At 45.1% G+C, this 236065-nt stretch overlaps 5 protein-coding genes, 1 long non-coding RNA gene and 1 other non-coding gene across 12 annotated transcripts in view; 3 read left to right on the top strand and 4 right to left on the bottom strand.

The window, feature by feature from the left end:
* Nucleotides 1-12670: 12670 nt before the first annotated feature.
* LOC135898447 (uncharacterized) lies at nucleotides 12671-16796 on the bottom strand. The gene is made up of 4 exons (XR_010563334.2): nucleotides 16517-16796; nucleotides 15344-15378; nucleotides 14408-14482; nucleotides 12671-14345 (listed from the first exon to the last, which is right to left on the bottom strand). It is a non-coding gene; the product is annotated as an uncharacterized lncRNA (long non-coding RNA).
* A 1929-nt stretch (nucleotides 16797-18725) lies between these two features.
* On the top strand, nucleotides 18726-72212 carry LOC135898464 (carboxypeptidase D-like). The gene is made up of 26 exons (XM_065427392.1): nucleotides 18726-19621; nucleotides 21739-21881; nucleotides 24988-25157; nucleotides 26005-26101; nucleotides 27978-28188; nucleotides 31251-31442; nucleotides 32124-32410; nucleotides 33108-33210; nucleotides 33537-33679; nucleotides 35327-35493; nucleotides 38074-38338; nucleotides 39241-39343; nucleotides 40497-40758; nucleotides 42736-42904; nucleotides 45040-45148; nucleotides 50173-50313; nucleotides 54113-54293; nucleotides 57139-57337; nucleotides 58593-58722; nucleotides 60788-61003; nucleotides 61502-61566; nucleotides 61766-61897; nucleotides 62872-63057; nucleotides 64696-64798; nucleotides 65261-65552; nucleotides 67947-72212. Exons 1-26 carry the CDS (start codon nucleotides 18757-18759, stop codon nucleotides 67954-67956), a joined length of 4941 nt encoding a protein of 1646 aa, XP_065283464.1. The 5' UTR covers nucleotides 18726-18756; the 3' UTR covers nucleotides 67957-72212.
* Nucleotides 66431-66505, bottom strand: TRNAS-GGA (transfer RNA serine (anticodon GGA)). The gene has a single exon. It is a non-coding gene; the product is annotated as a tRNA-Ser (tRNA).
* Nucleotides 72213-72384: 172 nt separating the features above from the next.
* Usp32 (Ubiquitin specific protease 32) lies at nucleotides 72385-193393 on the bottom strand. 6 transcript variants are annotated; one of them, XM_065427386.1, is made up of 33 exons: nucleotides 193175-193393; nucleotides 184090-184217; nucleotides 180611-180716; nucleotides 179875-179996; nucleotides 177008-177167; nucleotides 175041-175172; nucleotides 172806-172913; nucleotides 171536-171645; nucleotides 159328-159342; nucleotides 159142-159225; nucleotides 149764-149847; nucleotides 149584-149645; nucleotides 148831-148936; nucleotides 147986-148240; nucleotides 146789-146917; nucleotides 144527-144815; nucleotides 143888-144051; nucleotides 143329-143410; nucleotides 142486-142560; nucleotides 139734-139872; nucleotides 129808-129913; nucleotides 126661-126764; nucleotides 122944-123219; nucleotides 119538-119839; nucleotides 116171-116385; nucleotides 114057-114269; nucleotides 112350-112540; nucleotides 96182-96268; nucleotides 95837-95957; nucleotides 90696-90887; nucleotides 88198-88662; nucleotides 79316-79408; nucleotides 72385-73310 (listed from the first exon to the last, which is right to left on the bottom strand). In XM_065427386.1, the coding sequence occupies exons 1-33, from the start codon at nucleotides 193230-193232 to the stop codon at nucleotides 73140-73142; spliced, it is 4944 nt and encodes a 1647-aa protein (XP_065283458.1). In that variant the 5' UTR covers nucleotides 193233-193393; the 3' UTR covers nucleotides 72385-73139. The 6 variants fall into 6 exon arrangements, with proteins under 6 accessions (XP_065283458.1, XP_065283459.1, XP_065283462.1 ...); XM_065427387.1 differs by having other exon boundaries at nucleotides 147986-148234; XM_065427390.1 differs by having other exon boundaries at nucleotides 116246-116385; nucleotides 193175-193391.
* Nucleotides 153003-153884, top strand: LOC139056464 (uncharacterized). Its single transcript, XM_070534712.1, has 2 exons — nucleotides 153003-153021; nucleotides 153226-153884. Exons 1-2 carry the CDS (start codon nucleotides 153015-153017, stop codon nucleotides 153882-153884), a joined length of 666 nt encoding a protein of 221 aa, XP_070390813.1. The 5' UTR covers nucleotides 153003-153014.
* On the top strand, nucleotides 153647-155067 carry LOC135898465 (piggyBac transposable element-derived protein 4-like). The gene has a single exon (XM_065427393.2). It carries the CDS (start codon nucleotides 154257-154259, stop codon nucleotides 154989-154991), a length of 735 nt encoding a protein of 244 aa, XP_065283465.1. The 5' UTR covers nucleotides 153647-154256; the 3' UTR covers nucleotides 154992-155067.
* A 17708-nt stretch (nucleotides 193394-211101) lies between the features above and the next one.
* Mondo (MLX interacting protein mondo) overlaps nucleotides 211102-236065 on the bottom strand; it is a 96291-nt gene continuing 71327 nt past the window's right edge. The window contains exons 16-20 of the mRNA XM_065427381.1: nucleotides 235653-235752; nucleotides 235153-235276; nucleotides 230806-230935; nucleotides 223310-223421; nucleotides 211102-218221 (exon numbers count right to left, since the gene is read on the bottom strand). Of these exons, the coding sequence (XP_065283453.1) occupies nucleotides 218185-218221; nucleotides 223310-223421; nucleotides 230806-230935; nucleotides 235153-235276; nucleotides 235653-235752 (503 nt within the window). The 3' untranslated portion in view covers nucleotides 211102-218184. The remainder of the gene's footprint in view (nucleotides 218222-223309; nucleotides 223422-230805; nucleotides 230936-235152; nucleotides 235277-235652; nucleotides 235753-236065) is intronic.

Here is a 236065-nt window from a genome sequence, read left to right as displayed (position 1 = left end):
CCACGTTGTGCGCATATAAGCAAAGCAGACGTTGCGTAAAAATCATGTTAAAGTGTGCGTACAAATGACAATATGCACAGTGAACTGTGCAATATCTACTACGTTATTGCCCGCAGCACAATACGCAAGCCTGGCACATACAATACTCAGAGAGTCACAACTTACATCACATAGTCGCGCGGAGGAAGTTGGTCGGAAGTTCTCCCTCCCGATTCGGTGAAGCCACGTCTTTCTTCTTAACCCGTTGCGCTTACCGGACGGTATCGCGAACATATTCTTGCCTTTGCTAAAACTATATTGGCATCCAAACGCGCAGCAGGTCATGGTAACAGAAAATGACGTGAAGCGACGTCGCAGTTGCCACAAAACATCCTTCAAGGCGTTCACAAGATCAAAACAACACAGAATAGGAACGGAAAGAATGCCGCCAACAAGCGCCGCTTCTCGAGCAAAGATGGCACTGAAGCGCGACTGTAAACAAACAAAGCCGGCGCAAGGGGCCACGTGATGCCATTAGGCCAATAGCGACGCGGTGTCGGCTTCGGCCAGAGCGCTGGAGGAGGGCGGCATTCTTCAAAGCGTGGCACTACTTTACGAAGTTTAAGGGGCTTTAGCTCATGCTCCATTGTCGGATGCCCACCTGCTAATCCCGGCGGCGCACGAACTTGTTGGCACGTGAACTTGTTGCCTTAAACTTGTTTGTTCGGCCGCTTCTCTGGAATGCGCTTTCCTGCTTCTGCATTCCTCAATTAGATGTGCTGCGACTCGAAGTGGTTTGGGGAACTCGAAGTAGCCTCCGGAAACGGCGCCATATCTAACAGCTCGTCCTCGCCCCGGTAGTTCTGAATGGCCGGTGAACTCAATTCGCTGGCCATGAGGAACGCTGAAAGAAGCTGCAGGGTACTGGGGTCGAGCCTCGTTTGACGAACTTCGGGATCCTAGGCCCTGGAGAACAAACGTCAAACAAACCAAACAACACAGCGCTGCCCCACGTGTAAGCGCAGGCTCTTCACCCCTGACTCGCCAGGCTATTACTGAGTCAAAATCAACCCTGATCTTTTAGTTCCCCCAATTTTGACCAAACAGTTCCAACCACCCTTCCAAACAGCTATCCATTTCTCCTCGATTGCCCACAAACCAGACTATTATTGCTGCTGCAAAACAAAAGGGTCGTTGACGATGCAAACAACAAATGAAAACAGCCGACCATAACTTAAGTGGCCTAACTACACGAACAGCATGTTTCCAATCTATCGCAGTGGCGTACTTATCGCACGTATTGATGCCACTGAACAATCTGGTCAAGCTCACAAGTACGTAATCACAAGCGCACTAGCCTTGTGGTCACTAAACAAAACGCGTACTTGCGTTGTAGGCAAACTTTTCATTTACGCTTACTCACGTTTCTTCCCTGAAAATCCTACAGGACACGTGACGTAAACGAACTATTAAACTCGCGGGACTTATACACCCCGCAGAACTCAAACCAATGCGTCTTCTACTAACTCTTTCCACGCACGCTCACTAAAGAAGTCAGAATACGGCTGCCTTCCACACACACTAGCAACCCAGTCATAAAGTCTGCTTCCTTCCGTCCACACAGGACACGCGCTAATGGAACTAAGAACGCTTCTCCGTGCAAATCATGCACTAACTGAAAATCTACGCGCTTAACCTTAAAAAATTCAACACTTAAAATGAAAGAAGGTTAAATAAAACACACGCGCGTTACCATAGGCCTTTCGACGATAACCTTGACCCTCAGGTTACTTACACACACACAAAAAAAGCCAATCTACTTGGTCTCCTCGATTTGGCTGCACTTTCTGCACAAGTTCAGAAAAGTGTCGTGCCAGTGTACCGCCAGTTCTTGAAGTGCGAGTGTAGCGCCACACTAGCGCTTTCGGTGCAGCGGTCAAATCGAGGACGAAAGTGCATGAACGTTCAGGTCTTCGTCTGCTGCGACTGGGCGGCTGTGGCTTTTCTTTTGTTGGTGTGTGCCGCAAGCGTAAACGTGTGCGCAATGGCCTTTTTTGTCCTCTGAGAAGAACTTATGCATTAGTACCAGGAAATTAGTTCAACTTCGGCATAATTATTCAGAAAGCATGACCAAGCGCAGTTTCCACACCTTTCTGAATCATATATGGCACAACGTTTCAAACGGCGGACCGATGTGGTTTCGCGTAAACTTAACGTCGAGGTAGCAGTAAGCTCGGGAAAATTAATACAAACGACTGTGACCTGTGGGAAAATCCCGGCCTTCAGTGCACTTAGCAGCAGCTGAACCCGGAAAGCGCCCTTAACAAGATGCTGCGTACACATCCTGAAGAAAACTGGCGTCCGTGCTGCGTTACCAATAACAGGCGCCGTCGATGCCGTCTACCAACACCCGCATGGCCACGGAACCGCATGTGTCGTCTGCTACCAAGAGCCTTGCACTACGTGCACGAGAAAAGAACTTGCGGAGAGTCTAGTGCCAAAGTGTACATGAACTCGTGCAGCACGACGTCAAATCGAGTGTCGAAGTGCAGGTGGCGCTAGCTGCACTGGCAAATCGAGTGCTTGAGTGCTGCACCCCCTGAACTAGTGCAGGAAGTGTAGCCAAATCGAGGAGACCTATTAATGAGCATCTCGCGAGACTACACGTTTACTTAAAACGCATCTTTCAAATCTCGGAGCTTTCTCAAACCAAAACATAAACAAAGCTCAAACCTTACACATTGAAAGAAACTCTAGTCTCAAATCGCGAAATTTTCCGATGCTCAAAAATAAAAAACAAACACTTCATTTCTACGGAAGCGCTCTTGGCCTCCCGTTCCCGATTGCTTATGTCTGACTCACACTCTGAGCCGTACTCGGGGTGGCCGTGGTCTGAAAGCTACTCTGGCTGCCGAGAGACAACAAAAGGGCTGACTAACTATCAGCTCCCCCGAGACGTTACGGTCTCCTGCCAATTTGCGTCCTCGCGCCCCGCTTTCAACACAAACTCGATTGACCGCGTCGCTACTGCCCACCTGGTCTCGTCCTACCACCTTGCGTTTCTTCGAACTGCACGCTGAGCTTTGAAAAGAACTACGGAACGACGAGGAGCTTAACTGCCTCGTGCCCTTTGTCCGCGTCCGCGCAGAACATTCTTCGCGGTCCCCCATTGACCGGTGGCTTGAACGTTTTCGATGCGTCAACATCGTACGAGACGACCGCATCTTTTTCCTCGCGCCCTGCCCATTTGGGTTTCTCGCCATTTTTGGCGGCGCTACATTAATTACCGTCTTTCGGTCTTTACTGCGCTTCTTTTTACGGCGCTTTCTCTTTGCACTCGCTTTCCTGTCGCCTTCTCGTGCCTCGTGCTGGCCGGTACACATTTCGTCGGCCCGGATCGGTCTCTTACCCGCACAGTCTGAGTGATTCTCACTTAAATCAACACTCTCTCTGCCTCGACTGGCGGACAGCTCAACCAACTCTGGCACAATGCAGCAGGCTTTACTCGAGTTAGACAACTCGCACTCTTGCGAACTGCCCTCTGCTACATTGCCCAGCTCACGCTGTGCATCGGCACACAGTCCGTCGGTCTCGATCGCTGTCTCACGCGCACAGTCTGAATGATTATTAACTGAACCATCCCTCTCTAGGCTATCTAGACTGGCGGAGAGCCGCACCGATCCCTGAACAATGCAGTTGTTCTCTCGTGAGCTACGGAGCTCGCCACCCCGAGAGCTATTCTCAACTGCATCGTCCAGCTCGCACTTCACTTCTGCACGCAGATCTGGCTCTACATGGGTGCTCGCGTCTGTCGCGTCAACAGTACCCTTTTCCTCGCTAGCAACCTCGCTAACCTTACCAGCGACGCACACACGCGGTAACTGTGCCAATTTGTTCGCAGCTGGCCTAGCTGTCTCCACAGTCATCTGTTGGCACAGCACCTCGTCGCTCTCACTACGGCCTTTAACGGCCTCTGTTGCCACTAAGGCATCGTTAGCAGCTAGCCTTTTCCCTTTTCCTATGAATCTGCAGCCAATCTCACAGGCACTACTCTTCTCGTCGGCTTCTGGCGAAAGTCCGCTAGACACTTCCTCATTATTTCGCTCTGTACTACCTACAGAATTCTCAGACAGCCGTTCTCTCTGTGCCAATAACTGATCACAATACTGCATCTCTTTGATCAGTGCTGCCTTCTCTCTCTCATACTTTTCCTCTCGCTCACGTTCGCGTTCATTCTCACGTCCGTGACGCTCACACCTAAGAGTAAGTTCTTGAAGCTCATGCTTCCGTTCATTCTCGCGTTCTTCACGCTGACGCTCACTCCTAAGCTCACGACGCTCTCGCAAACGTACACGACGCACACGCTCCAGTGGCTCCTGTATCACTTCCCAAGCAAGCTCAATGCTTTTATCATCATTGCCACTATCTTGAATCGCCTTTATGATAGCTGTCGTTTCCATCCGTTCGTCCGCCTCAACTCCCAAATCGTCGCACACCAACAACAAGTCTAACCTCGTCAACCTTCTAAGATCCATGGCAGCTGCCCCGACAGGTGGTTAAAACTGTTTTCCTTAATTAATTTGTGCAAACACACAATGCAACAAACTCCCGATTCCCAGAACTATCAAAATTGAACACACAACCTTTGAGTCTGGCGAATCATAAGGAAAAAAACCACGCGCTCACTTACGGTTACAGCACCCTGCCATCCGGTTCACTTGTCCGCTGTTTCCGGTTCCTCCGGACTCTCTGGGTCGAAGGCTCGCTCCTTCTTCGCTACTCCCAGTTTCTTCGGACCTCTTTCGACGAAGGCTCTCTCTTCTTCGCTCTTCCCGGTTCCTTAGGATCTCTCTTGACGAAGGTTTATCCGTAGCGCTGCCACCAGCTGATGCATTCGGAGGCGATCCCACCGCTGCCAACCAGATGTAGGGGTCGTGGGACGGCACGTCGGGATGAAAACCCCAAAACTTGGGAGGAATTTATTCTACATTATGTACAGGGAGGTGAGCGACAAGTAACATTTGTGCAGTCATTACGGGCCAGCAGCAACTCGGACGCTGCGGCCCGCGGCAAGAAGTTCGAGAGAGGTGAATCAGGGAATCAGGGAATATCCCAGAATCCTCAGGTCTCTCTGGAAGGCTTCTTATAAACCCTTCGAGCACTGTAAGTCACGTCATGTTTCACCAATGGGAGAGTCCGCTCCGATGACGCCACTTTCTGCCAATGGTAGGCGCCCGTGTCGCGGTGTCGCACCTGGCGGCTCTCTGCGGTCTTGCCTCGCAGACTGGCAATCCACTTCTAGGCTGGAGAAGGAGGGGGCTGCTCATGCTCCATTGTCGGATGCCCACCTGCTAATCCCGGCGGCGCACGAACTTGTTGGCACGTGAACTTGTTGCCTTAAACTTGTTTGTTCGGCCGCTTCTCTGGAATGCGCTTTCCTGCTTCTGCATTCCTCAATTAGATGTGCTGCGACTCGAAGTGGTTTGGGGAACTCGAAGTAGCCTCAGGAAACGGCGCCATATCTAACACAGCATAAATTTATGTGTCTCACAATGCAGGCGCGTACTGGACACTTCGACGGGGCACGAAATGAGACCGAGGGAAAACTGTCGGCGTCATTTGTATAGCGCTTCAAGTGTATACGTCGATCTATTCATTCCCGCTCAGATCGCGAAATTCAGCTGCTCAGCGGGAACGCTATGGTGTTTGAGCGCACAACGCTCGCATGTCAGCAACGGAAGGCGGAAACGCTGCCCCATGCGCTGCATGCCCAGACTCTCCGCTGCCGTTCTTTCACTTCTTTCTTTCCTCCATGCTCCTGCGCTTCAGAGCCGACTGAGCGCGCGGAGCGACGTGAAGGCGGGTATGCGCGTGCGTATTTTTTTGCAGTCAAACTCGCCGCGCGCCTCCTTTCCCGTATCGATCTGTATAACGTATTAAACTCTCCACATATGCGTGTCGCGCATGCGCGCCGTCAATACCGTGACAGCACGACGATGACGGCGCAAACGCGCCTTATACGGGTGTCAAACGGCGTACTTTCGATCGCGATTGAGCCCGATCGCGATCGAATTTCTCGGTCGCGTTATTTTTAACAATCTGCGGGAGGGGGAGAATCACGGTCGAGAATTTCGATCCGGATCAGGATTGATCGCGATCGAAAGTGGCGTGTGACACCGGTATGATTTTTTGAGTGTCCAAATGGGCAATAAGACCAAGTTCGGCCCCGTACCAAATGACGCGAGATGTCCGTGCGTCATTTCGCGCGTGCTTTCATTCACCGCTGCTTCAGCAATGTCACCTATACTGGTCGCTCTACGCTGTCATATCTGCAGCGTGCGGCGGGCCCGCACCATATATGTTGCGCTTGCAGGTAGCCGATAGTCAAATGGATACGAAAGCAGATATGAAACGTGTATATAAAGACAATATAATGCCCACTAATTGTCAGGCCGCAATTGAGTCAACAGGAGATATTCGTCTGCAGCAGATACACAACCCAAACTGTGAATGGGCCGAGGATTGAGAGGGCAGACAGCAATGGTAGCAAATCAACCACGCTTGATCATTGAGTCCACGGTTTGCTAATGAAAGCGTGATGACGGCGGCAATCAATGCGTTTTCAAATTCAGTCACAATTGATGTTTCGACGGCACAGTCAGTTCGATCAACTAGTGCCGACAGACGCAATCGAGAGTGAGCTTCGATCCACCTGCGGCTGTTGCGTAATTTGTTATTTCTTTGTTTATCTATATATAAGCATGCTTAATTACGTTGTGTATTTTGGTTTACACATATACAGGAGATAAATAAATAGATATATAATGTTATTTACTGATAAATATGATATACACATACGGGCAAATGATTACTGTGAGCCCCTTTTGCTATATTTCGTCGTTTTCGTCTGTATGTGATCACCCTCATCCCAAATCTCCAAATAGCACAAAAAGAATTGGCGGAGCGGGCTTCTCCTTACAAATACTCTTGTTGTGGAGAAGCCCGCATTGAATTTTTTATTATTTTTTTTACAAGTTACACATAGCTTTACCTCGCTTATACGAGCGATTACGCGTCAGTGGTTGAATTGTGGTCCCAGGGAGCTCTTTCCTTTAACGTACGCTTTTGTCTTAAGTTTAGCTTTAGGTTAGGCCTGCCGTACGTGGTGGCCTAGTGGCTTTGGCGGTAATTGCTCTGCGCTGCTAAGACCGAGGGCGCGGGTTCAAATTTCGGCCACTGCGGCCGCATTTCGATGGGCGTGAAATTAAAAAAACGCACGTGTACCGTGCATAGGGTGCATGTTAAAGAATCCCGAGGGGCCAAAATTAATTCGGACTTCCCCATTACGGCGCGCCTCGTAATCATATGTTGGTTTTGGCATGTAAAACCCCAGAGTTTAATTTTAAAACGTTAGGTTATCTTCACCTAACTTATATACGTCGCGATAATCAAAGCATACTTCAAAGAACAAAAATTTAACATTGAAACAACCGTAAAAAGGAATGTAAATACGCGAGCCCACCGGCTCGGTCGCGGGCACGCCTGACGGCCAGGATTTGCTTTTCTAGAGCGGGGCTACGCAAAAGCGAGTCCCACTCCTCCTTGATGAACTTGGGGTATGTCGACTCGCACTTCCACAGCATGTGAGGTAGAGTGGAGGTCTGGCCGCAGGACGGGCAGGCGTCGTCGCGATACACGTCGGGGTAAGCCTCGATCGTGGAGAGCGGACAGACACGGATATATGTGCTGGTCTGTAGAAGCCTAAGCGAAACGGCTTGCGCCCTATTCAACTTGGGGTGAGGGGGTGGAAAGACCCTTCTGGACATGTATAAATATTTAATAATCTCGTTGTGAGTAGCGGGAGCGTCCCTGTGACCGTAGAGAGGAGTCAGTGTTTCTTATAGAGGAAGCGCGGTCGGTGAGGTCACGCCACAGAACACCTGGTAGGACACGATTGATTCGGTAGGTGGTAATGCGCAGCTGTTCCGGCGTTCCGCCTGCCGTTTTGTGACGTTTCCTCCCGATATGCTTGTGCATGCAGTTTCGGTCTTTCACTTAAAGTTCTCCATTTATCGTCTGCATGTTTGATTCTGAGTGCAGCAACTTCACGTTGCTGGCTGACATGTCTTTTCGGAAAAGCGTGCGCTGAGGGCAGCCGTGGACTTAATATTCCGCGATATAATCACGTGACACGTATAGTGTTGGTATGGCCGGTATGGGACATCCTAGCTGTTGAAAACATCCTTCGGACATACATAGGATTAAAGTTTTGGGATTTTGTTTAGAAACCAGTAGTTCAATCGTGTGGATGTCTGAAGGATGTCTTAAGTAGGACATCCCGAAATGAATGGCCTCATATGTTATCCACTGGACGTCCCGACCGGGACTTGGACGTTCGGATCTAATCGGGATGTCCAGAGGAAATTCGTGGTCCAGTGGGGTGGCGCACGACGCAGAAATGAATCGTTCGTTTACTCAATATAATAATGTAAACCACTGGAAATCAACAAAAAAAATGGAAAGATCATAAAATAAAAAGAAACATGGAGATAATAAGGCACCGCACGGCAGTAGATTCAGGGTGCAGGTGAAGCGCACTGCTAAGTATACATATAGTCGTCATAGCGAGCAGGATGAATGATCAGGCCGGGCTTTTATTGGCATACGTACGGTGGAATACAGTGTCGTTTGCAAACTATGACATTATGTGACACAGAATTGACACAACAGGGAAAAAAGAAGAGATAAAGAATAATATAGGGTTCTTGAAAGAAAGCTCCGTCTCATGGCATACATATAGTCACGGCTAATGTCAAGGGTGTTTATAAATAATATGCAAAAATGGTTAGTGTGCCTGTGCTTTCGTTAATGCCAGATGACACGGTGTTAAACTTACAGACTCGCGGACTTCGCGATCGTGATGGGAATGAAAGCATGATTCAAGTATATATAGCCCTGAGTTTTTGGAATAAATGCTTAATATGGTAGGTTAGGAAACGTATTAGCATGCGATCTGTGGTTATTAAAGCGTATTCGAAACGAGGTTTCTGTTAAGCCAATATACTCTTTTCTGCATGCAGACTGTGCACTGAAACATGTACCCAAGCAACCCTAGCCGACTGCCAATGATTGGCCGATTGTTGGGAAATAGTCGGCAGCCGGCTTCACTGGCCACCCGACTTCCGAAAACAGTCGGCCCGACGTCTCCTTCCAGCTACATCGGCACGCGGCCGGCCGCGCGGGCTGGGCCTCCGTCAGAGCACGACTGGACGCCGCGAGCGCGCCAAACGCTCGTCGGCGCGACAAGCCGGCAATGCATCGGGCCGGCTTTAGTTGCCGACTGAACTTTGGCTCCACGTATTTTATGCGAAGCATATTACGAGGGCTCAACCCAGCTCCTCAGGCGCGGCGGTGACCATGAAATCACGTGACACCGTGACGTCACGACAGAGGAGAAGTGGCTTTGGCTCAACTCTTGCAAGACGGGCTGGGTGGGAATCGAACCAGGGTCTCCGGAGTGTGGGACGGAGACGCTACCACTGAGCCACGAGTACAACGCTTCAAAGCGGTACAAAAGCGCCTCTAGTGAATGCGGTGTTGCCTTAGAAACGCGCTGTTTCTAAGGCGTGCGTCTCTTGCTCAGGCGCACATTTCGTTGCCGCGCCGAACGCTGCTTTGCTCGACGCTCACCGCGTCCAATGCGGGGCGCGTAGTCGCTGCCCTGTAGCCCATTGTCTTACACCCCTTGGCGGGTCGACGGGAACGCTGTCGCGTTCCACTCTTGAAGGCGAAGAAGTAATGCATGAGTTGTTTCTTCGTCTAGCCGAACCAAATATAGCCAAGCAACAGCAGTTCACCAGGCTAAACAGTGGTTCAACAACTAAAATAAAGGCTAGTATGCTTCGCATCCTGGGCTTAACCTTACCTAAGCCACAGCCATTTTTTTTTTCAGACAGCATAAAATGCATTGCGCTAAGTAGATAACTACAATAATAAGCATTTTGCATGCTGCCACAACTGATGCACACTGCCGAAGCACCAGACCGCAACTCTGGACCTTTCTTTTAATTTTTTTTTATGAGTTTGCTCATGTTGCTGCTTGGTTTCAACTCACGTTTCGCTAAAAAGCGGCATTTTTTTTCTCCGCATTGGTGAAACGCTAAATTTGCATTGCTTTTAAACTGGTTCGTTCGCCGTTGGTTCGGTTCGACTGGGTAGGAGGTGTCTTTTTCGCATGAACCATGGCAAGCAGAGATACTAATTAAACACTCTGTGAAAAATGCAAGAAGAAAGAATGCGACCTCATTGCGAACTTTGAGCGCGAACGAACAAGCAATGTAAACGCGCATGCCTACTTCCAACGATAAGCTGATGTAGGCTCTGGCGACTCGGACTAAGGGGGAAAAAAAAAGTAAAGGAAAATAGTCCAGAGGCGGGGAAGAATGCGGGCAAGAAGGGAGGACCGAGCCCAAGGCCGAATAGCGTGGCCGGGTAACCGCAGTATGGAGCTAGGAGGGGAAAGAAAAAGAAGAAAGAAAAATACAAAACGTTCGCAATCAGGGAAGGGAGAAGCGCGGGAAACTTTTCGTTTCAGTCGCTGTAGGCTGCACTTGCGGCCGAGAAGCCAGCGGTGTCTGTTGTCAATAAATTTTGAATAAACGGTGCGATCTATCTGAGCCCAAGATGAGAAATTCAGAAACGCACCCAAGGCAGCACCACAAAAGCGCTTGCATGCGGAATAATTAACATGGATGCATACGCTATAGTGCGTCGAAACAAATGTACAGTTTAATTGTAATATTTTTTTAATCAGTATAGTTTTGCCTATACAGCTTTATCTAATATATATAGTTATAAGCTTCTGGCTGAAAACATGTAACGGCTTACATTAGGCAATATTGTATAGGTTTCTTTTTTCTTGTCCATCAATTGCTGCTGTCAACTTTATACGTTTTCGCGTATAGCGCTTTCATATATCGCTCTTGCGCAAGAGGAAGGGCCTTCTCGACAATGGCACCACTTCCCAAATGGCCATAGAGTTACTATACTGACTCTAGAGGACAAGCTACCCATAGGGCCCATGCATTAAAATCGGGAACCTCAAGAGCGCCGCCATGTTGCTACGCGCCGAGGTTGCCAGCTCCTGAAACGCTTGCTAAACTTGGTGACAGTAGTCAGTTTTAATCCGGCAACAGTAGCAGCGTAGCAGCATGGCAGGGCAGACAGGGCTGTCCATTGTCACCTCTGCTTTTTATGATCTACATGAGCCAAATGGAAAAGAGACTAGAACAGAGCACAATAGGAACCGACATAAGCTATATGCTGGAAGGGCAGAAGGTAGTTCAAGTACTAGCCGGACTGATGTATGCAGATGATATAGTACTGCTTGCTGACACCCGAGAAGGACTACAGGAACTAATGAGCATATGTGGAGAGGAGGGAGAAAAATTGGGACTCCAATTCAGTAGAGAGAAGTCTGGGGTAATAGTATACAATGCAGAAAGGGGGGAGCCATTGGAGATACAAAGCACTAAGATTGATCATGTTCAAAAATACAAGTATTTGGGCATATGGCTAAACGAGGGCAAAAAGTACTTGGAAGAACAGGAAAAAATCATGATTGAAAAAGTGAAAAGGAACTCGGCTGTGATGAAACACAAGGCACTTTGGAACTATAATAGGTACGAGGTGGTTAGGGGCGTATGGAAAGGGGTTATGGTACCTGGCCTCACATTCGGAAATTCAGTACTGTGCATGAAATCGGAAGTTCAGGCATGCATGGAAACGAGACAGAGAAGTGTAGGCAGGTTGGCCTTAGGAGCACACGGGAACACCCCTAATGAGGGAGTGCAGGGGGACATGGGATGGACGTCATTTGAAGGTAGAGAGGCAATAAGTAAAATAAAATTTGAACAGAGACTCTCAGCACTGGAGGAAAAAAGGTGGGCAGGAAAAGTGTACAAATATCTGTACATGAAAAGTTTGAACACAAAGTGGACACTCCGAACGAGGAAGCTGAGGAATAGATACCTACAGCCGAGGGAGGGGAGCCAAAGTGGTTCTAGTGTGGGAAAGGAGGTGAAGGAGACGGAAAGAAAAATGTGGGAAGAAAGAATGCTCGGAAAGCCATCGCTATCAATGTATAGGTCACAAAAACAGGAGATTAAGAGAGAGCTCTTATTTGATAACTCGCGGGGCAGCTCACTATTATTCGAGGCTAGGACGGGGGTTTTGAGGACGAAAACATACAGGGATAAATTTGAAGACGTGGACCTTCGGTGCGCAGCTTGCGGAGCAGAAATGGAGACCACTGAACATATAGTGCTGAGATGCACAGCCCTTCGCCCGACCCAGGCAGAGGGAACAGAGGCAGATATGGAAGGGGCATTAGGTTTTCCCGGGGAACGAGGGCAAATAGATGAGAAAAGAGTGGCAGTAACGAAGGGGAGGCTAGAGGATTGGTGGAGGAAGTCAAGGGATAGATAATAACATAAATCGGGGACAAAATGTTTCCTCTACTGTTTTAGATAGTTATCTTGGGGGGGGGGGAGGGGAGTAAAAACTAGGTTGGGCAAAAAAAAAGATTAATAATAAAATAGGAGGGGGGGACAAAAGGCTAGGTGGCGCCAGCCGCCGCCCGTTACAAAGGGTATAGCCGCCATCCATCCATCCATCCATCCATCCAGCGTCTCGCTTGTGATGTTGTGATGTGTGCGTGCAGCCGTGTGTTTGGGCTTTATAAGTCGGTTCTTTATTCTATGTTGCGGGATGGTGTGGGTGTGGTCCATGTTGGCCGTACAGCTGGCAGTTATGCAACCGAGGGATGATCCTGTTCAAGTTTCTGGCGGTATGCGGTTTTCAGCGGTCACGCCTGTTGCAGGAGTGTCACTCGACGACGTTACGAGCTCGAAGCTGTGGTCAGATTCCTCGTTGGCGTTCCGTAATTATCTTCGCACGGGCGCGGTATGTTGCAAAAGCCGCATTCGCGATCTATCGTCGTGACGATAGATCGGGTTTTTTATTATTATAAGTAATGATCCAACTGTAGGGCACATGTAACCGACAAACGGAAGTCTCAGGAGAGCACCTGAGATGATAGTAGAGCAGGCGGCGCAGGAACTCCAGGGCACCCGAGGGACAGTGGGGGGATCAAAGCTCGAAGCAGAACGGTACGTAGGTTGGGGCCGCCGAGGCAGGTGTGTGCCAGGGAGTGTTCGCACGGACAGCTCCCCAGGCACGTGCAGCCGTGCCTCGCAAGGTCGAGATACCTTAAAGGCACCTGCGCCCATTGTCTTTCTTTTGCCTCGGCGCAGTGAGCACGATTAACGAGAATAATGTGGAGGGCATCCGGTGCAGTCGCGAATGCATCATGACAAATGCAGCTCGCGTCGCCTGGCGTCTGTAGTAATATCAGAGTTGGTTGTATGAACTTTATGCATAATACGTTTTGTTACGGTACCTCAACGGAATGGGTCTAGAGGACGGTGTTGGTACATTTTTTCGTACCGCCCTAATCCTATACCCCCACTACAAACACACACATACCCCCTTTTTTTATGTATACATACAATTCCTTGCCATGACGGATCATAGCCTCCTTTATTTTTGAAAAATAGAGGCGGCTATGGACCGATTGACCAGTTCAAGTTGTCAAATTGTCAGTAACTGTCGTAGGAATCACTGTAGTAAACATAATTCCACGATCGGATTGTTTAGTTTAATTTTTTGTTGTAACACTGAGGACTACATAGAACTTTATTTTGTATATGTGAGAGAAGTATGTGGGTATCACGAGCTTAAGCCAATGTGCGATACACAGACAAAGCAGCTGCTACAACATGAACTGCATTGAGGGCCACACAACACATACATAATTAAAGGTGCAAAATATAGGGGGAAGCTTCAAAATACGCTCTGTAGCACTGCAAAGTATAACATATATTGTATGTGTACAATAAATGTTCAAAAATACAATGCATCAATGTCCCATTTGCCTTCAAGTTTATTATGAAGTTCAAGTTTACTGAAGTATATTATGAGCATATGTACAACAGGAATCAACTAACACACCCGCAGTCAAGGTGGCTGTTCGAGGTGTGCTGGCTGCCTCAGTGTAAGAAAAAGAAATTGGGTAAATGTCGACACCAGTGCCACTGCTTCTTGCCTCAGACCTGCACGTGCCTCTGCGGCATCTTTGTGCACAAGTGCGCTGGCGTGGTGAGGCGTAGGAGTCATCCGAGAGAAAGAGTATTGTTTACATGGAGAAGTGGCTGTTCACATTGCCTGTCACTTTCCCTCAAATGTTTCCTTGGCGACTAGGGTGACACACCTGCAGTCAAGGTGGCTGTTCGAGGTGTGCTGGCTGCCTAAATGAAATAAAAAGAAATTAGATGAATGTCGATACCAGTGCTATTGCTTATTGTCTTACCTGCATTTGCCTCCACGGCCTCTTGGTTTGTGGAGTCTGTATGAGGGAGCTGCTGTGGCTAGGCGTAGGCATTGTCTAAGCAAAAAGAAAAGGCCATTTAAATGGGGAATTATGGAAATAAATGCAGTTATGTCTGCTTCTTGCACTCTTCTTGCCTAGAAGTTTTCAAACATAGTGTCCAGAACACACCAGCACTTTGACTGCTTCTGCTTTTTACCTGCAGGTGTTGCTGCGAGATCCTTAGTATGGCTGCGTGCAGCATTGTAACACTTGGTGGAGGCATTTGAAGTGGTAGCCAAAAATATAAAGAATCATCCTTGTCTGCACGAATGCTTTCAATTTCTAAATGCAGTGGTAACTATCACTATTGGTGCAAGGCCCCCCCACATCTATGCGGCAAGTGCCATAGCTCGAAACTGAATTGTTCCTTTAGTGTTTCACAAGGCATCTGATATGTCCACATTAGATGTGATGTGTTTGTTTTTATTTATCCCAGTGTGGAGAGAGCATCATTAAATGGCTGAAGTACTATAGCGCCAAATATGCACCAACTAGCCCAACAAAAAGTTCTGCTGAAATATCATTAAATGCTTTGTTTATTTTTGCGTGTCTTGTTTTTTGGTTTATTTCTGAATTTATCATGATGCTAAAGTGACTTATGTAATGGCAATCAGCTTTTGTTTTGCAGAAAAACAATGCATTTCCTGACCCATTGTTTGACATCCCCTCACTCGCATAATTTTGCAGAGTATTCTACCCATATTGACTTGCTTGACCTCCACTAAAGGGTCTTGCATTTTTAAATACGACTCTTTCCTTAAAATCATTCGACACTTCTCATAATTTCTGTACCTTGGGCTTCTGATACTCTGCATTCACTATTTTTGCTTGTTTCTGACTAGAAATGTCTTCTTTAATTTAGAGCTTAAATTTTACCTTTGGAACACACGGAAGGGCTTGCCATTGCATATCTGCATAAAATTGAAACATGTTTCATTAAACATTTGCAAAATCCCATTGAAGATTGATGAATGCAGCTTGCAGTGTGATATGACTGAATGAGCCATAAAAGTAACTCGTCTCACTTGGTAAATGAAAGCACATATTAGTGTGATGCACAAGATACGTTACACTAACGTGGTGGGTTCTCTTGCTTATACAGCAAAATAATCGGTGCGCGAGAAAAAATTTATTTTTGCATAACCCTTGTACACACTGACTTAAGGAAAATGAGCTGGAGCTGTCCACATGATGTACTTATTTTACCTGCGAGTATGGTCAACAAAAATGTGTCCCAGCTGCTTAGTGGTATTCCAGATTATGTCAGTATTGCATATGTGCCTGTTGTCGAAAATAATGGAATTTTGAAAGTGCTCGCAGGGATCTGATGTGAATATCTGCAGTTTATGGATACATGTAAAAGACTCAGCATCAAGTGCAAGTGAACGGTCCCACAGGCCCGGAGTCGATCATGCAAATAGATTCGCTGCACAAATTTGTGACATGAAATGGCATGCAAGGAAGTGTTGAAAATATTCCACAGTTAATAAAACGCCTAAGCTATTAATATGTGGGTTGATGCACTCGTTATGCAAAACGGAGGTGAGGCGTGCAGACAGGAAACAAGAGTAGAGTATTTACAAGCAAACAACACGCGCGCCGCCCACTTCTCTACTCTTGTGTCCTGTCTGCACGCCTCACCTCTGTTTTGCATAATGAATCCTTACGAACTAGCTCAGCTTTCTGTCGTTCTAAGTCTCCATGCACTCTATTTCGTCCGCATTAGGCACTCGCCTCTTGATTACTTCGTGGCACAGAAATACTCGGTCATCAGGCTGTTTTTCTGCTGTGGCCTTTGTAGAAGCATGATTGTTTATAGTGCAACAATTGAACAGATTCTTTGAGTTGCTTGTGGCTTCGCCAATACAATTGCGGTGCGCTGGTCCGCCTGTCCAGCAATTTCCTACTGAAGGGAAACTTGCAAATAAAAACACCGCTCCGCATGCAGAAAAATGCTCTACTGTGACGCTTCTCGAACGATTGTGATGTACCACAAGAGCTGCCTACTCGCGTGATATTCTCAACAAGGAGATACATTCGTTTACTTACATGTGAAGGTATATGCCAGACCACTTCGGGGCTTCGGTGGCACATAAGGCACGAGTGTGTCATAGCGTCCGATGTCGACGCGCGATCGCATGTCAAACGAAACTACTACGCATCCAAAAAACAGATTCGAAACCGAAATTCGCGTCATCCTTTATTGCATGAATGCGTACATCGTGATTTACATAAGTCACGGACTTAGCGATCGCTTTCTATAAACTTAATATTAACGCACCACCTTCATAAAGTCATCAGACATGCGTTTTTAGGTGACAAAGCATAAGGTGACCTGTACTTGTTCTCAGCTCTTTCAATAGTAATTGCGCTGGCCACATTGACCAGTAGCAACAGGGCGGCGCCCTAGAGGTTCCCACTTTTCCGGCCCAGCTTTTCCTCTAGAGTTGTTCTACTAACTCTATGCAAATGGCAGACTGCGCGCTGCATGCAGGCGGCCACGTAACCTATAGCTCTCATCTAAGCTTCGTCATTACAATATATGACTCATGCATGTACTGCCTCAGTATACGAAATCGCATCCGTCGGAAGTCTCATTGTGGATATTTTACATATGAACATCCGGTAGATATCCCGCACTTCTTCTAGCTGGCACATATATGAAAAAAAAAAAAACAGTCATTTGACGTGATCGATTTGACGTTTCCGCGTTCGAATATACATGTTTTCTTGTTTTTATATGGGGCTATGATGCACTTACGTGACAAATCGAGACCACCGAACGTACGAAATGACGTCTAATTGATAAAGACATATACCATGTATATTCGAAGTATCGCAATTAAACGATCCGCGAAGTTTTAGGGTAAAGTCTGAGGGCGTACTAATCACTCTCTCTGTGGTTTGCATGTGTACACACACGCTAGAGTATGTGCACATTAGAGGAGTATTATTTTGACACTTCCTTCGTTTCGAGAGTACTTACAGGAATGTCCTCGAAGGCTCCCGCGTGGTATTTTTGTTGCGCGCCGGTTATGCCTATATATACACGCTTTTTTTGTGGGGGAGGGTTCAATCTATTTATGCTTTGATTCTTATCTGTTTTTATATTTTCTTTTACTATTTTATCATTCAGGAAATGTATTTTCAGTTGTATGACAGCTCGCGCGTTGTCTGTTTTTCCCTGCGAAATTGATCGCTGTTTTCAAGAGAGAATATATATACCACTCCAATTAGCGCAACTTCATTGTTCGTCAAATGTTTCTCTTTAAATGTGTCGGTGCACGCAGATTGGATATGACTGAGCATATTCCAGTGGGCTTTCACGATCACATTTTCAAGTGCGCATCGTGAAGTGCGCTTAATTCGTGCTTTCATTGCACTCGAAAATTCGGTTACTATCAATTCTTCAATGAAGTTAAGCCTACTGTGTGATAGCTGTATTATATTCTAAGAAAGGCGAATTTGATGTAGCTATCAGTAAATATATTGACCACCTAGCTGAGCTAAGAACTATATACCTATAGTTAGTAGCTGGCACAGGCGTTGCCGTATCTCACGGAGGAAGGAAACTAAGGAGAGGCCCTGACGTCACTCTTTGTGAAGCAAAAGTGAAGCCGGAAGTTGGCGTTGCTCATGGCGATGCTCCGCCTTTTGTGCCAGCCTCCTCTCTTGTTTACATCTTTCGCGAAACCACGCCGCGCTGCGCGTGGTGTCGCGCGCGGAGCGCGCGCGCTCGCGCAACATCCGGCAAAGCACGGTGCAGGTAACACAGCGCAACAAGACGCGGTCACTAACGCAAACCCGCCCACACAGCGCCTTTGCCACGGCACGAAATCTACCAGAGCAACACGTGTGAGCGCTCAAAAAATCAGAACAACGCCGCCATTGGCCCAAAAGGCATGACCATGCAGCAAAAAAAATGAGAACCTATACGTCATTTCCGCAACACTTTTCTCCTAGCGCGCGGAGGGGGTAGGGCAAACTCTATGGGTAGGGCCTCTCTAGTTTCCTTCCTCCGTGCCGTATCTAGAATGCAAAAGCAACAACTGACAAAAGCGCCCCAAGAGGTGCGCTTTCAAGTTTCGATTTCGGTTTCTAATGTACGCAAATATAGAAAACTTAAAAAAAAGGTGTAAAGGTAGCTACAAAATATTATTAGGTGTATTACTATTATAGTTCAATCTGCAGTAACGTTTGTTTTTATTTTGCTGTGAACTTAGCGGAGGTATTGGCGGGATTGCGTTCCAACAGTTAGGGACACTGGGCATCTTCAACTGACGACAAACATGGCGCCGAGCCGTGCTCCCGACGTGTATAGTCGCGCTCGGTGTTTAATGTGTCCCATTGTGATCGCGCTAGTTTCGCTCCTTCATTCGAGTGCTGGGAGTGGGAGTGATAAATCTTTCCCCGTGGCCAAGTATTTGGACTACAATGCGACCACAACTTTGTTGCACGAACTTGCTAACAAGCATCGTTCGCTAGCGTCTGTTTACAGCATCGGCAAGAGTGTGAAGGGGCGCGAGCTATGGGTGCTGAAGATCACCACCGATGCTCACGTACGGAGCATTGGCAAGCCTCTGTTCAGGTACACGGCCAACATACACGGCAACGAGGCACTGGGGCGCCAACTTCTCTTGTATCTTGCGGAATACATGTTGGAAAACTACGGCACCGACAGCCGCATCACGCGGCTCGTCAACAACACAGAACTGCATTTCTGTCCATCGCTTAACCCGGACGGATACGCGAATGCTAGCGAAGGTGACTGCGAGGGAGCCAGTCGAGACTCGGGTCGCTTTAACAGCCATATTGTGGACTTGAACGGTAACTTCCCAGGTAGCGAAACCGACCTGACAAAGATGACAGTGGGCAGAGAGCCGGAGACTTTAGCTATCATGAAATGGTCAGTTCTCAATCCTTTCGTTCTTTCGGGAAGTCTGCACAGCGGACTGGTCGTTGCCGTGTACCCATATGACTTCCGCTCGCCCGAAGCGCCGATGGACAGCCCCAATCTGACCCCCGATGACGACGTGTTTCGACATCTGGCGGGTACATACGCGAGAACACACAGTGACATGTTTCGAAGCCCTCAGTGCCAGGAGTATTTTGACGGCGGTATCACCAACGGTGCCGAATGGATTCCTGTGTCAGGTAAGCAATCGCCGCGTAGTGCGGTCGTTTTTACTTTCTTTGGATCGTCCGAGCGAGAGCAGCTTTAAAAGGTCGCTTCCACGTCCGTCACACCCGTCAGCGGCGACGGCGTGTCGCATCGTGCTGTGAAGTGCAGCGCGCAACATCCGTTGCCGCTCCGAAATGCAATCTTGTCCGCGGAGAGGTTTTGCTTTTGCGCTTCCCCGCGCTCCCTGAACCACGTGAACCTCGCGCCCCTGGGCTTTATCGACCCCGGGCGACGACGCTTTTGCTTTTACAGCCGCTGGCGGAGACGTCAGGAGCGGTCGCCTAAAAAAAAGATGCAAAACGGGGAGCGAAAAGACTCGCTTGGAACGCGGTGGGGCAACGCGGAGGAAAACCAGTTACGGCCTGCGTAGCCGAGCAGAACCGAAATCAGGGGGCGGCTTCCGCTCTGACGGCAAAAACCGAGCGAAGCTGCCTCTCGTCGGGGGTTTGCCCGGCAGCGTAGTCATCGCTCGATGTTCTTTTCCTTGATGATTGTCGCACGCGTTACTAGCAGGCAAAGTAGTGTGCTCGAAGTGCTTTTTGCTCTTGTTCTTTGGCGCAGATAAGAATTCATTTCCTCTCTCTACATAGGCACTCGCGACCGTAGCCTCTAAACTGCGTGCGACCAAAATTTGAACCTGAAATTTGCAGACCGTGTGTTTGCGTTCTGAAATATGTGCCGCCTTGCAGTTTTTTTCCCCCTTGACGTTGCTAGTGAAACAAGCAGACATGAATTTTCACGGGGAACGCATGGGATCGTTTTGCAGGAATTATTTGTGCGCGCAGGTTGAATGGTTCATCTGCGCGTCGTCACAGCTGCGCTAGCGTCGTGTTCGGCGGTGCAGAGGATGTGAACGTCCTCCCTGCCTATAAAACCGTCGTGATTGCTCTTAATGTGAAATGCACGTCGCGTACCCTCGTAAGCGCTGATTAATCGTTCACAGATTAATTGATCCTGAATCGGGGATGGATATTAACAGGAGGATAATTAAGAGAGGCAGCGCATGGGCCGTCCGCTCGTCCTGTTTTCCGCGCCGTATTTATCCACGGCCACGAAGAGCACACCTCTGATTACTTGCGCATGGTTTACATCTGGTTGTTTCTCGAGAAGCCTGTTTTGCTATCGAGTAGCCCGAACGAAAACTTGCGGAATATAACTACGTCGTCATTTTTACCGCCTCCTTCCCCCTCTTTTTTTTTTTTCTTGTGGGAAATAAGAAGGTTACTGCTGAGGATTCGGAGAATCGAATAACCGAAGTGTGATTTTACAAGTTATGATTATAGTGCCTCGGTGCGCGTTTGTTGGTCGCGCAACAAATGGCTGCACTAATGCCTCAAAAACGCGATATAATAAAGAAAAATAAAAACATCAGAGAAACAAACTGCAACAGGTGGCCGGCTGCTGCATCCACGGCGAAAGAAAACTTTAGTAAGTCTAAATAAATAAATAAATAAATAAATAAATAAATAAATAAATATACTGGTGCTGAAATGCCGTGATTATCTGCTGTGAACCATGTTCAAACAAATCTGATAGCATTGAACCATGGCTCCATGTAATGCTGACTTTGTTGACATTTCACATTCCAAAGCAATGCTATAGACTTTCAGGAATATTCACTGATTAGCATCAATAACATGCTGCTTGCTTGCTAGTTACACTGGAAACAGCCAGCACAATTTGAACCAGCAGTCCTGCGCTGTGAAGTGGGGCAAGCCAACATGAACACATGTAGCAATGAGTCAATTATTCAGTGAAATTTAATAACTTTTGTTGTTATAGGCCAAATCGGATAGTTCAGCTATTTTGCCTCACTGTTACAGTGATTGAGGTTGCCATGTTTGGGCTCTATTTAGTTAACTGGCATAGAAGCATTTGTTCATGCTTCTGTGTACACTTTTTTGCAATGATGTCGATTAAGAAGCATTGTTCTTTACAAAACGTTTTAAAGTCTACATATATGTTGTCAGTGGACTGCTTTGCACTGCACCTGGTTTAGCTGATATGGTGATTAATGTTCCACCTGTTTTCCTTGTGTTCTTGCATCAGTAATACTGCCTACATTCTCTGCATTGTTCTCTTGCCAAAGGGAGCATGCAGGATTTCAGCTACATCTACACAAATTGCTATGAAGTCACCCTAGAGATATCCTGTTGCAAGTATCCAATGGCAAACACGCTTGTCAGCGAATGGGAAAAAAACAAAAATGCCCTCTTGAGCTACATGGAACAGGTAAGAAGGCCTTCTTGTATTTGCAGTGCTGTGAGGGTGTTCTTGCCTCAAAGTGCTATATGCTCCTATCAAATGGTGCTGTGTGAGTGTTGACTTGTGGGTATTATTTTAGTCAACTCAACTTAAGTGCATTCTTTACACTATCATATAAAGACTGTGAAGCTAGAATTCTGACCACAGCACTCTACCAGTTAGATGAAGTTTGACTGCTTTCCAGCTTTAATAGCACTGTGTCCAGTCTGAAGTCATTTATTAACAGATTCTAGGTGACACCATGCAATCTATAGGACATTAAAAATACTATGTACTTCGTTTGCATTGACCATATCCTCTGCTTTGACTAACTTAGAAGTAAGGAGAATCGCCCTATTATTGACATTTTTGCTCTAGGATTTATGCCAGAAAGCTTCAGTACTTCATAAAAACTGCTGTGTACAGAATGTTTGGCATTTCTGTGTTCTTGCAAGAGTGTATTCTTTGTTGCCACTTGCTTGTTGTGCATTTCTACAGTGCCACTCTCATTTTCTCCAGTTCAGTTGCTAGGTTTTGCCCAACATTTATTTTCATGGACAATGTAATTAAGCATGGCAACACAGCACCTGTGAGAAAAACTCTCAGAATTCAGTTCTTGCATAACGATAGCAGCACTGATAAGGGGAATCATTACAGCATGCATAGTTCTTGCTTCCATGTACTTTCTCTCCTTTGAGTAGTATTTGCTTATCAGTAATTGTTAACTTACTTTGCTCTCTTTGTCACTCTTCAGAACAACAGTTCTTTAATGTAAGTGGATGTGTGATACCACAAACCAGTCATCTTTTTCAACAGCTGCAGGATAAATGAAACATTGGTATTACATCTGTTGGATGCCAGGACACAATTTGTTGCACAGCTGTGCTTTTTTTTTTGTGTGTGTGTCCATTCCTGACATTGCTGCTACTCTGCTGTTACTGCTGCAGCCGGTATAAACCTTTTGACAATGACATCATGAAGGCTTAAAGCATAATTTGTTGCAGCCTGTCCAGTACAGCCCTCAGAAGTACTATTCTATGTCTGTTATGTCTTGGTTTCATTAAATTCTTTGTCTGGAATATCATAAATTAATTTTCAAATTATTATGAATTCCGAGTTCAGAGTTTTGGCTGATGATAGAAGGATATTTTGAACAACTTGGACTAGGATCAAACAGTTTTCACATGTCATTTGGTTGCACCATATTGGGTCCTGCTTAAGTTTAACAGAATTCCTTTTTGTTGCTAAATATATCCTAAGTGTAATTGCTTTACGTTTCAGTAGATGCTAAACTGATACCCACTGTAACATTTGATAAAGAATTTAGTCAATTGCTCACCTATGCTATACCAGCACCTTTAATTTCACTCTTTAGTGCTAATGTGACTGAGCATGTGAGATGCTAGTCAGGAGGAGTGGCTTCCTTAGAAGATGTGGCTGCACCTGTGAGGCACCAAAAGTTGTTGCTGCAGCAGTTTCCTGCCCATCCCCTTAGCAGAACTGCATTGAAAGAGGTGCAAGGGTAACTTGCCCATGGCACCATTTCCTTTCTTTCTTTCTTTCTTTCTTTCTTTCTTTCTTTCTTTCTTTCTTTCTTTCTTTCTTTCTTTCTTTCTTTCTTTCTTTCTTTCTTTCTTTGTCTTTCAACACTCACTCGAGACCTTGCTCAACTGGTCTTGCTCTCCGCTAGTTGCAGGGCAGCCAGAGTGGGTCGTGAGCACTGGAAAGAAAATATGAAGTGCATACTTGTCAGAGAAGTTGTCTGGCTGCTCACTCGGGCATGAATGTAGTGTGTGAAATGAAAGGCAAGAGGCGAGGAAGGGCTTGTTCCTGTCTTGCACAAGGCACTTGAACAGGTTCTGTCATTCTTCCAAGCAGTGGTGCATGAGTATCCTTCATTTGTTCTTGCGTGAGATCTCTCTCTCTCTTTCTTTCTTCTTTTGTTGAAAGAACAAAAAGCCGTAAAACTAGGCTATATGATTTTTTTCCAAAAATGGTAATTCTTGGCTAATTCTTTCTGCATTTGCCTTGTATTGTAGGAGCCTACTGAGAAAATTGGAATAGAGTTATTAGCTGCAAGTCATGAATATTTTCATTCGGAAAAGCACAGGGGAAAACCTTGGTTCAACCATTTGCTGACATGTTTGATGGGGTTCAAAACTTTTCAAATTTGCTAACCAGAGGTTGTGATGGCATGGCCAGTTTCTAGTTTGGTGACCATTTTAATTGGTTCTCACATTGACAGTGAGATACCAGCACATGAGATGGTTAGGTGAGATACTTCATACCACAGGGAAGTGTCTCAGTGAGCTTAAAGAACTTGTCTTAAGCAGATAGTGTCACCAGAATTCGAAAGCCACTTGATGGCATATAATGTAACATAACAAAAACAAGCTTTTTTCACATTTTAGATATCACAGACTTGCATGAACATTCTTACCTCTGGTATTCAATGAAGTTTGCTGGACCACTTTTCTTTTGTATTCCTTTGTTACTGGAAGTTCACTAAGCAATGGATGTATGAGAAACAAGAACCCATAAAGTACACACTGATTTATGCGCATAGTTATGTTTGGTGACTGAGAACTTGGTACACACGCTTCTTCCGGTTCTTTCATATTTGAGCTATTTAGAAATTGCATGTACTGTGTCACATTTTAAGCTAGTTGGGGTTGTCTACTATGTTGCGTGACTTAATTGTTTTAAATGTAGTAAGTAGTGCTCTATAAAAAAAAAAAATAGACACGCCTGGTTGTGTTGTGAGCTTGTGGAAGTTATTGTAGTGCTTCAATCTAATCTTACAGAAAAGAAGGCAATGGGCCCATCTGTTTTGCAAAGAGCACTGTGTGTTTTACCCGTGTTTTAGGGCAACTTAAAGCCATTTGGCTTTTTCTAGAACCTTGCAATGCACCTGCAATATGGTGTACATCGTTTTTCAATGAGTAAAAAGCTTTTTTTTTGCTATTTCTAGAATAGTGTCCAAGTAATGCAACTAATGCCTAGGTATTGTACACAGCGACATCTTTGGTGTTTACTACAATGTGATTGTGTCCTATAAGCTTTCGTTTCCTTTTGTGCTTTCTGAAAATTTAAGGTCCACATGGGTGTGAAAGGAGTGGTAAAAGAATTTGGCACAGGCAAGGCTGTTCCTAAAGCTACGGTCATCGTGCAAGGCATCAACTACAACATAACCACCACAGAAAGAGGAGAGTTCTGGAGGCTTCTGCTTCCTGGCCAGTATGCTCTCCATGTGTCCAGCCCAGGGTGAGTTCCTGTCTGATGCTTCTGCTACATTAGTCACAGGAAAGGTTGATGGTAATAATAATAATATTTGGGGTTTTACGTGCCAAAACCACTTTCTGATTATGAGGCACGCCGTAGTGGAGGACTCCGGAAATTTTGACCACCTGGGGTTCTTTAACGTGCACCTAAATCTAAGCACACGGGTGTTTTCGCATTTCGCCCCCATCGAAATGCGGCCGCCGTGGCCAGGATTCGATCCCGCGACCTCGTGCTCAGCAGCCCAACACCATAGCCACTGAGCAACCACGGCGGGTAAAGGTTGATGGTGCAGAAGTATCTATGTATCTAAAGTCCTATGTTTCTGGTTGCTGTTATTTTCACAGCTGCTGCCACATACGCCCCTTTGTTTTCATAAAACGGCATGGCGACTAGGCATACATGAATGCAGCAAGTAAATTTTAAGTTGTAATTTTAAGTAAAAGCAATATTTGTTAGATAAAAGTACAAACACTGTTGTTAGTAATTACATGTATCAGTAGCTGTATTATAGAGCCTGATGACTATGTATCTATGAATGCAGCAAACAAGCTTTGAATTGCACTTTTAAGTAAAAGCAATGTTCGTTAGCTAAAATGCAAGCACTGTTGTTAGTAGGTACTAGTAAGTGTATTCCATGCACTGTATGTTTATTCATGCTCATAGATGCATGCATGCAAGTTAATTATGCTTGCAAAGCTGCAAGCTAATATTTGTTAAGTGTTTTTTCTACTAAAAGCTTTTGTGCCTTGTCGGTAGCCTTTTTTGTTGTAACCTTGAGTAGTAAACCTGAAAATTATGCATTAAATTTTATGCTACTGTTTATATTCAGGTATGAGAGCACTGTGAGGCATAATGTCACTGTGATGACTGGAGCTGCGACATGGGTAGATGTTATTCTCACACCGGTGCCATCCACCACCAAACCGGTGAGCGCCCTTCGTAGCACACACAGTGCTGTTGTAACACTTGTAGTCAGAGCAGCGTCCGTTTCCATTTATAGCTCTGAGATAGGCTACACCGTACAGTAGATTGTCGTAGCCTTTATTGTTGCTGACATATTTTCATGTGATAAACCACATCATTATGAAGCATCATTTTCATTTACTTGTTTTCTTTTTGTTATTCTTATTCGGGGTTGCATAAAAAAAAAATGCTTTCATTTTGAAGCTTTTCTTTTACATTTTAACACATTGTAACATTACTTGAGCACTCCTTTCCTTCTACAGCCTAAATCCTGAAATATTAGGAATGCTTAGGCTTCATTAACTGTGGTCTTACAAACAGACACTTTTTACAAAACGTAAACTTTGACTGCTTATTTGGAGCTAAATGTACAGATGTGTGTATCATGACAGAACTGTTTCTATGTGGAATACATAAGAAGGTGACTTGTATTTGCACACACACTGCTTACTTGGAAATGGGACACTGGGAGTGAATGAATTATCTGAGGCCGAAATATTTGCTACTTGATAAGCCATGTCTGCTTCCCAGCACAGAACAGATTTGCTGATGGGATATTTTTAACACATTAGTGGGAAGCCCTTACTTATCACCAGCTGTGTAGGTGTGTGAACATCTGTCTGGTGACACAAGATAGTGCTGTGTGGAGAAAGGATGTCACTTCTCAGACAGATAACAGGACATTCTGCTAAGCGGGTACATCACACGAATGGGGCCCTTTGCTTCTGGGTTTCATGTTCTTGACAAGTAGTGGTGGTGGAGGACTTGGATGCCACCATCATAGTGAATAGTTGCAGAGCTATTTTATTCTACAAACCATTCCACAGTTCATGCTTTCTAAGGTTATGTCATTAAAGTGAAGTCAATAACAATAGTGAGCATTTGGGATCTTAAACCCCACAATTTAATTTAGAAATGAGCATTCATCTTCAGCAATGCGTAACTTATTTCATAATCACAAAAAAGTTACAAAATGGTGCCATAAAAAGTGTTTTGCAGCTCTTGTGTGTCTTTCTTTTTTTGTTCATTGCTGTCAAATTTTTGCTCACATACATGGTCACTGGTAGCAAAAGGCTTTTAATCATCGAACAACTCGCTCAGGTGGTCTTTCTGTGGCTGCTAAATCTCATCTTTTAGGTTTGAGTTTCCTCTAATTATTAGACATTTATGCCATTGTACTGCCTCATTCAGGACACATATTTGATCAAAATGTTTTAAAGGGAGCATTATCAAATATGGCACTATAAATAAATAAATAAATAAATAAATAAATAAATAAATAAATAAATAAATAAATAAATAAATAAAAATAGACACAATTATGGCTTGCTCATTGTATTTAATTCATGGCAGCTCTTTGAAAGCCTTTTGCAGCTTAATGCTAGTAAGGCAGTCAAAGCAGGGCATCAAAGGTGTGTCATTCTCGAGTTTTGGTGCTGTTAAAAAAATGGGGGAGTCCGTCCCTGACAAAAGCCCTGATTTGGGATTCGCTTACTCTTCCACTTGCTTGTAATATTTTCTGGAACCAGCTTTGTGGGTAGAAATCTGGCTTAGCTTAGCTTGGGGAGCGAAAGTCAGGAGTTGTTGTGCATTACCTGATAATGAAGGCTACTATTTCTTCATGGATTGGTTTGTTCTCATATTTATTTATCCTTTTTTAATGTATGTGCTCATTTTTGCAGCTTTTTAGCGAACAAAAGAAAAACATTGTTTTGATTGTATTCAAGCTTGCATTGTAGTTAAGAAAGCTGAACATAGTTCATTAGATTTGTGCTTGAACTCAAGCTGTAATCAGGTCAATACGCATTGGTGTTAAGCATAAATGTCTTTAAATTTCAGCCCAAACAGTATGCTCCTCTCGATACGGACTTTGTGTTTTCCACCAAACCCGAGTTCAAGTACCACAGTCAAGAGGAACTGGTTGCCATCTTCAGAAATGTTACTAAGAAATGTCCCACCATCACTCGACTCTTCAGCATTGGCAAATCTGTGGAGGACAGAGATCTCTACTTCCTTGAGATTAGTGACAATCCTGGTCATCACGAACCAGGTATAAATTACTTCATTTTATTACTTCTGGCACATAATAGAAAGCTTTTTAAAAACTAAAGTAAGTTTCCAGTGTGGTTTGGCCTTTTTGACTACTTGCTGTAGCATGTACCTAGCCTGTGACTGAACTTGAAAATTGCGTCTTCTGCAAATGTTGTCATGATTTGATGTGAAGTTGAACTATGTAATTTTGTGCTGCTAAAGCTGGATTCACACAACCGACTAAATTCTGCAAGTGACCATTACGTGGCTCCTGCAGCCCAGTCACTGTGCACACAAGGATGAAGCAGATAAGCTGCTGACGGTGCAATGCATTAAAGGGTGCCTGAGCCACCCCTCGGGCTTAGCGAAAAAACACAGTCCGCGGATAGCATATGCTGCTGTGAACATCTCAGCCAAATTTCGCAGTTGTGCGCTGCGCGTGGAGCTCGTAAGTGGAAAGCGGAGTCACCTTTTTCTCAAACCCTTTCTTTTCAACAGAAGCCTGCTTCTCACACTTTTCTGGACACTTTATTTCGTAATATGGCAGATTCCCACACACTGCTGCTATTGGCCAATAGCTGACATCAACAAGAAGGGTGTTTGGATCAGTGTGATTTTACCTAGTGTTACTGCGTATATTCATTGACACAGTTTAAAGGGGCCCTGAACCACTTTTTATCAAAGTGGAGAAAGGAATTTGAAGTGAAAATAGGCTATTTCAAAAATACTTTGCCGCAAAATGTACCTCAATGCGTTCAGCAAAAGCGGATTTATTGGCAATCAAACATGACCTCCGCTGTCCTCCCGTTCTTTCTTCAATGCCTTGCATTGCGAAGGCTATGGCACAGTTAGGCGTGGCCATAACGCTCTGCCTTATAAATGTCACCGTGGCACGCAGCTCAAATTTCATTTTGGATGTTAACGTAGACACCACGACTTCTGTCTTTGGTGCCTACGACGCGCTAAACATAAGCCAAATGCAGTTGTCCTTAGCGAGCCACAGTGCGCTTAGCCAGTGGACTCGTGGTGGCATCCCGCGGCAGCTGTGGTATCAATGTCATGTAGCCAACCGCAGCTTGATGTCAGCTATCGGCCAATAGCAGCCGTCTAAGGGAATGACGAAACAGTGCGTCCGATGACAAAATAGTTCGTCTAGAACAGACTGAGGACAGGGCCTTTTGTTGAAAAGATAGCGTTTGAGAGAAAGGTAACTTCACGGTCCGTTTGCGAGCTCCATGCACCACGTACAACAGCAAAGCTTGGCTGTGATGTTCACAGCAGCGTATGCTACCTGTCGACTAAGTTATTTCACTAAGCTCAAGGGTAGTTCTCGGCCCCTTTAATATGCAGGCTGGAGTAAGTGAAAATCTTCCTTCGAATTTCTATGATAATCACATACTTCCGGAAGAAACTGACTACCGTTTGCTCACGTTTGGCCACAGCTGCCTGTATAAGAATTGAACTTTGGCCACTATACTTATCGGTGTCATAGCTGTCTGGTCCAGCTAATTTTGACTAGTTTTGGACACTCAACTAGCCTGGAACCACACGAAACTTAAGGTCAGACGACATGCACGAACGCCAGCACTCTTTCACTCCTGGCCGCTTCTGGTTAGATGCCTTGGCACTCTTTGCTTCATATTGAGCTTTTGATAGCTGATAATGCACAAGTTGGATGTGGCTACTATCCATCGGGCGAGCTGGTGCAGGACAGCACCCACCTGCACCACGTAACATGGCCATACTGGAGCATATGGGTGCGAGCGCTCACTCAAGCCCTGTCATGCGCAAAGCAAATGTTGCAGTTACATGTAGCTGCGGTCTGCTATGTAGTGTAGATACCACGGGGTGCCACGATGAATCAACTGGCTTAGTGCACTATGGCTTACTGAGGACAACCATGTTTGGCACGTCGTAGGTGCCAAGATTGGAAGCAGTGGCATTTACTTGAACATCAAAAATCAAAATTGAACTGCGCACCACAGTGACGTTCAGTAGGTGGAGCGCTGTGAGCATGCCCTGTTCCACCTTAGCCTTCGCAGTGCAAGTCTGCGGACAAGGAATGGAAGCACCGCTCAGGGGATGTTTAATTGCCAATTACTCCGTTTCTGCTGAACACATTGAAGTACCTTCTGTGGCAAAGTATTTCTCATGTAGTCTCTTTTAGCTTCAAATTCATTTCTTGACTTAGATAAAAAGTGGTTCAGGACCCCTTTAAGAGTCATCCACGTCATGCTTGTCTGCAGAATTTGGTCTGTCCTAGAAGTACACCTTAAATCGCCATGTCTTACCAACTTGCTCAAACTTACACCTTGTTATCATGGTGTCAGAAGCACGCCGTGATATTTTGCCAGTGAGGCAAGCTGTGTATAGCACAAGCTGTTTAACTCGAAATGCCTTGTGCTGCTTCAGAAAACTGTAACTAATGCTCAAACAGTGTCAAGGGAGTGAGGGCTTCAGAAAGATAAGCAGAACAAGACTGGTAGGGACAGGCTCGTACATTTGTTCTTTGTTTTAATGGAAAAGAGACATTCCAATTATGCTGAATGCACTTTGGACACACACTGTTAAGCATAGTGGCATTACTAAGTGAATCAGAGTAGTGGTTTACACGCAAGTGAAGCACCACCTAGCAGAAATAGCCTGCCTTGAATACTGCTGCAGCTGTGTTGCATAAGGCAGGTCTGGCAAGCAGAAAATTTTTCTTTTTCTGTTAGGTGTTCATAAAATTTATGAGCTGCCTTGTGAGGTGCTTCCTTCAGAATCTTTAATCTGAATCCCAGATTAAGTCAAAAGTGTGCCAATTACGCTGCATGTGTACATGTTTTTAGTCTGTAATAAAGCTCTGTTATTGTTATCTACAGCTATCTACTGTAGTGTGACTGGCTCACTGCATCACTTTATACACATAGTCTGCAATTGCTTATATCACTTTAAACATGTACTTCTGCTTTCTCGTGGCACTATGTTTTCAGACCCTTTTGTGAGAGTTTGTTACCCTCAGAGTAATGGTAACAAATTAGATGTTCACTTTTATGAACGCCCCCACCTTTCCCCTTCTTTCCTCTTTCTGAATGACAGGTGAACCAGAGTTCAAGTATGTTGCGAATATTCATGGCAATGAGCCGGTTGGTCGTGAATGTGTTCTGCTGTTGGCACAGCTCCTCTGTGAGCAGTATGGCAAGTCTCGCCGCTTGACAACTCTTGTAAACAACACACGCATCTTCCTAATGGCCTCAATGAACCCTGATGGCTATACAAGAGCCAATGTCGGTAAGGAACCTTTATCAAATGTTTCAGTAGTTGTTCATTCACTCCTAAAACTACTATAGCTACTATTATAATTTAGTAAAGCTCAGGAATTCCTAAGGTAAGCTCGACATTGTTGTTCAGAAGCTTCTCGCTTTAAATTGGGAAGCCCTAGTGCATTTACACACAGAATGTAATGTTCAGAGATACTAATGCAGTGTATTAGCATAGTGTAAACGCAATGATGTTTACTTCACACATGATTCTTGATCTCTCATGAAGTCCTATACAAGCATTTTGATTGCGGAAAGAAATGAATTCATGGTCACTGATGTAAGCATTGTGTAGCCAACCAAGATGTTGATTAAACTGAATTTTGCTTTATCTGTGCAGCAATCAAAAAGCCAGCAGGAAGAAATTTGATGTCCTAGAGGACATGTGAATATGTCAAGTGGAAAATTAAATGATAAGATGTGCAAACTGCTGGCACTTATTTACATTTGAGGTGTGAGCTGTTGGTAAAGTGGCACAGTTAAGGTGGTGATGCATGTTATTTGTTGTCAGCTTAGTGATCTCACGGCCAAGATTCTAATAGCAATAACTGCTCAGTGAATTACTGCATGGTGCTATGACTGCGTGTAGTAATTTTTCTACACGTGCATGCATGTGCTACACTTGACGCCAATGTGAAATGTTTGCTTCCAGGCGACTACAGCAGTCTAGTGGGCCGATTTAATGCTCACAATGTTGACCTGAACCGCGACTTCCCTGATCAATATCAGCCCGACAAGGCATACAACCCACGAGAGCCTGAGACAAGGGCCATGATAAACTTCATAGTGGCGCGGCCCATAGTGCTGTCGGGCAGCCTGCATGGAGGTGCTCTGGTCGCCAACTACCCTTACGATGGCAACAGAGAGAGAGTGGAGCGCATCTACAGTGCCACACCGGATGACTCCCTCTTCCGGTACCTGGCTCTTGTCTATGCCCGGGTGCGTGCTCGTTGCTTCTCATTTGTGAGTGTGTTCGTGCCGCCACTGATCAGGAGCTCTCAGAAGATGGCTGTTTGATTAATATTTTCTGCCAATATATGAGACGAATCAAGGAAAATAAGGTGCTTGTTGAGTTGTTAAATTTTACAGATGACATCCACAAGTACTGAAACCAGAGGAATTTATGGGAATTGTGCTGCTTTATTAGAGGACAATAATCAACTATGTATGGGCTCAGTCTTGCCGCCTTTACTTCCTTTGTCATTGCATATAATATAAACTAAAGTATGTAAATAATGTTCTTTTGGCAGTTCATATCTCAGTTCTACTTCTGAATTTTTTTATTTCTGTTACCATTGGCCCCTTTAGTGGTACCTTTTTTCACAAAGTGTGATGACAAATACCATTTAGAGAAGTTGTATCTTAATGCTTAAGATGTTCTGCACAAATATTGACACTACAAGCAAGCATATTGGCAGTCTTTAGTTGGTCGTATCTCAGCTTGTCATGTCACTTATAATTAATATCATAAGAGTTAAATTGCTGGCTAATGTAGTTTGTGCGCATACAACTCCATTTGCATTGGCAGTTTCAGGTTTTTGCAATGATAGCAATACAGTGATTCATTGCTTCCAAGTTTAGAATAAGAACTGTTGCTGTGTTTTATAATTTTTGGCTGCTTTTGTGATTTCTTCAGGCTCATCCAACCATGAGTCTAGGAAAGCCTTGTTCAAAAGGACCCAAAGATGATGCATTCAAGGATGGAATCACAAATGGAGCAGCATGGTACAATGTATATGGTGAGACATGCTTTTTGTTATTAAATAAATCTTATAGGTTATGTACTGTCTTCTGTATTTTTGTCATTCCTGTATTTTCTCAATGTATGTAATTATACCTTCAAAGCACTTGTGCATGAGTGAAAGTACTATATGCTAGTGTGACACTACCCTTTTCTGTACGCTTGCTTACGAGTTTATGGAAAATGTGAGCCATTGCGTAGAGTGTGCCCTTCCAGATTTTGATTGTGGCTACTGTGATCTGTGAAATTCTGCATACTCCTTTTCTTAAAAGGTGCCATGTACAGTGGGACATAATCATTTGGTGGTCTCATTGTTGTACACAGGTGGAATGCAAGACTTCAACTATCTGCACAGCAACAGTTATGAGCTAACAATTGAAATGGGCTGCTATAAGTACCCACCTGCATCTGACTTGCCAAAATATTGGGATGAACACAAGCATGCACTTGTAAAATTCATGGAGAAGGTAAGTCAATGGCTGTGCAAAGTCTATAATGTGATGGCTGCTTCAAGTCTATAATGTGAAGGCTACTTTGTCCTATTGTTATTGAACCTTTTCACTTATAGTATATGGTCTTGATGCTGTTAAAAGATGCTTTGATCATGTAGCTTATTTAATGCTGCCGTACTGTTCCTAGGTTGATTGTGAATATGTAGTACATGTTTGTGCCATATGGCAGTAAGCACTCTGACCTCAGCTGTTAACCTTCTGTAAAACAGGACCAATTATTGCCATGTAGGCACAATGGAATGCTAGCAGGAAGGCAGCAAATCACAATGAACCGAAGAAGCATTAACTGTTTATTGGGCAAACTTATGATGAAAACAATAGTAGTCAGCCATTGCAATAGAGTCAAGTGGCTTACATGTAGTCTCTATTTCTAGCACATCATCATGCATTCTAAATAAAACGCCAGCCACCACAGCAATGCGAATATTACTACTTGCATCATATACAACTCAATCAGTGACCCTGTTTTCATTTCACAGAAAGAATCTGATAAAGAGCACGTTTTGCATAGAAACAGCAGTTGGATAGTGACAGTACTGCAACATAAAACTTAATTACAAGAAACAGGCTTGGCTGTGTAAATATTTCGCACATTGGCATAGCGTATGTGCATGTGTACAAATTACCATCAAGGTGTAATTGTTATTGCACTCTTAGGTTATACTAACTGACTATGAATGTTTCCCGAGGACAAAGTGCTGTCCCCTTCTTTACCCACACATGTGAAACAAATAGTAATTCTACATGGTAGTATCTACATTTACAGTACCTTGCAAATAAGGCACTCTGTGAAATGAAGCATCTTCGCACCTTGAGCTGCTGCCAAACTATTCACTTTGAAACTATTCACTTTGAAGAAGGAAAGAGCCTGATATCCACGCAAACCTATAGACGACGTGCCCGTCACACGTCATGCATACCTACCAACTCTCCCAAATTCTTTATTAATTTTATGAATTCCAACTCGTTCTAGAATAATATGATTGTGATTCTACTCATGGTAAATTTTCACAGATTGGTCTGTGACCATACCTCGAAAGTCTTCCGATTGTGAAAGGACACCAGAGGGTGTACCTGCAAGGAGCAAGCTTATTCTGACAATTTCAAGGTGTGGGCAAAGTAGGCAATAGCAGTGTCGCTAAAAAAGTCAACGCGATCTAAAAACAGCATGTCACTTGTCAGTGCGTGCTTTTCAATGTTTGCTGCAGCTTGTGTGTGGCGTCTAGGAGCAAATCATTGTCAATTAAGTGCTTATATATGAAACAATAATGGGTCCTCAGATGAGACTTTAAAACAGAAGCGTGCTATTCAGCCCTCTCTATTTCCTGTGTTGTGTCCGTGGATTGCTACAACTTTTAGAGCTAACAGGTTGGCAAGTATGGTAATGGCTTTGAAATGTGTTATACACAGTGGTTATTGTGGCAATGCCACATATGGTAGGCACTTGTGTGGCTATTGTGGAGTAGTATGTTATAAGCTTCCTTCACAGTATGTCTATTAGTGAGCCACTTGCATGATCGGCCCTCTGCATTATGACGCCATGTTTTGCCGGAGATTATGTGTTGCTTGTGTGTAGCGGTGTTCTTGGCAAAATGCTTGCAGGTTCACCAGGGCGTGAAGGGATTTGTCAAGGATGAAGTTGGGCTGCCAGTGCCCAATGCCACAGTCCACGTTCTTGGCATTCATCATGACGTGCGTTCAGCTGTGGATGGAGACTTCTGGCGACTTCTCATGCCTGCGACCTACTCTGTCCGAGCTTACGTTGATGGGTATGGTTGCCTGTCTAGTGAAGGGGCCTTTTCACATTATACTTTTAATGCATACTGAACATTGCATCAATAGAAGCAACACGTATATGTAACTTTTACAGCTAAATAGATAGCTTATTTTTACCCAAATTTTGCACAGATATGGCAATTGATGGTGCTTGTCCAGTCGCTTCTCTTGTCTTGTTTTAGTTTTGTGCTCCGTTTCTCAGCTAGCAAGCAGTTTTGAGCCACGTTTGAGTGCATTACTTGGCTGTTTTATTCATACTATATCAGAAGGATGCATCATCTGTGTTGACACCAGAAAAAAAAAAAATAATAATAATAAAAAAATTATTAATTTCACTGCAACAGAATAGTGGTGCCATTTTTATTTGTAATGGCAAAACACAGTGTGTTCCCTATGACAGTATCTACCATTGAATTGAAGTTCCTTGAATGTCATGATGTCCTCATATCTATACACAAAAGAGGGACAGTTGCATAGTGAACATAATTTTAATTCTTTTTGCCATAACATTTAGCAGTTTAGCCATAGCATTTATAAAGAAATTCATGGGTTCGTCTGTGTGCATTGTACACTTCCTATAGGTTTTGACATGTACTTATTATTGATATGTGTGCACAGAAAGCACATGACTGTATGTGAGTTATTCCTTTATGAAGATTACACATTGCATATTGTGCATCTATGAACATTGGCATTAATTTGTGCAACTCAATAAAGAACTGAGGATGCTGTTTATAATCATTTTTGTGACAATACTATTAAATTTTTTGTGATTAGCATACATATGGTTGTCCAAATTTCTAGAGTTCTGAGGCATACTCCAGTATGCCTCATAATAAGATTGTCATTTTGGTATGTAAAACCTCATAATTTTTAATTAATACATTTAACTGAAGTTTCTATAATCGAAGTTCTTGTGAACACAGAGTTCTGCATTGTTGGTATGTAGTGTCTGTGACTTGATGGGGATGATCTGGTTTTATATCTGGCAGCTGATTTACCTTGTGCTAGTGTTCCACTGAGGTTCCACTAACACACAGTATTGGCAGGGCTGGGAAAGGATACTTTACACTTGTATCATGATACGATACAAGGTACTACCGTGATTATTGTATCCGATATGATACTTTCCATTTGTATCTTCCATACATTAGCAAATTTCATATCATGGATCTATATAATGTAGCAGCAAATGCATATGCACAAAATGTTTGCTTTGAAATTTTTTAACTCTGACCAACCTTGTTTTATTTGAATGAAATGTCTGTTAGTATCTCAAAATGTTTGTCTTTCTTGCTCAAAGTGTAATATTTTTATTCTGAAACAATTTATTGGGGTTGCTTTAGCCACTCAACATGAAAGCTCTTTATATACTACGCTGTCAGCAGTTTTAGCCTGTAGCTTTCGTAATTCGAGTCGGTGCTCTGCTTACCTACCAGCTAGCAGGTCACCATCTAATTACAAGAACGTCACTAAGAAGCCTCTGCATGATGGCGCAAATATCACTTTGAAGTTTTACCTGCAATAATGCTGGTAGAGACATTTTCTTGACACATTGTGTATACCGAGAGCAGAAAAAGCTGCAGTGACCTTTCATTTTTGCTTATCTGCTGGTGTAAAGTGTTCATTAGCAACATATTCATTTACGTGTAATCTTTTTACAATTTTTCTTTTACGAGAAAATTTGTGCAGCTCAAAAGCGTTTCATACATATTTCAGTGGCACAAAGTGTCAAAGGATACCACCGCTATTCACACTACTGCCACTTATAGCTCCGATTACCCGGTGAATTGTAACAGTAAGAAATGTAAGGGTGAGCTAAATAAAAATAAAAATATATTTAAGTAAAATAGAAAGGCAGTTCCGTATAACAGAATCTCAGTGAATATGTAGAAACATGATACAGGCGGCATAACTAATAGCTATGACATTTAAGCATGAAGTATTGTCAACCTACCTGTTAAGGTCAGATAATAGAAAACTGAGTGCCTGTGGGAATTCAGTCATATCAGAAGAAGCCAATGAACACTGACACCAAGGACAACATAGGGGAAATTACTTGTGCCTAATAAATGAAATAAAGAAATGATAAATTAATGGAAATGAAAGAAGATGAAAAAACAACTTGCTGCAGGTGCGATGCTCTACCAATTGAGCTACTGCAGCGCTACCGCTCTTCTGATATGACTAATAAAAATCGGGCCCCTCGGTTAACTCCCATTCTTTTTATGGAAATTCAGGTGGCTTAGTGGCAGCAGTATCAGCTTGAAAAGTGGAGTTCAGCCAACGTTTATAGTTGGCTGAATGTTTATGTTGCGATAGCAGTATCTTATATCTTAAGATATATTATACATTATTTCATGTATCGGAAATACAGATACTGATACACATCTTGTCAGACATATCATGATACCCAAAGAGTATCTAAGATAGCATCTAAGATACATGTATCTTTGATACTTCCCAGCACTGTACTCAATATATTGAGTCAAAATTCCTTGTTGGCTCAGAAGTTACTTGCATGTTGCTCTTGGTGAACCTACACTTTACTCTTTACTCTTGTTTCTGTTCAGTTTTCCTCTGCCAGTACAACGGGTGACTGTTGTGGAAGGCAACGCAACGTGGGTAAATTTCACCGTTGACCGCCACTACGCCAAGTGGTCAAGGGAGCATGACTTCCTTATTGGTGAAAATGGAGAACCCAAGTATCTGGGTGCTGATGAACTTACCAACCTGTTGATGCAGCTGCGTCAAAACTACTCTGACATTGTTGAGGTCAAGGACAGCTTTGGCCCACCTGGTGAAACTGCACTCCAGTTCCTGCGAATCACGGTGCCGGTAAGACAACCTGGCTTGTCCTCATTGCTGTAATTATCATTCTTAAATTGTGGCCTGGGTTCATTACAAACTGCAGGAGTTTTGCTTATACTTATAGAACATAGCATAATCCACTATATCGTAAGCCCTTTGCCTGATTCCATCCGTCTGCTTTCTCTTGAATAGATTGTACAGGATAAGATTTTATTGTGGAGTTGTGATGAATTATGTTAGTGGCAGTGTCTGTGTATTGTGTTTTCAATAAACTGCACAGCAGCATTAACTCTAGTCGAAAGCGATAAATTAGTATAGGAATAGTCTTCCAAAGTCCAGTTCACATAAACATTTCACTCCATGGAACTGCACAAATGCTTGCCGTTTTAACTCTGTTTGTATGGTCTATATCATAGAGTGGATAAGCATGTTTATGAAGCAACATGATTGATGTTGCTGTCATTGTTAACTTCACCTGCAGCTGAACAAGTGCAGTCAGTGAGCTTATCAAAAGTCCAAGAAAGTGAAAATACTCTCAACTTTGACAAGATGTGTTATGTTAAAAGCAGCGTTACCAGTTACGTAGCTACTGGTTTATGCCTTTCAGAGTTACAAACATTCACAGTATTGTAGCTCAGAAAAGATGGCATTGAAAGCTCAGGCTCAACAGGTGGTGCTTTTCTTCCTGCACATTCTTTCACAATTCCTTGTCCCATCGCTCGTGCACTGTGCAATTAATGCACACTTACCAACTTGTTCAACATACTATCCTGTTCTCAGCATTTAGGCTAATCAAAGCTGTGCATAGCATAAACATGCAGCTCCAAATGAAAAGAGAAAAGTGGTCACAATGTGAGGAATCTAGTTTGTTTTGTTTTCTTTTTCATAATACAATTTCTTTTTTTTCTCCTCCATGATGCATGCTGTAGAGCAAAAAAATGAAGCCAGAGGTTGTACTCATTGGAGGCCTCAATGGAGGACGCCCTGCAGGAAGGGAGATGTTGATTCGCCTGGCCAGGCACCTTGTCACAGGTAACATCTTGCACTAGTTGCATGTAGCTAACCACCTTTTCCCCCAGGAGCTAGTGACAGATTCAGTTGTGTAGTAAAGTGTCTTGGGATCTTAAAAAAAAGGGGGCAGCAAATGGTGCTCTGGGCATATCATCGTGTCAGCGCTGCACTCTGCTCATTATTGTGCATTACATAAACATTCATGTTGGTGCAATTTTAATTGGGCATATTGTCACATAGTAGTAATGGTAAATAACACAGTAGTGACACTGTGAATGACGAAACTAACCTTTATTGGTCGAAATCTGTGCCCACAAAAGCAGGCTACACTTTAAACACGATGATAGCGGTGAACACAGTTGGCATTCGTCGAAATCTGATCTGCCAGTCAAGCGCATCGGCTTTTATACACATGCCATCGAACGTTTCAGAGTAATCGCTGGTGCTCACGTGTCTTCGAGAAAGTTCTACACCATTGGCGTCGCGCATACATGCAGTCAGATTACAGAAGGTTCGCTGACAACAGACAGGGGATGGAACCATCGATAACATTCCAGAAACTTCCGATACATGCAGGCGTGCCCTGTGCTGAGCAATAACATTTGTTAGATGGTGAAAAGCGCTCACTTGCAAAAAGATAAACAAGTCCACGTGTCAATATTTTGACTCGCTTCACAAAACCTCATTTTTGTCTGTCCTACTGGATCAATGTTGCAAGCATGCCCTATCAGAGTTAGTTCATTTCCAAGCTGATATGTTCCAACTTAAATTAGCCATCAAATAATATTTCAGCATGATTTTTCTTTTTTGCTGTTCATGCAGTGAAATTGAAAGATCTGTGGCATTGTGAAGAAACAAATAAGGAAAAAGGAGGGTTGTGACATTATATGTTGTAATTTTATTGTGTATTTCATAATTTTTGATCTATCGTGACATAGCAGAATTTAAGAGGCATTATCTTACAGTGTACAGTGTCTTACTCTGGATTGATGATTTTGACCACTTTCAATACTGTGGAACATGGTCACTGTCTGTAACTTCTGGCAATATTACTGGCTTTTAAACTCGATTATTAGAAACATGGCAGCTAAGTGTGCCTTATTTTGTGGCTCTTCCGTCGCCCACCTAGGTTGACGAAATGGTCAGTACTCACAGTTGTGCTTGTTTTGTGCAGGCTATAAGCTAAGATCCCAGCGCATAGTTGACCTTCTGGAGAAAGTGGCGGTGCACATCGTCCCCTCGGTGGACAAAGCGGGTTTCAGCCACTCTGAGGAGGGCATATGTGACTCTCAACTGTCGGAAGAGCTAAATATGGAGGACCGTTTTGGCAGTGAGTTCACTGGCCAATTCCCCATTGTGGAAGCCGTCAAAGAGGGCCTGAGCGTGTCACACTATGTGGCAGGTCTTGTCCTCGACACAGGAGGTGTTGGTGTCAGGTGAGCTCCAAAAGATTTGCTTTGGTGGTGTTGAAGAGCATGGCGAGATAACGCTGGGCCAATAGTAGGTAGCTAGATAGCCACCTCAGAAAGAGCTCGAATAAGTGATAAAGAATGCTCAGAATAGTCAGAAGAAAAACAGAAAGTTTTACCTGAACATGATGTACAAAGTGCATGGTTAGGCAGGAAATTATTGACCCTTTTCGCAGCGATCCAATGAATGCTGCCATGTTTGATCACATGGTGATGCATTCATTGCTTGCCTCAACTGCCTCCATTGCCTCTGTGTTTACGGTGGGTTTGCATGATGCCGATGCAGCTTAGCAAACCATTGTTTTGGGAGATATTATAGATGTTGACTGGGAAGACGAAACGAAGCTTTGGCCAACGCTTCAGAGAACACATGAATGCGCTTTCGGAGTTGATTAAGCTATGCCCGAATGGCACGAGCAGCCTATATCGTGCTTGTTCTAAATGTGGGGCCAAATATGTATTTCACGCTATCCAAACTTTCTGCTCATTAATTGAATCAGGATTAGTGTGTTTCGCTCGTCGTTCTTTATTTGGCGAATATTTTGAAGCAGCTGCTTGTCACATTTCTGACTTTCTCGGTGCAGTCACTGTCTGATTATCTTCTGCCTAATCTCCTGTGGGTGTACTCACTTCCGATAGATTTGTTCTTGCTTCATGCAAAGCTTGAGATGTAGCTGTTTTGTACCTTGTAATACCTTGTAGCAAAGATATATTATCGCTAGTAGCTCGCTTACTCTTGTGGACAGTCACGAAATATTCAACTTCGACCATTTGCGCGCTGTCAGTGTAGTCCGTCATTTATTGTGCATATATGGTGCGCTTATATTCAAGTGGGCGCCCATTCACCCATTGACACATTGGCAATGGAATTGGTGTAAGTTTCCGTGCCAGTTGAAGTAGATGTGTGTTGATACTGTGCTCGAAACGTGTTATGACAGGAAGCGGCGCTACTCCCTTTGTCATTGTTTAACGAGCGGTACTCACGCTTGCCGATGTTCCATGGCTGAAGCACCCTTTTTTGAAGGTTAGCTTTACGACGTTAGCAGATTAGCAAATTTCTATATCCTCGAGAAAAGCCATACATCTCGAAGTGCCGGTAACACGTACGGACAGTTGCAGCTGTGATCCACGAACAGCAGTGGTCCACCGTCACTATTTTTGCAGCCAAGTACTGCACAGGTCTTCAATCCACATGATTCAATCCAGCATGATTGGAGCACAGTGCATCAACGAAAACTCAGTGGCATTTCCGACAGCTGATCGTGCAGAAGCCAGGTGGAAGCGGTAGTGGTTTCATATTTGTGCGTTGTCATTGAGCCTACATGCGGCACGTCACTGAAAGTGCCACCTCGTTTCTTTAGAACAAATTGCTACGTAATAAGGGTCAATAGAAAAAAAGAAAACAATATTAATTTCAATGTGGAAGACTTTTCTTGTACCATTATAGTTTGTGTTTTGAAGCATTGTGGATGAATTTGTAAAAAAAAGAAAGAAAGAAAGAAAACCTGTATCTGTCTGTCTTTTTGTCATGTACTATTGTCGGGCATATAGGCATAAATGTGTGAATTAAAAAAAAAATAACTGGAATCACATGTGGCTTTGTGCAGCTTTCTTTTTCTGCAAGAAATGCAGTTTATTCTTACACTTCGCAGGAAAAGACTGTCTCTTATTTGCAGTTATTCATTAATGCAGTACTACATACGTGCTTACAAATGTAATGTCCATCGTAGAAAACAGCGCTAAAAACATCAACGAGAAAGGAAGAAGACGGGACAAGCGCTGGTCCTGGTAATTTGATAATACTGTCTTTGATAATTTCGGCACCATTGCTTTAGAGAAGAATTGCTGTGCGTACATAGTTATTACGTAGCCAGCTTTTAACAGTGAAGCCTTACTAACTGTTGCAACTATGAAATAACCAGTTCATATTGGTGTGGTGTGCAGAATTGCGCTGAATGATACAAATAGTGGCCTGCTGGACAACATGACTATGGATGGCCTCATAGCTGGCTTCCGCAAGTACGTACCTCTGTCCAAGTGTGGAAAACAGCCGAGATCTGTTCATGACGGCTCTTTGCTCCAGTATGCCTACAACAAGCATGGTACTCTAATGGTAAATCTGATTTCGTGCTACACAGAACATACCACATTCTTTGGTGGATGTATTATCGTCTCCATGTGACATAATGGCTGTTAAGATGCTGCCTTATGCCAGTTTCAATTAGTGGCTCTTGTCTAAGATATAGTACGGATTTGCCAACACTATAAGAATAGTAGAAAGCTAATTGGCACTCCATTTATTTGGATTGTGTTGCTGTGTGCAGATTCTTATGGTTTCTTAGTGTGAGACCTGAAGATGTTGGTTGCAGTTACTTTGTAGTGAGCACTCCCTGCTCTATGATTGCAGATGCACAATGTTGTTAGCCAGTTCTGTAAGCTGTGCTCACAGGAACATAGTAAATGGCACATGTTGATGCAAAAGTGTGTATTAAACTTGTATACCAAAGTAATAGCTAGAAAGCTAGGTAATGGTGACAAGGAAATGTTGCTTTTACAGAGTGTGCCAGGGAATAAAAAAAACATTTGACTCAGCATCTCTGGTGGTAGGATCTTTTGAAAGCTAGGGCCATGCCGGAGACGAGTTGAGACGAACATACATTGCAGAATCAGGCCTTGCAAAGCTAACTGAAATTTGTTGGGTAGGTTTGCACACTCTGCCCTCCTGATGCCAAAAATGTGGGAGCACAAGCAAGCAACCTAGAGCTACTTTTGGGTGGATGTGAACTTTTCTTGAAATACTTCATTATGCTGTTTGTCAACTTCGTCAGGTACTTCTGACTGTTGAGAGACGCTTCTTATTATTATAGTTATTATTATTACAGTTCTTAGTTATAGTTGTGCCATCTGGTACTTGGCAGTAATCCTACCATAATGTGGCCAATCAGGTATTATAGCTCCCATTCTTACAAGTAAAATCTCTAAAGATAGTGCCTGATAGACTGATGCAGTGGAAGTGATAGGAGTAATTTACATTTATGAATGACAAAATATGCAAGCATACCAATAGAGAATTCTATTACCGTGGTTACTTATCATCTGCAGTATATTTTTTTAATGTACAGTTGTGTAAGTGGCTATATTGCATTGAGATCAAGAAACATATTATAACTATAGATTTTCTAAACAGGATGAGTTTTACAAATGTCCAATTCTTTACAAGCAAGCAAAACAATTTTGAAAAGCTTTATGGCTGCAGCTCCTGCTTACCTACAGTGAGCCTACTTTTCAGTGGCACATTATGTTTTAGAAGTTTGCTTAGAAGTTGCAGGAGTGAGGCATTTTGTTGGCCTATATTGGAGGGGCCATAGAATGTGTTGCTGCCATTTAATACCCAGTGAATTGGTGCTTTTCATAGCAATTTAACTACCTTATCCATTCCTGTTGCTTCAGTCATTCAACACTACAGCCATTTAGCAGAAGCTAATTCCTGAGAATGCTTTAACACATTCTCCAGGAATTCTCTATGTGGTGACGGAAGTCTATTTTTTGTTTTGTGTGTCTGAACAGAGTGTTAGAATGAGAACGTTGGCCAACATATTGCAACTAGATTTCGGCTTACATTTTTACAGCGCAGCTGTTAAGGCCTAGTTCCCCCACTATCGTGTCGGTGTGTAGAAAAAAATCTCGAATATAGTGCAATGCCGACCTGCTCTGAAGGTGATGCAGGTGTTAAGCACTCCCCATACTTGGGCCGATTCCGAAGATACGTAGTACAATACTGGGCTGACCCGCGGTGGAAATGAAGCAGGCGTTAAGCACTCCCCATACTTGGGTCGATCTCGATGATAGTGCAATACCGGGCTGTCCCGCAATGAAAGTGAAGCAGCCGTTAAACACTCCCCATACACGAGCCGATCCCCAAGATAGTGCAATGCCGGGCCAAGCTGCAGTAGAGGAGAAGCAGTTGTTAAGCATTCTCCATACGTGGGCTGATCCCAAAGATAGGGCAATACGGGGCCGATCCGCGGCGGAGGTGCAGTTCGCCATGAAGGGGCCCACATGCACAGCTTCACTGGTTATCCTTCTTCACAGAGTGGAACGGCACTAAGTTCTTTATAGTTCAAATCTACATACTTCCCATTCTGTCTTCGATAAGTGACATGAAAATTGATTGAGAAATATGTCTTACTTTATTGTTTGTGTGATTGCCTTTGTAAACATGGTCCCATAAACTCACTTGTCATGCAGGCATCTGTGCTTCTGGACTGCTGTGACTTCCCTACCAGAAAGGAAATTCCCAAGCTTTGGATGCACACACTGCACCCTCTTCTTGAATTCCTGGAAGCTGCAAAGACAAGTGAGACAGTTTCTTCTCTCTGTACTGAAGTTGGCATGGTGCACTTTTTCATTCGGTTTTCGGGGCCAGTAGAATGTAACTTTTTTATTCTAAATCCTTTCATTTTGAGTATGCTTCGTCAAAGGGCTAAATGGGGCCCTGTCTTTATTACCAATGGAATCAGCTGCTTGTGCGTAATGAATGATGAGAAAAGAATAGAATCAAGTGAAAGTAATTTGTATAATATGCCAGTCATGCAGTTTGTTTTAAGACATAGACAGTCGACTTCCATGAATTAGATCCTGATGAGACCGACAGAACTGGTTGAATTGTTAGCTTCACTGCAATACGGTAATGTTATGTGGTGAACCATACCAGGGTGCTAAGAGGTGCCACTGTTATGGGACATAGCACATGTTCCTTAATTTACACTCGTACATTCGCTAGCTTCAGTCACACTACGAGCACCGAGACGCCTAGTAAGTTTACTGGCAGGCCTTCAGAAATTTAGATATACCCCAGCTCTTTTGTTGGCATTAAATGTCCTCTCAACTTTCTGAGTATTCTTGTCTTACCGCATTCCTTTTCACTAGGTTTCCCAAAACACAGATGACTTTTCTTTGCTTCTCGGTGGATGGCACGTGTGTATAATTAAGGAACACATACTAGGCCCCGTTAACGGTCTCAATATGTGGGGTCTCAAATGTGCGCTTGGGACAAAGGAATGCCAACACAGTAGTGCAAACAAACACAAGGGCATTTATTGTGCCTTTTTACACCAACCTAGCCAGCCAAATGATTACCAATGGAATATGCCGATGGGTGTGCAACAAATCGAGGAAGTCCGACTCACTGCGACCGGATAGCGAGCGAATATGTTTGCCTCCATTGTGGACCCTAATCGTGTGTACAGTGTGGGGGTTCCACTTTGCGTGTGGCTAGGGCTGAAGGCGAGTTCCGGATCTAGCCCCACACAGTTGCTCCGTGGTACTCCCCAACCTGTAGCGCGGGAATCGCGGCTACGTTGGGTTCGAATGAATAAGGCAACCAGCGGTGTCAACTGTAACAACCTTTATTGCTACCAGCAATAAAGAACACTGGCAGAGAGGCGTCCTCTCTGTAATAAGCAATAATAAGCTGTCCTTGTTGCCCGGGATAGTCAGGCAAACGAGGCCACTCACGGGTTGCAGCAGTTACTCCAGTCCGGCAGGTTATGGGTCCAGCGTCAGAAAGAGAGGGTCTCCCCCGCTGGCGCTGTTTTGTACCTTTTCATCTTGTGGGGGTTCCACTCTGCGTGCGGCTAGGGCTGAAGGCGAGCTCCGGATCTAGCCCCACGCAGTCGCTGCGTGGTACTCCCAACCCGTAGCGCGGGAGTCGCGGCTACGCCGGGTTCGGACAAATAAGGCAACCAGCGGTGTCAACGGTAACAACGTTTATTGCTACTAGCAATATCGAACACTCGCAGAGGGATGTCCTCTCTGTAATAGTAATAAATAGGCTGGCCTCGTTGCCCGGGATAGTCAGGCAACGTGGTCACTCACGGGTTGCAGCAGGTACTCTAGTCCGGCAGGTTAGGGGTCCGGCCTCAGAGAGAGCGAGTCTCCCCCGGTCGCGCTGTTTTGTACCTTTTTACCTGGGCGAGGGGAATGTCCTCCTCGCCCGTAAGCTATGCGCCCGCGAGTGGGGGTGGAAGGGCGCGCGCGCGTCGCGAGAGCGATGGAGAATCTGGAGAGGGCATAGTGCACCTCTCCCCGGTCTATGCCGGCGCTCGACGCGACGGCGCGGGGGAAGATAGGCGCGTGTGCTCCCCACAACCTTGGCGAAGGGAATGTCCTCCTCGCCCATCGGCTACCTTCCTGCAAGTCGGGGAGAAAGGGTGCGCGTGCGTCGCGAGAGCGAGGGAGAAGCGGGAGAGGGCGTAGTGCGCTTTTCCCGTGTCTATGCTGGCTCTCGACGCGACTGCGACGACACAGGGGAAGACTCCCCACAACAGTCACGCGAACAGTGGCACGTTCGAACGATCGTGTTCGTCCATTCCCGTGTCCTGCTCCCAAGCTTTTTGCAGAATGGTCCCGTGAATGGCCAGTGAACATGCGAAATGTCCACGCAGCTGGCTGACCCCATGCCAAAGAAGAACAGGCTATTTGCTTTTGCACCCGAGTAACTCCACCGTTAGGTGGCGTTAGCAGCGCAACACTGGTCGCATAACGTTTATCTTCAAGCAAGGAGGCGAGACAGAGTTTCTCCAAAGCTACGACTAATCACGGTCACAAGCATTCTTTACCGGTTGTTCGCCCGAGTACTAAAGGAGTGGATCAGTGCCTGGGCAAAGATTAAGCACCTGCTGACAGGATTACAGAACGGCTTTCTTTCTTTATCCTCACTTTATCTTTATCCTCACTATACCTATCCTCACTATATCTTTATCCTCACTCAGTGCATGGAAATTGCTAGGTGTGAGCGACGGTCTCTGCTATGCTGTTTCCTTGATGTCAAGAAGGCAAATGTCAATGTACCACATGCACCTATGTTTCATTGCCTTGCCACTTTGGGTCTGCCGGAAGCGTTGTTGTCAATAGTCTAATGTTTGTATACGGGGAACAGCGTCACAGCGCACTTTGGAGCTGTTGAATCCGAGCCTGTCACAATGGTCAAAGGTCTTCGTCAAGGTTGCCTGCTGTTGTCACTGCTGTACATCATTTATGTTTCCAGCATTGAGAGAAAGCTTTTGAACTCGGGCCTCAGCTTCCGCCTCAAGTACACCACCACAGGGATAGACGAGAACAACAAACTGTCGGCCTTGGCTTTTGCGGATGACCAAGTGGTGATGGAAGAATGTGCATGGGGCCTTCAAGCCTTGCTAAATATCTGTCAGTTGGAGATTTCTGGTCTAGGGCTTCGCTTCAGCGCCAAAAAGACTGCGGTGGTACAACTTGCGGGTGACTCGACAGGTGACATCTCGGTGGCCTTGTGTAGAGAGCAGCTGATCCGCCAATCTGTGTACAAACATCTTGGTGTGCAGCTGTCCACGGCAGCAGATATGTACGACATCCATGACGAAAAACTTCACCTCACTGAACTCGGGGCCCAGTGCATATTGCGTTGCCATTTCTTTGTGGGGCTGTAATCGGTACGTCACGGTACGAGAGTTATGGAAACTCGTGCACGTACCCAACCTGTTATTTTCCAACGCTGTTGTTTGTCTGTCCACCATCACCCGGCTTGAGCGGCGGCAAGGGGAGGTGGGACGTATTGTGCTCGGCTGTCATGGGAAAGTGGTTTATGAAGCAGTGCAAGGGGACATGGAGTGGTCAAGCTTTGAAGCACAGGAGGCAGCCAGTAAGCTGAAATTTCGTGGGTGCCTGCTTTTCATGAAGCGAGATCGATGGGCACAATGTGTATTCGAATATTTGACTGTCAGATGCCTTCGTACGGCTTGGGTGAGGCATGTCTACCAATTGGAGAAGCAGTTTGGTTTTTTCAAGGAACAGCTAAATTCGGAGGGCGGACAGGCTTACGCACACGACATGTGCCGATGGGTAACTGAAGAGGAGGGATGCAGGTGGCAACAACGACAAGAGGACAAGTCGACACTTGTCCTGTACCGTCAACACAAACGCAGCGTTGCCACTGTGCGCTTGTATGACAACAGCTTGGGAAGCGCACTGATGTTCGGGGCAAGGGCGGGAGTCCTTTGGACACTTGTGTGTGCGAAAATGTATGACAGTGCTGCGACTAGTGTGTTGTGCTGCACATGGAAAAGTGCAGACGAAACGATTGAACACGTGGTGTTGAACTGCACCCAACTAGGCAGCCCCGTAATGGCGAACACAAGCCTCAAAGTTGCGTGGGGTTTTGCAGACACGAATAGGGCAGTCGACACCAGTGCTGCAATGCTGACCAAGTGGCACCTTGAGTGTTGGAGAGGAGCAATGCTCAAGTGTTGGTAGTTGTGTGCACCACTATGGCCCTTTGTTTCCCTCCCCCCTTGCAGATCATTTGTTAACTGTTCTGCTTATTTATGTTTTGTTTTTGTTTTTTCCCTTTTTTCCCCCATGGCTAAGGCATGCAATTGACATGCCTTCCGATTAAAAAGGGTGAAGCCGCGTTACATCATCATTATCATTGCACCATCTCTCATGCTAATATGCAACCACACCACCTGCCGCTGGCACTTAGATATGTGGAAAAGCCGGATTACACGAGACGCGAGAGCCATGCGGGGAAAACAATATGAGCGGAAGTCGAGTGTCCACACAAATACCAAACATGCATGGCGGGTGAAACGATGGCTCAAATTGCCACAGCAACGTCAGAAACAGCTCTAAATGGCTGCCAGTGTGCTTATTAGGCATCTAGGTGCTCGTACTGTCGCCTGAGACGTTGCATGCATGCCTGTGATTTTTAAAAAATGCGTACCATGTACTACAACAATGGCCCCCTTTCCATTTTTTGTTTGCTTCACCGCATAAAGTTCAGATTATTCGACGAAGGTCAATTTTGAGATCGAAATAATGGAAGTTTGGGCCCATAACAATGTATGGGTTCCGGCAGGGACCTTTGTTCAGGATCGAATTAACTGAAGAAGCAAGTTAACGGGTGTCGACTTAATTGAAGTTTACTGTAGGTAGGGATCTTGCTTTTTAAAGAATTCTGTCCTGTTTTTGTTTTAATAATGAAGCAAATTGGGAAAGTAAGCTTATCTAGAGCCAAACAGCAACAGATTAATGGTGCAAGTGCAAGTATGCCATCAGAAATAATAGCAGAACAAAGAAATAAAGATACAGTCAGAAAATAATGGATGACTGACTGGGTGACGGAAAAAAAGCTATGTAATGAAAAGCAGTGCCCTCATTTGAAGTAGTGTCACAGGTGTCACCAAAAATATGTCTTTCTTGTAGACACCACATTGTCACTGGATTGGCACTGAAGGGCTTTTTGTCTCATTGTTTTCTGATTATGAGAACTTCGCGCTTCCTTTTCAGCCTTTTCAGGATTACTGATACAATGTCATCTCATTTTCTTTCTTACTTTGCTAATGCCAGGCATCCATGGCAGTGTGACTGATGAGTATGGAACCACACTCACAAAGGCAACAGTTGGCGTACATACAAGCAAACGTCCTATCGAAACGACCAGTGGTGCTTTCTGTCTTGCTGTACCTCCTGGAAAGGTGGTGCTCACAGGTAAGCACACTGATCAGTATTATTTTCTCAGCCACCATACATGATGAAACATTAAGGTAAATGAGCCCTTTTTTTTTTTTTGCGAGCCTAAGAAGAAGGAACAGCATGCATCACAGGATATTGGACAGACTTTAGAGACAGCTGTTGACGTCAAATGTGCTGCTGTGCTGTCAGTGATCTGTCCCTTTTTAATGTTACATGTAAAAGACAGCAAGACTATATTAAAATGTAACGCCACGTTCTGTTTGTGTTTTAGAATTGTTACATAGGTGGCCTGACCTACAATCTTGTGGGGCATGTGCTTCGGTTCTTGGTTCATCCTTCAGGAATAGCCATGCATTGTGCTTAAGTTGAGGCTAACTGCTTTTGGAGAGAAAGAAAAAGACATAAATAACTGACTGCTTGCCCTGTTTGGTCATTCTGTTTCATTGACATTTGGTTGTTTTGTCAGCATAAGTTTCAGAAACGCTTCATTGCTGTGCTTAACAGTAAAGCTGCTGGCATTAAATTGTTTTGTGATTACAATTTGACACTCACACCAGTTCTAGACTATGTTAGTCGTTTGTTGGCCGTGCTTTGACATTCCATCAGGTGCAGGAGTGTCCTGATACTTTTGCTGTTCAAAAGCGCATATTGTTAGCGAAGTTAACAAAAACAGCATTTAATGTTTCACATAGCACTTTATGCTGCTTTAAATGTCAGGTGTAACACATTATTTTTCTTTTGCCCCATCATCGTTTTTATTTCTTTTTCTATCAGTATGCAGTCATTTGTGCAAGTTTTATGCATTGGTTTAATAATTGGGACACCTTTTTGCAGAATTGCTGAACCAGTCAGCCTCCCTGGCAGTTGTCTAATTTGTGGCTTTGCGTTGCTTTGTTGTGTCCATAGTTGCATACGTCTTTGCAAGTGCGGGGCGCCCTTTTCTGTTTTTTCAGTTCTTCAAGTCTGCATTTTTTGCGGACTGCAAGCGCTCCACTCAAAAGAATGGACTCTATTCACGGTCTTAGCTGCCGCTTGCACATGTCTTCTGTCCACATTATAGTGACTCATCGTGTTATACTTGTTATTATGCCATTGACATAATTTATTTTCTTAGCAATAAATCATAGGTTCTTCATACATGCATCTGTGTTGATGTGGTCATCTGCATGCTTATCATCATCAGCTCATTCCAAAAACACTACATACAAATCAGATCCCTTTTATTTATTTATTGACCAAGCTGCATCTCAGGTACCCTCTTGTTCTGTTAAATTTGAGCTTCTGTGTTCATCAGAAATGAAAAGATATGTTTTTTGTTCATGTGTATGCTTTCTGTAACTTTTCAAGTAACTGTGACTTCTCTTCGTGATTATGTGTTTACAAAAAGTGAATTTATTACTTTTTTGTAATGCCAAACTACTGAATTATCGCACTTCTGCATTAGTTTACAACTTTACAGAGCCGACGGATTTTTCGAACTCGAAAAATTCAGATTTGATGGATATTCAGGGTTTCATAAATGCACCATCAGGGTTCTAATTGAGCTAACGCAATTCGCGATTGATTTTTTGGACGAATGTGGGCCCCGAAATTCGATTTCCGGATTAAATTGTTCATTCCGAGTCATGCCACACGATCTTGGAGGGCGCCATGTTGGATTATCCGCTGGCTTGGCTTCTAGTAGCCTGCTTTGTAGCCTCCAAGATTGGGATGCGTACGTCATTCTTGCGTCTTGGAGGCCATGCCCGTTCTTTCTTAGCTGACAGTACGCTCCAGGAAACGGCACTTTGATTTTTTTTGGGGGGGGAGGGGGGCTGAGGTCAGCGCTATCGTCATAATCACGTAATGCTAAGTTTCGGCTTGTTTCGGTTGCTATTTTGCACATGGTGCCAACAGCAGGTGTGTCTCGGAGACGTCGCACCTTTGTGTGTTTATTTGTGTGATCGGCGCCACCTCCTGTGCCTTCGCAAAAGCCAAGTGGTGCGAAATGTGTGAAGTAACATGGCTCGTTTCTTCGATCTCCATGGCGATCTCCGCCAATGGAGATCGCCAACGCAGTTAACGCGGTGACGTTCTTGTTGACTGTATACGGAGACGATGTCAGTCTTGCGCAAAGCCAAGCAAATCTGATCGCCTTTAAGCATTGTATGAGGAAGGGCGTAATTAGAGATTTTTTTAAGCCACTTTAAGCCTCATAATTTTTAGGGGGGTGAACGAGTTTTTCGGATTGTTCGATTTCTCGGACTTTCTTCTGTCCCCTCGAGGTCCGTAAAATCGGTCGGCGACTGTATTGAAATACCTTCAAGGCCCGTAGGGCATTACAGAAGGGAGTTCGGCAACATGTACAGAAATAACAGGAAATACGAATGTTATGAACAAAAGACGTACATTTTAACATATGCATTGAATGCATGAGTAAAAATACATTGCAGCATACCCATTCATGTCACGCAATTTGCATAGTCCAACTTGGAGCAAACAAATGTGTTATATAGTAAAAGTCTTAAGCTTTGATGGGATAATAGGCAAGTTTTGTTTGATATAACCAAAGGCTCGATTAGCATTGTTTATGATGTAATTAATGTGCGTTTCCCAAGAAAGATTAGAGGTGAACACCAAGGTATTTGTAACTGCTTACTTTTTCTAGAAGAGACCCTTCTATGCAGTGCTGCGCTATCACGCGAGTCTTTACAATTACCACAACTACTCAAGGACATGCACACAAAACAGTTGCCTTTGAATGATGTACTGTGATCTTCATGTGCGAGCACAGTTTAACAGCCCTTTTAGCAATTTCTAAAGAGAGTGCTTCATCTCTCAAAACATGCAGCACTGGTGGTGGTGTTGAAAGTAAGTGAAATCTTCATTTCAGCCCATGTATAGTCTCTCTGTAACCGCTAAAAATAATTAGTTGCTGTTTTGTCATTTGTGTATGAGATCGTGTTCAGAGCTATTCGAAATTTACTTATAAATCTAACCCTAGCTGGTGTAGAGTAGCTAGCATGCTGTTGTATGTGCATGAAATTCTACTGCATGAACGCTGGCATGATGCTGCGCGAAATGAGCACGCTTGTTACGTGTTGTGATATCATAGGTTTCAAAGACGTGGTGTAGCAAGAACCATTGCCTAAAATGGGCGTGCCATCTTCCTGAATGAGTTGATATTTCAGAAAAGTCACAGTATTGAGCTGCTCTGTCAGTTAGCAGTTTTGTAGCTCTGTAGAAGGTAGCATTTTTAAATGTGAACTGTTGCATTAAACTGTCTATTTCATTTGGAAGTTGCGATGACTTTTTTACCTTTGACTCCTGGCACTCGTACATTACATGTGATACTTGAAGATTACATATTACAACTTTCGGCTTTCAGGCAACACTTCTGACTGCCTTTCTTAGCGATATCGTCATAGAAAATGGCTTGATTGAAATGGCCTGTATGCAATATATTAAAAACTGGTTTTTGATTACAGTTTAACTGCGCTTTGTTGTAATTGCGATAAAGCATGAGTCATCAGCATATTGAGCACTGTGTTTCCCACAGTTGAAAAGAGTGTTCTGTTAATTAGCTTCTCTGCTAAGCCAAAACTTAGTGTTTCTTGCAAATATATCCCAGTTGTCCTCTTTGTTTTGTATTTATAGTCATTTTCTGCTCACCTAACTGTGCGATAAGCCTAGTTTGTGATCGTGATTTACAACGCTTGCTACTTCGTTCCTCAGCTTGCTTGCTTGAGGTAGTTGCCTGTTGCCGTGGCATGAGCTGATCTCAAAGAGTGTTTGCTTGGCACATCGTCCTGATTGACGCCTCTTTCCTTTGCAGCGTCTGCAAGTGAATTTGAGATGAGGGTGGAGCGGGTGACGGTGTTGTCGGGCGAGGGGACCAGCCTCGTGCTGGTACTTGAGCCAGACACATACGAGCGCAAGTACCACAGCTACGCTGAGGCCCTGCAGCTGCTCAGATACATTGCCCACAAGTATCCCAACACCACCTATCTCTACAGGCAAGTGGATTCTAAAAGAACATTGAAACTATGCACATGCCAACAGTGTGTGACAGCTAGAGGCCATATAGCACTGTCAGGGTGGTAGTTCTAATGAAATAATAAAGCCAGCATAATTTGGAATTTAATGTGGGAAAGTCATTGTGCTACCTGTAACATTTGGTGGGAAAGTTTATTCTTTAATAAGAAGTGTGAATTGAGCAAGTTGGTATTGATTCATGTCGAAAAATTTAGCACAAAGACAGACAAAGACTTAGGGAAGAGAATCATAGCACTCATGTTGTGTTTGTCTCTTCTTGTGCTAAGTTTTTCAACACTAGTAATTCTTTGTAGGAAGCTTTAGGGGAAATGAGTTTTCATGATGAAGTCAAAGTTATTAACAGCAGCTTGTATTCAAAACATTCAATGAAATAGCTTGGTGGCTTGATGGTAATGTGTGAGATGGGGAACAATTACCAGAAAATGAATTGGTGTCTCTTTTGAACATGAAGCGGTTTGAGGCAGTTTTGCTGCAGCTTTCTCAATCTAGAGTTGTACTGAAACCAAACTGTTGTCTCCGAATTTGAGCAAAAATTGCAGCAAGAACCATTTTGATACTGTGCTTGAGACACCCTTTGTTCAGTCACAGCCACTCAGCCATGGATCCAGGTTTTTTTCAAGGGGGAGGTCTGACTTTGGAATGGTGATTGATGATGATCAGCTCTTTACATGCTGGCTGGTTTTAACACTGGGGCTGTTTAAGCTTTAGTTCCACCATGGAGCGTTACCAGAAAACTCAGCCCAGCTGTGTGCCGCCTCGCATTGCCTAGCAACCACATGCGAGAACACTGTGACACGTAACCTCCTTACACCCCATGTGTGTAGGGTGGAGTCGTGATGTCATAGGCGAGTAAAAGCTCGGAACAGCTGTCGCAGCGACATCTCTCGCCTCCTCTACTCCGAGCATACGTGCTGTTGCCATGGGAAGACCGAAGAAAGTCCGGACGCCCAAAGAAGAAGCGGCTTACCAGGAAGAGCATAGTATTGCCAAGCGAGAAGCGATGTGACGCCACCGAGCTTATCCAGAACACCGCGCCGAAGCTGCGGCTGAGAAGAGGTGACGCCAAGTTGAGGATTCCTAGTTTCAGTCCTGGCAATGCAGGAGTCGGTGCCTGAATGCTTGACGTTGCCGAGAAAGCGATCCCGGCCTGCAACTTCTCGAAAACTTCCTGCCTGCCGAGACAAGCAAAACCTAGCATAGCCTTGCAAAACCTACAAACAACCTAGGCAAGCCACGTAAAATTTAGGTGATCACAAGCTTCCAGTCTTGCACTACTAGTGCAAGCTGTGCATGTTTTCTGCAACAATCATTGAACCTTTATTATTTCTCCAGAGCGAAAGGAACAGTAACAGCTGGTAAGAGGGACTTCGTGAATTTTTCATGTGCAGTACGCTGTACACACACAGTACAGACAAATGTTAAGGAGTGGGGGAGGGGGTTAGAAAACCTTGACGACCCCTGGATCCGTACATGCAGCCACTTGATAACAAAGTACCTACTGCGGCATACTGTGTTGCAGCTAGTGCATAATTAGCCCTAGCTGAATCTGTGCCACTGTGCCTGTCTCAGTGTGTACCTTGGAACTTGTCTGAAATGGAAGCAGAAAGGGAAGCAAGGAGGCAATGTTATTGATGAGGGTAGCTATATGGGCCTTGTTGGTACGACATATTCTACTTTGTCGTAGTGCAGGCTGAATGACAGGGCCACAGAAAGGCACATTTGACAACCAGACAGCACTAATGTTCAACAACAGATTTATTTCCATTTCTTGTGGATACTTATACCCTCAAAACATCATACGACACGTGTGCATAGCTCGGTAAATGTGAACAGAAAACTAGAAACCACACGCAGGCATTTTTTAGCCACACTGATTGTTAGACAGGTATATGTTCAATGTGAACAAAGATAATCAAGCTCTTTTGTAGATAATGAAATTGATTGCTTGCTGATGCATGCATCACCAGATGTTGATATGTTTCTACGTTTCTGTTTTTACCAGATGCGGGAAATATTTGAGGTCATGGCTTCAAATTATGGAAGACATTAATATTTTCATTTTATCTCTATCACTCGCTCTTGAAATGCGTCACTGAGTGCAACGCAAAGCACATTAGTTCATCAAAGAAGTCAAGGGGCACATTGTTATCCCTATGTGGATGAAAGTGAAAGCATTGCGACCACTGTGCGATGGTTAGAGATTATGCCACAATGCAAGGTCGTGGGTTTGATTCCCACCAAAAGTAGAGGGTTCGACTTACAACATAGGTTGTGGGTTCGAGTGCCCTAATTAACTCTACCTTATTTCACTGTGCCTCTAATTCACCTTAATTAATACTAAAGGTAGTGGGTCCAAGTGCCTTAATTAACTTCGACTTGATTCACACCAAGAGTCATGGGTCCGACTCCCATCAAAGGTCATGGGTTCGAGTGCCTTAAATAACTCTACCTTAATTGACTGTGCCGTGATTAACTTTATCTTAACACCAAAGGTCGTGGGTTTGAGTGCCCTAATTAACTGTGCCTTAACACTAAAGGTTGTGGGTTCAACTCCCACCAAAGGTTGTAGATTCAAGTGTCCTAATTATATATTGATTAACTGTGCCTTAATTACATTGGCCTTAATTAAAACCAAAGGTCATGGGTGTGACTCCCGCCAAAAGACAAGGGCTCGTAGCCTTTTTGTACCATCGGATAGTCAAGCCGCCAATGCCAGATTTTCCGCCTCTTGAGCCATTTAATACGAGCTTCTGCATTAAAAATTGCATGATCGAGTGGTCTTTGAGCATGTACCATTGCCTGCAGCCTGGGCAGCAGTGCAGGCGGGCGGGACCTGCCTGCCCTGGTGCTGGGTGCTACCCCCCGGGTGCACCGGCCAGGCGTCCCCGAGATCCGGCTGCAGGCTGGCCTGGCCGGGGGCTCCCAGCTGGCTGCCACTGAGATGCTCCTCCACTTGGCCCACACACTGGCCACCCGCTACAAGCACAACAGCCTCATCACGCAGGTATGCACTGCCTCCTAACATAGTTCAGGAGTGGACCATCAAGTTTCCCTGCATCCTAAAAATGTAGTGGCATCCATTGAAGAATGATACCTTCTCCATTCCCACTGCTCTTCCTGTGAAAAATATATATTTTTTTAATGAATGAGATAGGGGCACACTTCTTTTTCTATTAGCTTTTCTGTTGAGCACTGTGTCTCTGTGCCACTGTCGGCTCGTAATATAGGGGCGCCTGTCAGCTTGTGTGGTTCCATTGTTGACAGGTCAAGTGTGGACGAAAAGAAAACAAGAGGATTGCTTTTGAGATCAGAAAGGAGATAGCACATGTCACTGCTTTATGTACAGGAATTGTGGGGTCAGCTGTTATGTTCTTGCGAGTGTTGCGTCAAAATTATGTGTAGAAGACAAGGAACTGGACTATGAAAAATGGGATGAGGAGCAGTTATTTTACTTAACTCTTTTCACCTGTCCTTGTTCTTTTGTGGATATATTTGTGGTGTACTTTTTCATATTTTCTGATGTAATATTTAAATTTTATAATGCAAACTATAAAATGCCTATAAATTTCATATTAAATCCATATAAAATGCTCTAATGGAAATTTATAGCATGAACAAAGTGGTAATACATGCAAAATATTTTTGAAAAGTTATTTAGATAAATATGCAGGCCACTGTACACATGTCAACAATTATACATCCTGAACCTACGGTACTGTAGTGAAATATAGTTACTTAACGGTCATAATTGTGGCTCTCTTTTAAAGGCCAGATTGAGAGAACAGAACAGCTAGCGGAGTTAAGTTCAAGCAGCATAAGTGTGATAACATGAGTTAGAACAGAATTGATGTAGACATCTCGTTCATCAAATGATCTGATTGCACCATTCTTTGCTGTCTACCAACATTATATATTGCCTTTGCCACCGTGTTCTCCAAAGTTTTCCTACAGCTTACTTCATCGCAGCACCAAAGAGAATAGGCTACTGATTGGTGAATAAGGCTGTACATAATTTTCTGATTTCTTTTGTGATTTTCCATTTTGTGCTTGTGCACTAGAACATCTGATTAAAGTCACATAATTTTTTGGCTTCTAATAGTGGTAGCCAATGGTAACAAAAGAACAATTCTTTCTTTGCCAACAGAGTCAGTGATTATGGGATCTGAGTAAGTAGGCAGGACATGCAAATAATGTAGATATGTACTAAGAATGATAGCTGTGTTTGGAAGTAATGCCTGTTTACTCTCATTTCATTGCAGATTATGGCTTCTGCTAGAATTCATATTGCCCCAATACTTGATCCTGATGGCGTCACCAACTCATCTATTGGAAAATGTGATGCAAATGAATCCACCCCTAGTGGCAGCAATTTGTTCTATATGTTTGGTGGTAAGTTAATTGTTACCAAATAAGTCATCACGTTCACAGGTCTCTGGTTGCAGAACTGCGGTAAAAGAATTTTATAGTGAAGCAAAAATGGATGCAAGGGTAATAATGAGGCATGTCAGAGTAAAGGAGCTGAGCAACGCTTCATCTAGCAAGCTTGGTGCTGGTAAACTTGATGGTTTTCAGCTAGTGGAGTATATAGTACAGTCGACTCTCGTTACAGCGGACCCTGATAATCCGACAAAAACTTCCGGTTTATCCGAAGTCCGTAATATCCGAGACGCCTCATTTTCGAAACTTTCGCCGCAATGTCTAACAACTTTATTGCAAAGAGTGAGTGACGAACGTCCAAAGTAAAAAACAAACAAAAAAGTCACATTTTCGCCCGAAGGTGAAGCATCAATTGTGATAGCAAATTAAGCAAGACAAGTGCGGCAGCAGCAACGAGCTAATTGACTTTCGTGCTGTCTCTCGCTTCAATGCGAACTAAACGTCAAAAGCATAGCACATACGAAGCTGCTGGCACTGGTGCACTTAGTCCACATTGCAGATCGCTTTGAAGATGGGGCCCACGCAGGCACGCACTTTGTTCACATCGGACATCGCTTTCAAGATATGGTGCCTGGACGGGCGCATACTTTGTCCACATCGCAGACTGCTCAAAAGATACGGCGCCTGTGTGGCCGCGCCATTAACAGCAGCCACCAGAGCGGCAGCCACCTTCTTTCCCTCACCTACCCCCTGTGCCTTAAGTGCTAAAGAGGGCGCGCTTCCGCCCCACTTTCCTCCCTCCCTCATGCGGAAGATATTCAGCCGCGATTGCCGGCTGACCCCCGCAAGTCACTTGCCAGCCCATGTCAACACGGCAAAAGTCCATTTTATGCGCCCAATTTTGACAAAGATTGCTGCTAATTTTGTCCGCTGTAGCCGACAGTCCGTTGTAGCGCGGTCCGTTAAAAGCAAACTTCATTGCATTAATAAAATAGAACAAACTAAGGCTGAAATATGGTCCATTATATCCTAAAGTCTGTTGTACATGGGTCCATTGTAACGAGCGTAGACTATATTTTGGGGAATGAGAATATATGTTTATCTTTTCTAAAAGCTGTTTTTTCTTGTTTGCTGCATCTGTTAATGTCAGCAGCTAATATTGCAACGCAGTAGTCCCTGAAGTAGCATGCTAAAGGAACACCAAAGTTAGCTGGAAATCAGGCTGGTCTGACAGCTTAATTTTCTATTTTTGAACCATTACTGTATTTTTTTGACAAGAATGGTTTGTTAGTGGAGAAATGAAGGCTAAGCGCCTCCATTTGAGTTCCTTGCTCTGACTATGGCGTGATGATGTCAATTTAACAGTGTCTTCACGTGACACTGGTGTTTGGTCTAGTTTTACTCAAGAAAAGTCTACAAAAGATGCCATCTAGAGTTTTAATTTATCTTGTAATGCAATGTAATAACTTTTTAAATAAACAGTTAGCCAGGAATTGTAACTGTCTCTGATGAGACGAGGAGCTGGTGCAGCAAAATTAAAGGCAGCCACCTGTCTCTTGTTTTTATTGTGTTGCTTTCTGGGATGCTGAACATCCTTTGTCAGTAGATCTGCATGTTTGGTCCACAGAAACATAGTCTTCAATTTCAGCTGACAGTAATATTTTATTTTGGCATTCTTTTTAGTTTAAACTGAAAGCTTGAGTATATTAAGCATGTGCATGCACTGGAGACAGTCCAAGGCAGTTTCTCTATTACTGGTGCCACAGTACCTTTGTCAACAAAAAACCCATGTGGTTTTTTTAGTATACTGCTTACTGTTATGTATTTCTTTATTTGTATTTCAGTTTTCTGAGTTACTCTACAAATATGTTGAATTTTGTGAAATGCAGTTTTAGTAACGCTTTGGGGGCAATTCCCCCTCCCCTCCCCCCCCCCCCTTACACACACACATTTGTTTTTTCAGTTGTATTTTTTATTTTATTTGTCGGGCGGGAATTCCTTGGCACCTTTATGAAAACATTGAATTCGACAGGCAAGGCAGCGAAGTTCAAATCTTAATTTTCTGTTTTCATTCTAGGGCATAGTTCACGTCCGGAGGTTCAAGCTGTGCAACAGTGGACACAACGATACCACTTTGTCACTTCGCTCAACGTGTTGACTGGCGGCTTGGCACTAGCACTGCCCAAAAGTGCTGGTGCCATCGACATGGCAGTGCTCAGAAAACTGGCCAAGACTTATGCGTACCACAATGATGACATGCTTAATGGGGCCTTTGCCTGTGGGAAAAAGAGCTGTGAGTGTACCAAAATGTTTGCTCTAACTTTTGTCTAGTCTAGTATGACTTCAGCACTAGAAATCTGCGAAGGTACAGCAAACAGCTAAGTGTCTCAGTATATGGTTAATCTTTTTTCAGAAAACAAGAGATTACGATTCTGTCCAGGTTTTATTCTTTCCGTTGATCTTTGGTTGGAAATCACACCACTGTGTTACCATTATTGCTAAAATCTGTCACTTCCTGCAAGAGATGCTAAGGAAGGAATGAAATTGTAGTAAAGAATCAATATATTGTCGTAATTCATTATTAATGTTCTTAGGTTACATAAGACAGTTAGTTCGAAGGCTTCAGAAAGTTGCTGCATATTTATCACACTTGCACGCAGATTGTTCATTGTTGACTTTATTCTTATCTTGTTGCACTGAATTTCATGAGCTGAGTGTTTAAGTCACTGCTTTCTTCCACGTGTGTGGTCTGGCTGCAGCGATTGTTGTGAACATGCACTCACACTTGCAGACAATTCATCTGATGGAATTTTGACCGAGTCAGCTGACCTAGGACACCTGAATGGTTCTGTTATGGTGAGTAGGCATCAAATGCATCACTGTATTGCCTAAACACAACATCTTATCAGGACTTAATAAGAGCTCTACATTTCCTTTACTTCTTTCTAGTGCTTTTGATATGAGAATAATGTCTTCATAGCCCTTGTAGGCAAGAAAGCATTGCACCAGCTGCTCCTACATTTATCATTGGTAACTTCACATTATTTCCTTGTAGGACATCAGCTACAGAGAGACTGGAACCTATGAGACAGCAGCCTTCATTTCCTGCTGTCCAGCACCCAACATTAGCGAGTTCTCTGCTCTCTGGGTTCAGAACAAGCAGTCGATACTCAACTACCTGCTCCAGGTCAGCAACTAGGTTCTACTATTGGCAGATCAACTTATGAATGTACCTTGCATATAAACTTTGTTAGAAATATTAATATGGCTGAATCAACGCTATCAATTCAGATTAAAATGCCACATTTTCTATTTTACTATACTTGATTTCATAATATGACATTGATGTGCCAGCATTTCCTAAATATACATTAAACATGATACCCTTTCTTTTTTACATGTAGATGATCCTTTTTATGTAAGTATTGTGCACATTGGTGAATGTAGAAGCATAAACGAGAAGTGTTCTAGTTCATACAAATGTGAATGTTCCATTCCAGCCCATTTAATATTATGTGCTCAATCAAGATAATTGCATCAGAGCAGATGAAACTGTAATGCTGTGGAACACATGAACAGAAGGCAATTTTAAATGTTACTGGTGCATTTCTGCTATTATGATCAGTGCCATAAGTGGTATTGTTAAATTCAAAACAGTTTGACCCCAGAAAGAACAAGGAAATTTTCAATGGCAGGTCTCTGTGAGTGTTGCAGAACAGTCAGGATCTGTTGCAGATACCCTAATCAAAGAACTGTTGCTCTGAAAAAAAAAAAAAAATTAACTTTTAAATGAATTGTCAGTTTAGATGGCAGTTTAGATGTCATGTGAAACTCATGCTCTGTTTTTGTTTTCTTCTAGTATATATGCTATTCTGTCCCCAAGTACTGTGCTAAGGAAGCTGTCGCCTTTTTCTCTTTCCTTCTTCCTCTTTTTTTCTTTTCTTTTTGGTCTTAGGTAATTTGTGTGCTGCTGAATTGTGATGCATTTTAGCTTGTAGGTAAATGTTTTCCACCTGTTGCGTCACTCCAGGGACGCAAAAAGGTGCTACCAAAATAGCAATACTGTCTCCTGCCTTGCATCTTCTTATATGTCCATATTCCTTGACAGTGCATGGGCAGAGGGCAAAGGGAAATGTTGCTCTTCTGACTTCTTGGTTGCAGGCCACGCAAGGGCTTGTAGGTTACGTGCGTACCAAGAGCCGCGATCCCATTTCTGGCGCCAACATTAGCATTGAAGGCCAGCCACTGCATAGGCCAAGTACCAAGCTAGGCGAGTTCTGGGTTCCACTGGGAGAGGGAAGCTACCAGGTGGTGATCAGTGCCCCCGACTTCTACACCATGACCAAGGCAAGGGCATTCTGAGTGCTTCATATCTACCTATATCCTTGCGTTTAGAGATATTTCGGCATCAGCGAATATGGTGCCCTCTTTTTTTCTAATGAGCATGAGTATGAACACTTCACATATGGCTGGAATTCAATGCATAAGCCGTTATTGGTGTTCTCCTTGCCCCAACCCCTACCTTTTTTTTTTCACCTTTGGTAGAGTCACTTCATGAGTAGTATACGACAGAGGAGTTCAGGTGTTGCTGATGCTGATAAATAATTAATTTGTTTAGTTTGCGTGCACCATCTGAACCTGTTCACGAGGTGCTGCACCCTGCCATTAATTTTAGTGGTGCAGTTATAGTACCCTCTAAACTACGCTGTTCATTTCAAAACATGCAGGAAAGGCGCAGGGCGGTTTCACCATTTTTCTGCACCTTCCAAGCTAATGGTGCCATCTTACTGTGGGTGTGCAGGTGTGAAGCAGCAGCGCAGCAAACGATGCAGCATGCAGGCGTGGGCGCTGTTGAAACCCCACTTACTCACGCCTGCTGTGTCTATGCACATGTGTTTACACCTCGGGAGCCAACCATACTTGTGGTTCGGAGCCTCTCAAACTGATGCAGACAGTGCACCTTATGCGGACAAAACAGAACGCCTGCACCACATCTGAAATTAGGCGTTCGTTTTGAGCGTTGTGTTGTGACTGCACCACTGAAGCTGAGCTGCACAATTTCTAAAATTCTTCTGCCTTGCCATGAACTAGTTCACAGTGGTGTAGGCAAATTGAATGGACCTAATGCCAAGGATGCTGGTACAGCAGCCTTTCAATTCAGCCTCGAAGTGCAGGCCATGTTGTCTGCTTGGCCTTTGCTTACTGTGTGCAGCAGCTCTCTCATTACAGAGCAAGCTTTCAATCTTTGTTCTCTCTGCATTTTTCTGAAATTTTAATGGTGGTGTGCTGTGAGCACATTCACTTGCAGTTATCACCGTATGGATAATTGAAGAAAGCTGACGTTTGCTAGTCTGCTGTGTTAAAGCACTCTACAGTATATAGTGATGTCAATGAAGATTCAAAATGCTAGGGGCAATTCTGGCTGTGTAGAAACAGATTTCACAGATCCTGCACATACACCTTCTGTGAATATTATATACTAACTCACTGAGTGTTGTCTGTAAGATGTAACAGACTACAAATGGACCACCTTGTCAGCACGTGTAGAGGCTCTTTGTGCTGCTGTGGCACTACCACTGAATTTAATCAGCACAGCAAAAGGTGAAGAGTAGAGGAATTTGGAAAGCGAGATATGCGTGCTATGCATAATTAGCAGTTTTCAAGGTACTCATGTGCTCTCTATATTACGTACAGTTGAAGTAGTATGATGCCGTGAACCCTGTGGCTCTTATTGTATGATCACCAGATGAAGGAGGACCGAGGGGCTTGATTTTCTGTTAGACACAATCGCATGAAGCAAACAGTTAATAGAGCCAAGGAAAGCATAGGGGAGATTAGCAGTGGTTTTACTTTAAATGTAGATGTGATAACGTTTAGGAAAATGAAAGTGGACGAAAAAAACTGCTTTTCTCCAGTGAAAGGTTTATGCAAGAACTATGAATGCATCACAATGCAGAACCCTTCTTCTTGCTTTATGCTTTACAGATTGTGGAAGTTTATGCCGGTCGTAGCACGATGGTTGAGTTCCTCCTGCAAGAGAACGTTGTGATTGCTGGCCTACCAAAACATGTATTTGTTGTTCTTACAGGTGAGTAAGAGTTCCTGCATGTCATGTTTTTCTGCTTGCTAAAGAATACTAATTTCCTTAGTTACATTATTCTAGGTAAGGATTAGTTTCTGTGTGTAATTAGTCTCCCATTCAAACTGGTGTTTACTGGTAACGGACCTGTAGGTTAAAGCATACATAGTTTTAACGAGATACAAGTTTGAGCTACTTGGTACAACTTAATCAAAATTAACAGCATGATGACAGACTTAGACAGTGCTGTTTATGGTCTCCTTCATGTCCGAATTCTCTTTTTGCCCTGTCAGCTTTAACACATTACCAGAGGACGGCATTTGGCTCAGCTCTATAGTGGCATAGAACAAGCAGAGAAAAAGAAAAGTAGCACTTGACACATTTAAAGGCAGGCTGAAGTTTGTTCCAACATACATTTCAAGACAGCCTGCATGTGATGAATGTTTTTACATGTTGTCCCTCTTTGCACAGGTTCTCTGGTGTTGCTGCTGATGGTGAGTGCCCTCTGTCTGTACACTGTGGTGATGAGCCAGCGACAGCCTGAGAGAGCAGGCTTCATGCCTGTGCAAAGCAATGGTGGAACATTGTTTGATGACGACGACGATGATGATGGGATAGGACCACAGAAGAGGCGCAAAAGTGCCAGCAACAGTGCCTCTGGTGGCAGTGTGCACAGCAAGTTGCTCAAGGCGGCAGAGTACCACGATGACACTTCCTCCGAGGATGAAATCTACAACACCCGCAACTGGAAAAGTAGCGCAAAGTGAGTGAGTAGGGGGTAATGTGTGGCTACTGGCCTACTGGCACAGGTGCATTGAAAAGCATCATTGTCAAGTGAGGAAATTGGCGTTGGTTTGTTGTAGTCAAAAATAATTTGTTGATAATAGCAGAAATTGATTTGCTGATGCAATGAAGTTGTGCCCTATAATTTCCTGGATGGCAGTTCCCTATCTCCCAGTGCAGAGCAGCTGGCCTACAAGAATGTACCTCGGGCTGACCTGTCTGCCCTTTTTATCATGAAACTTTGCTCTCTGTCTTACTTGGCTGGCTGGCTGCATTACAGAAGCAGCTCTTAATTCATTTATTTTTGAGTTCACCTAGTATGCTTACTGTCTACAGTTAGGTTAATTTGCTACATAACTTTAAATTTTGCAAAAAGCCTGCAAATAAACTTGTGCCACCTGCATGATACAGAAACAGTTTTGGTTTTAGGTACCTACATTGAAAAGTTACTTTGTGAGCAGACAACACCATTATAAGTATATTGGAGTAGTCATGTATGCATTTGATTCATGACATTCATTTTCAAGTAGCTATCAGCAACTATATTTTTTTGCTGCAATTTCTTGGGAAATGTGCCTTTCCTACAATGGAGCAGCAACTATGGAGGTGGGCATGATTTCTCTAGACATGTTGGAGTCCTTGTACTTTAGAAACTGTGCTTACATTAGCCTGAAATTTCTCCGGAGTGCCTAGTGTGAGAAAGACAGGTTTTGCTGAAAGTGTATTCTTAATTGACGTAGTAGTTCTGCGGAAACCCGCAAGGTGGAGAGAAGTAATAACCACCCGTTCGTAGCAATTGCTACAAAGGAAACCCATACGGGTTCCTCGAAAGAAAAGCCTCATGGTTGAAGACAAATTCGTCCTGGTCCGGGACTCGAACCCGGGACCACCGCCTTTCCGGGGCAGCCGCTCTACCATCTGAGCTAACCAGGCGGCTAGCAGATGGCAGGGCGAAGTTGAATTTGTCGACAACATGTCGACAATTGCACTGATAAAAAAAACAAAGCAAAAAGTGTAGTTCTTTGCACTATTGAGCAAGTGGAGGTGCTTGGCCACGTCAATAAAGCTATACAGCGAGTTTTCCTGCCTATTGATTCTGCTTAAAGTTGATGCGCCCCTTCACCTTTGAATTCCAAGTGCTTGCTTCTACTTTGTGCTCTCAAACTGCAAGATCTTTTTCTGCATATTTTACCACTGCTTGTTTAGTGCATGTTCACAGTGGCTGCTCTGGCATGCTTACATTTCATTGCATCAAGCTTGTCTGTGATACTGACTAACTCCAGAAACCATTGACCATTGTTAGACTGGAATGTGCATGTGTGCATGCAAGTGCAACTCATGTGCCACATATTTACACGCAAGCAATTAAAAGAAAAAATAGTGTGCAGTGAAAAGGCTTTGAAACACTTCTGAAGTCAATTGCAGTATGAAGGCTTTTTCTTGCAATTTCTAGTTTAGTTACCTCTCCTGCATCAGCTGTATGCAACCTATGCCTTCAAACTTCCGAACTGCATTACATCTTTACTGCTCTAAATATAGAACACAACATGAAATTAAGGCCTGCAAGCATGCTGTAAATATATCATTTCAGTGCAACTAACTAGCCCAGTTTTCTGCCTTAACTAATTTGTTCTTCTCTCACAAATTATATTAAAATAGTATGTACCGTAACAAACCTGCAGTGGTCAGACCCAGATGGCAGTGGCATTTCAGCTGTGTCTGTTGCACTAAAGGCAGGCTACTTGCAGCAGCAAGTATTGCATAGTTCTACAGACCTGATAACTTGAAATGTGTGCCAGGCCACGTTTTCTGCAAAGTACAACCAACATACGTGTACAGCAAACACATCAAGTCATCCATTATTGTCCGTACTCTCTTGGACAATGTCCAGAGCTGTAAGAAGGAAGGTAACACTCTTGTACCTTTAAGCCTTCACTGCAGCAGATGCCAAGTTTGAACATCAGTTCTGGCAAAAGGATTTCAGATACCCATTTACTGCCTTTGCATTTATTAGCAAGTGGGGCTATTGTTTATGTTTTGTTAAAATATTCAAATGTAAATTCAATTTGCAATCACAGTTGTTGTGCCTACTTTCCGGTCGTACTTCAAACGCTTCCTTTCTTCTCCCTGCCTCTTCTAGAGCGGAATACGCATAAACTTAAGACGAGATAGTAAGGCAGACAAGGGACCTCCTCTTTTACTGTGTACAATGTTTCTCAAATGCATCATTGAGAACTGCTGGCCAGTGTCTAGCGCAGTACTTACTCCAAGCTGCTAAATGTGTTAAGCCTGCGCTATCCTCTAAAGTGCCAAAAGCTCTTTGCCTTCAACATTGAAGACTGCGTGATGTTAACTGTTTGGCTTTCTCGCACAGGTCGATCTAATCTGCACTCAGGGCATTAATGTTCGAAAAACCCCTTGCCACCACCCCTCTGTGCTGGTGGAGCTTCCAGTCTACCAGCGTGCTCACCGAGGTGGCAGCAAGGAGCCAGCCAAACTAAATGCCTGAATGCCGCCTTCTCAGCTGCCGTAGGCAGAGACTTTCTCCGTGATTTTGACAACCAGATGCTTCCAGCTTTGCTGCATTTTCATCTTTACTTACTACCAAGAGGAAGGAAATGGAAGCAGCCTGGTGTGCAACCTTGAAGCCTGCTTGCTCACACAATGAGACAGGAAATTGACCAGCGCATGGTAATGATCAGCAAAAATTTTGTGCACGTACAGGTGCTTGCTTAATAAGTGTTTAAGCAGTGAACTTACGAACTGGACATGCATCCCAGACCTGAAAAGTTCTCTGCGTGCACCTCTCAAGTGTGGAGTGCAAATTTTTATCGCTGGTGGCATGCTCAGGCTATGAGAAAATTTCGATCTCCCTTGGCTTTGCATCATTAAGAAAAAGTTGTGAGCAGTTGTACATATGTCTGCGGGTATGGTGGAGATAGCTTCCACATGTAGCATTTGTCCTTTTGCTAAATTAGTTATGGAAGCAGGCTTCAAGGAAAAAGGTTGCTTGGGCAGAAACAAGCAAATATAGTAGAGGTGCTTCTGGTTTCATTCCATCTACCACTGCAAACACACTATTAAGCACAGTGCACGCAAGGGGTCAGGTGAATGTGGTGCACGGACACGAAACTGAGCACTGCCAGTACTTCAGCAGAGAACTAGTGGCAAGCACTTATGCAGCCATCATACCTTAATGAATGGCAGTGGTAAGAGAATTCTGTTGTGTACTGGTAATGAACAGCTGCAAATTGAATTGTGTAGGCTTATGTTGAACAAACGAGTGTATTAGATTAGTTTCCAACATTTGAATGTACAGCTGCCAACACTTTGTACCAGTTGTTTGGGAAGTGTTGGCATATTTTAACACTTTTTTACAATGGTGCAATCACTTTTATTTGTAATCTTGTTTTACACTTTTTCCTCTGTATTTTTGGACCTGTACTACTTTTTGATGGTGGTTAGCGACAACCTGACTTTAATGCTAGCTGGTGAGGCCGTTGTGATGATACTAACTGGGGGAGCCACCTCTGTGGCACTGCTTCTTTCACATCTATACGACTGTAGGAGGATTCATTGGGTGATGTCTCAGAGCAGCCGCACTCCATGCCACGTGATAGAGCATCTATTTGAGAAACTTGTGAGACTAAAGCAAAATTTCCAGTTATTGCGTATCCAGTGCAGTGTTTTATTGTGTACATAGAAAGTTGTGCATGTCTGCAAATCATATGTGCAGCAAGATGGCTAAAAAGAAAAAATGCATTTTACATTGTTTTAGTGAATAGTCACAATATGTGCAGTGGCCTTATTTCAATGTATGACTACTGTGATTGCACCCACTCCCAAGAATGGTTCCTGCTAAGAACATATTTGTTGAGATTTCCTTGTAAACATTATCAGCCAGACTTCTGTCTACTAAGTCAGCAGAATGAGTTCTTTGGCTTTGTTGTGCAAGTTTTGTAGACCGTAAGCATGTTTTTATGTAGGCCATAATCTGCAGTGTATATCATGAAATAGTCAAACCACAATAAACTTCGTTATAACAAAATTCTCGGCATAACAAAGTATTTAACTTTCTACAAGTTCTTGTCTGTAGAACACCATGTATTTAAAACCTCAATATAGTGAAGTGTGTTCACACACAATTTCAATATAACGAGATTTCACTGTCGCTGTGAAGGAATACCAAAGAATACCGAGACAATAAATAGAAGCCTGTGGGGACGCAGATCGTTGAATTACATGTGACTGCTTGCAAACGCACATGTCAAATTGCATGGCACGCAACCAAGAGCGATCACCGAAGCGTAGCAGTGTCATGTTTCGTATAAAGTCTAAATGCTATTAGATCCCATCGCACCCCGCGCTGTATGCCTTGAGCGCAAGTGAAAGTGTGCAAGGGTGAGGTGAGTAGGATGGTGGTTTGATGAGCGCTTTCTTTATGCACCAGAAATGTGAAGGGGGGAGGGGGGGTAGGTAGCAGAGCGAGCTCGGGGTTACGCGACCAAGCCCACACAAGGGCAGGTTGATGCGCGTCTCCCTTTCAAGCGCGCCTAAGTGCATCCGCAGCTCACGCGCTGTTTCAGAGGTAATCTGTCACCTCTGCCGCATGTGCAGAGTGGGAATGGCATCGTGTAGTACTGGGGGTTTCAGGGGTTGTGTAACCTCTAGTTTTGGAAACTTGTGCAAGTGAAAGGCAGGCAAAGCATTCGCTCCCCACTGCCGGTGCCTTTCACGATAGCGTCGTCCCACTGTGGACGACGCTGGCTTTGCTTTGTTATACCACCAATATTCTCAACATGACATGAAATTTTGCAGGCCCTTCCGTGTAAGAAAAATCCATTGCCGACTGTACTTAGTTGCACAAAAGGTCAAATTTCAATAAATAATATTTGAATATAATGAAGCATGTTGCCGATTTTACACACTTCGTTATATTGAGGTTTAACAGTACTGTATTTGCATGAATATAAGACAGCCGTGAATGCGAGGGGAGTTGGATGTTAAAGTGTATTGCATTCATCCCATGAACTAATGTGTGCAATGCAACCAACTGTAGTTGTGAGCACTTAACTAAAATGAATGTTTTAGCATTGTGCAATGTGTACTGTAGTGGAGCTGTGGGCATACGTTGTGAAATTAGATCACCCCTTGCATAACACATGGCAATGAGGGCTGAAATTCATGCATGCCACAGCAACCGCACTTATATAAATAAGGCTGCACAAGTGTGCATTAGACTATTGGACTACTCCAAGAGGGTGCCCCGTTTTCTCGTTTTGTGTACTTGCATCTACGCAAGTGTGCAATTGCCTTTCTGCAAAACTTAACTGCCTAGTGCTTGAGCTCGCTATATTTTGAAGTGCTAGTTGCACGATAATTTTTTTCTGCAACTGTGATTTCTGAGCCCAGTAATTGCACATGCATACAAAGGCTGTCATATTCATGTAAATGCAGTACTAATGCACAACCACTTGTGTCAGCTGTGCTTGTAAATTGAAGTTCTGCATTTGATTCTAGCCAGGTTTTCAAAATTGTGCTTGGCTTCATTGTTCTATATCGTCATGTCAAAGTTCAGCCCTAATATAGGCTGAGTAATCACCACAGATTCCACTTAATTACCACGTAATGCCTCACCATGCCAATTTAAATATAGTGCCAAAGCCAAAGAGTCATTTTTGCTGAATCTAACTTCTCCTATTTTCTGTAATTTATATGAGTAGAGGTGCTCAAACTCTTATGTATAGGGGTTGACATGGTCCTTTGTGGAATGCACATAACTATTGAGCGAGTTTTCGTACAGAGAATGGCCACACTGGCCAGTAATCTAATTTTTTGGGTTGGGTTATGCTGTTGGGAAGGTTGCACGTCTTTCAAGCGTACTTAGCAAACTGTACTGTTGTCATGTTGCATGTTACATAGGAAAATTTTCAGACACACCCTAAAGCAACCAAAGTTCATGCATAATGCCCAATGGTGTCTTTCTCTTAGTTTGCCTCACTCTGCTGCTCAGTCATGAGACTTGTTCAAATGTTACCCCGTCTGTTTTACCAGGGATGTACCACACATCAAGTATGTAACAGAAGGTTGTCTATTGTGGGACGTGTGTGTGTATGCGTTACTTGTTTTGGGAGCAGTGTATTCACAGGATCTTGACAGAGCTTTCCATTGTAGTGCTTGCAGATGTGAGAAACAGAATGCTGTGTAGAGATTGCTGCATACAGTCCATTTGTACCATTTCCCTGTACCTTGCAGGGTTGGAGGACCGCAATAGTTCTAGTGCAATAGCTACTGCCTTGTAAGACAGCCTGTTGTATATTTAACTTCAGGAATTTGTTTGGTATGGGAACTGCAATGACATTACTATAAGGTCCTAGTGCAATTAAACAAAATTTAAAAGTGCAATGTGCTTACACTGAATGGCAGCTGTCCTCTAGCAATTCAGCTTCACACATCTACTGCACCCACCCTGTGTCATTGTCATGTCTTCCAAGAAACAAAGTTGAACACATTGTTGACATTTGTTCTCTTGTAACAACAACCAAAAAAAAAATAACTATGTGTGCCCAGATGAGGAAAAATTGCAACTACTCTCCTCTAGTCATTCTCATGCAGAAATAAACAGAATCAAAACACCTTCTCCATGGCAACGAGTATTTTTAATACTTTTTCCATCTTCACTCACAACAGACTATACCTGCACAGCCTTTTCCAAGCAATGAATGAATTAAAGCCGCAAAAAACGCAAGAGCTGCCATATCACATTGATGGGCAGTTCCTTGGCCAGCTTTTCAAAACAGGCAGCACAGATATGCATATGTATAATCTTCATAGTAATATATGTATATATGTACATTTATTAATCATTCGTTTCTCTTTATATTAAACCTTGCCATTGCTACTTTCTAAAAAAAAATGTAAAAACACCTGAAAACTGACTCTTTTTGATTAGAAAAATGACCTAGCACACAACTAGCATGACTTTCGTGCCAGCAATTTCCTCCTTGTGGCAGCACAAGTTGTACCTCTGCATTCACACTGACTGCAATGGCTTATTGGAAGGGGAAAGGGGAAAAAAATGCTTTGTCCATCCAACGCACAACTTACAGGCAAATCCTTCCACGAGTTAAGTCCGCAACCACAACACACTTCTGTCAGCTTTATGAACCAGCACAGCTGCAAGCATTCTACTACATTCTATGTTCATATCTTTGTACAGGAAAAAAAAAAAAAAGTCAATGCACACATATTGCAGAGGTCCAAAGAGCTTGAAGGCATTTAGAAAACTGGAAAGGGCAGCTGGTGTTGGAATAGCACAACTATTGTTTAGAACGCAATAGTGTCACCACTCCACAAAGATACAAATTGAGCCGGGCACAACATGAAAGAAATCAGAAGGCTCTTCGAATCCGAGCCCGTTACAAGTGCGTCATCTCCTCCACAGGAATGGCATGCCTGAACATGGTACTTTAAGAAAGTCTTTGACCTTTGCAAGAGTTCCACGACACTTTAGTGAGCCTGGGAGCAAAGGGGTGGAGGAAAAAAAAAAGCCTTGCTGATGCAGTGCCTACTGCAAGACACACATTTTGCGGAAGTCATTTTCAAACTCGTCGTCAATGTCTCTTGCGTCAGGCACTTTGCCTTCAGTGTTTGGCATGTACGCCTCGTAGTTGATGCCTTCTCGCTCGTAGAATAACATGTACGCAGAGTCCGAGTCTATTTGATCCAGCTGAACTTCCTGCAAGGCAAAAGGAGACACACAACTGGGGTAAACCACAAAGTATTTACAGAATCCAGCAGTAACTGTACATTATTTACAACCTCCAGTCAGTCTGCATGCCACACAAGCCAAACCAAAGGTCTGCGTGTATGAAATTCTCCATGATAAAATCGGCTCCAACTGACAAATATTTACAAAAAAACAGTTCTGCAAATAAAAATTTTGGAGGACCCTTAAGCTTCGCCTTTAAAAGTGGAATGCGATAGCATTTAAAGACCCCTTACTACTTTTCATGCTTCCCAGCAACTGTGGCTTATGTAACCATAACGTTTACTGGGAAATGCTGGCTGCAAACACTATGCATGAAGGCAAGCTTTCTGGTAGAAACACGGCCTCTTGCATGGGTCGATCTCCTGTTATTGTTTAGATCTTTTAATATTTCAGCCTGAGAAGAGCTAACATAAAGGACATGCGCTATTGGTGTTTTTTTCCATTACATTTGTTTGTGGGCTACCGTTCTCTACATTCCCAGGAATAACTTTGTAAAGATTGAAAGACAAGGTATGAGAAACTTTAGTGGTAGAGGAGTGGTTTGGTATGCGCGGTTCGAAGTTTGGTGTGAAATTATTTTTTCCAAAATGACGTCCAATGCAGACACCTGATTTTCTGCTACACGGGCTCCCTAACGCTATCGCATTAAACGGTAACACAGCTGATATGCAGAGCTCAGCGATTAAAACATGATAACTAGCCTGCATGGTGGCCAGGACTATTTGCACTACTGGTGAATTCTCAGCGATTGCTGGGGGCCAAATGCCGTCACAATGTGACCCAAAGGCCCTTGCTTTCATACCACAATACTATACCACACTATACCACTATACCACAATGCATCAGCTATGTCCCCAGCTCTGACCAGTGGTGTAAAGCACTGGCTGCTATGAGGGCCAATTACAGCATTTTCATCATTTTAAAAGCTGAGCACTGTGCTTAAGACCTGCAATTTACATGAGAGTGAAGCACACATCTTTTGAAGTTGTAGAGTTGAAGAAATAGTTGCAGATGTTTCTTGCATGCAAAAGGATTGTACTAAGCAAGTACGAAAGATGAGAATCACTTAAAAGTTCTTATATTTCACACTAAAGTTGGTCTCGAAATATAGGACCTGGTGTCATGGTCGCACACACGTGATACAGAGCTAAATTTCCAGACGCCGTGTGGCAATAAGGCTATGTATCACGACCCTGCTAGTAAAAAATGAACAAGAGGGCTGCACATGCATGTTTACTTTGGCTGTGCTTTCCCGTGGCAGTCACAGCGATCGCATGAACGAAGTGAGTTAATGTACCATGACCTTATGGTGCGCCCGCTTGCTGGGTATAGTGCCAGAATACACCACTAGTGTGCTGAGTGCAGGCGTGGTGGTGGCAACGAGTGATACCTGCTGCTGGCAATGGCACAGCCCTGTACTGAAGTGCACCAAGCCGGTGTTTTCACTGCTCACTTCGGAACCACATGCCTTTGCACAAAGCATGGCTTAGCTTTTTGTTTTTTCTAGAGTTGTGTGCTTATTCAATAAAAGTAAGAAACTATGTCTTCTTCGTACTAGCGAAAGATCATATGCCTGGTTGCTGTGGTAACACGGCTGGTCTCCAGGCATCATTGGCAGTGCCACAATTCCCCGGTGGAGATGCTCCGCATTCGGCTCATGAGCTAGTATATTCTAGGCACTGTTTGGGTACCAAAACTGGTTCATAGAGTCAAGTATCATAAGAAGAATCTGTAATACGATCGCACCCGATATGAATTTTTCAAAAGTCATTGCAATACAGTTAAGATAGCTTTAGCTTAGCATATTGAACTTAATAGCAGGCTTAGCAGAATAGTGGGATCAAAATGGGCATGTGCAGCACACTAAACGACCCATAGCATTTACACATGTACACTATTTCTCAGATTTTAATGTTAACGTCTTTGCGTAGTTTATGTAAACCATGGCGGCGATCCCGCCCGCTCGCTACGAACTGAATTTTGCATTGCTTTTGTAGAATTCACTTCGTTTATAGCAAACGACTGTGTAAACAGCTTTCGCTTGGTCCATAGAGTTTCTAAATAAATACCCTAGAGGGAAATGTGGCGCTAGTGTCTACGGTGGCTCTCTTGAGCGTTGCCTCAACCTACATGGAAATGATGGGAAGTACAAACTTCGGATTGACTTCAATCTTTATTGACTAGTGGCATTTGCTCGCGGCACAGTAAACGAAGCTATACTCAAATATTATTGTGTAAAATCTAATTTTATTTCTTCAGTATTTTAGATAACGTACAATATGTTACATAAGTTTTGTATGACTGAGATTGAAGCATGCTTTATTATGGTTTATCAACAGGACACACCAGGGTATGCATTCTTATGTGATTCTGTTTCCGATTCAACGCCAGAGAAATATTATTTATTTATTTTTACAACAATAATAATAACCGTGCACTACTTTATAAAAATACTCGTCAAGTACTTATAGAAATAAAAATGTCTTGTGAGAAAGTGTAGCACCCTTGAGAGGAATATTACAAGTGTCGTCTGCTACGACGCCTGCCCGCTAAGAACGCGAGACTTTTCTCGCAGAAGAGTAGCACTTGCGAAGTTCCCCACTCTTTTGAAAGGCTGCGTCAGCTTTCACGATCGCTGAACGTCTTCAAGTACTTTTAAGCACATCTGCTGCAGTGCTAGCTAGGGCTCTTGTGGCCTCCTATGAGTATGCTTCATTACATCTTATATTGACGTACTGCTTCTGAAGCGTTATGGCATGGCTTTGCACTTGCCCATTTTGGGACTCTAGACTACAGCCAGGAAGCAGCAACCTTTCCTACCACAAGTAAGTTTGTGTTTTCAAAGTCCTAAAACATGTATTTCAATGAGCACATAAACGAGCAGTGCATAATGAAGCCCCCAATAAAATTTGATTGTCAAGCCATCAGAAGTACAACTGTCTATGTTTTGTATCAGTAGTACCTTCTTTTTCCTATTCTGAAGTTTCATAAAGCACGTAACGCCACAGTGCCAACCTAACACACTTAACAAAGCAAGGTCCGAACAGTCAAAACATGTTCTTTCAACGTTTAGGATGATGTCGCTTTCTCGTCTGGGCTTCGACACCACACCACGACACAAACATCGTCTCAGCCGCTGGCCCAGTGCGCTATCACCTCATCGAGCAACAGAACAAAGGCAGAGAGCTTTGCATTTCACTGTCCTACTGCAGGTTATAGCAATTTTGCTTGGAGCGAAACCAAAACTGCCAAAAAATACTTGTAGACTAGTTTGCCAGTCAACAGAATGCCAATCCGTAGCCTGTACTTCCCATCATTCCCATGATGGTTGAACGATCACAGTGCCAGATTTCCCTCTAGTTGTACTAATATAAAGCTCTATGCGCTTAGTCTAGGAGGCTTTGATGACAACAGTATTATGGATAACCTTGCGAAATTCTCAAGATCGCTTCTCGTTTCGAATGCATAGAGGCCTAACGAGAGGTGGATGGATGGATGGATGTTATGAGCGTCCCCTTTGGAACGGGGCGGTGGGTTGCGCCACCAAGCTCTTGCTACTACACTGCCTAATATTCTACCTAGGTTAAACAATGAAAAAAGACAAAAAAAAAAACAAACACTATGAACTACCACGCCCAAATTTTCCGATCCCCTATTGTGAACTGTGCTTTTGTACGTCTCCGTCTTTTGTCGTTTCCCTACTTTTCTTCCACCAATCCTCCAGTCGCCTCTTACTAATGTCTATTGCGGACATGTTTGCTTTACCACTGCTCCCTCTGAACCCAAGGGCTTTAAGGAGGCCAGTGGTGCCTAAATCGACCGCTGGGTAGATGTCTTCACATTCTAATAAAACATGCTCTGTAGTTTCCCTAGCTTTACCACAGCAAGCACATGCTTCTTCTTCCTTCTTATATCTCGCTTTATAGGTGCGTGTTCTAAGGCATCCTGATCTTGCTTCGAAAACTAATGAGCTTCCCTTTGAGTTATCATAAATGGTTTTTTTCCTGATTTCGTTTTTTCCGCTTAAGTAGTTACTCATGGCAGGTTTCTTTTCCATTGCCGCCACCCATGAGATTAATTCAGCTTCTCTCAGGAAGTTTCTCTCTGAGAGAAACTTCCTGGATCAACGCCACCTGTCTGTGAAGTCGGGAGGCAGGCGTGACAGCATATGGCCTCAGAGACCAGGAGATCTCGGAGGCCATGGTTGACAGCTTGTACTGTTTGCACTGATTTCATTGCGCATCGGCAGACATGGAAAGCATAAATACAATGCGTTCCCAGCTTTCACTGTGCTGCTTCTCGCACTTTTCGGACACACACGCAAAGCTTGCTGAATAGATGAAATCACTTAGGTTTACCATGTAAGTGAAATTTAAAGTCTAATCGAATAGTGTCTGGCACATAAACTACACTATACTAAAACTCCCTTTCTGCAAAGTTCGTTTGTGGAATGGTAACACTATTTCCCTTAACCTCTCTATTATGTTAACGTTAGACTAAAGCTTTCTAAAATAACCAACTCTATAGAGGCAAAGCATAGAACCCATGCATTGAAATCAGAAACCTCAAGGGTGCTAAAATGTTGCTACACTGTGCAGGCATGCAGGCACAGACGATGGCAATCAACGACACAGACATGCAATCAACGCAACCCTAAGCCTCCCTCAGTTCAGGCACCTTCAGAGGCACCCCTTTCATGCGCTGTAATTTTTATTCTATAAAGAGCTATCGGATCGTTCTCAAAAATATACGTAATGAACGTTACACATTGTTTATACATACATGCTATGCATAAATGCTTGTTTTTTCATCATATTTTGATTATCTTTATAATTGCAAAAATGAATGGTAGCAACACGGTGGCATCCTTGCTCTCAAATGTATACACAATTAACTTTACGCATTATTGATATGTACACGCTATGTATAAATGCTTGTTTTTGCATCATATTTTGATTGCCTGTATAATTGCAAAAGATAAGAGCAACACGGCTGTGTCTTTGTGGTTGCCACTTCCTTCACCCAGCTTTCACTGTGCTGAATTTCGATTGCTGCGAACGACTTTTCACACCGCAGCAGATGATATGAAGACATGAGCTACCACACCATCCTTATTGGAGCCGGTCAGGAGGCCCTGGCACCCTACATCACTCCACCATGATGCGTCATGTCAAAGCACCACAGGAGCAGTAGCACACAACCAAACTGATTATGCATATAGTAGTACTTAAGGCATGGAGCAGCCCATAAACATTTGACAAAGACTGTACATACATACGCATGTTGCATAATTTCACCGATGATAAATTTCCCTCTAGATTTGGCATGTCAAATCTGCTTCCTGTATGATGCTTGGGCAGTGAAGGCTTTAAGGCAATATTTTGCTTCTTGTATGACCAAAATAAACCAAGTGTGTTTAGATCAATGCATTTCCCCCTCATATATTAAAGGGCCTTGCTTTATTCTACATATAAGTGGATATTTTGTGCAGGATATTAAGTACAGTTTGGTCACAAATGTTTATGCAACATGGGTTCCACGAGAACTGAATTTCTGCTCTGTTAAATCATGGCACTTCTAATTCAATGCATCACTGTGTAGGTTGCAACAACTATATTATTGATTGAGACTGAATTTGAAGCTATGTGTCCTAGTTTCACACAAATTCAACGTTTTATTTTTTTTAATTCCGGGCTTTTACGTGCCAAAACCACGATCCACTTGTGAGGCATGCTGTAGTGGGGGGGGGGGCTCCGGGTTTTTGACCACCTGGGGCGCTGCGTGCACCCAATGCACGGCACACTGGCTTTTTTGCATTTCACCCCCATCAAAATGTGGTCACTGCAGCTGGGATTTGATCCCGCATCATCATGCTAAACAGCGCAATGCCATAGCCGCTAAGCCACTATGACAAGGTCCCATTAACTTTTGTGGCCAACTGTACATACATGCACGAAGACGAATCAACTCACCTTGCAACTGCTGTCATTGTAACAGTACCACTTGTTGTTTGGATTACAAGCATAAGAGACATAATGCCCTCCTCCTAGAATGCCTGTGTGGCACTGGAAAACATAACAGCAGAGAAGGCATAACAAAATTAAATTTGTGTTCCAGGTTCTTGCGTGCAGCGTTGCAAAAATGCCATAATATAGTTGAAACCATTTATAACGATTCCAGATATAGTAACTTATCAGTTACAGATTCCAGATTTTTTTTTATAACAACTTATCAGTTACAATGACAACATTTTCCTGCATTTACAATTCTTTGACACTGCCTATTGAAACTGTCTTCACATATAACAAACATACTCAAAAGCACTGTACTGTTACAACGAACACTTCAAATTAGGCGGTGATAAGAGGGTGCACGCAAAGTTTTGAAACATGAAAGTGCGATGGTATTGGTCGCATAGCAGTGCAATCCCAGCTCCAGTTCAACCGTGACAAAGATACGATTGCAGCAGCGAGCAAGTGCCGTGCACAGATTTTAGAAGCCACGAGGAAAGTCGCTTGCTTACAACCATGCTTCCAAGGCATGTCTCCAGTGTGTGTCAGAGCGAGGCAGTACAGCGTACGGCAGTTGTGACCTCCATGATAGCACTGGCGCGTGTACTGGTGCAATGTTGGAGGACACAATGGTGGCACTCTAGTTGTTGCATAGTTTTCTGTGTGGCACCATCTGCAATCATGAAGGCACTAACCCACCACTCTCGTTCTTGTGTAGTTTTCCATGCGGTACCTCGTGCACTACACTTGGAGGATTTGGACCAATGGCCACTCATGTGTTGCTATCTTATTGTTGCTGTCGATATTCACACGGCCCAAGTCAGTGTGAACGTGGCATGATGCATCACTGCCACAGAAAACTGCAAAAGAGTCGGCAATCTTGACATGACAATTTGTCAACGTGGCTCTTAGGGCACATTGTCAAGAACGGCCAGCTGCAGTGCAAGTTTGCTAGCCATTTACGCCAGCGGTGGCAACCTCATCTTGGAATGCCGCCGCCAACCTCTAGCCACGGCGTGACTAAGGCGACTTTGTGTCGGGAACAATACGCACATCTTCCATCTCCGTCGCTTTAGCTAGGATGTGTTTGACAAAGCAGGCTTTGTGCTGAAACCGCCACCGTTACGCTCTAGCCTCGTCGCCATTGTGACTGAAGGAGTTCGACGAAGCAGACTTTGTGCACAACACGACAACGCGGACCTGATCTGCTACCTGGACGCGTTACCTGGGACGGCTCCAAGTTCTACGAAATTCGTGTGGTGTCGGTTTCGGACCGTGAACATGTGTGTGTGTGTAAACCGTCCCGCAGTGAGGCGGCTAGTTTACGGGGACTAAACGAACGTTCGCGTTACCTTGTATCGCGGGAGGACCGAGTGTTTAAAAACTGCTGTTGTGCGGATGCTCGACACACTTTCTTAAGCAGTCATGTTAGACTGAGACACTCTCTCAAGCAGTCATGTTAGACTGATGTACTTTCTCAAACCATATTAATGTAAATAAACCCATATTCCTCTTTCTCGATGAGAAGCAGTCCTTCCCTTCATCAACGTCCTCGGCGTGGATAAGTTGGACGACAGCATGTGCCAGCTACCTTCTAATTCATGCCTGACTCCAATCTTGACAACGGATCACGAGCGATGGGATTGAGCCCCCAATCCTGACAACATGTGGCTAATGCTGCAGCCGTAAGTTTCCACTTCCAGCCAACTAGAATGTTCACTATAGTATGCTCAATAGTTTAGAAAATGGCAAGTGATTGAAACAGGCCAGGTATTATGTTTTAATAAACCCGATGCCACATTTTGTTCTTTATATAACATTTTTAATGTAAACTTGCCACTAGATGCGAGAAAATGCCAGGAAAAAAAAGAAGAAGATACTAAAAATGGGACTTTTGAAACAATGTGGTGTTGAATCATTACCACCAACGCCAGCTTCAGTGTTGTTAATTCTTGTGCATTTTGGAGGGGGAGTTCAGATATACAGGGGTGGGACTGCGCAAGGTCATTTTGGAGCAGACTAAATTTCATTTTAAAGCAGTTTGGAGCAGGCCAATCTAAATTTTGTTGAGATAATGAAGTGTGGAATATGGCAGCGCATTTCGAAACCACGATGGAACACACACTAAATCAACATGAGTGCTGTACTGCAACTGTTTTAAGCAGTCTTAAGCTGAATTTTGAAGCAAATTATCCCGATTCTGAAACTGCCTAGCGCATGCAAATTTTGGCAATAGTGCCTGTAGATCTTTAATCAGTGGTAGCAGTAACAAAAACCATGTATTCTGCAATAGCGAGTCCAAATTTCAAAAATTAACCCAAGACATTTTTTATGAATAACATTTTTCCTTTATGTCTTAACACACAGTTATGAACCACAGTGGTTTACTGAAAGCCATTTCTACATAATAGAAATAGTTTTGCCATGCCGCAAGCCAATCAGAATGCAGGACGTATGTACAGTGCTCACGGAATGAAACGCGTCAATTTAGGGCTAAGTAATGCGCATATTTTCGTTTCCACCGGCTGCAGTTCGTGTCACATTGACGCAATTTTGGCGCGTACACCTACACCGGAGCCCACGTTACCCTTGGCGACCAAATTCCTTGCGACATGGCATGGTGCTCTCGCGTACTTCGCATATATGCAGGGTTCTACTAAATGCTCCGTGTCGCGTTTCATTCCGTGAGCACTGTACATATATTTTAGTATAGACTAGCGTATATACTAGAATATTGAAGCATGGGTTGAGTGGCAGCACAGTGCATGCTTTCCTGTAAAGCCAAAAACATTTGTGGCACTGTGATCGAACTATATATTCTTGTGCCGATGCTCGTGATGCCAGCACAAAATGTTCTTAAATTATGCAGTTCAGTCGATGCGGTAACATAATTTCTGGATCACCATATGTCACCGCAGGCCCAAAGAGCTGCAATCGACCCTGGGCCGGTATAATGAAAAACTATTCCATTTCATTTCATTTCATTTTATTACCTTAAAGGCTCCAATAAATGGAGCGTTACATAAGGGGCGGCAAGAATAAAAATACATAGTCACAATCCATAAAACACAGTCATATTCCTATCTGTTTTTATTCAAAATCCACCATTTGCCCTTCGTGATAGGTAAAAATGGCTCCAGCCTCTCCCATATGGGCACAACAGTAGATTGGAATAGTTTTACATTATACCTGCCCTGGGGAAAGAGATGCTCACTGAACCCACTGAAGCCTCCCTAATGCACGATTCTTTTGTATTCCAAGAAATCAACCATTTGGCCAGCACTTCATTTCCATAATGTAATTACTGCTGCACCTTTGTATGCAAGCTAAGCAGATGTACTGTCACAAACAAATGAAATGTTAAGAAATCACGAAGTAGAACACCTTTAAGTAATAACTTGCTACCACAATCATGCACCGCTACTTAACTGATTGACAAAGATGGCATAGAGCTCACACTACTCACGCCACTACTTATACAGTTGACAAAGGTGGCACAGGGCTCACTCTAAGCTTGAAGCCAAAATTATACCAAAACAACATATTGGCAAAAAAGAATAGGAAAGGACGCTTTCATGTTAGCCCCAACTTCATTAACTAACATATAGCCACATACTTTATTATTCTTGTTCTACGTGTGGGTTTATGAAATGGATTCACTCTACGCAAGAAATAATCACATGAAGGTTAATCATTCCGAGACTACTACAATGAGTTATTCCGTTTCCAGTATAAGTGAAACTAAGAACATTCGAAACAGTGGCTTAATTCAGACTTTAAAACGTACACATAGCAATACTACATGCTTAAAACATTGTTACCAGTCAACGTCCGATTTTTCGGGTTCTCTAGGGGCTGCGAAAACATCAGAAAAAAATGAATGCATGTGCTTTACTGCCCCAAAAGCTCAAATTGTCACAAGTATGCCCAAAATAGCTCTGAAGGCCTGCCAGTACACGTATTAGGCGTATTGTGGCTCTTAATTCGTCAGGAGATGGTGGGTGCCTGAGTGTACAATTAAGGAGCATACCATGTCCGTCACAGTTGCCCCTTTACACTCTTGGTATGCTTCACTGCAACGAATTCTGCATGCTTGTTTGCATAACACAGCTGCATTGCGGCGAAGCTGACTTTCGAGAATCGGCATACTGCAACGTGGCATGCTTCTTGTGATTTGAAGCCATCAGTCAGGAGTAGAAAGGTAGTGTCGGCACCATTGCTAACAGCGGCACAGGGGTTCCCGCAGGCCCTTCCTCAGGGTTCTGCGAGATACTGACCAATTTTCCCTGGTTCCGTGCACGGAAAGTAGCAAAGACGGCGAACCATGTGCATTTCTGCCCTTTGCAGATAGGTGCTGCTAGCGTGTGCGCTGATGAATATGTCGGAGGATTAAAAATTAAATGCGCAGAGCAGCACAACCCAGTTGGTTCTAGTATGGTAACTTGGCGAGTGTGGAGCACCGCAACTGCATGATGCAAAAGCGCAAAAACAGCCTTAGCGTCCAATCGAAAGGAAACGGCGGGGTCCACATTGCCATAGCTATCAGCAGAAATCGTGCGTGATACATCATGACTGGCAGCAACACTAGAACGCTTCGTGCCTAACAGAGTTTCCTACAATATACTACAGGGAACTCTGGTGCTGCAGTTGTTTATCCACTAAGGGAATGATGGGAAGTACATGGATTTCTCTGACCTGCATGCTCGTGGATTCAGACATTCTGGTGGCTTTGTTTAATAGGCTTTATATGCCTTCATTGTCGTAAATTTCAGAGCAATCTATGCTCTTCGAAGTGCAGAAGATGTTGCGAACATGCACAATTGCTACTAATTGCAACGACTGAACTTGTCGAGGTGGCCAAATCAAAATGCGCCAAGCGTGCCTAGGCAATGGCATGCCCGCGATAAATTCATAAGGGCGTTTCACATCGCTTGTCGATGCATGCATCCATGGCGTAATGGTTTCAATATCAGGAGTCTGTGCTAGAGGTCCTGTGTTCGAACCCTGCCATCAGGCAATTTTAATAACGTTCATTTATTTATTACGCAGTACATTGTTGAAAATGACAAGTTTAGGAAGTCACAAAACAGTCTGAAGCCAGAAGGATGAAGTTAGGCAAAGCCATGTACTTCCCATAATTCCCATGCTGGATCAACCGGTCCCCTTGCAGCTCCCACAGACACTAGTGCCAGAGTTCCCTCTAGTAATTGTTGTATGAAACCGTTTGTATTGGCACCTATGGTGCCTAATTGAGCCCTTAAGCCTTTGTTCTTGCGCTTATTGGTGTGCATAAAACTGCATTGGCTGCTGGCTGTGTGCCTTCATCACTGCATAATCACCATCATCCATGACTGCATCGACAGCGATTGCACTTTTGTTTGCATTTGTTGCAACAAACGGTAATTTTGTTTTGACTTGGCACATGTGTCGGCTGCCTTGCCTTCAGAACCGCAACGTCTGAAGGCACATCCATGATCACGTCGATAGTGGCCGCGGTCTCGTCCGCAGCAGTTGTGGCAAACAGTAGTTTCGCTTTGACTTAGTACAAAGCTGTCGAAGATGAAGAGCACTGGCTACATCGCGATGGACAGATAATTTACTCGCGACCAGCTCACTGACGAAAAAATTATCCGAGATGTGTGCACAGTGCTGCAAGCGCTAATCAGTCATGAGATAAGGAGAACTACAGCTTCCGCACTGCTCTTGTGCAAAAATAAAAACAGCATTTGCTGATTCACTCAGTAAATAAATGTGTGTTGACGTAGTAACCATTGTTTACTGTTTTCTTAAAAGCCTCGATAATTCAGATGACGTTTTTTTCAGTTCCGTAAAAATCCAAATTAACAATGTCTTACTGTACTCAAAGTAGAGTCAGCACTAATTCTGAGACACCATATGATGAAATGTTATAAGTGTCCCTGCGTGATAAGCACAAAAAACTAATTCTTCAAAGCAGCCTGCCCAACACCACTATTGGCCCCAAAGATGCTGCATGCTACGCCTAGCCTTTCCGTTAGGGGTGGGGGAGAGGGTTTCCTAGCGCTTCATGAAGCTTAGCAAGGTTCCTTGAGACCAACATGCTTGAGAACCCCTGCTCTATGGGGTAAGTGGTGTTTCCGCGAAGGTGTCTGAATTACCAGGCATGTCCAAAAATTTGGTCGTTGACAGTAACTACACATAAAAGGCATTCATTACGGTACAAATTTCTATTCATGCCAACAGTACAAGAGCAAAACCAGAGACCACAGTAGCAACAAGATAATGAAGCACTGGACGCGAGGGAAAAAGTAAAAAAAGTTTCTAGTTAGTTTGCTGCACCCACACTCTACTTTTGATTGTTTTGTATCTTAGCTAGGGAGTGCTGCACCGCTAAATACAGCCACCCTGGCAGCGACGACAGCCGGGACTGTCAGCGTGCACACTGGCCACTTGCCGGAAGTGCCGAAAAGTCCAGTGCTACAAGCACAAAAATTGACGTCGTCGTGTGGTGTGCGAAATATGAATGTATGCACTCTTTTTTGGAGAACGAATCCACTCGTTCATGGCCACTGTCAGAGCACACATGCTGAAGCCATTCTGGTGCAGCATTGCACAGGAGTCCCACCCATGGATATAATGAACTACTGATACAATGACCATTTTTAATGGAAATATCAAGTTCATTATAAATGGTTTCAACTGTACAAGCTCTTGTAAGCAGTAAAACAAGTTTTAAAAAATCTTACTAAGAAATGCTATCACGATAAAAGTTGGCTGGCTGAAGAATGTTATGCAAACTGTCTAAACATGTAAATTTGTGCTAGACTAATCACAGGTCTAACCTCCTAAACAAAGCTTGAATTCTGGATAAATCTTGATCTGATAGACTTGGAAAACAGCGAGTTTCTACTGTGTTTTTGGACAAATACATACCCATGTGCAAACACACATAAAACAAGAATAGTTTAAAAGATCAAATGCGAAATAAAAAATTCACTCAGTTCTTGCTGAAAAACTCCTTAAAGGGACACTAAAGGCAAATATACCAAGTCGACATGGACTGTTTATATACCTTTCCAGAAACCTCGCAATGCTTGTTTCTTGCCAAGAAAATACATAGTTTATGAGATAATTATATCTGAAAGGTCTCAATACCTTTTTCGAAGTTCAAATATCCTGCCACCCAACCGGGGGAGTGGTGACGTTGCATATGCCATCAGCGCCCTATGGTGCCTAGCCACCATAACCACCCTTTGCTGCTGTCAGTCAGTAAAACGGCGCCGGACAGACAGCGACACCGAGCCAAGACAGAGCGGCGCATTTGCCGCTGCAGCTGGTTTTTGGTCGAGTGGCGTAGATCATTCAGGCATCCCGTGACATCACATGGAAGTTGAATTCTCTGCTTCTTGCAGTTTGTGCGAGTTTCATGAGCCAGCAAAACGAGCGCAGCACTACGCGATAAGGAAAGCACTGAAACGCGAAAGCATGGGCGATGTATAGTCGAGTGAAAACAAAACCTTTCGACTGCCCGCACCGTTGTCAACGATAATTTCTATGAGTTCATTTTTCCAAACATGTAAGGGAACTGGACAAGTAGCTGTTTATTTCATCTCATAATGCAATAACGGGATGTTTTTTGCGACCATTAGTTGAGTGCTAGTGGCACAATTTAAGTGACGAGTGCTTTTGTCATCAGGCAAGTCCCGGGGGAGTCTAATCCTGCCCTGCATTTACTTCAATTTCTCAATTATTAAGGTTCTGTTCGCGATAATATTGACGCCTTAGAGATTCTCAAGCACTAATTAATCACTTTAGCTTGACTTCGTATTTGCCTTTAGTGTCCCTTTAAAACAGGGTTTCCCCGCGTGTAATACAACTGCTTCTCTGTAAAGTTTGTACAGACGCTTGAACCTCTTATGACACCCGACACGTTTCCCCGCATTACACAGGTGTGATGGCAGGAACAAATACAATTGCGCAGCTGTGGCACGAAATACACCCGAACTCTATGCTGCTGGTGCTACCTGACAGCTAGGATATCTCAGGCATGATAACTTTTCTTTCTCCTTTTTCGTTTTGGGGACGTTGATGCACAAACCAACCATGCACTTGCATGTACGAGGCTATTAAGACTTCCTGTTCTGCTTAGACTGTAGCACTGGCATCAGTGAGTGCAACTGCTCGTTCATGCTTCAGTTTGCGACCCTGGCATTATGAAAATTTGTTTCGTGTCCATACATGGTTTGGTAAAGTTCCCAAATTCGTTTGCATAGTCCCTTCAAGGAACTAATTCCAATTTTCTGGCAAGGTGGCGTTAGGCCAACCAAAAGGCAATGAATTCCCCTGCTTATATGATTACGCTCCTGTTGGTGTAGTGCTCTTTTGTTCCTGAGAACTAATCAACCCCAAAAAATAACAACAAGGAATTCACATGAAGCAGGAACATAACAACAAAGTTCTAATGTTGCTTTTATTTCTAATTTATTTACTAATGATGATTTCATTCAGAAACTGCTTCCAGCACTGCATTTATAGCATATTCAAGTATGCACACATCTAATAACAGCTTTCTGCTGAGCAGTTTTGTTCTAATGTCTTAAATAACGCTGGAGTGCCAATTTTTATTGATTTCCTGTACTAAACGACCCACAAGAAAAATAATTGAATATTTCAAATCAGTCTGAAAAACTAAACAGTCTGTGCAGTTTCATCAAATTTGTTGAAGAAATAAAATTATCTACAGATTATCTAAAAGAGGACATAATGACCGAGTAAGTCCAATGTGCAATGAAATCAAAAAATGACTAAATGATCTGAAAACAATTATTTATGACAAATAAGGGGAACAGGAAAGTAACACTCACTGCTAGGGCGTACATCTGGTACTTGAGGTCGAGTGGGCTGTAGCCCGGATGCAGCCGATGCTTGTGATGGTCTTGAGGCTCACCACCACCGCCAACGTCGACGTCACCATTGGACAGTGGTGCACCATTGCGAGGTGATGAGCCAACTGCTGCCACAGTCGCTGCCTGTGACTGAGAGGCTGCACAGAAAGCTGAAGTTGATCGAAGTTCAGCAACATCAGGCCTGCCGCGGACCGGGCTGGATATGCTGGACCGCGATGGTAGCTCGGGGGCCAGCCGCTTGACTAGAGGGGAGGAGGCCTTCTGCTGTGCAGTGTGCAAGTAGCGTCGGAAGCTGAGCGCTGCCTTGCGTGGCACAGGTGATAGGTAGTCAGTTGGGTCGAAATCTTTGAAAGGGAAGCGCACAATCTTCTGCGACTTGACCCACTTTCCATTGAGTAGTTGGAAGCGCTTCAGATGAATGATCTGCAGCAAAAAGGAACATTCTTGGTCAGTCACTTGGAGTGATACCTTCACGTGACCTGTTACAGTGCACAGTCCGATTCCTTGCTATAGCAGTGCACAATCGTTGACAAAATTAGTTCTATTGACACATTTTCTATTGTATCAGTACAGCCAACAATGCTGATGTGAAAACACTGACCAAAGTTGTTCCAGTCCACAAATGCCTTTTCTTGCACATGGTTCGATAGAGAGAGGTTGCACAGAGAAAAAGAGACTATTTCTGCTTCTTTACAGAGAGCAAGGGTCAGTGCTAGTTGCCAAGAGATGGCATAGAAAAAAAAGAGGCATTATTTCTGCTTTGAATGGTCAGCGCTGGTTGCTTCAGCCAATTGTCACTTTAAAATTTATGATATGAGAATACAAGTTCAGATGGGTTTGCAACTTTAAACAATTGAAAAGCAGTATGGACAAACCTTGACAGCTGAATGTTGTCTGATAATGATGGTAGCGACACATTCAAACAGATGGTTCGTTAAGTGAAGCAGCCAAAAAATTTTCAGTTTTAAAATCAGTCCCTCAAGCCAGATTCACAAGGCAGAGGCAATCATGGATTGCTGCCAAATGACAGCAAAGGTCCAAGCTGTTCATCAGCAGTAAACATTCACAAGAGGCAACAGCTTATTCAAACAGTGCTTACTCTCATGTTGAAGATAGCAATGGCATGCTGCTGGTCATGGTAGTTGTGCACAGACGTTTCATGTTTGCTGTGGCAAGTGTTTCTGTGTTTTAAGACTGAACTCATAGTCTTACATAGGAACTTAAGAAACCGCACCGCCAGGCTAAAGTTTTTCACTACACCAACAGGTTTCTGAGAGCTTTTGCTAAAGGTTCCAAATGCAATGACTTCGATTGACGTTGCAAATCAGTTTGCATGAACAATTTAAGGCTGGCAAAAATTGGAGACTCCTATTCACACGATACTCAGTTCGCAGGCTGTCACAAAGTGCATGCCTGCACCCATCTCCAGATGGCCCGCATTGCCCCTGCAGCCGCAGCGCCACTTGCACGGCGATCGGGAGGACTCCCCGCTGTTCCTGATCTCGCCGGACTGGTTGGTCATGTGGGTCACCAGAGCGTAACGAGGGACATGCTTGCCTCGGCGAGCACGAGCAGAGTGGTTTGGAAGATGGAGCAGCGTGGTTGTGCACCAGGAGACAGCTGAAGAGGTCGTCGGAAGGCTGAAGCCCCGACGGCGCAAGTCCATCAAGATCTCTGGCAGTGAGGTACCAGAAGCCCGCTTCTTCCAATCGGGATTTCGGCAAGCACGCCACAGATAAGCCTCGTGTTCCAACCTGCTCATGGAACTTTCCGCTGGACTATTTTTTAAATCGCATTCCATCTTTAATTTAATTATTCATCGCATGTTAATTTTTGTATATTCAGTTAATGTAATGTTTGCCTCGTTTATTGTCGCGTGTATTTTTCATTTGTGCAGCATATTTGTGATTATTTGGGGAGTGTTAGAAATTCCCACGTGGTGGGATTTGGGTCACGCGTCACGTCAGAGTGGGTGTTGTGTGCGGCTCGCACGCCTTCCGTGAAGCTTGGCTTCATCTGCTTGTAGTTCGTATATCCTTTTCTTTCATTATGCCTCGGACTTGATTTTTTTTTTGTTAGACTGTGTTTTCGTTTTTATGTCGCCTCCCATCTCATGCCTCCGGTTCATGGTCGATCAGGCGTGGACCTTATTGCCGGTCAGCCAGTCGAACCACTAGTAACGCACACGGGGTGGGATTGTTGTCACCCCATCCCCTCCGGAACGGAGGGGAAGGGGTGACCAACCACCAACCTTTGACACAGGCCCATGCAGTCATTTTGTTATAGGTGAAAACAAACCTTAACAACCTCCATTTTTTTTTTTTTGACAAGAATGTCAAACAAATTTTGACAGCACCACTAAATGCAAGCTTGTTTGCTAATTTTCAACATTCTATGATGCAGAGAGAAATCCAATCCATGCAATAAGAGGCTAGTATGCTGTTCAGGATGCTTACCAAGATGGGAGGCAGCCGGTATATCTGCAGCTTCTTGGTGGCCAGTTGGTGCTGTTTGCAACGTGAGCAGTAATACTTCTCACGGTCACCCAGTTGCTCTTCTTTGGTGAAGGCCGCTAAGCAGTCATGCACACTGATGGGCTCCACTTTCTGCTGCCGTGTGCGCTCCACACTTGGGTGGTCCACGTACACCTGTCAGAACAACCAGTCATGTCAGCCTTTGTTCAATTACAGCAGAACCTCAATGTAATAATCATGGATGTAATGAAGTAAATACAAAATGCATATTAGCATGTTACAAATATGTGCTTAAACAGGTAAAGCTAGGTATAATAAACTTCAATATAATGAAATTCGTGATAAAATTAATCAAATTTTTAGCTTCTTGCCTATAGAATACCATGTATTTAGAACCTCAATATAATGAAGTGTTTTTGTACATGATATCAATACAGCCAAACCTATTATAAGGAAGTTGCACTTGTCACGAAAATACCTTTGTTATATCTGACATTTGTTATATGTTGACACAGACCAGACGCAATTTCTTTACTTCGTTATAACCGATAATTAGTTATATCTGTGCTTGTTACACTGAGGTACGACTGTACAGTAGACTCCCTATACGAAGAACTCGTAGGGACCATGAAAATTTGTTTGTCTTATCAGAAGAATAATTGGCAACATGACCAGGTGCACCCACATATCTTACTTCAAAATGGTAAACGAAGTTGACTTAAAATGGGGCAAAAATGAAAAAACAAAAAGCATTTACTTAGTTGTACTTGAAACAGAAAACTGTTTTTAAGTGATACTCTTGCTTGGTTTCATCCAGTCCATGATGGATGTCTGTCGCTTCTGTGCAAATCGGCGAGCAGCCGTAAACACCTCACCTAATTACTTTAAAGATCCTTCTATGCCTTTGTGCTGCCGGAAAAAGTTCACTAGGGAGTTAAAGCAGGCATCTGCAGTCTGCAGCCTCACAGGTCATCGGTGCAGGCTCCGAGCTAGTTAAAGTATGATGGAGCATGCTGAGCACACGGCAAGGCAACGCAACTTAGAGGAAAGTCTAAGTGACGTTGAGTGAAGTGGGGAAGGAGAAACGAGGCAAAGAGTCACAGAGGTACAAGGTAGGCAGCAAAACACTAGGTTGACTTCCTCTGGCAGTTGGCACAGGTTTCATTTATGACACGGACGTACTGGGTTCATGTCGTCATAACATCGTCCTTGCGCACCATACGCTGTGTGTGCGAGTGAAAGCGTGCAACGGTGAGCTGACTATAGTGGCTCAATCTCGCGAGCGCAAGGGTGGAGGAGGAGGTGGAGGAGGAAAAGGGGGGGGGGGGAGCACCGTCTTCTGTTGCTCGCATGGTGCCAGGGAGGGGAGGGAGAAGGGTGTGGCACTTCAGCCACATGCAGTCGCGCAGGCTTTATCTTGAACGCAATCTGCTTTGCGGGTTCAGTGTAGGTGGGCCATTGGCTCGTAGGTTTGCATGCGCTGTGTTTTCGCTGCTCAGTCTGCGTTGAAGCGATAGACAGCACAAAGGTCACTTTGCTCGCTGCTGCTGCCGCGATTCCTCAGGTTAGCATTTCGACAGCGAGCGTCCGTAGTCATAGAGTGTGATGTGTTCATGTTTACTTGTGCGTGCCGACACCATGCTTGTTAATTTAGTTAGCAAGCGAGTGTTTATAAGGAGGCATTCTACTCCAGTGGCTGTTGTGTATGGCATGGCCGCACGAGCCCTGTTTTGAATACAATCTGCGATACGGACAGTCTAGGTGCAATGAGGGTCAATAGCTTTGTATGCACTATAGCAGCCAGAAGCTTATGCATAACCCGCGTTCACGAAGTGAAACGTCACTGTCTCTTTTTGTTTCCTCCTCTTGTTTTTGCCTTTGTCCGTGGGCGATGTGCGCTGCAGGCCTCTAGTAGAGTGCCCTGATGATGCATCGAGGCACCCTAGCCTCCAGGAACGGTGACGGTCACTCTGAATGTTTGTCTTAACTGAAGAGCATGTCTGAAGCGGTTCATCTTAAGTGGAATTTTTTTGCATCGATCCTACAGAAAACCAAACAAACGTTCCCATGTTGTTTCTTATATGCAAGAATTCAGCTTAACTGAGTTCGTCTTAAGAGTTCACTGTTGTGGGATCGCACGTGCATCTCGCTATCTCCGGAGTGGCCACGCAGTTATCACGCAATAATCCCGTGCTCGCTCACAGGGGGTAGCGGGGAGAGGGCACCTTCGCCGCTCCCGCTACTTTTCGCGCATGGCCGCGACGCTGCAGCCAAGGCAGCCCGTTTCCTCCTTTCCCTTTCTTGGAACCGGGGAGACACCCTCTCCGCCGCTCGGGGAGAAGCGCTATTCCCCCAATGCATCTTTGTCTTTCAGCTGAGGAGCTTGCGACTGGCCGCATCTCAATTCAGGCGCTGAGACCGCCGCACGCCGTCCCCCTGCTGCGCTCGGCCTTTGTGAGCGACTGATCGCCCCAGGGCTCGAGCGCAGAACTTGAGTAATACCCCTATATAGGGGTATTACTCAAGTTCGCGCATCCGCTTCGGTGGCGCTGTACGATCCAGAGAAGGGTCAGGTGTGCACGCGCGGAACTTGAGTAACACCCCTATATAGGGGTATTACTCAAGTATATAGGGGTATTACTCAAGTTCGCGCGTGCGCACCTGACCCTTCTCTGGATCGCACAGTGCCGGCGGAGTGGCAGTCGCTCGCTAGCACTTTTGCAGCAGCCCTAACAGTCAGAGCTGTGACCCCTAACCCGGGGTTCGCAGTGAGTTGCGACCACGGCGGGTTCAGGCCAGGGGGGACAGGGTGAGTCTCGACCTAAGGTGTTTATTCACCTTTGAGTACAAGTACCAACTGGAGAACAACAGCAAACCACACATACAAATACAAAACAAAACCACAGCAGCAAAGCGTTCCGCACGTCTGGGGCGAAATCAACCGCACAATGTGGGACCACAAAAAAAGGCTAATAAGAGTTCAGCTCACCCAGATTGGATCCGCGCTCGGGCCCTGGGGCGGTCAGTCGCTCACAAAGGCGTGCGGCGGTCTCAGCGGCTGAATTGAGATGTGGCCAGTCGCAAGCTCCTCAGCCGAAAGACAAAGATGCATCGGGGGAGTAGCGCTTCTCCCTGAGCGGCGGAGAGGGAGTCTCCCCGGTTCCAAGAAAGGGAAAGGAGGGAACCCTAACCCGCCTGCCTTGGCTGCAGCGTCGCGGCCAGGCGCGAAGAGCAGCAAAGGTGCCCTCTCCCCGCTACCCTCCGCGAGCGAGCACGTAATTATCGCGTGATAACCGCGTGGCCGCTCCGAAGATGAGGGAGGCGTGTGCAATCCCGCACTGTATAACAAAATTTCACAGCTGGTGCAAAGGGTTATGGAGACGACGGAAACTTCCATCGACCAAGGTGGCCAAATGGTGTAATTATAAGCTTACAAACACACCTTTCAAATTCCGTACCAGAGGGATCACCGACACATCACGTTCCGTACTATAAAGTGCAGGTGCGATAAGATCCTACTGTGCCCTGCACAGTACACTGTATACTTTAAGTACAAATGAAAGCTTATGTGGGTGAGCCGAGAAGGTTGGTGGTTTGGCGAGCACAGTCTTTCCATGCGAGCAAGGGGAAAGGGGTGGAGCAGAGCGAGCTCATGATAACGCGATCACACACATGCGAAGGGGGGCAGGTTGGCAAGTCTTTTTTTCTAGCATGGCTGCGGCTGTGCATGGTTGTCAGCATAGTTGAGCTCATATGAAGCTTATGTACGGTGATTTAGAGGTAATCTGCCGTGTGTGCAAAGAGTGGCCATGCCAAGATGGCGTGGCATCATGTGTACTGTCTTCCAGCGCGTTTAGCACTGGAGCTTGCATAATCTCAAGTTTCAGACACGTGTTGAGGAAGCAGATGAAGCATTCGCTCCCTGCTGCCGGCACTTTACATGATAGCACCATCCCACTTCAAAGAACACTATTAGCCATGAGGGTGGAGTTGATGGGAAAGCAGGGATGGCTTCACCTCCTACCAGTGATGTGAAGATATTGTTGACATGGCATGAAACGTATCTTTTGTCGCTGGCTCTCATATTCAAAAACACGCATTTGAATTTGCTCTTTCCAACTGCCCAGTACGAAAAACTTTGTGGCTCCTACTGTATAAGAGAAATCCATCAGTAACTGTACCTATTCACATAAAAGGACAAATTTCAATATAATGAAGCAAATTGCCAATTTTACCGACTTCATTATATCAAGGTTGCGTGTAGTTGATATTGAATATTGTGAAGGTATTTTTGTGTTGGATGTGACATCATTATAACAATGTCTTGCTGTACTTGCATTAGCACTGTTAGAGAAATCTTTACAGAGCGCAAATTATGGATTTAGAACCTTGACATCAGCAAGCACTGGAGGGGCTCCTGGTGCAAGTGACCAGTTAACTCCTTGGTATTTTTTTTTTACCATACCAACCTTTAATGTCCTCCTTTCTAAAAATAAACTTCCATCAAACCTGCAAAATCATTTATATTGAGATGGTGCGATAACACCTGCATGCATACTCTGCTTTTTTAAGCAAGCTGTGCTGGCAGGCAACTGCCACAAAACGATGCGTGCAGGACTGAGGTGTTGCAGCGGGACATCCCTATTCACTTACTATCACATCACTAAATTGCATGGAATATGCTTGCCCTTTAGTTGAGAGGGAAGAAGGGGCAACACCTTTTTCCTTTGGTGGCAAGGATGGACTGAGTCTAACAGGAGGGCAATCAACAGAAGGCAAATTCAGGGGGAAAGGCGCCATCTTTAATATAAACTACAGATATCTGGCCACAGGCTTGTCATACTACTCTGGATGAGACATGAATGGACAGACAAGAAAGATAAAACAATGAATGGGCACAATCATGAGCACACTCACAGCTCACTACAAGCCTCACCCCCTTCTTTTAGGCATTTGGACATGCCCTGCATGTGGATTAATGCGTCTAAGGGACTGCTTTTAGTCCGAGTTCCACTTTACACGAATGCTTAGTCCCTTCAGAGTTCGAATTAACCATGCTCAACTGCATGTGCCCTCACAAGGCTGATGTGCAATCCTCAATAAGCTATGTTGAATGAACTCACCCTCTCTTGAGAAGCTTGGTACCTCAAGTGCAATGCAGTTGGGTCCCAGTCAATGGACAGGTAAAGAGAGCTGAAGTTGAAGTCTGCATCATCACAGTCTATTGGGCAGCCACGGCAAAATCTGCAAAGAAATTTAACTAGAATATGCACTTTGCACTCAAAATGGAGCACTTGATTTACATATCAAACAGCGCTATAATATACATGACGTGACTAACAAATTAAGTAGTGATTATTTAAACAGCGTAAATATAATCTATTGCATGCCAAGCAAAATTACACGAAGCTTGTAGAATGTTTCGAAATTTAAATTTCAGGCTAGAAATAAGAACTTAGCACACTCACTTGTACCAAGGACACCAGGCACATATGAATCCATCTTTATGAACTGCCTTCAACGTGAACGGGTATTCATATCCAAGGCTATCATCACTTGAAAAGGGGGAAAAATAAACATCAGAATGATGACGTCAGAACCAGCTAGCTGCATGAATATGACTGACATCTTTAGACCCAAAGTGACATAGCACTTATGAGAGACTGAATTGGAGAGCTCCAGATTGCATTTGGCAAATGAACTCAAGACTTATGCTCAGTCACATTATGTCATCCTTAGCACCTCACTGTGGCAGGTGTTTTCTGTGAAAATTGTTTAAGAATCCATGTTAGAAATAAAAACATTTTGTTTCCAGAGGACAAGCCAAGACATCTATAAAGCATGTTGAAATATGGACCTGGTCACACTAGCAATATCACTAAGCACAGTATGACTATGCTAGAGTTGGTTCAGCGCTCCTATACCTGGCAAATTGACACTTTTTGCATTTGTGGGCACCAATTAATTTTGTTCATTGAAAAATTACTTTCACCACATTTCTTGCATTTTCAGAACCATAAAAAACATACAGGTGGTAAATAGATTAGGAATATTGTTTTTTAGTGAGTTTCGTCAAGTTTACAGAAAGGGGACTCTATGCGAAAACTCAGTACAGGAATATTAAATACGAGAACATCAAATATTTCTTGTCAAGTAGGCTTGAAAACTACCTATCCAGGCACTTGAAAGTTATGTCTGGTGCTACACACTGTGAAAAACAATGAAAAAAGTGAATGTACTACATACAATGTCACACTCACACTGACCATAAACAACCATCCACCATCCCACTCATATTATTAAAACATCTTGCACTTATTATTGAAACATGCAGCCCAATTCCAATCAGGAGAGTGCCAAGATGTGTATGACACATTTTAAATATAATTAGTTTCATCAATGCTATTGCTGTCGATGCACTATCTTGCCACACAGAATTGTGTACACAGTGCCTGAAAGGGTTTAATACAGTCAAATCTCGTTAGTTGAACCTTCCAGTTGTGGGGGTTCCACTCTGCGTGCGGCTAGGGCTGAAGGCGAGCTCCGGATCTAGCCCCACGCAGTCGCTCCGTGGTACTCCCAACCCGTAGCGCGGGAATCGCGGCTACGCCGGGTTCGGACGAATAAGGCAAACAGCGGTGTCAACGGTAACAACGTTTATTGCTACTGGCAATAAAGAACACTGGCAGAGGGATGTCCTCTCTGTAATAGTAATAAATAGGCTGGCCTCGTTGCCCGGGATAGTCAGGCAACGTGGTCACTCACGGGTTGCAGCAGGTACTCCAGTCCGGCAGGTTAGGGGTCCAGCCTCAGAGAGAGAGCGTCTCCCTCGGTCGCGCTGTTTTGTACCTTTTTACCTGGGCGAGAGGAATGTCCTCCTCGCCCGTCAGCTACCTGCCCGTGAGTCGCGGAGGAAGGGCGCGCGCGCGTCGCGAGAGCGAGGGAGAATCGGGAGAGGGCATAGTGCGCCTCTCCCCTGTCTATGCCGGCTCTCGACGAGACGGCGCGGGGGAAGATGTGCGCGTGTGCTCCCCACATCCTCCTCCCCTTAAGACGCCCCCCGTACGTTGATGCTGGCACCTAGGTACGCTCGAGGGGTTCGGGCGCCCGTTTGCTGAAGTTCCCGCCAAGGTTCGCGATCAAGGCAGCGTTGCTGTAGCCCTCAGTTGGCAGATACTTGATGCCGACTCGAAGGTGCCCAGTCAGCGGCACTGCTCGAGCTTGCGAGGCGGCTCCCCGTGCCGCGCCCCAGGTGTCGGCTGCACAAGCCGGGAGGTCGCTTGATGGGCGCCGGGTAGTGGTTCGTGCGGCTGCAAGGCCAGCGTAGCGCCGTCAGCGCCGCCTGTGCGTCAGTTGTACCAGCGAGTACTGCAGGCAGTTCGCACGGCCGTGTCTTGTTACCTGCTTCAGAAAATTGGATTAGTCCACTGCACAGTCCGAAATTGTGATAAGCAACATGATTGGCCGGATCCGGGAACACCGTCAACGCCCGTTACGACGGGAAAGGTCGTCCGCACCATCGACGATTCCCAGCACAGGATAATCGCCGCACTGGCCCTTGAAAGTATTTGGTCACTGCACACCGCATGCAAACACGCTGAATTGTTCACGACACATTCCCGTCGTGGTCTGTGTGGTTGCTTGAAGACTGGAACGACGACTCGTCGTCAATACTCGGCGCTCTGCTGTCGCTAGACGTTCGCTCCCCGGCAGGAACTAACAAGGTGCCAGCACGGCCCGGACTTACAAATAGTCCTCGCAGTCATCGGGCTACGCAAATATAGCAGTCGGATCACTTCCGCCTGCTATGCAAGTTGTAGCGCGGCTGCGGGCTCGCCGTTCGATTCTGGCTGCTCTCACTCACCGACCGCGGTTGAGGGAGGGTCTGATCTTCATCCCACTGCTCATCACGCGGCACGTAGCGTTTCAGGTCGCATACGTGTACCGGCCCGCCGATCGGCTTCCCTTTCATGCTCTCGAGCCGGTAAACAAGCGAGGAAACCTTCTCTCGCACTTGATACGGCCCGGTCCACTTCGGCGCCAGCGAGGCAGCGAACTGTTTGCTAGAATCGCTGAGAACGTGCTGGCGTCGAAGCACCAGATCGCCCACTTCGTAGCGGACGTTCCGATGCGAGCGGTCGTACTGCGCCTTCTGTTGCGCCCTAGCAGTGCGAAGATTACGGCGTGCTTTGCGTAAAGCTTCCGTCATCTTGTCACGTAGGTGCGTCGCGTATTCAGCTCGTGCTGCCGGCGCGACCGACATTCCGCTGCGATCCGCGAGAACTCTATCCATCGGATTCGGCAGCTCTCTCCCCAGGTTGAGAGAAGAAGGCGCATACCCAGTCGAGCGGTTCACTGTCGATCGCAATGCAAACCCGATCTCTGGAAGGTAGGTATCCCAGTCCTTATGTCTTTCAGAGAACGCGACAAGCATGTGCTTAATGTTGCGATTGACCCGTTCAGTGGGGTTCGACTGAGCATGGTAAGTTGTCGTTTTCTTGTGCTTAATGCCAAGTGCAGCGCACGAGTCGACGAAAACCTTCGCAGTGAAGTAGGACGCATTGTCCGTTATCAACTGCTCCGGATAGCCAAATCTGGTGAAAACCTCGATCAACTTATCCATGATCACTCGTGCCGTCAGTTTTCGCAAGGGGAAAAGTTCGACCCATTTACTGAAGTGATCTGTGACTACGAGCAAGAATTTGTTCCTGCTCGGTGTGGTGGGATACGGTCCCATGACGTCACACGCCGCGATTTGCCAGGGAGTCTGGCTGTCGATAGGCTGCATGAGGCCGGGCGGTCGTCCACCTCGGGGCTTCACGCTTTGGCACACATGACATGAGCGGGCGTAGCGCATCACGTCCCGTTTCATGCCTGGCCAGGTAGCGAGGCGACACAACTTAATGTAAGTCTTGGGGCCGCTCGCGTGCCCAGCGATACATGAGTAGCAGTGCTCCTCGCAGCACGCGCGGTATCACCACCTTAAACGCCTCACTTGTGTCGTCCTCGGTGGGGATATACCTCAGCAGGAGGCCGTCGGAATTCAGCAGATAAGAATCCAGCGCACTCACAACATTACCAACTGATCCCGAGCGCTTAGCACCGACAGCAATACCAGCTGCCTCCATGTGCGCGGCGGCCGCGCCACCCTGCTCCCGGAGCTCGTCGAGCACTTTTCGACAAAACGGGTCCTTCTGCTGAGCCTCGAACAGCTCCTCTCTGCTGAAGACGACTCCTGCGGAACCGGCAACATCTACGTGGTTCACGCTCTCGCCCAGGATCGACGGTTGTTCCGCGTCCCTTACTTGGGCCTCTCCATCGCCTCGGACTGGCGCTCGCGAAAGTGCGTCAGCTGCGGCATTGCTTTTTCCTTTGCGGTAGCGCACGGTGAAGTCGTAACGCTGCAGCAGCAGTGCCCAACGCGCCAGGCGGCCACTCGGCTCGCTCAGGCGTCTCAACCAAGTGAGAGCCATGTGGTCCGTCTCAATCTTGAATGCCACTCCATCGACGTAATAGTCGAACTTTCGCAGAGCGAAAACTATCGCGAGGCACTCCTTCTCTGTCACCGAGTAGTTCCTTTCGGCCGGCGTCAACGAACGACTCGCGAACGCGACCGGTCGGAGAGTGCCTCCGTGCTCCTGAAGCAAAATTGCCCCTAAGCCTAGGTCGCTTGCGTCTGTTTGAATCACAAACTCCCTATTCAAATCGGGCAGCTGCAATTCGGCCGTGTCAGCGAGCACCTTCGTGAGGCCCCGCAGTGCCGCCTCCTGCTCTTGTCCCCAAGTCCACCGTTCGTCTTTCCTCAAGAGCTTCGTCAAAGGCGCTTGCACTGCCGCGCAGTCTGGAATGAATTGGCGATAAAAGTTCACCAATCCCAGAAAGCGCCTTAGTTCGCCGATATCTTTCGGCGACGGGTACTTCAGTATAGCCTCGAGCTTATCCTTACTCGGCAGGATGCGGCCGTTGTCCAGCGTGAATCCCAACAGCGCTATTCTGCTCGCAGCTATCTGAGCTTTGTTCGGGTTCAGCGTGATACCCGCGGACCTCAGCTTGTCTAGGACGTCTCTCAAGTGGCGCAAGTGCTCCTCGAATGTTTTCGAATAAACCACAATGTCGTCCAGATATGCGAGGGCATGTTGCCACTTCGCGTCTCCTAGCACTCGGTCCATCAACCTTTGATAAGTAGCGGGAGCTCCGACCAAACCAAAAGACATTCTCTTAAATTGAAAGAGCCCCCGGTGACAAGTGAAAGCCGTTTTCTCTTTGTCACGCTCGTCCATTTCGACCTGAAAGTATCCACGACTAGCATCGAGCGTCGTAAAGTACTTCGCCCCGCCTAGGTTAGACACTAAAGAGGAAATGGAGGGTAGAGGGTACGCATCCTTCTTCGTAACCTCATTCAGCCTGCGGTAGTCTACACAAAGGCGATAGGTATCATCTTTCTTCGGGACTAGAACTACCGGGAAGCCCCATGGGCTGTTCGACCTTTCCACCACGCCTGTGTCGATGAGTTCGTCTAAGGCGCTATCCAGTGCTTTCCGCTTAGTCAAGCTGATCGGCCGAGGATTACATTTCCATGGCGCAGCGTCACCCGTGTATATCCTGTGCCTGACTAGCGTAGTGCGGCCCGGACGGTCAGTGAAAATCGCGTCGTATTCGTACAACAGCGACGACAGTCGTGTCCGTTCTCTCTCCGGCATATTGACATCTGACAAAAGCGGGTGCGTTACTCCTCGCAGAACAGTGGCGCACTGTTGTGCCACCGTGTCTCTCTCCTCGCCTGCGCCGATTACGGTTCGCTCGCTTGGCTGTGGCCGGGTGTGGCCCACTCGCGCTGCGCCCGGAGACTGTCGTGTCTCCGCTGCCACGGGCGCTTTTGCGAAAAGCTTTAAAGCACCCGTTCCGTTCTCTCGGTAACCTCCGTTGCCGATGTCTATTACGATGCCCGACTTGACGAGAAAGTCTCGACCCAAAATAACAGGCACTGATAAACCCGGGAGGTGTACGAGGCGTTGTCGCCTGACGCGTTTCTCCCAGCGGATCACTAACCGAGCTGCACCGCTGGATTGTGCTGTGCCGGAAGCAAGTCGGAAGGTGGTGCCATTATCTCTCAAGCGGATGTTGTTCTCGCGGAGATGATGCAATACCCCGTCACCAAATAATGAAGCGCTTGCTCCGGTATCCAATAATGCAGCGAATTTCTTTCGGGCTATCGTTAGCTCGATGAACGGCGCCTGCGAGTCCGCAACACCTCCTACGCGACAAGCCGAAGGCGCAAGTAATTCGATACCGCCGGCTATGTTTGACATCGCCGCACGGGACCCAAGGTGGATCACCGGCGGCCTCGCCCGTTTCCCGAGTCGCGCGCTCGGCCTCGGCCCGGCGTGCGGCCGCAGTCTCGGGCGATGTGCCCTGGCCGGCCGCATTGGTAGCAGCGGCCGCTGAAGCCTCGGTGGCCTGGGCGGCCGTCGCTCCACTCCGGCCCGCCGTAGCCTCCTTGAACTGCGGTCGGCGTGTGCCGCTCCTCCAGTCTCGCATCGGCCTCTCGTTCCTATCGCGGCGCGCTGAGTGCGGCATTAGTCGGTGCCGTTCTCAGCGCGTAGGCGTACGGGTCCAAAGCGCGGTCTGATAACTCCCAACTACGCTGGACCTGCTGCCCCGCGAACGATGCCGACGCGTCGACTCTAGACGAGTGGGAAGTGATCGCGCCGCCGTTCCACGCGCAGCGAGGCTCGAGTGACAGCGCCGCGGGTGGAGGCGGGCGGTATGCTCGCGCCGCGAGGATGTCCCCCTGGATGCGCTTCGCCTCGGCGGCGAGTTCGTCTAGGTCTGTAAACCTACATCCTCTGAAGTAGGCCGCGAAAGTGGGGTGTGCCTGCCGTGTGACACGCTCAACTTTCTCTGCATCGGTGGCGTGAGGGTTCGCGAGACGATAAAGTTCGTCCATCGCTCGAACATATTCCAGCAGGGACTCGTCTGGATGCTGGGTACGAAGCTCCAACTCTCTCCTCAAACGCCACTCGTAATTGGCCGGAAGAAATTCTTCGCGGAAGTTCGCGCGGAACTCTTCTACTGTGCGGCATCGGTGTCCGGTCAGTCGGAACCATCGAGCCGCCTGGTCGGTCAGTGAAACCGGGATCACGCGCGCGACAAGTTCGGCGTCTGAAAGCCCGGTTGCCTGCTGGTAATACAGCAGACGCTCGAGGTACTCACTCGCACTCGTGCGATCGTGGTACCCACTGTAGGTAGGCATGTCTACCTTAATCCGTGGTCGCTCGCTCTGCGACGAGGCCTGCATTGTGCCTTGCAGGGCGCCGGCTAAGCTCTGCATGATTCGCAACGCATTTTGCAGCATTGCCTCGCTAGACGGCAAACTCTCGCCCAAAGGGCCGGATGCCTCCGCCGTCGGGGTTGAGTTATTTAGTGGCATGTGTGCCTCTGTGTGCGCGTCGCGATGCGGCGAGGCGCCCGACGGGGTACGCCTCGTATTGGGGTTAATCTCTGCCCACGTGGCATTCGCGCTAGCCTGACTGTTCCGCGTGAAACACTCAAAACCAAAGCTGCTGGTATGTTCAGCAGCTGCCGCCGCGTTAGCAATAGGCTGCTGACTTTGCGTCGCTACATTCGACAACATGAACAAATCTGAGAGGTCAGACAAGCCAGCCGCCATTGTTCGCTGAAACGTGGGTAGTCCTAGCGCGAACACACACCAGAAGACGCGCCGTGTTGCCGAATTCGATCCACGTTGGTAGCGCCAAATGTGGGGGTTCCACTCTGGGTGCGGCTAGGGCTGAAGGCGAGCTCCGGATCTAGCCCCACGCAGTCGCTCCGTGGTACTCCCAACCCGTAGCGCGGGAATCGCGGCTACGCCGGGTTCGGACGAATAAGGCAAACAGCGGTGTCAACGGTAACAACGTTTATTGCTACTGGCAATAAAGAACACTGGCAGAGGGATGTCCTCTCCGTAATAGTAATAAATAGGCTGGCCTCGTTGCCCGGGATAGTCAGGCAACGTGGTCACTCACGGGTTGCAGCAGGTACTCCAGTCCGGCAGGTTAGGGGTCCAGCCTCAGAGAGAGAGCGTCTCCCTCGGTCGCGCTGTTTTGTACCTTTTTACCTGGGCGAGAGGAATGTCCTCCTCGCCCGTCAGCTACCTGCCCGTGAGTCGCGGAGGAAGGGCGCGCGCGCGTCGCGAGAGCGAGGGAGAATCGGGAGAGGGTATAGTGCGCCTCTCCCCTGTCTATGCCGGCTCTCGACGAGACGGCGCGGGGGAAGATGGGCGCGTGTGCTCCCCACACAGTTTATTCAATATAACGCTGCGGTCTCATCAAAGTTATGTGTATTCCAATGGGCGAAAATGCCCAGTAATTCGAATACGCAAGCATTTGCAACAGTTAATTCGAACATACTGCGCTCCGACAATACTCTCAGCAGCACACTAAATCACATGGTGGCACCTCTTACCAGCATTCCTCTCCCCTACTTTATAGAGAAATAGCTCAGAAGAGATCCCTCAATGCTGCACGCGAGAAAAGAAAAAAGACCGTGGTGGAAATTTGTGTGCAAGCGTGTGCAGGCGCGCATCACCGATTACTTTTGTTAGTGGGAGGTGTCCTGTACAGTCAACAACAGATTTTCCAGGTGCCCAATTGTTCGGACATGCCCGATAATTCATACGCCTTCACGGTACCACCATCAAAACCCATAGAGTCAATGTACAAGAACATCTGAAATTTCGGATGCCAAAAAACTTTCACCGTTCGATTTTCTGGACTTCATGCCATGACCGCAGGTCCAATACATTTTAATCGAAGCCACCACTGCATTTGTGGATGGCGATGCATTCATAAACAATGTACTCGTCAGTGTGCTCCGCGGGACTAACTCTCGGAAGGTTTTTCCTTCGGCTTTAAAGCTTGGCACCAGCAAGGGCAAACATGATTGCTCGGATGTGCTTTTGCTCACTAGACTGCACTCCCCAATGGCTTAGGCACCGATGTCAGGCATGGGTGAACCATCTGTCTGGTAACCTTGACTGGTGAATCCAATTTCATGTATTTATCAAAGTAAATTCTTACACCACAAAGTAGTGTTGCATTGTGTACTTGTGTATGCCCATTGATGTCAACATAGGTTGGCATACTCACTCCCGTTAGTATGGGCAAAAGTCACTGATGGTTATCTTAAGTAGACATGAGTATATGAATGTGAGTTACTGTAGGAAAGTGCAAGTGGATGTGAGTATGCACGTGAGTGGGCACTGGCGAGTGGGAGAGGATGAGAGTATGAGTGTGAGTGAGTGCAGTTAAATGTTAAGGGGGGACGCAGCAATTGAAGTGGTCAAAGTGTAAAAATTTTCGACTTGCCGTTTTTTTTTTTTTAGATCCCTGGACCTTAATTTACCTCATGGTGAAATATAACGAAATACGCAGTAGAAATCTAAAAACAGCACTTTCCTAGAGTGCTGTCATCAAAAAATGTGATAAAATCGGACTTTGGAAGGCACTGTTGCCCCGCAGATCGCCCGGCTACCCGTTGATGAAGCGCTGCCATCTTGATATTATCGTAAAGGGGAGAGATCGAAGCTAAAGATAGTCAGAGTGATGCATTTCTCCATTGAAAAATAAACCAGCAAACGCAAGCAAAAAAAGGGGCAAATGTGGCATTACGATTGGGCGCAGCAGTCACGTGGTGCACAGGGCGTGCTCCTATTGGCTGTTGTAGGTTTGAATTGCTAACGAACCTCTCGCGCGCGCATTTGCGCAGCAGCGAGCTGCATGTTTTGATCAACGTGATTGACGATCATGGGAGCTTACGCACCTTTTCTGTGATGAGCCCCAAAGTAAGGAATCAAGTTCCGAATGGCCTATGTGTACGTAAGACCACGAAAGGCATGGAGAAGAGGGAGAAACCTACTCGTAAAAGCGGATGCCGCCGAGTTTGTTGACGCGGCACAACCGGTGCACGTGGGTGACTGGGAAAGCGTGCCTGAGTGCGGTGCTGATGATGCGACCGTAGGTTATGGTGACGGCGCGTCCGTGAGCGCTGGTGACAGCGCGTTCATGAGCAATGGTGAAGGCGTGTCCGCGTGTGGTTGTGACGGCAACATGACATCGGCGGAACAGAAGTTCTTTTGTCAAATATTCAACTGTGGATTTCAGTTTCAACTCACTAATAAAGAGGTTGCACAATGAGAGACAGGTGGACGTTCTGAATGCGCTGTCATTTACCTCTGCACGACAGATGATGGATGCACGATGACGAAAAAGGCAACTAAGGTGCACGAAACTGCTGCAAGAACACAAAAACTACATCAAAATATAAAGAAAATGTGTCCTCACAGGCAATGTACTACATCCCAGGTGTGTTTTAGGTGCTCAAAGTAAGGATATAAATGTTTACAACAAATGAAACTTTGAGCGAAATTTTCTCAGCTTTCATACAGTCGAACACGGATATATCGAACCCCTATATATCGAATTATTGTCTGTATTGAACTCGTAAATTATCCCCTTGAAAATTCTGTGTAAAAGTATAGAAATTCGTACGTTTATATCGAACGATATTTTTACCCGCTATTGGATATATAGAACGCCGCGCGATCTTGGCACTCGCTGCACCCGCGTGCTTCGCGCCTCCCCCGAAAGGCTCGGAAAATGTGAGAGCGAGAGGGAGGGAGGCTCAGACGGTACTCCCGCTGCACACGCTCTCCGACTTGCGGCAACACCCTGCTTGCGGAACTGCTTCTATTTTTCTCTCTCCCAATGTCTCTCATCCTTCCCCCGCGTAACCATAGTGATCGGCTCGGAAAAGGTAGCCAGGAACGAAGGCGGCGGTGGCTTCCTCCTTTTGCCTTTTTTTTTCTTGTTCCTTTTTGATGAGTTTTGCTCAGCCAACCACAGCTCGTGCCTTTCGTACGTCGCTGTCGCCCTCGGAGGTGGCCATCGCGAGCACTTTGTTGGCGGTGGCTGTGCGGTGCGCACGTGAATTCTTGTGTTTTGTGCGCGTTCTTGTGTTTCGTGTTCATTATTGTTTTGCGTGCGTCTCATGACACGTGTGACTGGATCGTGGTGAGCTGACGCGGAAGCAATGGCCGCAGCAAGCACAAGCAGCGTCAAGAAGCACAAGAACCTGGACTTTGCGACAAAGCTGAAAGCCATTCAGCGTGTTGAGGCGGGCGAGAAAAGTGCGACGGTGGCAGACGACTTCGGGATTCCTCGGAGCATTCTAAGCACCTTGTTAAAAAACAAGGCGGACATAAAGTCGAAAGTGGCGGAGTTACAAACGTCGGGAGCTTGTCGTGTGCGCGCTCCTGCCCACGAGAAAGTTGAAAAGGCCCTCTATGCGTGGTTTTTAGAGGTGCAGGCTAAGAACATTCCGGTGGATGGCCCAATGCTAATGGCTAAAGCCAAATGGTTTGCCGCTGCACTCGGTGATGACAACTTCGCCGACAACACAGGGTGGCTGCAGAGGTTTAAGAACTGCCATAAGATAGTTGGCAAAACCATTTCTGGGGAAAGCGGAGCCGTCATCAGCCAGAATATCCAGCAGTGGATTTCGAAGGAATGGCCGGAAATTTGCGCGAAGTTTTCATCCGCGGAAATCTTCAACGCCGACGAGACCGGGTTGTTTTGGCAGATGCTGCCCAGCAAGACGCTCGACGTCTGTGGCAGCACGTGTCACGGGGGCAAGAGTCCGCGTGAGCGTTCTGCTCACTGCTAACATGGATGGCTCTCAAAAGCTCCAGCCCTTAGTGATTGGCAAAGCAAGGGCACCGCGCTGCTTAAAAAAATGTAAGCAGATCCCCGTTCTCTACGCCTTCAATAAGAAGGCATGGATGACGCGTCAGCTGTTCACAGAATGGCTGCAAGCGTGGGACGCCGAACTGGGCAAATCGAGGCGTCACGCTTGCCTCCTCGTCGATAACTGCTCGGCCCATCACACCACCTGCAAGCTCGAAAACATCGCGCTCAAGTTTCTGCCGGCGAACACGACAGCAAAGTTGCAGCCGCTCGACCAGGGCATCATTAAGTCGTTCAAAGTCGGCTACAGGAGGCGACTCATTGATAGGCTTTTGGTGAACCTCCGCATGGGCACCGAGCTTAACGTTGACCTGCTGGGGGCCATTCAAATGATGACGGGCGCCTGGAGAGACGTGAAGCAGGATACTGTGGCCAACTGCTTCCGGAAGGCAGGCCTCGTGACAGCCAAACTTCCTGAAACCTGCGAAGACGGCGACGGCGACAATGAGTGCATGGACGACGCGTTTCGCGAGTTGTCGTCCCTTTTCCCGGCTGCCGTTCCAGCCGAAGTGTCTGCTGACAATTATGTGAACGTTGACAGCAATGTTCAGGCTGTTGCGAGCCTCGCCGATGAGGATATTGTAGCTGCAGTCGGAGGGACCCAGGCTGACAGCTCGAGTGGCGACGAAGATCGTCCGGACGAGGGCGCGGCTACACGCTCGTACTCCGCCGCTGAAGTGGCGGCAGCGTTCAGCTTGATTCGCCGTTGTTGCGGCGACATGGAAGGAACCGGGCTTTCGCACCTGAACAGCCTCGATAAGATCGAGGTTGGCATCTTTAATTTCATTTGCAAGGCGAAGAAGCAGACCAACATAAGCGATTTTTTTTCACGCAAATAAAGCATGACGTTGCGTCGTGTGTGCGGAAATAGTTGTCATTCTTGAATGCGCCGATCGGTAGGTCATCGTCCGCCACAGGTAAAGTCTCTGGGCCTGTATTTTTTATATCGAATTTTTGATATATCAAATTAATTCGCGATCCCCTTCGAGTTCGATATATCCGTGTTCGACTGTATTTTGTGCAGCTTTCAGTCATCTCAGTGCCGTTTCACAATGAATGAAGACAAAATCATTCTGTCTTTTGCATTTAGATCCTGAAACATTGAGTGCAATACAGCTGTCCATTTTTAACTGCACCTTATCAAAAAATTTATAATGGGTTTTTTTGCAAAAGTCCCTAGTAAGACAATATGCCTAGGAAACTAAAAATTTTATGCTCATTTCGGCATTTAAAAAATAAACCAATAGCTGTATTGCACAAAATGGGCCGTCGTGAACATGTGGATGTGAAAATCTTGGGGAACTAATGCGTAATTAATTAATTTGGGGATGACCATCAGGGTCTCAATTGTACCTCGAAAACTATAATTTATAGCACAAAACTAATTTCAGTTATGATACCAGCATAACAAATCACACCTGCATGCTAAATTTCACTAATTTATTGCAATAAATAAATAAGGAAAGTTTTCATTGCCACATCCTCCCTTAAGGGGTGACATGCGTCTTTGGGATTTTAAATCGGCCCAAAATTCATATTTTCAATTTTTATTTTCTGTGTTCCTGACACGCCTCCACGCCTATCTCCGAAATTTGGTCACAAAATACTGTGTAGTTTTTCCGTTATCGTTATCTAACGATGCGAATCCACAAGCGTTGCTCTTAAAATCGGGGACAAATCGCGCCCGATTTTCGTCGCGCATAACTCGATAACTACGTGCACTGCCACCCCATTTTGGTATTATTCAAAAGCTCACGCTTCTGGCTTTCTTTACTCGTCGGTCGGCAACATTGCCGGCGCTAGTCATGAAAAAAACAACAGAAAAAGACATTCGTGGTGCACGCTATTTTTGGCCAGTTTGAGTATGTGACCAAGATGGCGAGTCAAGATTGGCTCCAAGGGCCACGAGCACTCAAACGACGAAAACAGCTGCCATCTTGTTTTAGTCTCGCGACTGCGACGCTGGACATGCTGGAGTGGCTAGAGGTCCGACAAAGTTTCGTTCCGTGAATTGTTACGGGCAGAAACGTACGAAATGCAAACGAAAACGATTGCGTCGGAGTCGGCACAGGATACCCGCCAGGTCGTTGCTGAAGTCATACCACCGCTGAAAGTCGACGCGTCAACTGCTTTTCTGGATCATGCATATCCACAAGCCGGTTGTCATAACTGAAGGGGAAGTGGATAAGTTAAGAGCACATGAGAAAGCTACGCTCGACAAGATTGCACCTACGACAGCCACGGAGCGAAACATTCGGCATTTTGTTGAAGATCCGAGCGCCGATAGCGCAACACCCTCGGTTACAAAGCCCGCTACTACTTACGTTTTCCTCTGACTTGCAGCAATGAACAATATTCTCGGCGTTTTCTCATGCAATACTCACAGTGGTTCTGTGTAGCTGCGCGGAGCTATCAGGATTACAGTCTCGCTACTAAACAGACTGTGGTTTGCAAGATCTCCACTGAAGTTGCGTTGGGATGGAGCTCGCGGGAAATTGAGGGCCTGAAAACGTGTAATCCTTTTGAAGTGGACCTACTCGCAGTGCATGCTATGTCGTCGACCGGCAACAGTCAAACGGCCATGACTTATTAGGCCAGTAGGCACCAGGTATAACCTAGCACCTACTGATGGCCTTTCGTGCTGTTTTTTAAACTTTCTTTCAATATATCAACTGTGAAATGTTTTTTTGTTGTTTTCTCAAAACCACAATTTTGATGATGATGCCGTATTGGAGGTGCATTACCTCTGCTTCTACTTGTGCTATCACTGTAATTCTTTTTTTTTTCTCAGAAAAGCAAACCTGTGTAGAGTGCAAATAAGCAAGATAAATGCAACAACATTATTAGACCACTTTTACAAAATGTTTCTTCTTTTAGCAGTTAGATGAATTTCTGACTGAAGTTTGCAATATTCTCATGTGATATAATATTGGATTAGAACAACATACTTGCTTATTTGCACTCTTTGTTAGTTCCACATTTTCGTACGTCAATACACATTATGCCATGTATAGTTTCTAGATAGTGCACCTCCAAGCAAATTATGGAATGAAGCTGAATTTCTTCAATTTCTGGAAAGTTATTTACTCTGCAAGAAAACTGGATGTACAGTCGAACCTCGATATATCGAACAGCGCGGTGATCGCAAAATAGTTCGATATAGCCAGAATTCGATATATAAAATCACGTAGAAAACGCGTCAAAAACTAGCACACATCAATCAATGAACCAATCGTGGCGCAATAGATACTCACATGAAGCTTCAAACAAAGTATTTATTTCGTTCGCTGAAAGTACTGAAGCAGCGTAGCCTGCTTCATATTGGCAACCGCGTGCTTGACCACGGCGTCCTCAACATAGTCCAAACGGTCCACAAGAGACGGTCCAGTGCCTTCTATTGCGCCGCAGTAGCGGCGTACAACGGCCAAAGCAGCTACAGCCTCAGTTGCAGTCGGGAGCGGGGCAACAGCAGCGCTTGCTGGATCAGCCTCGGCAGCGTCTTCGTTTGGCCGCTCAGCAGTCACTTCTGCCGCGATCTCCACGTCTGTTAACTCCGTCACTGTTCCGGTGCTACCGTCACCGCCAACGAAGTCCTCAATGCACATGCTGTGTGGCTCAGCACCGACAAAGCGCTCCAACTGGCTCCACGGCCGCCTCGAACACGCGCGCACGGCGGGGGTGCGGGCTGGCTCGCGGCCGGGGAGCACGCGCTTTTTAGAGAAGCGCGCGAAGCGCCCGCTCCCCTCTCCCCTCGAGACCGGCCCAGACCGGCCGTGGCTGGCTCCAAGCCGCCGCGTGTGTACGCCGCTACGTTCAAATGGCGCCCTCGGCGCAACCGATGTGGGAGCTGTCGTACGCAGCAGTCTGGAACGCCCATCGCGCCGCCGCTATCTTCGAGAGTGTTGCGGGAAAGCTCGCCTCCTGTCAACAGAGCGCACTTGGTCTGGGGCGTCGGGAGTTCGATATATCCATTTTACATCCGGCCCCGTTCGAAATAAAAAATTAAAAATGCATGCGATTTTCCACGTGATATAGAAAGTGTTCGATATACGCAATAATTCGATATATCCGTGTTCGATATATCGAGGTTTGACTGTATATTTAAAACTAGCACATTGAAATGCATACATTCAGCAAGTTTAATCAAAATCGACAGAGAAAAAAAAAACGTTTTCAGGCGCAGGGTCCCCCCTTAATGAGAGAAATTATGAGCAAGAGTGAGTGCTGCTGCTCATAAGTGGGCGTGGGTAGGAACGTGAGCAAGTACCGAGAGAGCCTGAGAAAATATTAGCGAGTGATTGTGCCAGCCTACAGAGGTCAGGAAGAAGCTCCTTACTTCACACTCAAGGTCTGTTCTATTCGCCTGCACCGCTGTAAACCTGTTCGTGGTGGTTCATGAGAAGTTCAGAAATTGTGCAGCCAAATTTCTGTGGTGCAGGCACAGTGCGACACTCGAAATGAATACCAAGGTGCAGACGCGGTACAGGCATTATGTTATGTCCGACTAATGCGCACGGATTGTGTATGTTTGAGAGGTCCTGAACTGCAGGTATGATCGGCTTCTGGGGTGTACAGGTGTGAAGCTGCTGCTTTGCACCTGTATGCCTGCACCAATTCGGCACCGACAGTGTAGTGGGTGCCGTCTTTCCTGCATAGCTGAAACGAATGGCAGAGTGCAGCACCTCGCGAACTGGTTCACGGGGTGCAGGCGAAGTGAATGTACCTTCAGCTTCCCATGTGACAAGAGGCATCAAATGTTTGAACAGCAGCACTTTGTAGACGTGAATGAGCTTAATACTACAGTGAGTGAGCCTTGTATGAAGGCAGTGCTCACCAGTCCTGGGCATGGTTGGGCACAGTGGTCTCGGATGGCGGCAGTGGAGAGACCAGTCGTGCCACCTGTGTCCATACAAGCCTGTACAGGTCCTGTCGACTTGTGCCGTCATGACAAGGCAAGACCAGTGGCAGACCAAAGAGCGTTGGCCGTGTCTTCTGGGATGATAGGAAGTACACGTCCTGCCTCATCTATAAATGAGAGACCATGCATTTAATTAGCTCTGAAGGCACCAGAAGCATTTGATCACGTGAATGACAGCCAAGTACACTAAAGAACGTCAGAACATAAACACAGTTATGAGTGAAAATTACTTATTGTTCAGACACTGATAAAGACTCAAACAGTCATCCCTCAGGCGTTCCATGATAGACTAACACTTTGAGGCTACACAGTAATTTCTATGTACTGTAGACTTCCAGTGAATTCAATCTTGACTGAAGGTCCTCGTCGACATCCCTGCATTTCTAGGGGACCAAAGTTCCATTATTTCTATTCTAAAACTGGCCTTCGTTGGATAACTTGAGCTTGGTCAACAGTCAGCAAACATGCACCTGACCCTTATGGTGACCTTAACAGTGACCCCTTTTGTGACAGCATGCCTCAGCAGAGCTTAGGGGACAGCAAAAGGGCTGAACACACGTCATCTACCATTGAGAATGCCCTTTTCAGCCTGCTCTAGGAAAATTTTCAAGCAATAATGGTAGCTCATCATGTCTGATTACAGGATTTGCTCAATTCAAGTCCATAAAAATTTTGTTAAAGAAAACTGCTGAAGATTGCCTGCATGATGCAATCGGACAGAAACTAAAACCATCGTCGCGGCATCTATATGCTTTAACATATAACACAGCTGTATTATGCCAAAGCTTCCTTTAGGAAACAGACCTCTTGGGCCACACATATTAGACCCTTGGCCATTTTTATTGCTTGAAATGTCACTTCTACGTTAGTTCTGTACTATGGACACATATAAAGTGAGTAAATGTTTGATTCAGGAAGCATGTTAGAATCGGGCACATACTGCCAAATGAGTTAGGGGTGTGTTTTGGTGTATGTTATGCATCTCGTTTAATTTGACCAGGTGGATAATACGAACAATTTCGTTGTTCCCGTCAGGGCTGAATTACCAGAAGTCGAATGTATAAATATATGAACACACGCTCTGTATTCCACTTTACAACTGTAATAAGCATTTAGATCCTTGGAATTTTGCCCATGTAGATATAAATGATAATGAAGTATGCATTGTATACCATCAGCAGTCATTTTACAGTAAAGAAATTTCATTGCACTTTGCTATTACATGCAAATGAATTCACTCTGCAACAGCCATACATTCTCCATTTTAGTTTATGCTTCAGATTAAGAAAAGCAGCCAGAAGAGCATAGTATGATACCAATTAGCTTTTCATGAGGGGAAAGAAGAAAGAGAGGTGAAACAAAATTTAACCAGCACCACACCTTCACTACCATGTGAGGTGCCAAAACTTCAATAGTGAAGGGAACATATTTTCTGCTTTCTAGAAAAATCATGCTAGAAGATGTGTTATGAGAATAGTAATTCACAGAATAAGAAAAAAATACATGTATGTTCACAGGAGAGTAGAAACGAAATTCTCTGCATTTATGTTGCAGAGCTATGGGCCATTGCTGCAAGACAGGTTGGAACTGCTATAAGCGCTGTTGACCAGCACAGCAACTCACCATTTTACGGTGGTAAGCCACAATGAAATTCCGTCGAGGCAGGTCAGACAAGTCGGCGGCAGAGCAATTGCTTGTGAGGCTGGAGCTCATGCCAGATGGCATTTCTGGGTATGCCCCCCCAAGCCCATTCCATGAGGCAAGAGCACTTCCCGATGATGTTGAACCCGGGGTGTCTGGTCGCTCAGGCGGGCCTTCGTTCGCCGCCATCTGTCCCTGATACGGAAGCAACAGATGACCAGCCATCAATTAGGCCAGGCATGTGTAAAAGACTAACTTGTGGCTAGAGCAGCTAGTTACCGGGGATTAAGAAAAACTAAGACAATAATCCCCATCCTATATTCCATGCCACACAGTGAAGAATGTAACCTACGAGAATTTATCAATACAAAGTGAATTCAAAAGCACCATACACATTAAAGCAAGATCCCATGCCAGGGCTAAAGGCATGTGCTATGGAAGTCTGCATTTTGTCACGTGGGACGGACACCTAATGTCTGCTTGTACAGGGAGCTTGATTGTTGACTTTGAAACCACGAGGTGCTTGTGTCCTGCTTATATTGCGTTGTAACTTGCAATAGCCTGTAGCTACTGAACAAACTCTGAAATCATTATATTTGGCCACCGGCAGTATATTTATCTTTTTGCATGGACTACATGACAATGCTAGAATCCACAACCTCTTTCACAACTTTGAAAATGGAAGACCTGACCACAATCAGAAACAATGGTTATCTCCAAGCCGATGTTGCCAGTGCTTAAAATGACAACTGCAAGTCTTTTAATTTCCTGTTTTAGACTGAAGGCTGTTAACTTGTAACAAATACGCTAGCTAAGTGGCATTAGCATTGACTGCAACAAAATTAGGTATTAAAAAATTACAACAAATTAAGAGCACTAGTGCGTATGGAAATCTAAAGTTGTGTCCTCAGATATCTCATGCACCCAGTATGTATAATAGTAGCAAAGCACGATTACCAATAATCTCTGAAGGAGTGTATGTCGTGGTAGTTTACATTCAGACGTCATCAAAACATCTTATTTTGAACAGGGCAGTGATATGATGAGCAAGAAGAGAATACAACGCACATGTAACAGCATCAGTAAAAATTTATTTGACTTTGGTGATAAATATGTAGCGTCCTATTCAGTGTTGCAATTGATGTGTTTGTGCACCCTCAGTGCCTGTGGTGCAGAAATATAGTGTATATTTGCACAATTCTAATGCACCGTCAGTTTATATGCTCTGCAGATTTTCATTGTCAGAAAAATAAAGTGCAAAGTCTTCAGTCGTAATGTAGATTTGCACTGCTTTCTGTAATGCATATTTTATTGTTTGAAAAAATGTGCAAACTGGAATTGTGCAAATAATCTAGTTATCTAACTGACAAGTGTGAGTTTAGTTGTGCTCTCATACACTGTGTCCATAGCAGCAGGCATATGTGCTCCTAGTTGCTACAGGTTGTGGCAGTTTGTCAATGCATCCTGTTGTATGTCAATGCAACCTCTCACTCAAAAGGCAATTTTTCTCGGTCAAAAAACTCAATTCATAGGGTTCATAGGTTCCTCAGTGGAAAGTACACAGGAAAGACTGCTAACCGCCAATGTATATGGAAAGATTGGATGCGCTTTGTAGACGATCACAAAGAAAAAAGACAGGACAGGCGCAAATGCGCCTGTCCCGTCTTCTTCCTTGTGATCGTCTACAAAGCGCATCCAATCTTTCCAAATAAAATGAACCAACTTGCCCAACAACGCATTCTGCTAAGCCAATGTATAACTTTCAAAATTTGCATAATTGGACTGAGTATGGCTTCGAGATGCCACAGTGTCAAAGAACAGGCAGCAACAACAACAGCAGCGGCGGCGGCACAAAAGGCAAGGAAGAAAATAAACAAAAAAGAGACGAGCAGCGGCAACAGCAGCAAGTGGGGGGCAGCGGGTGACAATGCCGAAAAACTGATGACCACAAAAAGGTGAAAGTGGAGGCGCTGGTACTACACACGCACAACCTGAAGGCATGTATGCAAGGAAGGTGTGCTTAGGGACAAGGCTGAGCGCAGAGGCGCACGCACACACAAGAAAGAATCCGTCCTTGTTGTGGTGTCGGCACTTACGACCCTGCTTACGGTTCGGGGCCCACACCGGCTGCCACCCAGTCTGCTGCAGCAAAACAACCCCATGGTGGTCACCTGGCAAGAGGCAGAGGTGGCCTCCCCAGCACCTGCTAATGCATTGCCTATGTCCATGGGTGACCCACACAGCCCCAGGCCATCTCCTGACGGGACAGTGCCATTCACCACAGGCTTGTTGCTGTGGGGCCCATTGGCACCTGCAGTACAGCATGCAGAAGGGCTTCGATGAGCTCTACTCGACAAGACACTAGGGAAAATAACATACTGTCTGCTACTACCTTGACTGCAAGTGGCAATGCATCATCACCGACACACAGAAAGCAATATAGGAACTACACATGGAAACAAAGCAGGGTGTCTACCAAGTTGACATTTCCGATTTCCCCGAGTTTTCCATGTTCTCCCCGAGTGACTTTGCAAAATTCCCTGAGTGACGCGGAATATGTTTTATGTCAAGACAGGCTGAAACCATGTCGCCCAATGCTGTCACTCTCGAGTAAGCATGTGAAAAACAAAAACAAAAACAAAAAAACTACTTAGTCCAGTTGAATACTAAGGACCAGTAAAAAGAACAGAAGGGAGGGGTTTGTAAAATGCACAGCAAATAAAATGCCTTTGAATAAAATTGCAAATCGAGTCGAACATTCTCATACGAATAAAACGGAGATGCATACAGAAGCAAATATTTTCGAATATGAGCTTTCTATCAACTGATAGCAAGTTCAGTGGTATGAGGCCCGAACTTGGTCACAGTTGAGATTCTCTCTAAACAGCTCGTAAGTCAACCTCAACTGTCCTGACATGCTCTGAGCCCGAGCATTACGCTTCACAGTTGTGTTTCACTGCTTTAAAGAGTTTATTTTGGTTTGGATGAGGGACACCTGCAGCTTGGCATTGGCCAACATTGTTTTTTGAGCTCAAGCTCCTTCAAAATGAGGGCTGCATGCTTCCTTTCCCGTTCACTCCTCAATGCGTAGGTCGTTTTTGTTCTCCTCTCCACCCGCCACTCATTCGTCCCATAGACCATTTGAAGCATTTTCTTGGTCAGTTGTACAGTCAATTTGTGATTTTTCGAACTGCCTAGGGACTGCAAAAACGCTCGAAAAATCAGCTAGTTGGAAAAAATGAATGCATGTCTTTTACTGCCCATAAGGACTCAAACTGCTACAGGCACATTCCGAGGGCCATCCGCATTAACCAGTGTGCGGTCAAATACAGCCAAATTAAAGAGATTGATACCATTAAATAATACATACACTTGCTGGGATCAGAAGGAGAGTGCAAATTAGGCAGTTTTAGTTTAGCGTCTTTAGCATAATAGCAGGTTTAGCGGGATCGAAATGCACATGCACAGAACGCTAAACGACCCACCCTGTTTAGTGTACACACACTATTTCTCAGATTTAACATTACGATTTTTGTGTGGTTTACACAGCTTACATAAAAAATGGCAGCAGTTCCAGCTTCTGGCTCCGAACTGAATTTGGCAATGTTTTTGTAGAATTAAAAATACTGTACGAACAGGTTTCGCTTAGTCTCACGCCGCCTCGACGACTGAATATTATGGATAGCCTTGAGTTTTCGAGATCATTTCTTGTTTCAAACGCATCCAAGCCTAATGAGAGAAACGCCCGAGATGCCAGTGCCACCTATCGGTGAAGTTGGGAGGTAGGCGCCGGCATAGGGGCTCTGAGATCAAAAGGTTTCAGAGCCTACGGTAGTCAGCTTGTACTGCTTGTTTCACCACAGATCAAAGGACATGGAAAGTGCAAACGCAACGGGCTCCTGGCTTCCATTGTGCTGCCTCTCCCATTTACCGGACGCACAAACAGAATCACTTACGTGCACTATGCACACGATACTCAAAGCGTAATGGAATAGCGTACTGTATGTAAGCTAGGCTATCATGCCATACTAAATCTCGCTTTCTGCAAAGTTCATTTGCAGAATGGTAACGCTATTTCTCTTAACTCCACTATTACGCTAATGTTACACTAAAACTGTCTATTATCTAATTTTCTGACTTAATGAGGGTTGAGCTAATGAGGTTTTACTGTACCGTCTGACTTTCCCTCAAAAATTTCAGCTGAACTGCTTTATCATACTTCAAACATTTTAGATAATGTCCTTAGTAGCCCTGGCAGCCTCATTCATACAAATAACGTTTAGACTTGTGTAAGGGCCGCAACCCCAAGCTGACAGTCCAAAATTTGGGAAAAATACATTTCCCATGGAGGAGTGATCATGTTCGGTACACTGATGCTGCACGTACGCATTGGCGAATTTTCGTGTGCTGTGTACTTCCGCATGCCACCGCTAGATCACGAGAGCTATTTATTAGTGGCATATACAGCCAAATATCATCATTTCAAACACTCTTAATCAAAATTTTCGGTTTATTGATTCTGACACTGTGGTCCTGTCAAAGTTATGTGTACTCCGATGGGCGAAAACACCCGCTAATTCGAATGTGCAAGCATTTGCGACGGTTAATTCGAACATACCACGCTCCGACAATGTTCTCAGCAGTGCGCCAAGTTATATGGCAGCGCCTCCGACCAGCATTGCTCTTACCCTGTCATGGAGGAAAAGCTTAGGAGAGACCCTGTAACGCCGCACACAAGGGGGGGGGGGGGAATTTCACCCGCTCTCAAATAGTAAGGTCCCTGTTTCTGCGTCAGGCCGTAATGCCCCAGCCGCACTAGTGGCAAAATGCACACCACAGGAGCGATCGGTCCTGGGCCGCGAAACCAGGGCAGATCGTGGGCCGTGATTTCTAATCCTGGATTCCTGGTCCCTGATCTTGGGCTGCATTAACACTGGGCAAAGTTATGCTGGAGAGTCCTGCTAGTCCTTCCTCTCTTATCCATTTCAGTTTGGGTGGCACTCCTTGCCTGTGCTTCTTTCAAACACCAACAAGAATGCAACACCATTTTTTATTAGCACTACATTGACTAAACAAAATGAATTTCTGATGCAGCTTCAGTTCGGCCTCATTCTGTGTATGTCCATTTCATACCATATGAAGACCACACTAGCTCGTTGCTCACGAAGTTCAAGAGCTGTGGCAGTTGTTTGGTGCAACATTAGTCGCAATTCACAATAGCTCATTGATCCAAGGAACATCAGTTCCAAGTGAAATTGAAGTGACTGTGTAGAGTGGCAGTTGAACAAAGACACGTTCCAAAGTATAAGAAAAATGAAAAGAGGTGCAAAGACAAAAGGATGACAGAATAGGTAGAGCCCTTTTTCTTACACGCTGGAACAGGTCTTTGTCTAAATTCCAACTAGCCCATCTGTCTGCCTCAAGAATTGCCATCAAAAATGGAAAAGCTGAGAACCCACTCACAGGTAACTACCATCCTCTGGATCTGGGTGAGTGTCTGGGGTTCACGAACGTGAGGTGGAACTGTGGATGCGCTGCCATCATCACCGAAGCCCGAGCTCTCCAGAGGTGGTGCCACCTGATAAGCATACAGCCCCACTCCACCTGCCATGGCCTGCACTCGACGCTCATCTGGCAGGAGGGCACGCACCACAGCTCCCCACACCTCGGCCAGCAGCAGCTGCTGTGGGGCCAGCCCACAAAGGGGAGCCAACTGCTGCTTCACCGAAAGGTACCGTTCATCCGGGTTCAGTTGCAGACCATACCTGCACGCGATGTTCAGAAACAACACATGAAGTCTTATCCCACAGCCCTACGCCTGCTTCAGCCTCTTGACATCACAGCAACGTTTACTACTAGACAGTGGTAGTGTTGTGCAAATATTCAAATTTCCGAATAGTAGTTTCGAATAGTCTGCTATTTGATATTCGGTTCGAAAAAAATGTAATATTCAAAGTGTAATGATCGCTACACTATATTAAGGGGAGAGGCTCCTCGAAACAATTGTTTCTTTAATTATTTGTACCAGAGACTTCAAAATGCAGCCAATTAGAGAGTTTTTTTATGCAGATTTCAAATATGCAATTAGTTTTTGTGAAGCTGCTATAGTTCTGAAGTTATATTATACTGAATGACAAATTATAGCGATCTTTACGGGCACTTTTTTATGAACTAAACTTTCACAAAAGGTAATGTGCTATAGCTTATTTAGCTCGTCATAGATCACAGAGTGCCGATATCTAGTAAAAAAAATGTGTTCAGTTATTGGAAGTGGGACAAAAAAATTTTGACACTTCAACCATTATTTCTTTCAGTTCTCTGAGACATAACTTCGTACTATTGTAATTATTGACGACTGATATTGAAATTTCAAGTAGATATCGGCATTCTACATACCTTCAAGAGTATGTATGCCAAATTTTGTTAGTATACACCAATTCTAAGTGTACAAAAGGCTTCCCGGAAGACATGAATATATCAAAACATTTGAAAATGAGAAAAACAGGTTTGAAAGTTTCAAAACCTTCTATTCTTCAAAATCCAATAGTTTTTGCATGAATCTTGGTCACATTTATAAATAGCATGGGATGTCTTGTGATGCAGCAGTTTTGGAAGGCCGATGATCGCACAAAATCGTGAAAGCTGGTCATATCCAGCAGCTATAGCACGCGCTGCCAAAACAGCCTTCACATTTACGGCAAAGAAGTCACGCGAGCTCCCGCTGTTGTAGCGAGTGTTCGCCCCGAAAGCACAGATTCAGGGCACTCTGGATTTTCACAGCGTAGCTCTAGGTACGACGGAAGTCCTTTGTGCTTCTCAGCTGCTTCTCGGACGGAGAGTTTCCGTTCACGGCAAGTGGGGCATGCCGAACCTGTCACCAGTGCCGTCAATGCGCCGATCTCGCACAACACCGTGCTAGCAGCAGGGGCACCGACCGACCTTGATTCGCTTCTGAAGAATTCCATCTTTTTCTGCGATGCACTGACGAAATCCACAGCAGCGCCGATTTCACCACTGTCACGGCAACCGGTGTCGGCGGTAGGCCTAACCGACATCGGCGCGTCGCGGGCGTTGTTCCCGGCTGTGGTTTTTTTCAACAGTCTTACGCCATTTCCGTCGGTACTTGTGCCGAGTTCGATACTTCCGGGCGTCAAAACTGCACTTTTTTTTGGCTAGTCATCTCAAGAAAACGCGGAGAGAACACGGGAAACTGTGCGGCTAGCGAGAACGCGCTGCGGCGGTGGTTCGGCTTTGCTGCACAAGAGGAGCACCACCGTTCAATGGCGGGGCCGCGCTGCATGGCGCGCAATTCAAAACACGCGACAGTCTCGTCTTCTTTCTCATTTTTCTTTTATTCTCCGTGAACATACGAGACTGACAGCCGGTGAACCTTGGAGGAAAGGGCTGATGCTACACGCCCCGATGATTGCCAACAAGCGGCTCCCCCAACAGCCGCTGCGTTGGACACACGTTTCGGCACATCACCGTCATGTTGGAGCCCACTGATTTATTGAAGATTAAGAAGGATGCAGAAAAAAAAAAAAACACTGTGATGTTGCATCAATGCCGGCTAACAAGTGAAAATCAGATCTCGTTTGTGCGGCCGACGCTACCACTGCCTCGGATACCGCTACGGAAGGCTTGGATGTGATGGAGACACGTTTCACTGTGGTGAGCCTCGACGCTATAGACACTCTGCTGTTGTCTTTCAAGTGCAAGGTGAATGCAATTACATCCTCGCCATAAAGATGGTTGTCTCGTGCGAGGTCTGCGGTGATAGCATGTCGGCGTGGAGCTTGCCATGCACGAACAGCGGAACAATGTGTAACCCATTCATTGTGAACATTCTTGCCGCACGCGCTATTAGGCAATTCCAAGCAGGACTACATGCCTGGTGCCTGCTGACAATATTAGAATTGTGAATAATTGTAAATAGACTACAATTTTGTCCTTCAGTTGGTTGAAATTAGACTTTCGTTTTTCAACGGTCTCTCAAATAAAATTTCGCAGGAATTACAAACTTGAAGAAACTAACTCTGCCTTCAGAGCAGTTAGCACTGCTATTTTCGTTGTGACATGTAGCTCTACTTGTAGAGCACACAACGGCACGAGTTAATTTTCAAATAACATCCCCCCAAATTTTTAATTTTCCCCTAAATTGCAGCATAAAGTGGGTGTGTCTGCCACATTGAAACTCAAACTGCTACAGCTCAGCTAAAAATCATCACATCAAGAAAGTACTCCTACCATTGTGAGGCTTATGCTTTTCAGTATGTAGACATGTGCCAATAGTATCTCTTTAATAAGAATTTTATATGTTATTCTACCTTCAAACAATGGATAATTCATTTTAATTATCTCCAAAACTAATTGACATACAAGAAAATCACATTTTTGAAATCAGCGTAACAAAATCGTAATGTTAAGTTTGTTTTTTTAATAGATGAAAAAAAAACAAGACCTTTCTCTCTCAACAGTGTCTCCTCTTAATTACAAGTGCACTGATATGCACTGCTTTTACGAAAAAACAAAGGAAAAATTAGAAGCCTGGTTACATTCAGACCTGGTACACTGAATAAAGTAGGTGAAGGCTTTGACTGAATGAAGCAAAAAAACCAGATTTCGGGCTGCTGGCATTTCACAGCTATTGTTAGACTCAAAACAGGAACAGAATGTAGGAAACCAGGGCACCAAATCACACATGGGGGAAGTGCTGCTGCATGTGTAGTTCACAGCCTCGGTTATGTAGACATATCAGACACATAACGCACACAGATAAACTGCTGTGAATGTAAATAATCATAGATAGTGCTGGTAAAAGTGCAAAGAGGTGCAAAAGGTAGTATAAGATGAAAGGGGGCCCACATACCTGATGGGCATGCTGCCGTCTAGCCGCACTACAACCACCTCAACGTGCACACAGCTCTCCATGGGCAAGGGCAGTGAGAGGAAGTTGAAAGGATCGAAACGGACACTTGTGTGGCCGCACACCTTGCAGGTTACCGTCGACTGCAGCTGGCCGTGGAACAGGTCCACCACCACAGATCGATTGCGCAGAGCATGGTTTTCCCACGCCTCGCGAGCAACTTCATCATCAGGTCGCCCCGCACTGTCTTTCAGTTCGACGTATGGCTTTTCTTGTACCCTGTTCAGCACAAAAACAAAAAAGAAGAAAAAAAAAGAACTGACAGGAAAATGACCTGACATTCGAAAGCACTACATCTTGTACTGTGCAGTAGCTCATGCTATAGTTAAAATTATTCACTAATAAAAATTTTATAGGCCTAGGTCTCAAATCTGCTGTGCACAAATAAAGTTTATTCCTCCTCCTCCTCCTCACCTTACTTTGCACATTCCAGCTGTGTCATTTGAATTGCTTTACACAAACATCTAATTTTTCGGACTAGGAAAAAAGACAAAGCCAGGTGATGCCAAGAGCAGCACAGGAGCTGAATTGACTGGGAACCGAAGAAATAAAAAAATCAGTTGAGTTTGAGCTCCGGTGCTGGAATAACGCCTCGTCTCTCTCTCATCAGCCCAATTGGTAACTGCGGACGTCTGGATCAACGTGAAACTTGTGCCTGGTAATAATGCGCCACACAAAAAGGAAGTGAAGCCATGCTGAACACCGATGCTGAATGTCAGCAAGACTTGACCAATCCGGGAGCTGCTGAGCCCACTTCAGCCACTGCGGTTGTCTCGTCATCCACGTGCCAGAATTTTGGGAACGAAACTTGATGGCATGGTTCATCCAAGCAGAGGCCCATATCGACCTCTCGTGGATTACGTCACAGATGCACTTCCAGCAGCCATCATCAACGAGATTGCGTGCCTTCTCCTTTCATTCGCACACACCCTCCCAGCATCGCCTTATGATGCAATCAAGGCCGCCATGCTTGATGGTACAGCTATGCCGGAATGCTCAAGAATACAACAGCTACTCTTATTCGAACAGCTAAGCAATCAACGCCCAAGCCAGTCACTGCGCCGAATGCTTCACCCTCTCGGCTGACACGCTTCCACCACAGACAATGCCCTCGTACGTGAGCTATTTCTTCAGCGCTTGCCCACCCAAGTCCAGATGGTGCTGGCCACTGCTTCAACCCAAGATCTGTCAGAGCTTGCTGTGTTGGCCGGCAAGATGATGGAAGTTGCCAATTCACTTCCGCTGGTTGCAGCCGTGATGCCGGTGCCGGCGACGCACACTGCACATTCTTCACCTCCAAACCAGCCGGAGACAGCATCAACATTCCCCATTGCTTAGCTGTGTGATAGACTGGCTGAGCTCCTGGTTGCAACCACTTGTAGGAACGTTTCTCCTTTTTCCTGTCGTCATCGCCTATCTCCATCTTGTCGAAATAGTCCATCCAGTGAGCGCCAGCACTACAGTGTAGCAGATCGGCCAGCCATCTGCTAGTATCCCTGCAATTTTCATGCGGAAGCACGTTGTTGCCTTCTTCCTTGCACTTGGTCGGGAAACCGTCCGGCTAACCGCGAACGGCAACGAGCGGTCACGGACCCACCACATGTAGCCTCTTCTACTTCATCAATAAGGTCACTGGCAAACGCTTCCTGATCAACATGGGTGCACAGGTCAGAATTCTACCTGCTACACGAGCGGATCGCACAGCTCCTCCCCTTCTGTACTTGCAAGACATGAATGGCACTCGCATTCCAGTATTTCGACAATGCTCACCCCTACTTAACCTGGGCCTGTGAAGAGTGTTCCGATGGTTGTTCATGGTTGCCGATATTATTACCGGTGCCAATTTTATCACAGACTGCCACCTCATCATAGACATCAAACAATGTCTCCTGGATGCAACAACCTACCTCTCTGTGCAAGGCATTGCTACACCGGAAACCACAGATTTAGCACTCTCTTGCACTAAGGTTTCCAACGGACCCTTTGAGGCTTTGTTATGAGAATTTTCTGAAATCATCGCACCGCCCTAGTGGAAAAAACCCGTCTGCCCCGACTTAGACACCACATCCTCACTTCCGGACCTTCTGCATCCTTCTGGCCCTGTCGCCTTGCTACAGACAAGCTCAAAGTTGCACACGCAGAGTATGAGCATATGTTGGAATTCGGCATTATTCGACTGACTGCCAGTAATTGAGCAGCTCCACTCCACGCCGGGTTATGATCGGCCAGCTGTAAACTAACTATAAGAGAAGTAGCCTATAGCACTTCAGAGAAGGAATGTGCCTGTTTGGCTTGGACAGTCCAGAAGTTGTCATGTTACTTGTATGGAGCAAGGTTCATCTTTGAGGCCGACCACTAGCCTCTGACATGGCTTAATCAAATGTCAATAAAAAAAATAGCTGCTTATTCCAATGGAGTCTCACCCTCCAACAGTAACTCCCCATTAGATATAAGACAGGAAAGTTGCATAGCATTGCAAATGGCTTGAGGAGGCTAACTTGAAACTCGTTCTGCATTTAGAGATCTCTCCTTTTTTTTTTTTTAAGCTAAAAATCCCCTTTCATTTAGCAGGACTCCATCCATGATTGCGAACTTTGTTGGCATGAAATTCCTTTGAAATTTGCATAGCAAAAGGCAGTCTGTTGTTTCTGCACTCATGTTTTCTTTCAAGCCTGGAAGGTCTAAAGAGAGATCCAGTGCAGTGCAGAGCCACATTGCGGGGTTTGCTCTGCTGCTGCCTGTTATTTGGGGTGTATGTCAGCATTTCACAGCTGGTTGCTGCACGCCAAGTCCCCCCCCTTTGCCACCAGCCATTCTCTTCCTGGCCAGCAGTTATCAGCATTGTCCAGTCGAGATTTTCAGGGCCATGGAGGAGCTGCTGCCATTGGCCAGCAAGGGTAGTGACCTTCTAACCTATTCCAGCCTGCTGCGACGAATCGCTTCGTGAAGCCAACAATGTGTACCCCTCCGACAGACTTGCAGTGCCACCAAGGCAAGATGCAGATCATGCTGCTCTCTAGAAAGGGAACTATGTAGTCCCCGCAACATCAGCGCGATTGCCCTAGGAAAGAAGACTAGGTCAGACGATGCCATTAGCAGCGCGGGAGCTGAATTGGCTGGGAACTGAAGAAATAGAAGGTCAGTTGAGTTCGAGCTGTGGTGCTGAAATAATGTCTCGTCTCTCTCTTATGTGCTCTACACAGTTTATGCTACAAGGACGATGAAGCTGCGTGGCAGGAGTTGTTAAGTACTGTGATCTGTATTTCGTAAAGTAATAGTATGCCTTTGTATTTGAATAAGTTTGCCTTCCAATGTAAATAAACCTCTGTTCTATTTCTCTAACCTCCCGACCTCATACTTTTCAGTAAGGAAGCAACCATCGTCGTGCAAGTGTGGATGACAACATGGGTCTGCTTAGCCTCCATGTGATGCCCCCGTAGCCTAGACTAGAGCACAACCCTTAGTGCAACGCCGGACTCCACAGACTACGGCTTCCAAATTTTACAACAGGTTGCAACACTGCACTAGGAAGCACAGTCAGCAATACTACAGTTTTTCAGTGTTTGTTTCTTGCACTGGAAAGCCCTTTGAACTATAAGAGACTAGCCGCAGCAGAGGCCATGCACATTTGCTACTGTGGTTCTAAAGTGCTGAACCCACCTATTGAGATCCTCATGTAGACCATCAAGGAGAAAAGCCAGCAGCTCCTGAGAGTCATGCTGCTGAAAGCCATTGAACCTAGGTGCATATTTCCCAATTGTCCACTGGAAGGAAAGCAGAATACATTTTATGATCTAAGCACTTGCATAGATGACATAGGCTTACCCATTGGCAAGTTCTTACAGACAAGCTAAACACAAAGTTATAACATACTGCTTTATATTAAAAAGAAATTGAAATGCCACAACTAATGCAGGCCTCTATTCAAGCCAATGAGGAAGACTTAAAATTGTTTATCATCTACAGGGTGTCTACGAAGTTGACATTTCCAAACTCCCTGAGTTCTCCCGGTTTTCCCTGAATGACGTAGAACTATGTTTTATGTTAAGAAGGGCTGAAACCATGTCGCCCGATGCTGTCACTCTCTTGTAAGCATATGAAAAACAAATTTAAAAAACGACTTAATCCAGTTTGAATACTAAGGAATAGTGTTTATGTTATTCAAAAAGAGAATAGAAGGGAGGGGCTAGTAAAATGCAAAGGAAATAAAAAGCAAAGAAGCAAATGTGAGATACACTGATGCAGCTGCGTGCAGAACAAACGACCGATTTGCAGTCAGCGTGGTCGACGAGAAGGGCGAACTTACAGCCACATCCATACGTGCCAAGGACGTGAGCACAGCGGAGGAGCTGGGCATAGCCCTGGCCATCGCAACGTGCAAGAAGACCTTGGTTACAGTGGTGACGGACTCGCAAGAAGCATGCAGGAGATATGTGAACGGAAGGATCGGAAACGCAGCACTTCAGGTCTTGACCAACACTGAGATAGAAACAGCACAAATCCTCTGGACGCCGGGACACGAGTCTCTCGCGAGGAACCAGGCGGCGCACGCCGCGGCTAGAGATCATGCACGCCGAGCCATCTCCTACACGCAGAGAACACAGACCAACGACTGCGACGAGGATGATGAACGGATATCCAAAAAGTACTCAGACATCCTGGCGCACTACAGGAAGCAGAGGTGTCGCTACCCGCCCGCGCATAAGACGATGAGTAGGGAGCAAGTGGTAACCTGGAGAAGACTCAAGGCTGGAACCTACCCGCATGGAACACTGCTGCACGCCATGTATCCGGGTACCTACGGGCGAGACTAAGTTCTGCCCGCCGGACACACCCAACACCTTGCGCCATACGGTGCTGGAGTGCAGAAATATCCGCGAAGTATCACCGTCATCATCACCACCAGGCGATAACATGGAGGAAGAAGCGGATATAGAAGAATAATCGGAAGACCAGTGGGAGGCTCTGCTGGTGACATAAGACCCTGACAGCCAGCTACGGTTGGTGAACAGGGCTCGGGCGGCGGCAGCGAGCCATGGCTACCTGGACTGAGGAGGCCACCCACCTTTGGGCTCAAGAAGCCTGGTTTAGCAATAAAGTTTATTTCTCTCCCTCTCAAAAAAAAAAATAGCAAATTGAATCGGATATTCTCAAATAAAAATAAAAAAGAGAAGCATACAGAAGCAAATATTTTCGAACACAAGCTATTTCTATCAACTGATAGCAAACTCAGTGGTATGAGGGCTGAACTTTGTCACCATTAAGATTCTCTCTCAACAGCTTGTAAGTCAACCTCAACTGTCCTGACATACTCTCAGCCTGCGCACGGCACCTCAGTGTTGTGTTTCATTGCTTTAAAGAGTTTGTTTTGGTTTGCATATGGGACACCTCCATCTCGGCATGAGCCAAAGCATTGGCTTTTGAGCTCAAGCGCCTTCAAAACAGCGGCAGCACACTTCCTTTCCCTTTCATTCCTCAATGCGTAGGTCCTATTTGTTCTTGTCCTTCAGCCACTCGTTTGCCCCACGGACCATTTGAAGCATCTTCTTGGTAGGCTGCACAATCCATGTCCAATTTCTCCAACTCCCAAGGGGCCACGAATATGTCCAAAAAATCGGACAGTTGGAAAAAATAAATTCATGTCATTTACTGCCCTTAAGGGCTCAAACCGCCCCAGGCACATTCGAAAACGCTCTGAAGGCCTGTCGGTACACGTATTAGGGAAATCAGTGCTCGTACTGCAACAGGAGATACCGGGTGCATGCGTGTATAATTAAGGAAAACAATTTGTCCCGTGGCAATAGCCCCTTCCAACGCTTGTTATGCTTCACTGCAATACTTTTGCGCATGCTTTGCCAAGTAACATTTATGTACAGAGGCGAAGCTGACTCTTGGGAACCAGCATTATGCAACGCACCGTGCTTTCCAAGCTTCTAAGCCAATCACAAAGAAGTATGGGGAAGAATGCCGGCTAGCTTCGCGTAAAGCAAGGCCAACGGACATGGGCTTTTCTCGTGCAAGCCAATGAGAAGTACATGGGTGGTGAGATGCTTGTGGCGATCTTGGCCCAGCATTTCTTCTGGATTTCTCAAGCTGACCGCCTGCTGCAACAACTTTCTCGCATTTTGTAAAAGGCCCGTTTTGGGGCTACCAAAACGACACCTTAGTGGAGCTCGCAAATAGCTTGTTGCTCGTGACCCCCTCTTTTCAGTTGTTATAGTAGTGCCATTCCCGAATGTCGAAAGCCGCGGCTTGTTAACGTGACTGGAGCGTGCAGGAAGCAGAGTTAAACAGTTAAACGAGTGAACACAATCAGCAGCCAGATGGAGGAAAGCGGCGGGGAGGGGCATTGACCTCCCTGGCATTATAGTTTTCTCACGACAGCTGTTTGATATGAATTCGATTTGATATTTTTATTTTTTTCATGTAACCAGGTTATAACAATTACTGGTTATAACAATAGAATTTTTGTGGCACTTGAATATTGTTATAAGTAGGTTAGACTGTATCATGCACACCTTCCATGACAATTTTCTGCATACAACAGCGAGCTAATTGATAGCAAATAATGACTAGTTATTTTATTGTCTCAGAAGCACTGAAAATAAAAGGGTGGAGGCTTGGGTTATTCAATTATTCATAAAGCACCACGCAGCACGAAGGACGAGGGCTATGACAGATGACACACAATGTGCTGTGTGTGTCGTCTCTCTTAGTCCTCGTCCTTAACGCTGTACGTGGTGATAACATTGAAAATAGTTTCTGCCAGCGTGTTACTACCAAAACTCTAGGGATGTCTGTGCTTACCCTTAGCTTGAGAGGTGCAACAGTCTTCGATGTTCCACTCCACAAGTCATGGACAAGGTCACCATATCGCTTGGCGATGTGACCTTTCATTCCTAAAGGGTTCATTCTAGAATTTAAAAATAAGAAGTAGAGGAAAGAAAAGCATAAAAAACAAGGTAATTGGAACTAGCCAAAATCCGAGCAACCAGCATTTTGTTCATATTGCTAAATTGTTGCCCCCCCCCCCTTATGCAGAGTCTACTCTTCAATTTCATTGTCTGTAGGACAGCCCCACTCGTCAATAAAACTAGATACTGCACTTCAACATTATTACTCAGCAATTTTTGCAATGGGTATTTAAGAAATGCATCACCACTACATTACTTTGGGCAGATGCTGAGACCTCCTGGTCATCAAATTTCAGCTTGGGGAATCGGCGATCGGCACAGCTCAAGCACAGTGACCATTTCAAAGGCACTACTGCACATAGACTTTCCAAAATCAAGTGGAATGTTTGAAGATACAGCTAAACCTCGCAATAATGAAATCAGCGGGAGGCGTGGAAAAATTCGCTTTCACGAGAATTTCGCCACTGCGAAATGAGACAGCACAGATAGGTAATGCATCGCAGAATGAAACTTTACTGTCAAAATTCCGTTAGCCTACTTTGGCAAGCTTTGCTAGAGGATATAGAACTGCACTGCCGTGGAGCAGTATTCTCGGCCAATTGCTTTTGGAGGTACGATCACTTTTGTGGCGAGATTTTGCATAACTTGGCATCGGATGCAGAGCAACAGCGCTCCACGCAAGCAGCGGCATCTCTCTAGCGGACAGTCACCTGCAGATGCCAACACAGTCTGATGCCAAGAGCAAAAGTGATCGTATGTCATATATCCGAAGGCAGTCAATCGAGATTACGACCCCTTCATACAAATCTATGTACAATATATGCGATACTGGTCGGGTGGCACCGAAACCAGCGTTCTTGAAGCAAGGGATGTATATCCCCGGACAATTGCTTAATCACGGCCCGATGCCTGGCACTCAATGCTGCGACCGCCATCTCAAGCGTTGTAAACAATTCCACGTCGGTGGGACGTGGATTTCCTTATTTTTGCTGCGTTTTGCTTGCCGAGGCACAGATTAAGCACTGCACTAAGTGTGCAAAAACCGTCGTCACATCAGGTACGTTCAATTCGCCTGCACAACTGAACCAGTTCACGACAGTTCATGAGAAGTTCAGAAATAGTGCGGCTTGATTTCTGAGGTTCAGACCAAGCGAGACACTCGAAACGAATGCAAAGGTTCAGACACGGTGCTAGCGTTACGTTATGTTACAGAGGTCCTGAACTGCAGGTATGATCGGCTTCTGGGGCGTAAATGCACACCACACTTGCAGAGACACATCAGATTTGTTAAGCGAAATTTTAACGGCACTTGCGCCTGTGTGCTGCATCGTCTGCTGTGCCGCTGCTTCGTACCTGTATGGTTACACAATGTTGGCATGGACAGTGGAGTGGGTGCAGCAAAATCATGAACAAGCCCTGCACCTTTTCTGCATGTTTGGAACGAACGTCGTGGTCATTTCAGCGGTGCCACTGCTGCACCGCTGAAATGAATGGCACGCTGCAGCATTTGGCGAACTAGTTCAGGTGGCCCAGGCGAATCGAATGTACCTATCACATGCCGGTAGCAATACACATGCCGCTTCGGGCGAACGTCAAACAAGATGGCGGCCATGACGTGTTTCCAGCGCACGCTGTATCGTATGGACGGGATCCAAGAATGAAAAGAACGTTTATTCCGGAAACACACAGGGTATATATAGTCGTCGGCATTCACAGGCACGTGTTGCCGTAATCTTCGTGCTGTAACTCAGTTCGGGCCGATACGTGCGACGCATGCGTAGTCTGCACGATACATCTTTCTCTGTTTAATAGTTGGATAAAGCCGAGATACACAATGCACTTGATTGAAGTTGTGGTCGTACTGCAGCCGTCTTGGCTGACGAGTTATCCGCCTAGACCGTCTTGGGATCGGTGTTGTAGGTTGAGTCGGGTTTGCGGGCACTCCAGTTGGGAATGTTACCGGCTGGTCGTCCTCGCTTTCCGGCTCATCGCTGTCGAGGTCATCGTGTCGAAATGGCTCACGCGTTGTAATCAGGTGTCTCCGATTCCGACGAAGTACTTGGTCACCTTGAGTAACAATGCGATAGGACCTAGGCGCAGCCGGTCCCATGACCTGCGCTTTGCGGGTCCATGCTTTATCTCGGATCCTCACCACATCCCCTTTTCGGAGTACTGGTAGGCCCTTTCTGTGTGTGCCAAGTTGTCTATGCTTAGACACAAAATTTTTAGGTTGCGAGCTGAAGTCTGGAAGCCTGGTTCGTAGTCTCCTGCCTTGTAACAGCTCACCCGGGGAACGACCGTGCTCCAGTGGTGTAGATCGGTAGCTGAGCAGGCCCAGCCAGAAGTCGTCGTGATTTTCTTGTGTTTTTTTCATGATCCGTTTTACTATCTGGACGCCTTTCTCCGCTAGTCCATTGGACTGTGGAAAGCCAGGACTAGATGTCACGTGCTTGAAATCGTACCTGGACGCAAAGGTGGCAAACTCGTAAGACGCGAACTGGGGGCCGTTGTCACTGCATACTTCGACTGGGATTCCATATCGCGCAAAAATGCAGCTCAATTTGGCAATGATCGTGCTCGACGTGGTGTCGCCCAGTTTTTCCACTTCCGGGAAGTTTGACTGCGCATCGAACACGCACAAGTACGAGCTTCCCCCATGCTGAAAGATATCAACGCCGACTCTGTACCAAGCGTGGCCCGGCGTTGGTCTAAGCATAAAAGGCTCGCTTGGTTGCCTGTATGCATACTTTCGGCAGACGGCGCAACTTTTCAACATCGTTTCAATATCTGCATTAATTCCGGGCCAAAACACCAATCGTCGGGCTCGTGCTTTGCATTTGTTTATGCCCAAGTGCCCTTCGTGTATACGTTGAAGTATTTCGTTCCTCATCGACTTTGGAACCAATACTTTGGTTCCTTTTAGCACCACTCCCTCTATTAGTGACAGCTCAGTAGCAAAAGGTTTCATGCAGCCATCAAGATTGCCGCTGCCGCTGATATAGCGCATCACTTTTTGTAACTCCGGGTCACTTGCAGTTGCGGCAACTAAGCGGTCAAGGGTTTTTCTGCTTACCAGGTCCGAGACTGCACCAACGGCGTGAACCTCTATTTCTTCTGTCGAGCCACTCGTGTCCGCTGGGTGGTTGATGGGCGTCGACCTTGAGAGCATGTCGGCCAGCAGCAGTTGCTTCCCTGGTACATATTCAAGCACATAGTCGTAGTTCAGTAAGCGCATGAAGAAACGCTGAAGCGGCATGTCACCGATTCCTTTGGATGAAATGGCTAGCAGTGGTCGGTGGTCGGTCTCTATGATTATCTTACGCCCGTATGCGAAATGGTGAAATTTTTCACACCCGAACGTTATGCCCATTGCCTCTTTTTCTATTTGTGAATATCGTTGCTCAGTCTCATTCATCACGCGTGATGCATACGCAACCGGCCGCCAGCTGTCACCATGAAGCTGTAGAAGTGCAGCGCCTAGTCCACTTTTAGAAGCGTCAGAAGAAATTTTAGTTTCCCTGGCAGCATCGAAAACAGCCAACACAGGTGCGCTGCTGAGCCATGCGCAGATGGCTGTCCATTCATTTGCGTGGTTGGCCGACCATTCAAACTTGGTGTCCTTTTTGATGAGACTGCGCAAAAGTTGTGTCTTTTCTGCCAGATTCGGAATGTATTTCCCAAAGTAGTTGGCAACACCTAACATTCTGTGCACTGCAGCTTTGTCCGTTGGTTGCGACATTTCTTTAAGGGACATGCTCAGTGTGGCATTTGGTCTTATTCCGTCTCGGCTGATGACATCACCCAAAAATTCAACTTCAGTAAGGCCGAACTTGCACTTGCTTGCGTTAAAAGTTAAGCCAGCGTTTTTTGCCAGCTGCAATACATTTCTAAGGCGTGTGTCATGTTCTTCTTTAGTGATGCCCCAGACAAGAACGTCATCTACATATACACGCACCCCTGGAGCCCTGTCGAAAATTTCGCTCAAGGTTTTTTGAAAGACTTCAGGAGCCGAGGCGATACCGAAGGGCAGCCTCAGAAAACGGTAGCGACCAAAGGGCGTGCCGAATGTGCAGATTTTTGAGGTGGCGTCATCCAAAGGAATTTGGTGGAAACCTGAATTCGCATCGAGGCGGGAAAAATATTGAGCGCCGGCGAGCTCAGCCTCAATGTCTTCACGCTTAGGCATCTGATAGTGCTCACGTTTCAGGCATTTATTGATATGCCTAGGATCAATGCATACACGTAGTGTGCCATCCTTTTTCCGTACAATAACAAGCGGGCTCACCCAGTCCGTTGGTTCTGTCACTTTCGTGATGATGGCGGCTCGTTCCATGCGGTCCAGCTCCTCCCTCAGTGGTTCTTGTAGTGTCAAGGGTACGCGCCGCGCTGGCTGGACTACAGGTATCGAATCAGTGCGTAGTACCATCCGATACTGGCGGGCGACACAGCCTGTTCCTTGGAAGAGTTGAGGGAATTCCTGCAGTATTTCGTCGGCAGCGCTAGCGTTGACTGCATCCACCGACCTCGCGACCAGTCCAAGCGCCTCACTTGCAGATAGTCCGAGTACAGTCGAACCCGGCTATATCGAACTCGCAAAAAAACGCCTATCAGTTCGATATAGAGCATAATTCGATATAAGCCTGCTAAATAATTGGATGCCATAAAAGCACATACCATTTATGAAATCACTTTATTGATGAAACTAGCTTCGTTTCGCACGAAATAGACCTGCATTTTCTTCTGCTTGGGCAATTTCGCTGCGTGCGAGGCACGCACTTCCCCACGTTGTCTAAGGAGTCGGAGCAGCTGAGGCCGCAACATTCCGCCTTCGCGCAGAAGCACCGGACTAGTGCGAGCGCACCAATCGCTTCGGAGGATGTGGGCCAAAGACGGTCGTTGCTTTCCTCGTTGTGCCCATTTTCACTTGTGCTCGGCACGATGCCGGCAATGTAGTCTTTGTTTCCGGGCTCTCCTGTGGTCGCAACACCATCATTTGCGCTCACAAACTCGTCCACCGTTGATTTGTCAACAGCTTCCGGAAATTCTGACACCTCGCTCCAAACTTCGGCAACGACAACGGCTTCATCGCATTAATCAGAATTTACAGTCATCACCGAGCACGCGGAAGTCGGTACGGCTTAAGCAATTTCGGATGAACCACTCGTACACGGCCGCGCGTACGCGTTGGGCGCCACAGGCACCGGGTCGTGAGTTCAGCCGCTTTAGCCCTAATCTCCCCCTTATTCTTCAAGATCGTGCTGAGAGTGCTCCTCGAAATCTTGCACGCTGCGGGGACATCCGACTTGTCACCGCGTTCGACCCGGTTTATTATTTCGAGCTTCACGATGAAAGGCGAATTCTGCCGCCTCATCACGCCAACACTGCGGGAGAACGCGCACACAATGAATCAGATAAGCAGCGAGACAACTAGCACTTTCGCCACCTTGCACGACGAGGGCACAAGAGCCTCTGATTGGCTGTCGGAGCAAGCGCTGCGGGCGGACGGGCCAGGATCATTTTTTTGTAGGGTGGTGTCGGCGGCTCCGAGGTAGCGCAGTCACGTAGGGAGAGCGGTTGGATGGAGCCGCGCCGCCGGGTTTTCCCTTCACCGCGAGGGAAAGCCAACTTCCGGGGGCACTTTTCGCCGTTTGACGTTCGATATATAGGGAGTCGCTACTAGTTTTGTTCGATGTATGCGTAATTTTTGCTATATATACTCATTGTAACTATACCGTGTCCAGAAATTGTTCGATATATGGAATAATTCGATGTAAACGGGTTCGATATAGTCGGGTTCGACTGTATTGCCTGGTGGCCTTTTTTTACTATAAAGAAGTCGAAACTCCCAGCCCGATTTTTTATGGTGACTGGTAACGACGCAATACCGAAGTGACTGATAGCGTCACCGCTATAGGACCGCAGAATGGAACTGCTCGGCTTCAAACTTTGCATCCCTTTGCACTTCCGATAGACCGAGTAAGGCAGCAAGTTAGCTTGGGAGCCTGTGTCTACTTTCATGAAGGCATCCTGGCCGGCCACTTTAGCGTTTACGATCCAGTCCGTCGAGCTTCTCACCTTGCAAGTTTTTACATCAAGGATGTCGAAAGTGTCCTGCACGTTGACCACTTCGCTTACTGTAGACCCTTTCTTGCAACACGCTGCAAAATGATTGGTGCCACCACATACAAAACACGTCTTGCCGAACGCGGGACACCTACTACGTTCGTGCGAGCGGTTGCATTTCATGCATTTAAACAGACGCTTCTTTACCGACGCGACCTGTTTTTCCGTCTGAGCCCATGCCTCGTTCTGCTGGCTAGAAAGTTCAGCAGCCTTGCAGAGTTGTTCTGTCTTGGCTAGCGTCAAGTCTTTTACCTTGAGGAGCTTCTCCCGCAACTTGGGGTTATGTACACCGAATACAACCTGGTCGCGGATCATTGACTCCGTTAATTCAGCGAAGTTGCAGCTTCGGGACAGCTTTCGCAAGTCGCGCAGGAAATGCTCAAAGGGCTCCGCTTCGTCCTGGGTTCTTGACCGGAAAATGTACCTCTCATAGACTTCGTTTTGCTGTTCTTCACAGTACTCTTTAAACTTCCGCACGACCGTCGTGTAATTATCCTTGCGTTCCGCCTCAAGAAAGGTGAAGTTGTTAGAGTGAGTGAGTAAAGACTTTATTTGAAAACAAGGTATTGACGGATGACCTTGTTGTTAGGCAGCCACGAGCCCCTGGGCCCGGGCGGCTTCTTCAGCTCTCTCGATGACCTTGGCCTGCAGGTCAGGGTCGGAGCTGAGCAACACGGCCTCCCACTGCTCAGTATTACTTATTTCGTGATTTGTATGATTTTCGGCTGGGCACGACCACATAATATGGAATAGATCCGCTTTTTGCTGACAATGCTTACATGTATTAGGGTATTGGTCCGGGTAGTAGTAGTGATAGGCTACGGGGTTGGGGTAGGTGTTCGTCTGAAGTCGTCTCCAAGCTACTTCTTGTCGCTTGTTAAGCGATTTGTGTGCTGACGGGTACACTGTCCTGGCTAACCTGTAGTGCTGAGTTATTTCCTGGTAACTGACCATGCGATCCCTCCCTGATCCTAGCGTGAGCCGTCCGGGTGCTCGGTTGGCGAGTCCTCGAGCGGTGGTGTGGGCGGCATCGTTGCCGGGTAGGGAGGAGTGTGCTGGTGCCCAAATGATGTGGATTGGTCGTGGGTGTTGGTTTGTGTCTATTATGTGTTTTACGGGAGCCGAGACCCGACCTTTCGCAAAATTGCGTACTGCTGCTCTGGAATCGCTAATAATGTAATGACAATGTGTGGAGGCTATTGCCAGAGCGATAGCCGCCTCTTCCGCTGTTTCGGAGCTTCTGGTGCGAATTGAACCACCAGCGCGTATTTGACCTGAGGAGTCCACCACTGCAAGGGACATACAGTTGCGTTCTATGTATTCTGCTGCGTCGACATAGACTACGTCTTTGAAGGCGTGGAATTTCTGATGTAGGGCTTTGGACCGCTCGGCCCTCCTTTCCTTGTGGAATTCGGGGTGCATGTTTTTAGGGAGTGGATTAATTTTGAGATGGCGCCTCTGATCGTGAGAAATGTCTACTTTAATGCTTTGCATCGACTCGTAGTTGATGCCGAGATTCTGGAGGATGTTTCGCCCGGCGGCACACTGAGCTAGCCTTTCGTATTGAGATATAAGGTGCGCTTCTACTAGTTCATCGAGGGTGTTGTGCACACCTAGGGCTAGCAATTTAGCGTTGGCCGTTCTTATAGGTAGCCCAAGAGCCTGTTTATAGGCTCTCCGGATAATCCCCTCTATTTTCTCTCTCTCAGCCGCTTTGAGGCAGAGGTACGGGGTGATGTAGGTGATGCGGCTGAGAACGAAGGCTTGTACCAACCTTATGAGGTTGGCTTCTTTCATGCCAGAGTGTCGGTTGGCAATTCTTGAAATGAGTCGCATCGTTTGCTGAACGCATGCTTCCAGTTTGTGAATTGTGTTGCCGTTGCGCCCGTGAGCTTGCATGAAGAGGCCTAGTACACGGATGGTGGTCACCACCGGGATCGCGCCTCCTCCGGCTCGCACAGTGATTTCCGGGGATGGCGCAGTGTCGGATTTGCGGTTTGTAGGGGCTCTGAGTAGGAAGAGTTCTGATTATTGTGGGGAGCAGGCGAGGCCTTTGTCGGTAACGTACTTTTCGACCGTGTCTACAGCTTGTTGCAGCGTGGTTTCTACATCTCCATCGCTACCTTTAACCACCCACAGGGTAATGTCGTCTGCATACAGACTGTGGTGTAGACCTGGAATCTGATTAAGTTGTTCCGGTAATCTGATCATCGCTAAATTAAAGAGGAACGGGGATAAAACTGATCCCTGCGGGGTGCCACGACTTCCAAGAGGGATCTTGTCCGATTGTAGTTCTCCTATTCTTAGTTCCGCTGTGCGGTGGTTGAGGAAGTCTTTGATGTAGTTGTATGTCTTCTGGCCCACACCTAGGTGCTGCAGATTCTCTAGTATAGCCTGATGCGCTACGTTGTCAAAGGCCTTTATAAGATCAAGGCCCAGGACAGCCCGGGTACCATTCTTGGGTATGTGGTCCAGAACTTGATGTTTAAGCTGAAGCATGATGTCTTGCGTGGAAAGTTTTGGACGAAAGCCAATTATGGAGTTCGGGAATAAGTTGTTGTCCTCCGCAAAATTGTGGAGGCGGTTAAGTATAACGTGCTCCATGAGTTTTCCTACGCATGAGGTCAGAGAGATGGGGCGCAAGTTCTCGAGCTGTAGTCGCTTACCATGTTTAGGTATGAATATTATTTGTGCATGCTTCCACTGCGAGGGGATAGAACCTGTTTCCCAACAGCGGTTGAAGTACTCTGTTAGGGCAGTGATAGATACGTCGTCTAGATTTCGGAGGGTCTTATTTGTTATTCCATCGGGGCCTGGTGCAGATTTAGTTCGGAGTTTCAGCAAGACGGCTCGTACTTCAGCCTCAAGTTGTTAAACACCTCAAGTGCATCGTCGCCAGCAACACTCAGCAGCAGCGCAGCCTTGACAGCTTCTGACCTTGGTTCTTTCGGAGATGCTGTCGCTTGTAGGAACAGTTCGAACTTCTGGATGAACAGGTTCCAATGCTTCGCGATGTTGTCGGATGAGCCGGAAAGTTGCAGATGCTCCGGTGGCTTGACTAGCTCCATTGCTCTGAATGGTTACGTTCAACCAGCGGCACCACTTCTGACACCATGTATCGTATGGACGGGATCCAAGAATGAAAAGAACGTTTATTCCGGAAACACACAGGGTATATATAGTCGTCGGCATTCACAGGCACGTGTTGCCGTAATCTTCGTGCTGTAACTCAGTTCGGGCCGATACGTGCGACGCATGCGTAGTCTGCACGATACACACGCAACCACTCCCAGTGCTTGTTTGTTTTTTTAAAGAAAAAATGGCACTGCCCGTGCAAGTGTAATGTGGTGGTATTTTGCACAATTTAAGTGCAAAGCAATCGCATTTGAACACATTTTGGAGCCTGCTAGCCTTGCACAAGTAGATAATATGAGAGGTTACATTCTGGCAAATTTCGTTGATGCGCGATTGTAGTACAGCGATATTTCTTTGTTGAGAGGTACAAAATACATTTAATCCTATGGGTGTTTGCCGGGGATATGAAAATATTTCGTTGTCACGAGAATTTTGTTATGGGTTTCAACTGTACTGGGGTTAGGCTCCTAAAGTTAACACCCTTGCATGCTTTCAACGTAACAGCTATTATGGGTATGTGTCCCGGCACCCCAAACATACAGCTATAAAGCAGCCACTAACCTGTTTAATTCATAAAGGTGCTTTTCGTTGATGAAATACTGAGTAAGTGGCCGCGTGTTACTGACACACTGAAGGGCAGCATTCATGAAGCATGTGTTGCCAAGGTTGTTCAAGCCTGTGGCACCTTTCTCTGTGGGGCCTGCAACAAAATTACAATAAAGATGGCTGCTGATGACAATAGCTACTGTCCACGAGAATGCGACCACACACACAATGCTGAACTGCAGACAATAGACATCATAGCAATGTACCTCCACCTTGTTCATGAACTAACAGACCAAGGGAGTGAAAAGCAGTTTGTTTAACTTGTTCAAGTACTACTAGTAACACAGGCAAAGCAAAATTAACTTTGAGATGTGAAGGCGCAAGGTACAAGATCTGTCCCACAAGTTACAAAACTTAACTTTTTCTAACAACACAAATATGTTCAATGTGTCATGTATACTCAAGCAACTTTTGAGACATGAAGTGACATCCTGCAGTCCTAATGTATCTTTTAAACAGCAATAGTGATCCAAGCAGTGCAATTTACACTAGGTGCATTTCAATGATCTTATCAGATGACACCTATAAATATTTCATAGCATAAGAGAAAAGATGGTACCATATTTACTTGCATAATGATCACACTCGCATAATGGTCGCAACCCTGAATTTTGTCAGCAAAATCAGATTTTTTTTTCTTTCCTGCAAAATGATCGCACTCCGAACTTGATGCAGCGATATGTCGTGTGGCAAGTATATCTAATAATGATTGTGCTTACCATCTGTCAAATGCTATGTGAAGGACTGTTCAAGACATACCAAGTGGCCTGCATGCATCAAACAGATTCTTAAGCAGATGCCCCATTTCATTCCTTTCATCACTTTCCACACTTCCATGAAAAAAAAAAAAAGAAAGCTGCAACCAAACTTGCCTTGGCTTTATTTTATTACTTGTAGGCTTTATAATCGTTGTGGTTAACAACAACAACAACAACAACAAAAAGAAGGTGCATTGCGATTCCTCTCATCTGCACTCATAGGCACGCAACAAATTGCAAGCAGCAATGACAGTAGCCACGTTTACACTGATACGTTAGAAGTGTACCCTATTCATATACTGATGCTTGTAACACAGCTAAGACATTCGCCCAGCCTTAGCGTAAACGTGCCGTATTAGGATAGTAGCCAAGACAAATGCCGCAGTTTTCGCAGCATGCCTGCCATGTGTTTCAATGCCACTGGCAGCTAAACACGCCCATCTCTGTTTCTGTCCCCTCAAAGTGGACATGGCTATGTTATTGCCACAAACTTGAAGATATTAACGATATCATTCATTATTGATACGGAAGAAACTGTTTCAATGCACGTAATGTACAGTCGCCGACCGATTTTCCGGACTCCGAAAATTCGGACATGCCCGATTATTCGGTCAGCTTCGCGGCACCGCCATTCTCCCCATAGACCATAATGTATAACAACTGCCGAAAGTTCGGACACCTTGCAACCTCTCGTCTGATTTTTCGGACACTCCTTGAGCCAACTCGGTCGAGAGCACCATGCACCGACTCTGACCGGCGCATGGTTCGACTTGCCGAACGCCATTTTTGTTTCGAACGGAGCTTCCTTGCTGCCCCACGAGGTGGCGCTACTGGAAATCCCCGCTCATCATCATCGTTTCTGCCTGGTTCGACAGAGTGGCTCTGCAGCAGTTCCGGTTTCAGCTTAGTAAGCCATGTCAAGACAATCCAGCAGCTGATTTGTTTCTTCGCGCACGACGCTAGAGCATGCCGCGTTTTTTCGCTTGTGTGACTGGTGTCGGCACGGTGGTGTTTGCTTTGTGTGCTGTGTCGAGGTTTCGGTGATCCAACGCGGCATACGGAAACATCTCGTCAAGTGTCTAATGGCGCCGACAGTGCCCGCGCAGACTGCGCTGCGGAATGCCGGCAAGCGGGTGCCGGGAGGCCTAAGATTTGTCGCCTTCCGATGTGCTCCCTACCGACGCGAAAAATGTTCTGCCGAGACTTGCACAGTGGTTGCATTGCGATTCCGGACACCGTCTCATTGACAGTTTCACAGGTGCTGACACTGCTGTACTGACATGCGCAGAACTCGACGACGGCGAGATCATTCGTCAGGTTTCTGCTGCACCGCCGGACGATGACCGAGTCGGAAGTTGACGCACCATGTGCTACGCTGCCGTCGCATGCGGAGCGTGTACAAGCAGTGACTGTGCTTTCAGCCGCCAATAGTGACCGTACGACCCTCTCCGAGATTCAGGCTTATCTGATTGCGCGTAAACGGAACAGCGTGCAACGGCGCATTCGCGATTTCTTCAAGCCTACTGCCGAGCCCGAATAAGTGCGTGGAAATAAAGGATTTCATTTTTTTTTTTTCATAATCTGCTTTTTCGGACACCTGTTTATTCGGACATTTCCGCAGTCCCCGTGAGGTCCGAATAAACGGTCGGCGACTGTATTCTCAAGAACAAAAAAATCACGTTCGGCGTGTTCGGCTTGCTCCGCCGGCCGCCATTTCTGTTTTGGTGTCCCGCACTGTTACAGTGGCAGCAGCCTGTTTGTTGCGGGATGAAAAGAAAAAATTTCTTTTCGCGGTAAATTTAACCCGCATAACGATCGCGCTCCTGAATTTTTGATAATTTTTTTTTACAAGAAAGTGTGATCATTATGTGAGTAGATACGGTAAATTTCCATCTACCACACAAGGAACTGCGTTCCTACACAAAGTCCATACAAATGAAACTGCTTACCTTGGTTCTTTTGATCCACCTTGGCGTTGATTATGCAAGACATTTCTTCTGGCCATGTCTGGTCTTTATTTCTCACTGAATAAGAAAGAAGAATTTTAAGAAGAGTGGCAATTTGGCATCAAATGCGAGAGAAATGTATCGGGCACTACATCGCACTTCTTTAGCTTTGCAGATCATTTAAGCTCGCTCGACACACATCTTGCGCTTTTGAGGAGTGAAATGCAAGTAACGGTGGTCCGGAGCAGACTGAGGTAATGGCACTTCAGGGAAGTGGCCCTTTTCCTCTCTCGGGTGCCCATTCACAGCTACACTGCACTCTCTCCCCTTCCCAGCTCATACTGGCTTTTAGACCACCCACGCTCTTGTAAGCTCTGCCACCTCCACTCTACCACAAGACTGGTTTTGCACATTTTATAAACTTTTTCTCCTTTGACACTCCTAATGCTAAGGCATTAAATATAAAAGGTAAATGAAACCACATAATCAAGAGGCAAGTAATTTGTGACTAGACTATGGAGAAATGAATAGCCTGCTAACTAACATATGGTTTCTTAACATGCAACAGTTTCAATCACCATAGGCCACACTTTATATTTACCTTTTTTTTCTGTGTTCACCTTTAAGTAAAACAAAATATGTGCTCCTTGACAATTATACCATTTCAATTTCCCTTTGCCTTTAAATGTTTCAAAGACTGCTGGCCTGTTTCATAAGGCAGTAGTATTGGCACCATGTGTGCGAGGAAGTCTTTGGATCTGTAATCACTCATAAAGCCTATGTAACTCCTTGACTGATGGACAGTCCTTAGCTATAGTATAAAGATTCCATAAAATGTAAGCTCACCTTCAATAAGAATTTGCTCGCCATCTTCAATACCAAGCTGCTCCAATGTAAAGCCTTCTTCTTCAAGTGGAGTCAGATTATTCTTGTGTGCAAGAGGAAGAAAAAGGTAGGTTAAAACTATCAACGCACAAGAAAACGGCTACTTGATGTCTCAGAATATTCAAACTATCCAAAATAAGAATTATCAAATGAAACTAGGTAACTAACATGTCTGCTGTACGAGCGCAACATGTTTTAGCAAAAAAATGTGTTGTCAACCCCCCTCAAACATAGAACTTGTGAATCCTTTTAAGAACATATAAGTACAGTAGCATGCTAGATGACCGAGTTACTTTTGCGGTCATGGATGAATTAGCAATGGAAAAGGGATCGATGTGGCATGAAAGCATCAGAAAAGTAAAAAGCACACAAGATACAAGGCTATGACATATGCCCTACTTGTCAGTTGCATATCTTCCAGTTGTCCTACACTGTGTGACATGAAAAAGCCTGTTTGTACGTAAAGTGACAGATGAGTGATGCAAATTAAGAAGAACAAAGAATAAACATGACAGCTCACCTCGTCCTGCAGTTGCCAGAGGCGCGTGTCCTCTGGCCTCAGTCGCAGCCTTGTGCAGAGGAAGTCGAACACCTGGCGCAAAGTGGACGTCCTGCTAAAGGATGCTTGGTAAGCCAAATACCTCTTTGGATTCGTGCTGGGCTGGCCTGGAGCAACACCCCCTACTGCATGCAAAAAAAAATCATGCTGATCCACCAGTGCATATTCCTCACAGCAAGCTAAATGGAGTTCTCGCAGCATGCTGCAAGGACTGTTTTGGTATGCACAGATACGAGACATTTTAAAGGTGCGCTTACAGTACATTTTGCTCAGACCAGAGTACAGTAAAGCCTCATTAATGTGTACCCACTTAATAAGTAAATGTGGCTTAAATATAGCTGCGATGAGTCCCCGACCCTGTCGCCAGTGAACTTGATGTCCACAGAGAACACAGAAACAGGCACAAGACCAGTCAAACCGATGTAGCACTGATATTAGAGATACTACGAGAATATCACATGTCTACGCGTCTCCAAGGCAATGCATATGCTAAAGATTTTGTTCAAATCTCAGGCTACACATGGCGCAGGTTCTTCAAGTGACACAGACAACCTCATGATCTAGGTGTGCACACACACTTCAGCATGGAGTGTGGCTCACCATAGGCAGATGCCACACTACCAACTACAGATGTCCAGCTGTTGCTGTTTGGTTGTCGAGGGCCAGACTGCGCAGGCTGGTGGCGCCACAGCCGTAGGCATGGTGGGTACAGCTCCAGCTCTGGTGTGGCACCAGTGCTCCCACTACGGATGAACTGTCTGGGCAGTGCAGGCGAGCCCCCATACCACTGGAACAGCGCCCGCCAAATTGCCTCCGGCACTGCCTCAAAGTCCCGGCCACGGGCCAGTGGGCGTACAAGACGGCCACCTTCACCAGTCAAAACGGCCGCCTGCACATAGGTGGTGGAAGCATATGATCACGACATTAAGAATCGCTTTCAGTCACTTGAGACACTAACTTGCACAAGGGACAAACTTTGTGATCTGTCGCATAAGACAGTACCTCCAACCACTATGACTCACTGTAAATACAAATGTTAAATGGCTGCAGCAACCTTGACAACACACACAGTGACAATTTTAAAGGGAACTACACCTGCTGACAAAATTTAATGATTTCATATTGGTTTAGTGAAGAGAACACACACACAAACAAAGTGAGAAGAGCAATAGAAAAGTTCTTGTCCACTTCGTGCTTTCAATTTTCGTGTTTCAACTTGCTATTCGGCTGACTGCAACTGTTAAATTGCCACTGCATTTGCCTGCTCTATGCTTTCTTTGTGCACTGCCCTGCCTGTCAGTTAAATGTACTAAGAATAAAACAACCAGCCCAGTTTCACAACTTTCAGCTTGGAAATGTCAACTACAGGCAGTTAGCACAGCATGGCGTGGAATATAAACAACTGGCTGTGTGTACTTGTGTGAAACATTTAGCTCACAAAGCTAAAATGCAACATATGAACATGCCATGGCAGTGTGAAATCAGTGGTACCACTGACGAACTGAAATTTGGAGCAATTTTTGTAGAGAGAGAGAGAGAACAACTTTAGTGAAAATGCCTGCAGAGTCGGTTAGGCTCCCTCCACGCAGGGAGGACAAGCTTTTACCGCGACGTGGCCACTTCGTCAGTCTCGTGCATTGTGCTCCTTGAGGTCTTGGTTCCTCGCTACTTCCGCGAATCCGAGAGGGCTGCCGCCCCCTTCCTCCGGGTGCTGCCCCCTTCTCCTCGGTTTCGCGAGGTCGCTGCCTCTCTAGAGCTGCCGAGACCTGCTGGACGGCCTTGAGTTGTGTATCTTGGTCATAGCTCCTCGTTGCAGCCTCTAGCTGCGGCGGGATCTTCGTCTTCTCGCTGGCTTCTCGTACGTGGCCGCGCGTACATGGCCGCGCAATTTTTGCAGCAGCAAAATCTTAATTCTGGAACAGTTTGGAGCACCCAAGTCCAGATTTTGAAGTTCTTTAGAGCAAATAAATGCCAACTGTTGGACATGTCCTAGGCTATATCGAGCACTTAAAATTTACATGTGTTATTCTAGAAAGTATTTGCTTGCTGTAAAACATTTTGCTCTGCCTGTAAGTACAAAAAATGGTAACATATTTGAGCACCACTTTAATTCATCATCATCATCAGCAGTAGCAGCAGCAGCAGCAGCCCATTTTATGCCCACTGCAGGACGAGGGCCTCTCCCTGCGATCTCCAATTTCCCCCATCCAGCACCAACCGATTCCAACTAGCACCCGCGAATTTCCTCATTTCATCGCCCCACCTAGCCTTCCGCCATCCTCAACTGCGCTTCCCTTCCCTTGGCGCCCATTCTATAACCCCAATGATCTACTGGTAATCTAACCTATGCATTACGGGACCTGCACAGCTCCATTTTTTTTTTCTCTTAACAACAATTAAAATATCAGCTATCCCCATATGCTCTCTAATCCAAGCCACTCTCTTTCCGTCTCTTAACGCTACGCGTAACATTCTTCGTTCCATCAGTCCTTGCGCAGCCTTAACTTGTTCTGAAGCTTCTTTGTGAGTCTCCAAGTTTCTGCCCCATATGTCAGCACCAGTAAAATGCACTGATTGTACACTTTTCTTTTCTATGATAATGGTAACCTTCCAGTCAGGAACTGACAGTGTCTGTCATATGCACTCCAACCCATTTTTATTCTTCTGTAAATTTCCTTCTCACGATCAGGGTTCCCCATCAGTAATTGGCCTAGGTAAACATACGCCTTCACAGACTCTAGAGGCTGACTGGCGATCCTGGACTCTTATTCCCTTGCCTGGTTACAAGTGGAAAAGATTAGTGCTTACAACAGTACCAACAGTTAAGAGTCAAATGAGGGCCATTCACAGTTTTGCACTTACCTTTATGATGTTGGGGGCAACAAGGCCAGAGTTGTCAATTGACGGTGGTCGCTGTACAAATGCAGGAACCACTTTTCTAGAGACACTTGGAGATGGGTTTAACGATGATGGACATGATGACTCTGGGCACTGCATTTCAGTAAAAGAAGGATGTCACTAGTAAGAAATGCTTATGCTGTGACTAGGTATGACACTTGTGGGTAAAGATTTTAATGCCGCCAAGAAATGCAGGAAAACCTCATGGACAGGAGTGCTCCAATGAGAACTTGAAAAATCAAATTAGATACTACTTTCTGCATTTTTGCGACTCTTGCAACATAAAGAATGGTCGACATAAAATCACTACAAACAAAACTTGAAGATATTTATACATAAAGACTGCTTTACTGCTGCTCGAAATTAATCATAACAAACTGAGCCTAACATTCCCAAGGATGGCGACGCTAAATTTACATTCAGGTAAGCGGCTAGCTTGTGACTGTGTACATTTGTGCTTCAAAACTTTGCTCTGGCAAATGAAAGTGCAGAAATATAAGTGCTCATCTTATTGGTAAAAAACTTCTGTTCAGTAGCCAATCACTAGGAGACCATGTGGTCAATGGTCAGTTGGCATATTCTGTCAGTCTGCAGCACAAAAATTATGCCCATCATAAAATGGGAGACAACTTTCAGTTGGTTCTGTCAGAGCCATCAGCATCTAATGACAAACTGAATGGTCTTTCAGTGGCAAATTTCCAATGAACCACATAATCAATCCAGCCAGCATCACGTGAGCCCCGGTGCTGTGTCTGCTAAACATAATCACATATATACGAAATATCTAATCATTAAAAAAAAATTTACGAATAATTTGCCATTCTACAAAAATTTTCAAAGTGGCATCCTTGTAGTATGACCATATGGCAAAACGGAAAGAGCTGAATTTGAGTCTTGCTTCAAGTGACTTTCTCCCATTATCGTCATTAACATATTTTTGGTGATGATTGCTCCTTATTTCATATTTATGAATTTATGCACGATTCGAGCACTCATTGATGTGTTTGACGGCCATATGTAAGGCCTGTAAGCACTGCCCCATTATCCTACATGCCAGCAACCAGTGTCCCAGTGTCCTAGCACATCACTGGTCCAATAACCAGGTGTGGCAGGGAGCCAGTGTCTTGGTGGGCACTGGGTTTTCTCAACACGGTGACACACCTGCAGAGCAGAGGACAACCGGGGGCACTTGGGTGAGCCTGGCACACTGGGGCAGTTGGCAGCGGGATCAAATGCAGTCACGGGGTCAAGCAGATGGTGGCTGTCAGTGGCGAGGCTGGTGACACTGGCCAGCACCACGGTTCCGTCATCAGTCGCTGACCGGGCAACACTAGACTCCACCTTACGCTGCAGACGACTTGTCACCTTGACCCCGCTGACACCATAGGATGTGGTGCTACTCCCTGCTGCCTGCAACTGCCAATTTCGTGAGCTCCTTTACACATATCCACTCTACACGCTGTGTATGTGAGGGTGTCAAGTTCAGTTTCAGAGTTGCAAGTGGGAGAGGAACTGAAATACAGTGGCCATGCTTTAGGGTATTTCTAATAGGATTGGTGCTGCTAAATTCAATGCAAAATGTGCAAGAAAAGCACAGGAAGATGACCGGTCCTCTATGCTTTACAGTCAGTTCACAGGCTGAAGAAACAGGGGGCATTGAGAAACATGGATGTCGAGCGCTCCTGATTACTTTTGAATACTTGGTGTTCAATGTGATAAACTGAAAGCATTGTACATGAGCATCCTTGCTTAGCACCTCTATTGAAATAGAGACGACATGCCCAGAAATTGAACCCATGACCCCATGCTCACGAACTTAATTCTATAGTCACTATAAGCCACCACAGAGAGTAAAAATTAAACATGAAATTTTCAGACAGCTGAGAAGAGAAAAGTAAGCTCCTATAAACTGGATTTTCATTAGTTATTGATCTGAAATGCACCCATGGAATATTTAGTCAAGAATAAGAGCCAAAGGAAAGACACACAGATTCATTAACACTTACCTTGCAGTCAACAAAGTCGTTCCACGACTTCCACCAATCCATTGAAATGAGGTAGAGCATTTGACCAGGCTTTAGACCTCTTCGTTCTTCCCTTCTTAGCCAACTCCTGAAAATGCAAGTAATGGCATTATAGAAAACAGCAGGAAACAAACACAAAGGTACAGAAACAACAGTGTGTTGTTTTTGTGCACCACCGCTTGTAAACTTAAATCATTGGCACTTTCATTGCATGCAGCACTAAGCCAGTAACGCAGGACTGTCTTTTATTCATAAAAAAGAAAGAGCAAGCAAGGCAACTACACATGTGATGGTGTGCTTTTATAAAGGCAAGAGCTCAACAAGTGACAATCTCTATGCAGGAAAAAGCAACATACAACTACCATTTGGTTAATAAGAAAAATGCCCCAGCTATCATAACTTACATTTTGCCACCTGTAACAAGTTGCATGTGGTGTGCTTACTTGGGATGGAATGCTCAGGGCCAAGTGCCCAAGACAATATTTCCCCTCAGGGATGTGATAAAAGTTCTCAAAAATAAAAATGCAAGTGATGAAGTGCTCTGCAGTGATCTGTTTCTGCGATCTGCAAAGCTGAGCTAAGTTCTAACAGGGGAAAAAGAAGTCTGATAAATGAACCTTGGCATGCCACAATCAACTAAATATGGCGTTTCTGATAACTGCCATGGGTCAGCCTATTTATGGTTATAGTATTCTGCAAGTCCAATCTGCAGCTCTGCCAGTAATATGGATATACCTGATGATGTCACCTTCTTCCTCCCTTGAAGATGGTCGCAGCCCGAACACAACATGGCACACCTGGGAGGTGACCGAAAGAACACACATGCAAGTGATGAATGCAACTCTTTGATATCCTGTCAATGTGGTCGAACTGAAAACAAATTTCTAAGACACAGAGCCATCTGGCTGAACTCACTTGAAACATCAGGTTGAGCAGGCTGATAGTGAGGTTGTTGCCGACGGTCCATACGAGGTACTCGTCCAGGGTAATGAATCTGGTCTGTTGATGCGAACAAAGATGAACATGCACACACAAGAAATCAGCATCTCACGTATAAAGTGAATTGATTAATGTTTATTGGCACAAGAGCCAAATATGACCAAAGGGCGCAAAGTGAACAAAAATTTTTAAAAAAGCTGCCTCTCATACCGACGAAGATTTTTTAACTACGATATAGAAAAGTAGTTAAAATGTTGGGAAGCTTACAAGTTTCATGGCAGTGTTCTCATACTATGCAATAATATATCAAGTAAGCTGCAAGGTAGGTCTTCTTTATTTATTTACTTACCTATTTTTATTTTTTATTTCAGATATCCTCAGCGCCATACGGCATTAAAGTGGGGACTGGTTACAGGGTAGGTAGTGTAAAGCAAACAAACAAGTGCAGTGAGTTCCGGTAATATGATGATTCACCTGATTATACAATGTTATCTAACGCTTCACAGAAAACTTTGTTATTGGTGATGGCTACAATATTTGCGGGATATTTGGCTACGATATTTGGTTTATGTGACATGAACCAAATTCTACCTTACTGCGATGATCAACACTGTTTGAAATGTACTGAGGCCACAGGATGAAGTCGTCGTGAAGTGTGGTGTGATAAAAATTTTATGAAATAGTGAAAGACTGGAGGTTTTGTGGCGGTTAGCTAGTGGATTAAGTGCTAGGTTAGCTTTCATTAAAGGGAAGCAGAAGAGTCTGTTGAACTCAATAAGACGCTAATATATGGATGCCAGAACCTCATAAACCATGCAGGTAAAATTTTGGGTGGGATTTTTCACTTAGGAGCGATGTAATTGCCGGTTAAAATTGCGCTGTCACTCCGCCTGCCGTCGCGCGTTGCGCGCTGCTGCTGATGCTGACGATGCAAGCAGAGACCAAAAACCGCGGCATAGTGACGTCAGCATTGATGTTCCGTTCCTTTGCAGTCTCCGTGACTGTGCCTGACAGCGCATGTTTCTGCGAGCGTGCCGTCATAATCTGCTTCGCTCGACCCTGCATCCCTTTGTTGTGTGTATGTAGAGGGGTAGTTGATGTGCGCAGCATCAATTGAAGTGGTGGGCCGATCATGCCGACATTCTCCGCAGCCTGCGGTTGCACGAACACCAGCGGTCGCGACGATGTTCCATTACTTCCCGCAAGACAAGAAGCTTGCAGCTAATTGGGAGGCTGCTGCAAATCGAAAAAATTTCAAGCGCTCAAGAACAACAGTGCTGTGCCCTAACCACTTCCATGACGATGATTACAACCATAGTTTATCAATAATGCGTGCATGAGTGAGAGTATGACTTGCTGCTAGCAGGCTTTCTAAACGCAGCGCGAGAAGGTAGGGGCAACAAAAGCACAAAGGCAGGACGGCTGCGGGTGGACGCATAGTAACTGGTCTTGGAAGACCTTATGAATACACAAACTTGTCCAAACCTTGATTTTGATTTACTGCTAGCTCCGTGTTAGTATGTTGAACAAGAGGTACATGTTTATCTCCCACCCTTGACGTAGGTTTCCTAGCAAACTGCGGTTAATTTTCTATTTGCACGTGTGTTGTGAAACAGCCTACATGCAGCTACCATAACGCAGTGCAAATGTAAAGTTTGCATATGCTTGAATGCCGGCGCACGCCAGGATGCTGTGCTCCCACTCACACACAGAGAGAAACCGGCTGTCGCACCTAGCCGATGGAATTCGCCGCCTTTACGGTTCAGGTTACGAGTAGCGTGCGGATGGCGGCGCTGATGAAGGTCACTACACATGCTGCAAGAGCCGGAAAGCTTTTCCCGCTTATAAACCGTCTGTGTAGCTTGCCGACCGCTTTAGGGCAGCGCACAAATGCCGACGATTTCATCCCTGCTTACGTTCCCCGAGGGGGCATGCAGCAACATAACAGTACAGTTGTTTGCCCAGTAACGAACTCACTGGATCGGTGAATACAGCTTTGCAAAAAACATACTCAGCAAAGAACATTTCTAACACGAGATGCTAACACTTCGCTTTCATTCGCGTCGAAAGCACCGCTTGCTACCAGCATCCTTTGCTTCTTGGAGAGGCCGGCTACGTACACGTAGGGATCGATGCCGAACTCCTCAGAGGAAAGCAAGCTCTTGAAATTTACCATTAATGTCTCGCCAAACCACAGCGCCAAACCACCTTGCGCCGTGCTTCATGTGTGGCGGCAGTAGTCGGTCCGGACAAACACCATTGTTGACGTCACGAGGCGCCCGACCAATCACAGGTGGAAACGAGGTGCGCGAGCTGCCCCGAGTCTGCTGCTGCACTTTTCGTCGAAATAAAATCTGTTTGCGCTTTCTTTCGCTCAATTTTGATGCGATATTTGCATTCGGAGGGCTGAAAACCATTACGTACAGCTCTTCACTCATTTTTTCTGGAAAACTTTTCAGCTTCCCTTTAAGTTTATACTCGCAGCAAGGTTATAGTTAGAAATAATGAAATGGGTAGAGTTATCTTGTACTAGTTCAAATGAAGAGATTAACGTGACTGGGATTCCATATCACAGATGCATATTCAAGTTTTGAGCATATTAGAGTCTTGTAAAGCTGTAACATTAAAGTAGTCTGCGCTTTGAAAAAGTTACGTTATAAGTACCTGAGCTTGCAATTAGCATTGCTAACGACGTACTGTATATGAATGGTCCATTTAAGTTATTTGTAATGTGCATACCTAGATATTTGTATGACAAGACGAAATCTAAGGGAACATCGTTATGATGGTAGGTGCTAGGAGTAGAGTTAGATCTGGATAGGCGCTTTATTTTGCATTTGTTAATATTTAATTTCATTAAACACTTTCCACGCCAGTCATAGGTATTATCCAGATCAGCTTGGAGTGTTGTAGTAGCGTGTTTTCGATTTCCTGGAAGATAACACAATCATCTATGAACAGATGTATGTTAGCCCTTTGTGGGATAACGGGACAGATAGGTCCCGCTTTTTACTCTGACAAAAATGCATTAGCAGCCGATGCCAGTCAAACGCAGTGTAACCGTAATGTGCTGCCATCTATTATGGGTGTCTGAAGATGTTTTCTGCTAATGTTTTGAAGAGCTTCCGTAGGTGGCGCTTCAGGTTCATAGAAATGAAAATTGTGTTGTTTACAAAGTTGCACTCGAAATTTTCGCTCCCGTAGGACTCGATCAACGAGAGTTTGGCATGAATGGTAAGATTTTCCTTTTCTGCCCATTCAAAGCAATGCTTATTGCATGCATTGATGTGAGAAATCTGAAAATCGGAGCTATTGGCCGCGCGATAGTGATGTCAAAGCCAGGATACTATAAAAGCGTGCCCTTATTTTGCTAGGCCTAATTGACGGGAACTACACATGTGATACATTCTTATTATTTCTGATTTTATGAATTTGCAGTGGACTCGCTCACACGCGAAGAGGCACTGGAACTCTTTTTCAGCCTGCCAGATGAGTCCGAAACAAGTGAGGACGAGGCACTGAGTAGTGAGAATGAGTTCGTTCCGGAGCTTGCACCACCAGACTCGAGTCCCGACGAAGATGACAACGAAGCAGGTCCACCAACAAGCAAACGCAAGAAACGGCGACCAACAATTTCAAAGAACAGGAAAAAAAGCAAGCGGGAAACAGTCGAGCCGTATCACGAAGTAGACGACGTGCTAGGAGAGGAAGTTGGTGACAAGTGGAGTACAAATGAACCGCCGATCCGCGTTGGGATTCCAAAATCATGGGACCCTCAGTTCTCAACAAAGCCAGTGGTGCGGGCAGCCGACTGTTTTGATCTGTACTTCGACGATGAAGTGTTGGACATGATTGTAGAGCGCACAAACTGTGCCGGGGCACTAAAATACCCTAAGAAGTGGGCGGTGCTCACAAGTGATGAGCTGCGCGCTTATTTTGGATTGCTGCTTCTGATGAGCGTGTCACCACGACATCACTTTTATCACTACTGGAGCCGTGATTCTCTTTTCAACTGCGAAGAAATCGCCAAAGTGATGTCTTTCAAGCGCTTCCAGTATATCATGAATTCCCTTCGTGTAAACGACCCAAGCAAATAAAAGAAAAGAGGAGAAGATGGTTATGACAGGCTTGCTAAGCTGCGACCCCTTATTGATAAACTGAACAAGAAATTTCAGGAAGAGTACTCGCCGTCATCTCACCAGGCAATTGATGAGAGCATGGTTGCTTTCAAAGGAAGATCTAGTATGAAACAGTACCTTCCAATGAAGCCCATAAAAAGAGGGTAAAAAGTCTGGTGCAGGGCCGACTCAAAGACGGGCTATTTGCTGCAATTTCAGGTGTATGAAGGGAAGAACGCACAAAGACCAGCCAATCAAAGCCTTGGTGAGCATGTCGTTCTTTCTCTGTCAAAGAGCGTGCAGCCTGGAACGCGGCTATTCTTTGATAACTATTTTACCTGCACTCGCCTAATGGAAACTCTCGCTGAGAGGAGCATCCTAGCCGCAGGAACGGTTCGCACCAACAGAAAGGATTTGCCCGAAGAACTGAAGCGAAACAACAAGCTAAAGAAGGGAGAATACCTGTGGCGCTCCAAAGGTCAGGTCACAGCCTATCAGTGGCGTGACACTAAAGATGTTCACCTCTTGTCGAATTTCCATGATCCGACGGAAACTGTCGAAGTGTCACGGAAGCTTGCCAATGGCTCTTCGGTGGCTGTGATCTGCCCAAAAGCACTGGCAGACTACAACGTGTCGATGGGGGCCGTAGACAAATTTGATCAAAAGCGAAATGCCTACACTTCTGATAGGCGTTCCAAGAAGTCCTGGTATAGAATATTTTATTTTCTCTTCGATGCTTCTGTCGTCAATGCATTCATTCAATACTGTGCCAACAATGACATAACATACTTGTGGTTCCGGCTTGTTCTAGGACGGCAACTCATAAATGGACAAACGTTCAGGCACTACACTAGCACTGGACCATTCCGGAAGAACAAGGAGGGCCGAATGAACGGCCAAAAGATGGTTGGAGTCTCGGAGGAAATTCGATTCACAGGGAGCGGCCACAATCCACAAAAAGTGCCCGCAAGGCGAAGGTGCAGGTGGTGCTCCACCACAGGAAATGAGGTCCGCACAAAGTTCATGTGTGGGGTGTGCAAGGTGCCCCTGTGTGCCACTTGTTTTGGTGCCTTTCACACTAAATAGGCACAAAAGCGATGTCAGCAGGGTGCCTTCATGAGACAACGGGACAGTGTTGTCCCACTTCCGAAATCCACGGAATGTGCCAATGGGACATATACGTCCCACTTTTTTCTAATAAACTAAGCATGTTATAATCCTCAAATTTGTTTAGTATCATTTTTGAAGCCTTCAGGAGCTCAAAAAAGCAAAGCATTTCCCATTTTTGCTAGAAAACCATATATGAACTCACAAAGGGTTAGAAGATATTTCAGCACTCAGATAAATTATAGATAAGAAATAATATTGGTCCCAGCAAAGACCCTTATGGTACACCTGATTGAACTTCAGCGAGTGGAGAGTTACGGCCGTTAGCAGTAACGAACTGGAAGCAGTTATTAAGGAAATGCTCTATCCATTTTAGAAGGTTAGGGTCGATATTTAGTTGGCTTAATTTAAGAAGTAGTAGTCTACGGCATAGTTTATCAAATGCTTTACTAAAATCTACGACGACACAGTCTGTGCAGGATGAGCGATCCAGGATGCGATGCAGTTGACGAGTGAAAGGTACTAGCTGTGTTTCACAGGATTATGATTTTCGAAAACCTTGCTCTGCATTAGTAAAATATGAGTTAGATTCTCGAAAGCAAGCCAGATTGGTGAAAACAACATGCTCTAATAATTTACAGCAACTACTTCTAAAGGATATGGGTCGATAAGAGGAGAGTTTCTGGGGCCAGATTTAATCATTGGAACCACCTTCCCAGTTTTTCATTCCTTTTGAAGCTCACATGAGTTATGGGATTGTTGGAAAATATTTGTTGGTATCAGGACTAATGAGGCTAGTGCTTTTATATAATTTACTGTTAATTCAGCCGCAGCCAGATGGTGAATGATACGGTAAACTCTTATTTTGTTAATTCTGTATGCCTCAACAATCACAGGATGCATAGGTAAGTATTAGTGTTAATATACCATAGGAAATTTAACATTACCAGTTTTCAAAAACCGACTTGTAAATAAATCATTAAGAATGATCATGCATATGTTGGCGGAAACAGCATTTTCAGATGAATCTTTTAATGACATAGTATTGTTAGTTGTTGGGTTTAGTATTTGCCAAAACTGTTTGCCAAGATTTGTTTTTAGTATTTCAGGTAGCGTACTAGATAAGTAGTTGTCTTTAGCAGTTTCTATAGCTGCTATATAGATATCTGAAGTGGATTTATAAGTTGCACAGCAGGTGTTAGTAGGGAATAAGTTCGGTAGAAGAGCTTTTTTCGGCTGGATAAGTGTTTTAGATGACCGAAGTACCATGGCCGCATGGTCTGGTATTTATGACCGGGAAGGTTTCATCGGGGTATGTTATCTTGTCTTTTTTTTGTGTGTGTGCTAATCGCGATGGCCCACAAAGCCTATCTTTTACACAATGCTGTTTCGCAACAAAGAAATTTTACTGCACTGATGTTCTCAAGCTCTTTTCAGTTCATTTATTTATTTATTTATTTATTTATTTATCTATTTGTTTATCTATTTATTTATTTATCTATCTATTTATTTATTTATTTACAATACCTACAACTCCCAAATGGGCATTACTGTAGGGGGGAGTACAGAAAAGCTGGAATCAGATTAATCTGTACATACCGGGTCCGTTATGAAAGCAATGTACATTTTCATGGAAAAATGCATTAATTGACTGGACCCATACAAATGGTTAATATTCTTCGACACACTCCCCCCTGCATCAATACACTTGCGGAGACGTGCCTGCGACGCCTGGAAGACACCCTGAAAGTCTCGACGAGAATGTCTCTCAGGAATGCTGTAACATGCTTTTGGATGTTTTCCACGATCTTCCAATGCTTTCCTTTCAGCGCTCTCTTCAGTCGGGGAAACAAAAAAAAGTCACACGGAGCCAAGTCAAGACTGTAAGAGGGATGGGGGACCACCAGAATGTTGCTCCGGGCCAGGAAGTTGGTAACAATAAAGGATGTGTAGCTTGGGGCACTGTCATGGTGGAGCTTGACCGTGTCTTTGATGTCAACCCTCAGGCGTGCAACCTGGCATTTCAATCTCTTGAGCGCCTCTAGGTAAAAGGCTGAGTTGACAGCTTCTCCCTGCAGTACAAACTCAAAATGGACGATTCCTCAGGTGTCAAGGAAGACAATGAGCATCGTTTTGATGTAATACTTGCTCATTCGTGTTCTTGGGGCGGGGGGTTGATTTTGTGTGCCACTCGCTGCTCTATTTTTTCGATTCTGGGTCGTACTCGAACATTCAGTTTTCGTCTCTGGTTACGACAGAGTTAAAGTCAGCGCATTCTGAATCAAATTCCACAATTCTTGACAGAGCAACATCTTTCTGATCTTCTGTCAACACTTTTGGCACAAGCTTCGTGCAGACCAAGCGCATTTGCAGATCCTCTGTCCCTATCCCATGTACCACAAATGTGGTCGTGTGCAGGGGTGTCAGCAATTTGCTGGATGCTCAATCGACGGTCGGAATGCAAAACTTCACCCACACAATCCATATTTTTGTCAGTTCTGGTCAGTGTTGAGCGTCCATAACGGGGGTTCATCGGCCACCTAGGTATTCCCGGCCCTCCTTAACGCCTTGTGCTAGCTCCCGAACTGTGACCTTGAAATGCAGTCGACCTTGAAGGCCTCTTGAAGCATCTGGAATGTTTCGGTTGCATTCTTTCCAAGCTTCAAGCAAAATTTGATAGCGTATCGCTGTTCAAGCGAACGCTCCATTGCGCCGTGTTATCCGCTCACACTGCTCAGAGTAAACTGGAGACCTGCTGCTTTGGCACCCTCGCCACATTTCCCAACCGGTTTTACCGTGCTGCCATGGATACTCGCGTCATAATAAAATCATACACATTACTTTCACAATGGACCCTGTATATACATAAAAAAAAGTTATTGAGTTGTTGTGAGCAGACATTTATATTAGACAATTAAAGGAAGGATATCACTAAGGTTATCACAACTGTTATTTTCAGACGTTTTTTTGTACGTCGCCATGCTAGAGCATGCAGATGTCGGTTGCTATGCCGGTTGTTTTATTTTTTGCTGGTGCAGTTGTATTACCGTTCGAGTAACAACAGAAGCTTTTTATGCTCACATCACGAATTCCGTGCACGTTTTATGTGCTACAAATCTTGTTTTCAGGACTGCTGTAGCTGCAAAGCTTGGCCGCGCATTGACGTACGGGGTGCAGCCCAGAACATAAACGCATGCGTTTCTGGCGGAATTAGACAACGACAACCCTAATACGGGCTGCGGCCGGTGAAACACGGTCCGATACTTACTACACCCTCCGATGTAGATTACTGTAGCATTTCTCTAGAGCTAAGACAAAGTGCTACAAACATGTCAGTTTTTATCTTAAATACTCGTGTGTTCTCATTGCGCTGGCCACAAGTGCGCAACTTGTGCTTCGCCACGCGGCGGAGCAGGGGTTGAAGTGAGACTGAAAACATGTGTTTCCGGCCAAACAAGACATTGTGGCAACCACACACACTGAGTTGATTCATGCGAAACCTGAACAAAAACTTCTCATGCTCACCCCACACACTATACATACTCGGGATTAGAGCCCCGCTGTTCACGCTGCTGCAATACGCTGTCCCAAGCTCTATTTTTCTAATAACGCATTGATTCTCCGTATAAAAACAAAAGAATGCACGTAAGCAAAGAACTTTCATTCTTTTAACTACGTGGCTCCAAAGAAGTCACTGCCAACGAAATGCGCACTGCACACTTTCATCGGTGGTGTGACCAGCTTGCAAATTTGCAAGTTAACAACCCTTTTTTTCTTCTACGCCACATCTTTGGGGAACAAGTGGAGGCTCACGCGTGCATTGCGGCAGGCAGCTCCTGCGATTGCTTTAGAATTTCATCTAGCTCAAACAATGCATAAGAACAGATAATCAAGCCTACTGGCCGCCACGAAGAAAGCAAGCAAATGCGCTACCGCCACCCATGGGCGGATGCAATTACTCCGACACTCTTTGAAAAAATTAACTGGTGTCTGGGGGGTGGCGTCACAGTCTACGAAACTTGCAAATACACAACTGCCAAAAGGAAGCTGACAGAGAAACAGCGTTCCATGCCTAACCATATAAGAAAAGAAAAGTGGCTATAGTATTTTGGGCTGCAAAAAAACAAACCTTGCCAGGGTCGTGCTTGTCAAATACTTCATCAATCAGTGGCTCCACATCTGGCTTTGCAGGAGTCATCTGCATCTGGAACAGCTAAAAACAATCAGGCACGTGATGCTGCAGTACTCTGCATTGGAAAAAGCACTTAGAAAAATGAAGCCTTTTAACTATATGACAGAAACAGTAATAACTTACTCTGACAAACCTTAGCTGAAAATGGCAAAGGTGTAATTGAATGTTATTATAAGAAATCCTACTTCTGTGAAGTAAGATGCAAAAGGGCTCATGACTATGTACCAACCTGTTCTTTCCACCTGAAAATATTGTGCTATTGACCAAATATACAGTAAAACCCTATCAATATTGCACTTGTCAATTAGATAATCCAGATAATTTACTCATGGAATGGTACCCATTGACCATATGGAGATGTATGGTTTGAGACTGATTAAAATGACATCAATTTGGTGTCTAATTATTTTGACAGTGGGATGCACAGTGCATAGCAGACATGGTGTTTCAGCAATGGGGTACAGGAGCAACCCTTGAGTAACCAAAGACAAACGCTGTCATTTCCTTACTGCGGATAGAAACAAAAGACTGTACCGAATTATGCTGGTAAGCCATGCCGGTATACGATGCCTAAAATTCCACGAGAGCGAAACACGATGCTCACTTCATGCCATCTTCAGCAAGGAATGACAGCACATTTAGGTTATCACCTATAAAAAGCATGCCGTAAGGCACTGTGCACCACACGATATGAAAAAGATAGGTGCAGATGTTTATCGCAGCAGGGTTAGCGGCGACAGCTGTGGAAATGGCATGCAACAATTTGGGAGGAGGTTTGCTGGGATCAGAATAGGAAGCCGAGTGTGCACCAGCATTTTCACATGAGACAGGCAGGCAAGTTATTTCTAGTTTATATAGTTTACTTGTTTTTCTGCGTCTGCTTCCCTTGACTGCCGGCACGTTCGTTCATCGATGCGCAATGTTATTCTCCCCGATTGTATCACTCCCTTCCCCCTTCACTTCTGCCTTTCCCCTTATATAAGGTATCCAACTTACGTCAATAAAATTCAGTTGACAGTCAGCGCTTGTGTCTTGTCCCTGTTACTTTGTGGATGCATGTGTTCGTGCTATTACAATTTTTATGTCAAGTATGCACCAACTCGCCCAGAAAGGAGTTTTAATGAGGCAAGTATTGTCGGGAGGCTGCTGCAGTGGGTGCCTATTGTTCGCAATTGCACGTGCCTCGCACCTTGTCTCATTTGCGAGATCTGGCAACCGAAAACGTATCATACGATCCCAATTTGGCAATGTGCTGAACCTAGGTGCCAAAAGATTGTGTATTCCAGAACTGTATTGGGAATCGTGAACCGTATTGTGAGTCGATTATGAATGTTGCTGATGGGAAATCGTACTTAACAGGATCACATCAACGAGGTACTACTGTGTTCTGGCAGGCAACATTGTGATGTTAAAATACCACTACAATGCAGACACAATCCAAAGCAATCCAGTATTAAGTGTACAGCAATGCAGAATCGTGGTATATGAAAGCGGCGTAAGGGAGGACACAAAAAGTGCCTTCTAGTTCGTGCTGGATCCAAAGATATGCACGCTCATGGATAATTCAACCCTTACAACACTTATAGTACTGCTAGCTGCTTTGGATAGGCCCCATGCCCCAGATTCATTCATCCCACACAAATTTCTGGGGGGGGTATTCTGTAAGAGTCCACCTAGAGGACTGTCCATTTCGGCCGCTGCCGATTAGCTAGGGCAGCTCATCTCCTCCTCTCTCGCACAGTTGCATCCAATCAGCAGCGGCCAGAATGGACAGTCCACTAGGTGGACTCTTACAGAATAGCACCCCTGCAATGACTCAAGTCATCTGTGGTACTAGAGGCTTAGCCGGGTGCCACCTTTAGTCTCCTGCATCACGACAATCATGTATGGTCAACCAAATAAATAAAAAACACTATTCGTGTCTTTACCCAGACATGGTCGAACAATGAACATCGCGCTCTGCAGCAGACAGTGCAGATGATACTATTGACAATTGACCATGTGTTGCCATCAATACCCTGAGACCTATACCCAATGTTCTCTCGGTAGGTTCCTTTTGGATATCTGATAATTCGCTCACATGACAGTTTGACGAATCTAAACAATCCTGTGAAATACAAATTACCCAGCTTTTGTGTATTGTTCTTTTCAAACTAGGGGTGTGCAATGATTTGAAAATATTGAATACAGGTCAAATATTATATATTTATTCAATATGATATGATTCAATTCACATTTGTTTCCATCTAACTTGTAAATGTCTACTGATTTCGTGCTTCTCAGCATGCTCGCTTCATTGTGGAATTTAGCACACAAGGTAAGCCAGCTGCCCAACAAATAAGTACCGCAGGAAACCTCTTGGTAGCAAGAGGTCCGGATTTACGAAATACAAGAGCGCAACTAACCGTAAAAACCCGCATATAATACGAGTTATTTTTCCTGTTAATAGCATTCCAAATTTTTGCCTCGTACTATATGCGGATCCAAACAAAAATTTCAGTCAGAAATTTGGGCTAGAAGTTTTAGTTTCGTTACCGCTGCGTGGCTGCGGCTTGGCTTCCTTATGGCTGCGTGACTGCAGCATCGTTTCTTTATTGTTGAGTGCGCACCTTGGCAGCACACTTGGAAACCACACTTTGCAAAGTGCATCTTTTTTATTCCGCACTGAAGGACCAAGATGTCTAGACCACGAAAACAGTACTCGGCTGCTTTCGAGAGAAAGGTTATTTTAGCCGCACAGGACATCGGCAACAGTGCGGCCAGGAGGCAGTTTGGCGTCAACGAGGGAAGCATTCGCGGATGGTGTCGACAGAAGGAAGCCCTTTTCGCGTGCAGTGGAACATGAAGCTTTTGCGGCCTGAAGAGCGGGACATTCCCGGAAATCGAACTCGCCCTGACGGAGTTTATACGCCAACAGCGAGCAGCACATCTAGCTGTGAGCATGGAGCTTATGCAGGCAAAAGCCAAGGAGCCTGCAAGAGAAAAAGGGCTACCGAGTTCTGCCTTCAAAGCGAGCAAGCACTGGTTTTATCGCTACATATGCCGTGCTGGATTTTCCTTAAGCTGCCCAAAAGCGGCTCATGGTTTTCCAGCGCCAGATTATTTCACTGCGCAAGTCAAAGAACTTTTAGCTAGGGCAAATCAGCAATGCTGACCAAACGCCAGTTTATCTGGACATGCCATCACCCCTCACCATGCACGAAAAGGGCTCTAAACAAGTTTATGCCTGGTCCACTGGGAACAGGAGTGCGAGTTACAGTCATGTTGTCGTGCATGACAGACAGACGCAAGCTCCCGCCCTATGTGGTCTTCAAGTGTAAGACAATGCCTAAAGGTGAGGAGCTGCCAAAAATGTGGTCGTGAGATGCCATGAGAAAGGCTGGATGATCGAGAATCTTGTGCCCAATTGGATAAAGTCTGTTTGGTGTAGGCGGCCCGGCGCACTGTTGTCGTTCCCATCCATCCTTGTGCTGGATGCTGGATGCCTTTCGTAGCCATTTGGTTGACTCAGTGAAGAGGCTGTTGCGCGAATCCGGTACCGAACTCGTCGTTATCCCGGGTGGGATGACGTCTCAGCTGCAGCCTCAGATCTCAGATGTTTGCGTCAACAAGCCGTTCAAGGACGCGGTCAAGTGGTGTTATGCAGATTGGATGCGCTCAGGTGAGCCTACAGTGATGCCGACCGGGTGGCTGAAGCGGACTTCGCCAGCCAGCTATACAAGTGGGTTGTGAACGCATGGGCCAGCATACCAGACGACCTTGTGCGTCGCACATTCAAGAAGTGTGGCATCTCGAACGCGCTCGATGGCACAGAGGATGAGTACCTCTGGGAAGATATGTCTGACAAGGAACTATCCGAAGAGAGCGCAGCTGAGGAAGACTGTGATTGAAGTGCGGAGTGCAATTTAAATAAATGTTTTCCTCGAGTTTTCCCAACTCATATTATACGCGGATAACACTTTTTTTTTTCCATTTCGCATCCCAAAAATTTCCCCTCGTACTATGTGCGGGTTCATATTATATGCGGGTTCTTACGGTAAGCCCAGAGCCCACGTACGCATGCGGACAAGCGCAAGCTCACGACTAGGCGCCTTGCCGTGCCTCATGATGGAATGTCGGTTTGCGTCCACAAGAGCTAATTCAATATCTAAAAATGTAGTTGCTATATTTTTAGAGCTGTTAGATCAGCACAAAAAGAAAAATGAAAATAAGTATAATTTCCTTGCAGTATATAAGTCTGCCTCACTGAGAATCGATTATACCATGCCAGAGCTGCGTAGCCAGGCGCGCCAACGTGAGGCAGCCCGAGTGCATGATAATAGAGGGAAGCTGTACGCCAGGCTCACGCCACATCATTTCAACATGTACAAGCCGTGCTGCACTGTCTGCATATGCATGGGTGAACAAACCCGAGTTTACACAGGTCCGCAAGCGTACGTGTGGTCTGGGCTTTAAAGGAATGAAACGAATGAGAGCTAGTGTACGAAGAAGTCCAATCAACTGCAATAACAATGCTTTTTCAGGGAGCATATTTGTGATAGGCGACGCTCAGTCTACTACAGCGACACCAATCCATGCGGCCTCACTATGAAATGTGCCAGCTGCACACCTCACGTCAATCTGGCCCCTGTTGAGCCCCAAATCAGCAATGTGCATTCCTTGGGTGCTTCCCCACGAGGCAACCCCTTCATCAGCACCTGCTTAGATGGTGACAGGGCCCAACAACAACTGACGTGCAAACAAAGAAGGCCACTTCGAGGTGAAAACAACCGCCACTCTGTGTGGAAGCCTTAATGACCGCGAAGGCCAATCTCGTCACCCTGACAAGCTGACCGTCATGTATACCACGGAACCAATGTCGACGACTTTCATGGAAGGAGCATGCACCCGTTTACAGATTGCCTCGTGCTTGCTTTGAAAGTAGGGCATCAGAGGCACACTCCAGTAATGTGGTGCGACCATAGGCAGAGTTCTGTGAACAGTAAGACCACTTTGATTGGCCGCAATAGGGTCACTGAATTCCCTTGTGTAGGGAACTAGGAGAAGGAACTAAAAGCGGATGCATTTGGAGCAGAGGTGTGTGCTGACACGTGTGCTCAGACATGTAACGAGCTCACACATATAAAGGTCTCATACATGAAGCATGCTCCCCTATCTGGAGCCAGTTGTGTAATATGCAAGCTGAATCTGTTTCTCATTACCTTTGTGCGTTCTCCTCCCGTGCTCTTGGGACAAAGGAACGACAACACAGTAGTGCAAACAATCACAAGGGCATTTATTGCACCTCTCGTAGATCAATGCCTGCTAGACGAGTTGCTATCCACAAAACATGCCGATGGGCGCGCGACAAATCTAGAAGTCCGACGCATAGCGAGCGAATATGTTCGCCCCACGCTGGATCCCAACGCCTGGTCGTTCGCGTGTACGGTCACGCCAACGGTGGTGCGTTCGAAGGCGGCCACGCGAGACGGTCTCGCAGAAGCGTGGGTCGGCGCACGCGCGGCACGGGACGTCCGTCCCGCTTGCTGTCCCAAATCCCAGAGACAGCGCCTTGTCTTTCCCGCACCAAAGTAACCCCGCAGCGGCGGCGTTAGCAGCGCAACACTCGCGCCATCTCTCGCGCTGCTACAACCACATCGACCGCCGCAGGCGGCATGCAGGCCAGGCGGTGAAGCGGGATTACAGGAGATGGGGAAAAACAAGATATCTGGGGACGCGCGATAGTCGCGCATCCCCACATCCCCCCCAACCTTAAATCACTACATATTCCAGCGAAACATGTCACTCGGTCTAACATCAATGCGTGCTTCGCGAACAAGGTAGCACATGCAACAGAGGCCACACCGAAGAAATGTCCACACACTGTCCATAGCATGTGAGCCGACATTGTCCCTGGGTACACCGCTGGCGTCCGCCGGTCACAGCAGCAGCTTTGCGGACTCGACGGCACGATTCCAGGCCAGGACTCCGGAAACGATGACGCAGCAGTCGGTACGAGCAAGCGTCGCTCGCGCCGACGCGCCCTGCTGGCAAGAGCCACCGTAGCTGTCGGTGACCGCCGGCTTTTTTGTCCGCCGCCGAGGGTTGCGAGCTGGATACAGGAGGCCGCCGAAGTCGCTGCGCCGAACTGGCCACAGCATCACCATCGCCCGGGGTGGCTCGATCGTAGTCCAGAGCAGCAGCGCAGACGATGTGCAGGTGACAGCAAGCCAGGGGTGACTCCAATCACGCTGCGTACACTCAACACACTCGGCCAACACTAAAGTAGTGCAAGGGAGAGGAATTCTGCATGCCCATCGCCCACGTGGTACGATGTTCAACTCGGCTAGCAAACATCGGGCAGCTACTCAGATGCTAAGTTCACGTGAACGAAGCTCGCTTCCTTGAGTCGAACGAGTAATTTCAATTGGTGCGAGGCTAAATAAAATGAGGGAAGCAAAGTGCAACACCTCAACGCCACGGTCCACCAGGTTGTGCCTCTCCACGTGCGACACGCAGCTTCGTAAAGCCTTAGGCCTAAAGCGTCGCTACCCTGACAACAACCGGCATCCAAAAACAACACCCAAAATGAGCGCAATATAAGGTCTCCTCGATTTGGCTGCACTTTTTGCACTAGTTCAGAAAAGTGTCGTGCCAGTGTAGCGCCAGTTCTTGAAGTGCGAGTGTAGCGCCACACTAGCGCTTTCGGTGCAGCGGTCAAATCGAGGACGAAAGTGCAGGAACGTTCAGGCCTTCGTCTGCTGCGACTGGGCGGCTGTGGTCTTTCTTTTGTTGGTGTGTGCCGCAAGCGTAAACGTGTGCGCGATGGCCTTTTTTGTCCTCTGGACACTCTGGGAAGAATTTATGTATTAGTACCTGGAAATTAGTTCAACTTCGGCATAATTATTCAGAAAGCATGACCAAGCGCAGTTTCCACACCTTTCTGAATCATATATGGCACAACGTTTCAAACGACGGACCGATGTGGTTTCGCGTAAACTTAACGTCGAGGTAGCGGTAAGCTCAGGAAAATTAATACGAACGACTGTGACCTGTGGGAAAATCCCGGCCTTCAGTGCACTTAGCAGCAGCTGAACCCGGAAAGCGCCCTTAACAAGATGCTGCGTACACATCCTGAAGAAAACTGGCGTCCGTGCTGCGTTACCAACAACAGGCGCCGTCAATGCCGTCTACCAACACCCGCATGGCCACGGAACCGCATGTGTCGTCTGCTACCAAGAGCCTTGCACTACGTGCACGAGAAAAGAACTTGCGGAGAGTCTAGTGCCAAAGTGTACATGAACTCGTGCAGCACGACGTCAAATCGAGTGCCGAAGTGCAGGTGGCGCTAGCTGCACTGGCAAATCGAGTGCTTGAGTGCTGCACCCCCTGAACTAGTGCAGGAAGTGCAGCCAAATCGAGGAGACCTATAGGCAGCCGCGAGGAGACGGTCAGCTCTGTGAGGTGGTCCTACTCCGCTCGGTGCACACGGCATCCGAGTTGACGGCGCCCACCGTCCCAGACGGTGTCTGAGTGCCCGGTGCCAGGCCGCAATACCAGTCAGCCCGTAGTGGCACCCGTGGCCCGCAGCCACCCGGCTCCCAGAGCCGTAACTTCAACCGAGTCAAAGAGATAGAAGATACTATTTACATAAGAAATTCGGACCACCCAAGAGGCTTCCGTACTCACTCACTTCAGGCTTGGCAATGCTCCGCGGGCGCTGAGTCTCACTCTCCCAGGATGCAGACCACGTGGCTCTCGTACCAACGAATGCCATTAAAAAACACTTGCGAAAAGGCTTAGCATGTTGACATGTTCAAACACACTACAGCCACCATTGCCTCACTCAAGAAAGCACGCCGCCAACGCTAGCGATCAAAATCCACGCTAGCCCTACGGTTCGGTTCAAACAAAGGTCTCGAATGAAGCAAAACTTAAATCTCTCGTCCGATGCCACAAGAGCCCCACGTTGGGCGCCAGATGTGCGTTCTCCTCCCGTGCTCTTGGGACAAAGGAACGACAACACAGTAGTGCAAACAACCACAAGGGCATTTATTGCGCCTCTCGTAGATCAATGCCTGCTAGCCGAGTTGCTATCCACAAAACATGCCGATGGGCGCGCGACAAATCTAGAAGTCCGACTTACCGCGACCGCATAGCGAGCGAATATGTTCGCCCCATGCTGGATCCTAACGCCTGGTCGTTCGCGTGTACGGTCACGCCAACGGTGGCGCGTTTGAAGGCGGCCACGCGAGACGGTCTCGCAGAAGCGTCGGTCAGCGCACGCGCAGCACGGCACGTCCGTCCTCCTTGCTGTCCCAAATCCCAGAGACGGCGCCTTGTCTTTCCCGCACCCAAGTAACCCCGCAGCGGTGGCGTTAGCAGCGCAACACTCGCGCCATCTCTCGCGCTGCGCTTCAACCACATCGACCGCCGCGGGCGTCACGCAGACCACGCGGCGAAGCGGAATTGCAGGAGATGGGGGGAAAACAAGATATCTGGGGACGCGCGAGAGTCGCGCATCCCCACACCTTCAACCTCCTGACTTCATCTCCTCACCAACAAGCAACTCTCGGCAATAGATATGAACGACAGCATGGTTCCTCTAGGCCAGCTCAGTACGACGGCCCAGTATAGCACTGGCCAGCTACCATGTTTTAGGTGCCTCAGAGGCATTGGTAAGCGACACTCAGTGATGCCCGAGTATGAACCATGCACCCCAGAACCGGATCCCAACACTCCTTACTACAGCATATTGTGCTCCTGTTACATAACATTTTAGCATAGTATGATAGGTGATCCGTTACCGCGACATGTGCCCTAGAGGGACCGAGGACATGTACAGCGCATGAGGACAATGGGCAATCCGTGATGGGCATTACCACAAAAAATAAATGACTAGCACTATGATCGAAGACGTTATTCTAAACATACAAGTACGAATGCATTACGCATCCTTCATTGGGATTGTAATTACAGTCACTGACTGATTTTCCGGACTCCGAAAATTCGGACATGCTCGATTATTCGGTCTGCTTCACGGCACTGCCATTCTCCCCATAGACCATAATGTATAACAACTGCCAAAAGATCGGACACCTTGCAACCTCTCGTCTGATTTTTCGGACACTCCTTGAGCCAACTCGATCAAAAGCACCATGCACCGACTCTGACCGGTGCATGGTTCGACTTGCTGAATGCCATTTTTGTTTAAACGGAGCCTTCTTGCTGGCCCACGAAGTGGCCCTGCTGCAAATCCCCGCTCATCATCATGAGCTTCTGCCTGGTTCGATAGAGCGGCTCAACAGCAGTTCCGGTATCAGCTTAGTAAGCCATGTCAAGACAATCCAGCAGCCGATTTGTTTCTTCGCGCACTGCGTTGCGAGTAGGCCATGTTTTTCGTTTGTGCGACTGGTGTTTGCTTTGTGTGCTGTGTCGAGGTTCCGGTTAACCAACACGGCATACGGAAACATCACGTCAAGTGTCTAATGGCGCCGACAGTGCCCACGCAGAATGCGCTGGGGAATGCCGGCAAGCGGGTGCCAGGAGGCCTAGGATTTGTCGCCTTCCGATGTGCTCCCTACTGACGCGGAAAATGTTCTGCCGAGACGTGCGCAGTGGCTGCATTGTGATTCCAGACATCATCTCGTTTGACAGTTTCACAGGTGCTGACACTGCTATACAGACATGCGCAGAACTTGACGACGGCGAGATAATTCGTCAGGTTTCTGTTGCGCTGCCAGACGATGACTCCGAGTCGGAAGATGACGGGCCATGTGCTACACTGCCGTCGCATGCGGAGCGTGTACAAGCAGTGACTGTGCTTTCAGCCGCCTATAGTGACCGTACGACCCTCTCCGAGATTCAGGCTTATCTGATTGCGCGTAAACGGAACAGCGTGCAACGGCGCATTCACGTTTTCTTCAAGCCTACGGCCGAGCCCGAATAAGTGCGTGTAAATAAAGGATTTCATTTTTTTTTCTTAATCTGCTTTTTCGGACACCTGTTTATTCGGACATTTTCGCAGTCCCCGTGAGGTCCGAATAAACGGTCGGCGACTGTACAGCATACCTTGCTTACAGCGTAAATTGCCATGGTTGCGAATGTTTTCACTATAAATGGTACCTTACTTTACCCAAAACAACATTTTTCAAAGGCTGCACATGCGCAAAACAAGTAGACCAAGCAGCTGCTTTTCTTTTCTTCAACATACTTAGCCTACACATTTGTGAGCGATACAGTGTGTGACCTTTACAAAGCGACCTGTCTGACAAAGGATTTTGGAGGTCATGAGCCTTCGTTATAAAGGAGTTTAAGAGCACACTGTTTCTGTAAACATGCCAATCTGCAACTCAAATACATGATGGTAACAAACATGAGTAAATGACAAATAAACTGCTATCACTGCAATGTTCACAATTAATCAACCATGAAAAACATAGCAATATTTTGGAAAAAAGAAAAGTTAGGCATGTAAAAGGTTAAAGCTGCTTGGAAATGGAGAAATTGTGCACGCACTTAGCAACAGAGAAAAAGAAAACGTTCTGGTGATGCCACTGACTGCGTCAGCCTTGGCAAACAGTACAAGTAAAGAATGACAGAGCTTCCAAAGCACTCTATGAAACTTATGGTTCGTAAGTATGAAAGCTGAGAAGATTATAAACTTATATACAGTACTCAGCAGCTGTGACAGCATTTGAATACCCCCAATTCCACTAACATTTGTACTCTGATTACAGCATGTAGCCTAGGATTAATCACACAGCTGTGGTGCATCGACTAGCTTTTAACAAAGCCCTGCTCGCCTATGCACCGGAGACACAGGCCAAAGGAGCAGCAATGCTAAATTTGGGTCCCCTGTCCTTCACATAGCTTGTAATATAGTCTAATCTCGTTCATTCGAACTTCCAATTCATGCGAACTGACAGTGTGGTGCAATCAAAGTTATGTGTATTCCAATGGACAAAAACACGTGGTAATTCGAACATGCAAGCATTTGTGATGGTTAATTCGGACATACCGTGCTACAACAATGTTCTCAGCAGTGCGCCAAATCCCACAGCGCCGCCTCCGACCAGCATTTCTGTCACCCAGCCATAGAAATAAAGCTTCAATGCTTTACTTCTATGGCGTTCTTCGCGTGACGCATTGAGGCTTCAAAGCCTCAATGCTGCACGCGAAGAAAAAAAAAATGTGGCGAAAATTTCACCCCCTCTCAAGTGGCAAGGCCACTGTTTCTGCGTAGCGCCATAATGCCACAGTTACAAACGTGCACCACAGGATGGATTGCCCCTGGACCAATTTGTCGTGGCTCGCTACGGCGGCAAGGGAGCCGCGAGCAGAGGAAATCAATGAGAACGGCCCCTACAGTGATGCACATGCAGGAGAATAGCGTCATGCAGACCGGCCCGACCGCTCTATTCGTACTGGTGTCTGGTTCAGCCGGATCCCTTGTTCCGCACTATCGTCTGCTCATGTCAGCTCTCGTTCGCGCTTATTTCAGTTGGCTCAGGTTGGGCTTTTTCGCACTTGTTTTTTTACAATGATGAGTCTGAACTGAGACGTCCCGATGAAAAGGGTGTTGGATACACTGAACCACATCCAATTCTGTAGGACAAGACAGACCCTGAACACAAGAATGTGAAAGTGACACCCAGTACTTCATTCTCCTTGTCTTTTGAACGCGGCAACGGCACAACAGAAGGGAGCCCACCAACACGATTATGATCAGTGGCAAAACTTCGCACTCATGATAAGACATGACTCGTGTTAAAAATGCAGGACGAGGAATGTAAACACAGCACTGATCTGTCAGCAGATGAAGGAAAAAGCACATGAGCACACAAAGGAAAGCAGCGGTGGAAAACCAGTCTGGCCTTGGCAACTACGCTGCTTCAGTGAAAAGTAATTAGTGCCATCCATCAATATGGCAGGAAAGCAAATTCGCTTCCCTCTTGCCTTTCCTAACAATTACGCTCGCCTCGCCGTCCTTCTAAACTCCCTCGCAACTCCCTCACCTCCGATGGTCTCAGTGTGTGCCCACCTCCGTGCCAGCGCCGCCAGCCCCACTGGCCCGGCGCCAGCTTAGCCTGCTCCTTGAAGTTTCACTTTCTGCCATTATCAGAAAGTGAGCGTTTCGTGGTCCTCGCTCACTGTGTGCTTGCGCACTGCGATAATTCATGACTCGCACCATTTGTGCACCGTGCTATGGTGCGCAAATACTTCAAGAACAAGTCCTTTATTTTTCAAACTGCTTTTAATTCTAACAAATTTTCAGGCCCCTTCGAGTTCAAATTATCCATATTCGACTGTAATAGCTATGAACTGCAATGACGGAAAACCGAGTGCTCACCTCATCATTTCTTTCCTCCTGGTGTAGCACCATCAGCAGATTTAGCATGTTGCCCACTTCTTCCCGTGACAGCATGCCATCCATGTCCTGGTCAAACACCTTGAAGCAGACTGCAAAGCATGAGAAATGCAATGTTTAGCTCCCCTGCACAACAATAATTGCGCAACACAGAGCCATTCCTCATGGACATGGTACCTCCAGCAGTTCCAGTGGGAACTGGTAGCACAGGCATGTCATTGACTATGCTTCTCTGTATTAACTTTTTTTTCTATGAAGTGAAAATATGCTGAAACACCCAGTTCACTTCTGTTCACACAGAATGACCCTGTGAGCTGTGTCCCAGTTAGCAGAAAAACTTCACGAGTGAAAGTGAGTGGCATGATTATATGTCATAAGGGCTCCGATATGGAAGAGGAGAGGCAAGAGCAGGAATGGCCCCTGATAGGCACTGGTTGAAGCAATGGAAAAGGCAATCTGCAGTGGGGAGGGCATCTGCTGTGGGGAGAGCAGCTTTCCTCGTCATACCATTGTATCACAACGTTTCATTTGCTTCTTATCTTTGCTATCACTACACCCTCTTAAAGAATTCTCGTCACACAATGCCAGAGACTTAATTTCTTCCAGGGCATAACCAAAATATTCAAAGAAGCCTGGTGAGAGGCCATTTAACAATATGCTCACAGTTCTCACCTCAATTAGCCAGCAAGCTACTATCATGCCACTACCACTTCTGCTACCACTGCTCAAGCTGTGCAACATCAGAAACTGAGAAGTCAATCACACCATTTCACATTTCCCGAAAAGACATTCCTATAGCCTACTAACACTAATGTCCTATGAGCCACTGAATATGCACTTTTGACAATTGAGCAATGCAACAAAGTCAAACAGAAGAAAGGGAGTTATCCAAGGGGCCTGATTTTTATTAGTCATATCATATGAAGCCAACAAACACTGACACCAAAGACAACACAGGAGAAATTACTCAATATTTATAGTGCACGAAAAAGACCAGATCGAAACAGGAAGGTGAAATTGAAACAAGAGAAGCCCCAGCAAATGCAGGCAGCTCATGCTAGAATATGACACCCACATTGTTGACATACTTGCATCTATATATTTTATTCATGCACAAAAAAAAAAGAAAGAAAGACAGGCTGGTCTTTAAAATGCTCTACCGTAGTCTCATACAGTAGAAGTCATTGCTGTCTAGGTTTTCAACCACGGAGTTTACACTTAAAAAGAAAGAAAAACTGACATTTCAGCTTACATTTTTGCCGCTCGGTGAGTGGTCCCCTGCAGCATGCAGAAACCCCACAGGCCATTTCCTTGAAGTCAATGTGGTTGTCCCTGTTCTCGTCAAAGGCATTGAAGATCCCTGAAACAAGACATACTGCTGTAATCACCCAAATCTAGGCATGAACAACAATTTTATTTTATGTTCACCAAGGTCTTACTTTGTGCACTATAGAACGGTGCCAGTACTTCACAAAATCTATTCCAGCATATGCCTTTTCTGCATTTGACCAGTATTTTTATAGTTCCCTCGTGTTATGTTTTGTTTATCCCACATCTGGATTGACATACTCTTGAGCACTTCTTAATGAACAAGACCTGAATACTTGGCAAAATGAAGCAAAAAAGCCCCAACTGGTTTCTTACACAAGTTTATAGCGTATCAGATGCAGTCGTGAATGCTTTTACTGCTGGAATAAAATTGTCTATGTGGACATTCCTAAATGGCACTGGCTATCATTTATACATAGCTTGTGGGCTTTCTACAATAATAGTGCCTCATAATTATATCATGGTTCTGGCATGCATAACCCCATAATTTTTTTCTACAGTAATAGCATGTTTGCCAGTGCCTAAATTCCCCTGCACAAGCACACAGTTTACAATTTTATTAATTCTTTCCTGCCTCCCTTCTGGGCCCAAGAAGAACTGCACAAAACAGAAGTGGTAAACAGCGCCAGAGATCACAGACAAGAAAAGGAGACAGGGACGGTCACAATGCACCTTCTGGGGACAATCACAAATCGCACTGTGATCATCCCTATCGCCCTTTCTTGTCTCACATGTTCTCTTGCACTCCTAGCCACCATAACGAACCACAGAACCTCCTACTGTTATACTTGCGGACAACTTTTCTTGGCTATGAAGTGAAGGCTACAGAAACTAAGCGTGCCTCTTTCACTGCTGCTTGCCTGCAGTTTTGCACTCATTTTCTTACGTGGGAGCACCTAATTTGAAATGATACGGAACATTCACCGGTCAGCTATCAGTATTTTATTGTATTTCTAGGTTGCTCTCCCGAGTTTTCGCACACCCGAGTGTGTCGCACGTTTTGCATATTCATCAAACGTAAAATGCCACCCGAGTCTTTTGATAAATGTTCGTTGCTGTCCCACTAATCAACTCCGCTGAGAGGCAGGTGGCCAACTTGAGCAACAAAAGACTGCTGAAGAACACAAAAAAAGTTTGTCCAGCGTCTGCGCGGAAACCAAGCGAACCCATATGGGAATCGCAACCATCAGCATGTACAAACGAGTGAGCGAGCTGACTGCTGCGCCAGCTCTACCGATGCCGGCGTCAGTTGCACGTCCAAGTCCTAATCGACGCCATACGGCTGCTTCGGAGCTCCGACTCAGGCTGCGATGCTCGCTGTTCAAAACTTCATATGCGAATTAACATTGATTCACGCCGAGTTAAATTGTATCTGCCTTGACGATAAGGTTCCGTAAAGAGGTTCTGCGATGTTGACGAAACCGAAACCAGTGCCGAGCGCTCCCGGACTACGTTGTGTACGTTTACAGTCATGTGCAGAAGCCTTGCCCCCATAGCTTTAGCGTCATAGCCAAGAAAAATTGTCCACGAGTAATATTTCATGCAATTTACTTAAACAAATCTTAATCTGAAAATATGAAATCAAACTAACCAAACAATACATTTTGACAAAACAACCTGTGGCAAACAAGAAAAGTGATGAATATTCCCATATGCTTTCTCCTGTTTTGAAAATGGCATTTGTGCCTTGAAATGAATACTTAAAAATTACTAGAATAGATCTAGACTATAGAAATGAAACTCAGTGGTTTTATGTGACAGGCAGACATTCTTGCATTTCACCCCCATTGAAATGTAGCAGCCAAGGCGAGGAATTGAACCCGTGACCTCATGCTTAGCAGTGCCAGACCAAAGCCACTACTCCCCACGACAATTATCTTGACTAAATAAATACATTATCAAAGCTGTCATACTCGCTCACGATGACAGTCAACAAAATGTGTTTATAGCATATTAAAAAAAAAAAAAAACTGGTGCAACTTACACTGTCAATGAGTTTCAACAATGTTGCACATATAGCTAGAAAATGGTTTTCTACTAAACTAACCTGAAAAATAAATTTCTTGGTTTCAGTGAATAGTGTTGCAAGTGGAGGGCTGCATAGTATTCAAACTTAAGGCATAGCACAAAATGAACAGTCGGAAAAACAAGCAGGTACCTTGGCAAAGAACAGGAGGCACAGGTGGTGAAATGAGTGGCCCCAGCATTTCAAGATCAAAGCGCCCCGTCCGAGATTGAGTCTTGAGCTGCCAGTAGCGCTTCTCCAGCTCTATGATGTCCGTCTCTTCCACTGCATAGCAGGGCACGCAAGAACCTCAAACACATTTCACAGGAAGTGAGGCAAAGTGACGAAGCACAACCAATGCTGACTAATACCCATGTCACACAGGCAACTCGGATCTCCTTCAAACTTCCTTCCCTTAAAGGATCACAAGGGAGTTTCACCTCAAAGGAGTTAGCTCCATGCCACATGGCCTATAAGCGAGCTTTTGAAAGCTGCCGCTGGGGGCCCGTTAGGCGCTGCTCACCTTGTACGCAATCATGAAAGAAACACGTTATATATTGCTAAAAAGTCTTGGGAAAGACGTGAATCCCTCATTCCGCATGCGCGAGACGTGCGATCACATTGACCAAAACAACAAAAAATGGCACAGTCAGGGAAAACACAGCAGCCATTCCGAGAACGCCTGGTTCCAGAGTCGAATGTAGCTGCTCAACTCAAATATCTTCGTCAGTGCTCAAATACTATATTATATGCAATAAAAACAGTTATAATTGCGCATAAAAGTGAAATTAATAAAAATGAGGGCGATTTCTTGACTTGAAATTCAAGCACGCTGGGAACAAGAATACTCCCTTCAGTCTGCAAGCGAGATCTTCCGTCCCCTTTCGCTAGGAACTTCCTTAAACTTCCTTTGCTAAAAGACTGCCGTGTGACATGGCGCGCATCTCCCTCGAGATAAAGACGTCCTTGGTTGAAGGGAGTTAAAAGGACTTTAGCCGCGTCCGTGTGACAGGGGTATTAAAGGGCCCCTCATCAGGTCTGGCCGTTTTGAGCTGACAAGCGCAGAGCATACAATGCATGCCAACGATCGTGTTTGCAAAGAATTACATCGCTACGCACCGCAGAAAGGTTTGAAATTTCAATCCCTTTCCCTTGCGACAACCGTGCTCCAAGCCGGACGGTGAAGTACTCGTGTCCCTGTGCCTACGTACTCGTGTTCGCAGTGTGACGTCGCTCGTGGTGACACGTGACTTCAAGAATTATTCAAGGCAGCATCTGGTCTTTGTGTGATCTGTTGCTTGAATTGACGAATTGAAGTTTAGAGAAACAATAAAACACACAACCGGAATGTCTGCGTGTTTTTTGTTTTACTTTGCACCGAAGCAAGAGAGATGTACTTTCATTTCGTCAGCATATTCCCACGGTCGTGCAGTCACGTGCGCAGGTACCGAAACTATGCCATTTTTTTACCGTGTTCCAGCGTGTGATCATGCTCTGCGATCCGCTTGTTCTGCCTCAGTAGTCGTGTAGCACTGAATTATACCGCTAGTCAGGTGTCTTTGTGCGCACAGCACACGAAATCATGCGTTGCACGATATGAGAGAATCACAACAGCTCGCACCCAACACCGTCAGTGGAAATGCACAGCGCAGCAAAAAAAAGAAACAATGAAAGTGAGGAGAAATAAAAATGAAGGCAGGGCCATGATGTATGCGTCATGTAATCCTCGAGGTTTAGTATGGGTGGGAGCAGGGAAGGAATTTCGCTTGCAGAGGCTAGACGGGGCGACTGGGGGGAGTGTCTGTCTCGTTTGGCAGTGGAGCTCACCACTGAAATCATGGGTTCGCGGCACTGAGATATTTCTATGTTGGCTATTAACGAGCCGATTTGAAAATTTTTTTGCGGAAGAATGCTCCCTAGAGGACACATAACTTCCAGCGTATAACCAAAATTTGCTATGGGCCCTGGTGAGGGGCCCTTTAACTGAAGGACTTTGAAAAACCCACACCACATAAAGGCTTGCGGTGCAGGGTATCTCAAAGAAATAGCAACCCTAGTGAGGCCAGGTTTGCAGTTTTGTTTGGTGCAGTAAAAAAGGTCTCTGTCATACACAAACTCACAATGAGTAACTCCAGCCAGTGTCTGGTAGAAGGTGGGTGTCTCCAGATCGTTTGACAGGGTCACAGATGACGGTTCGTTCAGGAGCCATCTTGTGAGTGAGGTGGCATCTGGGTGCTGCTCGAGCCATTCCTGGAACTCCTCAAAGGTCACTTTCTCACTCTGGGCAGGAGAGAAAAAGAGAATATGCAAAAAAATACATAACATAGCTCAAGATTTCAACTTGTCACAAGTAAGCATCACTGATAGGAAGAGCAAACAATGGAAAGGGTGTAACGGTGCAACTAGCACCTCCAAAGGAAGCGAAGAAGGAAAGGGCTCACGTGCAGGTCGATAAAGAATAGAACACGCTAGCACACTCGACCTGAGCGGCCGCCAAGTTCGCTGCTCCCGACATCTCACTGCACCATGACTAGCCGGCCTAAATAAACCATGGCTACAGCGGCTACCACTTCATGCCACCTCCCACAAATTGGTGACCCAGACCACCAAGCCCAGCCATGCCAGCGTCAGCATGCCGATTCTGCGAACGCGAGTGACATGGCCTCAAATGGTCTGGCAGGCGTCCTGCGGCTGTAGGGTGTCTGCGAATTCTACATCAACATGCAGGGCATCTGGTCATTCTGCTGGACAGCCCCTTTCTTCTCAACAAAGTTCGAGTCTCCGACTGTGTTCCAGGCTCCAGCTGTCATCCCCCGGCCTTGCTCACTACGTCACCTCAAGGGCTCACTCACAACAGCTCTCGCCATTTGGACCATTACGTCATTCCGCGTCTTGTCAGCCCACATCGCCTACGCCCACCCTTGCCGAGTGTCAGCAAGCGCCGTCCTCAGCATCAAACCTCTACTCGGTCTGCGAGCTTGTTCGCTGGCTCAAAGGCAGCTGCGCGACGACTCTTTCTAAGGAATTCACTTTTCCAAACGCGAGTGCTTTCAGCTACTCTATGGCCCGTCACTCTCCTTCCTTGGACGTTTCCACAAGCTGCCTGCTTTTCATTCGGGGGCAACTCATTCATCACCGTTTCAGAGGCTCTCCCATTGGCTCCACTAGGTGCAAATTTCAATCTTGCAGGCACGGCGACGCCACAAACACAACCTTCATGATGCCTTTAGCGACCACCGCAACCCTGATGCTATCTGTATTCAAGATTTCACCGCCAGTAGCAGTTTTTGCTGTGCTCACACCTTCTGCAGATGCATGGCCTATGAAAGTTTTACAAGAGAAGCTCTGGCATGCATTTTCTTCAGCTCTAGTATCACTTCTACATCTACATCGTGAGTGACCAACACTCGCGCTATGTCCACACAAGTGCCGTGCTGCTAGACTATCTACTTTTGAGCTCCAACATGTACAGGCCCGGGCTCCTACGAGAACCTGCAACAGGTCACGATTTCGCACTACAGCATCACTGTAGCTGCGCTTCACTCACAACCTATGCTGCCGGTGCTGCCTGGTACATCTCTCCCGGACTGTGTGAACCCGACACCACCAACGAAGACACCATCTGCACACTTTACTTTGGCTTTACCCCTGGACTTTATTTCAATTGCGCTTCGCACTAGGAGCAGGGGAGGGGGGGTGTAGCAGCACAACTATCTCCTCCAAAGCCGGTGAAGAAGAGGGCTCACATGCAGGTAACGCAAGAATAGAGCACGCTAGCGCGCTCAACTTGAGTGGCCACAGTGGTTGCCACTTCTGAGACCTCTCTGCACCATGGCTGGCCGGCCTAAATGAACCGTGGCTACAGCAGCTACCTCTTTGCACCGCCTCCCAAAAGGCATTATAAACTTTGCTGCAACTTACTCAACAGGCTCTGCTTCCTGGCAAAGAGCAGATTACATAGACATATAAGTTTCATGCAGGTTTGCAAAAAAGACCCTGTCAGATATACAACACAAGCTGCTTGTGGACAAATTTGTTCATATTCCCAAAACAAAGAAATTTGCCTTAATGATGAAAAAAGAAATGGATGGCAAAGTGCCACTGTGGCTATATTACTGCATATGCTACTGAAATTCAGCATTCAAGAAACAAATTGTATAGTGTCTTATTTAATTCAACCTTTGAATTGAACAGTCATTCGTAAATGCACACATCTTTAGAATAGTTTTCGAACATTTTTGTCTTTGTGCAAATAAAAATGATTATTAATTTTTTTTTTTTCAATATGTCAACTGCGTGCAATGAAACAAAACCGGAGCAAAAGTACGACAAAATTCCTCTGTGCAGACATAGAGGCATAAAACTTCTAAGAACTTATGTAGTGAAGCAGGATACATCACTGAGAGCCAGACTAACAGATATACAGCAATCATACAAACTCTCTGCGGAGTTCTGTGTAGGCAAACAAACTGCTCATTTGTTCCAAATGTGCCATTTGTGCTTTTAATAAACAATACTTTAAAATGTGCAACGTAATGACACATACTTGCTAACTTTATGAATACTACTACTTCAATTTGAACACCATTTTATATTAATTGTGAAAACGGCTGTTCATTATTCAATAATTATTAAAAAAGTATTCTACTGTATATTCGATTAGTTGCTCAGTGATGCCACAGTGCAATCACGTGGTTAGCAAGCTAACCTGTAGTGCTTATATAAACCATGCCAATCAGGCTGGTCACGAAAATAAAGCGCACAGAAGCCAACACATAGCAATACATTAGGCACATAATTCAAATCATCTCTCAACCTCTTATCTGTGCTTGCCAGCACCCTGCCCTACATGATGCGTACAATAAAGAAAACATTCAAGTTTGAACTTCACATTGAGGAAAACTGTTATGATGCGACAATGCTAAACCATCCCCCAAAAACCTTCGCCGAGAGTTACAACACACTAGAAGAGAAACAAGTGCCACACCTCTAGAAAGCAGTCAGCCACCGCCTCTGGAATGAAACCGCCATCGCAGGCAAGCACCAGCTTGATCATGTCATTTTTGTGGATGTGTGTGCCTCCTTCGTTTGCATACAGGTTGAAAATAACTGCAAACACAACAGAGAGAATGGGAAGGGGGGAGGAAGGGCCAAGAACCATGTACACACTGCCGCCTTTCCAGCAAGCACTCAAACCGTTGTGCCTATCTCTCCACGAAAACAATCGGGCAAGAAAGGATGTGCACCCAGCATGCTTCCCCCTGCAGTTTTGACATGCATCAGGAATGTTGTGCCAAGATTATTCACATTAAGTGCAGGCAACATTAAGTGCTGCTAAGCTAAGCCACTTTACACATGAAATGTCTGGCAAGTCTGAACGGACAGTAGCGATGCTGCATCACAACAGGCATCAACCGTGAAAGTGATAGAAAGGTCTCCAGCCTATAGAGTTAAGAGAAAAGCACTGTTCGTGAGACTGGAATGAAAAAGAATAAATCAAAAAGCTAGAAAGCATGTTAGTCGAGCAGAACAGCACAAGGTGTATGGGTCATAAAACAATGCACAGATGAAGCGCAATGAAAGAAGGAATGAGCAAAACCAAACAGTGATATCAGAGAGGTTGAATACAGGAGGTCAGATGGGTAAACTGTGAAAAGAAGGTGGGCAAGGAGAGAGAAAAAAAGGCTTAGAAATTTGGCGCAAAGTGGTGCAATGATACACACATCGGATGCGCTCCTCGCGGGTGCCTCGTGTGAGCAGCACCAGGCCACAGAGGAGGTCCTTGAAGGTGATGCCCTTGCTCGTGCCACCACATGCCTGGAAGATGTGCTGGACACAGACAAGAATCAATGCGGAACCTCTGTGAAGGATTGGAAAGCTCATCTATGTACTGTAAAAATGACTGTTCAAATAAAAGCCAAGAAACACCAACTGCTTTCAATTACATTTGACAGAAATACCCACAGCTCAGGATGCTGTCACAAAATGAACCAGTGAAAGGTGATAAAATCATTCATAAGCCTGGGTATACAAGGTTACCAACCTTCTTTGTAGGTGAAATACATGCACACAGTCAACAGAGCAGAACAAATATCATGCCACCTATATTTGAAACATATCTGTTGAATGTAGACCCATAGTACTATTGCACAAAATGTAGAAAGAATCTCTGAAGATTTCAGTTTCCTTTTGATATGTGCAACAGCAATAGTATAGCGTAGTGTAGCCCTGCTGTAGGCCATCAGAATAATAAGCATATGCACAACGTTTGCTTGGAGGTGGCCATTCCACTTAGATGTCATCTGCCCCATGTGACGGCTCTAATAACACTGTCTAGCTATCTGTAGTGTGGGGATGCGTGACTCTCACGCGTCCCCTGATGTTTTCTCGCATAGCTCCCGCCTCCTGTAATCCAGCTTCGCCACGTAGCTTTACTGCAGCCATCGGTAGGCTTGCCGGGTAGTACGAGAGATGGCGCGAGTGTTGCTCTGTTAACGCCACCTAACGGCGGGGTTACTTGGGTGCAAAAATGAGAAGGCTCTTCCTCTTTGGCTCAGGGGCCGGCAAACAGCGGGGATGGTATGCGCATGTGCCGATCCATGCTTTTGCAAGACCGTCACGCGAGGACTACCCTGGAATCGATGAGCACGATTGTTCGAACGTGCCACCGTTCTCGTGACCGTACGCACGAACGACCAGGTGTTGGTGTCCAGCATGGGGCGAACATATTCACTCGTTATCCGGTCGCGGTGAGTCACACTTCCGCAATTTGTAACGCACCCATCGGCATGTTTTGTGGACAGCAACTTGGCTAGCAGGCATTAGTCTATGAAAGGTGCAATAAATGCTCTTGTGATTGTTTGCACTACTGTGTTGTCGTTCTTTTGTCCCAAGAGCACAGGTAAGAACCCGACATTTAGTCATACAAGCTCCGAATATGAGCAGAGTATGGTGTTTCTAGTACAATTATTGCTGATACTTAATACTGCAAGCTTCATTGCAGGGTAATGTTGTCACTGCAGTGAAGGGTACCCGATTAGTTATGGCCCTCTGGAGCTTTTGCACATAAATCAGAGCACACGTGTGCTTTTACATTCTGCTCCCATGAAAATTTGGCAATCATGGCCAAGATCTGACCATACAGACTCAAATTCCGAAGCAGAAGACCAGGGTCACTATTTATAGAGCATATGTTGCTCGCAAGTAAAGGCAGCCCTCAGAATAAATCTTGACCTTAAATAAAAACCACCTTTTATCAGCTGAACAAGAGCCCAACTGCATCAACAAATATGTAAGAAAGACAACACAGGTTCGTTGAGGCAAAGGAAAAAGGGATGTGCAATACATTTCTCTTTGTGTGCTAGAACTATATCAGCCAGACTATACACAAGTGCCAATAAAACAGCAGTCTTGGCAAAGTCATCTAAAATGAAGCAGACTGTAGTAAGGAAGATAACGAGCATGCTGGATGCTCTTAAATACAATCTTCTTCCATCAAAGCTTACTACAGCAGCTGTTAAGGCTATTCATAAAGTAGTACACATTGTTTGGCGAGTTGGCCCAACTAGTACGTTAGCTTTCAGCAGCATTTTCGTTGCACTGAAAGCTAACATGTACAACTATATAGTGCAGCAGAGATATCTTTAATTAAACATACCTGCAAATTATGTATACTACCATGTCACTCCAACATATTTGTTTTTCACCTTGTATGAACCTCATAAGAGGTTACTACAGTGATAATGACTGTAAATGCATGCCACAAAAAGGAAGAGAAGGTCAAAATATTTCTAAGAGTCACACAATCTCCCGTGTATGCAACAGTTTTGTTTCACAAAGAATGTGCAGTAAAAAAGACATGCAAGATTATGTCCACTGCAAACAAGATAAGGAATCTGTGTAGAGACATGACAAAGCAATGAATAAGTGGGCTGGCAATGGCAATAACACAAAGCCAGTACACACTAAAAGCAGCCAGATGAAATCGAAGAAAGTAACGTCTAACCAAATGTGTAAGAATGACACATCTGTTTCGCAACCAATGTGATAATGCTGTTTTGGTACTTAAGCCTCTTTTGCAACAGCCCTGCATTTCTCAGTGAACTGTGACTATGACCCCTTGTAGCTTAGTCACAGAATTTTCATTTTGCCTGATGTTCTATAATAACAGAGATGCCTATTGTAGCGAATAGTCAATCACAACTTCAGTCAAAGGTGTAGCCGATGGTTTACAGCCAGTGTCTCTGAAGTATTTAACCCAGACACCTTGAATGACTGTTGTTGTCAAATGGTGGATACAACTGCTTGAAATTCCCGTGTAAAAGTATAGGAACATTGTTCCAGACCAGTGTCTCCCATATAGAATATCGCTAATACATGCCAATTATTACTCTCTCTTACACATGTAGTTTTCTGCATTTTCTCATTACCACAAACATGACAACTCACTCAATTTGGACAAGTGATACCGCCGGTTCTATTAATGATACCGAATGAAATCTGCTTCCAAGAAATTTTATTGTAAAAGCTTGTTGTGGCGAAGCTGGTCAAGTAGTACTATGCGAAGTCAGGAAGAACTTTCATTTTTGCTTCACTACACACATACAAATTGCAGTTTGGTATCCAAGTTTAACAATGCACTAAGAACAACATACTACATACACTGATCAAGAGCTGCTGCACCCTCAACTTTTACAACTAAAATTAAAAAAGGTGGGAAAAAAAAAGAGAAAAAAGCACATAGCCTGTTTAAGCACAAAGCTGTTTAAGCGCCTGACAGCGTGTGGTACTCCCTTCAAGCTAAAGGTTTTGGCATGCATCAAGCAACACAGCAGGCAGGAGGCAGCTGACCACATCATCGGCGTGGACAAAAAATTCGTATATCGGTGGTCCATACAGAAAGAGGGGTGCACTCAGAGGAACAAACAAATTCATTATGAAAAGAACAATGTTCGCTTTTTGCACTGCTGGAAAAACTTGCAAGAGCCACAGCAGTTGTCAAAATTGCAAAAGAAAGTGTGGCCCTTACACGAGTATAACAAAGTACTAAAAAAGTTGCATATTCAAATTGAGCTTTTAATATACAAAGTTTGATTAATTTATCCACACAAGTAAAATAAGCTTTAAAAGCAAGATGAATAAGTTACCTAGGGAACCTGAGAAAGTTTTAAAAATGTGGGAACTGACGAAGAGCCTTGCTTACCTCAGCTAGCTTGAGAGGTACGAATTCACCGAGCACTTCCTTGATGAACGCTTGCCTTGTGATGATGCCACTAAGGTTTGATGCCCTCTTGAAGGCATCCCTTAGTCGCTTCAACTCGGATTCAGTCACTGCGTGTCGATACAAAGTGCATGAATGACACCAGCCTGGCAGCTCTGTCTTACTCTCCTTACACACTAACAAAACTAAGCGCCATGAAAAACACACAAATGTTCATAATACAAAAGAACAAAGCATGGCAAAAAAAAAGGAAAAGTGAAATATATTGGCTCTGCTCAATGATATGGCTGGGATTTCTTTATCCCCGTAACGATTTAATGGCTGGCATTGCCTGCAGGCAACATACAATAAAAAAAAATATTAGAGTTTTGGTATTGAGTACAAATTCTCCTGGTTAAATGTCTTCGGTCAGCACTGAATAACAGGCAATTAGCATCATTTGTTGGTTTAGAGCAGGAACGCAGGGCAAGGTGTGGCAGGTGACTCGCTTCATTTCGAATGCACGCTCAGAGATGACAGAGTGATGCAAGATTTCCAGCTGCAGTGGTGTCACACATGACGAGAGCTGTCTGTACAAATTCCAAATGGAGCCATAAGTGGCTTGGGATGAAGCCCACTTCTAGTTCTCTACCTGGTCTTCCCTCCTATTGCTTGAAAAGCTTCCACGAAATATTTTCATTGATAATGCTTATTCTCAATGTGTTTTGCACACATAGAAAATGACCAATTTTTTGTTTGCTTATGTGTATGCACTGTCATTAAAGAATTAAGAGCTTTTTTTTTCTCCTGCATAATCTACCATAATGACTTACTTTCTGATATATGCTTTAAACATGGCTAGAACATAGAAGTATGTCAACAAATTGAGTAAAAAGTCTAATATAACAAAATTTATGATCATAGAATGCCTACAACAAGTGTGTCATAAAGCCAAAAATCACCGCCCATGCACTCCATACAGATGGTTAACCCGTGAAGCTGAAACGTGCAGCCCCGATGTTTATCACTAGGTTAATACCGATGGTTCATTATACAATGGCTTGGTAGGCTGCCGGGTTTTCGGTACACAGTTGCTGCTTGCACTCGGCTGCACAAGACTGTTCTTGTGCCCGGGCTGCAGCGTCGGCACAGCGCAGAAGAGCTCATTCCCAGTTCTGCTCACAGTGTTACTGATCGAAAGCTGCCTGCTCCTCAGGAGTATGTACGACGCATGGCCTACCCTTTTCGGAGCCTAAAAGAAACTGATGTGTGCGCGCTCGGCTGTGATGGAGAGCAACGTCACTGCTGGTGCAGCCGATAGTGTGCCTCTCTCTCTCTCTTTTTCACATGTGCATGGGATTGTGCCGGAGCAGTTTTCGGCGCACAGGCGACAGACGGACAAACAAATCGGCTAGCCATATACAGCTTTACTGTAAAAAGTGACAATCGCTCATAACTAGCCGAGGTTGTCGAAACTGCTTATGGAGTTAAAACCCTGCTGGGATGATAAATCAAAATACTGCTCTCCAGCTAATTAATTGTACAAGATAGAGAAATTGAATAATGAAGCCAATAAAGGCTACCCAGGGCGACTGAACAAACAAACAGAAACACTTGAAATAAGTTGACTCTAAACAAAGATATTTGATAAGTGCTTGTACAGGCCCATGTAGAACTCCAATATTGATTTACCACACTTGAACCACTTACACATGTCAAAATTCAGGATTTAGATCAGTGAAAGTTGAAGTGCCTTTGCAACACTACTACACAGTGTAACGTAAGGATTTGTTTCGTTCAGTTCTATTTCTTTCTTGTCAGCCACCATTCATGATTGGCCGATAATGGTGTTAACACAGGAGCAGGAAGAGTGCCGCTTAAACCACTGAAGAAACACAGAAAGGAATAGCAGATTAGCAGAATAGCAGAAAGGAATAGTCGGATTCCCGATTAATAAGAATATAGCTGCTAACGTACAGGAATTCTACAGCATTAACGAGAGGGTGGCAGGTCTTGTTGTGAACCTTAATAAGAGGTACAAATTGAAGGTCGTACAGGTGTATGCCCTTACATCCAGTCATGATGACCAGGAAGTGGAAAGCTTCTATGAAGACGTGGAATCGGCAATGGGTAAGGTAAAAACAAAATACACTGTACTGATGGGCGACTTCAATGCCAGGATAGGCAAGAAGCAGGCTGAAGACAAGGCAGTGGGGGAATATGGCATAGGCACTAGGAATAGCAGGGGAGAGTTATTAGTACACTTTGCAGAACAGAATAAGATGTGGATAATGAATGCCTTCTTCCGCAAGCGGGATAGCCGAAAGTGGACGTGGAGGAGCCCGAATGACGAGACTAGAAATGAAATAGACTTCAGACTCTGCGCTAACCATGGCATCATACAAGATGTGGACGTGCTCGGCAAGGTGCGCTGCAGTGACCATAGGATGGTAAGGACTCGAATTAGCCTAGACTTGAGGAGGGAACGGAATAAACTGGTACGTAAGAAGCTGATCAATGAGTTAGCGGTATGAGGGAAAATAGAGGAATTCCGGATCAAGCTGCAGGACAGATATTCGGCTTTAACTCAGGAAGAGGACCTTAGTGTTGAAGCAATGAACGACAATCTTATGGGCATCGTTAAGGAGAGTGCAATAGAAATCGGTGGCAACTTCATTAGACAGGATACCAATAAGCTACCGCAGGAGACGAAAGATCTGATGAAAAAACGCCAATGTACGAAAGCCTCTAACCTTACAGCTAGAATAGCACTGGCAGAACTTTCGAAGTTAATCAACAAGCGTAAGACAGCTGACATAAGGAAGTATAATATGGATAGAATTGAACAGGCTCTCAGGAACGGAGGAAGCCTAAAAGCAGTGATGAAGAAACTAGGAATAGGCAAGAATCAGATGTATGCGCTAAGAGACAAAGCCGGCAATATCATTACTAATATGGATGAAATTGTTCAAGTGGCTGAGGAGTTCTATAGAGATTTATACAGTACCAGTGGCAACCACGATGATAATGGAAGAGAGAATAGTCTAGAGGAATTTGAAATCCCACAAGTAACGCCGGAAAAAGTAAAGAAAGCCTTGGGAGTTATGCAAAGGGGGAAGGCAGCTGGGAAGGATCAGGTAACAGCAGATTTGTTGAAAGATGGCGGGCAGATTTTTCTAGAAAAACTGGCCACCCTGTATATGCAAAGTCTCATGACTTCGAGCGTACCAGAATCTTGGAAAAACGCTAACATAATTCTAATCCATAAGAAAGGAGACGCCAAAGACTTGAAAAATTATAGACCTATCAGCTTACTGTCCGTTGCCTACAAAGTATTTACTAAGATAATTGCAAATAGAATCAGGAACACCTTAGACTTCTGTCAACCAAAGGACCAGGCAGGATTCCGTAAAGGCTACTCAACAATAGACCATATTCACACTATCAATCAGGTGATAGAGAAATCTGTGGAATATAACCAACTTTCATATATAGCTTTCATTGATTACGAGAAAGTGTTTGATTCAGTTGAAACCTCAGCAGTCTTGGAAGCATAACGGAATCAGGGTGTAGATGAGCCGTATGTAAAGGTACTGAAAGATATCTATAGTGGCTCCACAGCCACCATAGTCCTCCATAAAGAAAGCAACAAAAGCCCAATAAAGAAAAGGGTCAGGCAGGGAGATACCATCTCTCCAATGCTATTCACAGCGTGTTGACGGGAGGTATTCAGAGACCTGGATTGGAAAGAATTGGGGATAAAAATTAATGGAGAATACCTTAGTAACTTGCGATTCGCTGATGATAGTGCCTTGCTTAGTAACTCAGGGGACCAATTGCAATGCATGCTCCCTGACCTGGAGAGGCAAAGCAGAAGAGTAGGTCTAAAAATTAATCTGCAGAAAACTAAATTAATGTTTAACAGTCTCGAAAGAGAACAGCAGTTTACGATAGGTAGCGAGGCACTGGAAGTGGTAAGGGAATACATCTACTTAGGACAGGTAGTGACTGCGGATCCGGATCATGAGACTGAAATAATCAGAAGAATAAGAATGGGCTGGGGTGCGCTTGGCAGGCATTCTCAGATCATGAACAGCAGGTTGCCATTATCCCTCAAGAGAAAAGTATATAACAGCTGTGTCTTACCAGTACTCACATACGGGGCAGAAACCTGGAGGTTTACGAAAAGGGTTCTACTTAAATTGAGGACAACGCAACGAGCTATGGAAAGAAGAATGATAGGTGTAATGTTAAGGGATAAGAAAAGAGCAGATTGGGTGAGGGAACAAACGCGAGTTAATGATATCTTAGTTGAAATAAAGAAAAATAAATGGGCATGGGCAGGACATGTAATGAGGAGGGAAGATAACCGATGGTCATTAAGGGTTACGGACTGGATTCCAAGGGAAGGGAAGCGTAGCAGGGGGCGGCAGAAAGTTAGGTGGGCGGATGAGATTAGGAAGTTTGCCGGGACAACATGGCCACAATTAGTACATGACCGGGGTAGTTGGAGGAGTATGGGAGAAGCCTTTGCCCTGCAGTGGGCATAACCGGGCTGGTGATGATGATGATGAAAATTGTTACTGTGATATCATAAGCCTGCATATCGTCATGAAGATGGATGGCTGACCGCAATGAACTGCTAAAAATAACAGGGGATAACAATTCGAACTTGCAAATGTAAAAGTGAACATCACAAGTGAAACCTCAGGCTATAGCCAATGTATCAAAAAGGGGTGTTGTCTTACCAAAGCAACAGCTGCATTTTGAATCCTATGTATTCTTTGGATCCCTTCTTTTTATTATACTAACCCAAAGCATCTGCACCTAAAGGAAATGCAACAAGCTGAAGAGGCAGTCCTAAATTATAAGTGCATGGTGTACTCCTTGAAACACTTAAAACTGTTACGTATACATGGCAGCCTTCTTTCAGACATCTGACACAGATATAGCTCAGAAAGCAATTGAGGCAATGTCATTCCAATGGAGTGAAGAAAAAGATATGGTGTGAAAAACATTCCAAGTTCAAATAGCTCTCTCTCTCTCACACAAATTAATGCCTCAAAGGATAGCAAGCAAGAAAAACCTTGAGTGCAATCAAAGAAATGCTTATTTATAATAGTAAGTCATCATGAGAACAAGTTAGCGCTCACCTGTAATGCCCAACATTGTGACGTGTGTCAATATAGCAAGCGAGACATACTTATAGTTTATGTGCACACACTTAAAGGGGTACTGACATATTTCCAACTCTTTTCTTTTTTGCTTTAAATGAAGGCCAGGGACTTTGTGCACTTATAAATTAAAAAAAAAAACACTCGAGATCCTAAAAGCGCCCCAAATAACTTAACCTAATAGCTTTACTGCACCTAGTTTCATTTTCGTTTCTACAGTGTTGTGACGTCATGAAAAAGATAATAAACCAGGGAGTATGAAACAGACATTTTGACACTTGTTCCAGCTTGAGCCTGCTATGCGACTGCATCGACACTGACAATGAGTAGCAGCATAGGAGGTGCCCAAGCGCGCCACAGCAAATGTCTATATGTCGCAATGTCCTGCTCCCATGTGACTACCATGTATGTGGCTGGATTAGTGGCATGCAGCATGAAACTATACGTAATCACTTTGTCCAGATTTGTTTCCTCTTGCAGTTTTTTTCTCTCCAGTGTATGTTCCATCCCACAATAAACGTTAGTTGCAAGTCAGCACTTTGTTATTTGCATTCCTGCTTTGTCTCATTCTTTTCAACTCTAATATCTATACTCGCAGACAACTTTCTGTGGCAATGAGGGAATGCTACAGAAGTAATAAGCACATGCCTGACAGCACTCCTGAAAATAATCCCAAAGCCTGACTCACACTTAATTTGGAGGCCAAAAAGATAAATATTTTACTTATTACAGCACTTGTACTAAAGTAATATAAAATGCACTACTAAGTGTTCAATTTGAAAGTTATTTTCTCCTTCTCTCTTCCCAAGTTTTGACAAATGTGAAACCATCGCAAGTACCAAGCTATGCTGATTAAGCATCTGCCTCACTAAACCTAAACAGAAAACACTCACATTCTGCTGGACTACACAGTAATACATGTGCATAAGCTCCATCTCTGTAGCATTCCTCTCAGTGCCTGCCAACGGTCTACAAGTATACAATGAAGGATATGGTAAAACCTTGATGCGTGCCAATGTTCGAATCGGTGAAAATCATATGACATATTAAAAGTTAGTCATAAATGTATTATGAGATTTGAGCAAGATAAAAGCCAGGTGGTTTTGAAATTGCCACTCATGAGAAAACAAGCCACTTTAAATGATTTAGAAAGAGAACCATGCAAGTTGATGGAATGTGCCATGCTAAGCACACAAGGCATCAACACAGCTAGTCTGGCAGTTTTATACGTCAGCTCCCTAGTAGCTGGTCACAGAAGGCAAGACACTACAACGTATTAAAAGAGCTCTTTTTGTTGCAATGATATGACAAGCAAGCACATTACGTGCCTTAAAGGGACACTAAATGAAACAGGCCAAGTCAGATTGATAGACGATTCATCTGGAAGTCTACCACAGTTTTCTGTGTGGGAATATATCTCATAACGCAAAGAAGGGGTAAGGTGTGCAGACACTGACACAAGAGAAGTGGACAACACAAATGCCGACTATCAGCTGAAGGAAGCTGTGAGCTATACGACTGTTGCCTAGAAAATTTCCACCAAAGGTCCCGCTACCTTTCCTCAATTTGAAAAGCCTGTGCTAAAACGGATGAGTTGAAGTAATCCCCAATCCCTCTGCTGCTCTCTGAGTCGGCCAGTTCCGATGTCAGATCTGAGGTATCACAGTAGTACCGCTACTCTGATTTTCTTCTTTCCTTGCTTGCAAAAGCTCTCTTCTCACTGTGACTGGTGAACACAATAATAAAGATGCCTAGTTTTTCAATTTAGCTCGAGTTATCTAATTTTGCAGTGTTGGTTTAATCGACGCTTCTCTGGTTCACAATTTTCACACAATGACAACTTTTCAACTGTTCAATGACGCCACGTACTCTGTATGTTATGGAGGCATGGCCTGTTCATTCACAATTTAGAAAAAAAAAATTAATTATGAGGTTTTACGTGCCACTTTCTGATTATGAGGAACGCCGTAGTGGAGGACTCCGGAAATTTTGACCACCTGGGGTTCTTTAATGTGCGCCTAAATCTAAGTACACGAGTGTTTTCGCATTTCGCCCCCATCGAAATGCGGCCGCCGTGGCTGGGATTCAATCCCGCGACCTCGTGCTCAGCAGCCTAATACCATAGCCCCTGAGCAACCACGGCGGGTTCGTTCACAATTTAGCCGAGAATAAATCCAAAGTAATGCACTGCACTGATAATAGGTGGTCTGTTAAGAGTTACAGAATGGGTACAAGGAAAGGCAAGCACAGTTGAGGGCGCAGGAGAACTAGGTGGTGTGATGAAATTAAGAAATTCGCAAGCATAACTTGGAATCAGCTAGCACAAGATATGGGTAATTGAGATCTCTGGGAGACACCTTCATCCTGTAGCTGGTCTGGCAGTTTTAGAAATGGGCCGATGATTGTGATGAAATCGGAAGTACATGTTATGCACAGTGGTACTGGATTGAACAAATTTTTCTCAGTGAGAGAAATGGTGGCACTGTCTGCCTTAGAAGGACAAATTATCTTTAGAAAGGATAAAATGAGGAGTGGATTCCTCCTCCTGATAACAGACAGCGCCACTGTTCTGTCTAACGTCAAAATCTGCCTGGTTTGTCTGGCATTACTGCAAATTATGCACACTTCAAGTTTATTTTGCATGAAGCATCTATCGTTGAGCAAAATCTTCCTTTGAATAAAATGAGTGGTGTAGTTTAGCTGAAAAGACAATACTGGGCTCCCTTAATGACATCCAGCATATCACTGCAATTCTGCAACACCGTGACGGCTACCGTGGGAAATTGACTGAATGTGTGCCGCATCCAAACACAAAAGGCCAGAAATCACCTTCTTGAATTAGTTTAATGGCTGCAGGAATGTAGTGACTAATGCAAAATATTGTTTTCCATGAACATAATCTTAACTCACAATCACACAAGCCCTGCTGCAGATAACAGTTCTGCTTGTACAAAAATGTGGCACAAAAATGCTAATCACAGCGGAAGCGCAAACAGAACACAAGGCACAACATAAACCCATTGTTTTCGGCCACTGCAGAGCAAATGTAGCAAATACCAAAAAAATTACAAACGGTGCACATAGATACAAATACCTGACAGTGATAACACTTAACTCAAATATGATGCTAGGCGCCCATTCATCAGCGAGAATAAGCTCAGCACATCACAATATACTTCACATTCCGAATAAAAAAAAACGCCTACCAGAACCTTTCTTTCTTCGTTTTACTAGTTGGCACTTTCAGCGCTGTAAACAGACGCACGTTTCGCCAGTACTGCTATGGGATGTGCACATTATAACCAAAGCTGTTTCTGTGAGTAGAACGCGCGTAATATGCACGAAACTGAGCTACCTCAACTTCGGATCAGAACGGCGCATCTGCGAAGGTGTCGGGTGCAGCTACCGCGTCTAGACAACATCAGTAGTCAAAAGAATACATTTATGTTGCAAGCAAACCTAGCCTCCCTTAGCGATTTAACCCTTAATAGACGTCAAGGTGGAACAGCTGACGGAGCCAGGCGCACGTCTGCTGCCCCGGAGAAAGTAGTGCTCACTCAGATTATTCTAGCAAATCGTGTCAAAACACTGATAAGTACGCCGGTGTTCGGTCCCCAATCTATTGGCTAAGAATTCTGAGCATAACCAGAGGGACTAAAACATAACGAAAAAGGTAAACGGTCTGAATGAACGAGTAAACAAACGTGAGATAACAGCAGCACTATTGCAGTCGGAAAACATATGTCAACTTTAGCGTAAATGTACGACTGTCTTTGGCGATTCGCCACTAGGAAAAACACCGTAGCTCGTTCGCAGGTCGCTTTTCCACATTATTACGTAAAATCACCATCAGTTTTCGACAAGCTCTTTAGGCTTAACAACGTCGATGGGCCTCGCCGCAGACGAACTATTACCTCTTTTGGAAGCATCTTCATTGGTAATTGAACAAGGCTTCGAGTCTCTCGCACCCATGGCACACCTCCGTTTTTATGGTAGCTCCATACCGAAGCTTCTTCCAGTCATATGAACGAAAGGAATGCACAACCACTACCACCGTACTCCAAAATGCTAGCCATGCTGGTTGGTCACATGACTAAACACACGAGTGTTTTTGGTCAGGTGAATGTCGGAGTTGTGCAAGTCGACGGCAGACGTCAGGCTTCTTCTAAACACTATCATCATCACTCAAAAATACTTTCGCAGTCAGCGTGGCAGTGAATATACGTGTTGCATAAGCGCTAAAGCCTAACGAATAGAAAAATATACACGTTGTTTATGTTCATTTCTCTATGCTTAAAGTAGCTTCGTTTAGTAGAGTTTCTTGCAAAGTTATGTGAGAAGCGCATATCGCCACGAACCGAAACTTAACACCGGTGTCACACGCAAACTTCTGATCGTGATCGGCACCGATCATGATCGGAATTCTCGACTGCGATTGGCTCTCTCGAGCATTTTGTGCAAAGGAGCCAATCACAACCGAGAAATTCGACCCGGATCGGGTGGATCGGGCTTGATCGCAATCAAAAGTGCGCCGTGTAACACCCGTATAAAGTATCTGGCGGCGGCTGTTAACACGAGATAAACGAGGGAATGCGGGCCATTGCCTCCTTGACTGGATGCATGCGGGATGGCTCGAGCCTTGAGCTAACCTGAACATCGCCCCCGAGGTCTCCGTGGTCGGGGGCAATGTTCAGGTCCTTGAGCTACCAGCGCAACGGGCCTGACCTCAGTTGTGTACAAGCATCGCGAGGTGGCGTTCGCGACCGACCGACAATAAAAGGACTTTAACTGACAAGAGACACATCGAGGCCGTCACGTCACAGAACACGTAGTCAAAGTTGGTTCTTTATTCAATGACCTTGTCTCGTGGTCTGCCAATTGTCTGGGCAGTGCGCTGATGTTTGAGGCGCGGGCGGGAGCGCTGCGCACGCTTGTGTATCGCCGTTGCTTCGACCAATGCCTCCTTTACTAGATGCCTGCCGCGTCGCTAGTCTTCCTATTGGAGCGGAGGTTCCCGTAGTTCAGGGTAGTCGCGGAGAGACGGCGCTCGCAGCCGACCCACTTCCTGTTGCGGAGGAAGTGACGATTACTAGGCTGGCGCGCGCTCGACCAATGGCTTGACGAGAGACTGTGGGTCCTGTGCCTCCGGGATCGCATCAGACGCCGCTAAAATCTCGGAGGCAGGGCTACGTGATTTATGTTTGCAGCGGCCACCGCAGCTAGCGCTCGCAGCCGACCCGGGTTGACACGGGTGGGGAAGAGTAAAGAGGAAAGGGGCAGGACCCAGCTTCTCGGCTCACGCGGCAGGCATCTAGTAAAGGAGGCATTGCTTCGACAGCTCTAAAGTCACTCAATCCGCCTGATGCGGAGCGTGCGAATTGGGTATGGAAAATACGGAACACCTTGTAACATCACTGTCACTGTGTTATCAAAAATCGTCAACTATAGACAAGCAGCTCGTTACAACAAAACAGCCGCGAACCAGTCAACCGTAGACATAGAGTTTCTCACTACATTACCTAGAGGGAAATCTGGCGCTGCTGCGCTGTCGATCTATCTGAGACCAAGATGAGAAATTCAGAAACACGTACGCCCAAGGCAGTACCACAAAAGCACTTGCACGCGGAAAAATTAACATGGAGGCATACGCTATAGTGCGTCGCAATAAATGTACAGACTATTTGGAATATCTTTTTTTATTCAGTATAGTTTTACCTATACAGCTTTACCTAATATAGTTATAAATTTGTCTGAAATCATGGAACAGCTTACAATAGGCAATTTTATATAGGTTTCTTTATATATATATATATATATATATATATATATATATATATATATATAGTCTTTTTTTTCTGAGACCGAAAGGCCATTCTCACGTTATATTCGTGTTCGCGTCATATACGTTATACGTGCATATACGGCAAGTGTTTAATTGGTTTCTGAGTGACGTGTCACATGCATGGGACCATGTACACAATCCGACAGCCGCTGAGGCGATCCTTATATTTAAGAAGCTGCATAGGTGCTGCTCTGTCTTGCAGAGGCCGCCAAATTTAATGTCTTCTCATCGGTCACAAGAAAAGCGAGCATAATAAACTAACATGTCACGAAAAGTCTTCGCGAGTGGTTCAGGCAGCAATTGAACAAACGCTTTGAAATTGAGCCTTCAGGCCATGCGTTCACACGTGCCAATGCGTTCCGACAGGCTGCGCAGTGCTTTGAAGAAGTAAGGGGCAGCAATTTTTTGTTGTTGTTACTTTTGGGTAACAAATGTTGAGGGACCAATATATGATGACGGAATAGCCCAGTTATACAAAAGCGATGACGGCTGTTCACACGGGGAAAAACAGCAACCATCACATTCAGACGTTATTGACACTTCATCTAGCACTTAGATCAGCTTCCGGCTAAAGGGCGGTTCCATGTTTTGTTCTGGACTGATCGAATTCTAGTAGTTAGAGCAAATTATGAAATCAGAATCAAATTTATTTTCGCCATGCATATATGCAGGTGCGCATGCAACGACCGCTATTATGAGAGCAAGAGTACGTGGAGACCAGTGTGCAAGTCGCAGAAGAAGACATATCGCGGAAATATTACATTTCCTTTACCAAAAAGCACAAGATTTCAATACTTCAAAAACGGATATGTTTGGAACAATATTGTATGTTCATTATTCCTTTCTTTTCTTTATAGGTAAACTATCGAGAAAATAACTATTTAACGGGGAACAAAATTTAATCAAGTGGATATTGGGTTAGACAGTTCTCGTAATAGTAATAGTCGTAATAGCACAGCGGAAAGAGTCAAGCAAAATTGAAGCATGTGCTTGGGCTGCGGTAAAGCTGGGGAAACGATGGAGCATGTTTTATTAGAATGTGAAGATATCTGCCCCGTGGTCGATTTAGGCACCAGTGGCCTCCTTGAAGTCCTTGGTTTCAGCGAGAGCAGGGGAAAAGTCAGAGTTTCTCACTATAGTGAGAAACTCTATGGGAAAAGTAAACATGACCGCAGTAGAGATTAAAGGCGATAGGAAGAATGGTGGAAGTAGGGAAACGACAAAAAACGCAGATGTAAAAAAAAACAAAGTCGGGGCTCGAGCTCCGGAGATTTTCAGAGGGGGGGGGGGGAGCGAGCCCCCTCCCTCTTCCTGGCGATGCCGAAGCCTACAAGCTCGTCCGCCAACCTAACGTGTCATTGCCAGAGTTTTGTCACCCACATCATTTGAGGTTTCTTTTGAATTACCTCGACCTTTTCACTTACTTTATTGTGGCTAATTAATAGTACTGCATCATTGTTGGTGCGGACATGCAGATTTTAGTTCATGCTTTAATTCATGATCCATTGTAGAGCATCCCTTCCTGAAGCCAGCCTGTCCCGACTCCTGTGGGTACTGTACAGGTTGGTATAGAATTCTTCCGCTTCTTTTACTATATCTTTGAGATTGCTGGTGATATTATCCTGCTTATCTTTCAGTGCATATATCTTGGTTTGTTCTATGCCAAGTTTCTTTCTCACTGAACCATTTTCGCTGCATACATTTTTTACAGCTTCTTCAGTCTTTCTCATGTTATATTTTTAAATATCTTATTTTTGCCTTGTTAATCAGTTTTGACAGTTCTGCAACTTCTATTTCTTAGTAGGACACTTTCATTTTTTGTCGTTTCTTTATTAGGTCCTTTGTTACTTGGGAGAGCTTGCCTACTGGTTGCCTTGATACCTTGCCTCCCACTTCAATTGCTGTCTCTGAAGCCAGCCTAGTTATGGTTTCATTCATTAGCTCTATGTCATCATCTCTGTTCTAAGGCTGCATATTAGTTTGCAAGTACCAGCCTGAACTTGACTGCTTTTACACTTACTGCCTCTAGGTTGACCTGTTTCTTCTTGACCAATTTTGCTCTTTCTCTCTTCAAATTGAGGTGAATCCTAGCCTTCACTAACCTCTGATCACTGCACTTTACCCTACCCATCACTTCTACATCTTGCACTATGCTAGGATCAGCATAAAGTATGAAGTCAACTTCATTTCTTGTTTCACCATTAGGGCTTTTCCAGGTCCACTTTCTGTTGCTACGCTTCCTGAAAAAGGCGTTCATTATTTGAAGCTTATTCCTTTCTGCGAGTTCCACCAGCATCTCTCCTCTAGCGTTCCTAGAATCGACACCGTAGTTGCCAATTGCTTGTTCACCAGCCTGCTTTTTCCCTACTTTTGCACTGAAGTCGCCCATTACTACTGTGTATAGAGTTTTCACTTTTCTCATCGCTAATTCAACATCTTCATAAAACTGATCTACATCGATCGTCACTGGACGTTGTAGCATAGGTTTGTAATACCTTTATTCTATACCTCTTATTGAATTTCATTACTACAGCTACCCTCTCGTTGATGCTGGAGAATTCATCAATGTTGCCCGCTATGTCCTTATGGATTAGGAATCCTACCCCGTATCGCTTATCTGGGAGACCTCTATAGCAGAGGTCATGTCCATTATTCAGCAATGTATAAGCCTCACCAGTTCTAATCTCACTAAGGCCGATGATATCCCAAACAATGTCTGATAGTTCCTCAAAGAGTCCTGCTAAGTTAGCCTCACTCGAGAGGGTTCGGGTGTACACAATGCAAGTGTCAGTTTTGATTGGTGGCCTGTCTGGACCCAGATTCTTAGCACCTTCTACTGCATTACAGGTCTGACTGCCACCTTGGTCAGGTGCTCTGATGCTGCTGGGGACTGAGGGCCATTGGGTAATTGAATGTGTAATTTGGGAGGGGTGGCCGAATACTGCGCCAGATAGGCTGTGGGGATGCGCGACTCTCACACGTCCCCTGATGTTTTTCCCGCATAGCGCGTCTCAGATGTGGGGTTCTCCTCCGTGCTCTTGGGACAAAGGAACAACAACACGTACAGTAGTGCAAACAATCACAAGGGCATTTATTGCACCTTTCATAGGTCAATGCCTGCTAGCCGAGTTGCTATCCACAAAACATGCCGATGGGCGCGCAACAAATCTAGGAAGTCCGATTCACCGCGACCGGATAGCGAGCTAATATGTTCGCCCCATGCTGAATCCCAACGCCTGGTCGTTCGCGTGTACGGTCACGCGAATGGTGGCGCGTTCGAAGGCGGCCACGCGACGCGGTCTCGCAGATGCATGGGTCGGCGCGCACGCGGGACGTCCACGCTGTTCCCCGACCCGCCGGGAAAGAGACAGTCTGTTCTCCCCTGCGCCCACAAGTAACCCTGCCGTGAGGCGGCGTTAGCAGCGCAACACTCGCGCCATCTCTCGCACTGCGCCTCAACCACATCGACCGCCGCGGGCATCACGCAGGCCACGCGGCGAAGCCGGATTACAGGAGACGCGCCATGCGGGAAAAACATATCAGGGGACGCGCGAGAGTCGCGCATCCCCACAAGGCCAATTCCTGTTCTGGTGAGGGAGTGTCTTGTTGAAGCTTAGTGGGCATCCATAATTTGGTTGTATTTGGATTAGCATAGCCGTACTCGCTCTCGGCAAAATTTTGCCGGTGACAGGTGTTACTCCAAGCCTGCATATGTTGTGCACTTGAGGAGGTGAATTTGAAGCTCACCATCGTGGAAAAAAAAATCTTGTAGAGAGATTTTAACTTAATTCCAACTATGGCAACCGAGCATTCGACATAGCTCAGTCAGATAATCCCATAGGTGGCGAGGCTACCTTATCGCCTACAAGTACAGCCCAGAGGGCCCTACATGTCTAAAAACTTCGATTTATCCGACGTAGAAGTGGCAGAACTGAACAGCACTTAAATGTAGTGTGGAAAAAAAAAGAAAATGAGAAAATGAAAACTTTCAGCGCTTACCGCAAGTTCACTAGTCGTGCTTGGAGGGAGGTACATCGAACTGTTCACGGTCTTGGCTGTCTGTCTCATGCATTGGAGAAGTCTTTCCGGAGCTAGGAGACGGCACTGGTACTGAAGTGGCGCGCAAGGCCGAGACGTCGGATGTGAGGAGGGTGGATGGGTGAGGGTGACTGAGACTTTCGCTCAAAGGCAAATTCTCAGTGGTGAGACAGGCCGCAAACAATAGTTCTGAGCCGTGCGTAAAATAGGTGACATTGGAAGTGGTCTTGCTCTATGGTTAATTAGAAAGCGCTTATACGACACCTCCTTTAAGCTACAGCGTGAGCTTCTGCCTGCGATCAGTTAGACATTGTTTGCACACTTCACATGGGAAACCTAACGATGTCCCGTTTGCCGCCGATGAACTTGCATGCAATTTATCAGTTGTGCATATATGCTCGTGATCTACAGGAGTGTCCCAATTAACTATCATGCACAAAGATTAAAAAAGAAGAGCAATGCGTTGCTCAAAGAAAATCTAGTGCATATTGTTCCCAGTATAGTAGAGTAGGTACCATGATTTTTTCTTTAGTGAGATTTAATTAGGTAATTGTAATTCATTATCTAACTCCAGATGTACTATCATAATTATCAAAGTGTCGATGAAACGTTTGTAGGCACAGCCAAGGGACACCTAACTGCGGTATTTTCAGCGACATACTAAATTATTGCGTACGAATTTTTTCCGACTAATAAACAAACCCTGCGAAATATGTCCCTTAAACTTCGTAAAGTAGCGACACTCTCCTCATTCGCCTTCATTCTATCTCATTTTTCCTCTCTTTCACGCTCCCTCCTCGACTGTGGCACCGATTACGAAACAATACAGAATAACAACGGCGCAACATGTGCTCCTCGCCACTCATAGATGCTTCTCAAGCGAAAATGGCGCTGACGCACGACTGTAAACAAAAGAAGCCGGCACGACAGCCCCCGTGATGCTATTAGGCCAATAGAGACGCGGTGTCGGCCTCGACCAGAGCGCGCGAGGAGGAGGCGGCTCTTCAAAGCGTGGCACTACTTTACGAAGTTTAAGGGGTTTTAACCCGCATCATAAAGCAGCGCCCTCGAACAGGCTCCTTCCATGTTAGCCAGAACGAAATGAAGATAATAAAGAAAGAAATAGCCACCCAAGAATTCCGTACAGATATGGTTAACCAGCGAAGCTGAAACATGCGGCCCCTGTGTTTATCACTGGGTTAATCCCGATTGGTTCATTAAACGACGGCTTAGTAGGCTGCCGGATCCTCGGTACGCAGTTGCTGCTTGCGCTCAGCTGCACAAGCCTGTTCTGCCCGGGCTGCAGTATCGGCATGGCGTGGCATAGACGAGCTCGCTCCCGGTTTTGCTTGCCACGTTGCTGATCGAAAGCTGCCTGCTCCTCAGGAGTACGTATGGCACGTGGCCTACCCATTTCGGAGCGGGAGAGAAACTGCTGCGCGCCCACTTGGCTGCGACAGACAGCAATGGCATCACTACTGGCGCAGCCAATCACGCACCTCTCTTTCACTTTTTTTTTTGTGCATTCGCGTGGGGTTGTGCCAGAGGAGTTTTTGGCTTACAGGCAACAGACGGTGTAGGAGTTGAGGAGGACTTTGAGATGAAAACTTGGGAGTTTATTTACATTATTTACAGTGAGCATATATTAACAGTCTTAAAAGTCATTACGGGCCGGCAGCAACTCGGACGCTGTGGTCCGTCGCAAGAAGTTAGAGAGAGATGAATCAAGGGATGCTGAATTTTCTTCTGCTGCTCCCGTTCTGCGTCTTTTAAGCCCTTCGGTGTTGATAAGACACGTAACGTTCGGCCAATGGGAGAGCCCGCTCAGGTGACGCCATTTTCGGCCAATCGGCGAGCCCGCTCGGGTGTCTTCATTTTCGGCCAATGGTAGGCGCCCGTGCGATGGAGTCACACCCGGCGAAGAGAGTCGCTCCTTGGTCCCCCTGCGGTCTTGCCTTGCTGACTTGCAATGCGCCGTCACCCTAGAGGGTAGGGGGCGATGCCGCCAGGTTGTCACGGCGCATAGGCAGGTTGCGAACGTAGTTCCCGCGAAGGCTTTATTCCCGCGCCTACAAGGGCGCCCCTCGCGGCGGCGAGCGCGGAACTGGCAGGATACGATCGGCCCGCTTGCGTTCGGAAAGCCTGTCTGCGCATTGTTTCGCGCGTAGCTGTTGCCTTTTCTGAGCAATGGCGAAGTGCAACACGAGCTGTTGCGTAGTGTGCTGCAACAGCACGTACACCAACTCACGAGAAACAAAGTTTTACAGGTTTCCAAGCCGACCGTATGACGGGACACCTGCAGTGTGTACCAGGATATGCAGCAAACAAAGTAGTTTGTTTCCACACTGTACCGCAGTAAAGCAGTGGAACTCTTTCCCAATCCTCTCCCATTCAAAGAGTGCTAGGGCTTGCTGAGAGATTTGAGGAGGGGTTGCAGCTGTTTGAGCTGGAACCCCTCCCTTCTGCGCCCAGCTAGCATATCAACTAAGGGGCAGTTGAGATCACCAAAATTTTTGACGGCGTGGTCTATTGGAACCTTCTTTGCACGCACTGGAAAATCGCAACATAAAAGTATCGCACTTCCAGTAACTTGGGCGAAAATATTTTCCCAGCGTAGTCTAACACAACTGGTAAGCTCTTCCCCTTTTATTGTGTTTGGGGAGAGCAACGTTAGAATACCTCGGGTAGGTCTTACGAGTCGTTCGTACGCCCCACGTTCTTGGAAGAGATGTTTTGGATTCGTATTTGCTGTCCTGTATGTACAGGGAAACTACCGCGGCGTCCTTGCACTTCCCTGCTATGCCAGCACGGCAATCGCAGCTCCCCGCTAGGATTTGTCTGCTGTCGCTGATCTTCAAGAATCAATGTCACCTACAATTTCATGCGTCCACACCGTAGATAACGAAGTAACTTACGCTGAGCTTCACGCATCTCGCTGGTGCGTTATTTTTCGTTTGTGGAATACACCTAGCAGTCACTTCCGATCAGTGCGAGTTCAACACTTCCCTCACGTCGTAGACGTGCCCCACTTCAAATAGACAACTTCCTTTCTCTAAATTCTTTTCACGAAAAAAGCTATGAAGATCTTGTAATTCCCGAAACCCGGATAAATTAATATCGGCACGCTGTTTCGCGCCATCGCTACCGTTTGACAGGACGCCAAACACGCAGCGCGGGCTGCTGACGCCGCGAGTAATCCTACCACATTCGCGCAACTATTCGTCAGATGGCGCTAGGGGTCGGAAAGACAGGGCGCCGCCTAGCACTTGCAACGTGCCCATTACAGCCGTCTTTCTTCGGGACCCATTTTACCCGCAACAGTGCCAGGACGGAAGAGTCCCTTCCCCTCACTTTCGGGAAGAGCCAAGCAGTGAATAGCTCCACCAGCTGCACACGAAGTGGGGTCCACCAACTTGTTTGCACGTGTCGTGCCTCAGGAATGTGGCATCCGTGCTTCTGCGCTCCTTAATCAGCTGTGGTGCGATTCGATGTGGTCTGGGGAACTCGAAGTAGGCTCAGGAAATGAATGGTCCCGTACCTAACAACAGACGAATCGGCTAGCCATATACAGCTTTGCTGTAAAACATAGTGATCAAGATAGTGCCTTATTTGCTGCGCCTCGGCCAAAGTAACATGTCGCGTTTGGTGTTAGTTGTAAACAAGCTGTGATAGCTGTTGGCATATATAAAGTACACGGATGATTCTTTTCTTTTTTGTTTTTGCCACAAGACCTATATCACCACAAAAGTGAATTGACATCAGTGCGAATGTTTAAGGGTGCGTTTTGTTTCGTCCGAGTAGAGATGTCTTTCTCTAATGAGTAAAAACTGATCCTTGCATGAAAGCTGCAAGTGACAAGAGGAAAGCCGCAAATATAGATCAGCCATGAAAGTGTGGTGGTAGACCAAACACGTCAACTATCATCAGAAATGATGAAAACAGGAGACAAACCGGCAGCTTCAAGAAACAGCGGCATAGGACTCTTTATCTTTGAGCCCTAGCCTACGCACAGATGTTCTAGTATTCATGGCCTCAAACCCTCATGCTAGCATGCGGGACGTGGCGCCCAGGTACCAATTTCCAAGTCGCAAGCCTGGAGGATTCTAAATGACTTGGCCTTTCACCTGTACCATCTTGACCAGCACCAATGCTTGGAAGATAGGGACCTGTAGAATCATCTAGATTTCTTGAATTGGATCCTCACAAAATCCGGTGAGTCACTGGATATTTTGAGAAACATAGTGCACAGATAAAGCCAATTCTCACAGAAACGCCCAAGTAAATTTGCATAGTGTACACTATTGGAGTGACTACAAAGCACACTGGCTAAAGCGTAATCGGTACCAGTACCAGTGGTCACTCAATGTGTGGTTCGGAATTTACGCCGGTGCTATGTCAGTATAATCTTCTTCGATCACACACTGACTGGACAGCGTTATGTGAACCAAAGCCTTGAAGTGGTGGATGAGTTCCACAGCGAAGTCCCACTGTCACGTCTTCCATTTCTGTGGTATCAGCAAAATGGAGCACCCGCACACAGCAGCAGACGAGCACGAAACTATTTGGATGCAACTTTTCACACGCAATAGACTAGAAGGCACGGCCTGTAAATTGGCCGGCTAGGCCACCTGACATCTCTCCACTCTCTTTCTTTCGGGTTAAGTGAAAGATTGTGCTTACACGATCGAGACAGACATCAGATTACTCCAAGGCAAGGATAATAGATGTCTGCCGTAAAATTCCGGCATTGGTCATCAAGAAAGCCACTGAACATGTGACAAAACGGACACAGTACTGTGTAGCTGCAAAAGGAGACCTATTCGAACACCTCCTCTAGGCAGCAGCTGGTGTTCTATGGAGCTTACGAATTCACAGATAATAGGGGCGCACTAAAATCTGACGCTATTTTTTTTTTTTTTTTGCAGACATCCTGAGTGCAAATTTGGCGCATTTAGAAACGGTTTATTTACTGTCTTGAACGCATCCGTTTTAACTTTTCTCTACACGTTGCTCGCTTCCCGGTCTACTTATTTTACTTTTATTTTTTTGACACGAACCTGTTTTTACAGCACATATACACTTTCATGAAAAATAAAACTTCACTTTATTTGGCTTTGGTCCAAAGCAAGTTTCTCGCACCAGATATAGCTTCGCGCACACTCTTTTGATGTAGTGCGAGCAAAGCTGGGATTTTTAGACATTCTTTATATGCGTATACATTGCTTATCACACTTCATGCGTGGTCAGCGTGGCGCTTTGGCTGCGTTATCAAGGGGCTTTTGTTATCAATGTGATCATCGGCCTTGAGAGACGGGTAATACGTGTGACGTAAAAATGAGAGGAAGGAATAGCTGTGAAGCCGTGAAACCTGCTGTTGGTGCTGCTTTCATACCATTACCAAGGTGATGTGCCGTCTCTTCCGGTTTGCAACAGGCAACGCAGTTGCTTTCAAACAGCTTATTTGAGGGTGCTGCTTTATGATGCGGGTGGGAGCGTAGTCACGTCGTAGTTTTCAGATTTCGCAAGGTTTGTTTGCCAGTCAGAGAAAATTGTGCTAAATTAATACGTTGCTGAAAACACAGCAATCAGATGTAATTAGGCGTGCCTACAAATGCCTCATTAACACTTAGATAATTAGGACAGTACTTCTCAACTTAGATAATTCATTGCAACCGAAATAAATTTCAGGAATGAAAGAATTACTGGCAGCTACTCCACTGTACTGGAAACAATATGCACCATGTTTTCTTCGAGTAATGCAACTCCTCTTTCATTAATTATTGGTGCATGATAGTTGTGGCACCCTGTACAATTCACTCAGTAACCGAAATAAGGCCAAGCCGGATTCACTCGAAATCAGAATCAACAGCAGTCATGTGCAGAAGCGCTTATATTTAGAATCACAGAAAAAGAAAGAAGAAGACAGAGAGAGGCTGCAGTTTTGCCGGAAAGGCGAAGCAGTATTAGTGATATCAAAGTATGCGACAATTACATGAAGGATGATTGCACCACCGAGAGACGCCATATTCTTCTTGGTGGTGGGAGAGGACTCTGGCTGTGAAATTGAACTGTCTCCTACTATGAGGTCTTGTAAATTCTCATATAAGGCCATCACTTCAGTGAACAAATCTTCGAGGCCACACGAAGTTTCTTCAAGTGCAAGATATATATATATATATATATATATATATATATATATATATATATATATATATATATATATATATATATATATATATATATATATATATATATATATATATATATATTCGGAAAGCTGGTCGCCCCCCTTCCCCCGCTTGGCAAAATAAAAACTTTCCACCTATGGTGACGACTTAACATTTTCTTAAATCTTCTTAAATCTTAAACCTACATGTGAGGGGGATGAAGTAATCGTAGGCCCTTTGCCAAAAAAATTAATTTCCATAGAAACCCCATGTAACTGTATGGCATGAAGTGTTGCACTTAAGTAAAGTAAGCAGCGAGAATCTTGGTTTCTAATTAATAAACCTGCGACTGCAAAATGGGCATTTTATCACATGGCACATGGCTGGAGTTCCACAAGGCAGCGTACTTGGTCCTTTACTCATTCTAATTTATATTAATGATTTACCCAGTTGCGTTTCATCTAAAATCAGACTATTTGCAGACGATTGTGTAGTTTACCGATGTGTAACAAGTAACACCGATAGCCACTTACTACAAACTGACCTGGACGCAATAAGTGCATAGTGTTCTAATTGGTTAATGCCATTAAATATTTCCAAAACTAAACTCATGTCTTTCACCAATAGGCCACGAATTCTAACCACCTACTCCCTTGATAACAACCCTGTGGAACTCGCAACTACTTACAAGTACGTTGGCATCAATCTTCAATCAAACTTATCATGGAATAATCATATTAACCTTACCCTTGCCTCTTCAAATCGTACTCTCGGACTTATTAAACATAACTTAAAAGAAGCCCCATTGCATGTTAAAAAACTAGCATACTCAACATTAATCCGTCCTAAACTAGAATACGCGTCTGCCATCTGGGATCCCGAACAAACGTATATCATAAGTAACATCGAAGCCTTGCAAAACCGTGCTGCGCGATTTATATTTTCAGATTATTCACGTTACACCAGCGTCACCGCGTTAAAGAATAAAGCTGACTTGGACAACTTAGCACTTCGCCGTAAAATTTCTCGCCTAACACTTTTCCATAAGCTTTATCACCATCCATCACTTCACGATGATTTCTTTCAGTCACCAACAGTTATTTTTCCACGCCGTGACCATCCATACAAAGTCAAACGCATTAACTGCCAGTCATCCCATTATGCATCTTCGTTCTTACCACGCACAATAACTGAATGGAACGCCTTACCATCAGTCATTGCCACGGAACCAGACTTGACTAAGTTTCAACATTTAATTCGCTCACGACTTGTCGACTAATCGTATTATTATTCTTTTTTGGGACTTTTACAGTGTTTTTCGATATTTGTTGGTGTTTTTTAGTGCAGTTGCCTTATGTTCTCCTAATATGTACTAATGTTTTCTCTGTAATAATTGTGACCTAATTATCTTGTATATTAACTATATTTCACTGTATTATTACTACTGTTAACCTCTCTTGTTTTTAGTATGTACAAACTACAACCAGTGCTTGTGAGCCCCCATGTAATACCCTCGCAATGAGGGCCTTTGGGGGTATTTTGAATAAATAAATAAATAAATATCCATAACTGGATTGCAGTAAAAAAATATACTGTCAAGTTTACAAATTGTTGTAATAGGCCACATTAACCCTCATTGTGCACCAAGGAAAGTTAGAGCAACTCGTTTATTTCTAATCATGAACAATACATTCGCGGGAAAAAAAAAGCTACAAGTTCTATTTAGTAATCGGCTTGCTGGTCTATGTAAAATTGAAAACTCGATAGCTTGGGTAAATCACAAATGCTACTAATTATAGGCTATGCGTCAAGTCTCCTGCTTTTGAACCAGAATTTTTAGGTATCAAACTCAGTGTAGGAAAAATGAACCATTGAGCATTAAAAGCAGCATCACAAAATATGAATTTTTTTTTCTTTTGTGATGAGAGTTAAACCTTTAGATCAACGTGATCTTCATTGCTTCAGACTTAAAAAAAAGGATGAAAAAAAAAACAGCAGAGCAGAACTCTTACTAGCCTGTCAAAGGTAATGCGTTTAGCATTGAATCAACACAGCGGCCCCAACGTATTGCCACTGTTGAAAAAAGTTGTGTATGAGGCATGCACTACAGCGGGACTCCTATTTTTCGCTTCCCTAAAAACACTCAGTGCCATCCAGCGTCGCTGTCGTGAAGGCAGCGCATGGCTTTCGAAATACATTGCATGCTGGTGCATGCAAACGCTGAGAAACGAGTCATGCAGCAGCCGAGCTCCTCTCTCCCACTTCACTCTGCAGTGCTGGACAGTACTGATGATACATGTTAGATGCTATCTTAGATATTCTTTGGGTATCTTGTAGCTGTATCATGATACGTCTGGCAAGACGTGTATCAGTATCTGTACTTCCGATACATTAAAGAATGTATCGTGTATCTTAAGATACAATATACTGCTATCGCAACACCACCATGCAAAACTATAAATGTTAGCTGAACTCTGCTAGGGCAGGCGATGAGGGCTGCGCATCCCTTGCAAATGCCTGTGCGCAGCTGCCCTTTTGTTTTCTAGTATTTTTTTTAGTTGCATAGGTGCCACGACACTTGCTCCTAGCCACTGTATTGCGCTGCATACGCTAACTCGTACGGAGTCTTTCGCGCCTGTTCCCTATAGTGTCATTATCGAAGTTTCTCTTGCGTGGTGCTTTTGCTACTCTAAACAAGGCTAGATGTTAGGAAGGGCGATTTGAGAAACATTACAATAACAAATACTCTGTTTTTCTCATGAGCACCCACACAAGCCATTTTAAGCTATTTTTCACAGGCACTGAATTTTCTATTGTCTGACCTTAACAGCTAAAGCAAGGTTTGAGTACGGGCTAGTTGGTATTCCATGGTATCAATCGTCACTTACAGCGCATACATAGACAGAGGACAAAGAAGGACGACCTAGACAGCGCTTGTCTACGTCGTCCTTCTTTGTCCTCCATCTATGTATGCACTGTAAGTGACGATTGATACTTAACAGCTAAGTTGACAGTACTTCATGCTTAAATGTCATAGCTATTAGTGGTGACACCTGTATCATGTTTCTATGTATTCACTGTGATTGAGTCATATGAAACCGTCTTTCTGGTTTACTTAGATATATTATGGCTTATACCTGTGCAACTACAATACGTATGTGCAAATACAATACGTATGAAAATTCTTGGGCTGTACAAGTTTTCTCACAGAAGGAAAAATGGTAAAACGATTGCATGTTAACAGATATGCCATCAATGAACACTTTATGCCAGTCGATAAATAAAACATGAAAGGTCATTGCAGCTATATGTGCTCTCTGTATACACGGTGCGTCACAAAAAGATGTAGCACATCACACAGGGTTACATAAGGGTACATGTACGCAACCTTGTACAGTTGGCATCAAAGAGGTTCACTGAAGACAAGCGCAGACGAAGAGGTAGATACCCAGTGCTCCAAGTTGGCACCAAAGAGTTTCATGGAACAGTGATACCAGACCAGTGGCCCATGTTGGAATGAAAGAGGTTTGTTGAAAAGCGGCAACACTGCCAAATACTCAGTGACCCACGTTGGTCCAAAAGTTGGTTTCGAATCCTGTTCCCTCAGCACAGCCATGCGATGCACTACCCATCTCACCATGGACTACCCAGTGACCCAGGCAGGTGGAAAAATGGTTAGATACAAACATTCATAGATAGATAGATAGCTACCCCTCAAAAAGTGTGAAGTACCCCAAGAATGCAAATGCATTAATAATGTCAGAAAAGTCAGACTTAATATCCACCAGAATAACTGGAGGAACATATTTGAAAAGTCAGATTTAATATCCACCAGAATAACTGGAGGAACATATCTGCTAGGTGTATACAAAATTTGAAATTACAATGCAATTGCAATGCAATTATATGCAATGTACTTAAGCATAAACCCTCCCACTGCCATAGGTAATGAATTATCTTTGGAGCACCAGAATCACCCTAAACATTGCAGATCTGGTCACAGTTCACCAACAGGTTTGGCCGTTATAATGTTACGTGATGGCAGTGTTCTCATTTATATGGGCGTCACAAGGCACACTTTTGATCAAGATCGATCCCCATCAGGATCAAATTTCTCAATAGTGATTGGCTCCTTCACGTAAGCTACAGGAGGGAGCCATTCGCTGTCGAGAACTTCAATCCCGATCAAGCTCGATCGCGACTGAAAATGGCCGTGTGATACTCGTATTACTTTCTGTTGTCCCTGTGTAGCGTAACATTATGCTGGCTGAACCTGTCGATATGCACCAACTATCCGTGCAAAATACCATAATGCACTGCAATGCTGAAATGCCATTGCATGCTTATACACTATTATCAGATGTGTCTTCTGGAGCAACATTTTCATTATGGCCCAAAATTGAAAGAAACGTACTCACCAGACTTGGCTCTCATAGTGCAGCTATTTCAGTATTGCACACCTTCGCTCCTTGCTTTCGCAGAATTTTGCAAGTGAATTAGACACAACAAAAGACAATTAAAACAATTTGACTTTATTGAAATACTCCACATGTTTCCTTTTTCCTGAGCCAATGAATCTTCTTTTGTACTGTTTCACCACTGTGACTCATTGTTATAGTACATCCAATGTTTGTTATAACATACCTGCCAACCTGTGAACATTAAAATTCATAAAAATCCTGCAAACACAATCCCGGAATTTTATTTATTTATTTATTTATTGTGCTTTGCTCTGGGCATGAATCTTCTTTTGTAGGATACATGTGCAATTTATTACAATCATTTACCTTTAGATGCAGCACACGAGCCGCAACAAACTTTGGAGCAGCATTAAAGTGACAAGCAGCACATTGCTTTTCAGATAATGGTGTCTTTTGCAGCTACCTTGATGCTGCCAATTTTTCCTTGTATAGAAACTTTTCTTAATAAACTTGTGCAGAGCAAGCATTCTTCTGGTGTCCTTTGATTGGCAGAAGATTTTGGAGAATATTTTCAGAGATGGACGAGCAAAAATTTTCACTAACTTAATTTTTCGTAAAATTAGAAGCAGTTTTTGGAAAACCACGAAACAAGCCTGAATTTGTAATTTTTACGAAAAATTTGGGGAGTTGGCGGTTATGTTATAAGCATATATTTGCTATACACTCACATTGATAAGGAACCATAGCTGTGCATTCACTGCACATTTGAGCCCGGGCCTGGAACAGGCCTGTTCGCATCAAAAGGCCAGCCATGTCCTATGCCAAAAAAAAAAGAAGCCCACCTAGTCCAGCTCGACATAAAAAACTAGAGGCCCATGCCCAGCCCGACACTATGAGGGCTCCGCTGCGGTGACAAAATAATTTTTCTAGATTAAATAACACTTTATTCACCATGTAAAAACTAATTAAACATACAGTGCTTACTATATTAGGAAAATACATACAGCCATATCATAAGTTATCCCTTCAGTCGGGCTCAGTAGATGGCCCAGCCTGCCAGACAATAAAATACAGTGGCGTAAGCCTAGCCCATGGGCTGAGTCAGGTATGGTCTTTCGGGCCAATAGGAGTCTGTGCACACCTCTGCGAGGAACTTTTCAATTTACTTCCATTATAAATCTGTTTTTTATATATAGGTTCGAATGTATCATTATTCACTGTGCTTAGAGTAGCAAAAAGACACTACTTTCTCTGACTTATCTCAAGCTCCATACAATGTCAGCCTGTTATGCGAGAACAAGCCCATGCCTCAGTTGAACAGTGATATGTGCAGTCTAGTGGTGTGAACATGTATGTAATGAGAATACAAGGTAAAAACTGGGTCTGCACTTTATTTGCAGAGACAACACAGGGCAGGACATATACAGATTACCGAACACATCACTGTGTTCAGAAGCAGGCATTTAATTATATACCTAAGGGCAAAAGTTGTGCTTTTTTGCAAAACAAGGCAGATTTCGCTTTCCTCAAGACACAAAATTAAGTTTGGCACACACGCACGTTTCTATTATCATGTAGAATTGCATGTCTGACATTATTCATGCTGCTGCATGTCATCTACGGCTCTACTAAGGATACATATATAAAGAAATACACTATGTCAGGCACAATTTAGTGACTAGACTTAACAGACATTTACCTTGAAATTCAGCTAACTGTCTCTGAAAGAAAAGAAAGCGAAACGCATTTACAGTGCGAGTGCTTATGCCTAGTTGTGACTCCGATTGATGAACTGAAGATTTCATTAAATGTCCCAAAGTAGCTGGCAACCAGGTTACTTGGTTAAATATTTACTTTGCAATGTTGCAGAGTTTGTGGTTAACTCTGATGTGAAGCCACCAATGTGATAGCTAGCAGCACTTGCAGATATCTGTACCATGTTTGAGATGTTTGGATTAGCTCAGCATGTCAGTTATCAGTGTGCCCACAGCACATTATTTTGGCAGTCACAATTATTTTAAGCGCAAGCCATTTATAAACAACTCATCAAGGCCTTGAAGAAACAGTTCTTGTAAACACTGCAGAAGATCCAACAAATGACAATGCAGCTATTTGCTAAAGGATGAAATCACATGAAGTCATGGTTATTGAAGAAAGAAAGAGAGAATAAAGAACAGAGCATGAGCATGTACACACACTCTCACACACACAGTTTTCATCTTTGAAAGAGTTATAGCTGCTTCCAATACTGCTTGGCACGACTTCAATTAGCCACAAAACAAGTATATTCTGTTACAAAGGAAATCACATTGCATCTTAATTTGTGAAGAGTCTTAATGACAGCAGCATTCCGGGCAAGTTGGTAATCCATTACTTAAATGATTTGCGCTTGGTGTGTCGTCTTCTATAACGTCCGTGTTGTTTTTTTTGTCTCGCAATATCATTTAAGTTGTGAAGAGTGAACTGCAGACTTGAAATGTTTTCACAGGCTTGTAAAACAGGAGTCTAAGTCACAGGCTTCCGTAATCAGAACTGAAGCTATTTAGAATACAAAAGCAGAAATGTTTCTAAAGAGAAGCTTTAGACGGAGTGCTAATACTGCGGTTTGAAATTTTTAACAAACTGCATTTACAGAAAATGAGCCCACTAGATTGGTAACATGTGTGTCAACCATGGCGCTTGTGCTACTATTGAGTGCGATCAGTGGTAAGACAGCAAACATCTCTTAAGATTATATTCCATAAAAACAAGGTGGTTCATTATTTTAAACATAGCCATGCAAAACTCAGTGCACCCAAATGGCATCCCAGCACACGCAGACATTCTGGCAGGTGCCACTTTGCTCACTGATCTTTAACAAGCACCAAATAAAATGCCCATTAGGAAATCCAGAAAGGAGAATGAAATAGAAGTACAGCAATGACATGCTTGTTCATAACAGTGAACAAGTTTAGAACTCTACTGTCTCGTAAAAAGACATCTTAAAAAGATTCATTCAAGACAGTTTCTTGAAGCCAACAGAACCATAGGCCTGATTCAGTGTTAATGCAGGTAAGTGGACTTCATATACGTGACCCCTTGTATGATAACAATACTTAAAAAAAAAAGTATCCACTGATATTTTTATTCCCTTATCCCAGTTAATGAGAAGCAACAGGCTGAAACTCAGAGCAAGTATGCAGATCATACAGTAGACTTCCATCAATTTGGCTCTGGTTAATTCGGTCTTTTGCTTAATTCAATCCAAACCAAAACCACAGTTGATGGCCGCACATTTCTATAGGCCACGATTTTTCATTCTTTAAATTGGCCTTCTCTGAATAATTCGAGCTTCACTGGTCAGCATGCGCATGCCTGACACCAATGGCAACAGTAATTGTGACCACGCCTTAGCAGCATCAAGGGACACTGAATGCATTGAAGACATGATATCTCCTGCCAATCTCCCACCAAAAGTGCCAATTTTTGGCCTGCCTTCCACAGAATTACAAGCAAAAACACCAGCTCACAACGCATGATTTACCCCGTTTACCCCAATTAGTGATTTACCACAACGAATTTACTAATTTCAACATGCACCTTGTTTATCAGCTGCACCTTGTTGGTATCAGCTGTATCATCATAGTAATCACAAGCTGGGCAACAAAACGAGTTTCCACGTAGGTAGGTGGCAGCAATGCGCTGCTTTCATTATCAAAGCTAATTCAAAAGAGAAGCTATTTTACGTGCTAAAGTAGCCGCAATAGATCACCGCCATATGCTTTTGGCATGTCAGTGTCTTGTGTATGTCACAGGGTGAACTGGCAAAGTTTTTAGCCTAGGCATTGAACACCATCTTGTTTTCAATGGTTACACAGTTGTTCAAGAAACTGTAGAATATCAAATGCAGTGGACTGCACGGAGGTTGAGACGTAGCCCATAGTGATAAGGAGCTGCCTGAGAGTGACGATGATAGACATGCAAGGTAAATAAATTGTCATTCTGTGAATGCAAACTCTGCAGGTTCCATCTTTTTCCTATTGCCAGGATCAGTGGCATGCTACTTTTTATCTTGTTACAAAATCGGGTGCATGTTGGTTTTCGGTGCACATTGTTTTCAACTTTTAATCCAGAAATGCCAGGTAGCTATGCATTAGTCGGAGGTGTGTTAGAACTGGATAAATAAAGCAAAAGTATGTTTGGACATATTTTTTGTCTTTCTTTCAATTCAACCCACTCAATAATTAGATCAAGTTGACCCATTGGATCTATCAAGGTCGAATTAATGGAAGCCGACTCTAATAGCAGAGTTGCCCATTCATGCTTGAAAATGCCGCAGCCCTGCGAGCTACAAGAAACTCCTGCAATCTTTAAATTAGTGCCCCAGATGGTCATGCTGAAACTAGCTCTTAACTTGCCGCTCATGACTATCACTCCTTCTTGAGCTTTTGCAGTGGCATCATCTTTTGCCCGGCATTTTTGAGGAGCCTGCATACAGTGCGTGGCTGTTCCTCAGTATCTCACAACTGACCTGCCAGAGCCCTTTCCTTCCTTCGGCTGTTCTGCATTGTTCTGTGCAACAAAAGGAATGGCATGGCTCTAAGCGGTGTGCCTCTAATGTCATGAGCCCCGACAAGGTGGCACAGACAGTGACTGTTGTGAAGAGAAGAAGGAATGTACACATTAAGCCAATTTCACAGCTCTTCAACTGCTGTTTGCAGTGAAGCAAGAAGCTTTTCTTGAAGATGGTGGCTAGAATTTTTGCGAATTTTGCGAATTTTTGGCTGGACAAATGAAACAAGAAGGAATTTATAAAAGACAGTCTGGAGTAGTGATGAGAGTGACGGTATCAACATGATTATCAAAGAGGATATTCAGAAGGTGCTTCCATTGCTGCACAGATGCTGTGACAAATGTTTCTGAAGAACAAGAGAGCTTGAGATTAAAACACACTACCAAACAAAAATGGGCTGAAAGAAAATGTCTGCATCTTTCTTTCTTTTTTTTTCTTTTTTTTTTTTACACAAAGACTGGATGGAATAGGGAGGTCAACTGCCTACTGCACTATTTTTGAGCCAGACAAGGAAGATGAGGAGAATTCGATAAATGTTACTGACAGGTTAGCCCCAAGTACTCGATGTTGCTCCTAACTTAAGCTTTGGACAAGCTGTTAAACTGCTTCATGAGACTGGTTTAAAATGCACGATGATGTAGTAATTTGAGCAATGTGGGATTACAGCAATGAAGAATGAAGAGAGAAAAAGTGGGTTTGAAGTTCCCCGGTATGAAAGTGCGTGAAGGGAGCAAGGACAATTACATCAATAAGACCAGGAGCCGCAAAAGCATGAAAGATCCAATGGCCTGTCAACAGGTAGTACAAGTCAAAGTGCATGAGAGGTCTGTTTTGAAATGGTACACAGCTGACTCCCAATAATATGATACAGGCTAATTCGACCAGTCTCTTAATTGTGTTCAGAAGCCACCCATGCACATCAAATGCTTCCTTTTTTTAAACCAAGGAAAATGCAAACCAATTTCATATACCGTATTTACTCTCATACTGAACATACTTTTCTTTCCTGAAAAATTTACGCAAGGTAGGGAGTGCTTTCATTATGCAGAGTGAAATTTTGAATGATTTTCTTTCTGTGGCCACCTCTAAAGTAGGAGACACACAGTTATGATTTGGCTTTCCATGCATTAGAACAGCAGCAGATCTGAGGTTTTTTGCCATGCCATAGTGCTGAATGGAACGCCCAGCATTCACTGTCATTTGGTTGCAGCCGATGGCAGCACAGCTAGCTTGTGACATTCTCTTATGTTCCCTTCGAAGAGGTGACGCTAGCAGGCCTGTTTCGTGTTGTTCTAATCACTGCGGTCGAGACATTCGCCTCTATTGTTGCTCACGGGGTAACAAAAATTGTCTATTATTTGTTTCGGACACGAAATATAATGACTAATTGAATAACATTATCTCAAAAGTGTACCTGTTCTGCAAATTAGCACCTAGTGCTCAGCCACACGAGATTGGCAGCGACAATGCAATGGCATTTCGCAAGTGGACAACACACTGACTGTCTGAGCGAGGCCACTTGCTTAGCTTGCATGTTTGTCCTTTGCATTAACGGCATTTAGTAAACCAATTGTATTTCATTACGCACGACATTGGAAGAAAGCACTCTTTGAAGAGCTTGGGCTGGATTGGCTGAATTGCAAGCACCAGCGACCAAGGTGTCCACCAAACTAGGCCTACTGGCCCTACCGGTAGCTGTCAGCGGAGCCATCAGTGGATGACGTGCCGTTGTTAAGTGTTTGTCGCTCGGACAGGCATGATTTCATTGACAATGCTCGTGCAAAGTGGAGCTGCATTACACAAAGTATTTTGTTTTATACTTCTTGGTGAGGATATGAAGCCTGCAGAGTGTACAAGCTGGGATGCTGAATTTGGGGGGAACTAATAGGGATGTCATATGGTGCACTTTGAGTGAGATTGAATTTTTTGGTCGTGATCAGCTCCTCTGTGCAAACTGCAAGAGGAAGCAAATCGCAGTCGAAAGTGGCCATGTGACAGTGGTGTTACGCAATGCTCACTCGTTTGAATACATATCCCATGTGCCCTGAGTGGTTGTATGCCGCATGTTGGACTGGATGCCAGATTGTATCGGGTGAAAAAAGCTTTTCATGTTGCCGTCTCCAGTAGAGGTTGCATACTTCATCTATGCCGAAGTGCCTTCTTGATCTGTGTTTGTCATTCTTCAAAGCATATTCAACGGCTTCGAGCTTGAAGCAGATAGTATTGCTTGCATAGCCCCCCTTGAGGCACGTGATAAACGCAGGCAGCCCATCACTTTACACACGTGTGAATATCACGAATGGGCCGATCGAACTGACAAAGAAAACATGGAGTCATTGAGAAAGGAAACATATGCATGGAGGAACACTGGCTTTCCACAGGTGGCGCTAGGTAGCACTAATAAACATTCAAAAGTGGCCTCTGAGATTGTCAGCAGGTAAAACCTTGAAGGCCATGCTCTGTGCAGCACAGTTTACGTACCGCTCGGTGTTAAGCAGGCCGAGGAGATGACCTTCACGGCAGCAAATTTGGGGTGCGATCATTATTAAGGGAAAGAAAAAAACTCACTTTTTTTATTTGAAAAGTGGGAAGCGCACTCATTAAATGAGTGCATTCATTATGCAAGTAAATACGGTATATCTCGTAGTGGTCAAATTAATGGTAGTCTAATGTACAAAGAAGCATCGGTCAACTAAATCTTACAGGTATTATGCCAACGTAATATCTACAGTAGCATCTACAGCTCCATTCTAATGGAGAAACATAATCGCAGCACAAAGCTACAGAAAATGAAACATAGCATATTCATAGGCATAAGTAAAAAGGTATGTACAATTTGCTTCACAAATATACATGCTAGATGTAACGCCTTACTCGCTTCAATTCTTGTGCCAAGCAGACAATGAAACACTGAAATTTAATGTTACACACACCACACTCTTCTAGCAACTCTGCTAAACAAATCTGATAAATAAATGGGCACTCCTGCAACTGGTGCCAGCACAGTACAAAAATAGTTTTTAAACAGTATAAGCAGCCCTTGCTAGCAAAACACTACCGGTAAAGGACTCAACTCTCTTGGATTATAATCACGCTTGTCCAGCATCTGTACAAACACAGGACGTGGTGTCACATGCCAAGTAATGCACTTTTACAGTCGCTAGATATGCCTGGCGGCACAGTTTAGACTGAACATGTAAACCTAAATTTTATGGTTCACAGCTAAATCAGAGAGCAAGTTTTATAGTGCAGAGTAAAATAATGACAGGTTCTACTACTTTTCTTGCACAGCTTATATGATGTGGGCACTTGCTTTGAAATGAGACACAGGTCGGAGGTGTGAAATAAACAACAACAACAAAAAAGAAATTTGAAAGTTTTGTTGACAGCAAAGTTGAGAAATAAGGTGAAAATAAAGAAATAACAAGACATACATCACTCATGCAAAGAAGGTATCTAACAAAGCCAGACATTCAGATGATTCGGATGACACTGTGTACAAAAGGGTGTACAAAAGGGGGGAAAAAAAGAAAAAAGGTGTCACACATGTGGGCAAACAAAAGGAAGGAGGTAATTCAACAAAGTACAACAGAAGGCAACAGACAACAGGCATGGATGTTGAGAGATACTCTCTCACTGTCACATAATCTTACATTGCAAGCTGCCTCCAAAAAGAATGGGCACTCTTGGCATCCACACAATACAATGTGGCCACACAGTGGCTCAAGTGGCTGAAGGTAGCTGAAGTGACTTATCTTTGCCACTGCAGACAGGGTAGCACATCTCAGCTGAAGGAGGAGGCCACTGCTTCAACACCCACAGCAAGGACCCCAATCATAGACGAGTGGGTGAGTTCACTGTAGACTGTTACTTGCACTGCCAGTCGGTGAGTTCACAGCAACTGCTACCTTTCTTTTTGACGCTGTGTTGAAAACTTGAACCTTGTACAGACACACAAAGATGTAAAGAAAAAAAAGAAGGAAGACAAGATGAACCACATCTGTCAGCACGGCAGCTTGAGTGAAAATACTGCTATTGACCAACCGGGACTCACTGTGTCAGAGAAGGGTGATTTCAAATACAGTGAAACCTAATTACACCGTAGCTGGCCGGATCTCTGAAAAAGTATGTACTAAACGTAGTAAACTAAAGTAAACTAAACGGTAGTACTGCTTAACCGAAATAGCATGAGATCGCCTACCTACCTGTCAAAAATGGAACTCAGAGAGAGTGCAATGAAAGCGGAAAAAAACATGCAGTATTTATTCACTTTGCGCGACAAAATTGTTATTTTCGTTTGATGCCGCGCCGGCCTAGCAGTGACTACAGTGGCCTCAAACTTACTGAAGCTGTGAGCCAGCTTTTCAGCCAGCCCCTTCTTCTCTGCACACACCTGCAAGGCAGATTCTTCGCTGGTGTTGCATGTTCTCTATGCTCGCGGGCGGTAGTGCTGCAGAAGTCGCAGGGCGCCTTTTCATTGCGCGGTGTTGTTCTTGTCGCGACGAGTGCATTTACGAGTCTGACGTAACGCGCAGCTTCTGCCACTGTCGGGTCTGAATCACTCGTGCTGTTGCTTTCCGTGTCGTTCTCATCACTGTCGCTAGCCGACACTTTGGCAACAACAGAGACAACGATGGCGGAAAATCGAACCTAATAGCCGACACCTCTTCGGTGTCACAGCAGCGCTGTCGAGCAACTTCTTCACATTCCAAATGCCACACACCGTAGTCAACAGTAAATCCCTGTCGCATGCCTGTGCCGACTCCTTCGTGTCACGTTCGAGAGCATGAACGATGTCTAATTTTTCTTCTATGCTGAACACCCAGTGTCTTTTTTATCCGAGCATCGGCATAATGTGAGCCCTTGTTTGTGTAACGCCACAACACCACAGAACACCCATAAACAACACTATCTGGCCAATGCATTGCTCTGGCATGGATGGATTGATGGATGGATGGATGGCAGCTACACTGTTTATAACGGGCGGCGGCTGGCACCACCTAGCCTTTTGCTCCCCCTCCTATTTTTTCTTTATTTATATCCCATTCTCCTTAAACTAGTTTTCACTCCCCTCCTCCTCCCAAAATAAATATCTAACATAGTATAGAAAACATTAGCTCCCCAACTTATGGTATTATCTCTCCCTTGACTTCCTCCACCAATCCTCTAGCCTCCCCTTCGTTACTGCCACTCTTTTCTATTTGCCCTCGTTCCTCGGGAAAACCTAATGCCCCTTCCCTATCCGTCACTGTTCCCTCAGCCAGAGTCGGGCGAAGGTCTGTGCATCTCAGCATTATATGCTCTGTGGTCTTAATTTCGGCTCTGCAAGCTGTGCATAAAAGGTACGCGTCTCCAAATTTGGCCCTGTATGTTTTCGTTCTCGAAACCCCCGTCCTAGCTTTGAATAATAGTGAGCTGCCCTGCGAGTTATCAAATAAGAGCTCTCTCTTCATCTCCTGTTTTTGTGTCCTATAAATAGCTAGCGCTGGCTTTCTGAGCATTCTTTCTTCCCACAATTTTCTTTCCATCTCCTTCACCTCCTTTCCCACACTAGAACCACGTTGGACCCCCACCCTCGGCTGTCGGTACCTAATCCTCAGCTTCCTAGTTCTGAGTGTCCACTTTGTGTTCAAACTTTTAATGTACTATAGATATTCGTACACTTTTCCCACCCACCTCTTTTCCCCAAGTGCTGCGAGTCTCTGTTCATATTTTAGCTTACTTATTGCCTCTTTTGAATGACGTCCGTCCCATGTCCCCCTGCACTCCCTCATTAGGGGTGTTCCCGTGCGCTCCTAAGGCCAACCTGCCTACACTTCTCTGTCTTATTTCCATGCATGCCTGAACTTCCGATTTCATGCACAGTACTGAATTTCCGAATGCGAGGCCAGGTACCATAACCACTTTCCATGCCCCTCTGACCACCTCGTACTTATTGTAGTTCCATAGTGCCTTGTGTTTCATTACAGCTGAGTTCCTTTTCACTTTTTCAATCATAATTTTTTCATGTTCTTCCAAGTACTTTTTGCCCTCATTTAGCCATATGCCCAAATACTTGTATTTTTCAACATGATCAATCTTAGTGTCTTGCATTTCCAATGGTTCCCCCCCCTTTCTTCATTGTACACTATTATCCCAGACTTCTCTCTACTGAATTGCAGTCCCAATTTTTCTCCCTCCTCTCCACATATCCTCATTAGTTCCTGTAGCCCTACTCGAGTGTCGTCAGCAAGCAGTACAATATCATCTGCATACATCAGTCCGGCTAGTACTTGAGCTACCTTCTGCCCTTCCAGCATATAGCTTATGTCGGTTCCTATTGTGCTCTGTTCTAGCCTCTTTTCCATTTGGATCATGTAAATCATAAAAAGCAGGGGCTACAATGGACAGCTCTGCCTGAGACCACTTCTTATTTTAGCTGGCTTTGTAGTTTCCCCCTCCCATGTTATCTCTACCTCATCATCTGTATAAACTTGTTGTAGGAATCCAACCACCTTTCTATCTAAACCACATTCCTTCAACTGGCTCCAAAACTTTTCCTGGTTTACATTATTGTAGGCTCCTCTAATGTCTAAAAAAGCTATCCATAGCGGTTTCTGCCTGGCTGCCGCTATCTCTATGTACTGTGTTATAACAAATAAATTATCATCTAGCTTTCTGTTCCTTCGAAATCCATTCTGCAACTCTCCCAAGATCTCTTCACGTTCTGCCCATTCCTCCATTCTCATTTTCACCATCTGCATTGCTACTCTGTACATGACTGATGTGACAGTTATTGGCCTGTAGGATTTAATGTTGTCCTTGCTTCCCTTACCTTTGTAAACTAATATCATTCTGCTTGATTTCCAGTCCTGTGGAACATCTCCCCCTACAACTATTTGTTCAATAAGTTGCCGTAATTTTACTTCACTTTTCTGGCCCAATATGCTTATCAATTTCATAGATATGTCATCAGGTCCTGTCACTGTTCCCACGAGGACCTTGTGTTCAATTCTGTCCCATTCCTGACTTGTCATCCCTCTGTTCTCCTCCTCTAATTTTGTCCTGCTGTTGTCATTGTTCTCCATTTTGCTACCCTCTGGCTCTGCAAATGCTGCCTCTATTGTTAACCTAATATATTCCTGAGCTTCTTCTCCCTCTACCTTTGTTCCTTCTGGTGTGGTCAGTGAGTGCTGAACCACCTGTGTTCTTACTCTGTTGCCTTATGTGTTCCCAAAACTTCTTAGAGGCATTTCTGTCTTTTTTTCGTATCTCTAACAACCACTGTACCCCAACTTTTGCTATCTTGGCTTGAATTAATGCCGATGCTTCTTTTCATTGCAAGGTAATTCTGCCATTTTGTCTCCACCTCTTCTGGTGGGGCTCCCCTTTTCTTTGCTGCTGTGTTTTCTGCATGCATCTTTGTGTTGCTCTATGGCCTCCTTAACTTCTCAGTCCCACCAGCTTTTCAGTTTATGTTTTCCCTGCTTACTTCCTACTTTCCTAATCTGTCCCTTCTCTAGCTCTCGATTAAAAATACCTATTAACTCGTCGTATGTCTATGCCCTTTGCGGTTGCTTGGATACCATGTTTTCAATGTTTTTTGCCGCTTCTTGTAGCTGCCTGTCATTCAGTTTGCTCCTACCTTTCCTTTCTTTAGTTTCTGTCAGTGGTACTGTCCTTCCAAAACTGATTTTGATTCGTTTGTGATCACTCCCCAGGCTTTTTGTACCTTCCTCATCAATTTCCATACCTCTCAACCGTTGACACAGTTTGTGGGACATTAGGCAGTAGTCGAATGTTGAGTGGGAGTTATTTCTTTCCCATGTTATCTTCTCGTTGCATTTAATTTCAGTATTAACTATTACAAAATCATGAGCCTCAGAAAAATCTACTAACGTCTGCCCTGTTGAATCTGTCGCCCCATCGAAGTATTCCGAATGTGCATTCATGCCCCCTAGGATGATTATCTCCCATTTCATAGCTAACTCCCTGATGTCCTTGGCCATATGTTTGAAATGTTTTGCATTCTCCTCTTTCGACTCATTCCTAGTTTTCAGATACACAACTCCCAGGATTGTCTCTGCATTCCCTATGGTGCCCTTGAGCCCATGTGCTCACTGCAGCTCTCCCTTATCCTTTCCCAGTCCTGTCCCTTCACTAGTGGCCCAAGGCCTCCTCCTCTGCGGCTTTCCCTTTTCTGTTGCACCCTACCCAGGTGTATCCTGCAATGAATGGTGGCTCTTCCTCATTTCTTAAATGGGTTTCAGCGACTCCATAAACCTGAAAATTTTCCGTTTGTAATTGTTATTCTATTTCGTCCTACGGCGCTGAAATGATGTTGATGTTGTGGTTTCACACGCAAATGCACAGGGCACTTGGAGGCTGTTGTTCAGATCTCTGAGACTTGTTGTTCTGCCAAGCCACCCGATGGAGACGACGCACCGCCGTGTGTGCGCAACGAAAAGTGGAAACACTACGTGTTAACCAATATGCACGCAATAAGCTGGTATGGTTTATGCGGATACACATTATGTTCAATGGCCGCCAAGTCGGGGGATTTGACTTTACTACTTTTAAAATGAAACTACTGTTTAAGCAGGTATGGTTTAACGAGGTTTTACTGTACAGTAAATTATTATTATTTTATTATTAGTAGTAAGTGGAACAGACCTACGAATATGAGTACAGACCAGATGTAAAACAATCAGATGAACACTGTCATTAGCAGTATTTAGCTTGTGAAAGCCGAGAAATACTTGAAGAGCTTTAGATATGCAGATCAAAAGTTACCAGTGAGTTCTCGCAACCTTCTTGTCATCTGCGAGGAGCAATTATTCTGCAGACTAAAGGTAGCAAAAGAACTAAGCGGTGGTTGTGGAGGGAGGAGCATACCTTTGCAATAGCAGTTGCCACCTAAAGAAAAGAGCTTTTCTCAATAGCTCGCCAGTATGCTCAACCCTTTCACTGAGAAAAATCTAAGCCTCGATGAAGCTTCTGCAGGTCACTGCGTATTAAGCACATTCACATCACATCAAATTTTAACTCACTGTGGCGCTGACTCTTTCTTGGTGACTGCCTGTGTGGCTTCCTCTGGTAACCGACTTGGGTCAGAAAGGATGTTTGTAGATTTGCTGAGGTACCTCAATGAGTCCAGGACACCTAAGGAAAATAACATAAATAGAGGTGCATGAATATTCTAAATTTTGATTCAGGTTTGATTAGAGAATTCACTACTGGAAGTTGTCAAATATTTGTTTCTTTAGAATATATAAGAGGTGGAAATATTCATTGGAGTCCCGAGGAAGACAGAACAATAAATTTGAGGACTGTTCTAGATAATTCTGCTGCAGGATAGCGGCAGTTGTTGCGCATTAGCACCAGTTTTTGAGCGAATGCACAAGGCAGATAACTTCTGCTCGATGATTTTTAGATATTAAATAAGAATCGCTTGCTTTTAGGCAGCCTATTTATGACTTCATTAAGATTTATTATTTGGCCAGTCTCACAATGTTCCCATCCCTTTAGAACTATGTGTGGTGGTGTAATATCACGCTTCTCTTCACCAGTGAACAGAACACTCTATGTGGATCTAGTAAAATGCTGTTCCCTTGTTTCATTACTGTCAATTCCAGGATGCCCCAGGTAAGTGAAAGCAGTTGTTTATCATTTACAAGCTCTTCAGTTGCTTAGGTGCCTAATTGTGCAAGATATCACACATGTATGCCAATGTATAGGAGCCTGATTTCTACAATTACGGATGCAGAATGCATACTATTTGTTCCTTTCTGTTGGTTCCCGTTTTCAAGTGTGGCTCTGTCTCAGAATGAACAAGCCCAAACCAAAGCTTGACAAGGCATATTGCTCTGCAAACAGTGATATTGTCCAATTGGATCATAAAGGGAACTCTCTCAAATCTGTACACAGACAGAAAAACAAAGTGATGCTCCTCGCAAGTTCGTACAGAATATTTGGCTCAAAATTCAAGGGCAATTCACAGATAATCCAAGGATTTCAAGGATGCTGAAGGCCGAAATTTAAGGAAGGGGAAACAAGTATTATTCATACAAAAATGATGAAAATTAGTGAAATATCCTTATTAGCTGCAAATTTCTTGCAGCTAAGCAGCTGCTGAGTTGGGCACATGCTTCAAGCTCTTCAAGTGGCAGTAACGGCGATAGTGCACGGGCACAAACTAATCTACTCTTCTACAACAGTGCAGGTTGGTGTATTCTTCCTATCACGCTCTTGCGTACACTGCTATCCCGTCACTGCTGCTGCCGTGAGTGCTACCATGAATAGTGGGGTACTTTAGGCTAATGCAGAGCCATACCTGGTCACTTGCGCTGAGTTGCATTTTTTGTGATTGCCTTCTATTTCCTGCAGAGTTGTCTTCTATTGCCAACATTGAGGCAAGCAGGGAAATGAATTCAGGTGGCCTAAATGACCTTGCGAAAGCTATGGCTGAGAAGCAACGGAATGCATAAAAGAGATCGTTAAGGTATTGACTGGGTTGGTGACTAATACCCTTGTCACACGGGCACCTGCAAACTTCGTTGACATGAAACTCCCTAATGGATATTTACAGCAATCAAGTTGCTGCCGTGCTTACAGCACAATGTGAGCTTTCGACAGGCGCCGCATGGCACCGAAATGGCACTGCTGCGCTTACTTTTGCATGCAACGGCTCACATATAAAGTCGCCGTTAAAGGTAGCTTTTTTTTTTTCTTAATGCAGTATGTGATCTGATGAAATCACAGCGAGAAAGTTTGCTGTATGTTACCACAAGACTTGTTTTTTACGCATAGCAAAGTTGAAAGTGATGCTGGCCACACCGCACTCTTTCTTTCGTGCACGGGCAGCGTTGGTCACATTTTTCGACCGGTGTGCTTCGAGTTGTGATTCTGCGCTGTGTAATCGTGTGTGTGCATGTATTCGCAGTGAGCTGAACTGCTTCCAGATGAGTGACGAGGCAAATAAACAAACGAAATGGCAGAACGACATTTTCCCAGGCGGCAAAGGGAAGCATTGGTGTAGAGGGCACAGGCGCTATGTCCTTAAACAAATTAAAGACTCCTATTACATGGTGTATAAACCAAGGCAAAAAAAAAATGATAATGCTAAAATTTGTAAGTGAGCCAGTTACGATGATTTTATTTGCATGGTTTTCTTCGCAGCAGCAGCTATCTGGGAATGAGAGTGCTCCATCCAACCGTATTGGTCATTGCCGAACTCCCTTCGCCAAAATCTCCATTTACATTCCTTGGTGCAAGAGAGACCATGTGACACGGAGCGCAACACCCTAGACGTAAAGACGAAGGAGTTAAATGGAGTTTGCAGGTGCCCGTGTGACAGCGGTATAAGCTAGAGTCATTCATGTCAGACATTAAAACTGATGTTGCTCGGATCAGTACTTCAAACAGTTAAATTTGGCAGGAAATCGCTGGTCTTCAAGGATCCCTACAATTCTTGAGTGATGGTTTTGAAAAATTCAAACTTGACGTTGAGGCCTTCCGAGGTGAGCTTTCTGTTGTTAGGGCCGACAGTGAGCAGTGCCGCTTTGAAAAGGTAACTCCTCAAAAAAGAACTGAAGCAGGCTAGGAGTGAGATAACTGAGTTGAAACAGTACTCCATAAATATGAATGTTGAAATTTAAGGGCTTCCAGTTGTGCTAGATGAGAACCTTTAGAAAGAAATTGGAAAACTTGTGGGGTGTCTAAAGGCTAACATCACTGAGAATGACATGGACGTTGTGCATCTTGTGCTATCTAGAGATAAGAGTAGGCCATATGTGATCATAAAGTTTCATTCGTGAGCCACCCGGGACGGAATGCTTTCGGAAGCAAGGAAGGGCAAACGAATGCAAGGGAATTAGGGTATGACACAATGCTTTGATCTACCCAAATGAGCATCTCTGTCATAAAAGCAAAATTTTGCTAGCAAAAGTGAGACAAGTGAGGAAAGGGAAAAATTGAAGTTTATCAGGGTGTCTCAAGGCAAAGTACTCATGCAGAAATTGAACAAGACACCAGTCTCGCGCATAATGTGCGAGGAGGACTTGGTGCAAGTTGTATTAACTGGTCATCACGGTGGAATAATGGTTTCTTTAGTTGTGATCCTGCGGTGGAATAATGGTTGCTTTAGCTGTGATCCTGCATGTCATTTTTCTTTATTTTTTTGTTTGCTTTGTTAAAAAGAAAAACACACTGCCGACTTTTCTTCTTTCTTTTGTGTCTGTGTCTAAACCTAGTTCATACTACACAGCACTTTGTGTAGCCAATGTCCTGGACTACTCTTCAGCTGTATTATGCAAGTGAACATTTGTATAATGCGTGCAATATTGCTCTGTGTTGGATTAGTGTCATATATCACTTATCTGTCGTCTATGCTATCTGTGTCTATGCTATGCTAACATTGCACAACGAAGTATGGCTTCATAAAGATTCAGCGGCAGTTCTTAATGAGTATGTTTACCCTTTTTTGTTATACACTCCATTCAAAGCTGTTGCTTTGTTATACTTGCTATACTTAATTTCTGCATACCACTTCATCACCACCATCTTCCAATGGGCATTAATAAGATGGGTTCTAGTCCATCTAAACTAAATGCACTAATTGCAGACCAGCGCATATCCCCCTTAGCTGTGCTTCACATTAATATGCAGTCTGCTCGCTGCAAAGAGGACAACCTCCTTGTTCTTTGTGATAAGTTTAAATTTGATTTCTCCATAGTTATGCTTACAGAAACGTGGTAACATGATGACTCGGACGTTATTAATATAGCAGGTTATAACCCAGTTTATTTAATTAAAAAATAAGGACAGGAGGTGGCATATGTATGTATGTGAAACATGAGATACGAATGGTTTAACGAATGGTCGCAATGCACGGATGATATTGAAATTGTATCCCTTAAAGTAGAAAACTGTGCGACTGCTGCAGTATACAGACCACCCGATGGCAGCATTAACAATGTCATACTGTTTTTAGATAACATGTTCTCCTTTGTTAATATCAACGGATACAGACTAATGTTGGGAGGTGACTTGAATATTGATATGTTACCAAGCACGAATAAGCAAAAGCATCTTTCTCCACTTCTTGATTTTCACTTTTTATCGAATGTCATCGTCACTCCTACTTGTATTACTGACTCGAGTGCAACATTAATAGACTTGTTCATAATAAACTTTCCCTTCGATTCCACACTTTCTGGCGCTATTTGTACTGCTATCAGTGATCACCTACCTAAATATTTCATTGTATCCCAATGCCGCCACACGCCTAGACAGGCTGCTTCTGGTATAGATTATAGAGCTGTAAACTCAAACTTTCTTTCGCGCTTTCATGATTAAATTGAGCAAATGCAATGTGATGACTTATTTTGTTTCTCCTGTGTTGGTTTAACTTACGACCATCTTATTCGAATGATCGGTTCAGTTTATAATGAAACATTTTCCACCTCAGGTTAAAAACAACAACAACAACAACCAAAAAAAAAAACCCGAAGCGTTCCCGCAAACCTTGGATGACTACAGAGATCCTAAAATAAAGGCCATAGTTTGTGCACGGCCGGGGCGCATACCATTATTCTGAGTGTCAGTTTAGGCACGAAGAACGATTTAGTTAAACTTAGCTACACTGCGCATATAACCGCAATTTTTACAATATCTATTCTAAACGAAAGTAATAAAGTGCATTCATATAGCATGTTTAATTTAATTACATTATATTTAACCAATGGCTCTGCAGTGTGTGCATTAAATGGTTGAGTTGAGTTGAGCTTAATGGCACATAAGCAGCTAAGGCTACCATGCGCCAAACACTAGGTACAGATTCTTTAAAAAGTTGGGAGACCTCAGTGAGTCCTTGTCTGGGCAAGAGCTCGGAGGGTCCCAACAATTTAACTAAAGACCTCGGCATTCTTCTCAGAAATTAGAAGGTGGATGAGGTTTTCTGTAATATGTAGTGAAGCACTCTACGAGGTTTTAAAGTTTTACGAGAATACCTGCTTTTTTTATAAAGCTAAAAACACATGATATATCAACAAGCGCATCTTCGCCTAAAATCAAAGCTGGGTGATAAGGAATGTGTTCACTGTAAAATAGGGTAAAAAAACTTCTTCCTCAGTGGTTCAAGTTTTCTGCATGAAAATAAGATGTGGTTTACTGTTAGTGCATCTCCACATGATTCACATTGGGGATTGTCTTGCTTTGTTAGAAATGAAGTTGTGTGTGAGGTGTGCGTGTCCTATGCGAAGACGGCATAGAATCACTTCTTTGAAACGTTCCTGGTGTGTACGAGATTTCCAAGCTTAACGCGGGCTTTAACAAGTGTAATTTGTTGTTTACATCATTGTTCCAAGAAGACTGCCATTTTTTGCTTAGCTTATGATATATTAGTTTCATGCAGTCATTAGGAGATATCTTTATTTTTGTGATTTGTTTGTGCCGGGCTTGTGCCGTGCATGCATCTGCTCTCTCATTGCCACTAATTTCGACGTGGCTCGGAACCCAGCATAATTTAATGTTCTGTCCTTGTGTGGTGGCTTTTATTAAATTGTGTATGTTTCCCAATAATGGTGTGACTGCATTTCTGGCATGAAGAGATGTGAGTGCACTTAGGGAGTCTCAGTATATGATACTATTTGTGAGGTTCTCCTTTACTATTTTCTCTATGGCTATAGAAATGGTGTAACATTCAGCAGTGAAAATGTATGTGCACTGCGCAAGTCTTACTGTTTCTTCCCAGTTCCCTTTGACAACTGCACTTCCAACAAGGTCTTTCATTTTCGAACAGTCAGTATAAAAGTCTGTGAAACAGCTGTATTTTTCTTCTAGTGCCAGGATTTCCTGAATAATGTGTTTTAGTGGGATTTGTGCGTTACCGAACTGTGTTAAAGTAAGATCGCAAGCTGTCGGAAAGATGAACCATGGGGGTAGTGGATTTTGTCTGTGGGTAATGCCAGGTAATGCGTCCACTATGCCAAGATTGCGACACATCTCTTCAAATCGCAGGAGCAGTGGTCTTATAGTTTGTGGTTTGTTGCTGAATATTACTCGAGAAGGGCATTTTGTTACAAGGGGATAACAAATGTGTTTTGTTAGATATTGTACCTCAGGAACATATGCACAGGTTAGAGCGGCTCTTCTAGTTTATAGTGGGGGTTCATTTGTTTCTACATAAAGGCTGGCTATAGGAGACGTTCGGTATGCACTACACGAAATACGCAAGCCTGAGTATGTATGGGGTCTAATTTTTTTATGTATGTCGGTCTTGCTGAACCATACACTATGCAGCCATAATCTAAGGAGGAACGTACTAAGCAGCGATAAATGTGTAGAAGGCATGTTCTATCAGACCCCCAATGTTTATATGACAGTACTTTAAGTATATTCAGTGACTGGAAAGCTTTCTTTTTGAGGGCGTTTATGTGTGGTAGGAATGTGAGCTTTTTGTCAAAAGTTATACCTAAATATTCTTGTTCATTCTTTACTGGATGTACGGTTTCATTTAGGTGTAGGGTGGTGTCAACCTGTAGGCCTCTTTTGAGTGAGAAGAGGACAGAAATTGTTTTTTGTGATGAAAACTTAAATCCATTTTTGTCTGCCCAAATCACGAGTTTGTGCAATGTGAGTTGAAATTATGGGTTGGTTTTTACATGCCAAAACCACTTTCTGATTATGAGGCATGCCGTAGTGGAGGACTCCGGAAATTTTGACCACCTGGGGTTCTTTAACGTGCACCTAAATCTAAGTACATGGGTGTTTTTGCATTTCACCCCCACCGAAATGCGGCCGTCGTGGCCGGGATTCGATCCCGTGACCTTGTGCTCAGCAGCCTAACACCATAGCCACTGACCAACCACAGCGGGTGTACAATGCGAGTTGTATCTGTCTCTCGCATGTTGGTAAGCTCGAGGATGTGCATGCTATTTGAAGGTCATTGACATATACAGGATACATAATGGACCTAGGAATAATTTTTGCTATGGAGTTCATTTTTACTATGAAAAGTGTCGTACTTAAAATACAACCCTGCGGCACTCCATTCTTCTGGACAAATTTCTTCGAAAGGGTAGCACCCAGGCGTACATGCAATGAACGGTCGGACACAAAATCTTTCAGGCAGTTCAGCATCCTACCACGAATACCAAGTTCTGCTAGGTCGTGGAGAATACCAAACCTCCAGGCGGTATCATAAGCCTTATTGATATTGAAAAAGACTGCTAAACAGTGTTGCTTGTGTATGAATGCTTCTCGGACTGTATTTCCTAGGTGGACAAGATGATTAGTTGTTGAACACGCTTTTTTAAATCCACACTGGTGGATGTCTAAGAGCTCACGAGTGAACGTCATCCTAATGTTCAGGATACTTTTAAATGACTTTGCAAGACAACTTGTGAGAGCTATTGGCCTATAACTGCTAGGGGTGATTGATGGTTTTGCAGGCTTCAGAAACAGTACAATCACGGCTTTTTTCCAAGCCTGCAACAGGAATGACTAGGGAGATACGAAACATAGGCGTGCAACAAGCACAACTTACCTGGCCTGAGGGCCCTGAGCGAACAGTTTTGTTCGACCCAAACAAGCACTGTCTTGCACATTTCATCGAACCCAGCCTTGGAGACGGTCTGGTTGTAGGACTCCAACAGGGGCTCCAGAAGAAGGCTGAACTGTGCGTGCCAATATTGAGTCATGGAAGTGTGACACACCAAAGAGATGAGCAAGTGCAAACACTGCATTTGCACATAGCGGCAAAAGGCATACTTGCATGCTTTTGAAAAAAAATTTACTCTGTTGAATTCTGTGACAAGGTTAACAGTTTTGTGACCTTTGCTTGTGGCATCCTTGGCAAATTGCACCGGTGTGCACAGGGGTGCTGTGATGCGCCGTTTCATTCAATCATTATTGCCTCAGGGTGCCCTGAAGCACACCATTGAGGGTGCCATTACTTTTCTAACAATGCCAGTGCATCACATAAGTATGACTTCAGATAAGACAGACAGACTTAAGAAATGTCCTTATGCTGATCCTAAATATGTGCATTGGGCTCAATAAATAAAAGCTGGCAGAAAAAATACAATAAAATGTAAAGAAAACTTAAAAACAGGTTCTGAAATTTGCCACTGAACTTCATGGTTAGCAAAATCATTAATGGCACTCTTGCAGGGAAGAAAACAAGGAAAGTCGAAGTGCTGAGATCCGTGTTCCTTTTGTTGCCAAGATCATTGTGAACATCACCGAACACCAAATTCTCATGTCACATGACAGAAGCACTGCCTTGGTGAATAAATGGATGTACCTAGAAGAGTTGACAGAACATTGACAGAAGGTTCATAGATCTCGGGTGAGCTGCATTATTTCTACAGGGCTCGAAAACCTGATATAACACTGTCAGGCTTTACCTAAAACGAGCATCAGAGCCAGAGATTCACTTATATAAGCTAACACCACAACCCTGTGTATTTGATGTCCTCAGCCTGTACCCTTCTCAATAAGAGCATGTACAGTAAAACCTCGTTATAACGAAGTTGAAGCGGGGGTCGTAATTATTTTGTTATAATCATTAGGTCGTTATACCCACTATCCATTTCTATTGACAATTAGCAAGCAAGAGAGGATGTACTCACTACCAAATCTCGCAGCAGCCTGCCAAGCGAAAAAGAAAACGGCCGTCGCATGAAAAAAAAGAAGAAAACTAGCGAAAAAGAAAGAACAGCAAGGAATTGATACTTTATTCACGCCAAACAGCTGATCACTGATTGATGAACAGCACACCAGCTGGCGCTCACTTCGTAGAAAAAAAAGTCCTTGATAGATTTTTGCCGTGTCTTCTTCAGGCGAATGCTTTTTCAGCTGCAGCCACCATGTTGAGTCCGTCCTCGCCGTCATCGTGAGCACCAAAGAAGTGGTGCAGCAGGTCTGCTGCATTCAGCGCTTGTGTGGGCGTCAGTACATTGGATTCGCCAATATGAGGCTGTGGGCTGTAGTTGACACACTCATCACAGTCGTCATTAGGCACCCCCGTCACCGGGTGCGCAATTTCTACCTCTGTTAGCTGTTCGGTCGTCACCGCGTCAGCATCGGCACTGACATACGTGCAGGAAATGTCGCAGTCGGGCACAATGCTGGTATCTAGGAGAGTGTCCCACGACGCTAGGGCATGGTTGCCCGCGGCACCCTCATTGGCAGCAGCATTGATATCTTCGCTGTAACCACCGCTGACGCCAAATGAGGCATGCTGGAAGCAATTGGCGATCGTGCTTGCAGGTACTGCCATCCAAGCAGCCTGTAGCATCTCGATCGCCATGTACAAGTCGATCGGGGACTCACACTTCATGCTCACATTGAGCAGAATCCGGTCGATCACACGCTTGCCAGTAGCCCGACTTAAAGTTCATGATAACTCCTTGGACGAGGGGTTGCACAAATTCAATGCAGTTTGGCGGCAAGAAGCATAGCTCAATGTCCTTGAGCACAGTGACAGTGTGGTGGGCCGCACAGTTGTCCAATATGAGGCATATCTTCTGATTCTGCTCGCCCAGCCGCTCATCCCACTCCTGCAGCCATTGTTCAAAAATTTCGCTCGTCATCCAAGCCTTATAGTTGGACACATAACTTACTTGCAGCTTTTGTTTGCCTTTAAAGCATCATGGTGACGCACTTTTGCTGACCACAAGGACAGACACCTTTTCTGATCCACCCATGTTGGCACAAAACAACATGGACATGCGGACCTTGCTCTACTTACCGCCCTGGCGCGTTCACCTTTGAGGGCCAAGGTTTTTTGCGGCAGCATCTGGTGGAACAGGGTGGTCTCATTCGTGATGAACAAATCCTTGGCACTGTATTTTTCAGGCAGCTGTTCAATGTTTGTCTGCACCCCATGCCACTGCAGCTTCACGGTCGACAGAATGTGCTTCCCCGCTGACAGCTCTGCTGACGATGTCGTGGTGCTCCTTGAAACGCTGCAGCCTGCTGACACTCGCCAAAAAATCATCGTGCCCCATGATGCACGCAAAGTCCGTCACTTTGCGCTGCAACAGTGCCCCACTCACAGGAGTGCGCCCCTTGCTCTTGCATGCAAAAACCACTTGAAGACCGCCTTCTCTAAAGCTTCGAAAGAACAGCTCGAAAGAAGCTTCGAAAGAAGCTGGGAGCCCCTGGCTCCCAGCTTCTTTCTGTCGCCTTCTATGCCATGTGCGACAGCACCGGTGACAGCTTCTTTGCTGCTCAAAATCGTCGACAGCGTGCTCAACGCTATGCCGAAATCTTCGGTCACTTATTTCTTCTTCACGCCAGACTCGAAGGCTTTCATCATAGCCACCTACTGTTTGATTGATATAGTTTTGCGCTTCCGTTTGCCGTAGCCGTCGTTCATCTCCTTTCTGGCGGCAGGAACTTACACGAACGAACCGATAGAAACACCAATATCCTTAATGTGCATGCAGACGACATGCAACAACAAAACCGCAGTCGGTGCCGCCCCATGCATGCAGTGGAAGAGCAGGCAAATCCACCAGTTCCACGGAAAAGGGGAGGCCAGGAGGCGCGCTCGTCGCACGCTGTAAGACATTGACCTGACGGGTACTAAGATGGTCAGTAAATTCTTGACGATTATGTTACCTCCTAATGCGAAATTTGAGCGCAGCAATTGAGCTGTTCTGGCTTTTCGATATATTGAGGCAAAGAATTCATGCAAGACATGTATGTACAGTTACAGACAACTTTTTATTCTTCACACATATTCCTTCTTCAAGAAACGCTCCATTCCCAGTTCTGCATGAAGGAAGCTTTGTGGTAGGAGAAATAGATGGATATATGCTTGACTTGCTGCACCAATGCCTGATTCGGCGAAGCACACCTCTGGATTCTGGCGGCGACGGTGTTGGGCCTCTGCTCGGGCAGCTCATTTAGCAGCAGCGGCAGACGAAGGACTTCCATCGGTTGCCTCGTTCATGGCTCAAAGCACTGGCTGAGAATAAACTATTTTTATAGGCAGACGGATTATAATATAATATAAACCGTGTGAGCCTTGGACAATCCGTCTCGTGAGGAACATTTCACACCAGCCACCGCAAACCGAGCGTAGCTCGGCACAACTGTCTCACTTATAGGGAGGTTGCGGGAGGCAGCGCATAGGCGCATAAAAACGTTGCACAGCGAAGAGGTGGCAGCAACTGACTGATGCTGCTGATGCTGCTAGCGAAACAACTGAACATGGCTCTGTGTTTCGGCTTGGGAACCGCGCACCGTGAACTGCTGATGCTGATCCGGCACTTTGAAAACCTGAGAACACCGTGCGCTCTCGCGTGGTCGCTGCCATGGGGGAGGGGGGTACACGCAGTGGCGAACAGCGGCGGCTATGCGCTTCGGCTTGGGCAGCAGCACATCATCGAGATCAGCTACCACCGAGCCGGCGCTTTGATTACCGCCGCACAGGAGTGGTATTGGAGGAGGAGCAAAGAGAGCAAAGAGAGCACCGTGCATGAGAGATGGCACCCGGAACGCGCGCAGCTTGAGCAGCGCACTGGCCCTGGCTACGGAGCTGGTTACGGCGAGGGTCGATGGCGCCGCGAAATGTAGGAACGGGTGCCAAAGAACTGAGCTCTAAAAAAAGGATCATTATACCCATTGCGAGGCAATTTTAGCTTTGATAAAGTGAGGTTTTCAATACACGGGCATCTATTGGAATTTCAAGGGGAATCATGATTGCTTTGTTATATCCATTAGTTCATTATATCCTGTTTTGTTATAACAAGCTTTTACTGTGTAGTACCCCACTCACTCCACCCCATCTTTTTTCAACTAATTGTGATTTCTTTTTGGTACAATGGAAGAGAAACTCAAAGCATGCAAGACCTATCATGCATTTCTACCCAAAGGATACGATCCAAAACTTCCAATTCTGAAGCGTTCTGGTCCGCACATATTCTTCAAAGCTCTCCTTGAGATGATTCGTCCTTTGACATGGCAATGGAACACCCGTTGCAGGAAGCTGGTTCTGGTACAAGCTGCCATGTGATGAAAAATTTAGCAATAACAAAATTAGCCTCTTTATGTATGAGAAAGTGAGATGACACAAATTTTAAGGGTGTGATTAATGCAAAGCTCTCAAGACCTAGGCACAGCAAAGCTATACACACAAGTGCACAGCTATAAATTTAGTATCTTTTGTTGGCAATAAAGGATCCTGTCTTGCAAACACACTAGGAATGATAGCACACAAACATCAGTGAAAAAAGCTTGTAAGCAAAAGGCGAAATTTCGAGAAAATAAAATTTGCACATTATTTTGTGCAAATGGGCAATTCACACCTGATCCCTCCTGCAAGTGAGAAAGTAGCGATGATACAATAGAGCAGGAAAATAAATGACGTCAAGCACTTACCTGATTGCCTGGTTGTAGGATTCTATCTGCTTCTTTAACCTGTCTGCTTCTTCCTGCTGCTGCTGACGCTCATTTTTTAGCGTTCGGATGTACTCCCCAGCTGCGTAAAATGCACAGAGCAACATTTCCTTTGTGTACTTAGAATTTGAACAGCGATATAAAGAAATTTACAGCAATAACTGTGTCCAATTAGTATACAGAAGAATCAGGACAATGTGATAATTCCTTTGACCAAGATTTATAAAGATATTGTGCTAACTAACAAATCTTTCATTAGCTAAGGTCACTGCTCAGGCACTCTGTTTCCTAGCAGATTTTCTAATTGAATGGATTATTGATATAGTTTAACATCTCAAAGCAACATATATGATTATACACACCCTAGTGACTGGTTCCGAATTAATTTTTGACCG

The sequence above is a fragment of the Dermacentor albipictus genome, chromosome 2 (assembly GCF_038994185.2).
Source record: "Dermacentor albipictus isolate Rhodes 1998 colony chromosome 2, USDA_Dalb.pri_finalv2, whole genome shotgun sequence".
In the NCBI taxonomy this organism is placed as follows: Eukaryota; Metazoa; Arthropoda; class Arachnida; order Ixodida; family Ixodidae; genus Dermacentor; species Dermacentor albipictus.
The sequence above is the reverse complement of the archived record's forward strand: the minus strand, read 5'-3'. Positions and strand labels throughout refer to the sequence as shown.

Coding starts and splice junctions, on each gene's coding strand:
- LOC135898464 (XM_065427392.1), top strand. CDS start 18,757: ATGGCGCCGAGCCGTGCTCCCGACGTGTATAGTCGCGCTCGGTGTTTA. Junction 61,567..61,765: donor ACCTGAATGGTTCTGTTATG/GTGAGTAGGCAT, acceptor ATTTCCTTGTAG/GACATCAGCTACAGAGAGAC. Junction 63,058..64,695: donor ACTTCTACACCATGACCAAG/GCAAGGGCATTC, acceptor TATGCTTTACAG/ATTGTGGAAGTTTATGCCGG.
- LOC135898465 (XM_065427393.2), top strand. CDS start 154,257: ATGGAAACTCTCGCTGAGAGGAGCATCCTAGCCGCAGGAACGGTTCGC.
- Usp32 (XM_065427386.1), bottom strand. CDS start 193,232: ATGGGTGCGAGAGACTCGAAGCCTTGTTCAATTACCAATGAAGATGCT. Junction 184,218..193,174: donor TGAAGATGCTTCCAAAAGAG/GTAATAGTTCGT, acceptor ATCGACACGCAG/TGACTGAATCCGAGTTGAAG. Junction 143,411..143,887: donor TCTGGCAACTGCAGGACGAG/GTGAGCTGTCAT, acceptor CTTGCACACAAG/AATAATCTGACTCCACTTGA.